General features: G+C 31.2%; 5 protein-coding genes across 11 annotated transcripts; 4 read left to right on the top strand and 1 right to left on the bottom strand.

The window, feature by feature from the left end:
* The first annotated feature begins 10,049 nt into the window (after nt 1–10,049).
* LOC113519267 (ankyrin repeat domain-containing protein SOWAHA) lies at nt 10,050–68,585 on the top strand. Its single transcript, XM_052896582.1, has 14 exons — nt 10,050–10,310; nt 11,171–11,796; nt 25,852–25,878; nt 28,305–28,433; nt 51,207–51,218; nt 51,553–51,555; nt 56,415–56,504; nt 58,645–58,650; nt 60,656–60,728; nt 62,020–62,112; nt 62,481–62,573; nt 64,844–65,034; nt 65,952–66,065; nt 66,744–68,585. The coding sequence occupies exons 1-14, from the start codon at nt 10,184–10,186 to the stop codon at nt 66,840–66,842; spliced, it is 1,683 nt and encodes a 560-aa protein (XP_052752542.1). The 5' UTR covers nt 10,050–10,183; the 3' UTR covers nt 66,843–68,585.
* A 10,005-nt stretch (nt 68,586–78,590) lies between these two features.
* Nucleotides 78,591–116,398, top strand: LOC113517269 (cyclic nucleotide-gated cation channel subunit A-like). Its single transcript, XM_026901906.3, has 10 exons — nt 78,591–78,751; nt 90,258–90,392; nt 93,045–93,243; nt 108,424–108,663; nt 108,790–108,949; nt 110,730–110,875; nt 110,996–111,118; nt 111,199–112,104; nt 112,423–112,604; nt 112,765–116,398. Exons 2-10 carry the CDS (start codon nt 90,295–90,297, stop codon nt 113,051–113,053), a joined length of 2,343 nt encoding a protein of 780 aa, XP_026757707.2. The 5' UTR covers nt 78,591–78,751; nt 90,258–90,294; the 3' UTR covers nt 113,054–116,398.
* A 3,388-nt stretch (nt 116,399–119,786) lies between these two features.
* Nucleotides 119,787–172,287, bottom strand: LOC113518601 (forkhead box protein L2-like). 6 transcript variants are annotated; one of them, XM_026903587.3, is made up of 11 exons: nt 171,772–172,287; nt 164,406–164,584; nt 145,343–145,454; nt 129,208–129,376; nt 128,801–129,135; nt 128,375–128,600; nt 126,027–126,183; nt 124,422–124,488; nt 123,904–124,023; nt 121,450–121,587; nt 119,787–120,960 (listed from the first exon to the last, which is right to left on the bottom strand). In XM_026903587.3, coding segments are annotated over exons 1-11 (1,575 nt in total). In that variant the 5' UTR covers nt 171,773–172,287; the 3' UTR covers nt 119,787–120,889. The 6 variants fall into 6 exon arrangements, with proteins under 6 accessions (XP_026759388.2, XP_026759382.2, XP_026759370.2 ...); XM_026903581.3 differs by having other exon boundaries at nt 119,790–120,960; nt 124,422–124,494; nt 128,801–129,129; nt 171,772–172,286; XM_026903569.3 differs by having other exon boundaries at nt 119,790–120,960; nt 124,422–124,494; nt 171,772–172,285.
* Nucleotides 172,288–180,743: 8,456 nt separating this feature from the next.
* LOC113517262 (major facilitator superfamily domain-containing protein 6-like) lies at nt 180,744–192,455 on the top strand. Of its 2 annotated transcripts, XM_052896662.1 has the most exons (13): nt 180,744–181,003; nt 181,694–181,773; nt 183,196–183,334; nt 184,331–184,547; nt 184,855–185,026; nt 185,243–185,457; nt 185,833–186,040; nt 186,526–186,623; nt 188,311–188,464; nt 189,239–189,423; nt 190,493–190,748; nt 191,020–191,231; nt 191,929–192,455. In XM_052896662.1, the coding sequence occupies exons 2-13, from the start codon at nt 181,698–181,700 to the stop codon at nt 192,121–192,123; spliced, it is 2,127 nt and encodes a 708-aa protein (XP_052752622.1). In that variant the 5' UTR covers nt 180,744–181,003; nt 181,694–181,697; the 3' UTR covers nt 192,124–192,455. The 2 variants fall into 2 exon arrangements, with proteins under 2 accessions (XP_052752622.1, XP_052752623.1); XM_052896663.1 differs by lacking the exon at nt 183,196–183,334.
* Nucleotides 192,456–195,953: 3,498 nt separating this feature from the next.
* Nucleotides 195,954–224,858, top strand: LOC113520235 (major facilitator superfamily domain-containing protein 6-like). Its single transcript, XM_052896598.1, has 14 exons — nt 195,954–196,171; nt 198,707–198,784; nt 198,948–199,086; nt 202,451–202,676; nt 203,102–203,273; nt 206,676–206,890; nt 207,839–208,046; nt 209,025–209,122; nt 211,375–211,534; nt 213,518–213,702; nt 214,719–214,974; nt 216,823–217,034; nt 217,310–217,502; nt 221,952–224,858. The coding sequence occupies exons 2-14, from the start codon at nt 198,727–198,729 to the stop codon at nt 222,032–222,034; spliced, it is 2,205 nt and encodes a 734-aa protein (XP_052752558.1). The 5' UTR covers nt 195,954–196,171; nt 198,707–198,726; the 3' UTR covers nt 222,035–224,858.
* The last annotated feature ends 2,917 nt before the right edge of the window (nt 224,859–227,775 follow it).

The raw sequence follows: 227,775 nt of genomic DNA, 5'->3' as shown, positions 1-227,775 counted from the left end.
TCCCGCCGTCCGTCTGTAGCCGCAACATGGCCGTACTTCTGTGCAAAACTCCACTTACCAGCTCTGAACAACAATTGTCGACACCAAAAAAGATAACTCTTCATATCAAAAAAATATATCTAATACCGATAACACGATGAGTAAGCACGAATGTTCATTGTAGGTACTTGTAAACACTGTACAAAGTTAGCATATAATTTAGACTAATATTATGAGGATATAAGTTCTGATCGACTGCTTTATCATCGCTGAACCGAAACTATGAAAGTTATTTGAAAGGTTTTCATTCTTCCAAAAAAAAAAAAACTTAATCATATTCATACTACTTATAAGAAAAAGTGTTGTTCCTAGAACAACCTTATTGCGATAATTTAGAAACCTATTATTTATTTATATATAATTATTTCTGACAGGAAATAAACAAAAATCTACATTTAACAAATTTGTATCAAGTAATAAATAATTTCAATTTAAAGTACTTTCAATAACATTGAGTATTTAATTAACTACATTGATTATATTAAATTTTACTACCAGGTAATGATTTATTCTTTCGTTGTCCATTCTATCTGTAATATTGCTACAGTAAAGTCACTTCTACAAAAAATGAATAAGAAAAAATTTTGACAATGCATCAAACAACAATCTGTTGTATGGTCCCGGCATAGAATAGGCTAACTCTTTCTTTCTCCTGGGTGTAGTAAGAGGCGACTAAGGGATTTTATGATCGAGGGACGGGCAGCAGCGTGCCTCTTAAAACATTATTAAAGCTTAACTGCGGTTGCCATACATGGCAACTACTGCTAAAATCCCTCTTAGGGGAGAATCCTATGTTCTGCAATAGACAGTTAACGGCTGATATGATGATGATGCTTATACAACAAAACCATGGAATCATTAGTGGTTCCTAAAAGTTAGTTATAAAAAATCCTGCAGGTCTCATTGTTATTATACCAACTGGAATTTGAACTCAAGGTTCTAGTACCTTGAACCTTCTGATACTGTTGAGATCAAGGAAGATATCTCTTACAAAAATACATTAAAACAAATTTTGTATTCTTATAAAAGCTGTAAATGTTTTTGATGATGACAAAAGTAGAATCCATTTTGACTCTCATTTTTTTAGGAAGACATTACACACATCAATTTCTTCATAGATTTACGTCAGTTTCTTATAATATTCTGATAACTTTATAATATACAAACTAGATATTTAATATAACGTTCTTACAATCCACCGGTTAAGCCACGTGAACCAACTTCGGTCATTATTAAAAGCATAGCACATAACATAGTTAAACACTTACTCCGAGCAAAGTTTCTGAAGACCGTACAAGCAGCCAATTAAAAGTTAAATGTCTAATTCTTGTTAGAAGCGGGAAGTCCGCAACTAGTAGGTAGTAGCTACCTACTAAATTGAAAGTTCTTCTGTTACGCGTATAGGTATGGTATGACCCGCTCGGGTTGCTGCGAAACGAAAATCCAACAGTTGGTATTGTTTAAATTTCTCTGGGCACACAACTCAAAAGATTGGCACTAAAATATCTCTCGGGATAGTATCAAGTAGTTTTGGTGAAGAGTAACTCCACTCATACGACTTAAGTCGATCTTAGAGTTAATTAGTTTAATTAAGACTACTCTGTAACAACTAAAACTAGATTTAGGTACCAAAATTAAGTAACCCAGTGCAACTGTGCTGCAATGTAAATTTACTTGTTTAACAATTTAGTTCAGTCATAGAATAAAAAAAATCGTCACAAGATTTAAATTTTTTATACTAGGTATTACTAAATTTTAAAAATATGCTGATAGACAGATGATAATAATGCACACAACCTTTAATATATACACCAACTTATCTAATTTTTCTTTTGCTACAACAATATAGGATAGGTCTCTAATTACAAACTTTCTTGGCCTTCTGACCAATACAATAATGCAAGCAAAGTTCCTCACTTTTCACCTCTAAAACATTTCTACCATAAAGGTACTACCTATAATAATTAAGAAATTCAAGTAGCAATCGTATTACCTTCTACTCTGAAATGGCTGGTTATTTCATTAACATCGAAGTGATTTTAGACTAAAATTACAAGACTTGTAATTTTATAATGAAAAACTTGTTAAAACTTTTTATATTTTTAACTTTTCAAATATAAAATTTGGATAAAACATAAAAGTTTCTGTTACGAACATTTTACAGAAATATAGAGAAAAAAAGTACTATAAAACTTTGAATCATTGAAAACTCATTTTCCCCTTCATTAGTAGCATTGAAGACAATGTGGGAAATAAGATTTTCATAAATGAATATTCTGCTTAAAAAGTATTATATATGAATAGTGGTCTAGTTCTGCTTTAATTTATAAGACTTACAAGCTAGGAAACCGATAAGGATTCTTTGAATTGTCATGTACAATTGTCCGGTAAAATTAATAAGAGGGAGAGAAAGGGAGAGTGACAGTATAACAGATCTCCGAATGTTTAACAAACTTTGCCATATAAATAAATCTTAATAATAGTGCAGTAAAATTAGAAATTTTTTTCTTGGGCTACGTAAAAATAAAATTTCTTGATAATCTGGTTTTTAATAAAGAAAATATATCTATATATATCAGTTTACTCAGAACAGCATCAGATTAACGGCGACATATATGTATTTTTCTTTATTTGTATTTTAAGTTTCACTTTCTTAATGTTTTAATTTTTTAAATCATTGGATTTTGGATTGACTATTGAATCAAAATATGAAACTCAATATATATTAACGCCGCTTGAAAGACGGGACAACAAATTCTTAATATTGTTGAGTTGAAATTGCTACAAAAAACCTTGCTCACAATACCATTGAGCATAAATGAGCTGTTTTCTTAAGAAATGACATAATCACCTTTGCAATACAATTTATATTCAAATACAGCCAACGATTTAGGTACAACGTACCTCACTTGCACAAAATCTTCTTAGCCCTGAAGGAACCCTTGATAAGTGTCTTATTTTTTTACATTTTATAATGGTATCGGTAAATAGATTAATTTAAATTATATACGTATGTATTTTAACGGAATCTCATCTAAAATAATTTATTTTAGCAGATAAGTAATTAAGTCAAGTAATCAGAAAATAATAAATGTATAATTTTGAACTTAATCAATTTTACTTCTCTCTAACAAATAAAAGATTGGTCCTTATATCATTTTCTAGCGAGATTACCGATAGCATCCATAAACTCGTTTGTAGTATACTGTATACTACTATGTATGTATGTCTACACAGTATGTAGTAGGCATAAAATTACTGGGAGATCACAGAATTATAATTTACCAGAATGACATTTCAAACGATCCTAAATCTCTAGGAAATCCATGAAATCTATAGGTACATGCTGCAGTATTTACTATTGCCAAAATCAGCTGAGTAAACATAAAGAAAATAGTCGAAATATTTAAATATTTACATTGCCTTGTATGTATAAATTTTAAATTTTATTCCTACCTACAATAATCAACCTATTTCGCACTTGAACTCTATATACAATTTGATAAAAATAATTTCAAATCTTAATATCGTTACAGTTTTGAATTCAAATATCTTTCTCATATTATAAAAGTTTACCCATATGTAACTTTTCTAGTGTACCACCTCTAATCTTACATCTTGGTAAATTTGTCTTTACCAAAAGGACATTTTTTTTCTAGTTGTAGGCAAAAGAGTCCGGGTAAAAGTGATTCAAATTTTTCCATTGTAGTACAACTTTTGTTAACTCTGTTCGTACCACATATTACTTATGCACCTGAATCTGTTGTGCACGAATTCGTTCTTTTTGATCCTCAGTGACCAGACAATCACGTAAAGTAATTCAGAAAGTAAAGAAGTCTAAAAACTCCTTGAAGATACCTTTCAAAACGCTTATGCTGTTTTATTTTTATATTTACTTTATTTTACATTGAATTTTATGTACCATTCTCTTATACCTTCTCTTCTTTATTATCTTTAACTGTAAAAGGCACCTGCTAAGAACTATCCGGTATTTTGTAAAACTTTTCTGAAAAAAAAAATACTGTTGTTAATATAAAACAAAAGGCAAATGTGAGAGGCGAAATTTTATCGATGTGGACATAATTTACGTTTTCTTTTTACCACGAAGGTGGCAAACAAATATGATATCCCTTCTAATGATATTTTGACGTTACAGTTACTATAGCCTAATATTTACGTTAATGTAAATGTTGGGCTACAGTAACTTAAGGTTAATTGAAACTTAATGTTATCAACGTAAATCTTCTACTTCTACCTTTTACCTCTTGTTTTATATTTATGTTGTTACATTTGACTTATTATTCAAATTTGAACTGCTGGCGTTCTATATACCTCAATATTGTTACACTACGATCAATTGACTTTGAGAGGCTGCAAGTACGTGTGATGCAGGATTTTCGTCTAAGTAGGGTGTATCGTGGCATATATATTAATTTTCCGCACAATATGCATTTTTTTACTCAAAGTCAAACGTTTCAGCAAGCTTGCTCTATGAGGCCATGACTCACTTAGTCTAATCCAATGATCTGACCTTGACTTTAATGTAATTATGGTAGAAAATTAAAGAAGCATAATTCAATGCTTCTTTGTTCGAAAATATTCTGTTCATGTTTAAGAGGTAGAGCTACCCAGATTTCCTAACCCTTATTTGGGCCTCACTCCATAAGAGCCTTGTGTCATAAACTGTCATTATTTTTCTTGTGCTCTAAAGTCTATACGGTCTTTGTAAAGAAATTATGTGCTATTTATGGTATATAAAATGTTGTAAGGCGAAATTTAATATGACATATTACAAATCCGCTCCAATGACTATGGAAAATAGTATAAATTTATAAAATATACAGAGGAGAATGAAGACTTAGATTACAGGAGTTTAATTAGCTGCCTAATATATATAACAATGTGATGTCGTTCAAACAACGCATGCAGTGGGTTTATTAAGTCAATTGGAGAAATATTATTCAGAAGTAAACTGGACTGCGATAAAATAGTTTTGTGCTATTTGAAAGGCATCATTTATGATTTATTATCTTAACTATAAACAATATGGATTGAAAGTTACTGGAAATAGAGATGTAGACTTGGCTAGTGACAGAATTAATTGGAGAGCCAGAATCCAGAATCACCAGAGAGAGACTTTGTACAAAAGTCAATTGCTTGGGTACCTCTGTCCCATTCGTGTTTCTACCGTGAAGCAGTTGTGTTTGCATGGCTGTGTTTCGGTTTGAAGGGTGGGATATGATGTGAATTTACAGGGTACAGAGGAATAACACCTGAGTCCTCAGGAATGGCAACGCATGGGGAGTATCATAAGCGAAACAGTATACTCTGTTATGTCCATGGTACTGCTCATATCTATAGGCGACGGTTATCACTTTCCATCAGGTGGGCCGTCAGCTTGTTTGCCATTCTAAGTTGAATAAAAAAAAAAGAAAGATCAATAACTCAGTAAATTTTCAAAATTGGTAATTCGATAACATCAGGTGAGAACAGAAAATAACATAATGTAGTGTTATCGAACACCAAAGCCGAATATATGACATATTCTGACGTAAATAAGAAAGCTATAAACACAACAGTTGAGATTCATGTATTTAACGTCAATCAGTGGGTACAGAAATTGTCTAAGAATGTAATGTTTCATATAAGAATGAAACATATACAGTAAGGCATTACTTTGTTAAAGAATCTGTTGAAAGTACTGCGCTAAGCATTAAGTAATTCTCGACAACTTAACAAAATTTCCCTATATCACAAAGCATCACAAATGTGTTTCAGCATAAGGATTAAATATGATTGATTGATATTGGTATGATAATATTGATTGACAACTATAATATATAGTGTTTCAGCTTTGCATGTTCACTAATGAGGACATTATTTAACATTTTCCATTATAAATAAGGCGGAATACCTATTATAAAAGATTTACAATGACCTCAATGGTATCTTTCTGTCTTTTTCTTTTTTATTATTATTTGTGACTTTTGATGTATTATTAGTATACAGATAAAAATTACATGAGGTTATTGTACAATGCTTAATTAATCCATAATAACAACACTTACAATTAATTACAAATAATCTCCCTAGGTAGGTACTATAATGAAGCACCGTATTTAAGATACTGACAGCATTACCTCTTTGGATCGCAAAATTTTACGCAAAGTAGCTACAAGCTCTTGGATCACCAATAACCTCGATGAGGTGCACTGTGATCGTTCAAAAAATGCTTTGCATCTGGTCTCCATGGGCCCATGGTATTTACAACAAATGGCAGGAAAAAATAAGACCCGCTGTCACTGTTACCGCACCCGAACAAGAGGGCAACCTAGATAAATGGTTCGATGCTAACGTGTGTATACACATCGCATCCCATACCAAATACTTCCCCATTTTCCAAAGAACCAAGGTCACGCCATCAAGTCATTCGGCACTCAAGAACACATTTGTTATTAGTTCTTCAAGCTACGGGATTAGCCTATTACCACTTCAGCTTACTTATGTTATGTCGGTCGACATAGCCCGAAGAATAAACTCTTTGGTTCTTTTGTAGATATCCTAATTTCGAATTCTATCATGCAAAAAACTCCGAGCATAACCTTCTCCATAGCTTGTTGAAAAACTTGAAGTTTTTGCATATAGGTAACAGTATAGGACTATGTTTCAGCTCCGTAAGTCATCACTGGCAACACATACTGGTTAAACACATTCGTTTTCAAACTATATAATAAAAGCACAATTCTTAAATTTTTTCCTGCAATATTTATTTCTAAGCTTTTATAAAATAAAACATCTGACTTACATATAGGCAGGTGTTATAAGTGTTTTTCATTGTTAACGACATACAATACTTATCTTCAGCCTAAACCAATATTAGGAGATCCTTACTGCCTCGGTAAATGTTTTCAATAATCCAGATCTCTGTATAAAATATTAATATGATCTAAATGCGACCAAAGATATTAGCTAGTCTCGTGTAACAGGATCTCATTTCACCCTACCTCTCCTTTTTTCTCTTGTCCATCCTTTCATGATATTATTAATAAGATATCTTTGGGAATAGCTTAGAAATATAACAACTTAGAAAGCCGAATCCTGTGGGACATTGGAATGAACTACTTTGAGCCTGAAACGTTGACATTGCATATTAGGGATGTCATAATGAAAACAAGCAATTCAATTAGAAATCCGAAATAATGTATTATATTAATAAATTTGTCTATATTAATAAACTATATTCATCAACAATGTTTCTATGTAAAGAATTTTTATAATTATTGCAGAATATAGCGCTGATAAATCGACGTGTGGTCCCAGCATAGAATAGGCTATCCCTTCCTTTCCTGTGGATGTTGTAAGAGGCACCTAAGGAAGGGCGAGAGATGTGTATCAGCGTCCCTTTAAAAATATGCCCAAAGCCTAACTGCGGTTGCCAATCCGCCTGCCAAGTGGCAAGTACTAGCAAAACTCCCCAAGGAAGAGACCTATGTTCAGTAGTGGACAGTTAAATGCTGATATAATGATAATGATGATAGAGATAGTAATAAGCACACGTAAAATTTAAAACACAAGTACACAGCCGAACATTCGCCGCTAATGTACAACAGGAACAATTACACTTTTTTTATAACATAAACTATAGATAGACAAAATTAAGTGTTTGCCATACATCTATTTAACAGTTGTTAAAATATAAACAATACCTACTAGCTTACCAATTGGCACAATAATAATAATCCTCGCCACCCATCCGGATACAATCCAAGTTAGTCCGGTCAGTCAGAGCAGCGATGGCGCAACGCCAACCCATTTCATTAGGTAGATGTCTACCGCGATATGAATTGGATCTGTCGATATACAACTAAGTAACATTATAATAACATAGCGACCTAGTGAATGTATGAAACATTATATGAAGGCATGTACTTCATCATCTTCATACTGCCGTTATCTGTCTACTATTGAACATAGGCCATCCCCATAGACTACCATAAGAAATGGGGCCGATTCTTATGGCAGTTTACCATTGGGAGAATTTTGCTAATAGTCGCCATGCTTGGCAAGCGGGTTAGCAGCCGTAATTTGACTTCTCATAATGTTTTAGAGGCACGCTGCTGCCCATCCCTTGACCATTAATTTCCTATAGTCGCCACTTACGATACCCACGATAAAATAAAAGGTGACCCATTTCTATGCCGGGACCACATGGCATGTACTTAAATGAATAGAAAAGCTGCTTTTTTTCAGCCATTACTAAATGTGCTAATGCTATGCCTATACGTTCTGGTTACATTTGAACCTACTCAAATTAAAATTGACAATGGAATTTACAACGCCCTAAGAGGGTTCATGCAGAGGATAATTATAAATTATGTAATTACGAACTATTCTACTTGTCTCTACCAACGTTTTCTCACTAATGTGTGAGATTATCTCTACGACGAAATGATATTCAAGGTATACTGATAGACAGGCGCAGACGGAATTACCATTCTATTTTACCTTATTAATGAAAGATAGACAATATTTACTACAGGAAAAAAGTAATTGTCAGTAACATGGTCAAACAATTCATTGCTAGCAATACACTGCAAAGAGGGAGGATGGCGGGGAGTAAAACACACTCGTTGGTAGTAAACTGGTGTACTTCAGATTCACTGGAATACTCTGGTCTTAACCAGTTACAAAATCTCTCATATATTAATTGCTACATGCTAATATGGAATATAATATTAGGAAGTTATTTCAAACATTTTACTATGTTCATGGAACATGTCATTAGTTACGTTATCATGTCAAACCTCCCCTAAAAAAGGAAGGTGTTAGGGTATCCATCTCCTCCCTCTGAAAGTATCAACCTATTTACACAATAAAATAAAAAAAAAACTTAATTATGATTAATTATAATAACTTAGTCCTAACTTTACATACTGTTACAATCTTATTTTTCATTACAAATGACCACATTTACACTCAATTCGTCATTTGACTTTATCCTCGCCTATCGTCTCTAACTGGAGCCCCGCCAGCGTATAAATAACCCATACCATTCCATTTTCACCCGTTAAATTATAATTAATTATTTATATTAAAAATTGCAAATAAGTTGACCTGTACAAAAATTATAATTGCTTGCAATGTATTGGACTTTAATCATTTATAAACTGCAGGTAACAATAAATAAATTAATTAATTAATTAAAAAACGTTTACTTCTTTTCATCAGGTGGGCCATAAGCTTCTTTGCTATTCTAAATTATTTAAAAAATATACTTACAAAGAAATAACAATAATTTTAATCCATAATTAGATGTGTTGACTGTGTTATTACTGTTTGTTAACTATGGAAGTTCTACGCACTGAACTGGACTGTAAAAATATTTATTAAATGCTTGCTCCACACGGGTGCAGTATAGAAATAAATTGGTGCCGGTATGGAATGATTAGATAATAATATTACTATTGTATCCATCTAAATACCTTTCGAAACTCCACATAATTTATATATATATTTTTTTTAATATTAAAATGGTTATACGAAACTATCTATATAATATAGTTTTTATTTGTTTGTTTGTAATATAGTTTTTTTTTTTTTTTTTGTAGTCCTGATACTGAACATTATTGGTTATATTTCAGCATTTTCGATAGCTCCTAATGAACTTAATTTATTTAAACTCGATTTTTGACTAAAAAGACTTTTATATTCAACAAAAACTTTTCTAATTTTAAATACCTAAAATTACAGAGAAAATATATAAATCATCCATTTTTCGATAGTTCAGAAAATTACTTACTTTTATTTTTAGAAAAGCAAGCTTTGATACGAAAATATCTTATTTTGTTTCTTTGCTAATAATTTGTAATGTAGGAGAAAACAAAATATCAAATGCAGAAGTCAGACTCAAAAATTGTGTTGTCGAATGTTATAATGTGTGTGAAACGAAACGTAACTATCCTATCCACAAGCCGAAATGTCAAACGTCACATCACTTACGTCATATCATAGATAAGTGCAATCTGTGGTGCAAAATATTGAAATGTTTTTATTGTGTACATCTTCCAATCAGTTGTATTATTTCATTTATTTGCATTAATTCTCATTCATTGTTACAAATTCTTGACAAATGAAATATTAGAGAATGTCGGCTCCAGCAGAATTAAGTTTTGATGAAATACTTAAGTTTATGTTAGCTCATAACGGTAGAGTTACTAACCATGATTTGGTCAAACATTTCAAAGTTTTTCTTATGAATCCTGACATGAGAGGTGAGTAATTTGATAAATTTTTATATCTATCAAATGTTATTAACTTCTTTCACAAATAGTTACTTATACTGAGTTAAAAAAAGTATATGTAATAATGTATTATAAATATTTTAGTGCTCTATGTTATCATATTTTTTTATTATGTTCATCATACTTATTTAGTTAATACCGATAGTTAGTACCAATATTAACAATTTTTTTATACAACTTAGAATGGCAATGAAGCTGACGGCCCACCTGATGGAAAGTGGTAACCGTCGCCTATAGACATGAGCAGTCCTATGGACATAACAGAATACACTGTATCGCCCATGATATCCCCATGCGTTGCCAGTCCTAAGGACTCAGATGTTATTCCTCTGTACCCTGTAAATTCATGCTATATCCCACTCTTCAAACCGAAACACAGCCATCCAAACACAACTGCTTTATGGTTGAAACACGAATGGGACAGAGGTACCCAAGCAAATGACTTTTGTACAAAGTCTCTTAATGTATCGAATGAGAAAATTTGTTGTAAAGATATTTGAATTGTTTCTCTATTGCATTTTAAACAGCAAAATGAACATCTATGAATTTTTGTATGCAGATAGTAATATTTTTATTTTAACACTTAATAGATAGGCCCTGTAGATTTACATTTTCCACTGCATATATACTTTATAGCATATCACACACTTAAAAAATACTGAACACTAATAAATACTGTTATGAAATATTATAAGAAATATAATTGATTTACTAGTTGTATTTACAATATGCTAAGTCATTCATGTTTATTTAATTCACCTAAAAAGTTCTCAGAAACTAGAAAAGACATAGAAAATTCGGCCCATACACAGTATTATTGATCATTTCAGATGAAGCCAGGAGTACATTTAAAAAGCATGTAAACTCACTAGCAATAATAAAGAATCAAAATAATGAAAAATGGTTAATATTGAAAAAGAAATATATGCCTGATAATGAGAATGAGGATGAGAGTAAAACTTCAGAGTCATCTGCTGCCAATGTACCTGAAAGTTTTTCCAAACCTGAGACAGATGTTCCACATCGTCCACCTCCTCCTGTCCAACTTAATCAAGATTTCAATGTTTTGTCTAACATAATTCAAGATACTGTAACCTTACGAAACAAAGGAGAAATATCAGATAATTCCATAAAGGCTAACTTAGTAAGTCCAGTAATAAATAATTTGGTCAGTCCATCAGAAGATGTTCCTCCAAAAGTGTATCCTAGAAGGAAATCATCAGATAAGACTGGTAGTGAAAAAAGATCAAGTACTGGTCAAGCAGGACAAAGATCATCGATACCAAACCAGGATGCGGCACCAGAAGAACCAACATTGACATCATGTCGCAGTGAAAGTATGCTGATTGATAATGAACAAAAAATTTCTGTCAAAGAAAGAAAGCAAATGTTTAACAGAATGGCCTCAGAAAGTGATGTACTGAAAGTGAACAAAGTAGCCAACTTCAATATGCAGGTGAGTTGTTTTTTTGCATTAACCACTATCTGATCTTTGGTCTTTCTGTAATTAGTGTAGTGAAGTTCGGAGCGGTCTATTCATCTGTATATTAATATTATTTTTGAGGGTTCCATACCTCTAAAGGAAAAAATGTAACCTTTATAGGATCTCACTTCATTGTCCGTTCATCTGTATGTCAAGACTCTTTTTCTTAAAAATGTGTGGAGGTATAAAGTTAAAATCAATATCATATACTCAGGTCTGCAGTCTCTTAAAGCAGGGAAAAAATCAAGCTTCTAAATCAATACAATCAAAAGATATCTCACAAAATAATTAAAACTTGATGATTTTGTATGGAACTGTTAATGCAGGAGTCTTACTCACACTTGATCCCCTTTTTTTTATTTTTGTAACTACATATGTATGTATATGTGGATTTATTTAAGTGCATATCAGTAAATTAAAATGTACATTTACATATATATATTTAGAAAAGATTAAATAATTTCATAACCTTTGGTCAAACTGTTTATAATATAAACTCTTTTCCATTCAAAGGTTGCCTGAAAGAGACACACTTTGGATTTTAGTGATAAAGTTGTTTGTAATAAATATTATTTTTTATTTACTAATGTATTCTTGGACGAAACAATAAAGATCTATCTATATAAGAATCTATCTATTGTCAATAATTTTGCTAGGTTTCTCTTAGTGATGGTACAAGGTGTACTACATAAAGTCAGCAAAATTATAGGCAATTTTATTTCCCAAGAAATATCAGTCATCTTTTTTAGCTTATTTATTCACATTTGATCAGTGTTTCACATAAACTATGTTGTATTAAAATGTATCATAAAAGATTTATAACATTGTTAGGAATAGTATTCAATTCAAATCTAAAATACTTTATTTTTAAATAGTCCTTCCAAGTCTACATTAATATGTGACAATGGTCTAACTGTAAGGCAATGTACGAGGACACTAAGAGCCATATATTCCTCTAATACTCAATACACTTGTTTTTATACAACTTAGAATGGCAAATAAGCTAACAACCCACCTGAAAGTGGTAACCGTCGCCTATAGACCATGGACATAACAGAGTATACTGTTTCCCCCATGATACCCCTCATGCGTTGCCATTCCTGAGGACTTAGGTGTTATTCCTCTGTACCCAGTAAATTCACGCCATATCCCACCCTTCAAACCGAAACACAGCCATGCAAACACAACTGCTTCACGGTAGAAACACGAATGGACAGAGGTACCCAAGCAATCGACTTTAATATAATGATGACAATAATGGGCCATTGCTTATTAAACAAACATTTATACATAATAGGAGCCACAGACATCTCCCTATGTCAAGGCTGTTTTGACGTCGAAGAAACAGTTGCTCCTGGAATGTGACGCTGTGGCCCTTTAATGTTTAGAAATCCTCGGAACAGTGACGTCGCTCCGTGAGGCCTGTGAAAGTCCCAGAAAGCTTCTGTGCTTCTGGGTGAAGCTGGGCTGGCTGTACTTGCCACGATTCATACGCATAATGGTCCAAATAAGAGGCTAAGCGCGGAAAAGATAGTCCAATTTACATTACAGTTTAAAAATCACAAGGCACCGGTGAAGGACGGAATTACAGCAGATCTTCTAAGAGCGGAGCGGGTGAACCGGTCCCTGTGATACTTCAGAAGTTATTTAATTTCGTTATTCATAACGAAATTAAATAGCTTCTAAAGTAGAGCAGATGCAATCCGTTTCTTCAAGAAGAGTGACAATACCCCATTGAAGAACTATAGACCGATATCCCTTCTGAATCGTGTCTACGTATTGTTTTCGAGCGTCCTGACCAATTATCTTATGCGCGAACTTGATGGCTTCCAGCCACCCAAACAAGCTGGCTTCTAAAAGGGCATTATTACCATATACCACATACATACGCTGCGGCAGATTATACAGAAGACCGAAGAATATAATCTGCCACTATGTCTGGCGTTTGTGGAATATGAAAAAGCGGAATGGATTCGGTGGATAATATTATGATATAGACGATGGATGGTACTACAGTCCCTCCAGCAGTGCCAGATTGACTATAGGCATATCTAAGCATCCATGTCACTCCTATACCAGTTATGATTGAGAACACTGCTCGAAATGGTCGACGAGTATATATACCTGGAACAATTTGTCCGACTAAGTAAGTCCAACTTCGACCGAAAGGTTAACTAAACGAATCGAACTCGGCTGGGTAGCGTTCGGAAAACTACACCACGTATTTTCATCGAAAATACCTCAGAGTTTGAAGACGAAGGTCTATAACCAAAGCGTTTCGCCATTGATGACCTATAGAACCGAAACACGGATCTACCCAGTTCTCCATATGCAAAAGTTTTAAATTACTCACTCAGCTATGGAGAGAGTTATTCTCATAGTTTCTTTGCGTGACAGAATTCAAAATGAAAATATCCGCAAAAGAACTAAGTGACTGACATAGCTCGAAGAATAAGCAATCTGAAGTAGCAACGGGCTGATCACACAGCTCGAGGAACCGACAACCGATAGGGAAGAAAGTTTTTTGAGTTACGAACCGTGTAAGCAAACGCAGTGTAAGACGTAAGGTATTGCCCATCGACAAAGTCCATCTACATATTAGTAATTTCTTTACAACATTTGTAACAAATTTTATAATCATTTGCAAAAAAGGCCACACGATGCGAGTCAATCTCAGTGATATATATATTTATATATTTTTTTATTGATTGTAAAAATTATATAAGTCAAGTAATGCTTGAAGTCGTTACACACTTTAACTGGAGGTGACGTGTTTATTATTTACCTTGATCTTAATTCTTGTATACACCCAGTATATACCCAGATACTCTCCGCAACTTAAATATTAATTTTTCATCTCACATGCACATACTAAAGGATCGCGAAAATTGCGTTACAAATTACTAAAATTACATAGCAGCTATTTTTCGCAATTCTGCTAAATAGTCAAGTGTCGTCTTCCCTTTGGTTGCGATCATAAAATTGTAAATGTTTATTGCGTAGAAATAAAACACCGGTTAATTATAATCTAAGTCACACATGATATTATTTAATTTTAAAATCGTCAGTTAATCTCATAACCTAATTAACAGCGTGTGTTGCTTTCGTTGGGTCACTGAGCATCAATAAAGGTTATTAACGATATATCGCAGTAATGGAAAGAGATTATTTGATTCTCTATTAAAGCAAAAATTCTATGGGTTTTAAAACGATATGTAAGAATATATAAAAATCAGGTTTAAAATATTAGCTTTTTTGAGTAAACATTTTTTTAGTTTAGATTTTAATATTTTCTTTTTATTTATAAAAAATTTAAATCGTTATAGATGACCTGTAGAAATTTTTGCGATTTACTTTACACTCGTGTTTACCTTCAATTGCTTTTAGTTTCTTTACCTTGCTTTTTGAAGTTACTGAGTTTTGAAGAAGATTCGTAAAAGTCGTCAAAAGTGCACAACTTAATTAGCTATCTTTATTTGCTCAGATCACTTTTTTCTTGATACAAGAACATATATTTTTTTGGTAATAATTAAATCGAAAGCATTATAATTGTGAATGTTTGTTAGAAATTATTTATAATTGAAGGTTAGGCAATGCTTACGTTACGTCCTACTATTCAACATTCAATTTACAATTATTTGCTCAGTTAACAAAATTTTCGATAATAGACTGGAAAAAAAACAAATATTGAAGAAATCAATTAATTTAACAAAACATAATTAATAACAAAAATACGTTAAAAGATGATATCAAACTCAACCGAGCGGAGACAAGAAAAATGAACTAGTTATATCATAAAAACACTCACTTTATTTAACATACGTTCTCTTCATTCGTCTATCATCAACATGAATAATTACATTTTAATTATATATTTAACTCGTTAGAGACCAACTAGTAAAGCGATGCATAGTATTTATTTAGATAATTAGTGCTGTGAGTAAATAATTATCAACATTTTTGGGTATACATGTGTGCGCGGGTGCACCTGTTAGTGAGTGAGCGGACATTGATAATACTCGTAGATGTTTTGACGTTGACTCCATATAAAAAAATGCGTGGATGCAAAATAATATATGTAAAATAATAATCAAAAGTCTTAAATAAAATAACAGCAAAGGTATATAATATTAAAAAAATAATAATAAAACTTGATATTAGAACAATAACAATATTATTTATACATAACCTGAACATTCCCTTTATAAGAATTTTTTATTAAGAAAACATTAAAATCAATAATACATAAATTATATTCAATGTATAATATATCCAATGATAATTTGTATCCTAAAGGTCTATCTTAAAATCTGTTGTAGGTTTTATCCTTAAACATCATCTAGTAGTCTATTTCATTAGTTTTTCTCCATCTGAAATCCACGCGTACAAAATAGTGGGCAAAAAAAAATAGCATTAAAATAAAACATCGGTCATTTGTTATAGCTGATGTAACGCTAAATTCTCATCAACCCTCAATAAATATTTCATTATCTAACCACTTATAAACAGCGTCATTATTATTCAACCTTTAAGCCGGTAGAGAGACCAACTGTAAATTACTAAAATACAACTATGAATATCGTTATCTGCTCTAATAAAACTCTTTTGAATATTAAATTGTTGCGGTGTGGGTAAGAGTTTCCTGCGAGTCAACACCTGGTGAAACTAATTGAATTGTAAAACCTTAACGGCAGTCTTTGACCCTCGTAATGACGGCCAATTCATTTATGATTGTAATATTTCGATAAAATATTGGTCTAACATAGATTTGAACACTGTGCATTGTATTTAGTAGTTTTGTTAATAGAATGGATACGTGGTAATACATTATAATGCCAATAGTAAGAGGCCTATGTTTAACAGTAGACAGTTAAAGGTTGATATGATGATGATGAATGTATTATAAAGTAAAATATGGTGAAATCATTATCGCTAATCATGTAACAATCAAATTTATTGTATGCTATTACTTAGTTACTGAGTAATTCGCAAACATACCGGTTTCAGATCCAAAATATCGTGTTAAGATCATATGACAAATTGAAATTGTTTTAATAATCCATGTCTCGCGTAACCAACATCACTACACCCAAAGGACACATTTGAAAAACAACTGGAGAGGGATGTAGGTACGCAGCGAGCGCAAAAATTTATATAATAATAATTTTAGCTCATCTGAACAGGCAACCCCTACACGAGGGAAGCTTACAACACGAACAACAAAAGCTCCTAATGACAAATATTAGGCAGAGTCGCGTTGCGTACGCCTCCGCACCTAATGGACTTTACAATTGCTTTATACTGCGCGTTCCACATTGTAACGTATTAAAAGGACGAGAGGTCGCATTAACTTCGTGTACTAACTGTAACAACACGTATTTGTTAATAGTGTCATGGGGCTGTGATTTTTACCAATGCAATTGTTTATTTTATATCTTAAACACGAAAATGTATTGCTTTAATTTTTTTTTTCTTAGTAATTGTCAGAATATATATGTCACTCGTAATAAATACATATCTCTGAATACATTTGAATATTTAACATTTGTTTTACTTTCAACGTTTAATTTTAGTGTAACAATTAAATTACGTGCATGTCACGTACGTATCTAATTGTTCCTAGTAAAGAGGAGAATACATTTAAATATTTGCCTTCTGGGCTAAATAGAAACAGAAAAATAAAAAAATCTGATTATATAGTTTTCTATGTATGATTTTATTATGAAATATATCGAAATTATGAAATGTTCTAATCTATTATGAGAAACCGTATACGAAAGTCAACGACTATAGAATTTACTAATTATGTTAAATTTTATTAATTATATTAACTAGAATTACGTATAATTTTATGTTATAACAAGATTAGCAGGTGCAGCTTATTGTTGTTCAACATTATTATGTTGGATATGAAATATGTTCCTTAGACATCATGCTCGGAGGCTGCATGCCTTTCCTACTTTTGTTTTATATAATTTTTCACCCAATGGCACCGTAGCCTGTAAACGAACAATCCGTTTCTTATTAATATACCACATTGCCATCCATCTAAATGAAATACCGACACATAAATCAACACTGAAATAGAACGGAGATGTATACGTACGCTTCCGCTCGTCAAACTCTCAAAAAATTAATCTACAAAGATTTTATGAAAATATAATCCTCTCTCAACACTGCGCTATAAAAAGGTATACTTTAAGTTCGGCGAGCTAAAGTTTTTTATCTGCTTCCTTTGGATAAAAGCCGATTATCATATCAAGTCGCACAATCTTATGCTCCTTAAATTACAACCCTAATTTCACCTGTTATTGTAATGAATTTCATTTCATTTTTTCTCCTATCTTGTAATAAAATACTATAATTAATGACATACTCAATATAGACAAATATCACTAATATATATATAAGATGTTTTAGAAATTATCTTACAATTTTATTTTCTTTGGAAGACCCTGAAGTACTAGTAAAGCAAAACCAATCTTTTTTTTTACACCACTGCGGTGGCAAACAAGCTTACGGTCCACCTGATGGTAAGTGACTATTGCCACCCATGATCACCACAACACCAAAGGCATTGCAGGTGTGCTGCCGGCCTTATTAAAAGGAATATACTAATTTCTTGAAGGTTATGATGTATCGGTTGTTAAATACCGCTGTATAGCTATTTGTTAGAAAAGAATGACGCACGACCAAATTCCCAATATAGATACAATATGAGCTAAAATTGACATCATTATTCATGGTGTATAGTGCATTGAACAGTAGCTCGTGACCTGCGGTCAATTGTCTACTGACGAGTGTCGTGGGACTCAAAAGCGCACGTGCGGTAGTAGGTTTCTAAAAAGGTCATTCGTGCTCCACAGCCACGTCGATTAATACACTCCTTCGTGATTATAATTTCATATGCTGTCACAATATAGTTAGTATTCGGTATGTAAGTACATGACATAATGTTTAATTAAGTGAAATATTGTTGCTTTCAATTATTGCAGTCTTTGCATGAGTTCAAAGTAAAATTTTCACAAGAGAAGTAGAATTTTTATCATAATAACAACAAGTAAATCTTTGATAAATTTTATTTATATATTTTGTAACTCATTTAAATATCCTGTCTTTAAACTTAGTAGGCTAATTTAAGATTGATCTAAAAGGTGTACACTACACCAGCCCCAGACATAAACTTTCCTACAAATTGACATGTTCTATCTATAAAATTGTTAATGGGGGACGTGAAGTTACTAACACGTCTTTGAAACCACTCTAAGCATGTGCTAAATGCAAAATTCAATTTGATTTTAGTAGCTTAGGAGTCAATAAACGTTTTTATTGCTTCGTCGTCCCATTTTGTATTTAAATTTAGGTCTACTCACTAGCGTCATTAAAAGTTCCACCTTAGAATGATCTCGCATAAATAGAATACCAATCACGACATCTTATCTCAATTTCACCAATTAACATCACATTTACCAGAATAATTACCATAATAATCCGTTACATTGCCTCTTTATAGGCGCCTATTGTTTAATTATCTTCTCATACCATAAATCCTTCAAAAAGGTAGCGAAAATAAGCTTCGTTTTAAGTATACGTCATGATTGTTTTGAATAAACGCATCGTAGTTATTATGCACGATGCGGTAGATAAGACAGCACGCTCCGTTGCGGTTTGGCAGGAAAATATGACCGATTTCATTGTTCTCTCTCGCTATTCGGGCCTGAGAATCACTTGCAGCCATCAACAACGCGGATGCCACACTTAACGAGCCTTGTCGAACTGATGGAAAATAGGAGCAGATGAATTAGCTGTCAGCTATAGAAAGATAAAACTGAGACGCCTATTATACAGCTTGGATAAAACAATCAACGGATTTGTCATAATATTTTGTAAAACACAATGTATGAAGCGATGTAGCGCTCCTTAAAGATTGATTTGATTGATTGTTGGTTATATAACTAAAATTGCTAAGGTTTTACAACTTATTCTACAAATTCATAATAATAATACCAGTGGAAGACTGTACAAAAGTCGTTTGTTTGGGTACCTTTGTCCCATTCGTGGTTCAACCGTAAAGCAGTTGTGTTTGCATGGCTGTGTTTTGGTTTGAAGGGTGGGACATGGCGTGAATTTACAGGGTACAGAGGAATAACACCGGAGTTCTCAGGAATGGCAACGCATGTCCATGGTACTGCTCATGTCTATAGGCGACGGTTACTACTTTCCATCAGGTGGGCTGTCACCTTGTATTGCCATGCTAAGTTGTATAAAAAAAATACTATAAATGTAAAAAGTTAGTTTGTTGATTTAACGGTTGAACCAATCTCGATATACACGTACTGTATAGTATGGAGAAAAATATATGCTACTTTTTATCCCGATCAGAATACATGTTCCGGTCACATGGATTAAGTCTCTGGTTAAAGTTAGTACGTAAATGTTTCTATATTTTTCCAAATATCACACTACTACCACTTTATTTGTGGGAAATAGTAGATACATTTTCTTGTAAATTGGTCACTGAATTAGCAAATAGAATTCTAAATAAAATCTCATAGTCATATTACATACTCGTACAGTACTCGTTGTATTAAGGTCATCCTCTTCAAGTTGACCATATAGGTCAGTTGATCATCCTGATAAATTCACCAGAAGTGATCACAATTATATCTAAGAAAGACTGCGTGGAGAGTATATTAGTCTTTTTATTTGCAAGGTATTATTAGTAAAATAATCCCCTCCCCTCCATGGCTAATTTAAGAATATTAATAGTTTGGTATATTGATAAAAATCCCGCTCTTATGCATAATGTATTTTCATACTATTATACTATATATTTATCTAAAAGTTTAGTGTAAAACAATTCAAATTACTATCATCACTATTTCCATTTTTTGTTACTTTTTACCATATTGTGGATATCAGATATATCAATAGCTTCATCGATTCATTGAGGACCACTGAAATTGAATTCTTTATAAACTAGTAAATTTTTAACCTATTTCAACTACGACAGTTATTTTCATTCGCTTTTGATATCTCTTCCTTATGCCGTTGTTCCGACTAAATTCTTTGATTTTATCTCGACTTAGTTTCATCATATCATGAATTCTCACCTAATACAATCTATTTTAACTACTGCAAGCAAAATATATAGCTGTTGATGCAACATGTGTATTAGAAAATATGAAATAGTGGATATATGTTTAAGGGATCTTTTTTAGAATTTACAAAGGATATTATAATTTTTGGATTAAATAACTTTCGAGCTTTTAAGAGGTATTCAAATATCACATATTGCAAGTGCCTAATATGATGTTGCAGATTCCTGAATATAGGCTAGTTAGTACTTGATATATACTCGTATATACATTGTCTGCTTGCGTCAATGCTGCAGTGGTGATTTATTAGTTGTTAAAGTTTGTGGCTGAGATTTGTACATATATCTTGATACTTTTCAAATTATTGACCAAATGAGCAATAAAGTCTATTGATAGAAGTGAATATGTGACGTGTATCGATCGTGGAGTGCCGTCATCACCATTATGCGCCCAGCGCGAACGGCTCAGCGCGGCCGCGGCGTCCCGTCGCGCGACCGCAGCCCGCACGCCTGGCGCGCGCTCGGCGACGCATCGCCGCGCCGCGCCAGCGTCGCATATGCTCTCACTTATATTTAAAACAATAACATTTTTTAGGCTCCACAGCCATAATTCCACTGTTCTGATAGCCATAAAATTACTGCTACTTCGGGAATTTCACCCCAATCGATTGTAGCAATAAACATAGTCTACTCGATTCTGTTCAGTAACTGGGATGCTGCTTTAATTGTGCAATTCGTTTTGGTCGGTAATTATCAAATTTTTATATCTTCCATTAGTATACCTTGAAATTTTAAACATCAAATTAATCACGCCCGCCATATCTAAATAAAAGTTTTTTGCATAAAATCTACACGAGTGTCAGTAGGTTTACACCTAACTTCTTAAGCAGTAATAACTCAGATTACTTCCAGTTGTGGCCATGATAACAGTGTCACAGGGTCCCAATATCAAATCCTAGTCTAAACATGGGTTTCAAATTAATATTCGGATCATATAAAAATTACTGTCGCTTCAAGCTTTTGAAGCTCTACACGATTCTTAGTCCACGTCAGCATTCGTGATAACTTAAAGTAGTCTGACGCCAGAAAACGCTATCCTCATATGCTTAGTAGCACGTTTTATATGATAAAATCCGCGAAGATGTCGTAGCATATAGAAGTCGTCGAAGCAATTCGAATTTTGATCTTGAATGGTGACAATTTTCAAGTTGTCAAAACAAAATGTCATTAAATAGTACTAGTAGTATAGTATACTGACAAAAATTGACAATTAAAAAGAATTGAATAGAAATTTAGGATAGAACTTGAATCGAACAACTTTACAACATCAATATTGCTAGTGAAAATAAATCCAAGAACATTACGATAAATAAATACATACAACGTTTTATTCATTCTTCATTATTCGCTTAAAAAATGTATACAGCAATACAAAATATATTCTAAAATATAATGTATTTTAGAAAATCATCTCTTATTTTTTATCAGAATTCACAAGGAATGTGCTGGATTCTATTATCTTTTTTAAGAAGGATATTCTTGTTTCGTGTTTTCTTTTGTAATTAGGCTGCGGAATTACATTGCTAAATCTGAATCAGTTTTGATAACTTAAAAATATTAATATACATCTAACAAGGGAATAATATAGGGAAGTTATAATTTTGAGACAATTGAAACTACCTTTTTTTCTGCCGAAAAACTGTTTGTTGCGATATATATAGGATAATAGCTGTTTCCCACGGCTATGCTCCCGTATATGAAGCATCTTGTATTAAAGTAAGACATTCATATCCGTTTAGTAACAAACATACAAAAATTTTTACAAACTTTCACATTTTGTCCAAAACGTATTTATTTACAACCGAAAAAGGGCGAGTTTATTATACGTTTCTTTTTTTATTTATATATATACCGAATTTTATGAAGAAAGTAATCGAATAAATATTTTGCCGTAATTTCGTGATTATTATTAGGTCCTTTTTTAATTTTACTCTTAATATAGAAAAGTATTTTTTACATTAACTTTCATTTCTTATTTAATACAATTTGAAGATGAATTTTGGGAAATACTGAAATTAGGTGTCTTTATTTTTATAAAAGAGATAGATATATATAATTAATTTCGAATAAACCTATTAAACAAACATATTTTCTCATACAAACATCCATCCCTATGTTTACATCCTTAGGAGTAGTATTTCTTAAAATCCTTTCTTATTACTTATGTAGTATCTACTATCTAAATTTGATTATCTAGCTTTAGTACGAGTAGTTTCAGATATGCGTTGATGAGTCAATCTATCAGGAATTTTATAATAGTACCTATAAATACACAAAGGATTCCGGATTCAGGTTTTTTTATTATTGTCATTCACGAGGTGTTTTATAATGATGAAAACAACGGTTTTTTTACGGAACAAACTACTTATACTACAGACAAATGAGTAATATTCTGTTAGTAATTCTATATTTTTAAATTCGGTTGTATTTTTTCATGTTTGTAACCTCATAACTCCGTTACTTATATACTGATTTGGAAAATTCTTTTTTTTTATTTAAAATGATTTACAGATTGGTAGAAATTGTATCAAAATTAGATCAGTATCTGTTTCGAAATCAAAATAACTGATTTTGTCACAATTGAAGTCTTTTTTATGACTACATTCTTAAATTGTTTTATGTCGACTTGTTCCGTTCACGTCTTTGCTTAAGCGAAATTAGTACTCGGAGCAATAAACGTTGCGGAATACCAAACGCCATTCTAAACGCTTAATTGTCTCGGCACATTAAAAAACGTACTACGTACAAACATAATCTTATTATTAAATCATACACATCACATTAAGGATGTTATCTTGTCAATATCGAAGTCCCTAACAGTGAAGTCAATAGTGTAGACATAAATATCTAACGACAGGTGGTAAAGTGGTCATGCTGGGCAGCGCACGCCGAGCTTTCCGGCGAATAAGCGTTCAACTCTTTCAATCCATCGTACAAAACTCAACTGTATTATAATTTCATTTAGGTTTTAATTAAGTTTTTATTTACTGTCCACATAATATATGGGTTGTGTTAAGTCAATAGCAGCGCAAGCCTGAAGACGGGAGAATTCGAATTTATTGACCATTAATTCAAAATATTATTTTCACAATATAAGTACTCATTTATTAATTTTGAAATATTAGGTTCCGATTAATTTATATGTGTCGTTAAGATATTTATTATGTATGTAAATATGGTCTTTGTTTATAATCCTAATCTTTTGTTTTCAGACTTTAAGTACACCTATATTGATGTTATAGTTACTCTTTTAACTATATTATCTAGATATTGTAAATAAAATGTAAAGGAATACATTTAACTAATCCCTTTAATGTAGACAATGCATTCTTTGTTATTAATCAATAATGATTAAACATGGCCATAATTCCATAATTTATACGTTTAGCTTCCGGACTGGACCAGGCGGTCGCTGCTTTTTTTATATTATTTTCTTAGTTTCAATCGATTCAGATTAAAAAATGCGTTTGTTCATTCGGTTTCGAATCTGTAGCCCTCATATTAGTACCTAATATCTTCCCCGAGTCCCTTCGGATAGAGCAGTCTAACCCTCCATAATTCTCGATCAACAATTTGATCAAAGTCTTTATCATGTAGTTAACAACTTATCTAATGTTGCGTCGCATGTTTACAACTTGGAAAATGACATTTAAAGAGTAGTTACTACAATACAGACTACGGCAAAATTTATAATTTATTTTTTCGCTTTATGTCTCTATTTGCATATTTCAAATCAAATTTAAAAATAAAGTAATGGATTTTGATTCAAAACTGATTTGTAATTAAAGAAAAAAACAGTACAATCTATTTTTGTGATTAGTTACCTAAATGCAAAATGTTCCGTATTGTATAAAATTAAATCCAGAAAATTACGGTAAGCATCACATCATGGCACAAATAAGGCCAATAAGACCACCTTTCCTACAACATTTTTACTGTTACAGACTTAAGTTTGAACGTTATTATCTATCTATATCTCCACGCTAGATATGAGGTAAATAGAGAAAAACTAATGCCAACGACCTCTGTCCTTACATAACTATCGCATGCTCATCCACGATTCTTATAAGTAGATACAATAATTTATAAATAATTACTATATTGAAACAAAGACTAGCTGATATATTGACGCAGAAAATATCCAACCGTTATCAATTTAATCTATCAACGAAGGCACGAGTCATTCAACGGACATACATTCTAACACCAGGTAAATTAATATGCGAGTGATAAAAAAAACTAACCAAGTGAGATTTGAACTCGTTGCTTGAAGTGTTTGTTAGTGTAGAATGGCACTTTAATGTGTATCTACTTTGAATTCCAGATCAGATTCTAGGTCTAATTCAGCACCCTAAGTTTATGCTCTCACTGTTTATCAGGCTAATATTTCGACAATTGAATCGGAATTTAAATGAAATCACATGGAATACACATCAAGTAGATGTTTCAATTATACCATTTGACGTTTATTTGATGTGGTTTTGACTTATACCGGTTCAATTACATCAAAAACCCACCTGCAATTTTTACCTATTCTAACTATTATAAGACTGCAGTCTGTTATGTTTTGCAGACATTTGGTCATTGTAGTCAACTAATTGTTTTCTATTATCTTTTGCTCCCGCGAGAACTTAAGAGATGTTTATTGGTTATTTTCATTTACGTTGTATGAGGAATTCTTGTGAAAAAATTGATATTTTCTTTAGATTATAAAAATTCAAAATTTTAAATCTTCGTCAGTTCATATGATTTATATTAATTAATAATTGTAAGAAAGCTCTTCCGCTCACTCATTTACTATTAAGCTGTTAATACTAGAGTAGGGTGATAATTTTAACTTAGATGATTAACAAAAGTGTATTTGTTCACAGGGTGTGGACGAAGAAGACAGAGTATCGGTAAGTATATATTTAATATTTCTTTACTTTCACATTTCAGAGGTCCTTTTTTTTGTCGCAGCAATTAGTTCATGTATGTTTTCCAATTGCCTGTACTTTAGACCATATTCTTGACTTCTTTATACGACATGACATCTAGCTTTCTCTTTTACCTGTGTGACATTTTGAAGTCTTTCCGTTCTGTCCGTTCATTATTTCTTTGAAAAGTTTGGATAATGCATAAAGAGTGGCATTTTCACTCTCTTATTCTGAATTCAGCAATTATAGTAGATATGAAAGCTCAAATTTTACATTTTATATTATTTTAATGTCTTTAACTATTCTATGTGCATATGAATGGCAATTACATACTGTGTAAATTATGTTCTTTAAGAACTTAATAATATTTTTGTTAGATTGTTGAGATTATGTTATAATCCTACTTAGAACTTAATTAACTTTTAAAGTCATCATTTTCATTAAATTAATTAGATTATAAAGTGTATAGATTGGTAATTTAAAACAGAAAAAATAGAGCGAGACAGACAAGGAGACTCACTTATACTTAAATATAAGCTCTAAGCTTATGTTAGCTTATTTAGCATCTTTATGAATAAAACAAATTGTAATTATTTATACGTTTTGAAATATAATTAGTCTAGTTAGAATTATGTGTGCTGTAACTAGATATAACATAACTTTAGAAAAAGATCAGTAACTGCTCATATTTAAAATAATTACGTTTCTTTTAAATTTTTTTTATAACTGCCTGTGTGTTGACTATTATAATCAAGATAATCTAGTTTCAACATAGAAAATAATATATACATACTTGGATTCGATATAAGTGATATTCATTATTCAGTTTTCGTAATTTTGAACTTGTATGTAGGATAAAAATATGTATGTAGCATAATTTTGTGCAATTTCTACTCATCTCAAGCCCGATATATCAATATTAGGAAATAATAATCAGAATAAATATTTCTCTTAATTTTAATGTGAATATTTTAAAATTAAGAGTAAACATAAAACATGTCTTTGCTTCAAAAAATACGCTAGACCTTTGATCTTGCCTATTATGATTCTATAGAAATAATAGTTCTTGAAACTGTTTGGAATGTGATAAATCTGGTAAAACCATTCTACAATGGTTTTACCAAACCTATCACTGTTGCAAAAAATTGCTCTGTACGTAAATCTAGCTCCGTCATCGAATTTCAGTAACAAACACCAAAATAATCATAATATAATATTATCTAGACATTGCACGATTAATCGACTTAGTTAAAACTAACTTTTACCCGCGACTTCGTCCGCGTAACCAAGATATGTTTACTGAGCGCAATAATAAGTAGCCAACCCATATGTATGTACCGAGTTTCATAATGTTTAGTTAAGCCATCAAGGCGCTAATAGGTAACAAACGAACAACCAAACTTACTTTCACAGTTAGAATAATAGTAAGAATTATAGATAAAAAATAAGTCTTTTAGTATGAAGTCTTTATAGAATTTTAAAATAAAAACTACATTACTTTAATGAACCGCTAATCAACATCTATATAGCCATCTAATTAATCAACGTCATTAAATAAAGAACATTAAGAGCATATTGTTAAGATGGCAAATTGTTAATATTGTTATAATTTTAAAGTGTAATTATTATTTATTGTTATTGATTTTGAGTAATGTTATTGAAGAAATTATTTTCATTAGAACATCGAAATTAAAAACTTAATGATATTTTAGAATAAAACAATTATGGATTTATTTGTCAATTAGCCTATTCTTATAAAGATGTAACCATTCTCAAAATGAGTTTCATATTACGTTCAATCCGACTATGCCTTGGAAGTTTGTAAAAAGTCTGGATATTTGTTACATAATAAAACTTAAATGACTATATAAATTTAAATGAAATTGGTATATAAGAGCAGCAATTGGTAGAATCTGGCATAATACGTTTCATATTATTATATGGAATTAGTATTAACGTATTTTATTATATAATTTTATCCTAATTTACAGCACTAATTTTTATGAATGCCCGACCTTTGCTTTACGGATACTTGTTCTTGTAGATGGCTTACTAAATTCGTATAAAAATAAAGAGATACCCCGCCTTCTGCCATCTATCCTTCAGAATATATCCAAATATCTATGAATTTATCCTCCACACTATTAAATACTGTAATTACATCAAGATATGGATTGAATTGTATACATTTTTCAAGAAGAATATGCACTAAAATAAGAGTAATAGATATAAAAGAAGTGCTAAATCAATAAGAATCAAAGCTTTTTTGCTAGCTAATTTTGCTGTATTTTTCTAAGTTTTACCAGCATTTTTTTAAACACATGTCAATAGAAATGGCTAAATGAAAAAAACATTATCATTATGCGCTGCTATCAATTTAAAATTGATTATTTTTTTATTTCTTTTAGCTGGATCAGAAAAGTGAAACTGATCCCCTAGATTCAAAACAGAAGCAATGGATCTTGTGTGCCGCCCGAGGGGAGTACCATGCGCTCGCAAAAATGTGCAAGGAGAATGCCAAACTTGCAAAAACTAAGGTATGTTATGTTAGTTTTAATAAGGATGAAAGTTTCAGATAAAAGTAAGAGCAAATGTGAAACGGAAGTAAAGAGATTCCATACTCCGTGGAGTACTTCAGGTTTTCTAAATACCAGCCTAGCCTTATATTTATTTTAAATTGTTTTAGAACTACATGTTGCTTGATATTTTGAGATCAAAGATCTAAATGCTTTCGGAGATGGTAAATAACATGTTTTAGAATTAATGATCCATAGTGTTTGACTTTCTTATCAAATATCAGCCAGAAGGCAATAAAAGTACACGAAATTTTGATTTGGCGGGAATATGCCAGAGTTCAATATGGCGAATTTCAAGTAATATGTAAGTATGTAACAAGTGCTAGAGAGACACACAGATTAAAAAATATACGTATTAAATATTTTACGAGGTTGTCAATTTGTTTTTTGTATTGTGTTATTTAGAAAATAGAAGATAATTGCATTTAGTACTTGAATTCCCAATAGGACTCTATGTATTTGAAAACTAGGTTTTTTACCATTAAATATTAATTTATTATAATTTTATTATATAAATTTCATTATAATTTAGCATTTGTAATTTCATTTCTGTAATGAAAATTGTCAAGACAAAAATGTATACCCCTCTGGTGAAAGCTTATATCCAGCAGTGGACAGTAAAGGCTGGTATGATGATGATAATGATACCCATAATGAGGAAGGTAACTGTTTTAAATTCGTACTAGCCTCTAAATATCCAAAACTTAATTAAAAACTCAACAATTTCGCTGAAATATACATTTTGATGCAAATGGTCAAAGAGCAGATACAAATTAATGTAACACTGCAAACGACTAAGTATTCATAATTTTCTCTTTGCTGGTAGCATATTTTAACATTACGTATTTATAAAAAGAAAATATAAATTAATATGTTGATGACTCAATAATAATAATAGTCTGTTTCTTTGTGCATCTACTAATAAAACATCATTTTATGCGTACGATACATTCACACTCGAAATGATGGAATGGCCCAGTAATAAAATGTCAGTTATTATATTCAGTCTACAACAAATGAATGTTGTGGTTCGAGTATTGTTGATAACAGAGCTAGAGCTATCTCTACTACTTGGAGACCACCGACAAAACAAATTCATTCAAATTCAGTGATAGTGAATTTGTATAAATTTGTAACTCTTAAGATTTAATTGCAATTATAGCTGAAATGGTATACTCTACTTATATTTAGGTAATTAACTGTTTTAGAGATTATTTTTAAAATTCAACTTTTATAGTGTTAAAATATCATACCAATTCATTGAAATATTAGTTTAATGATGTGAAAAATCTTTGCTGACCAAACTTACTAACCAAAGCGTGGCGGAAATAATGTACATGATAATCTAAAACAAGTGATAAACGATAACGGATGTAGTTGTCCCATATCCTTGAGTTTTTAGGCGTTAGTTAGCGCCATGAAAGACCACATGTCCAAAAGGTGTGCTTCTAATTGGGTCTTGGGGCACGACCGGCGCCGGGCGTGCGCCCCCCGCCGCATGCTATCTTGACATAATCTCCGGACGTAGTCCCTTGTTTTATTTTATGAGCCATCTCTCAGAACCCATTTTTTTCTATTACACTATTGTGTTTACGCTGTTTCAACTCGCACACTTAATATATAGACGTCATATAAATCGACCAACGCTAATTCTGAATACCGTTTTACTGATTTATTTGAAAACGGTTAGTAAATTACAATCCCCAAATATATCTAATTTTGAGAACAATTTTAATCCATTCGAATATTATAATTGGGAAAGTGAAATTATGTGTTACTTTTTGTCATCTTAACAAATACTTAAACTCGTCATAAAATTTGGCATAGATGTAGTTTGGAGAAAGACATATATAAACGACATTTAGTGACGCCAGTAAATTGAAAATATAGCTAGTGATATTTAAAAACTAGAATAATTTCTGAATTAGTGGAAACTGTAAAAGTAAAATATAAATATTTTTAGTTTTTATGAATAATGAGGCTAAAGTGTTAATAATCAAACTTAAATAGATTTATTATTACTCCTTTCGTGTTAAATTATTATATTTAACTTTTTTATGTTGTATGTAACCATATATAGTAACACCATTAAAAAAAAATATAGTATTTCAGCACCACCATTTTTAAGTTGTTTACTTTTTAAACTTGTTGTTTTGACTTCATGTTGATTACCGAGTACGTTGCTTTTATTGAATACGTAATAAAAAAGGTAATGATAGCCTTCTCTTTTATTGATTCGCTGTAAATCAAGGGTCGGAGCAATTCGATTTGGATTTTATTGGTATCCCCCTCGTAGTTTGTGAATAGTTGTTAAATTTACTTAATGAAATTACTTAACATTTGTCTCGTAAGATTTCCGTTTTTAGTTTTATATTTGTTATAAGTATCTTAAGTAATTAAAGTTTTGTTGAGTAAAATCTTATTATTTTTTATTTGTCAACCAAAAAAATTGGGCGCTTGAATTTGTTTCCAATTAGTCAACCAATGTGTATTGCTCATAACACGTGCTTTAAAATGTAGAACGTCGGTTAAATTCATTTTCTTCTATCCGCCTCTCGAGTTAATAAAGCAACAGTAAATATTGTCTGACAATATGTAACATGTGTTAGCTACTGAGCCTTGCTTGTGGACATTTGTCGTCTTTCCTCTAAAAAATACTTTGATGCTTATTTTCGTATTTGGCCGACCTGCTGATAGAATTATAGATTTGTGGCAACGTCTCTCTGTGTGGGTTCTTATAATACTTTTTATTGCGCGTCTTCCTTGTATCTCTTTGAAACAAGATATTTAATATGTCAACATTACTTCCTATCTAAAAGAGCTTTGGTTAAACATTATTTAATACCCTCAAAGTGATTAGTTTGATATGAATTAGTTTAGCTTCTAAACTTTTTGGCATTGTACGACATACCTGTTTTCACATAATTTATCTCGCATCATAAGATGTACATACTTGTATTAGGAGTCAAAGTAATAGTAGAAATATCGAAATTTCGTAACAATTATACATAGTACTAAAGTTACGTTTTATCATTATTAAGTAGTATTTTTGTAATTACATAGTATATTTTTCATTTTAGTTTCACTAAATTTAATAATCATAGAGTCCCTGAAATGAAAAAAATAAGGGCTGATCGAGGCTGAGAAATAACAAAACCTTCTCGTATTACAAACTAAGATAAGGAAACATCAGATAAAGTCTGTTATATTAGAGATTATATGACTCACGGATTTCATGGCACCAGCACACAAAATACCAGATAAACAATCGCTCCTTTTATTGTTAGCAAATTGTACAAAAAACACATTAACATTCTTTCGTGCAGCTCTTTTGATCTGTATAAGCCCTAACAACAATATTTATTTATTTCTTAACGATCTTGTAATTGTGTTGATAAATATTTGTTTAGTCAATAAACACACGAAGCTCAGTAATATTGTTCTTGATTTACGACTCTTCGTTTCGATTGGGGCGGAGCTGATGATCCGGGTAATTAAATCCAAATCATCGAACCTTAGTTGCCGTTCGACAGTTATATAGATACAGTCCAATAATCGTATTGTTAATTGCATTTGTATCGGTAACTTTAAATTTATACGTTTACTCTAAATCAATTAAATGAACTTGCAGGGCGATTTATTTTCTTATTGCTTCATCGAGAGTAGGTACTGGATTATTTATTACGAAATTTCAGCAAATCGATGACTCAAAACTAATACTATTATGGTTTCTTTTTTATTAGTGGCGCCTGTGTGTAGACGGGGATTCTATTTCAACATAAAAAATATTTCCAAACATTCGTCTAAGATTTCCGTTGCACGCGCTATTAACGCCCAGTCGACGGTAGGAGTGTCGTTGCGGAAAGCAATTTAAGTCCTGATTTATTCCTGTGCAAGGCATTGGCTTCGTTGACATCTCTCAGTCTAATTAAGACAGTGATCCTCCAAATGATTTACCGCCTTTTAAATTTACTGTATACAGCACCATGTGTGTAGTGACATTTAATTGACCAATAAAACTAAATCTAGATCTTTGTCATTTGCATACTCTTAGGGAGTTATCTGTTTAATATTTTACTATTTAGAATGGTTCTATACAATAAATATCAATAACGTAGTTTTTACTACTAATCTAAGCTCCATATACAGATATATGTTATTACAATATTTTGTTTAATGAGAAATTTAAGAAGAAATAATTACAGTAATAAGATAAGAATAATAACCATATTATCATTATTGATTTAGAAAAGGACTGGAAACTTGCCTGCATCTTCTTTCATCATGACGCCAGCTAAGGAGTCTATTGAATGAATAAAAAAAAACTTTCAGTGATAGATTAAAAACTTCTCCCATCTGATAATGAATATCAAGAAAGAAATGGTATTCATGGAATCAGGTCAAGGATTTTGATGAGAAATTTGAAAAACAAAATTTTATCTGATGAGTTCTTACTCTTTACTAACTACAGCATTGTCTAAACGGCGCTGTCAATTACCATATTTGACTTTTTATCAACTAATAATTTAGGCTCACAGTGCTCGCGCCAAAGCCGATTACGCGGCGGATTCATTTGGGTTCCTTGTTACTTTGTGAAGTGAAGCATGTCGACTAACTTTTGGTGCATTGTTGTTTTTGTCGAGTTTTAGTGGGTGTGCTAAGTTCTCGAATGTGTCGACCGGCGCCATCGGAGTGCAACCCGAGATTTGACGCCGCGCCTCATTTGACCCGTCCGTTGAGCGCGCACCCATTGTTTATGCATGTCGAACAGGTCGGCCCATTGTGCGTTTTTGTACATGTCACCCTCAGATAAACATCGCCCTTATCGTTTATTAGTGGAATAGCAAATAAATATTTGTCAATAACCCGGTAGTGAACATAAAAAAGTAACGGATTTATCGGAAGATAATTTATTAAAGTTGCAAAATTTTTAACTGTTGTTGTCAGCTTGCTAACAGACTTTTTTCTAGTTTTATATTTTATTTGTATTCTTTTTTTTACAATTTCTTTAACATCAGTTTTGTGACTAATTCGTACGTTACAATAGCAATAGTTTATTTGGAGGTAATTGCTTAGAAAAACCGCGGTAGTGGTGACTGCTTAGAGTCATAACGGATTTATTAGCGGAATTTAAACGTGGTATATCTAAGTCAATTTATAGAAGCAATCAGGTTCAAATGAACCTATATATTTAAGTAACAAATTTTACAAGCATAACAAGTTTAGTCGCATGGTGGAATTCAATTTCTCAACTGATGTCTCACGTGATGTAAGAGAATTGACCTTTAAAATATAGGCACGATGATATTGTATAGCTCGTACCGTTAAAACGTGGGGTTCCGTACGTGTGGTGCGTAGCATAAGGCACTGGCGGGTGTGCAAGTCACTCCCACAATAAGTGATTTCCAGCACGGTGACGCAGCGTTATTGTTATTGTTTGTTTAGTGGTTCTACCTTACTCGTGTATCGGACTAATCATATATGCCCATAGTTTTGTTTTTATACGGACGTTTCATTATAGAGTTCATGGGCGTGTGATGTTGGGCACAATCAAATTTGAAAGGAGACAGGTTAGCGTTCGTGATGCTTAGTAATTTGGTACTGGCGCCAAGAGACGAGGTGTTGGCATCATGGCAGTCCGATAGAAACTCCCATGCTTTATCTTAATGTTTACTATTGCCAACTTCATACTTTAGATTTTTTATTATGAAATATTCATTTTGAAAAGTCTATTACATATATGAGTATATATATATGTATATATATATATGTGTATATATATATATATATATATATATATATATATATATATATATATATATATATATATACGCATAGTGCATGTTTAGATGTACGTTTTCTTATATTGATGATACTCGTACTTCTCCTAGTATAGTATAAATGTTGGAATTTGAATTATCTGTTGTTTAATGGGTTTCGTTTAAGTAAAAAATCTATTTAGTAACTTAATAAACAACCGTTTATCCAATTATCTTATAATATTCAGCAATTTTCAGTAAATAATATCAGTAAATAAGCAGATGACCAACATGTTGATAAATAGTAAAGTCGACTAAAATCATATGCGCTTTACACAAATATAACATCACTATATACATATCACAAATATCTACTTGAAAAATTACTGCAATTTTAATTTGTGCTATATTAACCGACTTCCAAAAGGAAAAACTCATTTCGTTTACATATTATTTTTTGGGTTGTAACACGTTGTCAATTTTATACTGACTTTAATAATTATTTTCTGCGATCAATAAGGTCATACTCCCGTGTTTCTCCCATTCAAGTTTTTTGATGATTATAACTGTGCCGAAGCGAACCGAAATTATTTTCAATCTGGCTACAAAACATCTCGTTCTTTATCGCTATTTTAAAACATGTTTGATGTAGCTTTATTTATCAAATTTAAAACTAAACTAAAATTATAATACAAAATTTCTTTGTTTATAATCCATAATCATTTAAATCTATAATGTCAAAAATATAATAATATTTCTGTATGTAGGAGTGACCAGGGATCACTCTAGAACTGTTCACAAGTATGTGTATCCCGAAATTCGGTGGTTAACCACTATACTTTATAAGTCCTTTATCCTACCGTCTTTAGGTAAAATACTCTCTTTTATTCATAGTATTAAAGGTTTCTCAATTTTGAAGACAATGGTAAAACACTAGTAGTTAAAATGGGTATACGATTAAGGAAATAAATCATCATCATCGTCATGTCAGCATTGAATTGTCCACTGCTGAACAGAAACTTCCCCCCCAAGGAGGGTTTTGTCTGTAGTTGCCACGTTTAACAGGCGGATTGACAACCGCAGTTAGGTTTCAGAAATGTTTTAAGAGAGACTGTGCTGCCCATCCCTCGCCCTCTCTTAGTCGATTCTTACGACACACACGCGAATGGAAGGAGTGGCCTATTCTATGCCGGGACCACACGGCAAGAAAATAAATGTACTTCATTAAAATATACGTAGTTTAAATTTTTCCAACTAATATTAAAATAGGCACTCTGTACGAACATCTTGTACTAAAACATTAATAATAAAAGAAAATAACGTGAGATCGGTAGCAATTTAAATGACAGGTTTGTAGAGATATTGTTTAGTATGCAGGGCACTTCTGTATTTTTTTTAATAGCATGCACTGTACGTTTTTCAACATTGAAAGTCAATAGCAAAGTTTTTTTGCTCATTGAGAGAAGATAATTAAAATTTCTAACTATACATAGAGATAATGAAAATATCAAAATTATAAACCAATGTCAATTTATGATATTTAAACTGAGTGTGGTAAAATAGTATATGTTGCGAAGAATTGGGCACGTCAATTATCTAATAGAATTTTTTTCTAGAAATAAACAGGTAACGCGTAGAGAGTTTAGTAGAAATTAAAATCTTATATGTATATATAACTACGTTATTAGACAAACTGCAGTGACACTTACACTGGGGTCGATTCTGAGGTGCCATTTCTCTAAACCTATCTCTAAAATAAAATTAAATAACCACATTTTTAATAGATTTAAGTCAAAATGTTGTGATTTAAGTTGATGATAGCCCTATAAAACAGTCATTTTACGAAATTATCAAATTAAAATATTCTATTAAAAGTTTAGTTTAGAGAAATGGTACTTCCGAATCGGCCCCAAGATTTACAAAAATAATTCAAACATCTAAAGACGTGTTGAACAAAACTCTCTCTAATGTTTACTTGGAATTTTATGTGCATGTGAGGCACGTAATTTGTATGTAAATCTATAATTTAATACAATAAAACTTATTACTACTATTTCGTTTAGACGATATCTAATGTATGTTTAATTATAAAGTGATGTTATACGCCCTTTTGTGGTAAGTCTTCTGAACATATACATATTTAACACCCGTTTATCGCAGATTTAACTTTTTGTCGTAAGAATCATAATATTCTAAATACGAAAAAAATATTTTTATTAAACAAAATCAACCTTATATGCGTATTGTGTTCTCTTGAGGATACATGTAATTAATTGTTGTTGCTCGTCTGCCATTTTCTAGAGTTGACTAATGCGCTGTTATTTCAGTAATCAAGAATAAAATAAAGTGACAGTTTACACTTTTTTTTGTAACCTAGGGAGCAAATTAACATGCGACTCACCTGATGGAAAGTGATTACCTCTATGCTAATTTCGTTCATTATTTAGGCTATCACTGTCGCTATACTGAATTTTTATATAAACTCATCCTTGCTGTATAAATAAAGATCAATTGCCGAATATTTATAATTGCATCACTTCAAAATGGCTGAACCTATATAGTTAATTCTTTTTTTTTTTTTTGTTATTGTTATGTTCGGAACTGTGAGACAAGGTTTGTGTATAGGAATTTCTTTGAAAAATCATACGAAAAAGTGAATAAATGCAAAATCAATCAGCTAATATAAATAAAACAACAGTATTCTTTTTAGATGTTGCATGTTTGCCCATACGTTGAATAAGAAAAATTTTGACTAGTTATTTACGATGCGAAATATTTTTTAATGCTAATCCACTTTGTTTAACTAAACGTAGACCTTGCGCATATTATGTTCACTATATTGTATATACATTAAGCAATATTCAAAATTGTAAACATTGTGCATACAATGGCAGTGGTAGGAATTGTATATATGTAAACCATATTGTCTATAGTTTTTTGAATAACAAATAAATAGGAAATATAATTTATAAAAAACAAAAAAAAAACAAATTTAAGATAGGTTTTTAATCCCGCAAACATATAAGATACTTGAATAACTAATGTCATAGTCGACACAATAAATACCTTATATATTTGGAGGCAGTACGTACAGCTATATCACATTGGGTATACCAATAGACGAGAGTTGTATTCACTGAACGGGGCTTGGTTTGTTATTGCAAAACACGAAAGCATGCTAATTGAAATTCAGCATGAAAGGGATAATGAAGGTACAGGGTGGCCACCGCCTTCGATCCGTCACTCTCTGCAACTGTGAAGATCACATGACAAACTAGCACCAACTTATACTTGACTGCGGTATAGTTCACTACATTTCGGAAATCTTCGGGATCTGTTTAATATAGTTTGCATATGTTATAATGATGATATTATATAGATTGGAGTTATTTATGTGTATTTATTATTGTTATACGTGGTACAATACCGTAGCGTAAATATGTATACTAATATTGCTTACTACAACTGTATAAAGTATTTTTTTTGTATAGGGTATGATTTCAAAAATTCTTTATTAATTCGAAATATTGATATAGTTTCATTAAGTAACAAGTCGAAATTTGTTGATAATAAGGAAAATCCTTGTTCACCATCAGAGGGTGTACATCGGTACTATAAAACCTAATTTCGAAATTTCAGACCAGATTTCATGCATGCGATACAGTATGTTTTATGTGGCCCAGTTACCACATGAAATGTATCACATAGACAGAGAGTGAGGTGTTAATTATAAATCCTAGTAAAGTGTTCGAATGATCCAAATTATATCGTTTATTACAATAGAGAGTCGTTATATTAACATATAGTTTTAATTACTTTAAAATTTGAGTGATTATAATTTTCATCTAGAATGTTATATCTTTCCAAATTCTATTTTTTTTTTCCACGAAATTATATATTGAAATTATCATTATTTCCTACTTATATTATTAATAAACTATTAAGAATACTACTTTCGTTCTAATAACAATGACCTAGCACTTTTCGGGTCTCGTCTATATTCAGAATACTTCCTTCTTTATTTCCTATCCATGTTCCCCGACAACAGACAACAAAGAACCACCTACTCTTTTAAAGTTAATTAAAAGCAAAATAGATAAACCGTACAAAGAGGAACATTTATTCGCTAACCAAAAATCTCTTTAGGCGTCGAATTTTAATTTGCCAAAATTGGAGCTATTGTACGCGAGGGAGATGGGTGCGCAATTTACGGAGACCGACTAGGGATGCGGGGGAGCCTCGCACTTTACCATGGCACATTAATTAACCGAGCGGAATCTACATACGGCCCCGCAACTACATACAGCGCCCACTGGTGGCAAGAGCGTAGATTTACGACTAGTTCGACCACCATCTATCGGATAAACTAATTGCAGCGCAGCGCTATTGTTTCTAAACACTAGGCAGAAATAGAGCCTGCCAGCGAGTTAGCCCTACAATTGTCCACGGCATCAAACAATTATTCGATTGTCCCGATTGAATGCATCGAGATCTTTGTGCTTGTACTTGTTGTTTGTGTTTGTTATAAATCAGTTCGATCTCTCGTGTCTTCTGTAGGATGTCATTACCTGTATAAATATCTATTTAACATATAATATTTATAATAATCATCGGTGCATGAAATCAAAGGAAATTTGAAAAAAGATCCAGGCACCATTTACTTAGCTCTGGATTACGAACTAGACTAGTTCTCTCGCTATAATTTGAGTATTTGGGAATTTTTGGACACTTGAATCTCTGTCTAGAGATATTGAAATACTTTTCACTTGGTTTATACTATATACTCTAGATATCGATGGCAATCTTTTAAACTATGTCGCTACGAATCATGTTGGGCTGTTTCGTTATCAGTAATTTCAATGTCAAAACTCAATTGTGAGGTAATTATTAGGTCAAGATAATATGATAGCATTCAATTATTTAATATTTTTATAATACTATTTTGATACTCATAATTGGCAAACATATATCAGATTAGATTCGTAATAATGAATATTAGATATTTTGAGTATAGTGTAATCTAAGATAATTTTGTACCTTATTTGTCTCTTGTACGTCTGTCCCAAAATGAGATTATTGTTTTATATTTTACTGTAGTTATTGTACAAGTGCTTCCATCAAAATAAATAACACGTTTTAGAAAATGATATGAAACAAATATTGTTGTACCGATTGGTACAATAAGTCATTTATTGTTACAGAACTTTTTAAAAATATCTTTTATTACATAATACCGAGATATGCTGCAGTAGGGTTTGGGGCGTTGAGGGGGCTTCATGTCGTCGCAATGGACGCCGGCGGCGTACACGCCGCGCGGCGCTCGCTCTCGGCTATGCCTACCCTCTGCCAAACATCGCGGATTTAAACCATTGTTCAGGGTTTTGTTTCAATTTGGGCTGTTATTGAATGTGATACTATCCAATCATTACAATATTATGTCTTCAGTCAACTATTATTAAAACCATATTTAGATTATGTTTTTATTTTTTTTGCATAAAATAGACGTAAGCGGGGAAAACCATATTTAAACGACACGAATTTTTGTTTTTCATTCTTAGTTATAGTTATTGAAATTATTCTCTCATAATTAATTTACAATTGACTAATTCACCACATGAAATATCACTTTACACACAATCCGTGCCTTATGCAATTTATTTTATAAATTTATCGCTACCCACTACTAACTGGTGTTTCTTAGCGAAACATTTCTAATCGGCTAATCCATGGAAATGTTTCGGGCGTCAACTTGTCTCGATTCACTTTCATCTCGATCTATACGCGCCTAGATATCCCGCGACAAAAATAATTATAACCGAGACGCGGTAGGCAAAGCCCGCGGTGCTCCGCTAAGCCACTACAATTCGTTTGCGGCGGCAATGAGCGGCTTGTAAATCAAAGGGATTCTACATAATTAAGCTCATAATTAATGTAAAGACTCCTTTATTTATAGGCGCAGTCATTCTTAAAATTGCTCCCGTTTTGATAAGGCGGCCCTAAGAGGATGTGATTAACACATGTAACATGTTAATGGCTGTAGATAATGGTCTCAAGTTGGATTTCAACTTTAATGTGTAACGCGTACTGGAATGTTTTTATTTTAATAATGCTTTAATTTTGTCTAAAATTAACAGGGAAATAAACGTGTTATGATAGTGTTTAGGATGAATATGATTACGAAATATGTTTCCCAATGAATTATGGATCACAATCAACACGTCACGGCCGGAAATGTGGGTTTTATAAAGCGAAAAAAGTTGTATGAGTACTGATTTACAACTGTAGCATCTAATATTTTTCTCGTAAATGCATTAATGACACGCCGAGTCAATGCCGTCACATGTAAATTATGCGAGAGACGCACGGGGACCGAGTAGCTCACCCTATTAATTTGTTTATATTAGAGCCGTTCACTTGCGCAGTCAATCACGATTGTCGTCAACCGCCCGATATACGATTTGTTTTCAAAAGATCTTAACCGTGTTTTGGTTATTTCTGTACAATTGAAGCTTTTAAATTTAGTGTCACCGCAACTCCTCGGAGACGCTCTAAACATTTGTCTCGGAATATTTATCGTCGCAGCTTGTGGAGTATATCATCCGGTCGCTATTGTGGCAATCGATCAGAAGCAGCGCGGGCTCAGCTAAATTGATTATTTATTCAGGCTTAGTTAAATCTTTGAGAGCGGTCGCGTTATTTGTAGACTAAAGAGGCAGGAAGCGGTTAAGCATTCATTTAAAATGTGGACTGAGCATTTACTCGTTTGTCGTTGTGGCAAATTTTTGATATATTTTCTCTCGACAATTAATGAATTTGTTATTTTAATATACTGACAACTTTATCTACTTACAAAAAAAAAGACTACTCAGATCTACGCCTAGCTAATAATTAATGACTGAATAACGCCTATAAACGAAGTATATTTTGATCAATAACTGACACTTTCATTTTCCTCCCTTTATGAGTTAACTCCTACTATATCGTGCAAAAAGACTTCTGACAATTTTAGAGATATATAAAATATTCTGTTGAAATAATTGAGTGATGTTTTATATTAAACGTACCAAAAATATATTTATATACCTATTTAAATTACAATAGACTTGTCTTTTTGCACTATTTATTGTTATTATTCAAAATTAACAGTTTGACAGTTTTTTTGTACATTGATTCTGTGTGTGTTTTTTTTTTAATGGATGATAATGGAATGGCAACCCCGCCTGCGCTATCGGTATACACCGGCGGGGCACCAGTGAGGGATGACAGGTGAGAATGAAGCAGGTCAGTTAGCCCATCTTAACAAATTCAACAACGAATCAATCATGATGATTTCCAGGGGGAACCGCGTGGAGGTCGACCTGATAGGGTTTATTGCTAGCAATGAGGTTGCTAATCCTCATTACTAACAATCCCTTCTCCCCCCCTGATTCTGTGTGTGTGACTGATTAGAATTATTTAGCGTATATATAAAACTAGCACGCGACCCCTTCCATGTGACCGAGATATACTGATTAACCGGGATAAAAAAATGCTTGTCATTCTACAAGCCATCTACTACGTGTGTGGTAAATTTCATAATTGGCTGAACCGTTAACATATTACGAGGTAACATACTCACTTTCACATTTGTCTTATAGCATGATATTTCCTATTCAATAGCAATTGAATACCATATATTATTTACTAAATAAAAATTTAATAAGCGTTATAAATCATATTGTATGTAACTTAATTCCTTATTGCATTTTCTGACATTAGTTACTTTTGTTACTTACTATGTCAACATATCTGAAAAAAAATATACGTATTCGAAATAAAAATAAAATATTTATTCAATAAATGAACACCACTATCAAATTGTATGCTATTATAATATTTTTTATTTATTTATTTTTAGATAACTGGGATCCATTCTTGTTAGTAAGTGTACTTAAAAACTATGTTAATACTTAATTACTAATAATGATCTAGTCCTCTCGGAGAGCATTTTCATGAGAGGACTATCCAATTTATTAACAAACATGTTCAGGATACTGTTGCTACTCCCGCGTATTCGACGTAAAAACGAAGCTGTCTTTTTTCGCCAGACTACGTCAAAACTATCTGTGCGAGCGTCGGCAAATTTAAATAGTGAAAATTATCAAAAGAACATCTAGTTCTGGAACAATAGCCACTAAAGCGGAAGATATAAACTAATGAACTACGATATTAAGGGGATGATTTTGCACACAAAACATTATTCAATGTTCCAAAATTCAACCGACGTGTCCCTTTATAATTATGTAACATAGCTATCTACTTGTGTGTACATCCCTAAAACAGAGCTCGTGAGACGTTCCTCTACGATTACGGAACAACCGAATATGAATGATTAATATTGTGTAATCGACTCATCTACCAATTAACAACGAATTAAGCTGACACTCACAGAAATTGACATATTTAGTTCAAATATTACTGTATTCACAAGTTAATAATTTCACTAAAATTAAATGTGAAAGCTTTAGTTTGAGATTATATTAAAGTGACAAAGATAAAAGTAAGCATGAAAGATAAATGAATTCAAAAAATATTCGATTAACTCGGCATCAACAATTGCCCATCTCTAAGCATAACCACATGACCTCCCGGGCAAACCAGGATAAGTACACGCCGCACTCGGAAATATAAAACATGTTCATTATTTTAGGGCTAATTGGAACAGCCCGTGCAGCGAAGTAGGTGCGAGTACTTCGTTGCCGCCCATGGCTGTACCGAATCCCGGCGTAACGGCCTCATTACGTCGTGTGCGAATATATTCTATAGACACTGTTTCTGCATTAACCTCAAGCACTGTGTTATATGCTGTAAAAGCGTAAATGCCGGTATTGCTATTGTTATAAATACATCTCCAAACATTTCTCTTGTTTTACTAATTTGTAAGAGTTGAGATTTGTACGAATCGTTAAATGTGTGGTACTTGGTACAAGCATTTAGTTAATTTAATTGTGGATATTAATCACTCGGCTGTTATGGTTTAACAATAAATTAGTTTCAATATATAAGTAATTTGAATAACGAAATGCATATAGGGGGCTTCTTAATAAATTTAATTAAAAAGTCTTAAAAAGAAAATGCTGTGAATATCATACATACAAGAATTGCCTACTTTTTATAATTGATGAAAAATAACGAAATTTAATTTTTTCCTTTTATTTAAAATAAAAATCTCAAGTTTTTTCTGTTTATAAGCTCCTTCAAGGTCATCTGAATCCTAGGAATTTCCACTAAAAATCTCATCCTTACTTTCATTGTCATCGAAAATATTTTTTTTACCTCTTTTGAATGAGATTTAATATTTTCTAATATAATTACTTCGGATCGCCCGATTGGTTATTAAACCATGTTGGTTTTGAATAAAATTTTGGATTTATTTCAGTTCCTTTTCGATTTCCTCTCTTGTGATAGAAGTAAGTGAATGTTGTTATTGTTATTATAGCTTAATAAAATCACACCATCGCAAACCGTAGTATTTTACGTTCAATTTAGCAGAACTCACGTATGTTGCAATTAAGTGCGTCTCATTCATAAAAATAGTTCGTAACTTTTTATATTTTAATGATTTCGAATTAGGCGGAATCAAACAATCATGTTTAAAAAATTTTCTTAAATTTTTCATTATTCAATATTGCAGAATATTTTTTAAATAATATATCTGGAATTAGTAGCATTTCGCCAGCCGCAATTTTCTGTGTTCATGTTCACTTTCTCACTCATTTCATGTTTTGAAAGAGATATAACAATTTAAAACGTCAGCGATTTCGGGTCACCGATAATCCTTGTTACTTTTAAAAGTTTATGTCTCTTATCTGATCGTTGACTTCTGGGTTCAGTTTTATACAACACAGATCTGTTGCCTTCAGGTACGTATAATTCACAAGAATAGTTCGCATCGTTTTCTGCTTTAATAATTCCCAATAAAATAAAGTGAATGTGGAACCATAATTCCTTACTTTATTTTTAAATTTGATGCTGAATATATAATATAAATTTTGACGTTTGAGCCCAATTACATTATACTACATTTTTTAACGCCGTACATAAAAGACTGGAAAGTAAAAAATATAAATAAAAATGGTCCAAGTTTTGTTTTGTTACCACTGTCTGTCTATTAGCACTGCTAATAAAACATCCTTGATAGAAAGTTTCATTGATAAGTCTGATGCCTATAGATATCAAAGGTGGATCTTATTAGACTATAATGGATTTTCGAGTTGACTTGATTACATTCACGTAAACTTATTATTTTCTCCTATTTTACTTATCTACTGAAGTTATTTTCATTTTATGGCAAATATTTTTCTATGTTATTAAATTTAGCTTAGGTAATTAAATAATAAAAATAATCTATATATGTCTAGAAACTAAACATTATCACTTGTAAACCTTTATTATATTACTTTTCTTGTAGAATACTTTAAGCGAATAGATGGGCAAGTTTAGAGAGAGGATTTATTCGTCTTTGATGATCTCGTTGCCTGAGGCGTGTACGTTATTGTGAAACTTTTATATTTTGTTGCAGATTGAGCGTTGTTTTACTGAAAAACTTCTCTTTATAGAATAAAATACAAAAGAAGTTCACTAAGTACAACCCTTGCGTTAAGATTACTCTTTTCCATGCAAAACTTTTAATTAATCAAAATTAAAAGGGACGGTGGAGATGTCTTACCCGCTCTTTATTTAGAGAAATGCTTTTCATTAGCACGAGTATCTTTTATAGGAATTTAAAATACATTAACAGCAAGATTCTATTAAGGTTACGGTACTATTAGCTAACTTGCTATGTAAAATAGTGACTCCTCCTAAAGAATCATATTCTTTGCATTTAATAAATCTTTAGCAGTAGTATAAAAATATATTATAATATCTAAATATTGTAAAAACACAAAATATATCTACTTAAAACACATCTTTAGCCTGTTGATAAGATTGTTCGATAAGTTGGTAAAATTGACGTTATAATTGCATGCACAAGGTTATCATTTTACTATTTCTTCTACTGCAAATTCCTTAAAGTGACAATAACTGGCCCTTTGTTATTACATGAAACGATTTGAATTAATAAACCCTTCTGAGACATGTCAGCCAAGACGCGCTCATTATAATATGCCCGTACAATTCCATTTCTAATTCAGCCAGAATGGCATATAGTATGCTCAAAGAGCGCGGAACCAAAGGCGGGCGATAGTTAATCACTATCCGCATCTGTGATGAAGTGTGGCTCGATTGTAATTACTTCGTGTGTTGATTTAAGCTTCACCACGTAGCGAAGAGAAGGGACCGCGGCGGCCCAGCCCCGCGACTGAATATTGAATTTATTTCTCCAGAGATACTTTATACAATTACTGGCGGACTTGCCGCCACGGGAACCTATTAAAATATTGGAGATAAGATCAAATTTTTAGTATGGACGAGGTGGGCTGGGCGCCTTATAAACAAGAGTCGAAAGCCGGCTACTTCCATCTCTCCGCTTATAGCTTTTGTATTTACAATTGTTTCTAATTATGAATTGATCAAACATTCAATTCTATATTGTTTCTAATTATCTTTGGATGTTTGATTACATTTGTAATTTGTTATTTAATTGGCTTCTGATTATGATGTGGTTGTGTTACATTGTAATAGTCTGATTAAATAGTTACATTTCCAAATATAAAAATACAATAACATGCCCCAATTTGTGGATTCAAAGTTATATTTTGATTCATTATTGTGATTGTGTTAGCGAATAAAGTATATGTATGGTCTAATAATCTAAATTATAGATTAATGACCACATAAATGTTTTAAATATTTTATCTACAATTTAAGATTGGGCAAAATTACTAAAACTACTAAAAACGTTTATTTTTAATAGTTTTCCCTATTCCTATTACATATATTATTATGTGTAAACTATATTAGTATAATAATACAATTTTTATTCGTACAAATACAAACCATTACTGAGAAACAATATACCTTCTATGTAGTTAAGCTAAAATACCAAATGACTGGGAGTAGCCCAAGCGATGTGACTAACTGCCCTAGGGCCCCATCTGCGTAATATACGACAGCGGCTGGATAATTTTTAATTAGGATCTGCCTACCGACCTAACAAGGCCGCTATTTGTTTAAACAAACACAACTAAAAGCAACATGAGAACAGAACGATATCAACTATCAAGAATGTTCGATGTCTTTTTATTTGCGAATCATCCGTTAGAAAGATTTACGCACGCCCGCCGCAAACGGGTTAAGTGGCACAATCAATTCGAAGATAGAATTAACTAAGGACGAGGTAAGGCGAATCCTAAACAATTTTGATTACGGGTTCCTAATTAAGAATCACTGTTGAATTGTCCCTTTAAATTCTAAATGGCATTTAATCTAAAATTTTTGCAAGGAGTTTTTCAAGGGTATCTTCTTATTTTCATCGTCAAAATATTTACTTTCGAGTTTTTCGTGCTGCTCTCGCTTCAGAGTTGAGATGGTCGTGTGAGCTATAATAAGATTAATGATGTTGCTGTCGTCGCAAATTAAAGTTCTCTTCGAGATTTTAATAAGGCCTTTGTCAAGTAAAAGTTTCAAGTTTATGTAAATTGTTAAGTTTTAGACAGGTCTGAGATATGCTCTATTAAATAATACATTCTGTAGTAAAAAATGATGCAACAAAAATTTGCGGCTGCAAATATTTGTGTCGGGAGGATTGGAAACCACACGTATAATCTGTAAGTTTCAATTAGCAGTCCCCTACCTTCGCTACCGCTATTGAATTGGCCCAATGAACAGGTCGTTTTGCATAAATGCCCGCCAGCTGTTTACAATAATCGATGATATGTTTTTACGAGTTACATTTTCAATTTATTGATATTCATTCTTGGACGGACAATTTATTTGTATCGATAATACTTCAAAACTCCTGTTTGTTTTTAATGGGCCAACAACGATTTTAAATTTATCCGAGTAAAATTACATAAAATCAGCTAATTACCCATTTGTCAATAAACGATGTTTAATCGACAATAGTGACATGACATACATCATGAGGACACGAAAAATCCATAGAAACCTCGTCGCTGAAAGAATACAATGGAATAAAATAAACATGAATAAGTGTGACTGCTTATTGTTTCCTTCGTTGGGCTCTCTGAATTGTAACTTTTTTATTTGTTGGGTCTCCAAATCCTGTTTAACGTAACCTCTGGAGGCATTGACTCGGAGTGTAGTCGGATGCATTGTGTTGGCGCAACTAACCGACGACAGCGAGTTGTGAACAGTTTCTCACATCCCGGTAAGATAAGTGCATTTGCTTGTCGCGACAAGGCGCGGCGCAGTGATCGCTTCGCCGGACCGCCTCAATGGGCGCGAGTTCTTTATTTATATACGCCCTTCTGCAATTAACGATAGTAAAAAGAAATACATATAACTTTTGATTTATGTCATACGTTTATCTTTCGTGTTTACATTCAATTCAATGGCAAAAACGAAATCCGTTCTTACCTTTCTTACTACAATTTCATCTATACCTATATCGCATAATAGAACAGAATGTTTGTTGTTAGCTCTTTAAATGGGAACTTAACTTCGAAAGCAAATAAGAAGATACTGAGAAATAAACATGATAGAACCTAATGTTAAGAAACTTAACATTCTTTAAAATGTATTAAATAATTAAATCAATTGTCTTTGAAATAATTATAAGGTTGTTTACATTTCTAAAATGTTCCTTTCTATAAAATAATCCATTGATTGTGCAATAGTATCTTTTTGTATTTCTAGATATAGGTAAATATAGCATGTATATCCTTTTTTTATTTAAGGACTCGACACATTGAAATCATAAAATGAAATCTGGACCGTATGCTGTCTGTTTTTTGCCATTAAGTCGTATATAAATCTTCGTCCGTCGTCACCACTGGTTAATTTATGATCGTTCAAAAATCTCGATTGCGTGCCTTATCTCTGATGTAGTTTACCGAATCTCAATAAATTCAACCAGGCTAGCTTTTCATGTAACTTAAAATACTGATACATTTAATGGAATTATTTCAGTACTATTTTAATGAATTAATTTAATATTTATTACATACTATTTTTTTTTTTACTTTTTAATAAATGTAAATTTTAGGCAACTTCTTCTATGATTTAATATAAACAGATTTCTGACTATTTGATCTATAAACGCACAAGCTGTCGATGAGATTGGACTATTTAAGGTTATAAAGAATTGACGTGTGGTCTCGGCCTAGAATAGATAGCCCATTCCTTCTCTCGTAAGAGACGACTAAGGGAACTTAATGATCCAGGGATGGACTGCAATGTTCCTCTTAAAACATCATCAAAGACTAACTGCGGTTGCCAACCTGCTTGCCAAGCGTGGCAACTACTTGCAAACCCCCCAAATAAAAGCAGGCCTATGTTCAGCAGAGGACATTTAACCGCTAGTATGCTGATAATGATGAAATAATTCCTAAAGAAAAAGGCGATTAACACGTTTAATGAGACTAAAATTGTGATTAATAACTAGTATGTACTATTTATTTTATATGATAATAAAAAACAGGTACAGATATTTATCGATTTATTATTTACACATTATAGGAATAGGTATATGGTGCATTTACTAACAATACTGAACAATACTTTTATAAGTAACTATAAAATTTATACACAATCTCGAAATGCATCCATAAATATTGCAGATCAAATTAGAAGCGTTACATTAAAAAAAAATATTTGCAACGTGCATTGTTTCTTAACAAAGCGATCGGTATCCGATTGCGTATCTTTTAACGGGGACATCCCGAGGATATGTCGTTAATAGAGCGTTGTGTCTCTTCGTTTTGTTTTAACGTTCAGTGACTCCGTTATTTCGGAGCGAGTAATAAATTGCGCGATGACAGGTGTCAGCTGCTCCGACGCCTCTGCACTCTTGCGTCGATGTCTCATTCCTCACGTTCTACTCCTAAATTCTCTTATTTTATCAACGCTCCGTTCAATTTTCGTTTCGTTCTCTTGCCATTTTATTTGTTTGTGTTAGTATCACAGTGTTACTTGTGCTAATCCGTTTTGTTTCAATTGTATATCGAATATTGTTATACGGATTATTATTGATAATATTTTATTAGATTCCTAATCATTATCATTATGTAATACATTAAATTAACCGTTATTTAATATTTTATAATTTTTATTTTAAGTAATGAAGAATTAGGATCAATTCAAACATGAATGTATAAACTTTAATTTGTATTACATGCAAATTAACAACAAAATCATATATTACAAATCATAATTATTCCTGCAGAATACTTAATAGCTTAAATATATATATTACGAAGTCTAATTCCTTTTACACGGTCAAACATTTGCCCGCAGTAAATGATAGACGACAGTGATATAAATACAGAATAATAGTTGAAAAAGAGTAATGCATTCATATTTGTCTTGTGTTTGATTTATGCTCTAGTTTCGAACGTACAAAGTGATACAGAAAGGAGATGACAATATCCTGGCGAGTTTCGTATTCAGTCCTGGTGCTGGGTTTCAGCTCTTAATAACTGTCAACGAAGGTTTGCGTCACTGCTTTCGATAATAAATAATGTCTTATTTTAGAATTTCCCATTCACTATGTTTCACTTACACCGGTATGTGTGTATCAAACAACACACATTTCTCGAAAATGACACTCGACGACTGATTGGTATAGTGCCGCGTTACGATTGATTAATGATTGCCGCTGTTTTGTCTGGACTTGTCATTATGATGCTTTTAATGACTAATAATTGGACAGTGTTGCTGTTATTAATTAATATGGCACTGTTTTAATTCCATCCATGTTTTTACTCGTAATTTGGTCAAATTTTGTTTTAATATGGTACTGATAATGAGAATTCGTATTATTTTTTGATTTTATAATTTTTGCTTTAATAGATTTTTAACCTGTTTTAATAAATCAGAAATAATACGATGGCATAACCAAACAAATTCATTGAATGAAGGCGTATTAACAGTCGCGGAGGCAGCGCCGGCGTCGGCCGTACGACGATTACACTGCCTCATCTTTGTACACGCACGGGCATAGCACTGATGGGATATTAAAGTTTATTACCAACGGCAAAATTGGCCGAGCGACCGCTGAGGAAGCTACTCGCCAAGACCTATTAGCGGTATTACATATTTCATATGATCCACCGTTCATCGACGATTATGGGTATATTAAAACGCCGTCGGACCGTCTCCCGATCATGGGAATATGTACAGCCCTCACTTTTATCTACGTTTTTTTATGGTTTAGTAGGTAATTCGGTGATCACGATCGTTCAAGGCGTACATTATGGGTACCACTCCAAAAGTTTAATGGTTAATCTCATTTTTTAGCGATTCGCAGGGTCTCGTGAGAGCGCGAGGTAATTGTCAAAGCCATACTGGGCATTTAAAAAGGTTATATCGATAGGTTAGAACCATCACAATTCCTACAAGCGCTATAGCAATCTGCGTGGCTTTAAACACATTCTTCAAAACTGTTAATCGGAAGTTTTTTTTGTGCTTATTTATGTTATTTTTAAAATTTATATAAGATTATAAAAAAATTTAAAATTATATTTATTCGCCTATAATCGGCATCATCACTACCATCATATCAGCCATTGACTACTCACTGCTGAACATAGGCTTATGTCCCTGTGTATATACCAGCAGCATATAAAATTATTTAATAATAGAAGTTGTTTATACTCTTATGTAGTGTGTAATATTTTCTGCACGTAACCTGTACTTTACTGCTTACACCAAATTTACCAGTAATAGCGGCCTCGAAATTTAGAGCAAAATGTGCCTTTAAATATTTTTAAACATTTCGATTAGCAACTGTGTAAAATACATAGCAATCAACATCGTGTTGTGCGGTTTTATATACGAGTATGTATTTAATGCTGCTATTATTTTGTTTCAGGACTCGTTTACGGTAAGTTTTATAAAGATGGGCATTTCATCAATCTCAGATTAAAAAGTAACATCATTCAAATTTGTAAGTATACTTAGAATTAATAAACTTAAATTGAGGGCATAGATGAATTAAAGCAATAAAAAACACTAAGTCATCTGTGGTACCATTTCTAAAATGTTTCCATCATCCATATCAACATTTTTTTGTGTTACACATGTTTGTATTGGTTTGTTGGCTCAACACGTGTATCTGGTAAGATTTCCAATTTGTTAAGATGAAATATATCTGTGAGATCTTTACAGATGCATGGTTCATTAAAAAAAGTGTAAAACTTTTGCTACCGTAATTGTAGTATGTGTATATGAGAAATGTTTATGGACTCTTTATATATTGTTTAAAAGTATTTCTATGTTCTGTTTTTCTGTTAAAACTCCAGTTAAATTTAAACGACATTGGTTTAATTAATGTAACCATTACGTTTTCCGGTACTTCCATCGCGACGGGGGTCTCCTGCAGGGCGTAAGTATTACTTTATGTACCTATTATTCTTATACATTTGCACATTATCCTTGCATTTTTAAACTATGAACACCTATTGAATATAAACTTGTTTAATAACATTATAAAACAGCAGTTAATGCATTGACTTGGGTAACTACTATGATACCATATTTTGTATATAATTTTCTATTTATTTGAAAGAAAAGTCAACATTTAATGCTCAAAATAACTGAGATAAATGTGAATAAATATATAATAAGTAATAATATATAATAATAAATATGTAATAAATGGAGCCAAGGTACAGGGCTCCATTTATTACAATTATGAGAAAAATATTTATAGAAGTACCAAAACAACTACTCGGCTTTAGAATTTATACTTGCAGTATACAAAAGTAGTAGATTCGATAGAATCATAAAGCTGTATTTAAGAATTAAAACAAAATATGGCAAGAGTAAAGTATAAGAGTCCTGGGTAATAAATGGTAAATATTGTTTATTAAAATAGCCATAGTACAGTACCCTACATTTGATGTACAAAAATAGCTCAATCAAATAACACGATTGAGAGACAGAAACAATTTGCACACATTAACATGTTCATCAACGTCACTGTCAATCCATATGCATAATTACACATAGTATTTGACAAGACATAATTAGTGACGCTGAAGACGCATCGTTCTGCGGATCCTAATTGACATACATGCAAACGCAATCAATATGAGGTGGTAACGGATATTACCAGGACGCGAGACAAGCCATAAGCCTGCACTCCAATGAATATAGCATAGGGTCTAAACAATAGAAATACAACATTCAATCACACCGTTGCGTAAAACATGAACCAGTATGATTGAACATCCCACGGATACCACCGGCGATGGCTCTCCGTTAAAATATACGACTTAATGTTTCAATTTTACGTTATTTTTTGAGTAAAGGTACTGCCAGGCTTTGCAAAGATATCTCTAACAGTATACTCGTATATGCGCTATTTTAAGAAGCAAACGCCGCCTCTTTTTTTTAAAAAAGCATCTCTTTGATATACGTAAAACAAAAGTATTTTTGAAAGGTATGTACTAAGGTACTTTATATACATTTCAGATTCGCATATTTCTAACTGGTAAACGAATGTAAGTAATCTCAAGTACAAATATTTTAAAACATACATAAGGAATTTGAAATTAAATTACAAAATTTAATAACATTTTTATGACAAACATACAAAATTTGATCGTACATCAACACGAACTAGTGATACAACATTGTTCTAGCGATGTGATTATAAAATGTTGTATCTGACAGCCTACTCGAGTCACTAGTTCTAATACACGGTGTGAATGCTGTGGGAATTTGAAACACGACATTGCTTTTCAGACGGCTAAAATAAAATGGCCTATAACAATTTACACTTTAAAGTGGACGGAAGTTGAATAATTTTATAGTCCAGCAACACTTGTCTAATATTATTAAAATTGTTAGAACCAAAAAAAGCAAAGTACTTTTAAATGGTTAAAACACTTAAACTAAATTCGGTTGTGACATATATAGAAATACAGTCTAATGTAGAAATATATTTTGAAATATTTTAATATTGTTGTTAAAATTCATATTCAAATTTTGCTCAAGTGGGAATCACATTGTTTAAAAGAGAAAAGTTATATAATTATGTATATATATTAAATATGCTGCCAAATATATATTAGTTTTAGATGAACTTATGTGATCTATCGAAAGGAAATGGTAACATTTTTCGAATTCATAAGATTCTTGTTAAAAATAAATACTCTTTGAAAGACACAAAGATTTATATCTGGCAAATTATAGAGCTTTGCTGGGTGTTCAGACCACGTAATCCTGTCTCAAATTTATTAGCTTAGCCAACGATAAATTAGTAAATTCGGTCGCCGGTTGACCCGGAAGCGGCGCCTTAATGAGCTTTTTTTATTCTAAAGGACGTTTTCTACAGAATGAAGTCGTTCCCGTGTATGCCCATAAATGTTAATGCTGGTTACAATTGCAACGAGACGAAAAAATCGCTATAATTCTTGTTCTATATATTTTTAAGGAACTTAAATTGCGAAGAAATGCTAAAAACAAATATTTTACAAAAAGTTTATAAGGAATTTCTATTAGAACAACAACAATTTAACTCAGTCAGTATTCAGGAACCTATATCAGATATTCGAAAATATGTACTATAATCTAAAGAAACGAAACTGTTTATAAAACCACCTCAAAAATGTCTTTTTTTAAAGCGTATCGGGTTTTAAAAATAAGCATTAAAGTGATGGATGTAATATTTATTATTTTTTATTTCTGTATATATGATCACAATATTTTGATTGCGGTGCGTAAAATAATTTTATAACTTCTATCTATATTATAGCAAAAATAAAGTTATTGTTTTTTATCAGTTATATATCTTAGTAATACTGAATGTTATTCCACGACCAATTGCGCTGTATATTTATTGCAGGCATTAATTTAAAGTTTATTAAGGCTAATTTAGTTATTTTGGTTATATTATTTAAACATAGTCTTCACAGGGCAGTAATGAAGGAGCCCTACTTGTCAATCTTGTATCAAGCATAATCAACAATAAGTTACTATGACATATGCAGATTGACTGACAAAACATTAGGTGCACCTTTAAAATGAAATTATTTTAATGTTGCTCATTCTCAATAAATTTGGCTTCTACTATCTAATAAACTATTATTAAACACAGTATTTTACATTTGGCTAATAAAAAATCGTTTACTTGATATATGAACATCTCGTACAGGATTTTAATTAAATAATATTCCTGTTATCTAGAGCTATTATTAAAATAATTAAATATTAATGTTTGTATTAGTGTATATTAATTAAAAATATTTTCCCCGCATGTTATCCAATGGCTGCCGATGATATGGACCGATGTCGCCCGCAGTATGTGAGTATAATTTTATTATAATTTGTCCTCGTAATTACCATTTACAGGCCACAAAATTAAATAGTTTCAATATGAGTATTCAAATTGATTTTTGGATTTAAACTATGGGTATTATAAATTTTCTTGATCCTATTGGATATTAAGCTAAGAGTTAAAATTTAATTCTAGTCATTTAAGTATCCAAATAATGCTAATAAATAATATATACAATTTATATAAACAAATTGCTCAGAATTATTAGTAATATATCTAAAAGTGCACAATATTATTTCGTTTACGGATAGGAGATGGTAATACATACTATACGTAAAGTGTATATAGGGATAACCGACCAATCGATGTAAACCACACTGTATATACGAGGTACGTAGAAAATCGTACCAGTACCCAATGTGCGGGGCAAATTAACAGCGCATCCCCCGAGGCCAATATTTCTCCGGGCGACGTCGAACCCAGGACGCCTCTAACCGCCCGACTGAATCAGCGAGGAGCACGCCTACACCTTGTTCAAACGACGATTGCTACCTAACCCTCAATCAAATTGTAGCTACGTAAACTGCTGACTGGATAACCTGGCGCCTTACTGTATTTAGCTCTCTCGTTGTTTCAACAGACTATTGTAAACGCATCAGATGTGAAATATCTATATAGTCGAATCCAAAAAGAACGTAGTTATATTCGGAGAAGCTACAATGGTACTAAAAATTCATAGGCAAATAATTTTTTTTTAGAAAATTATAACATTCGTTAAATATGTAAAAAAAAATAATATAAAAATATTTAATGGAAATACTGCAATTTTTTGGAGCAATGCTTCAGTTTACCCATTGTACGTACATCATAAGTAATTCTAAAAACGATAGAGTGCGTAAACTGTCTATGAAAAACAGTATCTTTTCTAAAAAACGATATTTTTGTTTCCTTGATAGATAGCGGACTTATAAAACCAATTATTTTTTATATAACATAAAGAAAAAATAATGACTATTTATTTAAAATTTTTGGTTTTTATATTATAAAAGTATATCTATGTCTCTGATCCAAACAGTTGCAATGATTTCCTGAAAACTCTATTTTTTTACTTATAAAAATAGGATACATATTTAATTATTATTAACTGTATAATAAAAGACTTGATGATTGAAATGAAGTCCGTAATATAATACGGATAGTGGCTTAATCTAAAATTAGGGTACCATTAATAGCTCACGTACAAGACTAACTCGCCTCCGATGAACACACTAAGTATCAGCTGTTTAAACTTAATTTCTTATCTAAACACCGGTTCTCTAAAATTATGCTCAGCATAACGTCTTTAAAATTAAAATGACCATTGATGATAGCAAGCTAATTCATATAACTATGCTAATAACACCTACCTTCAACAAAATATAATCTTTAATCTGGATGCAAATCATCCTAATACGTTTCGATTATATGGAGCTATAATTTCGGTATTATATTGTCCATCAAAATGTTTTACATATATAAAAATAAAAGGATGGCAATCAAGCAATTTGTTTCTCGACCTACAAACTCTTTCGTGATGGTATTCTGTTTTGGTCTTAGGTCGTGAATAATTTTAGGATTAGATTTATACTATTTTCAAAAATTTTATTTTCTAATCTCATAATTATATCCAATACAAAGCAGTTAAGTAGAGATAAAATTTATAAATTTATAAACATAACAATCATTTAGTAACTGTGTAAATTTTATCAAGTAATATAAATTTGTATACTCTAATCAATGTTGCTACTCGGTTTTCAGACAGCGATGCACTGGGCTTGTAAACGGGGTGATGAGAATTTGGTCAAATTGCTGGCTGGTGTCGCCCGTCAACTTGTTAACGAACGCTCGGTTTGTATACATTATAATTTGCTAATAACATATTTCTTTAGACAATACAAACAATTACACATATCGATTATATCATGCTATATAATTAATTAATAATATTGATATAAAGCGACGAGACTTAAATTTACATACCTACTATTAAGGAATTTCACTAAGTTGGTTTCAAATGCAAAAAGGCGATAATCATAAAAGGAACTTTGCCGAAAATAATTTTGAGAACTATAGCCTATGATAATTTTATTTTTAACTGTAACTTAAAGGAGTTTATTAAGACTCCTATTTTTTTTTTACTATAGAAAGATCCCGCAAATTATCACTTATTCAAAATAATAATAATAGATATGTAAATTAAAGTCGCCGTCCCGGTATAGAATGGGTCATCCCTTTCTATCCCGTGGATATGGCAGCAGCATACTTTTTAAAACTTCACTAAAGCCTAACCGCGGTTGTTAACCCGCCTGCCAAACGTGGCAACTAATGCCAAAACCGCCCTTATGTGAGAAGCCTATATTCAGCAGAGAACCGTTAACGGCTGATATGGTGTTGATATTGATGAAATCCTAATCTATATAATATGTCGATATAATTTTTATATTTATCTTTTGTTCTCTTGTAGTAGTGTTCTTAATATATCTGTACAAAACTTGTTTAACAAATATGTATTTATTTATTACTAGGAAAAATATAATATTTATTCTCTTATTCCCATTGTAACGCTCTACGATACAACATATTCATAGCATATTTAAAAAATATATTTTATGCCTTTATTTTCTTTAGTTTATATTCTCATTTATTGTAATATTGTTGTATTTGTATTGGAAATAAAGAAAAAGTTGCTAAAAATATTTTCATTACCAAAAATATCGCAAATCTACTCGTGCGCGTACCGTTGTGTTCTGTTTCCGTGGAAATTCTTAGAAATTGTTTTGTTAGTGAATAACATCCGATAACAGAGAGAAAGAGTAACAGACACATCATTTCATATAAAGAGAAAAAAAAAATAAAAAGAAAATAAATAGAGTGGAGAAGATTCTAAGATGCCATTTCTGTAATTAAAAATTTCATTTTGATAACACAGCAAAATCTTTATTATAAGAACCAATATGAAGTACGTTTTTAATTAAATCAAAATTATAACTACCAAATTAAAATATTAGGTTAATACATACGTTTAAATAAATGGTATCTTAGAATCGACCTTAGTGATTTCTAAATTAATAGGGTTTACTTTTGCAAAAAAAAGCAGTACAATAATACGACTGTCCTTTGAAGAGATTTAGAGTTTGAAAAGAAATAATTATACGTTGAGTTCAAGCAAACTTAATAGATTTTTGCGTTGTTATTTTGCTGATATAATAATGTATAGTAGTATAGTCAAATCTTCAACACGATTGAGCATATATAGTACGTGTACGGATGTAAGTATATACGTATATGTGCATTGATGTCGCTGAAGTGCGATAACGAAGCATAACCGTACTTAAATGAAAGAAATACATTTTGCTACGCAAATAAAAAAATACAACTACACTGCCAAAAAATCAAATATTTAAAAAAAAATCCAGTTTCACTCGGGATGAGTTAGGGCTTTTTTGCAATGTGCCAAACATTTAAATCTGTACGTCTATGTATGTTAATGTTATGGTAAAGTAAATATTTTTTGCATATATGAACCCTGAAAAAATTGCACACCTATTCCAAAAGGTCCTAAAAAACGCAGTATTTCTACTGAATATATTAATATAGAACAGGGTTATCTTGAAGATTAATACAAATCTGTAGTCAATGAATATGAACTTTGGAACATGAGAACTTAATGCAATTTATAAACTACTTCCTGTAAATTGGATTTTTGCTGCCACATCCTCTCATTGGTCATTATCGTTAATGGACCTAATAAACACACGTTAAACGATAAATTGTAGTATCCACTGGAATTACTGCAATTGGTTTTAAATAGCTGCAATGGTTTCATGATGTGTTTATGTCGACAGCTGGGTAATCTTGGGCTTTACTGTTACCTAGAAGCTTTAATGTCCAATCAAATTTACTTACTCCAGTTTATTTTGCCTGTTTTACGGTATCATTAAACTGTCATTATGCTCTTTTTCATGTGGTGCTCGATCGACGGAGGCAGAATGGGGTAAGTCCAACACAAATTTATAGCTCTCTTACTACTTGTAGATTCGAGGGTGGTAACGCGTGACGTTCTCTTTTAACGATCTTTTACTAACTAAATTGTTGTTTTATGAGCGATCTCTTTAACACACTGTCTATGGCTCATTAGCTTTTGATCTATAGTTGCAAAAATATTTATTTTGCTTAATTTGCAACTACAAAATTTTATTTGTTTTTTTTTTGTTACTTTATTATTTAATATCTTGTCATTAGTTCGTCAAAACTATTGCTGAAAAGGAATTTATAATATTTTTTATATATTTTGCTTTTAACTTAATCTCTTTTGGAGTATGCATATAGCTCGTCATAATGTTAGCATGCATATTCATAATAATTTTCAACATTAAATATAAAACTATTTATTATTATACAGTATAAAAATGTGATAAAATGAACAATAATGCGAGCAGAATGAATTGTGGTTAAAAAGAATGCTGCTGTGGCGTGTAGGGTAAAGAAAGCGATATTGCGGCGGTTTGGACATGCCGAGACGATTGTAGCTCGGTAATAGTAACCAAACTGGCAATGTTTTGTTGGTAGACTAAATTTAAGAATATTAAAAATCGAATTTGAGGTAGGAGTAGAATTTGTTAATATCAAAAAAGAAAGTGATTTCTTTTCTGACAACTATGTCTTATAGACATGAAAAATACTATATGTTTTCGAGAATATACTACAACATCCATAACACCACTTACGTTGCTATTACTAAGAATTGTAGGATTAGTCGATAATTTATTTCCTTTTTAATAAAAAAAAAAATCATATTAATGAATAATAATCGTGATCTATTAAGAGAAAGTAAAATACTGCTCATAATCTGCATGATCTGTACTTGATATCTACATATTTTGCTGTTGCAACAGATTACCCAAAATGTTTATATTTAGATCTATACTTATCAGTAACTATATTATGATTAAATATGTGTAAAATAGATTTGTTTAAATATTGATATAATAATAATTAGTAATGTGTTAACTGAAGTAAACCTTGGTTATTTTCCGAAAATTCGACTTATTATTTTCCATTGAACGCTGCGCAGCTTTTTCAAAGTCACATCTTCAATGTACATTCCACAATATAGCGAAGCGCGCGCTTTTTCCCGCGCTAACCCTACATACACATACATTGTCATATGTACAGACGTTACTTATTTCTGTAGTTGTCACAATCACGGATCGTAACGTTTTTGTATGAATTGTCCAGGGTGTGGTATTGGTATGAGTGTTTTCTTTGTATTTGCAAAAAAGAATTTTTTGCAAATACAAAGCATTCTAAAAATATTAATAATATTATGATAGCGTTTTATATTATTGATAATATATTCATCAATATTTTAACAGTGATATAAAATGCAAAATGCGTTACTTGGCAGTAGCAAATGTACGCTCCTGCACATTTTACGTACTGCAATATTGAATCGACCATATTTCAGTCAAACATCTGCTGATGTTATGTATATTATATTCAGCAATATCCAACAAAGAGTAATATCTATCTCGGATAATATTGAATATAAATATTTGAATTCCGAGATGGCAATATGTGAAGCGGGGTTGTAACAGATGTTCAGAGTTTTGCATACCTGGATGAGAACATTAGCATTATGAGCATAGTTAGTTTTTTTTTTTATTTTTTTTTATTTGTAACAGTGGTAAATTGGTGTTAAGTGTAATAATATAAAAAGCGTACTTCATACCAAACCTTATCCTAGGCTATCACAGATTTTTATAGAGAGAGACTTGTGACCAGCAATGAATGGGTTATGGGTTATAAACTAACCTATAAAGATCAGAAACACCATCTGAACTATGAAAGTATGGTAAATGAAGCGAGCAATGTATGTCTCAGTATAGAAGCCTTAACACTTCGCTCTCACTGCCTAGCCTGTATGGGGCTTGACGTGAGGAGATTATATATTTTTATATTATTAAAATATTTATTTTTCAATGAACATCTTATTTCAGGGATATACGCCGTTACACATTGCAAAGCAGTTTCGTCATGAAAACGTGTATACTCTTCTAGTTGAAACATATGGTAAGCTTCTTTTTTGTACAACTTAGAATGATAAACAACCTGACGGCTCGTTTAATAATGTTAAAATGTTATCTCATCATCTAGCCAAAATAAACAATTATACTTTGCATACAATTTGCATACAATTCTTATATTCTTACTAACATGTGAATGTATCTTTTTTAGGTCTTGACTTTTACGTCTTTAACGGCTCAACCAATCGTCAAGAGTTACTGCACCGTTCATTGGGTTCTTTATAATTAATCTCATAATATCTCTAAAATTACCCAACCTACTGATTACCTGTAAGAGCAAACGCAGTATAGGATGACCCCCACTAGGTGGAGTGACGATCTCAAATGCATTGTAGGACAGTAGTAGGGAGTTATTGGATGCAGGTGACTCAGGACCATTTCTTATGGCAGTCTATGAGGGAGGCCTATGTTTTTTTTTTTGGTATGATAACCCCGCCTGCGCAAACGGGATACGCTGGCGGAGCACCAGTGAAGGGTGATAGATGAGAATGAAAACAGGCCCGTTAGCCCATCATGATGAATTCATCAGAAATTAACCATGATAGTTTTCAGGGAGAATCGCGAGGAGGTCGACCTGGTTGGGTATATTGCTAGCAATGGGATTCTCAGTCTCCATTACTAACAATCCCTTTCCCCCCGGAAGGCCTAAGTTCAGCAGTCGACGGATAATAGCTGAAATTATGATGATTACCTACTGATTGTATAATTTAATAACAATATTTTTTATGTATAGCTTAATATATATTCTAATATACAATTAAGAGAATTGTCAAAGTTTTGTACAAACTCCTTAAATTATTTTATGTACACATTAGTATCGTGTTGCCATCTTTAAACAGTTAAAGTAATCACTTGCTAGTTCTTATACAACTTGCTTCGTATTGTATACTGAATGCCCTCTGTACATGTATCGGGTAACTTTAAGTTGAGTGCGCCATCTTGTGGTTCATTCATTATTTAATAAGTTCGAATACTGTTTGGTCCCTGTGCCTCTAACGAACCTGTTTTTTTTAATAATGACAACACATTACAAATCTGAAATAACTCTGGTACTATTTATTAAAGAATATGAAATCAATTTTAGAATTAATATTATTTAAACGTAAACGACTAGTTGTGTATTATTATTTAAAAATCTTTTTAATACAAACAGAAATAGATGACACAAATTTACTCCTAGGAAAAATTTGACTAAGAAGTTTGTATCTTGATTTATAGATGGCGCGCTAAAAATTTGTAATGTCGAAATTAATAATATTAATTGCTTTCTGTTCCAGATGCCGATCCAAATATTCGAGATTGGTCAGGGAGGAAACCTAAACAGTATTCTGGTCATATGGACACGTCTTTATCCCCTGGCTCCTATCGAAGTAAGTGTTTTATTGTTACAATAATAAATAGTTGTTATACCCAATCTCCTTATTCATAAAAACGCCAAATCTTATTTTAGTATATTACTATTGAAGTGTTTTGCCTTTTTTATTACGCAAAATTACCAATGTATAAGAAACTGACATAAAATCCTAATAGTTAAAATAGTTTTTTAGGAAATTTTAATTTTTATATATGTTATATATTTTAATACCTCAGACTGTTAAAAAATTAATTAACTCTATTAAACGAATTGTCAAAGTTAATTTACAATTTGACAACTTAATTGCCTAACATAAATATATACAACCGAATTAAAAATTACCAAAGGAAGATAAATAAAATTCAACAAATATTACAAATCAAGTTGTTGCAGAGGCCGATACTATTAACATACGGCGTCCTGTTACCACCCCACCGGAGATACGAATCACTCCAAATACAATGAATACCATGTCAAGTAAGATGGGATGTCTCTCAGTCGTCTTAAATGTTACTCGTATATTCTTACTCAATGTGCACATTCGTTTTAAATGTTTGCTTGTACATTACATTAGTATATTTCCTCTATGAGCTACGTTTACTTATAGTGGTGTGGGTATATAGTATACTTGTTTAATAAATAATTAGTTATAAATAATAGTTATCTACATATATATTGCACTAGATTATGTACCTCAATGTATAGTATCGCTTGCCAAAAACGACTCAAAATTCTATCAGCCAAACGTCTCTTTGGCTGACTGACTGCATTTAATTAATATTTGTTTTTTGTAAAATAAAACATTTCAGAGTTGGAAGTAATTCGATTAATAAATTCCCAGATTAAATGACATTTTTTAAATTAAAACTTTATATTTTTTCATATATACTTAAATATACACATTATATACAAAGTAGTTTTTAGAACGATTTTGACAACGAATCCATAGTTCTCAAAGTAATCAAAATATACGTCATTACGAATCATTATGTTCTGTTTAACCAGTTTTTCAAATACAGAAATAAGAATTCTGTATAGCTTCTATGTATATAACTGTATATATCCTTGTCACATATTGTTCACGTGACTAAAAAACCTGTTTTTGGCGAGGCTTTTGTATGGAAACACTTAGAAGGGTTTATAATCTATATTGCACTATCTCAGTATTATAGTCATATAAGCAGCTCACTCTGTTATTTCAAATCACACGTCAAATATATGTAAGAGTGAATTAACACGTATTTTATGATATTATGATTTAACGAACTGACATCATGGCATATGTATAAATCTTTTACACGTGTTCTAATGCTTATATGTAGGAAACATATTTTCAGTAATTCTCCACAGATAATAAGTGTAAGGAAAAAATTAATTTACAGAGATTATGTTATTAAATTAAAAAATATCGATTAAAAAAATATGTATCCCTTCATAATGGCATCCTACAAGAGTTCTACTATAAAATACCATAGTATTTGTGAACAATTGAAACGATGGATTTAATCAATTTAAAAGATGCACAACATTTTAGGGGTTAAGAATAAATAGGAGCGTCCAAAATTAGGTTATTGTTGCGTATTTTTATATATATATATGGATTTCAATATTTGTTGCAAATGTAGTTCGTGCGCCAATTTTTTATACTAAATGAGCTCAGAAGAGCTCTCCGGGATTGCCACATGCGATTTTTTCTTTTTATTCGAATCTTTTTTCTCCAAATCATTGTGATTTCTTTCTCTTTTACCTAATCACAAACTTGTGTCAATTTTCAATACATTTTGCCATGTAACCACAAAATTATAGACAAAAATAAAAGGCACTCCCCTTCCCTGCGCTTCTATGTTTAACTTTTTTTACTTTCTAATATGTTGCGTTCATTGGTATATTTTATTGTATTTATATACCGCTATACGGATAATAAACACCAGAACTATAAAAAAATTGCCCAAATTTCTTTAAAGCACATTTATTTAATTTTTCTGCCAAGAATTTCTTTTCTCCTAAATTTCAGAAACGGAAATATTTTCACACTTAAGTTGCACAAAATGTACCCAATGTAGCTACGACAGAAACTTGGACTTAACTATTGATATAACCAATAACGCAAATAACTCAGATAGACGAGTAATATTGTAACTTCCTAGTAAATAGAAAAATATATGGTATGATTAGTTTTCATATACATTATTTGCGTCGTCTATCAAATCTCTAGTAAACAAAAATCCTTACTATTTTCGTTCATCGTTTTTGTGTTAAATTGCCTCGATTATCGACCTTTATAGTAATGAAATAAGTTATTTATTAATTTATCACATATTTTATCAATCTGATAGTATAATCAGGCCGCTAGGATGTTATCACTTTGTTTTTGCGTACACCGTGAGAGGCATTATTATCAATGAAGTTTGTTTACTATTATTGGCTTTATCTAAAAAATAAGTCACTTAAATGAGTACGTACGATTAAACCTCATTATTTACCTGCCTACGTTACATATAGGTGTTGACCTTACTTATAATGACAGGTTAAAATTTAAAAACAGCCTATTTGATCTGTATACAAATATTATAAAGAAGAAAAATTTGACTATTAAATTTATAAACTACTTGTCCGATTTTAATAATTTTTTCACTATATTATCAAGCAAAAAGCTACATTATCAGAGAGTAGCATAGGCTATAAATTGTTTTTAGGCAGAATCCAGGCTAAATCGTTACTTGTTACATATAATTGTGTATTTTTAGAAAAAGAGAGTTTTCTACGCATCGGTTCACTGAATGTGCGAGTTAAAAGAACGACGGAGGCGTTCAGCAACTTCCTGGGAGTGGGCGCCACTAGATCCTCTTATATCCCCAAATCGGCTAAAGATCGTGAGGAGAGACGATCCGATGACGGCGAACCATTGAAGACGTGGGGATCAGCAGATAATATACAGGTGAAAAAATTGTCTTTCTCTTCTTCTATTGAATTAAGTGTTATTTCACAAAAAAAAATTATTGCATCAAAGTACCAATATTTATTGCGGTAGATCAATAGTACAAATCGTAACGTGAATATCGGTCAAAACTTTCATTAAAATAATGATCTTAATCAAACTGACTTGACTTCTTACAATGACGAATTTGTATTGTTGACAATTTTGTAATGATTAATGATTAACATTCATTGAGCTTGGAGACAGGCTCGCTTTTTTTCTGTCATCTATACAATAAAAATTCAAAAATACTATATAATAAATGTCCTTCTCTAGAAATTTGTCCGATTCTAGAGTAGTTGTTCCGCTGCAGTGTCACAGTCCTTTCCGCAACTGCAGTGTCCATCCCTTCCTCTTATTTACCAATTTTCTTCACGCATTTCCAACGTTCCTTCCCTTTTTTTTTCTCAATCCTTTCCTCCGTTTTTCATCATTTCCAAAGAGGGTTGACGTCAAACAGGTAGCCGGTCGTAAAACTATAAGCCAAATCCTTTTTTAATATAAATAAAAACATATTATGTTGGCCCCAAATAATAATTGGAATAAGGGTATGAAGATGATGATGATGATAAAATAAAAATTGTCCTGAGAAGTTCAACAATTTAATGACATTACAATCATCGCACTCGTCGCCAGAGTGCGTGCTTCATTTACAAGCATTTACAATTCTTATTTATTTATTCTTTATTGTACACAAAAAATTACAAACATATAATTTATATTAAATAAAAATGTAGAACAGGCGAGCTTAACTCTGTAAGAGTTCTCTTCCAGCAAACTCTGAGTGGAAAGGAGTATTAATTACCATTCTTTATTATGAAATGAGTAAAAACTAAAGTCGAAACTACAATTTTTAAATAAATGACATTGTATTTCAGAACGATGATAAATTAATGCCTCCACCAATGAGCAGCAAGGTACGACGTCGCGCTGCCAGCGGCCGCCGCGGGTTAACATCGCATAGTCGAAGTACACCCTCTACGCCCGATCAGGTTTGTTGCATTTGCCATATTTGGCAACTGGTATACTGACAACCATAATGTTTAAACGAGATAGAGTCAGTTGTAAATTTATGTAGTGTTTTGCCAATATAATTCTCTATATGCAAATATATACACTGACACTTTTCTACTGATGGAATAGAAAATAAAAGTTCTGTTGTTGGTTCTCCGGAATGGCAATGCATGAAGGTATCATGGGCGACACATTATTCTCTATTATGTCCATGATATGTTATGTGCATGTCTACAGGCAACGGTTACCACTTTTCAATAGGGCGGGCCCTCGACTTCTATGCCATTCTAAGTTGCATAAAAATCTTACATTTTGTGTTTCAAATATATAAATTAGTTCTACTTTTAAAAAAGATTACGCACTGCTTAAATTCTAAAAAATCACCTACACGCCTATTTAAAACACTATCCATAATAATTCTATGAAAAAAGAAACAACGGCCAATTTTTCAACAACGGTTTAATCTTAACTAATTACTTGCTAATATTATTTATCAGCTTATATTAGTAAAATACTTGTTTTTAAATGTTATATGTATTTTAATGTGTTTTACATCCAACTTCAATAGAATATAGGACATATTTTGTTAAAGTTGGCTAACACTAAAGCTATTGTTTACGCGCAATATCATATTGAGAGCACAATATTTTTTCCAGCCACGTGCACAAATTGGTACAAGTGAAGAAGGTGACTCTGATTCCGATTCAGCGGCTGGATTCCATGCGGCCTGGCGCCAGCGCTCCTCGCAATGTTAGCTCATGAATCAAGAAAGAAAATAATAATATGGATCATTTTACATATGACGTTTAACAATACTAGATAGGAATCCATCTAAATTTCTAATATAGATATATAAAAAATATGTATCTACATTAGAAACCAAAACTCTACAAATAGCATGTAAAACATTATATATCACTAAATTTAACAAAATTTTTTAAATTATAAAAAATATAAATAAATCATATCATTCTTGTATAATTAGGATGCACTGATTGCAGGATTGATTAATTGCAAATAAACCGTCTTTTATATTCATTATTTAATATTCAGTATTCGAAATTCAATAAGTATAACTTAATTGAATTTTCAAATATAATTTGAATACATTTTCTACTTCACATGTTCAATTAATTATATATTAAACATAATTAAGAATTGTCGGGCGAAAAAAAAATTATTTTGTTGTATTGGTTTGGTCCAGTCAGTCAACTGTTGGTTGAGTCAATTAATATATCGTATGGAAGCATGAAAATATAGTATTGATAATAATATCAATAAAGAAACGTGATATGGACAGTGTGGTAAAAGTCATTATTTACAAGGTTTTTATACGATATGATTGAGATATAAGTGTGGCATTGTAAAATTAATATTCAAAATTTTATAATGATTTTATGCAAATATTTTTGCATTGCTATTCTTCTTTATATAAATAGCATTTTAAAATGTTGATAATGGCCTTATTGTAATAATAAGAAAGTATTATGAAACTTTTCATTGATCTTGGTCACATTAGCGTTTAAGTTAATTTCTTTTTTTTTTGTGATCCTTATAACTTTTTGTATTTGTAGGGTAAAATATTAGGTACTTCATACAAGATCAACGAGTATCGAACAATTTGTGTTATAAAAAAAAGATATTACACCCAAAGGAACCATAATTAATTTTAGAAAATATGTATGAGATGGAACTAATACGGACGGAAAACCGTAAAGATATAATGTAACATACAAGAACAACAGTCGACTTCTACATTTTCGAAATTACTTAATAATTGTACATGTATAAATACACATACATGTATGTCATAAATATAAGTCAGACATAAAATGAAGATAAATTAAATTAATCAATGATGATTGAATGATAAGTGCCTATTGGATTTAGATACTTGAATTTTATACGAACAAGTAGGTTCTGTTATAAATTAGACATCCATTAAAAATATTCTAAAGATATATAAAGTAAATAGAAATTTTGGTTACCATGCAGACAAGGCTGCGGAATTTTGATATGTTCTATTAATCCTAGATATCTCTCCTAGATAACTCCTTCAATTTATGCTAGATAGTCTTTCCAAGGACGCAATATCTTTGTAAAGAAGTTATCTATGTGTACATCAGTCTTACCATTCTGTAAATTGCTATCAATCTTGTCAACATATGCATTAGGTTGCTTTTACACTTTAAGCTTAAATAGAGGCGTAAATGTTTTACTCACGTAAGGATCTTTAATAAATTTTATTGTTTAAAATATCATAAGTACCTATACATTGTACACGATGCACCTTTTTGTTTCTTTTTTATTCCTTTTTTTTAATTTTTTTTTTTGTGATTTCGTTTTATCATTCGTGCTTAGAATGAAATTCTGTACATGAGTGCATTATATCGTAACTTAATAGATGGGATATTTATTGTCATGTAGATTCACAATGTTAAAATTGCAAGATACGGCTTCTAAATTGTATTTCTCTTTTTATGTTTATATATATATATATATATATATATATATATATATATATATATATATATATATATATATATATATATGTATATGTGTATATATAATTTTATTTATCCATACACTGTTACTGACTATAAGACTACTAAAATGTTATTTATTATATTTTTGTACCACATATATTGTGCTTTATATACAAATCATATATATATATATATATATATATATATATATATATATATATATATATATACCTATTATTTATATACACTCTTTCAGATTCTTAAGGTTGACTAAAAGAAATCCGTTTAAGGGATAAGTCCGCCTGTATACATTTTTGTTATAATCTAATATATATGTTAAAAGTGTATAAGATACAAAAGCATAAATAAACAAAAATAAATATATTTTAATTTTAAAAATAACCAGTGTTACGTATGTATGTATATTCTTAACAAAGTTTGTATGTTGAACTAGTTTCAGGACTGACCGAGACCTTTACTCGTGTTTGACCAAGTTACAAGCGATAATCGATATCAAACTTACGAAACTTATACTGAACTCTACTTATGTGAGTAAAACTTGCCGATTTAAATGCGCCGTAAATATAATTGCCTGACAAAAAGTGACTATGATATTGAAATAATTTTTGAAAATTTTACTATATTGTATTTACTAAATTTACACTGTATTATTAATTAACTTGTACTAGTTTAATTATTCTGTGATATAGTATATTTTTCTATTAAATTCATGTCTAAATTTCACTAGGCCAGATAAGCATTAAAAATGTAATATTTTTTTAATATTAATATCTTGATTTAGGTAAATAAATAAAAATAATTGGTTGCATATTTATGTTATCAAATTAAGATTTTTTTTTTCAAAAAAATACTTAAAACGTGACGTTTAAATGTAACCGACAAGGGAGTAAATCTTATTGATTTCAAAATCAATGCAAATCTGTCGAAGATGTTGTGTAACACAAAATATACTCTGAAATTGAAAATTTCTTATTGAAATCGGTTGAAAACATGAAAAAAAAAGCACAAAATTATTATTAAGATTAAATGCTACTATTTTATATTCTAGTAAATATTATGAATGTAGCATAAACAATAATCACGTAACTAAACTAGGTACTATATGTATTAATTATTACAAATTTAATTTGTTTACTGCATGCACATTGTTAAACCAAAACAATAAACTCAAGTGATATTGAATTCATTCCATAATTATTGTTTAAATCCATAATTTAATGTTTTAATAAAATAAAAAACGACAAATTGATTTATTATTTATAAAACCCCTAAATTAATATTATTTGTATAATTATTAATATCTACAATAAAGATAATTCTATTAATTAAAAATACTGTCTTTAAAATTATTATTACTAGGTATAAAAACCTCGCAAGTCCTCGCAAAGCTGCGCTCTTTGCTTAGTATCATCATTTCAGCCGTAAACTGTCCAGTGCTGAACATAAACCTTCTTCGTAAAGAGAGTTTTGCCAGTAGGCACGCTTGGCAGGCGGATTAGCAATCGCAGTTCTGCTTTTAGAGATATTTCAAGAGGGACACTGCTGCCTGTCTCTTTACCATTAAACTTCTCTTAGTCGCGTCTTACAACACCCACAGGAAAGAGGATGGCCTATTCTACGCCGAGACTATACGGCCACAGTCTGCTTTGTATATAAGTAAATTCATATCCTTTTTCTAGGTATTCTATCAATTAAAAGAAATTATTTAATGGTTGGATAAGCGGTCTTACTACAAAAAATAAACATTTTTTCATTTTATATTCTTTAAATAAATTAAATATGGTGTTAGAATAGATAAAAAAACGTAACAGTACATTCATCAAAATTATAAAAAGAGGAAGTATGCCTTGAGCAAATAAACCGCCGCGTCAGAGCTATGAACCTTGCTAGATTGCATGCTAGTCAGTCCAGTCTAGTACGTCAGTCATATCTTTTACGCCTTTTTTATATTTCTTTTTATATTTTATTCTTTAAATAAATGTCACAGGAAATTACATACGCTTTTGTTTGTAGTAAGTCGTCTACACACATGTATTGAACATTATTGCAAATTTAACTGTTTTGTGAGCGAAGTTTTTTTTTTTTAAATTTACCTATCTTCATCTCTACACATGCAACTGACGGATTGACGTTAACTCTGAAAACTGATAAAAACGAACCTACTAACAAGAAAGGTGTTTTTTTTTTTAACAAAAAAATCGTAGTATTCAATAACTTTGATGTTTCCCTTATAGAGCCCGTGAATGCCAGACTTTCCATATTTTATAAAAGCTGAATGTTTCTCGACGCATGCTCCCATACATTCAACACAGGTAGCAATGAGAGCTTATATTGAAGTTTATGTCATCGTGGCTTTGGCAGCTAATAGGTAGAAAAAGTATATAAAATATCAACTTAAATTTATCAAATAATAAAGCATAATGAAAATATATATATAAAATCATATTAGAAATCATATCATTCATTACAAGACAATATTGTGGTAACCCATTACCAGACACCCGCCGACTTCATAAAACATGAGTTTGATATAGGGGCAAGCGCGAGTAGCCAGTGAAATAGCAAAAACTTTTTGCTTATTCACAAAGCATTTTTGTTGACTCCGGACATTTATAAATGTCTTACAGCTTTAAAAATCTACTGACAGAACACCTATTAATAATTTTTCTAAAGATTAGATCTAAAGAAAGATTAACGAAAAAAATCAAGTAGGTTTCGTTTACGAATTGAAGAGGTTAGGGTACATCGATATTTGTTTGAACATATGCTCGGAGGCTCGACGAATTATGACGTGAATATTTCAAAAATGTTATCGTATTCATTTACTACTATTTCTCTCTATTATAGATTTAGATAGCAATTCCAAAAAAATATTTCTATAAAATATTGCAAATATAAATGCAAATATTCAATTGCAAACATCGATCGTTGATTTTATATTTGATCCAGACTTTACACCATCGATCAAAGATTACGAATATTCCCACCAATTCAAATCTGCACAGTTAGAGAACATCATAACTGTATCTGGTCAAATTCACCCGAGTGATGTTATTTTATGCATGTAGCAGTATAAAAATAAAGCGAATATTATTTACCAATTTATTTAGTTTATTTTTTAATCATTTATCAAACTGAACATTAAAATCGTTGATTTTTTACGTTATTATATTTTACGTACATTGAAATCGGATCGAGAACGAGCCTAGTCCGAATCTAGTCTAAAAACGAATAATTTTGCGCATAAAATTAGCTATTTCTATCTCAGCCATATTCGGAAGGAAAGGCTGTCCGATATTACCGGTCTTTATTTAACCCATACTAAGTTCAAACAACAATACTCGTATCTACGTAGCTATGTATGTACGTACAAATACATAAAATATTAAGAAAGATACAAACTTATTATTTACAAATATGCGTAACACAGAAAATTCACAATCATTCTACTTTAATTCAATATTCGAATTTTTAAAAAGAGAATTGTTAATCACGTATCAAAAACCTCTGTTACTGGCAACTTGAAAAACTAAGTTTTTTTTTTATTTATTTATATTTTGAATTAAGTATTCATTGCGATTGCGATTTTTCTTATAATAAATGTAATGTTCTTACAAGGTTTAATTTTATTTTGAATGGAACGTTACAGTCTCTACGCCCTTATTGAAATTTTTAATTAAGTATCTCATAAAAATGCCTGCATGTTTATCTATTTTAGAGAGAATGAGAATCATGGCTCTAAGTCAAATAGGGATGAGAGTTGCTAAGAATATTTAATAGCTGTATATCGTAAGTAAATTTCACATCATATTGGTTTTATATTTGTTAACGTAATAATGGCGGATATTACGTTTCCTCCTACGAACTGTGTGCCTACTTACTGAGACGGTCGATGTATTTATGGCTCTATAGATGGAAGTTTTAATATATAAAAATTTCACATCACGATATTCGCTCGATATTATAATACGGGGTTTTCATATATTAAAATAAACTACTTCAAAATATACTGATTTATTGATGCATAAAATATAACAAGACTGGCAAGATGTCTGTGAGGAAAAAATATTATGTATCTAAAAAAAACCTACATGAAATTATTAAGACTTCGCAAATGCGTTTCGGCCAACGTAAGTACATAGTAGACGTAATGTTAACAAATTAAGTATGACGTCAATACAACGTATTCGCAACTTGAAAATATAATAAGGCCATTCGAAACGAATTCGAAACAATTTATAAATGATATATACATGTATGTGTGTATGTCATTCATAGTCTTGTGATTTTATGCAACAATAAATTCAATCTATTGGAATGTTTGCCATGCGGTCTCGGCATAAAATAGGCTACCCTTTCCTACGAATATTCCGTGGGTGGCGTGAGACGACTTCGGGAGGTTAATAGTCGAGGGATGGGCAGCAACGTCCTTCTTAGAACATCACGAAAGCCTAACTGCAGTTGCCAATCCGCCTGCCAAGCGTGGCAACTACTGGCTCCCCTTTTAGAAGATACCTACGTTCAGTGGACTGTAAATGGCCGACATGATAATAATGATTGGATTTCCGAGCAGTTAATTGACAACAAGCAACCAATATAACAGCTCTATCCAGCAATTACGACACTCTTTATGGCGTAAAAAGTCACCAGAGCACTGCTCAGGAGGGAGCGCCACACAGAAGAACCTCCCTATTACTCCTTTCTCGCTGCTACTCGTAGTTTCTCTTGCTGAGGTTGTAACACATATACAGCGGAACAAAATTCCTTTGCTGTCTCTACTCAATACTGCACGAATCATTGAAAAATTTCTATAACACTTATTACTCTTTACTCAATTCTCTTTAATCCAGTTACACCTCATTATTTAAAAGAACGTTTTATGTTTCTTGGAGAGAGCAATTCTAATTCTTATTCTTTACGTAGTACTGACAACCTCCAACTCATAATTCCTACCCATTCTTCCTCTTTCTACTCCAAATCCTTTTCCGTGCAAGCAGTTCGTTTGTGGAACTCACTCCCTACCTCTATACGGTGCGCTCAATCGTTGCCCATTTTTAAAAACTTAGTTAAAGCCCACTACCTATCCTTATAATCACTTAGTCCTACGTATTTCCAGTTTTATGTGTGTTATATATATGTGTATTAATATGGTATATTTGTATGTATTTATGCGTATATATGTATATGTATGTATATATATTTATATGTGTATGTGTATGTATATATATGTATATGTTTGGTTGTATGTGTTTATTTATATATGTATATGTATATGACTATGCTGTCACAAATATTATTTTTTACAAATCTATCTTTTTTAACGCGCCACCTACCTACTTATGCTTTAATCCTTTCTACCCAAAGGTTGTCTGGAAGAGATTGCTTAGCAATAAGACCGCCTTTTGTACTACACTATACGTATTAAAAATTGTTTTAACAAATCATGTTATGTTGGTGCAATAAAGTGTTAAATAAATAAAAAAAATAAATAAATAAATATTATATACTTAATAAGCGTAACATTAACATTGTAATAACCTAACATAATTGTTATAATAAAAAACTAGTACCTTAAGTATAAAAAAAATACCCTATCCTAAGAATGAAGTATAGGGTTCGTGATTCACTGTTCATCCCAAAGGTTGACTGATAGAGAATGCTAGCATTAAATCCCATTTTTATGTACCCGATTTTGTTATGGTCAATAAAGTTATTTAGGTAAATAAAGGATCTTTTGTACGTTATATTTACCTTTCAAATAGAAAATTTGTACGCACACAAAGCTCCAAAAGCGGTAAACGAATTGTATAATAGTAAATTTACGTTATCATGCGTATGATATGTAATTTTTATTTATAATTTTTGTAATGTTGTTATGTAGTATCTATCCTATACAATGTATATATTTTGTGCTTTGAATAAATAAATATGTTATATGTAAAAGTAGCTACAAATACAATCGTTTACCACTTCACTAATTGGGAAGGTTATGCGGTAAATGCCTTAGACGAAACAGAAGCCACAAATTATTAAAACGTAATAAATTGAAATAGACACGTAACAATACAATTTGATCATGCAAGTGACGTACTATAATATATTTGAATTTTCTTCATAATAATATCTAGGTCTATAAATCACCACATATTTATAAAATAGCTACTTTTTTCATAACACAAAGGGCGAACGAGCATGCGGCTCACCTGATGATAAGTGACTACCGCCGCCCATGATCACCCTCAACACCATAGGCATTGCAGGTGTGCTGTCGACCTTTTAAAAAGGAACGTGCTCTTTATATTTTTATAATTTTTTTTAGATTTGGAGTATATCTATCATTTTAATTTTAATTTATAAGTGAATTTAAAAAATAAGTTACAACTATTTCAATCAAATGTAATGTTATTTTACTATAAGCGTCATCTGTTCATACAGAATTAATAAGGTATGTATAATATTTTAGCAATAGACTTACTGAAATGCTAATGATACACTATACAAATACTTTCCTCGAATAAACGTCTTTTTGTTTTTTCAAATATATAGTACATTGAGAAACAGACTTTTTGCAACCAGATGTATTTAAATCAAAAGGTAAAAACTTGTGTCAGCCAATTACTTATATTCCAACTCATCACAATTGTTTTAAGGCAAAATCATCAAGTACAGAGATATAAGATGACCTTGAACCAATTATTATTTTATTGATTGAATAAAAATTATGTTACATTCAAATTTATAGGTCGATAATAGGTAGGTTAGGGGGGAAAGGGATTGTTAGTGATGGAGACTGAGAATCCCATTGCTAGCAATATACCCAACTAGGTCGACCTCCTCGCGGTTCCTCCTGGAAACTATCATGGTTAATTCCTGAACTGGCCTATTTTCATTCTCATCTATCACCCTTCACTGGTGCTCTGCCAGCGTATCCCTTTAGCGCAGGCGGGGTTACCATACCATTTTCACCAATCAAAAAAAAATAGGTAGGTTAATCCCTGTTGACTTTTATACGTCATGATTATATCAAAGATATAAGTTAATAAAATTATGGTCCCCCTCATCAAATGCCACGAATGATCATGATTCGATTTGAAAATTTATATCATTAAATTTATAACAATTGTGGCCGTATTCCAATAGTACATAAAATTTGGAAGCACCATATTAAAATTTTAGTAAATGTAAATACTACAATTAGTAAATACACTTTTTTATTTGGAATAATTTCCATTAAACAATTGCAATTACAATTATCTTTTCAATTACAAATCATAAATCACACGGTTTAACATTAGATAAAGCTATTGTAGACATGAGTGAAAATAAACTTCTTTTACGATTTTAAGAGTAAAGATATTGAAATAATTACCAGTATATAGAAAAATTCCCTATAATTGATAGATTCAGTAGTATTAAAAAAATCATACTTTTTTTAATTTACATACATACATGTTTAAATGGAAAAAAGAAGAACGGATTTCTTTTTTTTTCTATAAAAAGTATTTTAATAATATAAAAAAATATTAATATTTATAAAGAACCAAATTAATAATTATATATACATTTGAAAATATTTAAATTTTTTAATTAAAAACACTGTCTTCAAAATTATTATTACCAGGTGTAAAAACCTTGCGAGCTCTCACAAGTTGCACTTTTTGCCAGTTATGATTAAAATTCAATATTTTACTCACATACTTATATATTTGGGTTTCCTTTTAAAAAAAGAACAGTAAACTTATAAAATAAAATTTAAGATAATTAAGACAGTCTTTTGAGAACTTCAACTTTGGCCATGCTTCTATAGTACACTATATTTACTTTATAACTTAGCTTTACAATTTACACCTAACATACATAATTATACTCGTATGTATATTGGCATGCTTTTTTTATAACACAGAAAGCAAAAGAGCATATGGCTCACCTGATGGTAAGTCACTACCGTGACCTATCATCAGGTGAGCTGCATGTATACACCCATAACACCAGAGGCATTACAGGTGTGCTGCCGGCCTTTTATAAAGAAATGTGCATAAAAAACATGAAGTTTTTCTATTCTGTCTTCCTACAGACTGCCCCAGGATTGAGAACGAGGGTCCTTTAAGTTGGTCAAACCGACTTCTCTACGAACATTTGAAACAATCTTAAAAACTCCAGCTGAAGATCGGAAAGCCACTTTTGTATTATATATTGTTTTTATACTTATTTTACTCCCTCTTATAATGTCTGTTTCCAATCATAAAAAACCACGAAGCTCTGTTCTACTGGAGGTTACGCTAGGGCTGCGGCTGTAGGCTTGCCTAGCTGATCACGAACCACTAAGCTGATCAATCCAGCTTTTTCTTCTCTATTTTGTCAGTGTCATTTGTAAGAAATTCCCTAAGAAGTCCAACTAAAAATTTTGGAGACTTATATTTTGTATTTTATTTGGATCCCCGTACTGCTTTGTAATTTTCATTATTAAATTATTGTATTTACGCCTTTTTATTTCTTGAAAACCAACTGACAACTCCTTAAAAATGTTGAATAGCAGAGTGAATGAATAATTCTCTAAAATTAACCTTACTGTGCCATAATAGATGATACCTTTTTCCGTCTTTTATTATTCTTAGTTTATATATATTCAATCCGTAATTTTTAGAAGTAAACAAGGAGCACAAAATAATATTTACTCTTTTATTCGTCAAGTAAATTATTCTATATCGATTTCTAGCAGCTCTATTACCTATATGTTAAATTTGAAATCTATTTTAAGTTATATTGTTTTGATTCTCTGTTAAAATAACAAAACGAAGGGCACATATACATTACGAGTATACCTATAATATTATTATTTAATTTCTAATACTATATTTTATTGTTTATCAAACCAAAACTGACAAAACTAATAAAATTAAAGATGTACAAGGTAAAGCAATGTTCAACTACTCTTATAGCTTAATACCAAATATACACATATTTTATTCTACATCACAATAATATCATTTAGACAAAAATTTTGAAATCACATACATACATAATTTTACTTGCTGTATTCCACGGGTCCGTCCGTGGTAATATAAAAAGGTTCTAATAAGTATGAAAAAGCCCAAGAAATGAGCTAAAAAATAGAAAATGAATAGTTCTAACCGGTAGTCCTAAAAGTAAACGCCTTCAAATAAACAAAGAAACTCTTCCATTTTATATATTACAATAGATAGACATCTTAAATTTGAAGCATAAGAAGAAGATTTCATTTCTATTACGTACCTATAACCTACTTTTAAACTTAGAGTGAAGAACTTGAAAAGTTTCACGTTGCATGATTTATAGCCCCAACGAGATGGGAATTAACGTGATCTTCCAGGTAGAATATTATATACCACACACCAAGTTACGCTAGCTATCATATAAGTCATTAAATGCATCTTTTACATGCAGTAATTAAAAATTACTTTCCAATTAACACTCAAGAATTTGCTAATAAGTTTTTGGTGTTAAGATGTTCTCCTAAACAGTTAAAAAAAACTTGCTACGGGGTATTTCATAGAACAATAAAATGAAGGAGTTTCAACTCTATTACCCACTATAAAGGTTTAATTGGTAGATCAAATATCTGAGTACAGATGTGTAATAACAACAAATACAACACCCATAATAGAGTTGGTTATGCCTACACTGTTATAATCACGATATTATTTTCCAAATACTTAAACTAACCATAAGCAATTCACTATCATTTTTTAAAATTGAATAGTGCAATCGGTAGAGACTATGCTTAAAATTGTGACACAAATCCATGAACGTTACAACAAAGAAAATTACATTAGAAGTATTTTATTTTTCATGGGCAAATTTTCCACGTAGCGTTTGAACTAGACTGTCTTTAATCTGGAATAAACAAGTAAATAGCTTTCAAACTAGATAAAATGCGTAGCGACGACGTGTGTGACATTGGTAGACCAAGCTCTACGCGGCAAAGCTCGTAGCTGTCGGGCATAAGCTTGCCGCCATTCGTACGCATCCGTCGTGTCGCCGGCGTTCGGAACTGCCGCATTGTGCCAACGCGTAACTTGTAACACGACCATGTGTTTACCAACTCCGTATCAAATCAACTGACGTGCCAAAATATTTCGTGATTTGTTGCACTTACCCGGATTCCACACTAAGACGAGGTGAGCATAACTTTAATATTAGTTTCACATTTCTTCATAACGTTTCAATAAAAGCATACGATAATAAAAAGATGGCAATAAAGATTCGAGGAAGCGACGGATAAGAAATGCCCGAAGTGCCCATCAAGTTGACAGTTATGTACAGAATTATGTACAGGTATATCTATACAAGAAATTGCCTCGAGAATAGTGGAAATCAATTCAACTTGCATACAATATTTTTATTAATAAATTTATTTATTTTTGTTATGTAGTACTAAAATAGTACAAATAACGTAAGGATAATAGTCTAAATATGCATTTTACTATGCAATTAGGCATTACAGTCTTTTTCCATTTCTCTTTTTCTACTAAGATAGTTTTTACATCTATACTCTTGATTTTTACACTAATATTTGATACAATAATAGATATTTTTATGAACATACCTTAATTGAATTTATATTTAATTTAAATTATAATACTAATAAAAATCGATTAAAAAAATATTATTTTAAAATTGTAAGAAACAGGAATGGATAATAATTAGCATTTTTGGCCATTTTTCATAATTCAGCCGCCAAATTGGGATTGCAATTTCAGCTAAAAATTATGAACAAGAAACTCAATAATATTGTTTTCAAACAAGAGTATTACAAATAATATATATATTATTTATATCATACCATATAGGATACCATCACAAATGCATATGTATTTTCGAACAGATCAGTTGCTATAAGCAGCCCTCGTTCTCGAGTATAACAAATGAATCAGCCATCTCTATTTTCAACCATATTATAAGACGCAATGGACCAGCCGCCTGAATGAATAAAAAAAAAACTACTGAATAATTTCAATAAAATTGACACACGGGTATATTCTAATAGCGCATAGAATATTTTATATACTGATTCACACGGGTTAAGCCATAGAATATAGCTAGTATCCACATAAATGATTATATAGTTACAAAAATTACATAGATATTCATATGCATAATCCATATTATAAGGCATGTGTAAATTAATTAAAGAAGCCCGCACTGGGACAAAGTATTATTAATGAATAGATATATTTCCTGAAATTGTAACAGATATTTATCAGACTTGACTATTGTTTAATGTATAATAGGCTTTAATACTAAACGTATTCCGCAACTTCGCTCTTAGTCATGTTTAATAACCTTCCTCAGCTCAATATGCAAAAAGGTTTTTCAATTCGACTAGGCGCGTTCAAACAAACTTCCGATATTATATTGATATTGATTATAGGCTTTTTAGCCTGTAATATAATAAAATCATTTACTATTAAAAGAAAATACTACAATACAATATGAGAATGTAATTATGCCTCTATTATTTTCGTTCGTTACTTGAAAGCTTATCTATTACTCTTGGTTAATTAGTTAATAGTCCTCGAGGCTCGTCGTTTCTGTCCTTTTCCCTCGCGAAAGAATTGAACCTGTCAATTAATGGAAATTACCTCAGCTGGGGATTTGAACTGAATTAAATTGATTTTCCGATTTACCTTGTCTTCTGTACTTATTGCATACCGTATGACAGTTATTATATATTATTTTAACGCAACCGATGTTACTATATTCAGAATCTAATTTGATAAAAAGCGGAACTTAATAATTCTTTTGTTTTTATCACCATTATCATCATCATATCAGCCATTACCTGTCCACTGCTAAACATAGGCCTCCCATATAGACTGCCAAAAGTAATGGTCCTGAGCCACCTGCATCCACTGACTTCCTGCAATGCATTTGAGGTCGTCACTCCGTCTAGCGGAGGGTCATCCTTCACTGCATTTGCTCATATAGAGGCGTCATTCAAGAATCCTTATTCCTATGTAACATGTATTCTATTATTTTGTATGCCTAAAGTAAATAGTCGTGTAAATAGGCATCTAATGGAAGGAATTCTTTGGAACATAATTTTAGCAGATTCGTACGTGCTTTTGTTGACATACTAGAGGCAATGTAGTAGGTAATATTTGTTTTTATTTTGTATTCTACGACTATGACGATTTCACTTAACCACATACAGGCAAATGTAATGTAGAACGACTCCCACTAGATGGAGTGACGACGTCAAATGCATTGCAAGGTTTTAGTGAATTAAGGTGGCTCGGGGCCATTCCTTATGCCAGTCTATAGAGCTAGCCTATGTTCAGAAGTAGACAGTTATCAGCTGATATGATTTCACTTATAATATAAATGTCTTAGAAACACGTGCATTAATAATATTTTTGTTTAATACAAAATTTTGACCTAATATATAATAAACACACATGGATATTTTCGCAAATAATTGAAAAGTCTCGTACATACCTAGAAGAAAATTGTCACCTATACTCCAATAGACATCTAAAGTGTTTACAATTTATTTTCAAGCGAGTGCAAGATAAATCTACTAGACTACAACACGAGATTTTTCAAAAGGATGAAATAAGATTTCTACAAGGTCGACACATCAGCCCTATAGACCATATCCGTCTATCGATAACACAAATAAGAAAGATTACTAATTATTACGAGTACACAGGAATATTTTAGCTAAACATCTTTTCCAACCATTTTTATATACACTTTAATTTACATCAATACACAATAATACATTTATCTACAAATAGACGCCAATAAAATTATTCCCGACATAAAAGCATGTATCTCTACTCAACGTTCTTGCGTTTAAAGGATATACTACGGATTTTTGTAAGGTCTACACATATAACTAAAAGCAATTTCTTCTGTAACACATAGTAACAGTAAGTGTTACACCCGAATCACATATAGTGGGATTAAATTACGCAAGGACAACTAATTGCTTTTTCCGGCAAGGGTTGCAAGAATTAATGTAATAATCCCAACGCAAATTCATCTCTAAACAGTTTACAGTGTTATTGTAAACAACGTTTACTCCAATGCTTTTTTTTATTTTTATAAATAAAAATAACATTTTCTTTTATAATTTCTTTGTTATGCGTTCGGCTTATTGCAGCTTAGTTGGCTATAGACTCCGTAACTTCGTGTTATATCAATAAATGAGCGAAATAAACCTGTATTAATTTAAGCTTAATTTTATTAAGCTCAAATTATTATGTATTATGCATTGTTCTTATTAGCTTTTGTTAATACGAGTACATGTTAATAAGAGATAATGTTCCTATTATCTGATAACTATTTCTGATCATAACCTTTAAGAAAAGCGCATTATCCTTTTCGTAAAGTCGGCAATTCCTCTGGTGTATTGCATAGTTAACGGTAAACACTAACCTTGATGGTAATAAAACTTATGTTCATTTGTCCTGTATATTACAAAAAAAAGTATTTCGGTAAATTTTAAATACATATATATGTATATATTTATACCAAGTCCATTTTTTTATATCTGAAAAAATCATTATATCTGTTAAGTCAGAAAAAACAATACACAATTACAAAATTTAATTTTAAATCGATTGAGCGGTTTCATAGATTAGCGTAAACGAACCGTGACACGGAATACGCATTTTAATATATAAAAAAAATTTATGTATTAAAATGCGTATTTTAAATTAGAATAATAGCGTTTTTTCTATAATTGACTTTTATTTAAATAAAAACGTAATTAGGGGTGTACCGGCTAGTTTGGTTGGATAAAGACGCCAAATTTTTTTAATTGAAATATATCTTACTTGTGTTAATAAATTCGTAAATGCCTCATGCTGATAAATAATTACATTACTTGATTCGAATTCGATTAGATAAATTACTGTCAATTGTTTTCTCTGTGTGATCTATTTGTTGTAATTTTTCTTTTTATTGGTACAATAAAAAGTTTCTATGTATACTTAAAGACCATAATCCTATATGAGGCAATCAGAGCCAGTTATTTTGCTCCCAACTCACCCACAATTTACCAAGTTTATCAGAATATCGAACATATCAAGATGGGAGGTAAGCTTAGTGGTGGTCTTGAGATAAATTAAATTAACAGTGTTTACCTCTTGTAGATGATTTCAATGTTATTCGAATATTATACAAATATTTTAGGTATTGACTAGATTTTAATTTATAACTTTTAAGACTCATAAATAAATTAAGGTAATCCAGTGGATCAAAATCATAAAATAAATAGTGAAATGACTATAATAAATAAAAATGCTGGAATATATAGTTGTTAAGTCTAAGTAACAGAGAAATATGTTTATAAACATATTAATGTTAATCTCTCTATAAATAGAATTAATAATATTTCTTCCGTTTATATGAACGGAAGAAATTTTTCATCTAGTACCGACTACAGACATATTTTACTGTTCTCACTACACTGTCTACGTCAGGAAAACTGTACATACTTATTAGGTCTACAAGCAATATCGTCGCGTAGTGTCAATATTACTTTAGTTAGTTATTCCAGCTAGCCTTCATTTGAATAGTCATAGAGATGCCTAAATCCAATATGAAACTTATGCTCTCAAAGTAAACACATAATATGGCTATAACTTTTCAGTTTTGTTTTTCGTTCTAAATTTGAACTTCTGCTGGAAATTAGATTATAGCTTAGATTATATAGATAGTCTCCATACAAATGCTTCGAGAAAAGCGGAATAACTTTTTCATACAATTTTACGTGTTAAATAGTTATGTTTCCATTATAACTTCTATATTTATTTTATTTATTAAATAATTAAATATAGATATGTCTAGATATATTATGTGCATAAGTATATAGAATACTGATAAAAAACGAATCAGCTAATTTGACAATAAGATGACAAAAAGCTAACCCGTTTTTAGACTCGATGCTCTATGTATATAATCTTATAGTTAAGCAAATTTATTACAACTATTACTGTTATAAACTTTCACCGAAAACATTATTAGATATAGCATTAATCTTAATTTATATTAAACAATCTTTTTACACTCAGCACCAGAAGTCTATTATCACATACATATTCCCAAATCCCTAAACACCAATGCGTCATATAAATCGTTCAACATGACTACTAGCGTAAAAATTGGATGAACATCGTAAAAGATCAAAGTTAACTGAATATAAGCTACGATTTGTGTGTGCAACAGTATCTATAGATTTAGTGTGTAATGGTTCAAATGTTTGTGTATTACGTGTTTTACAATCGTCATAATTTAATCGAATATTTATTTGTTTATTTATATTTTGTATAAGACAAAGATTTATCATTGATTCATTATTCCTAATTTCCTTCAAATAAAACTAACTTTCAAGTTATCACAAACAGCTTTCGGTCACTTTTCCTCAATTGAATATTGAGCAGTTTTCCAATTGATATTCTTGTTTTAAGCATTGTTTTAAATAATTTTTTTAGAAGCTATGCGTTCAGAAATTAACTCAAGGCTTTTTTACAAGAACCTTAAGATACGGGAATACTTTTCTCTTGTCTCTCATTCGACAACGCATTATCAGTTTTTACTGCACAACTTACGTAAGTGGGTGGCAGTATTGACATCAGCATCTGCCCTCTCATTCCCATCCACACCCACACGATCTTTATCTTAATCAATTATGATGCTATCCGTGTGCCCATGCATGAAAATGTGAATTTTGGTGATTATTTGATCAGATAGGCGAGGGTTAATTCGTGAAACTGGGCGTCAGAATGCTAACATCGGTAAATTGCGAGAACGGGCATCAGAATGCAAATATGTATGAGGATTGGAACCCATCGGCATGTTGTTTGGACAGCAAAAGGAAATTCTGTGGTTTAACGACTCCAATTATATCATTACGTTTTCGAATATAATGGTTTGTATTTTTTTGCAAAATTCACAGATATATATTGTAGATAGCAATGAGGTATCCATATCAGCATATACATCGTAATTAAAAAGCGAAGTGGGTTTTAAGGGCAATATTCAAGAACTTTTAAGAGGAATGAGATCAACCTCTTCCTGTACTTATACATCTTATATCCAATTTTATAAATTATGTAATTATGATAAGAGTTAATATTGTGCGAAATTCTTTGATGGTTTTGATCGAAAAACGAATGATTTCACTAAACTTTTTTTATATTACTAGTGAATTAGAATCATTACAAACATACGCGAATTTAATAAAAAAAATATATTTGGCTTTTTTCCTGTTATCAAATATTGTTGATATCAGCGAAAATCATAAACAGGTAATCGCTGCCGAAAATTTACTTACCAATAATTTTATGTTTTAATATAAATGCTTACTGTACAACCCACGTATTTACACGTGTTTGTCAATATGCTAGTAACGTATAACATGATGTAGGCAAATAACTTGACCTGGTTTCTCATTTACGCCTTCATATATTACACTCATTAAGATACTTATACAATGTATTAATTTTTTTAAATTCTTTCTCAAAGTAGAACCTTAAAAAATTCGTAATATTCACATTCAATCATATAACTAAATATAGCTAGATGTGTCAAAAATCGTTGTAAAAAACAATCTTGAATGGTGATGCGTGTTTTCGTATTGAGTGCTGAAAGTTAAAAATCTTTTACAATATATAATAAATAAGTAATATCGCTATCTAGATTTAAACTAAGTAGACCCCGTATTCGACAACTAATAGACTAACACACATACTAACACAAAGAAAGAGAAAGGGGGAAATAGACACATTAATATTAATAGTAAATGTAAATTAATAAAAAAACATTATATAATAAAAGTCGTCAGTTACAAGATTGATTGAAAATGAAAAGAGCACCAATTAAAACAAAGCTAAGCTATATATTATAAGTTTTAATTTACAACAAGACACTATCAAGATGTTATAGATTAAATTTTGTACGGCGAAACTTCCATCGTTGTATATTCAATTTAACAAGCAGATGTCATGCGAATCGCTACAGATAAACTTCCTAACACGAACGGCAACTTCAATCGTCATAAAATTAATATAAAACTACCACGAGAGTAAACTATATAGTGGAAAGGTTGGAAATTGGCGACATCATTACATAATGTAGTCACAAAGAGTCCTTTTAGAAGTAGCTTAAAAATAAAACGCATTTTATCAAAATAAAAGCATGCGTGGTATGTGACGAAATATAAACAAAGTGCAGAATATTGTATTATTTATTTAGAATGGCTTGTTAAGAGACAGATTGAGCGTTACTTTTACGTTACTAGTTCTTTAGCGTCACTTTTATGAAGAAAAAAAAAACATTTTATAAATTATAATGAATAATTTCAATATTAGACGTAACAGAGGATATCCGCAAAAGAACCAAAGTAACCGATATAACCCAAAGGATAAGCAAGTTGAAGTGACAATGGGCTGGTCACATAGCTCGAAGCACCGACAACCAATGGGAAAGAAAGGTTCTTTTTGAGTGGCAACCCTGTACGGGCAAACGTAGTGCAGGATGAAGCCGCACTAGATGGAGTGACGACCTCAAATGCATTGCAGGGAGTCAGTGGATGCAGGTAGCTCAATTCCGTTCCTTATATTAGTCTATGGGGAAGGCCTTTGTCCAGCAGTGGACGGATAATGGCTGAAATAATGATAATGATGATGGGATGTAACGTAAAGGTAAAGTAGGTATATATACACCATCATTTCCATTATCATCATTAAAAAAAAAAATTATTTTCAATAAATCTCTTTTTAAATAATACTACTCAAAATATAACAGAATTCACAGCAATTTAAACGCAACATTTACGAAGTTAGGTGTAGAACACTAATATCATTACTATTTACGTGTGCAAACTTCCAATTTAGTAATGCACACATTTCATATTGACGGCTGCCATAATCTACTGTTCGTTTCAAAACAACAATTAAATACGTTTTGGACTATTGAAATTAATATCATAGAATTAACAAAACAATTCTGCAGAAATTTTCAATTTTCAATTTTCAATTCAAACTCCACCGTCATGATCAATAAAGCATTCTCATGCTGTACATTTACATTTTTTTGTTTATCGGCAATTGGATTTGAAAACTCTTGAATTATTCTCAGCTAATTTTAATTGCTGACTTACAATTTACATAATAATTATGAATAAATTTATCTGCACGATGACAGTACCATCTGACGTTGAACAAATAGGGTACATTTCGTCTTAATTCAATCGGGTAAAACGTCGGGTTACAGCTAGAACTATAAATAGAACTATGAATTTATTAGGGGTCTCAGATTTTATTATTACACCTAATTGATATATTAATAAATCCATTGAAATCACGTACCATGCTAATAGGAATCGCATTAAGTCGTTGTCGTAGAAACCGCCTAAAAGGTGCTTAATATTCCCGTCAAACTCCGGATAACGGCCCTAGAATAGTTTAATACCACTCGTGTCAAAGAGATATTGCGCCTTACACAGCTTGTAACAAGGCGCAATATCCTTTTACACGTCTATACCTCCTATAATGTCCTGCCAATTTCGCTTGATATTTGCACAATAACACTGTAATTTTTCGTACAAATAGATGATTTCAGTTATTTTAGTTGGAAGATATAGTTATATATACATGTTTGTTTATTTACTTGATATTAAATGGATTATATAACAGAATATGCTTAAAGTTAGATTAACTGAATACTCGGGGGAAAGCGTTTACAAATTAACACGTTTATCGTATTATTATTAATGAAGGTTGAAGATTTCCTCATCGTCACTGGACCCAAACTATTGAGTGTTTAAAAACTATATTTAGTCAGTAGAAACATTAGTTTATTAACTAATTTACTTACCCCTGTAAATAAATAAAAGACGTAAAATAACAAATGTTTAGTCGTTTCGCAAAAGTTAGAAAATATTGCATATGAGTGTATAAGTAGCTTTGTCATTTTGATTGAAGCTTCATTTGTTTTAATTAAATAACATTAGACCTAAATATACTACAGATTTTACAATTTGGAAATACATAAAGAACCGACATAAGAAAAAGTTGTATGAATAAACTTAATTTTTATAGATAGATATTTAAAAATTCTAGTGGTAGAAGTGGAGAGTTTGATACTACTTTTTATGAAAAATAACAGCTATATATAGTATAACTATTGTTGCTGGCAAGTTGGCCAACCCGCTTTTTTATTTGTATTTTTATATTATATTTGGCATATGTTTTTTTTAGACTTTTTTCTCTATACGTTTTCTAAAATATACAGTTTACTTGACATTTAATTTAATCTTTCCCCCAGTCACACCTATATTGTTTTACAAAAATGTATACCTACTATGCTGTAAAATATACTTAGCATGTCTACTTCTTTACTATGATTTTAACCGTACACTATTCAACACAGAACTACATATATTCTTTATTGCACTTGTAAGTTACATATAAAATAATGTATTTATAAACCTACCCAACAGTTGAGACTTAACTCCCCTCGCGACGACCTCCAATGTGATTTAAATCCGTAACATTGATATTACTTCATCTAATGGGGTCGCCCTGCACTGCCTTTATTTGTGCTGGGTCACTACTCGAGAACCTTTCCCATCGTATATCGTTTCTATTCTATGTAGCCTCCATCATTCCTTTTATAATTAACCTAAGTTAGCAAAATTCAAATCGCAGTCAAATTAAATCTATCTATCAAATGATATAAACAGCTAGGTGTTAATATTATCGAGAGTCTAGTGGCTTGTTATCAGAACATGTTGGTTAAAATCAATCAATTAGATTATCTGACCGCATTCGAATACCAGCCACGAGAAGCTATCGTTCCAACAATAAATGTTTTGTTATATATTATATTTCATTATCGACAAAGCTAAGGAGGCAGTTGAGGCAATGTTTTATTCATACCATAGCTGAGGAAGATGTCAATTTATAACTGATTTTCCGCTCCTTATACTAATTTACCTAAATACATAAGATATTATGCAGCATATTAAAAAGGTAAGTGGCTGTATAATCGACAAAGCTAAAAATGCGCTTAAATATATTTTTTTAGCAGTGGCTTCGTCCGAATGACAGGTATAAAAAAGTAGCATATATCTCTCTTCATATATAGAATTTTTACTATATTTAAAATATTAGCAGGCAGATTAGCAATTATAGTTAGGTTTTGGAGATGTTTAAAGAGGGACGCTGCTGCCCTTTCCTCACCTTCCTTTAGTTGCCCCTGACAACACCCACGAGAAAGGAAGGCAATCTATTCTATTCTCCGATCCCACACGAGAAACATTAAATGTACTCACTAACAAATATCTGATTCATAAAAACTATTCGTCTGTCTTCAATATCGCCTCTATTTCCACTATCTATAAACCCTTGACGCAAATGAGTCACTTTATATACTCATTAGCAAATAACCAAATGAATAAATAAGTCCCGTCCCCTCTTTATAACAAAATGGACGACAGGTACACGTTATTCACTATGAGAACGTAACGGCTCGGACACAAACCAACATCATAGACCTAACTCTTTGTATCAACACACTATTTAGCGACCCTCGACAAAGCTCATAACATGGCACCTATAAGTTAACAGTGACACACCCATTAAATGCAACACAGTAAAATAAAGGCTTTACGTAATAATCGATACTCACACGCAATGAGTCGCTATTAGTAACAAATTAATTCCCTTGTTTCCTTCGTTTTTGGGTACTATTAATAGCGACCTCTAGCATTGCAAGAAGGCAGTAGATACAGGTGACTCCGAACCGTTCCTTATGGTAGTCTATAGAGGAGGCCTATGTTCAGCGGTGGACAGGTAACGGCTGATATGATGATGATGATGATGGTAGCGGTGATAAATATCAAGTTACAAAGTGTTATTCTTTAATGAAGTGTAAAGTAAAAATCTGTTTACGAGTATCTCTAATTATATTAAAAAAAAAATGTTTGTATAATAAATAATAAGGAAATAAAGAAACCATGTCAATAGACGGCATTATTAAAAAAAACTGTAACTCGCATACATTTTAGAAACATAGACCTTTAGCAGTTTCTCTCAAGGCGTGAATATCATTATGTAGAAATATGTAGGTATACGTATTTAATGCAATTTAAAATATCTACAGGACCAAATCGAAGTCATTAGTATCGTTTTATGGGAATGTTTTACCACAAAATGATAAACTACATATAAATTTATCGTTTTGCGTTTTTAGACTTTTTTTAATGAATATATTATTTCTTACTGTTTTGTTTTTTATGGGTGAAAATGGTATGGTATACGCTGGCGGAGCACCAGTGAAGGGTGATAGATGAGAATGAAAACAGGCCAGTTAACTCATCATGATGAATTCATCAGGAATTCACTATGATAGTTTCCAGGGAGAACCGCGACGAGGTCGACCTGGTTGGGTATAATGCTAGCAATGGGATTCTCAGTCTCCATTACTAACAATCCCCTTCCCCCTTATTTTTTTACTTTTAAAATACTTTAATGGATGCTAATATTGATTTTAGTACCTAGACTTGTAAACAAATACTCATGCCATCAGCCACGATATTTTTGACTTTGTACAACATATTTCACATTGTTAATTATAATCTTTTATTAGAAAGAACGTATCATTTTTCAGTTCAGCCTAATGTTGGGAGGTGCGTCACCCTGGTGCCATGTGGGCGTACATCATAGCGGCCGCAAGGGGAGACTCACGACACTCTATACAGAAGCGTAATTCCTCTGCCAACGCTTCAGACGATCATTTATACTCGTGAGTTCCAAATTTTATATTTAAAATATCAAATATCCTAACTACATGTGTAGCATATATCGTCAATTAAAAACATATTACGAAGTTGCACCTTTTTAATTCTTTTTTTTTTATTTTTAAATAATATTGTTCTTTTTTAACACTTCATTTTAGCTCTTTACATATATTGTTTTTACATATTTTTAGAATCTCTAATTATATCTTCAATGTCTCAGACATAGTAAAGCTTAATGATTATTTAAAATCTTTATAACACGGAACTAATTAATCAGTCCTCATATTCAAGGAACAAATCAGTTGTATATATAATCAGTACTCAATCTCTGTGTGATACAGCTATATTTTAACGACCCCATCAATTCTAGTCCCCACCCCATCGACAGTTTGGCGAGAATGATTAGCTCATTTCCTAATTATGTAATTGCATTGATAATGTTAAATTCAAATATTTAAATCTTCTCTATATTTATATTCAAATTTTTGTTAAGGCTTAAGTACTTCGTAATCGGTAAAGATATCTGCATGTATGGTGTTGTAAAACCTTTTTATGTTTTTTTTCTGTTAATGGCAAATCAGTTTAATATGTTTTATTGATGTTCTTTCTTTGTGTTATGAAATGACAATTGACCTAATATTTTTGTAATATTCTATTTATCTGCCTTCCTAGATCCTAGCACATTTATTTATTAAATTTATCACATAAGATTTGCCAAATACGATTATCAGGGTCATCGTTACCCTTTCATCCATTACCATTTCAGCCCTTCATTGTCCGTTGCTAATTATACAACCATGTTTCGTACCAACCTGCACTCTTTCGCCCATACTAACTGTTCTTCGTACATAAAGAAAATCTTTGAGCCACCAGCTTGATTACTTACATATTTCGAGGTTGTAGCTTCATCTTATGTTTAATGTGAGACATTTTCCTCTAAGAAATCAAGTCACCAGTTGAACGCTTACCCTTGCTCCATACAGGAAACCGACCTTAACCCAAATACATTCTGCATAGCGATAAATTTCGAATCCGAGCCAGTCTGCTCGTCACACAATTGGACGTGTGGAACAAAGGTTGACCCACCAAGATATCTGCTACCCACATATTACAGCTTGCCAACCTTAATAATATGTGATCTATACATATACATACTAGCCATTTTTGGGCTACATTGCGTTCTGAATAATAATGGTAATGATTAAAACGTTTTATAGTAAGAAAGTTGGCAAATATTTCTATTCTAATAGTAAAAATAAAATTATTTTCTAACTTCATTTTATGATGATTCGAACTAGGTAAAAATACATACTTATACTGTAGGCGAACTAAAAATTGAAAATTTGTTACAGGTAAAGTAATATGATAAATATGTACTGTAAGTTTTCTTCGATGTTCATTTCTAAGTTACCAAAATTTGTTGCTAACCGCGCGGTTTTAGTAGTTTTCAAAGTAATATTTATCTAAATCAGAATATAATGGTACCTACACGTAATTTTACCCTCGTGCAAATCCCATTTGCATTGAAATTCCATACTTTTTAATTTTGTTGAAAATTCTGCGAAAAAAGAATGAGAAGTTTTGACAGGTTTATAATGGATATAAAATCGTTATTAATGAAAGAGATCCTGTTATTTTTAAATATAAATACAATGATATATGATGATATATATCACACAAAAAAACCCCAATTCCGGGTCGACGAACTAGGCTAGTTTATTATTATAGCACAATCCAAAATAATAAGTGTAATCTAGTCAATATAAGAATATTGGTGAAGACTCGTTAGTGAATAGTTACATCAACAACTCTGTTTTCAATGTTGTATATGCTGCTGAGATGTTCATTGTTGTTTAGAAATAGAACGTTCGACGCTATCTACTTCAGTCTTTGTGACGTGTTGAAGAAAAATCAGCTTTATTCATTGTAATTAAAACTACATTTTGACTAACAATAGAGGCCTGCTGTACTTTAAAGATAACTATCCCTTTGAATTTCTAGGTATATATATGACGTCTTTGATGTTTCTATTGTTTAGAATGATGGTATTGAAATCATATCGGTAACCTGTAAATACAGACAGGATCACCTTTACCTAGTACTTGTACACAGGCCAGCCCTACCTAGAAAGAAAATTTATAATTTAGAATTAAATATGTAAAATTTCGCAATTTAGCGAAACCCGAACTTAATTCTAAAATAACTAAAAAATAATTGCCAAAATAGTATAATTTCGGTCGGAAAGTATAAACATAATTAATATTTTTTTTATTGATAATTATCATTCAATATTAAAATACAATATATCCGAAGTAGATTCAATGAAATATAACTTATAAAAAAAGTAACGTTACTGATAGTAACTTTGCACATTGTACAATAATACATAAAACCAAGTGTTACTGGCAACTTGGCTAGCTAACCTTTTAAATGTTGTGTTTTTAAATACTTTTCTTATATATCTTTTTGATATGTTTCCTTTGAAACTGCCTTTCTATATTATAATTTACTAAAACATTCCTATTTTAATTATTCTTCAAAGACACGAAAGAAAAATTTAATTGTTTAAAATAAATACACCTTACCCCACAATATAATCATTAACTTTGACTCTAAAATAGTCTTAGGTATTCTAATGCAACAAATATATTTTACAGATACCGTGATGGCAAAGTATTTACTTTGTCAAGTTCAACGGGATCGAACCCCGGCCCTTCTGGACTAAACTCCCGGGACATGAACAAAAGCCCACGGTACCAATACAAAAAGCCGATAGCGACCTCGACAATCAGCCCGTTGCACGCGCGTAGTGAATATAGAAATCAGCTTGAAGAAGGCATCGAACCTTTCGAGGAAGTAAGTACAATATATGTTCATTTCATTGGCACTTTATTTCGATAGTAATCGTAGGTATTTAGTGTTTTTTAAAGCTATCCTTATAATATATTAGTAATTTCATTAAATAATTATATTCACTGTGTATATTGTTATGAACTGCATTTCAATATTTACACCTAATCAATATATAAAGCGATATTCTATATTGAACATTTCAAGATATTCTAATTAAAAATTTCGACTATCTAATTCTGGCATAATAACCCTAACAGCGTTTACACGATGTCATCTGTATAAAGATAATTATTTTGTTTTGCTTAAAACATTACATTGCTGAACATTTATTCATACAATATTTCGAGATTTTCATAGCAAATATTCAAATAATTATGAAAGTATTAAGTACCTAAGCTCTTGTAGCTAATGAAAATAAAAACGAATTTGATAATGTTGACCTTGGCCATCAATATTTTTTATTATGTGAGTTTATTCTAATTTTTTATCATATTAATTATATCTATATCAGTTTATGGCAGTTTTTGTTATACTGCCACTTTTAATTAAATGACTATTAGTTTTATATGCTAGTATATTAGGATGAAATCTCGCGCTCGTCACAAGCGCAATATTTAAAAGATCATTCAAGTATCGATTGGTGGGGTCTGACAGCGTTTGATTGCTTCTATAATGTTATACTCATCAATCATTTGCCGTCCAAGAAAACTTACCACGAAATCGCTTCCATTCACAAATGGCGATTTTATTGCATTAACAAAAAAAACGTAGGTAACTTATAACCCAGAGTAATTAGTATCGATCACTTTCAGATTAACCATCTTCAAAATTCCATGCAATCTGCAACTTTACCCAAGAACTAGTCAAAATTTTTATCTATTCTGTTAAACTTTTACACGTAAATGGTGTCTACAAAGCTACTGTACACGTTGCCTGGAGTTTTCCGAGGAACAATATTGATGACACGGTGCTTCTGAAAAATGATGCGAAAACATTTTCAATTCTTTTAATAGTACTCCTATTAAACAAATTGAAAGCCATACCGAATAAACGCTGGAACTGAAACAAAAAACCTCCCGTATTACTCATACACTTAATTCAATCGTTACTTATAATTCTTACAATCTTAATGATAAAAATGATAAAAATCAATCTGATTTTTTAAATGATATTAAATTTTTCCTTTCAAATTCATATTATTTCATTTGGTCCTACCAACATTTGGCTATACCAATATCTTCTTGGCTCATAAGATATCAATTTTTCTCTAGTTCTAATATACGAGTAAAATAAAAATGTATGGCAAAATTCTGAGCAATTCAATTATATATCATAATTTATTCGATATTTACTCGTATTCGCAAATACCGATTGTACTTTGCTAACGTTTTGAACATACTATATTAAGAAAAACTATACTAAAAATTATGTCCGAAACTTAGAAATTACTTTATGGACGAAAAAAATATACTCACAGCCTTACCGAGTATAACCCAAAATCTATTTTCTGACGAAAATAATGGAATACACACCGTTATTTAGGAGTAAATACTAAGGTAGTTTACAGTTTCAATGCAGTACAAAGATCAATTGACTAACCACTTTGCTGTTCTTAAAACGCTAGCCACTTCCTACGCCATTTCACTCCGTTTCAAATTAAGATGTGAACAAAGCACAAGAATCTCAAGGAAAAACTTCCTGTGCTTTTGATTCTATTAACAAACTTCTGAAACTTTGTTAACTGCTTTTGGATATATTAAAACATTTCTAAGTTATTATTCACTATTGAATAAACATTATCAATTTGACCAATACATAAAGTGCATATATACAATTAGTACGTAAAATACATTTACTTGAGACAGAGTATTTATAAGGAATATTTTATAATAATTCCTCACAATTTTAGTCAGTATTTGTAAACAAATGTAAATAGTCAAAACAAAGCTAAGGCTTCACGTAAACATTAATAACAGGTACATCTATCGAAAAGGACTCATTAATTAATTTTGTTAAAACGTTTAGTTGGCAAACATCCATGTTGGTAATGGTGTTGGAGGCTTCAGAACATGATCAAGTTAATGTATTAACTTTTAAAGCGGCAATTAGACATATTACGTTCAGTGGCGGCGGCCGGGCAATCAGTATTTACGATGGAAGCTACGGGGACACGTCATAACCGTAACATCGGGAAGTTGCCTGTTGCGCGCTCCTCATGGCCCATTGTTTCGATGGTGCTACCTTGAACACGCACAGACTATCTATTAATTTCGGACTTGAAGTTCATTTCTGTTACGACGGTTGAACCTACGGACGCCGGAATCTAACAGTGTTATTTTTTAAGACAAAATAAAACACGTTTTATTATGCCATCCAACTTAATTGGCTCATCGTTTCTCATAACTATTAGTTGTGTACAGTAAATTCCTTTAATTGAAGTTCGTGTTAACTGGGTATCGTGACCCAACATTGAAACAATTACTTTGATACCGATCTCTCCTATTTGACGACAAGTTAATGACTCCATTTATTTCAAAGACGACGCTGTGATGAAAAAGAGTGAAAGTAATGAGGTAAAACTCAAGTCTAGTGACTGGCAGAAAGCTGAATATATCAGTAGGGAAAACATGAGTCCAGTTTTCACTATTCATAAGTTTGGCTTGAACACCATGGGCCCGGTAAGTAGCATACCTATGTTTTACACGCGACAAGAAATAAACTAATGATATTATAAAGCATCCTAATAATGTTTTTTATAAAACTGCATGCTTAAAGAATGGGAATGGGTTTTATTTTTTTTATTTGGAGTTCATTTAATAAGTAATTAAAATATGTATCTACTTTGTCACTATTTACTTTTACTGAGATTGCTAATTTTAGTTAAAACTTTTTTTTTATGCAATTTAGAATGGCAAAGAAGCTGACGGCCCTCATGATGGAAAGTGGTAACCATCGTGTATAGACATAAGCAGTACCCTGGACATAATATACTGTTTTGCCCATGATAGCCCCCATGTGATACCATTTCTGAAAATTAAAGTGTTATTCCTCCTGTAAATTCTATCAGACTATACACTTTCTAAATGAACTACTACAATTAAATATAAGTATTCTTTAATTAAACTTAATGACATATAGCGTGGCAAAATTGTGTTAGTAACATCAATGACTGAGCTTTTTCCGTAGCAATGGCTACCTACTGTTAATACGGAACTAATAACAAACTATTAATTAGAGCCAAATGTACAACCACTACGACAAATTCTTATGGCAGTATTGTTTCTGGGTCAATATAATATAATATTTAATGAATGACTATTAGAACAAGATGTAAACAATTATTAGAACACGCATTACCTCCTTCTCCCTAGGCACTTTTTATACTGACGTGAGTGATTCTTTGTAAGTTTCCTCTAACTACTTGTTATCTCGTTCTATCCCGGTATGATATAATGGTTCTATTTGGTATTATATAACAATAGTACCTGTAAGTCGCAAGATATAATATATGCGTATATCAAATTCCATTCAAAAGTATCCAACCATCCAGGCAAGATTTAATAGCATAGTACAAGTAAATATACAGAAATTTTAAATTCACAATCGGAACTTAACGTGACTCCATTACAGGTAAATAGTACCTACATAACCGTTGTTTTGTAAGTTTACAAATATGTATAAACAACACGATAGTTTAAAATTAACAATCTATGAACACTTTCACATATGTAATGAACAACTATTCGAACATATATTAACTATTTTTTCCAAGTACTTCTGTACTGGCATGTGTAGATATTTTGTTTCCTGTATTGTTATCTCTTTCATTTTCGGTACGATATGATCCGTATATATATATATATATATATCTGTGTACTAAATTGTATTCAAAAGCAACCAACTACATACAAACGTATTACAGTACCTAACACTTATGAAAATATTTGCAAACTTTCAAATATATTATAGTCATTTAAAGTTATCATCAAAGATAAAGATATATATATATATATATATATATATATATATATATATATATATTGTTATTTTTATAATGCTATTGTTTTGTTATATTTTATTTACAAGAGAATATGTAGTAAAATTCTTATATTAATATATTTTTAAAGAATTTTTCAATGTTCTAAATACAATGAAAAATATATAAAAATAAAAATTTAAATAAATTTGTCATTCTCCTATTCAATATGTTTTCACCTAACCATACAAGCCTTATTAATTTCGGTATATTTTTATATAATTTTTTTATATACATTCTGTTTGATATTTGTTTTGGCAATACTTTTCTGTACGCTTTTGCAACTTTCTTTATTTTCATGTCAAGTTTCATGCGGAATAAACAAAGGTAACTAAGTGCCAGGGGCCTCTTCTATATGAATATATATTCTAGATTGATTGATTGGATAAAAATACGTCCTCAATGTCACTATAATTATGTAGATGTGCAATTAATTTATTATTATCTTTTTGTGATTTTGTAAACACGATTAAATGAGCGAAGTCTTTAATCAACGGAGAAAATTTATCGCTCGTGGGCTTTTTAATTAATATCTGTCGTATAAAATAAATAATTATGTTAAGCTATAATTTAACAATGAAAGAATGTACTATATATAATTTCGTCAGATTGAAAATTATAATGTTAATTTTATTTTTTTATTAATATATTATTATTCCTAATTATTCTTATTAATCAACTGCTAACGAAAGGGAATAATTAATGTTTTACTAGTGTATGAATCTACTAATTTTCACCTGTGCATTTATCATCAGAGTAGTCATTTCATCATCAGAGATTAGGGGCGCCGACTCCATCGGTGCTTGGAAGCTCCAGCTCACGCGAGAGTTAAATAGATCACTCGTGTCGCTAGACATCATAATATAATTAAAATAATCCTTATCTCATTATATTTAGGTTGCGTTTGCTTGTCCAGCAAGCATTGTCCGTCTCTCAGCTGAAATAATGATAATGTACCTCAGCAAAAGAGCATGAGCATCCACGAGATTCGGTGCCCCTGTCCGTGATAGTGTGCATAATTATACCAAATTTCATGATAATAAATTAAGCGTTACTACACTAAGACGTATGAAACAAACAAATTCTCTTTCACATTAAATAAAATTAATATTCTTATTTTACTTTTATACCTTTCGATAAATAAAAATGTATATTAAAACAAAATAAAATAAATATGGCGCAAACATTTATATACAAAATTCACATACAAAACTAAAAAACGTAAACACTTAAAAACAAATATAAAAAACAACATGTATTTCATAATATTGACATTACAATAATAATGTGAGATCTTGAGTTAATATTCTTTTATAATCGTATAAGCTGAGTTCTTTAATCTAAACCCACAAATTCTATAAATCTATATAGTTTTTATTTAAAAAAGGCTCTTATTGACTTCTTGGATAAAGTACTAAGAGAACAATTCATCACATCATATCAACTGTGAACTGTCTGCTACTAAACATAGGCCTCCTCCTTAGGGGATTTTGCCAATAATTGCTACTTTAGGCAGGCGGGTTGACAACTGCAGTTAGGCTTTGGTGATACTATAAGAGGGACACAGCTGCCCTTCCCTCGACCGAACTCGAAGAGAACGATTGTTTCGCGTCAATTTTACTCAATAATCTTTATTACTGTTAGAGAACAGTACTTCTCAAATCGATTAAATAGAAACCGTTTTGTTGTTCATTTCTGCATAATTATGTTAAAGTAAGTGCTGTGAATACTTTTAATAGACATGTGCATTAATATTGTATTATATTTAATATGTCATAATGCAATATGCTGTTGGTATTCCAATAAATAAATAAATAAATATTTTTTTTTTTAATAATTTAAATTTTATTCTTTCTCACATCTCTTACTTCTTATAAATTCTCCTATGTCTTACAAAAATATACTGCTGCTAATCACTGATTGATCTATCTTTTCATCAACTGACACAAACATTCTTGTTACAAAAAGATAAAAAAATTGCCGTTTTAAAATATTAAATATCCGGATGTCGTAAATCTTATCAAAAACACAATAAGAGGGAAATTTATATAAAAATTATCGAATCTTGAAGCCTTATGTTGTGGTAACTAGGAGCAAAAAACAAGGGTTGCTACCCCTGTTTCTCGCGGTCATCACAGCGTTTCTATTCGAATGCCATTTTATTCATCTAAAGTTTATGTTTACAATTCGTAACCAAAAATTTATTATGCTATACTTAATTAAAGGGCGTTGCCTGGCGGCCGTCAGTCGCTAGGCAACCCAGGCACAAACCCGAATGCATTGTATTGTACTTCCTTTCACTCCAAAATATTTCAGTTTCAATAAAAAGCCTTATATATGCAAAAATAACGATGGGACCTTATTACACTCTTTTTTTCTCACAAAATTAATTACGATACTTCGCCATGTTTGAAAAAAAAGTTACTGGTTGTTGAGAAATTGCTGCAATAAAATTTATTTGAATGCGCTCTATTTTTAGTATAGCTTTTAAGTTTCTGAATTTATATCTGGGATTTTTCATGATTAACGGGTGGTAACTTTAAAAATTTAAAAATATTTATATAAAAAACAATTATTAAATATATGTAAGCGTATCGCTTAAGAACAGCTGCAGCTATTTAGCTTTTTTTGTGTTATTTGTAATTGTCCAGATAAAGTATACATAGAATAAAATCTTTCAAAATTATACTGAAAAGTGAAAAGTTTAGCTTAAAAATTTCTGTATAAACAAATGAGTGAGTGAGAGGGAAAATTCAGTTATCATTAATAAAGCCGTACCATACCATGGCGAGTAGCTAATTTAAGATATCGGGACTTTTATTGAATGCATCCACATGTCAGTTCCGTACTGAGCCCTATCGGTCGTACAAAGGTCTGTGCGTAGGTTTACACCTTCAGTGCTGTTAATAAACCACTTTGCATACAAGCAGCGTATCTTCAATAGCTAAGTACATTGTTATAACTCATCCAAACCTATATAACGTATATTCCTGATGTACTTTTTGCATTTAAATTGCTTGTTTTATTCAATATATACTTATGGATGCTTAGTCAGACGTAGCGTAAAGGCTGAAAATGTCACAATGATATATCTCCATAAAATCTCATGAGAATATGTTATTACAAATTTTCAGCTGGAGAATATCTTAATATCCCAATGTAATCCCGGACCACGATGTACGTTCACGCCAATCTCCGAAACCGCTCAACTGATTCTAATGAAATTTTGTAAATGTGTATTGTTTGTTCCAATTTGAGAGATGGGATATTTTTATCATATTTCTATCAATAAAATTTGACCCTAAAACATACGTATATTACATAAATATCTACATTAATTATTAATAGTTTTCGATTTTAATTTTATAATTCTTTAAACAGCCAATGGATATTACAAAAAAATAACAATAAGAAAAAAAATGCTTTGCAGATAATCAATAACAAGAAAAAAATAACAACTAATTAACTGCAATTATGTTAGACAGATAACAGTGGTGTAAATATTATTTCTGACAAGACTTTTTACCTCTTATTTTATAATGACACTTTTCTTTTTTACATATTAGTATGTATCCATACTATATCCTTTTCAATGTAAAAATTTAGACCTACGTAATGTACCTTCTGAGGTAAAAATAACCTAATCATATATAAACTAAGACTATAAAGTACACTTTTATCATCATCTGAGCAAAAAGTTTTTTTTTTGTTTAGTATATGTGATTGTAACTTTTAAGTCAATATATATATATATATATATATATATATATATATATATATATATATATAATTTATCAAAATTAACGTATCTGAATTTTATTTTTGCTGTAGTGCGTTTATAATCAAGTACTAATTCAGAATTAAACCATTGTTAAAGTATATTACTCCATCTCTATCTGTATTTTTTCTCTATATCCTTCAAAAAGAACTTTAAAAGACAATTATTGACATTGAATTGAAATTCAACGACTCTTATTCAATTTCTCGTTTGTCTATTACCTCATAATTCTTCATTTTATGTACTAAATACACATATGTAATTTTTTTAGTGGTTTTGTTTGTTAAAGGCCTTGTTTACTCCATTTCATATTCACCATGATACTAATAAATATACTTTTATGTTCATCCACTTGCAAACAATCAACTTCAATATGTAGTAGCCATTTACGTATATGACAATAGAGATTCTAATGATAGTGAATTGGAGATCGATTTCTTTTCAGAATGTTTTGACTACAAAGCATGGCGGTTTAGGCGTTAGTTCTTAGTTGTGTATATTAATTATTATATTTAATTTATGCCATATTTTTTTATAAACCAATGTAACAGTTTTCGTCGCATAATGGCAAGTCAATATTTATATTATAAATAATAAAATAAATAATAGCAATGATAATAAAAACATATGAAATTTAAAATAAAAATAACATTATAAATTAATTTCAGTGCATGTCAATAATAATGACTATATATTATAAAATTTAAACTGTCGCCCTTATTACAATTAGATATTTGGTCACGTTGTAAAACGTAACGTATGGCGTAACCATAATTAGTTGAATTTTTGCTACACAAACACAACACACACACACACGCACGCACGCACGCAGGCACGCACGCACGCACGCACGCGCGCACGCTCGCACGCACGTACGCACGCGCGCACGCGCGCACGCGCGCACGCGCTCTCGCTCGCACGCACGCACGCACGCACGCACGCACGCACTCACGCACTCACGCACGCACGCACGCAGTACTATGGTACAGTATGGACACTCCCTGCCGCCCGCTGCGACCATACCTCACCCCCTCTCAAACACGCGTCAACCTAAAATCTAATGGATATCTCTAGCCTACGCATCAGTTGCCGCTGATGTTAAAGCATTATACAATACAACAAAGCGCGCGCTTTTTCCCGCGCTAACCCTAACTAGATACGCACACATTCTCGCATGTATAAGCGTTACTTGTTTCTATAATTGTGACAATCACGTATCGTGGCGTTTTTGTATGAAATGTCCGGGGTGTGTTATAACAGCTGATTTATTATTATCTGCAAATATTGGCTTCGAATCATGCTAATTAATAAATTCGGTCATTATCCATTTATATGTTTAAATTAAAAGTAATATTATATAAATAGATGTGAACGAGTAGTAAGTTTAAAGGAATAAATAATAAATGCAATAAATTATATTTAGTATATTTAGTTTATATATATTATTATACAGAATCGAGTATTATAAAGAAAGGAAACTAACATATATTTTAACAGTCTTCTTGACTTACATCAGTCAGTTTAAAAACAGGTTATAAACAGATAATTTTAATAAAATAACAGCATTTCGATTTATAAAAAATAACATATTAAAATAGTATATTTCATACAATCTTCTATTTATATATAAAAGCTGATGCTGATTGACTAATTCATATCAACGCACAGCCGAAAACACTGAAACTAGAATCTTAAAATTGTTCAGATAGATTCTTTATATAGCGTAGATAAACAATAAGAAAGGAATTTTGATAATTCAACCCCTAAGAAGGTACAACGGCAGTTGAAAGTTTGTATGGTATGTAAAGTTTTATTGGTATTTCGTAAATTTAAAAGTTGGACAGGTGAAATATACGTACGGTTCTTGGTTCCAAATAAAAATAAACATATTTATTGGTTTATAAAGAATACAGCTCCTAAAGCGTCAAATATAGGTTGAAAATTAAGAGCGAACGAAACCACGGGCAAATTCTAGTTAAAACATAAAAGTGCAACGTATCGTATGAGAAACAATCATAGCCACCAACAAAGTAGTTTAAAGAAACAATTTCGAAATAATTTCAATGTCATAACTGACAATATTAACTGCTTTAAATTCATTGTTCATCCTTTAGACGACACTTACACAAAACGTACCCAACGTAAAACCATTATGACAAGACGTGGCGACCCTAACCTCTACTCGATACATATATGAAACATTTTCATTTAAGGAAAGTATATTCAGTTAATAAGGAAACTATTAGCTAATATATTATGAATACCAAAGTAGTACGAGTACTGTCTTGCAGATCTTACCTGTTCTTATCAGAAATCTACCTCTTATAGATCTTAATTTTGTATACCACGAAAGTATCAGGTAATTTACATATCTGACTTTAAGCTAGTTATCGTATGCAATACCATTATTTTAATAAGTTTTGTCTAACATTCACATAATATTTTTTGTCCTATATATTAATTTAAAAACTGTTCTCATAAATTCAGATTTGACCTGTTAAGACTTGTACTAACGTAAACACTACATTCACTAATATCATAGTTGTAATTATTTATGTTGACTTTATTTACATTTTCAATTCGGGGATATCCGACTACTTTCAAAATCAATAGGGGCCCTTATTCGTAAGCACGGTTCACTATTGTGTCGCGAGTAGCAATGTAAAATGTAAAAAAAAAATGTAAAGCCGACATAAATAATCACATACATACAGTATGACTCACGATAGTTATTGACAATTGTTTGTTATGAGATTTATACTTATATCTACATCCACTTTATCGTGAAGGTGGTATCAAGTCAATCGTACTAATAGTAGCGTGCATTCCCCATAGAATTACTGAGACTATTTCCAATACTCCCACTGGACAAACCATACTAATATCTTATTTCGATTTCTGATCCCATTACCATATTATTCTATATATACACTCAAAATCTAACTCCAATATGATAAAATGTATCGGTATAATTTAGTTCTTATAAGACGGAATAGATAGAAATGATATTTTATCAACCCGCTTGCCGAGCGTGGTGACTTATGGGCATAAACTTACCAATGAAAAGGACCAATAACGTGTGGCTCCCAGCGCAAGAAAGCGGAGAATCGCACATGTTGGAAGGCATTGGAGAAGAACAGTAGATAATACAAGCTAAAATGATGATGATTAATATTGTATCCGTATTATTTTCTACAACAGAGATTACAAAGAAGTGTAAGACGATTGTAAAAAGACTAAATGATAAAATAATATCTGAGAAAGGAATAATGGAGAGCATGATTTCGAATATTGTTTTGAAAAGTTTTGGAAAGATTTTAATTCTGATAATTAATGAGCACTAATGTACTAAAGACTTCCTGGCTGACGCTATTCAGATATTGTCTTATATTAATTTGATACATAGTATACATTATGTAATATATGCAATTTAATTTAATATTGTGACAGTTTTAAAGTTTTATAATATTATATTTCGATGAAATGGGAAATTTATTTTTAACGCCCATTAAACTACGAGCATAATCTGCCCGATATTATAATCCGAAAAGTATAACTTGCTACTATATCCGGCGTTTATAAATTATGAGAAAACCTGTGATTCGGTCGAGACGTGGGCGGTACTACAGTCCCTCAAGCGGTACCAGATTAACTATAGGTATATCGAAGAGTTGAAGTATATGTACAGTAAGGTACAATATGTATGTATCCCAATACAAAAAGGTGTAAGACAGGGTAACGTCATTTCACCAAAACTCTTCGCAGCTGCATTGGAAAATGTTTTCAAACTCCTAAACTAGAAAAGATATAAACATCAATGGCGAATATTCGAAGCCTAACGCAATGTAAAAGCCTTTACAAATAAATAGTACATATGTGCTTCTTTATTACCGACATTTTGACGTAGATTGCACCATGTCGGCAGCTCACGCAGTCTCTTCGGGTACCCTCACACTGTCACCACTAACACCTAGATGCACCTTACACACCGTACTCACGATATCCACATCGATTTAAACAAATTATCGTGTGAATTTAATGCACTAATCACTAGGTCCCGTGCTGATGAAAGCCTACATCTATCTCCCCTGCTGAATTTTTTTCGGATTCTTCTTAATTTCATTTCAATTGCTTCACATACTATTACATACATATATATACTATCCAAGGATTATAGTGACGCTAGGTAGATAGAACCTTTGTATCACGCAGTTCAATTCAATGATTAGTAAAGCAGATTCATAAGCTATCTATCTATCTAGCTGTAATAGCTCATATATAGGCTAAACGGACCATAGCCCAAAGGGTCAAAGAACACATAGCAGCAGTCGAAAGCAGGCAAACAAATTATATATATATATATATATATATATATATATATATATATATATATATATATATATATATATATATATATATATATATATATATATATATATATATATAATCAACACAAGGTCAAATTACATAAATAAAATGTTTGCTTATAAAAAATAATACCTAGAAATGAGTCAGTCATTTCCATTACAAAATGGCCGACTCAAAAATAATAATACAAAAATTTCATGTGTGTACCTACATGCATTATTTTTTATATAACAAGGTGTACGCAATAAAGACGAAAATATGCAATGTATATCAAACACACGTAATTGACAGCATAATAATTAATTTATGTTTTGACGCTTAATATTCATAGGACTGAGTAAAAAATTTTATTATGCAGATTTATTTTTTATTTTGATAAATAAAAAATGATGGAGTGTGAATAATAAATTGTTAAATCTAATTTTGTAGAGAAACTGAAATCCCAAAAATACTTGATAATAATAAATATAAATAATCTCGGATATACAAGTTCTACTAAAGAGTTCTTTTTTTTTTGTCAGTGACAAATTATGATAGAGAAAGAATATTAATATATTAAATAAACAATTTTATAAAATCATGAAAATTATAATTATTAGCTACCGTTCAAACTTTATTCATAATGAAAAATCTTACTATCTTATTTATATGTTAATGACACGTAAATAACAAACCATATCTAATGCATTCAATAGCATTAGGTCTCGAGTGTCAGATGAACAATCTATGAAATTTTCTTTTGACTTTGAAGAGACTGCAGCAAGAGCGACTGTCGGGGTATTCCCAAATGTAATTATCAAAAGACGCTTTTACCATTTTACTAATGCAATCTGGATGGAAGTAATACAATCATACTTAACGAAATTATAAACCATAAGATGGATATAAATTATACGGTAAAATTGATAACCATATCAGCTATCTATTCATTATGAATTGAATCGAAAATAAAAAAAAATACATATTATGATGTTCTTTAGGGAATTATTTAAGAATTACTAATAATGTGGAAATACTAATTTAATAGTAATAATATACGATAGACGAATACTGCCATAGCTCAAAGATCAAAATAAAATTAAGATTCGCTGAGTATTTATAACAGAGACAAAATCTATTTCACAATATTCTGGTAAGCAAAAAGCGAATTGTTGAGCGCCATATGTAACGCAGCAAAATTCGCAACAAATAATATTCATACGTAACGTAGTCTAAGACTAGAGTACATAACTTTACTAATAAAGCAAGAAATATGTAGCACAGTACACTACGCTAGTTTGAAAACGACGTTGCTACAGAGCGAGTAATCACTACACTAAAGTTGTCGCGTTTAACATTTATTTTACGAAATTCGAAATTGTTTTTCTATTCAAATTAATCGTTCTCCAATTGAATTTTTATTCATTATTTGATATTCATTTCTTTTCTAAACCTCTTTAAAACTTGAATTTGGTGAACTATTTATTAAATATTTAGAAAAAAAAAGAAGTAGCACATATAAAAAAAAAATTAATTGAAAAAGCTTAAAAAATTACTAGGAGGACATGAGGAGTTAGCCTAATCTAATCTGAAAGGTCGATCGCTGCGCCTGAAGGAAAATCTAGTGATGTAATAAGATACCGGGACGTGGACTGCTTCTACTCCTCTGGCATTACAACAATAGCCTCATACGAAATTATCATTTTAGGGAAGGAAGGATTGTTAGTAATGGTGAGGTTAGTCCTCATTGTCCTCAGTGTAGCAATATAACGTCAGGTCGACTTCGTCGCGGTCAACTGCTATTTCGTGCCTTCCATAACGTAAGGTGCTAACGGATGCTTAATTGAAAAGATAGTAATAGGGTTCTTGACTAAAATTCTAGGGTTCGTTAAAGTAATTCGTATAATAAACTATACAATTCATATCTTCTATTTTTCTCTTTATGGTGAAATGTAGCTGGCAACTTCTCACCATAAATGGCTGACTGGCCAGCCTTTTTTATATGTTTTAATCTTTTTTCTATATTTTTTTGACACTTTTCCGAGTCTGTTCAAATATATGGTTTAGTAACTTAGTTTTATTGTTCTCCAATCACATTGGTTCTTTAACTTTCCCTCTACCGTAACAATGTAAATCGAATACTTCTCGAATACATCGAAACGAAGTATCTATTCATCTCCGTTTCCAAACTCCTAAGAAGGCCGAAAACTATATGGATAAATGTAATTACATACATAAGAATCCAATCCCACCAATGTTTCCGATAACAACGTATTCAATTATAGAAAAAAAAAATAAAGACATTATCAGATGGTACTATCTTCTCAGAAAATACTAACAATAACTACAGTATAAAGCGTCAAAATAAAAATTAAAATAAGAAATAGATAAATGTTAAAGTAGTAAATGAGGCTTATAAGTAAACGATTTTTATATACTGTATTTTTTGTAATGATCTTCCCATCGTAACTGCCAATTAGCTGCTATTAACATACAAAGTAAGCATTTAAATGCGACAAGAGTTTCAGTTGGTGAATACACAATGCGAATGAGATATTAAAAATCAAGGTTATTAACTAACCCTAACGTAGACATCGATCTAAGAACCAACGTACTATTTCGGGTACTAATATAGTATGCGAATGAGAACTTTGGTTTCCAGTCGACTTCAAAAAGATAGAGATTTTCAATTCGATTCTATTTTTTCAATATTTTTTACCTCATAACTCCGTCAGTTGTAAACTGATTTGAAAAGTTCCTTTTGATTTCAGGTAGAAAGGATATACTTACAGATTAGTCCCATGGAAATTTTTTCAAACTCTATTTCATACTTTAGTTTTTAAATCAATACAACAATTGAAGTAGTTTGTTCATACGGAATATAATCTTTATTAGATCAATGAAATAGTATATCATCTGAATTCATGTACTTATATAAAATAGCAGCACATTTAAAAAAAGAGTTTTTACGATATGAAGTTTATCAATTTTTTTCATAATTTAAAATAATTTTGTTCAACAGGCAGTGAGTGAAGCCAACACAAATACCAATTGGGTGCAACGACAATTATCGCGATTAGCTCGCAATCTTCGGTATCGCATCAGCGGCGAAGGACGTGCCAAGCCACCAGATTGGTTCCTAGACAAGTTCGCGGCTCAAACTTTCACAGATCCTGAAGAACCGCTCTATCAGGCTAAAAGATCAAAGCTACTATGCGGGCTGAAACTGGCTTTCGATCCTACTCTCCCGGCTCACTATCACGTAGGTATCCGTTTTAGTACTTGAGTTAGCATTAAGTCCACTTAAAATTATTCCTATAGTAGTCTCTAGAGAAATTCCGATCTTAAGTCCATTTTTAATAGTGTAATTTATTTTTTATTTATGCAGTGGTTGGCGGTGGTTTCATTGGCCATCCTCTACAATGTGGTTTTCGTCATTGGCCGTGCCGTATTTTGGGAATTGGACAATTTGACTTCATTCTGGTTTGTTCTTGACTATCTATGCGACACCATCTACCTTATCGACACCATTGTACATGTACACGAAGGTTAGTAAGATATTTTTTCCTGATTACAATAAAATTAATTCAGTTGTATTTTTCTATTAGAATTTTATCGATTTATATTTCCAAAAAAAAATGTTTCATTCTAGACATTTATTTAGATTATAACAAATTACTCTCAATCTATTATTATATTCTATTATTTTTTATTATAATACATGTTTCAGCAATCGCTTTTTTATTAAATAGACTTTCTATCTATCTATCCTATTTAAGAGCTGCGCTCTTGTCGGTGAAGCTCTTGCTTTATATTAAATAGACTTTATGGAAATATAAATCGAAGCTAAAATTGGGTACTTGTTACGATTTCTCTAAATGACATATGTGTCGTGTACAGGCCTCTTAAATATTTGCTGTGCGACAATATAGGTATATAAATGTGAAACAGGAAGTGTCTATGAACCCGCATTGTGAGCGAATGTCTTAATTTCAAATGCAAATTTGTAATCTATATGGCAATCAGATAAAGTTATTTTAAACCTTGACAATTACCATTGATTTATCAAAAAAGATAAGCGCATGATGTTTCTAGGATTACATTTCTAAACTATATAGTAAGAAATTAATATTTGTAACATTCACAGACTAATAAAGTCATTTAATGTTATAAATATTAAACACCATCAATTTATTCTGACAAATTTATTTTACTTACTTTCCCTTTTGTAAACGAACAGAATGTTATTGCTATCTACACTTACTCGTAAATATAATAGTTGCCGCCAAATTACTTGTTGCACGATCTAACGACTATAATACTCGATCACGGCAGTAATTATTTCAGTCTTGCAGACGACATTTCTACACGATATTGGACACATTTCTATCATAAAGATATTTATGATAAAAACTTACAATGTATATAATCGAATAAAATTTCTTTAAATATAAATACAAAATATAAATACTTATGGTTCTGATGAGTACACAAACTATATTTTTCTTTGTTTTATGCATTATTCACTATTAATTATGTCCCATTCGCGTTTTTACCGTTAAGCAGTTGTGTTTGCTTGACTGTGTTTAGGTTTGTAAGATTAGATATGGCAGTGAATTTACAGGATACAGAAGAATAACATCCGAGTTCTCAGGAATGGCAACACATGGGGAGTACCATGTAAACTCTGTTATGTCCATGATACTACTCATGTCTTTAGGCGACGGTTACCATTTTCCATCAAGCTGATGGCCTACGTCTGCTTTCTTGCCATTTTAAGATGCATTAAAAAATATTTGTGTGTTATTTTATATGATTGAACTATTTATTGGTGTATAATAGGTTTAAACACCATCGAGCTTGTATCATATCATATCCTTAGAAACAGCTATTAGTCCTAGTAGTGTTAGTTACGGGCATTGGCTTCGAAGTGAGCACCACAAATCAACAATTTGACACCCACACACAAAGCCGCGCCTTGCGTCATCAAATTTAGCTAACGTGTAGACAAACATTCGACCCTGCCTAGTTGCTTTTTCCGTACAAATATTGCATTGCGGCTTTCTGGTATGATACCATCCTTCATGACTCGTGATCGATCAATTCCCCGTGTATCCAATCCGAAATACTGTGTTCATAGATCAATGTCAATTATCTTCCATAATTTCTATTTTTTACACAACCATCCATTTTGTTTTTGTATGATTCAAAATAGTTCTACTGACAATACAGTTTAATGCGTTAATTCAAATTAATAGTCATTTGTTATCATAAAAAAACGCTTTAAGTATACAATATTATAAACATTAGTAATTTCTGTTTTCACAGGTTATTTAGAACAAGGACTCATGGTTAAAGATTCTAAAATGTTAAGGCGACACTATCTGAAATCAGATTCATGGCGATATGATCTTATATCTCTATTACCCACTGATATCGCCTATTACTGGTGGAGACCTGGAACATGTGATTATGTTAGTATACTTAGCTCTTTCCAAAACTGTTAAATATTATAATAGAATAACAAGAATTATTCCAGCACGACATTATTTAACTTTGTTATTACTGAAACGTCAATATTGGTTGTGTTTCAGAAACGTTTGCCGTGCCCTGTTATTGTACGTCTCAATCGGCTATTTCGCTTGCCTAGAATGTGGGTGTGGTTCGACCGGACTGAAACCGCTACTAGTTATCCGAACGCTTTCAGGATATGCAAGGTTACCAAAATATTTAAATTTTATTAAATTTATAACCACCAAGATTATTAATTATTCATACATATTTTTACTCCTTTTAGGTCGTTATGGCGATACTTGTTCTTATTCACTGGAACGCATGCCTTTATTTTGCTATAAGCTACGCAATAGGATTCGGCACGGACAATTGGGTTTACAATTTAACTGGCGCCCGTAATGAGTCGCTCGCTCATCAATACATTTACAGCTTTTATTGGTCTACTTTAACTCTCACTACTATTGGAGAAACGCCACAACCAGAAATCGATGCCGAGTACTTATTTGTTGTAGCAGATTTTTTAGCTGGAGTTTTAATTTTTGCTACAATTGTAGGAAATATTGGTTCAATGATTTCTAATATGAACGTAGCAAGAGTAGAGTTTCAAAATAAAATGGATGGCGTCAAACAATATATGGCATTCAGAAAAGTTAGTGGTGAATTAGAAGCAAGAGTTATTCGATGGTTTGCCTATACATGGGCTCAAAGTGGAGCATTGGATGAAGAAAATGTGTTATCTTCCTTACCTGACAAATTAAAAGCAGAAATAGCGATCAGAGTCCATCTGGATACATTACGTAAAGTAAGAATATTTCAAGACTGTGAACCCGGTCTCTTAGAAGCACTCGTGTTGAAACTTCGGCTTCAAGTTTTTAGTCCAGGAGATTATATTTGTCGCAAAGGTGACGTAGGTAAAGAAATGTATATTGTTAAAAGAGGAAGACTTCAAGTAGTTGCTGATGACGGAAAAACAGTTCTCGCAACTTTGAGTGCAGGTTCTGTATTTGGAGAAGTAAGCGTTTTAGAAATTGCTGGAAATCGTACTGGCAACCGACGAACTGCTAATGTTCGTGCTTTGGGCTATTCAGATCTATTTTGTTTGGCAAAAAGAGATCTCTGGGAAGCTCTTGCTGACTATCCCGATGCAAGGACAACACTCACTGAACGAGGCTGTCAGTTATTACGAAAGGTATATTTATATTTAATTTCATCATCATCTTCACATCAGTCTTTATCTATCCACTGCTGAATATAAGCCTCTCCCTTGGGGGGTTATACCAGTAGTTGCCACGCTTGGCACGCGGATTGGCAACTGCATTTAGGCTTTAGAGATGTTTTAAGAGGGACGCTGCTGCCCATCCTTCGCCCTCCTGAATCGATTCGTACAAATGCGGGAAAGCAAAGGGTGGTTCTATGCCGAGATCACACGGCAATATTTTAATTACCTTGATTAAAATAAATGATTATTTTTAACGTATTTATACAGTATTTCACACTGTTTTAACAGGATGGTTTACTCGATGAAAATGTATTTGAAAGTGCACAAACTACACAGCAAAGCCTAGAAGAAACCGTGCAGAAGCTTGAAAATACTGTAGATATGTTAAATAATCGCTTGCAAGGATTGCTGACTGATGTTGGTGAAGAACAAGCAAAAATGAATCAAAGGATAAACAAAATAGAAGTCAGGTTAGCAGTTACACCTATAATGATAATATATTATAATGATCTCAATGTACTGCTATTTGCGATTTAATAATGTAATTTATAAAATTTGCTACAGCGAATTTTTATTTTTATTCATTGTATTTGTATTTTATAACTTTCCTAAATAATAATATTTTTTCAGAGTGTTGGATGCAGAAGATGATGCAACAGATTCCGATGACATTACGTCCCTAGAAGCATCTGAATTAAGAAGTGAAGTAGTGAGATGCGGTGATGTTTCTGGTTACAGTGAAATGCAAGGAAGTTCAAGTCATGATACTTCAATGTTTCTTCTTAACAACCCTGTTATTCCTCTTCGAGAACGTGGGCATTCGCTTAGTGTAGAAAGGTCTCCAGGCTTACTAAAATTATCTCCAGAACCGCGTAGTAAATCATTGCGTTTAAAAAGATTTCATAAAGACACGAAATGAAAACATGTACACAACGCAACAATACGGAGCTTTAGATCAATATAAATTTTCTGTTATGATTTTTCCTTATTTTTTGAAGATTTAAAAATATTATTTTTGATACTAAGAAAGAATTTTAAAAACGAAAATTTTGAGATATGCGTAAATGAATTATATAAATAAAAAAAGGATGATCACTTCATATCTAAACAAATATAGGCATGACTTAGTACAGTCGCCGTTATAAATGTATTAATGTAGTTGTTGTAATGTACTAGAAGCGGAACTTATAAGGCGGAACTTATAAAAACAATACTTTTTAAATTATTTATTAATACTGCCTTATTGCAGTATAACTTATGTCGTTCTCATTAATAGACATAAGTGCAAAGAAAAAATTTTGATTAGATAAAAGTATATAGTCAAATAATTGACAGTAAATAAAGATAAATAATAACAGATCTCCATCACAACTTGACTTTTCATTTCACAACATTTGTAGACTTTTTTATATATAAAGTACAAGATGGCAAACAAGAATACAGTCCGTGTGTGGGTAAATGGTAAAAGACTTGAAAAGCTATAGGTACAGTTGAATTCTGATGGTGGAAAGTTTTAAACTAATTGGATTAAGATTGCATAGTTATAAGGAGGTTGTGTAAAATTGAATGCCGATAACAATTTTATAGATTTAAGTTTCCGTACAATTCTCCTAGAGATGTGTCAAATGTATTTCTCATTCTTTGACAAAATAAATTTATTAGAAGAGATAAATAAACGAGCTTTCATGTTAAGGTTCTTATTATATTTCAATGACAATTGGAAAATTGATTAAGTTATTGATTAATCACTTAATAAGGAAATTAAACATTAATACCATAAAAAATAAATAAATGTCGTGTTGTAGCAACAAATAATGTTAACAATGTTAGAAACAAAAATATTGTCAATAGAATAAATATATAAAGAGCATTCTAACTGATTATACAAAAAGCAAACTGAATCGAAATTTGTATTACTTAAATGGGTAAGAAAAATAAATGTCAAAAATCAAAACGCGTTGTAAGATCTCTGTTTACTTATAATAAATGAATAATCAAGTTTCTAAGTAGGTATCATTGTTTGGGATTGTGACAAGCTCGATGATTGGATGTAAGAGAGTCAATGGCTTACGTTTATAAAAATATATTTATAATCATAGTTATATTTCAATATAATAATAATTGCAAGAAGTGAAAAACAGCATATTTATATGAACTTAACATTTCTTAAAAGCTATAAATTCAAGCTCATTTTAACATAATTAAAATTACATAATTATTTTATTAAATAAACCATTATGTATGAACACTAATATTACTAAGTACTTGTCAAGTTAAAAGTATAGTAACTTCAGCAGACTTCAAAAAGTGGTGCATTTCTTTAAAAAATAACGGCAGACCAATATCAAATTTATTAAAAATAAGTTTAAGACCGTTTATTTAATTATTACTGTTAGTTTGACCAATTGACTTTTTTGTATATTATTACTATTTTTATTTATTGTATTATAACAATATTCTATCGTAAAAGAAACTCCAAGTGTTGACGTTAATTTCTTACTTTTTTATGGCAATTCTTTCAAACTTCTCATTAAAAAGACAGATATTTTGATTTATTTTTTCACTCGGTGAACGTTTCAAATTTTTAAATGTAGCATATAGTTACAGACAAATATCTTCGAAGTATTTTTAAATTAGGTATACTGTATTACGGAATAATGGTAAAAAATAAGTACGATTGTAATACTGATGATGTTGACTATATTTAGCTATAAGTAGTGGTAATTTATGGAAAGCGTATAGTGTATAAAACAAGTGTCAATGGGATGTAGCTTTAAGACGTGAAAGTGCTGTAAATAAAAGTACATAGACGTATAAGTGAAGGATTGATTTTTATATGGAATTTATTAATTCTGAACTAGATAATAGAAAATTGGTGATTTGTGTACGTGTTTGATATTCATGTTCCTTATAAAGAAGGGACTGATTCGTAATCTGTAATCATACTTGTACTAGCGATAGTAAGTAGCATAAATTATTATACAAAATTCTAATTTTAAAACTTATCTGACAGTGGGTGGGTAGTAAAATGTTCTTGCTTAAGACATGTATTGGAATAGTCAATTACATATTTTAATAATACCCTTTCAATAATAACTGTATGAAAGTAACAACATTTTTTTAGTTTCATATGTTTATTTTAGTACCTATCTAATTTCAAATATTTCTCTGTTTAAGAGAAAATGCTAAAAATGCAATCAATTTTTTTATATCCAATAATACGTTAGATAGCAATCCGTGTGTAAATATTATTTTCCTTGATTCAAGTATTTTTTATTCCAATATAATATTTATAACAAACCCACTTGGCCAATATAAATAATAAAAAAAAATTGGGTTGAAATCTTATAAGTAACATTGTACCTGTAATATATAGATAATATAATGTTTATGTAATAGTAAATGTGAACTAATATTACACTTGGTTAGAGAAAGTGAGTTCTATTCAGACTTTATGTCATTTATTAAGATAACCCTTCATTTATTTCACCCACATATCGGAATCTTATCATTTTCTGAATTATTGGTAAGTTCCCGATATCTTGGATGAGTTGAGCTTATAGTGAAGGTGAGATCCCGGTATACAAATCAAATCGAAGTCATCAGTATCTTTTTATAGAGTTTTCAAAAGGATGTGAGCGTCCCGTACTTTGTAACCTTATATCTGGGACGCGCCGTATTTGAGAAAGGAAAGCTTAAATTTAACCTGATATCTGTGATGCACCATATTTGAGAAAGAAACGCTTAAACTCTTACTCGATATCTAGAACGCGCCGTATTTGAAAAAGGGAAGCTTAAAGTTTTATGTTTCAAGGAGATAGAATCCTCCCCCAGAAGGACGCCAATGATTGTTTCAAGCTGTACAATTTTCATTATTGAACTTGAAAAGAAAAATACTCACTGAACAAACAAAATGCTTATACACCTATCTAAAAACCGTATTACAATACAAAGAAATAATTAAAAAAGAATATTAGAAATACAAAGAAATAATTGTTCATTCACATGTGATGCCAATATCTATCAACCGATCTAAAGTACGCAGTTTATAAAAAATCATAGATAGAATATACTATTATTTTTATTTACTATTAAGAAGCTAAATTATTAGAATTATCTAATAAGATTATGGATATCTCGATAATAAAAGACAAAAGTGAAATAGTTTATAACAGCTATGAATTCGGTAAAAAAATGCTGTTAAATAAACAATTTCTAAATAAACTAGATATTTCCTTTTCCTCTGTAATTTACAATTACTAACCTGTGCATATATTAATATATTGTAATAGTGAATAATTAAAATTTTATTAGACATTTCATTAAAAATTGTTCCTGTTATAAAAAAATGTGGTGCAATTGCACTGACCACTTAGTAAGATTTAGTTTCATTCATCTAAAGATGTTAATGTTAAATAATAACACATTCTATATCTAAGTAACTTATTTAAACTACAGTTATATTTTTAACGAAATTTCATTTTATTTCAATAACTCATAAGTCGCACATACATTTTATATACTTCTAGGAATGGCCATCAAGCTCAAAGCCTAAAGGTGAAGGTACTGAAATCAATGCATGTTATCAGCGAAGTTATCGTTCGGTAATCCATTTCAAAAACCTTTGTAGATTAAAACATATACTGAATGTGGTTCAAAAGCTCGACACCAGAAGACAATACTCCCACAAAATTCATAGTAGTATTAAAAAAATTTAGGCCACACAAAATAAACTCATTGCAGTACTGCTCGTAACACCTTTCTTGAATTGCCTCTGTGTAAATTGAGGAAATTCGATCACTAATACAAGGATAAGACATTAACTAACTTTGTGTTGTAAATTGAATTTAATACTTGAGCTTCAACTTGACATCAGTTGGTATTCTAATATTTACATGTGTGATGTGAATTATACTAAAATAGTAAAACTTCAAAACTATTCAAGTGACTGTATATTATTATTAGCTTTTACCCGGGGCTTCGCTTGCGTTAATATTGACTTTGTTCATCACTTCTAGTTATTGGTATACAAATTTTGTATTAATAGGAGGTAATTGTGTTTATATTATTATATAAACACAATAATTCTGCAAGCAAATCGGATGACGTAATAATAAGTTTCATACAAAAATGACTCCTTTTTCGCAAGAAAAGTAGCCTATAACCGTCTTCAAAGTCACATATATAAAAAAGTACATATATTAAATTCCAATTCAAATAGCGTAACAAACAAACATACCTATAGACATGAGCAGTACCATGGACATAATAGAGTATACTGTTTCGCCCATGATAACCCCGTATGCGTTGCCATTCCTAAGGATTCAGGTGTTATTCCTCTGTACCCAGTAAATTCACGCCATATCCCACCCTTCACACCGAAACACAGCCATGCAAACACAACTGCTTCACGGTTGAAACACGAATGGGACAGAGGTACCCAAGCAATCGTGTTTTGTACAAAGTCTCCCTTTGTCTAAATGGAACAAAACTTGTTTACAGTAATAAATTTTAATATAATATCTAACATTTTTACACCAACTAAACTATGTTTAATTCCTTACCCCATTATACTTATAAGTATCAAACGTCTCATAAATCTATTTTCGCTATTGAACTGTTTTGTCTCTTTTTTATACTAAATCCTTAATTTGAGAGTGACAAAAGTAATAAATCAGTGTAATAGTTAAAATAGATTTGTAGGTTTTAGTTTTATAAATGAGGGTCTTAGTTTTATTAAACATTGTTTACATAAGTACTATTTTCAAATATTTTTATAGTAAGACGTAAGTAAATTTGCGGCCGCAAAACGCCTTTATTTTGAGTTCTTTTATGCAAAAACATTAGACAATGAAGTCCAACATTGAGTACCTATTTATAACTTACCCGCTTCGTTTTCTGTTAAAATTGAGCAATTCTGTCCTAAATTAGTATATCGGAGATTTTCCTCATATAAAACCAGCTATTTAATTTGGTTTCCTGTAGGGAAAAATGTATTCTGGATGACAAGATAAGCAAAGAGAATTTCTTCCTCATATTAGAAAATATTGTCTAATTCTGTTTCCTGCAGCAACAAAGGTAAATAAACTATTTAGATCAATTTTGTAAATTATTTTCTGTATATTTCTAAACGACAACGATTATACATGTATCTTCTATAACTTCTATCTTATAACTTAAAAAAATATCGCGGAGTAAAACAAGTCAGGTATAATATTAAACAACGGGCGGAAGCTTTAATTTCAGATTTTAACATATCAATATTACTAACATTTCCAGAAAAAATTGCGTATTGTTTGCTCTTTGGTTATGAACCCCGATTTAAATATTATTATAGATATCTCAAGAAACCGTACATGTGTAAATTTGCTGTAACTATACCTTAACCATTAACCTCGTTTTCAAACCCTATAAGATTTCTATGTCGACTTAGACGACTTTTTTTAAAAAACTGGTTACTTCTCGGAACAACTTTAGAAGGTAGTTCTCTAGAAGCTTCAAAACTATTAATACAAGTATATTTGAATTCATACTCGTAATTTACCTTTATTTATTTGCCTTTATTCCAAAAGAAGCTGCTGTAGATGACCCGGCCTTCTTATGCTATTTACCCTTGCCTATTTGAAAACTATCGAAGATTCTTAGAATACTATCTTTTATGTACGTATCGCTTCTTTATATTTTACTTTGTATTCAATTCTTTTACACCACTCTTAAAAATTATCCTCTGTTTTATTATAAATTTATAACTTACTACCACCCTTACTGCAAAAGAAGCTGGTGTGGATGCCACGTGCTCTTCATGCTACTTGCACTAGCCTGTTTGAAAACTGTCGATGATTCTCAGAAGACTCATTTATAAACGTATCGCTTTTTTATATTTTACTTTGTATTAAATGCTTTTACACTACTCATAAAATTATCCTCTGTTTTATTCTCTAACTGTCTAGTTGACAAACTGTAAATACGAATTGTGATTTACAATGCAACTTTCAAACCCTCAGTATTATAAATAATTCAATATGTCTATCTGTTGCCAATACCCGTTTCTATTGCCAAATAATAAACCTAAATAATAGATATATAACAACTCAAAGAACCGACAACGATGGAGAAGAAAGCAGGATATTGCAGGGAGTCAGTGGGTGCAGGTGGTGTAGGACCGTCCCTTATAGCAAAATTCTATGGGAGGCACTAGATAGATAACGGCTAATATGATGATGAAATCTAAATTTACCTAGATTTGTATTTTAGATTATTTTTTTTTTTGTTATTTCACTACCAACATCTAAATCCAGCTACGTGCATACTTCTTTTATTTATTTAACTGTCTTCTTCATATTATATCTCAAAATCATAAATACTCCTTACGTTTATGGTGAGAAACCATTGAATCAAATTATAGAGATAAAAGCAGCGAGAAATCTAAGAACAATAGAATTAAACCAGTTTATACTACTTAGCGATATAATAAAATCGCTATGAGAGTACGAAATGTACAAAATAACAAATATATGATTTCAAAAACAATAAAACAACTTATAATTATGTAATTACTAATTAAAACCTATTAGGAGAATTAAAGGCAGAAAAAAATTGTTGGTTGGTGATGCCATGTTTAGCCTTTAATTTAATTACTTGGTTGGATAGTCATTCTTATAGAGTTAAATAAAAATATATTATTGAGACAGAAACAACATTTAATAAATATCAAAATACGCCCTCTTACTTGAAATTTTCAGAAGTGTGTCTAATAATACGAACAAATATTATTTAATGAACTATCACAGTAAAAAACCATGAGAAATGGAAAAGCAATTAAAGTAAATGACAACAAATCATTAAGGGCGTCTTATCTAATCTCTGCAGGCATGTTAAAACAGTGGGCCTTTTATCATATAGAAAGATGAAAAAAATTTTATAAACAATATTGCACGTAATGAAATTGGCTACGTTTAAAACTCGCCCAATTTCACCACAAAACATTGTTCCACTTAGTGAAATGATTACATATAACTATCATTAAGTATCATTTAATAACAAGTCACTTGGGAAACTAACTATGCTAATATTAAAGAGTCACACAGGAATCTTACAAATAGTATTCTTGCAACAACTAGGGAGAAATATTCATTAGACATCAACACACCAATTATTATTATTTTTATCCAATACATACAAGATACGTAAGTATCATGAACCGTTTAAAGATTCCCTCAAAACATTGGTGCATAATTTTACACAGCAATATGCCAACAGTTTCACGCGCTAGCTAAACATCAGCTATTTCTGTCTCACTTTATCCAAATAATTATGACAAGGGATGGGTGCAGATATTGAGCCAACGTGTGAATTCGGGTCAGCCTCGACGGCTACAACCATCGGTGTCAGTACGAGTGATTATTGACATTAATGAAGACAAATTAACTGCTTGTCGTCATTGTATTTATCAATAACATTATTTCACGGTGGGACACTCACTCCGATATATTTATCTGTACTATCATCTGCAACAAATATCTACCAGATATCAACATTTTAATTCAAAGAGCTCTCAATATTTTTTCATAAAATCTATTCATCTACGATAAGGTACACGCGTACAATTAACTTTATAGTTTTATACATTAACCACTTTTACGTCGATTTTATATATTACAGTCATATTAATAATCCATTTATGAATCTTATTCCAATCTAGTGCATAAGATATAATGGATAACTCTAGTCTTATTTCCCTCCAACTTTGGTAAATTTACATAAAACATTTCGAATATGGCGCTGCATTAGATATGAGACTTGACGACGCCTCTTCTTTCACACCAACTGAAAAATAGAATAGATTTACTGCAATAGAAATATAGTTGACAGAAATAAATCAGCTGTGTATATATATATATATATAGAATTGTTATAAAGAGTATTATTATACATAGGTATAATAATTAACGTAGCATAGGAATTAAATTAAAAATATTTGTATATTATTTGACGATTTATATTATTATAAAAAGTTTTAAGGACACCAAACCAGGAAATTATGAACATGAATAATACTACCGTAAATACGAAATATGTTACTAATGGTAATCTTCTTAATGCATGTAATTCTCAAAACATATGTAATTATTTTTTCTTTTTAGAAATTTTACCTAATATAATGTATGTCTTAGGTAAAATTTCTAAAAATATATATGCCTGTTGTAAAAGAAAATATATACAGTATAAGTGTACAGTTCAAAATTAAATAAATAATATTTATAAAAATAAATATTCATAGATATAAAAATATAATACTTAAAGAAATAAACTAACAGATAAAATGGTATTCACCATCAGGCCAGAAAGAAAACCTTGCGGCGCTAGTTTCCGAGGAGGTAACAGTCTCATGTCGCCGCGTCGGGGAAAAACTGCTTGTGGGCACGTATCCAGAGTTGGGACTCGGGGAGCCACCTGACAATAAATAAACGGTCTATAATTATGTCAAAATAAACTAAGATGCGTGATATGAAAATAGCATCATTATCAGCGTGAATTAAAATAATCGTCCAAATCACAATGTGTTACAAATTAGTTTATTTTTCAAGAACACATATCATTAGAAAGAACCTAGCTTGATATTAGTTTTTTTAAGGATCAGCCCTAGATTTCTGTCTACATATACTGTACCTAATACACTCCCAGCTTTTCTCTACAGATACTACGTTATCATTGGTAAAAAATACTAGAAAATCATATGACTTTTTACAGAAGCTAGAATGGTCTTTTAACCAACTTATTTTTAGATTAACTCTTGTGTACAATATTGAGTACCTAATAGAACGAGCCTCTCTATAAATTGGTGTATAAGCATCTCTTGTAATATTTTGGTTTATTTGGTTAAATTACGATAGCTATGAAATAGCTATTACGAATTTTCAACAATGCGAATCGCATAACTTACATGCGCCATCTGACGAGATCTCAAATGTAATGTAACGCTTTCCACAAAGTCAATAGCACAGTACTATGTTAACAAATTTCGAAGCGTTTGTGAACGCCGATAGAGGGCATTTTAATGAAAGTAATGAAGGAAAAACTTTGCCATAGAGATCATATTAGATTATTCTAAAAGATGGCATGTTACATTACAAATAGGCATTTTAATGGAAGCAATGAAGGAAAATGTTTGCAACAGACATTATATTAGACTATTAAAACAGATGGCAGGATTTATTGTATATTATACATTAATTGTATGTGACATCAAAAGTTTTATATAATTTTATTTTTTTTTCGATAAATTTTATGATACTTATATGCATATATACAACATTAATAGTAGAAACCAAGTTTTCTACGCATCTCACGCTACACACTACATAGAAACCTTAGAAATTTACTAAAAAACAACCTGAATAAAAACTTTCAATTTGTTAAGCTTTATTTAGGACGCATTTCAAATAATTTTTTTGAAATGAATTATGCATATAGCGATCCATTTCGCTACTTGATTTATCAATCAAGTCAATCAAAATTTGAACAGGTTTCAATAAATGTAATATCTTTTATTATTTATAAAAAAAAAACTTTTATATTAGTATAGAAAAAGGTGACGTTTTGTTTAATCTCTTCACTCTTTCTGACAATTCTTTCCTTGAAATGTTTCAGAGCTTTCCATTGTCGAGATAGAGTAGTTCGGGTAGTCGCAATTATAACACTTAAAAGAGTCAAAGATCCTATAGTAAAACAAAACCATTACACTAGTCGCCTTTATAGATTGGTGCACTACATCGGGGCGCGCTATGTTGTCAACAGATCGTCTTTTACCATATATTAAAATAAATGTATTAATTTATATTAAGATTTTTTTTATTTTTCTTTTTCGATAAATTTTATGATACTTATATGCATATATACAACATTAATAGTAGAAACCAAGTTTTCTACGCATCTCACGCTACACACTACATAGAAACCTTAGAAATTTACTAAAAAACAACCTGAATAAAAACTTTCAATTTGTTAAGCTTTATTTAGGACGCATTTCAAATAATTTTTTTTAAAATGAATTATGCATATAGCGATCCATTTCGCTACTTGATTTATCAATCAAGTCAATCAAAATTTGAACAGGTTTCAATAAATGTAATATCTTTTATTATTTATAAAAAAAAAAACTTTTATATTAGTATAGAAAAAGGTGACGTTTTGTTTAATCTCTTCACTCTTTCTGACAATTCTTTCCTTGAAATGTTTCAGAGCTTTCCATTGTCGAGATAGAGTAGTTCGGGTAGTCGCAATTATAACACTTAAAAGAGTCAAAGATCCTATAGTAAAACAAAACCATTACACTAGTCGCCTTTATAGATTGGTGCACTACATCGGGGCGCGCTATGTTGTCAACAGATCGTCTTTTACCATATATTAAAATAAATGTATTAATTTATATTAAGATTTTTTTTATTTTTCTTTGCTCTACCTAATTAATCCTCACCACTCACCATTCATTCACTCATTTACTCTCACCTTTAGATGCTGAACGGACCTCTACATAGATATACATCTCTAACGTATTTGTTTTTTTTTTCTACTAAAAAGACTACATATTATTGTTAAAAAAATATTGATAAAAAATAGTACATTGAGGGGTAAGTGTAAAAATTGCCCTTTACCCACCGGTAGAGGAAACATTGGTAAAACAAGAGAAACAGACCCCGACAATTACTCATTTACTCAATTATATATTTTTTGTAACATTTTGAAATAGACAAAGAAGCTGATTGATACCTTCCGGCCAAAACGGAAACCGCGACACAGTGTCCGAAGACGAAACAATGTCGTGATGTCGACTCGGAGAGTATCCACCTGACGAAGGTGCATATCCCGGACCTGGACTTGGTGAGCCATCTGAAATATAAGAAATATACTAATTTCAATATAATGTAGATGTAGCGTTCCAAAAGATTTGGTGCCCACTGCGCATGTGTCCGAAATTGAAGCAAAGTATATTAATTCTAAAAACAGTTATCAGTTTAGGATTGACAAAAATACAAAATAAAAAAAAATACAAACAAATTAAGTTCCTTTTCTTGAAGCCCTTTAAAAAAGTAGATTAAATATAGGTATGAGAAATTATGAGATACTAAACTGTACAATTCGTTTATCTGTAGAAGTAAAATAAGTACAGGTATGAGAAGTTACGAGGCACTATATTGTACATTTTTTTTATCTGTAACCTATATTAGGCAAAGAAATAAATATGATAATCAAAAAACAACCAAATTATTAAAATGTTTATAACTTACCCAACGCCGAAACACCGATTGGATTGTAAGAATTCATTGGTATTGACTGCATTGGTTGCAACGGATTCTGTAACTAAAACAAAAATGATAGACTTTAGGGAACAAAAAGTTATTATGTTAGTTAATTTAATATAAAAGTAAATATTCAATATACAATTATAAACGAGGAACGGCTTTAATGATTTCGGTACTAAGTCAGCTGAACTGTTTATTCTATTTTATTTGTGTTCATTATATTAACTACGTAAACAACAGTTTTCCCACTTCAAAGGAAAAGAACCTTCTCGAAATCAAAGGATATTGAACGTCTCAATTGTACTATGCCATAACATTGAAAATTTCTAAGGTATAGACCCTCAACTATATAATATACTAACGTAAACATTTTCAGCGATAAAGTTTTTATTGAGCATTCATAGAGGTGTTTTGCGAATATGTAGCTTTATTGCCTTGTGATACGCTACTAAATTTTTAATCTCAATTTAATTACAGAAATAAGATTAATCTTTTAACACACAAACATTTATAACAGCAAGCATGGAAAAGTGGAATGAGACCCATTTACCTACCTAATAAGTTTTGACACAATACTTTTTGCCTACTGATTTTCTACTACTAAACTTTGAATATTTATTAAATACTTCGTTCTCTTTAAAGACCTTTGAATTCTCATCTCAGATGTGATATTCATGAAATTTACTGCTAAATTATTTACTACCTCGAATCAGTTATATGAAGAACTAAACTATACCTATTTAAAGACAAAAGTAAACAAAAAAATACACCAGTTCATAAGATATGAGTTATCGGTATTTTCGTAACGGTAAATTGCCTAAAAACGAGATTATTTTAAGAAACTACAGTATAGGGTTCTTCACAATTAAAAAGGCAAAAAGGTTCTTTCAGGATCGGTAACGCGCGCGTACAGGAGCATTACATCTATTTACGGGTATTGTAGGCGTTAATAAGCTACGGTAACTGCTTACCATCAGATGGGCCCTGAGCTTGTTTGCTACTTTGGTGATATAAAAAAAAACAATCATTAAAAGATAGAAACAAAAAGAAATAAAGGAACTCTAACCCAACAAAAACCATTCCTCTGTCAAATGATACTGTAAACAAAAACAACGATGATTTGCTTGCTATTCCATTTTTAATTCATAAGTCTAGCAGGAGATGTTTACACTATTTTTAATATTTTTTTATTAATTGTATAATACAGTTCAAAATTAACCTACTTATTCTGCTATTATACTTTTTTTGTAAATAGAAAATTAGCAAAAACAAGTAAAAATAAATACGTCAACAAAAGTAAATATACAAAAGAATTTAAATAAATAAATACTGTAAATAGTAGATAGTGCTGGTAACTTATTGATCAATCAAGAAACCAATATTATTCAAAGGAAACCTTTCAGTCGCCGCAAGTACTTTTAAGCAAGATAGAATAAATAAGAACTAGGTATTAATTGCACGCAGAAAAGCATTGAAAAAAATTAAGCATATTCAATTTAGTAATTATATACCATTACACAAAACATGTCAAAATGTATCATAATATTTTTGTTGTTAATATATCGCAGTCAATTGAATGTGCGAACATACCTGTCCTTGCAACTGATGAGTCGCAAATGGATTTACTGAAACAGGAGATGATTGATGGGGCATCGCACTGTGCGGGGAGCATCCCGGCGGACTCCGGCCCATACTTCCACACGCGCTTGCATACCCGAGCCCACTCGTCGACTGGGTAAGCCAAGTACTGAAATGTGAGACATTCAGTTTACAATTGATGATTATTTTTCAGAATAATTTATAACATTCGCAAAAGTAAACGTTATATGTAGTTACACTTTAGAAGTTTAGCCAATCTGAGTGTTTAAGAAACCCAAATGCATGCTTTAAAAATGCATACAGTTTTATCAAGAAAGTACTTTGTCATTACCTTTTTAACGATTTAAATATTTAATACTGCTATACATATAATCATTACTGTCAACAGACAATAAATAAATATATAATATCATTACAATTCCATAATAATGTTGAACCTTCTAGTACCTACTATAGTATACTATCAAAAAGTGTAGAGTCATCAAAATTATACATAATAACGGAACAAGTGAATCGTGGACAGACTTCGTTTATTTCTTCACTACACTCATTTTTCAGTCAATAAACATATGTGCGAAATGCCCAATCATTATGATAAAGAAGTATCTACTATAGAATTGTAACTGCCGTATCGATAACTCATAGCCAGTCCGCTAGTTCAAAAGGCTCGAACATTCTCTCAAATGACCGTGAATAGGCAGTGATGTAGTAAGCAAACTCCGCCCATCTCAGCCACTACCAACCAATGGTGTGTGTGTTATGAAACTCAATCCTAATTTTGCATTATAATACAAACCACAAATAAACTAAATATCATGAATTTCTATCAAGACTTGATGTTTTAATCTTACTGTTTGCTATACATAAGATTTATATTCCCTTGCAAGACAAACACAACAACATAACCAGAATTATAAAACTTATGCATGAAATTAAAAATAAAACAATAAACAAAATAAATTAATTGTAAACCTAATTAGCAATTTATCTAATTGTTGAAATGTTTGTTACCGTAACCTACAGTGGTAAGACTGACATTTCCAGTTGCTCAAATAAAGAAGATAACACTGAACAAGTTCAAGCCGTACAAAGGAAAATTATAAATATAATATAATACTGTTGCATACCACACAAATGTTAGTATAGAAATTAAAGTGATAATCAATGACCTAATTTCAGTAGCACTAGCTACATAACATAATTATTCGTGTACGTTATATCAAAATGAAAGCCCATACAAGCTGCATTCTTTAAATCTTTGGTATAAATGTAACTGGACCTTTAGAGACATCGTTGAATATCATATTTATTTTTGTAAATTAAAATTTACATTTATTTTTGTTTTAACTTTACTCAAAATACCACCAGTTAATGCAATTATTTGATCTTCAAAGTTTCTTAGTCCATTACTACAATCGCACATAATTTTAAGATTTCTCCAATAATTAGATAAGTACGTATCAATGTCGGCGAGTCCGAACAGTAATTGTTTGTATGTTCTCTCCTGATACGAAGTAGTTTTTATGTATGGCATTTTACTACTCGATATGATAAAGAGCAGTCAAATAATAAAATTCTTTATCAAAGCACATATTGTTTATATGCCCCTATCACATCGTATCAGCAATAACTATTGGCTTAAATCACAACAAGGTCACGGCAACCACCACCTGTGCACTGACCATTAAACAATATGTATGTAATTAATTACTATAATACCGAGACGGCGGAAATGGAAAATAAAAAACTTACCAACATATCAACGTACCATTAGCATTTGTTTTGTAAACATCGTCAACGAGAAACGTAAATATTTAGCATAATAATTTGTAATAGGCAGTGACGCTTTGACAATTTATTCATCGCTTGATTCACAATTTTATAAGTGTTAACAAATTAGCGACAGTCTATATTTACATAACAAAAAGACTATTTTTTTTTCATCACATATTTAGCCTTTTTAAGGCTTTTTCACGTAATTTGTAATCGATTGCGACGGCAAGACTAAAATCATCTTTTACTGTCAACTTTTCTACTAATTTTACTTTGACAGATTTTCAAAATTTACTGGAAGAACATAAAAATACTTAATTTACTATCATGTTGGCTATTTATTCACATAAGTTCTCCATGTGATGTCAATTAGCATACATATATACGTTGGCTTAATACACCTACATATTTTCTCATTAGTCTTATTTGTTTTATACACTTCTAATTTTTTAACTAGGAATTAGTTAAGAACAACATCAGTGAAAATACTATTTATAAAAAAAAGTGCGCTGTCTGCAAGGGACAAAGAACAAGATGAAAAGAAACAGATTTTACACAATACTTACGTGTCATATCTAGGATAAGATGACGGATACGGAGAACCGGAGCCAAAATAATTTCTCGCTCCTAATGGAAGTGGTTGCATATGAGGTGGCACGTGTTGGGCAACGTGCGCCACGTGGTATCCATCGCCGAATAGTGTTTTCGTATAGGGCGTAGTCCGGAATGGCCTTTTCATTCTGCGTCGTCTCCTGTAGTTCCCATTCTCGAACATATCTCCGCATTGTGGATCTATAACAACACTGCACTCACAGCGAGAATGGCTAAACAGTAAGGTTTCGCTAGCAATTCGCATTTCAATGGTAATGATTATGAATGAAGATGACGGATGAATAATCGCTTAGCCTTCATCGTTCGCATTGCATTATATTAGTAATACACTAGTCTACTAGCAGATTTTGATATACAAAAATATAATAAAACAAACATACCTAAAGTCCAATAATTTCCTTTCCTTTCACCCCCACCTTCACGTGGTACTTTAACAAAGCATTCGTTTAGACTGAGATTGTGTCTTATAGAATTTTGCCATCCCTTTTTATTTTTTTCAAAATATGGAAACTCCTTGGTGATATAAGCATATATTTCGCTGAGAGTGGCTCGTTTCGTTTGACTATTTTGTATCGCCATTGAAATAAGGGCCACATAAGAATAAGGAGGCTTGGTCAGGGCTTGCGCTGCTGTAGTGGATTGAGGCTTCAATTCCGAGCTCCCAGGACTGACAGGCGCCGCCGTTTTTGATTTGATTTTGGCTTCATTACTGTTACTAATAAAATTTAATGTCACAAATGTAAAATATATGTAATATCATAATGATACCTAAAGATTATTAACATACCTGTTGTTATTATTGCTAGAACTATTGTTGTCCTCTCTGGAGAGAGAAGGCAATGAAAGAGTTTGATATACCCTGGAAAGATCTTCTTCTCCTTTAACATTTTGGGAGTTGGGAGTATCATTTGCACTGGTTTCTTGAATACATATTCTATTATCATACGGCTGGGTACCTATAAAAAGAATTCTTAGGTTATAATAGTTATAGTAACAGCAAGAACTTTAACTCTACAACCTTGTTAAAATTAGAAGTATGCAAACATTGCAACAAATACTTGGATTTTAATCAATGTTTTCTTTTCATTGTATTCTTATAATATTCTACACCATAATTAATAAAACATATGCACATTCTTACTTCTTATATCTCTTTATTTTTATTTAGCAAATGTCAGGAATTAAGCATTATATATAATACCTAATAACTAATTCATAAATTTTGTAGTACAAAAAGGCAATTCAATATAACCTTAACAATAAACTAAAATTATTTATTGCCCCTGGCATCAAACTTAACAATATCATAAAAGGTGAAGACTCTTAAAAAAAACTCTATTGTCATAATAAATATTATTTCTAGTTCCAAATTGTTAGGAAGAGGTTTGCGGTCGATGTTTAGACTGACTAGTATGGTAGATGAAGTATATTTAAAATTTTTAAAAATAATGCCTCATCTTGGTGTCTTCTGATTCTATATAGTAAAATATCAAAATGTATATACTGTGTCTTTATGTACAGCTTAGTAAATTTTTATATATACATATATATGTTTAGTTTGTGGCGGGTTGTACGGTGGTGAGAATCAGCAGCAGTTATCAATCGAAACAATTCTTCAGAGCACTCCCCATGATAAGTTCAGTTTCAGTGGATCGAGTCGGACAGTAAGGCGCTGATCGTCAACAATTCGAACCGCCTGACTTTGAATGCTGTCTAACGAAAGGAGTTGGTACTGTGGCGTACCTGGCCATATGTGAGAACAGTATTCCATATGTAGCCTGACTTGAACCCTATACAATTTCAGGCGATGTTCCGGCTTGAAATACCGTCTCGCTCTATTGAGCACTCCTAATTTTTTGGAAGCTATCTTAGCTTTTTTCTCCACATGACCACAAAACTGGACATCGCTAGATATATTGACGCCAAGAACCCCTAGACTCAATTTATTATCAAGGGAAATACCCTGAAAGTTAAGAGATACGACAAACGGTGTCTTTTTTGCGGTGAACGCGCAGACTTGTATCTAAAATAACAACACAACCACTATTCTTCATTGATACCCACCATTGTATTATTAATATACGCAGTTAGATCATTATTCCTTCATTAATTGAAAAAAGACCCTCAAATGCCTTTTAATAACTAACTGTATATAACTCATTGGTCCAATTTCAATGCTTATAATGAATTCAAAATATTGCTATTATGTTATTATATTTAAAGCTAGAAATGTAGCCAATCTTACACGTACGTGCCTCCCGATATGGGTTTCTTGGAATTAGTCGTTTACCGCTGGCTAACCAAGCATTCAACACTTTCGTAGCTAACTATTCATTACAAATAAAACCTTACCAACCTGCTATTGTTGATCAAACATGATTCAAAAATAATACAAGTCAGAACACATTTAACGCCAATAAATCCGATACCTATTCATAGAAAACCTGGTAATACAAAATCGTATCATAATATATTGTTACAAAATAATCAACTCCGTGGAGTAAGAACCATATGAACATTAGCTACTTAAGTCATTCTAAATAAAAACCAATTCTACGAAAAAGGAGTTCAGCATTATTCACTTCATCCTATTTCAAAACACCTTAAACCAGGAGAAAATCTTAAAATAAAACACTAATCAAGCCGCCTTGCTAATATGATATAAATAGACTAATACTCTCTCGTAGCTATGTTTTCTATTATTATTTGTTTTTTTTTTTTTTTTTTTGTCTTGTTTATTCTTATTATTTCTACATTCTATAAAAAAATATACTAAAAATCGAGTATATTATTTGCCCTCAATCCCCTTTCTCTTCATGAATTAAGTTATTATTTTTTATGAATTTTCATAAGTTTCTATATAGCAGTTATTAAAAGAGAAATATTATGTCAATGTTGTTAATGTAATATGATATTCTCTATGTGTTGTCGATCATTTTATTTAATGTCATAATTTACTAAACCGGCGTATGTATCATCAATAATACCACTCCATCCATCCATTCAAAAAAGTACCATACCATAGTTTGGTAAACATTATTGCTTCTTTTTGGTACTATAAAAAAATCAAGACCTTTCGAACCGAGAAATTTACAAATGCCTATAATGCAAAATTTCTATGACATTCTCATTTCAAACCCAATTTCTGAGCATAAAAATATGTAAGCCTGTATCTAGTTATGCAATTTATCTAATATTTTCATCATCATCGTCTTTACCATCATTGCATCATTTATCATATCCCATGGCGCTACCGGTTAAAAAAACATCTATGCTTGTTGTAAACTAATCTTCTTTATATTTTACTTTTTAAATTATATTATTGCTTATTGTGTTATGTTTATATTTATTGTTTTGTCTACTTCAGTTGTCATATTTCTCATTGTCAACATACATTGTATATTAAAGGTTTTGAAAGGTCGGCATGTTTTTTCGACTCCTTATTAATTACAGTCCTATACTAATGCCAAAATACTAATCATCTGTATATAAAAATTCAATCAAATCTGAAAAACATCAACTTTACGAACTTTCATGTCAATAATGTTAGATCTATAAAACTATTATTCCTTGAAGCTAGAATAATTCACATATGATTGAAAATATATTTTTACAATCGATAATATTGCGTATACTACTCTTATATAATAATACTCTTTCCATGATTAAGTACAAAATGTTATTATGTCCCCTTATTTTACACGAGTGTGGAAGAATGCGTCAGACAGACGCCGCAGGCCGATGTGGTTGCATATCGTATTCGAACGGAGCTGTGAACACCGCAAGGTATTGTGTCGCTTATAGAACAATGCGTCGTATTTATAAAACATTAAAAGCCAGCGTATCGTTCGTGAAATTAATAACAAATAACAATTGTGAAACGTTAGTTCGGGAGCAGTGCGAATTACCCATGCCTGTGAATAACTCAGATCTGAATGTTCAGCGTAACGATAGGACTCAACGCGATGATCTTGATGGAACTCACATAAATATTTAGCGTATCGATGGGACGCGGTTTGATGATTTTGATGAGACTCGTCTTAATATTCACCGACCCGATGGGACTTGGCTTAATGAACATGATAGGACTTATTTAATTATCCAATAATCGACAAAATTTGGCTTGGATTCAATAGAAATATTCAGGAAAACATGAGATTCGGCTTGATGATCTTATCTGAATACTCAGCGATACGATTAGAACTCACCTTGTTCTTAATGGGATTCATCTTAATGACAAAGATCACTTTAATAGAATACCCGAATTAAAGATAAGTCTTGTGAATTATAATTCTTCGAATTTCACTTTTTTCGGAGGTTAGATCACATTAGGACAATAATATGTTAATTTTTCATTTTATTTTCGCTCTGATAGAGCAAATTTGTAAAAAAGGGACATAAAACTTATGACACTAGACTATAAATTGTTTATCGACGATATATGTAGAGCGGCTAGCAATCATAAATAGCGTATATATAACCGTCAAATAAAAAACGATCTAAATTCATTACACACCACAAACCTAAATGGACACAAATTGTTACCCTTTGACTTTAGATATTCCAAAACTATATTTCAAATATTTTTTTCCCACGAATAGACTATTTCAATAGTAAACAAATACATATTGACGAACGACGATATTTCACAAAAAGGATGAACACATATGGATTAATAACGTAAAATTTCCTTTCACAACAAGACATTATTGCTCCCATAAAAATGGCAACTTCACAAAATCAATAGTAATATAACCTATAGAACCAACACAAAAAAAATCCTATCAATTTAAAATAAAAAATTGTAAATAACGATTCCTAATTCAAAGTAATGACATAACAGAGTCCCAAAAAAATCAAGTCGAAACAAAAACCTGCTAACTTTAATCATGTCCAAATTACTAAACTATACTACTAATTGTATTTATAATTATCGAAGATGTCGTACAACATACACAAAATTGGTGAATTAAGTACCTTTTCCTTTTTTTAGACATCATCGTGGAATGAAATCTCATAACACCCATCGACGTTAGTTGCATTCCTTAAATACGTACCATTCAACACAAACACGTGTTCAGTCAGATAACGTACGTATACATATTTAATACTAGCTTATACTCGTGGCTTCGTCCGTGTTACGGTAGCCTATGTCTCCATCCCATATTTAAATTATTATAGTAATCGGTAATATAGTAAGATAAATGCTGTAAAGATGAGAGCTTTGAGAAGTATGTGTGGTATGACATTAAAAGAAGAGTAAGAAACAGTGTGATTAGAGAGAAGTGTGGACTGAAAGACGATGTAGTGACAAAAATCGAAAAAGGAATGTTGCGTTGGTTTGGTCATTTGGAGAGGATGGATGAAAGAAGAATTACGAAAGAGATTTATCGAGCAAGAATGAATGGAAATGTTGGTAGTGGCCGCCCTAGACGGACGTATGTCGACCAAATAGGCGACGTGCTGAAGAAGGGCCGAATTAAAAGTACCCGTAACCGGCGAGCGTGTATGAAAAGATTGATGAATGTGGAAGAAGTGAAAGAGGTTTGTTTGAATCGAAGCATTTGGCGTTCCATTGTTTCTGCCTACCCTAATGGGAGACAGGCATGACAGATATGTATGTATGTATGTATAGTAATCGGTTAAGCCGTTAAGGTATCAAGAGGTAACAACCTCACTTTTACATTTATAATGTTAAAAAGGATTAATGACTAGCATGAAATCCGTCATCGTTACCGTCCATCACCATTGCCTACAATGCACTTAATTCTACCAATATAGACATTATACAAGAACAAATCATATCGATCTGACTCTTTCTCACTAAGTCGAAATTTATAAAAATCGAATTTATGTTATAGATCCTTTTAAGAGCAGTAAGACATAGATTTTCGACACATTTATCCTTTAAAAAAATAAAAAGAGGAACTTCGAAATTTAAGGATTTGTAATCAATCTTCCAATTCGTATTATGTAAGCGTTCTTAAAACAATGCTGAAAGAGCGAGTATACGTGCATGTACTGATTTTCTTTTAGGTATATTATTACCTACCACGTTGCTACTTATTTTCTTTCTTCCATCCAATTGTGTTTTATTATGTGATTAAGTATAATTACTAAATTGCATTCGCAACTTCTTCCATAAAACTTTAAAAATCATATAGACTTTTCAATTTATTTTTTATAACAGCGAAAATATAACAAGCTTATTATAGAAATAAAACTTAGTGAAATGCATGTCACAAAATGAAAGTCTTTCTGTGATATATTATCTATAGTAGGTATTATTCCAATTTATAAAGGTTTTAAAATTGTTGTTACAAGATTGACCTATTTGTTTCTATTAGGTAATTGAACTTGCGAAGTATATCTGATATTGTTCGAGTTATTTATACTTAATAGCAATGTCAATTTGATTAACAATAAATACCAATACCTTTATCGACTATTATAAATGTGAAATACGAGTATTATAAATGTGAAAATAACTCTTCGTCCGTCCTCACCTTTGAAGGACTGAATATATTTTGATGATTTATTTTAAGCTGATTTAATTAATTAATGTAACTGTATGATTTTGTTTTTAATTCGTGTATTTGGTTTATCAATTCGATTATGTTTATCAAAACTTACGATTAATCTGTAATTATTAAAATGTAGTTAGAATGTAGAAGTACGTTTAAGTTATATGTAATTTTTGTTGTAAAATAAAAAAAATAACTTAACATTAATTATGGTGTAAAATATAATAAAAACCACGTATCATCGACGGATTGATCGGATTAATCATTAATTATACCTTATTGCTGATATTTAAACCGTGAAGCAGTTGTGTTTGCATGGCTGTAGAAGGTTCGGTTTGAAGGGTGGGATATGGCGTGAATTTACAGGGTACAGAGGAATAACATCTGAGTCCTCAGGAATGGCAACGCATGGGGGATATCATGGGCGAAACAGTATACTTTGTTATGTCCATGGTACTGCTCATAACTATAGGCGACGGTTACCATTTTCCATCAGATGGGCCGTCAGCTTGTTTGCCATTCTAAGTAGTATAAAAAAAACTGTACCAGTTAATCTTTTTATGTAGATAATTTAAATACTTCTTTTTGTTATTCTATCAAATAGTTCTCTGGTGTTTTCGTTTTCGTAACAGTGTATTTAATCAAATCAAATAATATATATTTAGTATCATTTGAAAAGACTCTCAGCCGTTATAAAATGGTCAACTTCTAAGGAAAAACCTAGGCAATTAAGTACTATTCCACAAACTCCTACGAGAAGTTGCAGTTAAATGCCAGAAATAATGCGTATAACATTTTTTTCTTTTCTATTTTAAACAAACTTATTTTTCTCTAGAAGCATTACTTTTTAGAAATCTGTAACAATTACTGTAACTGAGTAACTTCTTATTTTCATTCAGGAAAATAATAATATTTACAAATAATCTGTTAATTAACGTCTAATTAACTAAATGCGCATTTTTGTATTAAAGAGAAATATTTACTTATATATCATTGTGACAATAGAAAGCTAAGATTTTGGGTATTTCTAGACACTTATCCCTTCCGGCTATTATCCTACGAAATACAATCTGTACGATCAATTAGCAAACAAGATGTAACAGAGAAGGAATTACCTCGGGCCAATATTATCAAACACCTGGTTACAGGGATGTATGTATGTACACCCGACATATTTTTTAAATGAATAAATACTGAACGAGACTGGCATAGCAAATTTATTTTTATTTTTTTCTATTATTATCTTGATTGTATTTGTATATAATACGTACGAATATCTAAATCTTTAGCGCTTCAATAAATACCTACTTATGTATTATTACCTACCTACCTACCTACTTATGTATTACTCAGGTTAATTTTCGTCTCGAAAACGAGCGAAATTTAATAGTCTGTTTTTTTTCTACTGTTCATGTCAAATCGATCTTATTACAGCTATATAACAGCTTCTGGAAAATCTTCGGTTCAGGTTTTAGACATTTCATGTAAAGTGAACAAAGAGATATTAAAAAGTGGTAATGGTCGACTTACACTAACTAGTCGAACTCGATCCATGGGCGTTATTTAACTCGTCTACTGATAATGGCGTCGATACCCCACTCATACAAAAGGTAATTGTTCTCTCAAACAATAAAGTTTAATAACGTAAGGTTTCTAGGTAAGGTGCGAATATGCATTGTGGACCGAAGTAATACGCGTCCCGATGACGGCCACTAGTTGTAGTTAGGTAACAGCATATAATCTTATGTAATAACGCACCAATTATTCAATCGTGATTAAGATTAATAACTTTTTTTTTTAAATACGCATAAGCCTTCAATTGTGGTAGAGGCTTTGTTTAACAGTTTCGAGGGAATGATAATATAATTGACTTGTCAAATGGAGTTCATTCCTAACGCTCATTATTACTAGTAAGGAATCAGGATAACCAATTAGAAAAATATCGTCATTAATATAAATGCTTTTAGCTTGCTAGCTTTTTATGGTGTCAGTGACATTGCTTTAAATTTATATCACGGTCTTTTTACTGACCATGTAATTTTAGACATAGTACATTTAAGTAAAGAGCAACTGTTGAGTTTCTTGCGGACTTTTCTTAACAAATGACACTCTGCAGTAGATTAAAAAAATTACAATTTAAAACTGCTTGTAAACAATTATTTGAATAAAGATAATTTAAATTTGTTCTAGCTGACGTATTTAGTTGGCTACACATTTAACACCTTTTTTATAATTTCCTTTATTTTTTATTTTACTATTATTCTTTGAAAATCAATGATAATAATATGAAAATAAAATATCATCGTACTACTAAATGGTCGCGTATAACGCGGTTTCAGACATGTTTTCTCCCATGTACACTTAGGTTATGGAATAAGCTCCCTGCCTAGGTTTTCCCAAGAGACTACAGCATGGGGTTTTTCAAAAGGGGGTAAAGAGGTTTCTTCAGGGTCGGCAACGCGTGCGTAATACCTCTGGTATTGCAGACGTTCATAGGCTACGGTAACCGCTTACCACCAGGTGGGCCGTATGCTTGTTTGCTATCTCAGTGGTATAAAAAAATTAAAAAAAAAGACTGTACAAATATTGTCTCTATGGGTATCTCAGTCGTGAAGCAGCTGTGTTTAGAGGGTGGGATATATGAATATTGATATTACAAACATGAAAAACAAATACGTACATTACGTACAATAGATACAAAATTATGTTATATTCTACAATGTACCTATCTACATAATTATAAAAAGAAATATATAATTCTATGCAAATATCAAGGAATAATAAAGGATTGACTTATAATAAAAAATTATCTTAACTAAATATAGATTTGACGATATTTGATAAAATCGTAGCGACAATATCATTATTAACGATCCCTGCTAATTGAAAACTAATTAATAATTTCAGCTTTTCCAGATATTTGATTTCAACTTAATTTTTTTTTCTTTTATTTTCAAACTAAATTACGAAGAATCAGTAAAAGTATCCCTGTCCAAATTAGGGTATAATCTACTCATGTATCAAATTTCATTCAAACAGAAATACATCCATCTATCCATCCGTCGTTACAAATTTTCACGTTTATTATCTTAATAGGATATAATGATAAACATGAGCACGATGTAATAAATATCAACACGATGTATTTAATATCAAATACAGTGATAAAAGGTTAAAGAATTTTGTTTAGATTTGTTTCAACAAATTAAACAAGGCATTTCCATAAATAAATATTTTGAATGTACAAAATATAAAATTTCTCTGTCTATGCTTTTGTCTCAATAGACCGGTATTAAATAAGAGTTTAATTGTAAAATTTCAGTTATGTCCCGGAACCACACATAAAAAAAACTGGTGTTATATAAATACGTATATCTGTATTGTCGCTTATCTCAAATTCATAACCAGAAAAAAATATCTATTCACTCAATTAAGTATTACTGAATTATAAAATTCTTAATATACGTACTCGTCGTATCTTTACAAACATTCACATTTATAATAATAGACAAAATGATATTATTTCCCCAATTAGTATTAATTAGGCATAATAAAGCGAAAGATTATTCTTATTTTATTCGTTGGTAACTACCAGTCGGATTAGAAAAATTCTTGTTGCATTTGATAGTTCATTTCTTGAGGAAAGTTGTAGATTATTCAACAACAAGATAACGAGCGAAGTCATAGGATATAGTTAATTGCTATAATACGCCAGTAATTGCATCTACAGCTTTTATTCATTCATTTTGATAGCTAAAATTCTGACAGATTGAATAACCTATAACCAAAAATTTTTCTAGAATGTCGCTACGTATTAGTCGATTTTTTTATTGTAATCGCATTGTATGCGAAATTATAAACGGTTTGCAACAAGAGCACTTAGGTTAAGGGGACGTGACCGCTAACTGACGTCAGGGGTACGAACAAGCGAAGCGCCCGCTAGATACGAACGTTGTTATTAGATAAGCCAACATCAACACAAATCTCGACCAATACGAGCATTTCTTATAATCATCACGTGCTTACAAGCACGACAGTTATACAGGTAAATAGTAGTCATATAGAATTTGATCTTTCGTTTTGAGAAAATTTTTCAAAAAAGGTGCAACAAAACGAAAGATATTATTTAAAAAAAACAAACCTGTCACAAACCTATTTTAGATATTCATCTGTTTTGTCTCTTACTTTTACACTAAATTCTCAATTAGAAAGAAAGTAACAAAAGAGTGTAATATTTAAAATAAGTTTGTAGAATATTTTTGTATTCTGAATAAGGGGATAAAACTACAATAGGTTTTCTGAATTAATACATAAATAACTTTCATTCTAGAGCTGTCTAAACTGAAAACTACAACATTTTTATTTTGCCTTATCTTTATTTTATAGTGTTGAAATCCCAGAGTTATAAATGATAAAAGCATTGTAAATGAATTATCGGTGCATACAAGTCAAATCGATTTCTTTCAATGTCTAATCGATTTAGGTGTAAACTGTGCTAAAAGCGCTGCGTTAATGCCGAGTAAATACACGTTCTTATTTGTACTGAATTTGTTACGCGTCACTTTACGACCACAATCGTTGTTGGAACGTAGGGCTGCCATTTTGGTGTCATAAACCTACCCTATTGAAAAAGCTTAGGAAACTTAATGTTTAATGTAATTTTTACATTTGCATTTATATTAACACTAAGACTGCTTTCTTTATTTTTTTCATTATTTCCTAAAAAAATAATAGCAAAAATGTATTTCCTCTAAAATATAATAGTATTTTTTATTACAATATTGGCATTAATTTGTTTAATTAGACTTTTTTATTATTACTTTAATAATAAATAACGAACATACAATATTATTACATCTAAATTGTTGTATAGAACTAAATATAGTTAAAAAATTAAATATTATTTTGTGATAATTTCTTATAAATTTATTATTAATTCTAAGACTGCCTCAACTTATTTTTTTTAAAACGTACCTAGTAGATGTTGCTATCGGCTTTGTACACATGATGCTTCACTAACATTATAAAACACAAAACATTATAAAACAACCTATGTTAAAATTTCAGCCTTCTAGACTTATAATAGTTTTAACTGTGCATTGATAAGTCAGTCAAAAAGAAATTGTTGCCTAAATAGTTAAAATAGAAAACATACAGTATTTTGTTTCTAAAATATTCCATACAGACTTATAACAGAATGTTATGCTTTACATTGGCTTACATTCGTGTTATTAATGTTAATATTGCTTCCACTTTTTTCATTGTTATTTAAGTACCAAATGTTGAAAACATATAGTGTTACCTTCACTAAAGTGTTGTTTACATAAACAAATCCAAAATTAAACCATTCCACAATTCAAGTACATAATTATTACCGAATGCAATGATCTCACGAACCATTTCGTGGAAACCTGATTACAATGTAAACATTACCGTTCAAAATATCATGGAATTTTGATTTTATAAGCTCAAACCTGCGTCATTAGATATAGTTAAAATCTAGTCAACCTATTTCAAAATTGGACGAGAAGATAGGTATTTGCATAGCATCTTTAATATGATATAATTTTATAATGAATATTTAAGAAAATGCAGTGTTGAAAAAATATAAAATGTACGATGTACTCATAAAAAACTACATAATTTTGTAATATCTACATGTTATTTCAAAAAGAAAATTTGTTATAGTAAATTAGTAAACAAACACAGTAATAAAAAAAACTGTCCAATAAGAAGCAAAGGCGAGAAGATCAAAATGCTGAAACGAACCGTTGAAGGTTCACTTAGCGTTACAAGTAAAAATAATAATAAATCTATTTCTTATTATATCGTTAAGAAAATGGTCCGCCGGAAAAATAAATTAGTAAAACAAAAATCAAGGAGATTGGAGAGACTACAGTGTGAAATCACCCGTAGTCACCAGAAAAGGACAAATTAATGTTTGTTATTACAGGTGTGAATCTCCAAGAACATATCAAAGCTATTGTCGAAAAGACATTAATTTATTAAGGATTATGATCAATTCATTTTTTAAGAACCTATTAAACGTTCCGCTGTTAGACATAGACATTTATTCCTATAGAAAAAAACATCCTAGCCTATTTGTTAACTATAATGGTGACTAACGGCTTCGATGTAGGGTTTTTATTTTTATCCCTTAATTGGTATATTATTTCCCATTATAAGTTTGTAGATCGGTAAATCAAATAAAAAAAATTTTGGTTCCAACAAAGTAATGACCTTAAAATGTGCCTACTCGCATGGTTTAAAATTACCGAGATTACTATTTCATAATAACGATTGTTAATGTGAACAGTGTATGGAACACTACATAATATTATGTATAATATTTATGAAATTTGAGTTCGACCTACTTTTGTTCCTGCCTCTGACGAGAAATAATAATACTTTGCTAACGCACAATCCAAAACAATAATGTGTGTTTTTGTTTAAAGGGCAAGAAAAAAATATAAGCAATACCTACTGATCGGCCTTAAGACAAGTTACCACTAACGCTTGTTATGGGTTTGCGCACGATGCACAGTTTCTACTTTGTGTTTAGTTTCTTACTTACATTTTATTTTTTATTTTTTTTTTGCTTATAAAAATCTACCTCACATATCTTAGTTTCATTTACGACTTAGAACATATTTTCTCTCTAAATCAACCGTGTCAAAATAAATCACCAACTCTCATTCATAGATATTAATTTTATTATTATTGTTCGTATGTATATATAAATACAATGTATGTATGTGTATAAGATTCTTTTATACACTGATAACTAAGTACTGCTTGCATCGTCGGAGTATGAATTACGACAAATGGTGACTGTAATCAATGAAACGTATGGAAGAAAAAATATAAAAATAAATGCAAAAAAGACGAAGCTAATGGTTTTTGAGAGAAATGAAAGAAAACAAACAGCATGCCAGATAATGATAGGAGGTGAAAAAGTGGAACAAGTGCTTGAATCTCTATATTTGAGTTTCTATATTTGGTTTCATTGTTTACAAGGGATGGAAAGTGTGAGAGAGATATTAAAAGGAGAGCAAAAGCGGGAAACAGTGTTAACTGTGCACTGCTTATAATTAAATCAAGCAAAGCTCACCTTACCATAATTGAGGGAGTACTGACACCAACACTCATGTATGGAAATGAATCGTAGGTATGACAGAAGAAGAAAAGTAAGATAAATGTTGTAGAGGTGAGAGTTCTGAGAAGTATGTGTGGTGATGAACATTAAAAGATAGAGTGAACAACAGTGTGATTAGATAAAAATATTGACTGAAGGACGATGTAGAGACAAAAATCATAAAGAGAATGTTACGTTGGTTTGGCTATTTAGAGAGTATGAATGAAAGAAGAATTACAAAAGAGATTTATCGATCAAGAGTGAATGGAGGTGTCAGTAGGGGCCGACCGAATAGATTGATGAATATGAAAGAAACGAAAGAGGTTTGTTTGAATCGAAGCACTTAGCATTCCATTATTTCTGCCTACTCTAATGGGAGACAGGCGTGATAGATATATATGTATGTATGTTGTTCGCATATCTTAGATTAACAAAACGATATTTTCAATAATGTTTATACAATAATATAATTTGTAAAATTTCTAACTTTATGAAGCGCCCTAGAAATCTTTATATTCTATGATAGGTAGCTTATAATATTCTATCAAATAAGCCGCCAACCCAGCTTTTTAAACTTATTATTTTGCTAAAAAAAATTTTACCTTGTCTTTCATAATGTGGTATTGTATTGGCCATTATATTTTCTAATGATTTATTTTCTGTCCTCTTTTGTTTTCTTTCTGTCTTATATCCCATTCCTTGTTATTCCTTCCGTATTATTACTGTTTACGAGAGATAAAACTACTGTATCGAGTTTCTTATTAATAAACCTGGACTTGATTCTTTTAAGAAGCAACAAAAATATTAAGATATGTTTACTATCCCTTATTATCATTATTTATTATTCCATCAGTATATGAATAAAAACCAAGCATAAGACCGAAACAAAATAAATAACGTATTTATGGCGAACAAAGCTTATCAAGTTGCCTAAATAGAGGATTTCAATTCCCACTTAAAATAATTTACATATAAATCTATTTTCTAAATATTCTTCCCTTAAAATTACGAATACGTTAAGATATTAGCCAAACAATTGAAACGAGCGTACGAGTAGGTATCCACAAAAGCGTTGTAGGTACTTGTCTTTTACTGACCACCTGTTCTCTAATGGTGATTGATATGCTTTAAATTTCACAAGTATCTTGTCATTATAAATACATATACACGAAATGCTTATTTAATAGTGCCTATTATCTAACATTTATATAAAATAGTATTTTATAAATTAATTCAAATATATAGAAATAATAGTCACATATCGGTATTGTGATGCTTTGAAAAATAACGCAAATAAAATTTCATTCGAATTTCAAGGATCTACTCTTCAAAAATAGCACCAGTTTTTAGTGCAGGAGCCGAGTCGACCGGACGGAATTAATGACTTAGCAATTTACTCTTCGAATTAAATCCTACTGCGCTTACGTTATTTCAGTGCAGGGCGATTAAATCTATCAATGAATTTCCGGCACCAAACGCTTGACACTTTTAATATCGACAATCAACCAAGACCGTTCTGAATGAACAATACTGGTTTAGTCGTAAATTACATATTCCTAAGTTCGTGCCAACGCCGCGTTTGAAGTAGTAACATAAGCCCTTAGTGTGACGTATACGATTTTGGACTCTAACTTCTTTGGAATTAGGGTAATAATAAGTGCATTACGAGAAAACCACGATATTATACCTACTTTAATACAATAAGAACAGTACTTGTATATGCGAAGACGGAAACATAATACTTTAAAGTTCCTGTCAAATGATTTTGTTTACTGTTTAGATCTCATATCAAATCCTAATATATAACTGTACCTACTCTACATTACTAGAGGGAGACATTGTACAAAAGTTGTACACTTAGGTACCTCTGTCCTATTCGTGTTTCAACCATGAAGCAGTTGTGTTTGCGTGACTGTGTTTCGGTTTGAAGGGTGGGATATGAAGTGAATTTACAGGATACAGAGAAATAACACCTGGGTCTTCAAGACTGGCAACGCATGGGGGGGTATCGTGGGCGAAATACTATATTCTGTTGTCCATGATACTGTTCATGTCTATAGGCGACGGTTACCACTTTCCATCAGGTAGGCCGTCAGCATGTTGCCATTTTAAGTTGCGAAAAAAAACAGTTTTTATGCCACTTAATACAAACTCCACTTCGCTTAATTGTATACACAAAAAAATATACATATATAATACAAAAAAAAAACAGAAAAAAATAGAGGAATAAATTGCACACCTATTTCTTAGAAAAATTTACTTTCCCTTTAAACTTAATCTTGCTGGTTACTCTGTTTGAGTCTTAGATAAATATTTGTTTATATTACAGTTAATAGTTTTATAAAGTAATATTTTATGTATTTATTTATGTATATATTTATTTCTTTAATATATTATGTGTATGTTTATACTAGTCTAATTATATGTTTATATTATATGAATATATCAAGTATTATTTTATTTTTCCTCTATTCAGTAACGCGCCGTCTACGAATTTCTCGGTTTGCCCAATGATTGACTGGTAGAGAACATCGTCCGGTGTTAAGTCCGTTAAATGTACATTTTACTGTGCATTTACATTTTAAATAAATAAATAAATAAATAACGAAGTTAACTCACCCAATACACAAAAACGTATAACGTAGTAGTGATTATAAACTAAAAGTTTCACTAATTACACCCACAAAGTTAAACATTTGATATCATGCAAGTTATTCGATATTCTAACAGAAAGGTAGAGCTCGACATTACCTAGCTAGAGGCAAAAATATGATCGTGCCTAACACCCTATTTGTCTAGAGATACAATTAGGGTGAACAATCTTGCCCCTTTTGACCTTTCTTCACAAATACAGCCGACTATTCTTATAAATTTACGTACAAATATAAATATAATAAATACCTACAAGTCATTTTAATTTTGTCTTTGTATAAATGTATCTGTAATTGATCCAAATGCGAAATAGTATAAATCTTTCACTATGTTCTCGTACTCATAAGTAGGGTAAGTGCATTATAATTAAGTACATATTAGCTGTTCTGATCAAACGTTGTTTTCCTTCTACCGACTCCTATATAATACATTATTTTCTTATCAAAATAAAAGGAAAACAAATAAACATTTACAACTTAAAAAATCGGTTGAGCCCTTTCAAAGATTAGAACACAAGAACATCATGGGACGAGATACATATATTGAAAAGATAGAAGTGATCAAGATATTGTAAACTATTTTCTTTAAAAGCATTTAAAAAATATACAAACCTGTATGATGTAAACTGACGGAGCACAAGTTTGATGGTGTAGCCAAGGAGTACGCAGGCTCTTCTTTTGGCTTCAGTAACTCTTGTGTGGACACCGCGTGTATAGACAATTCCTGTACACCAATAATTTTACACGATCAATTATTCTGATAGTATACTAATGGTATATAAAACAAAAAATAATAATATATAAAACAAAAACAAAACAGATATAAAATATTTAATGAAATTAACACACATAAATATTCGATAAAAAAAACTATTCAAGTGTATAATTTATCATCATCCGTGTTTCAACAAATTCAGGGCTAATAAATTTAAATTACTATGACATTTCAATACAAACATTCTAGAATCGAATTCAATTGGATGCTATTGCATTCTAAAATTGAAAGTAAAATTAGAAAATACAATCCCAAAGTCCCTGAAGAAATTAGTGTCTAACGCCCAAACACGTGCGTACTATATTTTTCTAATGTTAATATTAAATCGAATCTCGAAGAGATGGCCAATAAATATTCTACAATATCTATTTTTACATACATAGGATGCTTTCACCGATCTTGAATGAACAGAGTCGACCCTCGTCGTAATGTTTGGTCGTTACGCTTTGGCGCATGTGACAAACTCGCAACTTAATGCCGACCTAATTTAACAGGTAGTTTGTTTGTCCTTACTTAATATTGTTTTGAAAGCGAGTATGTTTGTTATTTTATGGCACCTTAATGACTTAACCAAACACAAACAAATTTAGTATACACATAATATATTTGATGAAGAAGAATAAAAACTCCTTTACATCCCGTTCAGTAAACATATTCCAACCACGTGGACGAAATCGTGGGTAAAAACTAGTATACTACATTAATATAAAAATTAAACCAAACAAAGAACACGTACTATTGGTTAAAAAAAATTAAAATATAATAACAATAAACTCTTTATTGCGCACCCCAGAGATATATATACAAGGAGTATTTATTAAGAATGTGCATATACAAAAGGCGGCCTTATCGCTAAAAGCAATCTCTTATAGGTAACCTGGGACAATATATTATATACATACGGGGAAAATATATCTTTTATACGCTGTAACATTTACCAACAATTATACGTCATATTAAAGTAAAAAAGCAAATCTAAGCATTTATTAAATCCAAAAAATGAAAAATAAACCTTTTATAAGATATAATATTGGTCACTGGTAAACAATACTCCTTTCCACTCAGGGTTTGCTGGAAGAGAACTCTTACAGAGTTAAACTTGCCTATCTTTCTTTAATATAAAAAGTATAAATAAATAAATAATATGTATTATTATAGAACATCAAAACCGATCACTAGTACTTTATATAAAAGTAAAAAAAATGTTTGACTGGTTTAAAAAATCGTAACCTAACCTAAAATACTTTTGAACTATTTTCATATTGTCTGTGACGTTATACATCTATTTATAATTTCCATTTATCATTAGTCTATAGTTTGTTTGCGTGCATAAATCTAACAGTGTCCTCTATTTCAATACAAAAAAAGAAAAACAAAATACGCTAAAGCCTGTTTACTTAATTAACCTTATTTTTATTTATTCTTATTTCAAAGAAATATTTAGTTATTTATTTTTCCTGCGTTGTTTATTACTTTCAAATGTTATTTACGTTGGCTTGTAATTGTGTAATTTTATTCATTTACAATTATATTTTCATATACTTTTATTTTATTTATTTTAGATACACTATTAGGACTTAACGCGATAAAAAAATTTTGCAGGTAAATAATACCTATATACCTACTTCTTTATTGACGACGTTCATAATGTTTTTAAAAATATTTACAGTGTAAGTATTTAAAATATGTATAAACGACGCGAAAATTTAACTTTTATAATATCATTACATAATCATAATGGTTTACAGTTTTGTATATACTTTATTCTTTAGACGAAAACATTTTTCTCCTCATATTTTGGTAAGATACATACATTTAAAACAGAGATCCATACAGATTGCTAAAGAGATAATATGAAATACGTGCATATAATTGAGAACTTCCTCCCATTTGAATTTACTTATAAACATTTTTTTGTATTTTATTGTTCATAACAAATTAGTCTTGTGTATTTAATATATTTTTATCGGCACTAGTTCACACCAGGTTCGAATGACTTCACTGCCGCTCGGCGCTTGCCGCACGCGCCACAAAGTCAGCTTTTTGACAGTGTCAGCTATATCCGAGCTGATTTGTTCGCAACAGCTGCGCAAGCGCACCTATTAACCGCTGATACATGTTTGTCAGCCGGCTATTAGGGTGAAAGAGATAAAATTTCGGAATCATCTATATAAGAGCGAGATCGATTCATTTCTCCAATTCACGACCAATATTTATTTGCTGCATCGTGACATCCGAGAAAAATTCTTGTACCAAAAAATTAGAATTGGAGTATAAATGGGACATGGGTAGCAGGCAATTTTTCTTGATTCTATATAAAGAAATATTGGTCAAGGAATCTGTATTTATCTAATAGCGACGATCATAATTATTATCATAATTATTAAATATTTCAAATAATGCACGATAGGGATAATAAATTTTGAAAATCAACAATGACAACAAATTGGACGTTATACATTTTTCAAGGCAGATTTATAGATTTAAATTTGTATGTAGAAACGGTATAATAAAGACATTTATTACATGTCCACAATTTAAAAAAAAATATGTTCTTGGCTAGCAATCAAATAGAAATATTTGTCAACGCATCATTAGCCTATGAATTTAAATGCCATACAGGATGTGCAAGGTTAGCCTAGTTGTTAATTTTCTATAATACATATTCTCTTTCTAAACGAAATTCTATCAAAATGATTAGATTATTCATCGGGTCATAAAATTTTTTCTGTTTATTAACATTTTTATAAATATTTGGTTAACCTTAATGAGATAATAATATGGTTTACCAAAATTTAAAAACATTGTGAATAATATACATTTGTATTAAAACTAAACCATTCACTCTGTTTCTAAACACTAAATGTCTTTCTAGCACGATAGTAAATTTGTCCGTTCTAAAACGTACATAAATATTGGTAACAAAACAAATGTCAAACAAAAAAATATATATTTTCATTAACAATAAGATTCAGAGATTCTTTCCTACTGATGAATTAACCAATAAAATTTAAATAGAAATATTATTGTAGGAAAATGTATATAAATAAATACTTCCAGTATTTATAAAAAATGTCTGCTAACTTCGACATAGTGACAAGCGACAGCGGATCGCGGGGTGGGATTAAACCAAAATAGCACTGTAATTAATGGGCGTATCCAAGCCCACAATCTCAAAATGAGACGCATTTCGAGAATTTCAACACATACGTGATAAAACTCACGAATATAATATGCAAATATTATATAGTTACAACATATAAACGGTCGTAAACTGTATCAAAGCTTTTTTGTTATCTACATTTTCCCAATTAAACGTTAGTGGTGTCCCACTTTTTAAAAGTACTTTTTGTTATAATTCATGTCAATACTAAATAAGTAAATACATTAAAGATAACCATACCGTTATTCAATAAATATATATCAAATACACATACAAACATATCATATATGCATAAACAAATAATGTCTACACAATGATTATGTCAAATCTTACGTTAATAAAAAGATTGAAAAAAAACTTCTTCACAAAACTTGGTTTTCTAATGCTTCCACTTAAAAATAAAGTTGTATGCGAAAATATAATAAGCTTCAAATCTACTAAAAATATATAATATAACACGCAAGTGAAAACTGTTTTAATTTATATTTCCCCGAAAATGTTAACATAGAAAACACCGCTATGGTATCGAGATCAGTTATCTCTGTACTAATGTACTTTTTTAATCGATTGTTGAAACAAATTAATTACCTACAGTTTTCCACAAACTAGAATACATGACACTTTCATATTCAATGAATAAATAAAATACTGTTTGTGTTTAAAAGTTTACGACATCAGTCATTTTGTTTGTATGCTAACTTGTCAATGAGGTTCTTTTTTTATAAATTTTTATTCAAGTAAATTTAATTAGACCGATCTACTTCTATCATTCGAATGGAACAGCTAGTATTTCAATTATTTACAATCCAGACTTAACAATGTTTTGACAGACGATTATGCCTCAGAATCCATTTACCCACTCTCAGTGAGTGTAGCGTAGCGACGAATTGAACTGACGAGTGGCGTTTCTTTTTTTACCAAACGATTGTTGAAGTAAAAAATGTAAACATTTCCACTTCAATATCAACAACAACACTTCAAAAAAATTTATTGCCAATCAACATGATAAGCAGTACATTTACAAGACTACAATTACATTTTATGATAGCATCTAATAGATATTGTTGTAAAATATAATGATGGTAGTTTTTTTTTTTTTATTTAATACATAAACTAATTCAGTAACATTTACAATATTAATGTTAATAAACTCTATTTGTCACGTAAAATTAAATATGGTTGACAATATATGGGTTTATCAAATATTACGTTCAACGACTTTAATTATTCAATCAGGACTTACAATTACAAGCAATTTAAAATTATTTCACCAGAAAATTCGACATTAAAAGGGAAAATTATTATGGGATTTATACAGGAGTAAATTCTATCGTGGCGGTGTGGTCCCGGCATAGAATAGACCACTCCTTTCCGTTCCGTGGGTGTCGTAAGAATCGACTAAAGGAGGGCGAGGGACGGGCAGCAGCGTCCCTCTTAAAACGTCTCTAAAACCTGGCTGCGGTTGCCAATCCGTCTGCCAAGCATGACAACCACTGACAAACTCCCCAAGGGGAGGCTTATGTTCAGCAGTGGACAGTTAAAGACTGATATTATGATGATGAAACTCTATAGATTGAAAAGTTACTAAAATCATGACCTTCCTTTTTTACCAAATACCAAAGTATCATCACTGCCTGACTCATCAAACACCGGAACACAAAATACATACTTTACAATGCGTAAAAAAATATCACCATCTTTTATCAATTCCTTCATCCCAGTCTATCATCAATATTTTGAAATATTTCATACCTCAATGTTGCAAAACTACTTGCACGATACAATTATTAAAACCTTAAATATTTTGAATATAACAAATCTAACAATAACGAAAATTATAGGACATTTTAAAGAGACATTAATAGAAATAACATCTTGGTCAGTGAACACCCTTAGGGTTTAAACCTGAATAATAAAATACAAGATAAAACAATTTCAATCATAAATACGACATTGATTTTTTATTTTACCTTCTAAATTCGGACGAAATTACTAAAATTCTACAAGAACTAACGCCTACGATCGTTGTTTTTAAGAAACTATGATAAAAAAAATTACACAAAAATTGACTATACGCCCTAACACAATAGATTAAATTTCAAGACATTTCTACAGAGGGCAACGTTCTCGGTTAATAGCCATTTTATTGTAATGTCAGCTTTTTGTTTTCTTATTTTGAATAGAAAAAAAATTAATACTGGTAAAAAATATTTTTTTCAGCCAGTGTTTATTTCAATTACAGACATAGAATATAATATAGACCTAGAATAGGCAGGTATTATCCATAAGAAATAAGGTAAATGAAAATAAAAAAATAATAATTCGAAACGCAATATACCGCGAAATCAATAATCAAAAATTAAATTCAAGAGACTATCAACGTAGATTTATGATACTTATTAAATACATGGAGTACAAATGGAATCAAACATTAAAAATTGCAACAAAGTCAATTGGCTCGTGAAATAGGCCCATTGTGTATTGAACACGACCGAATTAGCTGTGTAGCTTAGCAGTGTATCCGATAAGCTACTTTTCAGGGCCATCGCCTTATGTAGCCCTTGTCATCTATTGCTTAAGACCGATTCTTGGCTGTAGTGCACAGTAAATGCAAAATGACGCTTGAGTAAAATATAAACATGTAAAAAAAGTACGAAAGGGCCACCCACGAGTGTAACTCGACATATCGTATTACACACGTAGTTACTGTTTTAAAACAGAAAAAAAACTATACCTAGTACGTGTTATATTTTTTTTTTATTGAAAAAGGTCCCCACTTTAAACGAAGGATTCTTTCCTTTTATTCTAGTCACCCCTTTGTTTAATTTTACACAAAAATAAACAAATAAAAAATGTTTCTGTTATTTTGATACTATTTTCTAAACTTTGTTGAGTCAAGAAACATCCCATTCAAAATTTCAATACATATTTTAACGATTGTGGCTGCAAATTTTGTTACAATAGCATAACCAGAGGGAGACTTTGTACAAAAGTCGATTGCTTGTAAAGCAGTTGTATTTGCATGACTGTGTTTCGGTTTGAAGGGTGGGATATGGCGTGAATTTACTGTCCTCAGGGATGGCAATGCATGGGGGGTATCATGGGTGAAACAGTATACTCTGTTATGTCCATGGTACTGCTCATGTCTATAGGCGACGGTTACCACTTTCCATCAGGTGAGCCATCAGCTTGTTTGCCATTCTAAGTTGAATAAAAAAAAATGGGAAAATGCTACCTCCTTACTTTGAAATTGATACAATTTTAGTGCCATAGATTAATTAAAAATAAATTCAATAGCCCACGTTTGGTCTCAATATAATCACAAAATTTTGTGTAATTCCTTGTTCTTAGATAATTCATACAGCATAAGTACTGTACTAAATTTATGATCACTGTGGACATAGTAAGAAAAAATACAATCCTTAATATCGTAATACATCGTAATGAATAGACTATGTATAGTACCCATTTTAAAACTTAGATTGTCAAGTATAACTAATAAGTTCGTTATACTAACTCTATGTTTCATACTATTACAATTCCTTTACCTATAAATTAATTGGCATTGTAAACAACGAATAAAACTATATTTTATTCAAAACCATAACATTTTTTATAGACTTTCTTATTTATATTAATAAAATTAAGTTCTGAACGATGCAACAATAAAATGTCATCCAAGGGTTTAACGATTCACACAAAAGTTTGAAATTTGAAAACTCAATTTCATCGCGAAACACACTTTACATTCATGTCACAATATTTGCCCTCAATAAAATTATTATTATTAATAAATAAATCATGTCAATGTTACATGCATGACGAAAATGATGTTGGTACGAACCGTATTATGCATAGCTTAATCGACAAAACGTTGATATTTGTCAATGTCGCAGAAAATTTAAATCACCGTCATTATGGTTAATTCAGGTTTACTTGGATTGAGAAGAAAGACTTGAAACTGTATATAGATAAACGTACAGTAGACTTTGACGACTTGCTAGTAGATGTGATGGCCTGCAAAGTGTAACTTCGAATGTGATTTAAATATATGTAATGAAATTATACTTATATACATGATGTCTGTATATAAGATTTATTTAAAACAAAAATATGTGTGTCTTAATAAAAAGCAATAAAAACCAAAATAATATTTTTTATATGCCTCTATGTTTGTTCCAGCCTCACGCAAAAATAACTGCACTAAAATAAAATGCACTTTTCACTTTCCTGTCGCTAAGCAGCTATGACTAATAATACGTTGTGTTTTGGTTTGAAGGGTGGAATATGGCAATGAAGTCACAAAGTATGAGAACAATATCTTAGTCTTTAGAACATTTTTATGGATAATAATGAAATGGTTAGATAATGTATAAACTGTATTCTCCGTTGTCAGACGACAGTCATCACTTTCCATCAGGTGAGCAGTCATCTTGTTCACTCAGGGTCGTCTTAATTATGTCAGGGCCTCTAGGCAATGCGCGTCTCGCTCTAATATTATACCTAATTAAAAACTACTGTAATATTATTCTTCTAAAACATCTTTAAAGCCTAACTGCGGTTGCCAATCTGCCTGCCAAGCGTAGCAACTACTGACAAAACCCCCCCAGGGAGAGGCTTAAGTTTAAATTTATAAACTTCTGTTATGTACTCTAAGTAAATAAAATAAACAAACAAATAAGAGTAGACCTAGCAATGTGGGGGGGGGGCTCCTAGGCAGTCGTTTGCACTGAGTCATGGTTAATCTAGCCTATAAAGGTTTAATAAAAAACAGTAACTCTATTGTCATAAGAAATAAATAAATAATATCGCTGACTCGCCAGATGCTTATGTACCCAGACGTAACGTAATGTCACGGTTGACCCCAAAACGTTATTATGCGTTTTGAGACAACCTTGAAATTTAATGACTACATAATGCAATATTTTATTATTAACTATTATATTAAACATATAATATTAATTTAACAATAACTCTGTAAGTGCAACATAAATTTTCGAAAATTTGTCAAAAAGCTACTCAATTTTTAAAAGTCGACAATACAACGCACGCCGGGTCTACTGACTTCTAATTATACACATGAAAAATAAAAAGTTGCAATAGTTAGATATTATCAAAGAAAAATTGGGGTTATATGTATGTATATAATATTTCTTACATAAGAGTATCCGCGATTAAATTAAACAAAGGGTAAATTATCACCTTAAATGCAAAAAATACTTTTTACAAAAAATAGCAACAGTCAACTTATGCCTCTGGCCTATGAGGGTGGGGGAGGGAAGGGATTATTTGTAATGCGGACTATAATTTACAATAATGTACAATATACCTTGTCAGGTCGACCTCCACGTAGTCCCCCCTCAAAACCATCGTGTTTAAATTTTGATTGCATTCATCACGATGGACTAAATGACCTGCCTTTTCATTATTACCTATCATCCCTCACTGGTTCCCCGCCAACGTATACTGTTAACGCAGGCGGAGTTACCATTCCATTATCATCCATTAAAAAATAACCCATTAGGGAATATAGTCGTGAACTTATTTTTTTAATCTGGAATTCTAACATCATTTATTTATTATTTAAAGGATGCGTTCTTACCGGTGGAGCTCTTCTCTCATCTACTCACAACGATTTCAACAGGGGCAGTAACAGGGGCAAGTAGCCCTGTCGCTTATTATATCCCCCCTGTCAGGTCGACCTCCACGCGAATCCCTCTAAACAGTATGATGATTAATTCTTGATGATTTCATTACGGCATCTGACCTACTTTCGTTCTCACCTATCATCTCACTGATACCTCGCTAGCATATACTACGAGTAATATCGCAGGCGGGGTACCTCTCCATTATCATCCATTAATAAGGCTATTGGCCTATCCATAAAATGGGTCACGCCTTCCTTTCCCGTGGGTGGCGTAAGAGGTGACTAAAGGAACTTAGTGATCGAGGAATGGGCAGCAGCGTTCCTTTTAAAACAACCAAAAGTCTATCTGCGACTCGCAGCCCACCTGCCAAGCGTGAGAACTATTAGCAAACCCCCTTTTATGGAGGAGGCCTATGCAGCAGTGGACAAATAATAGCTAATATAGTGATGATGATGATGATGGATAAGGCAAGTCTCTTTACATCTTGATACGATGCAATACAATATGTTTGATTTATAATTTCTACTTTGTTAATACAATATTAGATATCTATACAAAATAAATATATTTTAATAAAGCCATACTCAAATTGGATGATCAATGTCATATCAGAATGTATACAAATCAGAAAATATTATAATATTATTATAATATTTTCTGATTATATTTAAATTACGGTTTGTGTAATAAAAAATATACAGTTTATATATTCTGAAAAGAATGCCTAATTAAAAATATATAATGCAATTTCGTGAAGCATTTGTAATGAGACTCTATCTAGTTTTTATTATTTGGAAAACGTATATTAATTGTTTTAATTTTATACTCATATTTTTTTTTCCAAAATGACGAGTGATTCTTTAAATTTTCGTTGTCCGATTAAATATCTAGAATTTACTTAAAATGTATGATGTTATATAGATAAGTATAAAGATTGTATGGTAATGGTAAATAGATGTATGGTAAATAGATAAATCCTGTAAAAAGATGTAAATTTGTATACAGATGCCCGGTAAAATGTTAAACGTTGATAGTTCAATATACAGTAAAAGATCAAGTGAAATGACATAGGTATAAAAAATATAAACAGGTCGAAATGATAACCTCCACTTTCTTTTTTGTTTTCTGTCAGTTAAAAAGTGAATAAAATATTATCACCTACAATGAAAACATTTCTATTTACGAGTCTGCAATAAGTATAATACTGCTTTTATTAAGCAAATAATCATTTCTTAAATCAATTGAAAATGCGGGAAAATACTTGAAAATTATCTGCACCTCTTTGTTGTAAAATATTCAAATTGTAATATTAAATCAGATAAAAGCTTTAAAAAAACGTCGTTTACTTGGGTACTTCTATCCCATTTGTTACGGCCGTGAAACAGTTGTATTTGCATGGCTGTATTTTGGTTTGAAGGGTGGCTATGAAATTACAGGGTGCAAAGGCAAAACATCATAATCCTCAAGAATGGCATACATGAAGAGTATTATGGGCGACACAGTATACTCTGTTATGTCCATGGTATTCATGTCTATAGGTGACGGTTACCGCTCCCTATCAGATAGGTCATCAACTTGTTTGCCATTCTAAGTTACATAAAAAAATTATCTAATATTTAAATGCTAAGTAAGCATTTCCAATCTAGTCTAGACATGCGGTAGTGTGTTAAAGTCAAGAAGTGACGACGTAGCAGCCACGTGTTATTTTACACGATTATCTTTTACAGACGTGTTGTCACCGTTTTATAAAACAAAGCAAATGCAAAAAATATTCTTATAATAGATACTTAATATCTTAAAATATGTTCACATTGCACAAAACCACATGTTTCTTCTCAAGTTTCTTTGAATGCTTAAACAGTATTTTGGCACGGAGTAAGATGTGTTATTGTGGCTATAGGTCACGGATATGTAATTTAATAGGAGAGGAAAGGTATAAATTTCATAAAATATACAAGAAAAAATAAACATTTGTATCATATGTCACGAGTTAGATTCGTTGTATTCGTTCATTCATATCAGCCGTCAGCTGTCCACTGCTGAACATAGGTCTCTCTTTATTAGAGAGTAGTTGCCATGCTTAGAAGGCAGTTTGGCAACCGCAGTTACGCTCTGGCAATGTTTAAAGTGGGACGCTGCTGCCCATCCCTCGACCATTAAGTTTCCTTAGTCGCCGCTTTTAGAACGGAGAGATATTCGTCATATGTGCCTATGAATTTGTCATCATCTAATGCAGTTAAACTTAACCTGCGGCCCGCAGACCGCTTGCGGCCCACCAACATTAACTACGCAAATCGCTTTCATCCTCATTAGTCATCTATCATCACTGGTGCCCCGCCAATGTATACCAATAGCGCAGACGGGGTTACCATACCATTAACAACTATTAAAAAAAAACTAATTACCAAGTGTGCTTATCTGAAAAATAACGATTATGACAACATAAAATTTGATAGATTATAACAGATAAAAAAAATACAAGATGTCTAACCACGAAAAATCTCAACTAAATGGCACACAAAACAAGTTTTTTTTTTTTTATATATAACTTAGAATGGCAAACAAACTGACGGCCCACCTGATGGAAAGTGGTAACCGTCGCCTATAGACATGAGCAGTACCATGGACATAGCAGAGTATACTGTTTCGCCCGTGATACCCCCATGCGTTGCCATTCCTGAGGACTCAGATGTTATTCCTCTGTACCCAGTAAATTTACGCCATATGCCACCCTTCAAACCGAAACACAGCCATGCAAATACAACTGCTTCATATCACTTTCCTATTAGGTATGTTTTAACAATACCATACAATATCATAAATTATTAAGTTCTTCAACTTATTTTATTATGTTAGAAAAATAAACAATTTCAACATCATATTCTTCAAATTTAAATGTACAAGATGAGTGAATAAGTACTCAATAGACCGTCTGGATGTATCAAAACAGAAACACTTGATACCTATATCCATTTTGATCGATATAGAGTTATATTATTGTATTAAATAGTTTTTTTTTTTCTACTACGAATATAATCAGAACACGTAAATTTAAAACAATAATCAGAGTAAACGGGACGATTGAGTCATGTCAAAAGACGCTCAACCACAGAAATTTCCTTCGTTTTTAACATACCTTCTTTTTTGGTTTTGATTGTTTTTTTTTTAGTTTTTATTAATATAAAATATTAAAAAAATGGATACATACGATATCAACAGATTTTTCAATATTAAATATTTACTATACTACCTATTATCATTTATTCTCATTTTGTCGTCTTTTCCCTTCGTCTTTTTCAACCGACTAGAAGAAGAAAGAGGTTCTCAATTCGCATGTATTTTTTATGTTTGTTACGCCATAACTTCCTTCCTTCCTAACGTCCTTCAGTTGTAAACCGATTTAGAAAATTATTTTTTCATCTAAAACTATATATTTCAAAATTAGTGCCGTATAAATTTTATCAAAATCGGTTTAATAGTTTAGTTTTTAGATCGGCATAATTGATTTTGCCATAATTGATGTCGGTTTTTTTCTATAGAACATAATCTTAATTATATTCTCCTGTAAAATTCACTAAATAGTGCTTAAGGCGTATTATTCCATCGAAGATCATTTTTCAATCATTTACATTTTGTATCTCTCTTATAAGAATGGACTCGGTGAAAATAAAACAAGGAAGAAAAATTCAAAGGTGCATCTTTACTCAATCATATAATAAGTTTATTTTTTGTATTTTATAAATCTTACTAATATAATTAAGTTGATATTGGAAATGTACATGAAAAATATGTAAGAAAAAATATTATGTGCAGGAATAAGAAAAAAAAAACAATATTTTTTTACAAATATTGTCTGCCTATCTCTTTTTATATAGATTTCAGCATCACGCAATAACTACTACATGAAATTGAATGCTATTTTCGCAACTGTATTTCAGAAGGTCTACCTCAAAAACTGGTATTTATTTTATCTTGATATGCTATCAAAAAATGGTCTGTTCCATTACTTTTCCGCGCGTACAAAATAGCGGACAAAAAGCTAGTTTTCTATAAAAGCTTTGATGTCACTTTATTCTGCTTAGTGAATCTACATTAACATCCGAATAATAAACAATAAAATAGTACGGATAATTTACGATCTCTCCTTACTTCATACCATTTTAATTGTTCAAAAAGCAAACTCAATGAGACTGGCTACATTATAAGAAAAAAATCTACAAACATAAATTCACGACATATACCTATCTGTGTTAAATTCCATCAAAATATACGCCAACGACAAATAAAATTAAAACTATAAAACAGATGATTTAAAGGCCCGCCGATCAACGACCCGAGTTATAATTCACGTAAGAAATATAAATTTCAAAGAGAACTCTTTCATGAAACGGGTGTGCGATAGCCGATTGAGTCCAGTAGCCAAGAACAGGCTTACTTTAAAAAGGCAATACATTTCACATTTGTCACAGGGCTGGTCGTATTACATCGGAGTCATTTGTGTAAACGCGTGCCAGCGCAGCTGTGTGAACATCATCGAATACACGTGAAACACATATAAACGTTCGAGTTCTTATCGCACATGAAATAATGTTCAAAATACTGAGACAACGTGGTCAGCTTCAACTGCCTGCTCTTTACACTAAAGTTTGCACCGTACTGCGTCGTGACTTCTTTAAAGCTTAACTACTGTACTAAACTATTGTAGAGATCTACTTAATAACTTGTCACTTTCTTTCCAATATTCACCTGATGTTTAAGATTCTTAGTTGTTGAATTAGGATTCTTAGGTTTTGTCTTAAACTAATTATGACCCACAACTTCATTTACACAAACAATCTATACTGATTGAAAGTAGCTCATCTATATTTTACTTATCAAGAAACCAGGACAGGCCAGAAGGTAACAAATATACAGATTCTCTTTTTTTATTTTATAATATAATATTAATAAAGATACTTGCCAAATTGTTGAAAAATCACTAAGCACATGTAGAGGCTGAAATAATTTAAAAATGTGCTCTAGACTATCAGTTACTACATCTATCTTCATTATGTATAAGAAGAATTATAATTAAATCATAATAAAAGAATCAATGAACCATTTTTCAAGATGCTGTTTCATATAAGTACCTAATATGATTTTGGCGGTAAACACCTAGTAAGTTCATTAACCGCACGCATGCGTAGCAGAGTCTCAAATGTACGGTAGCGGTGGAAAAGTTTTTATTATGTAAATGTGTTCATGATTATTTTTAAAAATTACTTATCTAAAAAAATTAGGTATGATTTTAGAATACGAGTATATACTTGCCTATTCTATTGATATAAATATTATTCTGTTATCACAAACAAAAAGCCCACTTTAAAGAATCATAATAACCATTTTTTGTATTTTATTTATTAACATTAAAAATGGCCTATCACCTAAATTGAACAAACAACATTTAAAAATCTTCATTAAAATCGTTCGATTGATTTTGGAGATTAGAGTGATTAGAGAACATCGTGACACTGGATTTACATTAAGATTAGTGCCAAAAAGTAAACCTTTTTTATTATAATACTTTATAAAAATATCTACTTTTTGCCACAAAAGTGCTCAACAAGTAAACAGCCCGTCTGATGGTACAGGCTTATGGACCTCTGCAATATCAGGGGTGTCATGTGACCCTCGAGAAACCTCATTATGCCCTTTTTGAGGAACCCCATATTAAAATCTCGAGGGAAAACTTCAGTTTAAAAATTCCATGACCTAAGCGTTCGCGAGAAAAAAAAAACTAATCTGAAACCCCACTGTTTTTAATAAACTTAATTAAAATGAATTTTAATTATTTAAGTATGGCTCTTTCAAAATCAAGCCATAGGACCGATAAAAAAGGATGTCTACCTATTACTTCAGCCAGGTCTCTTCAAAGACAGAGAGAACCGAAGCGCCAGCGGATATACTCTCTAATTACACATCAGTTTATATTTTACAGTATTGATTAAGTAGTAATTTCAACAAAATTATGATATATTATGTGGTGTTCCATTGTTTCTGCCTACCCTAATGGGAGACAGGCATGAAAAATATGTATGTATATATAATATAACTTATTATACCTATAAATCGATAACCAATCACTTTAATGAATAAATAGATTTGTGAATATTTCATCATGTGATTTTTAACAATACTAACTGGTAAATAACTTAATATCTTACTGACAATCAGTGGTTCAGTTAGCGATGAACTTATGTCAGGGACACTGATAAAATCCGACTCTAGGCTCCATAATTTTAATTTTCTTAAATTATACCACTATACGCACAGATTAACAAATATATATATATATATATATATATATATATATATATATATATATATATATATATATATATATATATATATATATGTATATTACAATAATATGACCACGAAGATATCACACTTGATTTTTTTTAAAAGGTCTCTATATTTTTTATATCTACAAAATATAAGAAAAAACTACATTATTTGAAATTGATGAAATATGATAAATAGTTAGTCATTTGTTTTAAATAATATCCATTGATTACTTTCTAAATCGACAAGTAAAACATTACATAACTGTCGTATTATTATAAGCTTGTTAAAAATAATTACAATATTGAATGAAAATGTAAACTTACAAAAACGTAACAACTTAATGGATATGCTTTTACGTAGTTTAATTTTTAAAAGGTTTTTTTTGTTTCTTTTTTTTATTATTCTAATCATACCCTGAGTGAATTTTCCAAATATAAAACCCTCGACGTGTGTTTTCGAATCGCACCTGACTTGTTTTTACTTAAAAGCTTCAAAATATTTTTTTTATTTAAATCGATCAATAATCTAATCGAAATCTGCATTCAGACAATAATGCGATATTTAGACTTGTACAATAAAGAAAATCTGTCACATTGATCGACTTTTAATTACTATTTCAATTATTTATTTTTCGCAAAAATATTTTTCAACTATATGAGTCCAACAAACTATCTCTCAGTGCGTATAGATATAGGTATCTACAGACGCAGAACACTGATATAGTTAATTATATTTTAATATTCGATTTAATCACTAGATGTACTTGCAAGAATAAAAGTCAAACAAACAAGGTCGGTGATGTAACTGAGTGTGACGAACATCTCGATAACACTAGAATGGCGCGATAGCCAACTTCACAACCCAACGTCATGTCACGATCCACATTTATTATGGAAGTAATTATTAATAAATTAATTAGTTAAGAAAATATAATTTATTTACAAATAAACTTGTATGTTTATTCGTAATAGAGCATAATGAGTTAAACTTTTAGTAATCGTTATGTTTACCAACTCCTTTTTAATTATCTATATTTGATAAGAATGAATGCCAATAGTAATCTTCAAAAATGCAATCTGTATGATAAGAGACGCAAATATTTGGATTTAAAAGCATAGCGAGTTTTTACTAATGGTAAGATATATACATGCATATAGATTGAAGTCTCAGTTCGCGAGGCTTACAATGCTGAAGAGATTCTAAGGATGGCATATATATTCAGTGATACTAATAATTAACCCTAACCTAAAATATTATGTTCCCACCAACGAAACAATTCAGTCCAATTTCGACTATCATTTCCTATTGAGAAAATGCAGTTATCCGTTATTCACTGTCTTACCTCTTGCTGAAAAGTTCCATTATCTACCTAATATAGCTTAAATAGCTTTTATCATTAGATAATTTAATAATCATATAAATCAAACGTATCAAAAATTATTCCTAATTTAGAAGTGCACGAAAAATTGCAAATTATATTACAGAAGGATAATATTATACGAGTATGTATATATACGGACGTTATAAATGAATGCGAAGTAAACACATTAAACTAAAAGATTAGTTTACCCAAATTAGTTATATTATAAAAAAAGTTATTCTACAGTTATTCCTAGAGACTGCAATATGAGGTTTTTCAAAAAGGGTAGGTATATTAAGTTCGGCAACGCGCACGTAACACTCCTAGTTTTGTTGCAGGTGTTCATAGATTACAGTGACCGGTTACCATCAGACAAGCTGTATGCTTATTTACCACCTTCCTGGTATAAAAAAGCTATCAAATTTATGACAATTTATGTCGCTCGTAAATTAAAAAAAAAGTTCATGTGAACAAAACGCGAATTAAAATGGCACGGAGAACGAAACCTAACGCCTGACTGGTGGTGCACACCTTTAAATTATTTTTATTTTCCCTTCTTTCATCGCACTTGAAAGTTGGTTTTTTGTTGCACACGTTTTTACTGTTTTCAACCGTATTTATTTACCCCGTATTTATGTAGCTTTAAAATTTATAAAACATAATCGTATATGTTTGCTTCATAATAACTATTGGAACAAAGATGAGGTATTTTTCTCACTATTAAACCTTTCTTGCAAAGAACTTTAAACAAATTATTCTACTCCATCTAGATTTTTCTCAAATTCTGAAGTGTAGTAAGACGTAAAATAAAAATTTTATTACAAAGCTTTTAACATTGAGCGAATTGCTTTAAAATAATCTACTACTTACAATGTTTTCTATCTCGACATTGTAAACAATAATAATAAGATGTAATGTAAAAACAATTTAACTTTATAATTTAAAAATGTAAATAAGTAATTATATATATTTACTTATTTACTCAATTGCTGGGAAATTGCTTCATAAATATAAAAAATTTTGACCAATTGAGCAATAAAGGGCCAAGACATAATAAACAAATAAAAATTCACTTTTACTTGTAATATTATCTAATGAGGTTTCAACAGATTTGCATTAGGGCATCGGTCATGTGTATCATGTGCATTGATCATGTGTATGTGCATCGAAACGTGTTTAGATACAGACCTACGCAACGTTATGCGATGCAAGGCTATCAACGAAAACAGATTAGAATATGAACCTACGTAATGAACCAGCGTCATAAAACTGTCTGACCATAACAATTGTCACATTTAGTATCGATTTATTATTAACTAGCTATAACCCGTTACTACGTAGGCATGGATTCTAGAAGTACATAGAAAAATATAGCATTTCTAGATGACGTATCAAAATAAAATATATACCTACGGGATTTTAGGTTAAACCTTCAGAAATACATTTGTGAAGACAACATTTAATTTGAAATTTTTTCGTGGTACCGGAACACGCAAACAGTCAAACCAAACTTCTAAAAATATTGTTATAGAGTCTATTGGTCTCGTTAAGAGTCTTAATTTAAGACTCCTACAAGGATATATAAGGATATATTATATTTTCTTAAATATCTCCATTGTACACATCGTTTGTAATTGTCGTGTAGTCCCAGTATAGAATGGGTCAACCCTTCCTTCCCCGTGGGTCTCGTAAGAGGCAACTACGAGAACTTAATGGTTGATAGATAGGTAGCATCCCTTTCAAAACATCATCAAAGGCTAACTGCGGTTGTCAACCCGTTTGCCATGCGCAAGCCAAGCGCAGTAACTACTAACAAAACTCCTGTTATGAGGGAGACCTATATCCAACAATGGACAGTTAACGACTGAAAAAAATATCGACAAAACTTTAAACTTTCCCCCAAACGTTGAATTAGAATCAATATATTAATATTTTGGAAATATAAACTTACTAATTTAAATTGCGTCAATGGATTTTTTTAAATTTTTGTAGCAAATCACAATAGAACGTTAATTAGAAGCAATATTACAAATCCACAATCATATAGTAACCGTATAAGGCCACCTCTAAGTTACTAACACGCCTTCTGTATGTATACAAAAAACAAATTTGATCAAAGACAACGTTGTTAATTAGATAATTGACGAAAGACTTTTTTTTTAAGTGATCGGGTGTATATAGTATAAGCATTGGTGCTATTGGTTTACACGAAACTTTCTCTGATATTTATTTAAATTATTATTAATTCTTGTAAGGAAATATTAATACAGTATTAATTGGCGATCAATGTACGATCATATTACAACGACCTAATAAAATGCTTGTATCAAACACTACTTTAGGTATGAAGTATGGCCATTTAAGTCAAAGTGGTTGTTAAACAAAGAAAATGATTGACTCACCGTCACCGTCGGATGGACGTGTGGATGTGAATAGAGCTGCATTCTCCGTGTGTCCACTGTGTACGTATTAATTGGGATATCGTTCATGTCGAATGTCTCCGGTTGCAGGCCTAAAGTCAGCCTCGTGACACCTTCTCCACAATCGCCATTGAGACTGACCCCATTAGGGCTACCGGCCACTGCAAATAAATAAGAGCATTTTAAGATGCAAAAAACATCTTAATATCTTCTATGATGACTTGCCGTGTGATCCCGGCATAGGCCACCCCTTCCTACCCCGTGGGTGTTATAAGAGACGAATGGAACTTAATGTGTGAGGGATCCTTCGTAAAACATCACCAAAACCTAACTGCGGTTGCCAACCCTGCCTGCAAACGTAGCAACTGTTGATAAAACCCCCTAAGGCTACCTCGTTCCTATGTTCAACAGTAGATAGTACGGCTGATATCATCAATATCTATCACGTTCGTCGTAAAATTGGGTATCTAGTGTCTTTAAATTAAAAGCTTATGCGTTTACCCGCGACTCTCTCTATATGATCAGGATACGTTAACTAACTTCAATAAAAAGTAATCTACATTCTTCTTCGGCCAATGCAGATGGATGTACCAAATTTCAAAATGGTTGAAGCCATTAATATATTAAGAAGAAACAAACATACTTATACATTTATAATTAAAATTTTGTGGCTCAAAAAAATTATTGTATTGAATACACCTTTTATTGTTAGTCCTATAAATATTGTTAATGTGAAAGTTTGTAAATAAGGTTAGATATTTGTTACCCAATCACACTTAAAAATCTAGATTTTTATGAATGAAATTTAGTACACAGATTCACTATATCTTGGATTAACACGTGGTATAATCTTAATTCGCATTATACATGCATAGAAATAAAAATATAATATCAAGCATTAAAGTGCCTCATTATGCCATAATTATAACAATATAAGTACGTAATACGTTGTTAATAGGTCCATAAAGTTACTTACGATAAAAAAAAAATATTTATTGTATCGACATAACATGTAATTGAATCATCGTGCATCTACTTCACCAGGTAAATTTAATGAAATATAAAGAAAAGTTAAAATGTAATTAAAACTATTTTCTTATTTGTAATTTAGTAACACATTTTTTTTCTTTTTGTGTCAAATTTCACAATTTATGGTCAAAATACATAAAAAAACTTACTGCCACTCCCCCCCTTATCTCCAAAAGTTTACGAGTCATTAAAATCTGCAATAATTAAGACCGATAGATAATATCATTTTTTCTATCGTATTTAAAAAAAATAACCAGATCATCACGTATCGCCACCGCGCCGCGCGTTGTAACTAAAGGTACCTACTCGTAAAGATAATTTACAAAATGTCTATCTATCTTCACGCCAAGTCCCTTACGGGGTGGGTACAAGATGTCAATGTTATACAAATGTAATCGCAGATTAAAGCTTGTCTCAAATAGAATTAAAAAAAAATACTAAAAACTATTGTTATTGAGTTAGATTGAAAGAGTAATTAAGTATTTATTGCAAATAGTCAAAGAAAAATTGAATTTTTAACTCTACATGAATTGTCACAGTTTTAATGGTCAAAAAGGTTAACATTTGTTTTGTTTGTGTTGTGGGTATCCTAAGAAGAAACGTTCCTCTTAAAACATCTACAAACCTTATTTGCGGTTGTCAATCCGCCTCCCAAGTATGGCAACTACTGGCAAAGCCTCTACGGCTTATGTTAGCAGTGGACAATTAAAGGCTGGTATGAAAATGATGATGATGAAATAGATTGACAATTTTATATCTCAACACCATAAATTTTAATCACAACTTCATGCTTTCGGATTTTCGAATGTATATTTCTTTATTTATTTATTACTTATCATCTGAAAAATGTTCGGTACAAAAGACGAACTTAATACTATATAGCATTCTCTCCTGGTCAGTCTTTCTGTTATTTGGACACGTAAGAATAAATAAACCATTTCCAGAAGGCTCAAGATAAAACATAGACTAATTTTCAAGTTATATCTTTAGTAATGTATCAGTGAAAACTGCAACCAATTTAATACAATAGTTTTTTTATCTCACCGCAACAAACATACATTTTTGTATGTTTATTTGTAAGACTTAACAAGTTTACATACCATACCATTTTCTTCCAACTTCAAAAAGAAGGAGGTTTTCAATTCGGTGGTATTTTTATGTTTCAATGTATTTTATATGTTATGAAAATTCTTCTTTATCTTTCCTTTTAAACACAAGGGGCAAACAAGCATGCGGTTCACCTGATTGTAAGTTACTACTACCGTTATCTTCGAGTAAAAGATTCTATGGAACCAGTCTGTTACTTACAGATTGACTTCATAAAATGATTTACAATTCTATAAAATTTTATCAAATCTATCTAATAATTTAGTTTTTTAAATAAAATAACTGATTTTGCCACTTATAAAATCGGTTCTTTTGTGAACACAGACGGAACACCAATGTGGGATAATTGGTGGGGATGAAAACATGTCACTTGGCCCATAGTGATGAATTGGTCTAACTACGATCGCGTCAAAAGAAATGTCAAGCTGACTGGCAAATTATTAGAAAGGGATCCCCTTTTCTGCTGCTGCTTATTCTCATTACCAATAAACCCTTGCCTCCGGGGGGAAGAGATTGTTAGTTGATTAATTTAATTAATTTGAAGATTAATGCGAACTACCAGTCCCATTGCTAACAATTTACCCTATCAAGTCGTCCACCACCAGCCCCCCCCCCCCTGAAAACCATCATACCTAATTCCAAGTGTATTTATTCATCACGATAATCTAACTGACTTGCCTTTTCATGCTCACCTGTCATCCCCCACTGGAGCCCGACAGCGTATACCGTTAGTATAAACGGGGTTACCATTTCATTATCATCAATAAAAAGAACCCTTGCCTCCAGTCAGGTCAGTTGGCCTTGGACTGATCAACTATAGTTTCGAAAAATTCAACTTAACAAGGTACATCCTTAGCAAAAGGCCGCTACAGCCCATTACTAACAATCGTCTCCCTCTGGGTAAGGATTTAGTTAAAGGATTTTGTTATTGAAGTTACATTACATATTACATTGTTTCCGTAACTTGTCTATACAGAATTGTGCTTGTTTGGAAATACCATAAGGATATACCTGAATATATGTTGTGTTGTTGTAGCTAATACATACATTATGTGCATACGTGGCAAACACAAACTTTAACCTACGACATTGCCAGTGTGAATGTTTTGGGGTGCGTCCTTTAATTACGTATGACGATTTTTCGCGACATTAGCCAAGACCCTCCCCTCTCTCCGCAACGTGAGATTGGGTGAAATTCGACCCGACTCTCCCCCCTCCCTCCTAATGCCCCGCGTAATTAATAAACGCCCCCATTATTAGAGAAAGAATTTATACAAGTTACAGATAAGGTATCTATCGCTTTCTTATTTCGGCGATGAAGCTTGCATGGTTGTGTTTTGGTTGGAACAATGGAATATGGTAGTGAGATTACAGAGTCGTCATCATCATCATTTAATGAGCATTCGAATTATTAAGACCCTATATATATATATATATATATATATATATATATATATATATATATATATATATATATATATATATTTGATGATAACTTTAAATGACTATAATATATTTGAAAGTTTGCAAATATTTTCATAAGTATTAGGTACTGTAATAGGTTTGTATGTATTGTTTATAATAGTTGGTTGCTTTTGAATACAATTTAGTACACAGATATATATATATATATATATATATATATATATATATATATATATATATATATATATATATATATATATATATATATATATATATACATATATATTTGTAATTTCAACTTGCACTAATGATTAAACAGTATCCATAACTAATATTTGGGAAATACGAAAAGGAAACCCCAAGTAACAGCATAAAAATAAATAATATCGTCAATATTCCCATTATTATGTCCCCATTATTAGCAACTAGCAAACCGCTTTGGCTTCGCACGGGTTCTTTACAGAAAATAAAAAATTTGCCCATGGTACCTCTCGTACGTTGCTACTCCAGATATAGATAGATAGACAGATAGATAGATACTCTTTATTGCTTCCTCCAAAAGATTACAATAGTAAACTTATTCTAGATATAAACAATTACAAGAAATAATCACAATGAGAAACTACAACCAGAGGACTAAGGTTTTATGTTTTTTTTTATAATTTTATTATAAATTATAAAGAATCAATTAATCCATCAATCCCCTTTACAATCTTATACCGTGTGTGCTCTGGAATAAAAAGGGCTACCCCTTCCTTTCCCGTGGGTGTCGTAAGAGGTTACTAAGGGAGAATGAGGGATGGGCAGCACCATCTCTCTTAAAACATCTCTAAAAGTCTAACTGCGGTTGCGACCTTGCCAAGCGTGGCAACTACTGTCAAAACTCCCCTTATGAGGAAGCCTAATGTTCAGTAATAGACAGTTAACGGTTGAAATAATAAAAAATGCCATTTCAAACTGAAACATATCCATGCCAAATACCAGCCACGTTTGAGCAAAAAGCTGAATGGGACAGAAATACCCATGTAGACAAGTTTTGTAAGACATCGCTCTTACTTTTTACATAATATTTTTTTTTATATCTGCCATCGGTAACTAAGAATTTATAAACAACACTAGCAATAATTAATACTATGTTCCATAAAAAAAAAGACATTAACTGTGACTGAACCGCTTTAGATAAAATTTCTATAAGACCAATCTGTAAGTACGTCCCTGCAAATAATAAAAGTGTTTTCCAAATCGGTTTACAACTGATGGAGTTTTGTTATCAAACAAAAGTTATGTTACCAAAAAATAAAACCGAATTGAGAACCTCCTTTTTTAAAGTCGGTTAAAAATTACCAACGGATGCAGGATGTACCTGTAAAATATACATCTACACACATATATAACTAGCTAAGAACCACGACTTTATCTGTATAGCCAGGACACGTTCACCGACCGAGGTAAATGTAGTCTGTATCCTTCTGAATCTCATATAGAATAAATACCAATTTTTTTTTTCATTTATTTGGGAAAACTAATAGTGACAAAATAAAGAATAATACATAATATTAATCAAAGAAAACATTGAGTAAATTTGCCACCAACACCGTTTACCACAGTTTCAATTCAAATATAATACAAATAGCTGAAGCAAACAAGAACAGTTAAAAATTACATGAATCTTTTAGAGATTAGCGTTTTAAAAGTACTTGGGCGTTCATTAATAATATCAACATCATTAAATAAAGCGTTATATGAATTCACAAGTCTATACAAAGGTAACCGTTTTCCAGAATTTGTACGACAGCGCTTAGTGGCAAAATGACTATTTGGATAACGGCAATGCACTCTAGTGGGTATTCTGTAACACAACTTATTGATAATTGGACTACAGTCATATCTATTATGACACAAATCATATAAAAGCATAGTTTCTAAATGGATACGTCTATGATTTAGTTTAATTAATTTATGTATGTCAAGTAATTGTTCATAAGATTAATGGCTATTGGTATACTTATAATGAATTGAACGCAAGAATAATTTTTTAACTTTTTCGATTGCATCAATATACTTATTATAAAAGGGGTTCCAAATGGAAACAGCATATTCCAGTTGAGAACCAATTAGACTTTTGTATAAAAGAATGAGTGACGAAATTTGTTTGAACACACGACATGTACGCATTACAAATCCATACATTTGGAAAGCTTTACTTATTATATTATCTATATGCAAATCAAGATGCAATTTATTAATTCCTAAGTCCTTAATTAAGTCAACAGTTTCGAGGTTTTCATCCATTAAGGTATATGTGTAATGACTTACTTGCCTTTTTTTAGTGAAAGTTATAGTTTTACATTTATTAATACTCAGTGACAATTTATTATCTACGCGATAATAAATAAAGCGGTCCAAATCAGCTTGAAACCTATAATGGTCATCCAAACTACTTATTATGTGAAACATTATTAAATCATCTGCATATTGCAAAATTTAAAACATTGTGCAATGTCATTGATAAAAATAAGAAATAGTAATGGGCCTAAAATGGATCCTTGCGAAACTCCAGAAGTAACCGGAACAAATTCTGACTCATAACCATTAATAGTTACCTTTTGTGTACGATTTGATATATAGGACTTAAACCAGCGCCACAAATCACCACGAATACCATTATAACAAGTTTATCAAGCAATATTTTATGATCCACTCTATCAAATGCCCTATGATTTGAATTTCATAGTAATTACTTAATATTTAATAAGGCGAACTGCTTTTCTAAGGCTACTTTCTTATCCTGGTCAATTATTATATCCCAGTCATGCGGACGTTCATGAAAAAACACTAGTATTATCTAAAATAATTTTTAGTCCTTACCCTTAAACAATCATATGATTAATATAAAAAATCCAGAAACATATTAATATTATAATGAGTGTAAGTGAGTTTGTTTGTTTGTTATTTTTACTGGCTTAACGGCTTAACCGACAGGTAAGAACACAACAGTTAACATAACCCTGTCACGCAAACGAAATCGTGGGTAAAAGCTAGTTATTTCCCTAAACCTGTACTTTTTATTATATGTTATTATTTTAGATATTTTAGACATCTTTAGAAACTGGCTTTTACCAGTATGTTCGTTTGTTTGACCGGAATTATTATATCAATTAACCGGAATAAATAGTAGCGTATGTCCGTTTCATAGCCGCACGTGTATTTTGAATTTCATGAAAAATATAGTAAACTCTTTTTCTTATTTATAATACACATAAGTATATACTATGTGACAAAATGACACCACTAAAAGTCCGTAAATATAAGACGGAAAAATAAAACATAACATTAACACATACCCATATTTAATGTAACATTCAGGTTGTATCTAGTTTTTTGTTGATTGATAATACATACTAATTTATACATTTACCGACTTACATGCACAGAGGAAATCCCCAAGCTCGATGTGGCTTCTTACTTTATTTATATTTATCTATTATAGTACTTTAAAATTTTAAATTATATTTAATTTGTAACCCACCTACGTATATTTTTAACCATCTACCTACCTGTGGTAATAAATAAGTTCTACATTTTTCGTTGACGTGGTGTTTATTTAAAAAATATTAAAAATATTTGAAAATCGAATGTATTATTCCTATTTAACAGACAAATTAGTTTGATTACTCAAAAATGGCCGTTTTATGCTACAATAATGTCGCTTTACTAGCTCATAAAATTTTACGACCCCTTTAACGCCGATTTATGAACTTACTACTAACTTCTATTACTCACCCACTTTTTTAATTTCGATGATTTTTATTTCAGAAGATTTCTTTCGAGATTGTCGAACGTCAAATAAAGATCATCCGTTAGAGAACAACACAAAAAGTTCACGATAAAACTGTTTTGATGAACTGTTTTTATATTATTATTATAGTTCGATTATTTTCACTTATGTTTCAAGAAATTAATGTCAAATGTAAATATTAGAAATGACACGGCGCTGTTTGGGCGGGCGGCCACGAATACGCGTACAACAGTTGCGCTAAGAGGACGCGGCGCGAGCGACGTTCGTCGAACGACTGATTCCGATCTTTGGAATCGAGCCGGCAGACCGACGGCACGGATGAAGTTCCACGCTAACACCGCGTAGGCGTCTCCTCTTTACCACCATTCGGTTCTCAATAAGGCAATCATGCTTCCCAAAATATTACTGTCAACACCATCACAGGTAAATTGTAATTATCTTAAACAGTAACAAGACATAGTGCTACGCGGCTCAAGGTAACGTTTGCAGTAATTTGTAGTTGTAATGCGTTCGTGTCATAATTGTTGAAAAGTTAAACGTTTTTCGTAATAGAGGAAAACGTAATCTACGTAATACAGAGGTGGGAGTGGGGTAAGGCGCCGCCTCATTGGTGGAGCGGGACCGCCCAACACCAATAGCATGAGAAGGTGTGGCTCGATCATTTGCTACGAATTTTGGCGAGTCTCGATTTCCAACCACCCCAACTTTATTTCTTCTATCAAACTAGTACACATTCGAAATAGATTTACGTTGTTCAATGTAGCTACTTGCTTACAATCTTGCTTAATCTTAAAAGGCATTTTAACAACATTATGCACTTGCTTGCATTTTCTGGAATAATAAAAAAAGAACAATTATGAAATACGCATGTAATAATACTTACTCAACTACTGCTAAATATACATTTTAATATTATTATGGTGGGAAAAACTAAACAAAGTAATCATGTCCAATGATGGTAAAACATAGGAGTCTACATATTATACAACATCAAATTTATAACTGTACCTATGTTTATGCAAATAAATGACTGATATATTGATCGATGTACTTGTACAGGAATATTTACTATAATAAATAGTTTTTTATGTAAAAGCATACTATTCCTAGTCACTAAGTTTTTTTTCTTTTCATTATATTGGATTTAAGTACAAATTAACGACAAAATTCAGCTTCATAATTCTCCTCCAGACAATTTCAGAATTTTTTACACATACATACATACACCTACTTTATTAAATAAATTACTATAGTCCGTTTCAATAGAATTTAATAAAAATGTACACAAATCAATAATTGACCCGGCCATAAGACAGTTTGCTGATATCCAAAAGCATTTTTCAAGGTACTTTCTTTCACGCACAACCCCGCTTTGAAATTAACTTCCAGCAGCAGTATTTCCAAACCGATGACATTATAACCTTCAAGAAAAGAGCATATCTCTTTTTGAAAGGCCAGCAGCTTACCTGCAGTACCTCTGATGGTGCCGGTGCTCATGGGCGACGGTTGTAAGTGACAACCGTCCCCCATGGTAACACCCACAGTATCCCATTGCTATTCCTAATAAGGATTAAGTTTATATTATTCATTGCGCATTACAATATTTACACTGGTTATGCTCAACTATTTTAATTTAGTTATGAATTTAGTTATAAAATTTTAATACAATATGTGTGTGTCAACATTATACCCAATACAGAAATACCTAGCTACTTACCTTTTAATAGAATAAATAAAAGTATAAAAGGCAAAACTGAAATAAATGCAACTTTTCCACTTCAATAAAACTTAATGAAAATGTAAACAAAAGAACTATAGTTTTTATCTAAAATTTACTATGGTAATCTTATGGAGGACACAATAAAGAGCAACTATATATCTATCTAACTATTAATCCTTACCATAAGACAATCTACATCAATAGTAGTTAGTGCAAATAAAAAATCTATCTATTAATTTTACCTGGGTTCTTAAATGATACGATTTCAAATAATAAACAAACTAAAACAGGTAGGCCACCTGATAAAATTTTATATTTACTTTAAAAATCGTCATAATTCGCATAGTACAAAGGTGGTAAACAAATATACTTTTTATATAATGGTAAACGGTTATCACAGCATACGGACGTCTAAATTCTTCAAATTAATATTTCATTAATATTATAAATGCGAAAGTTTATAGGATGGATGGATAGATGAGAAAACTACACTTCAGATTTGAATGAAATTTACACAGGTAGATTATATCGTAACTTAATATACAAGATACCTTACATACATATACATTCGGGCGAAGCCCCAGGGCATAACCAGTTTTCAATAATTTAAAATAATCCATCTGAATCATTTAAAATTATTGCCATTTCGCGCCTCCAAGGACACGTAAAGCCGTCATACGATAAGCCATGTCTTTGTGCATAATTAAAGTGACCTGAAAACTCATGCCAGTGGTAATACTCCATGCTATATTTACTCAGGATTGCCAGATGCCAATTTTGATTTTTACTCAAACGTTAAATATTTTTCTCGACACTAAAAAAAACTACTTTATCCTGTTTCTATTGTATTTTCTTCTTTCCTTATCTTCTATTATGTATTTTAATTGTCGTATTTTAGTTTTATTGGCCTTTATAAGTGTTACAACTATTACCTAAACTTTCCGAAAAAATTACCCAAATATCTCTAAGCTGATTTCACTTTTTTCCAAGAATTTCACTTCTCTAAAATTTCACGAACAGCACAATTTTCACCTATAATTTCGGAAATAAAAGACTAAACTGGTAACGCCGTATTCTTTACAGGAGAAACCTCAGCAAGGAGCTCATTCTATAAAAGGAATGCTTGTGAAAGGAAATTCCATAGTAAGCGTATCGTAAGCGTATGCAAACCATTTATACACTAGAATGTAAAGATTTCCTGTCGATAGCTTACGATTCGAGCCATTTTTAGCAATATCCGAAAATAACTTGTTTCTGCAGTAATCAATAAAGAATATTTAATGACCTGTTTTTTAATTCGATTAAACTTACTTTCTACATTGTTGCGCTACAATCGCGTACGCTCTGGCTTTAGCATAAGTGTACCTGCCGAGGTTTTTCATAGAGCCTACATACAGTATGGGTTTCTTTAAAAAGGGTTTGTTAAGGATTCTTCAGGGACGACAACGCGCACGTTACACCCCTAGTGTTGTAGATGTCTATAGGCTACAATGAGCCTTAACCATCAGACAAACTGTATGCTTATTTGACAGCTTCGTGGTATAAACATCATCAAACATCTAATAATGACGTAATAAAATATTAATATAACGGTATATCATAATGGTTCTTTCGTATCATTTTGAAACTCAAATTGTTTATTATTTTATTATAGCACATCAACAACAGGCAATTGTATTTTTCAAAATTTTTTGAAAAGAAACAATTGCCTCTACCGCTAACAATTTGCACGGTAGTCCCTTCACACCTGTAATAATATTTAAAGAAGTAAATGTACTGATCAATCCTGCAGGACCTTAGGTTTTATTCATCGTTCCATGCTATAGGTAACATATCCTCGGCACTTGCAAACTTCCAATGTATTGCACCTGTTACAAAACATACAAAAAAACAAATATATGACATATAATGTGCTTAACAGTTTTAACACCCCTTTTCTTACAATTTAATATAAATACTGTTCTCATATAATCGACTACACAAATCATAAATGGATAAATAGCAATCAAATGTTTCTTAGGTAGATTATCCATAATATACAGAGTTTTACCTACCAGACGTCTACATGAAATATATTCTATAACACGATTTACACCTTTAATATGACTTTTTTTTTATTATGATACCTTTTACATGGCGACATCGCGACATGATAAATTTATTCAGCAATATTTTTAATTAATACAAAAATATCCCTACATTTTCTTTTGACCCTTTTTATTGTAAATTAGCAATTTTTTTTTGTTGCCACCTGTTCTCAGTTTCTATCAGACATTCAAAGACCAATTGGAAGAAATCCTTTTTTACGGGATAAGTCCGCCATTGTACTCATTCTTTTCTTTCTAAGATTTTACAATAAAATATATAAGCAATTTTCTGGTCATAATCATAATTTTCTTCTAACTAATTTGTAATAAAACTAATTTGTTTTATTATAAATTTTAGTTATTTCCATACATTGCGGTCTGTGTTAGTAAGGTAAGATTTTAGTAAATTTAAAATATTACCCTTAATTCAGAATGCATATAATGTTTGTAATACAATCTTATGGTTTACAACGTAGAGCAGTCTATGTAATCAAAAGTTTGAGTCACACTATTGTAAATGGTATATGGTGCGTATCGATGCACTTTTATCCATTTTTATCAATAAAATATATAGAAAATCACAAACGTCCTCATTGCGTCTAAATTCTAGTTGTTGTTGGGTTAATAGATTTTATTTTCTAAGCTACTCATATATTTGTAAAATTATATATTTTTCAAATCATTTTAAAAATATTGTAGGCAAAACAATTGGTCTTAAATATTCGATAGAGAATTTATCCAGTTTTTCAAGCATTGGTTCACTTACATATTGGTTTCATAAAAATTTTATCGAAATCAGTTCAGTAGTTTTTTTTTATACACCTTTTTTTACAACTTAGAATGGCAAACAAGCTGACGGCCCACCTGATGGAAAGTGGTAACCGTCGCCTATAGACATGAGCAGTACCATGGACATAACAGTACTGTTTCACCCATGATACCCCCCATACGTTGCCATTCCTGAGGACTCAAATGTTATTCATCTGTACCCTGTAAATTCACGCCATATCCCACCCTTCAAACCGAAACACAGCCATGCAAACACAACTGCTTCACGGTTGAAACACGAATGGGACAGAGATACCCAAGCAATCGACTTTTGTACAAAGTCTCCCTCTGGTAGTTTAATTTATAGACCAAAGTAATTAGTTTCGTCACAAAGATGTCGGTTTTTTGTGCGACACAATATTTATTTATTAATTTTTTAATGGTGTTTTTTTCTTTTATTTAAATAATATTTTGATGCGAATATATTTAGTTCTTCCTATTTTCAATATATCGATAAGTTGCTTATCACTTTATATGTTATTAAAATATTATGTTCATAGATAGAGTTGTTAACGTGAGGCAAACAACATCCATTTTTTTTTATTTGTTGCATAATTTTTAAATAATTCTCCACAAGCTAGTTAATATTTTTTAAATTTTTCACTCTATATCTAATCCTTTGATCCTTCGTTCAAAGCTGAAATATTTTTATGAAGTGATTTTAACTCAATAAACAGCCACGCCAAATTTCAGACTATTTTTTTTTTTCCTATTTTTCTCTTATTTTGCCACTAGTTTAATGGACTATAAATTCAATGAGAGATTAAATGAAATAGGAAAATATGCTAGCCATTGCCGAATTTCATTCTTACCTATTATTCTCACTAATACTCCGCCAGCGTAGTGCAATATTACAATTCTACTTTTTAACCGCCTTCAAAAAAAGAGGTTCTTAAATCGGTTGTATTTATTTGTTTGTCACCTGATAACTCCGTCCTAAACCGATTTGGATTTTTTTTTATCTCTAAGAATATATTTATTTATTTTATTTATTTAACTCTTTATTGCGCTATAAACAAAAATACACAATGACAATTGAACAATTCAAGTGGAATACAGTAACATAAATACAGGTTGATATATACACATAAAGGTACAAAAGGCGGTCTTATCGCTAGGGCAATCTCTTACAGACAACCTTTTGTTAAAGGAAAACATATAAAAATGTGTACAAATTTGTCCCATAGAAATTGTATTAAAATGAGTTCAGACGTTTAGTTTTTAAATAAAATTAATTAGTTTTGCCAAAATTGAAGTTAGTTTGTTTTATAGAATACAATCTTATATCCAAATAAACTGAGAATAAGAATGTTTCATGCTCAATGTAAGCTTATTATACAAGAGGTTAACGCCACTAATATATTAATTAGGACTAAAAGCCTTTTTTTTATTTACAATATGACTAATGTATGAAAATTTAATAGTAGTACCATAAAACACTATAAAACAACTTGTAGCGTCATGTAATTATGAACTAAATTATATTACTGGTGTCATATGTGTCATACAATGTATATTGTAACTATAATCTAAGGTTGAAGGTTAAAACCTATGTCCAGTAGAGAAAAGTGATGATTATAACCATAATTATTTTTATCACAAATGATAAATCACTAGTAATATTCTCTTTATACTATATACCTATAACAATAACAAATAGATATTTTATTTCCGGCCCAACCATTTTATAGTGTCTCAGAAATTCAAGAAAAATACATTTGCAGAAAAAATATAATTACTAAGCAATTTATTAGCTTAAAAATCTTGTCGGTAATTTTTATTTTCCTATTTTTTTATTTTAAGGTTTTAAATACCTGCACTAAGTGTTATTACGTGGAACTGATTTAAGAAATATTTCATACGATTGTGACAAATACATAATAATAATATACTATACAATATTATCCATTAACCGTCCACTTGCCGAACAGGGGCCTCCTCCTATTGAGGGATTTTTTCAATAGTTGCCACACTTGGCAGACGGGTTGGCAACCGCAGTTAGTCTTTGATAACATTTAAAGAGGTATGCTGTTGACCATCCTTCGACTATTAAGTTTTTTAGTCGCCTCTTACAACACATCCACGGGAAATGAAGTGGTGGTCTATTATATGCCGGGGCTACACGGCCAGTATTATGTAACTAGTCTAGCCATAAGTTCTGTTACAAATGAAAATGCATTTTTTTACATGAAGTAATTTACTTAAATTTATAACTACAAAATGTAATATTACTAAAATTTATAACTACATATTTATTAAAGTCTCAGCAAACAATAAAAATATATTCTATTTGAAATGACCACCTTTGGCTTTTATAAAGGCCTGTAATCTGTCTGGCTACAAATCTATAGATTTACGCACTGTTTCCAAGGGAAATTTCGCCATTCCTTGCTTGATTTTTTTCTTTTTAATGGGACTTCGATGAATTCTAGCTTTAACAGCATTAACAGCATTTGTAACTCTAAAAGCACGCAGCTGCCCGGATTATTTCTGGTTTTCGACAGAGGAAGTGTATCTGTATACGACTGATACCAAGCTTTTGAAGTGACTGGAATATGACCGATGGCTCCATACCATATAGGTGATCATCACTGCAATCCTATTTTCTTTAACACGCATTCCATATTCTAATTTGGTAATGAACACGAAAAATATATAAAATGGCGCGAAATCAAAAGAAGTTTTTAAAATTATATATATACATACATATATATATATATATATATATATATATATATATATATATATATATATATATATATATATATATATATATATATATATATATATATATAGAATAGGCCTTCTTTTCCATTGGAAGTCATAAGAGGTGACTAAGAGAATTAAATAGCTGAGGAATAGGGGTCACTCTTAAAACTTCTTAAAACATCACTAAAGCCCAACTACGGTTGCCTTTCCACCTGCTAAGTGTAGCGACTACTGGTAAAACCTTCCAATGGGGGAGGTCTATGTTCAGTACAGCTAATGACTAATATGGTATGGTATTTATGCACTTTCTTAGGGGATGATATTGAAACATTTTGTATTTTGCATTTCATTATTTGCAACTAGTTCATCAATATTAACTATATCTAAAAATGTTACTATAATGTTAATATTCCACCCCATTTTTCTCATTTGAGATTAATTTTCAAAAACGACGAAATTTTCATGCTTTTAACTTTAAAAATGACAGGTTTCCATATAACCATTCCTATCTTATTTTATCCCTTTAGAAGAGGATTTTTCTAAAATCCTTCTTTAATGAATGTTTACAACATAAAATACATCAACTGCCAAAATTTCAAGCTTTTAACCCCTGTGGTTTGGGTTGGGCGTTGATAAATCAATCAGAACAAACGATAACAAATACATATATATAAATGAGATCTATTGGCCATATTATTAGCAACACATTCTATCAGGTCAATCTCTGTATGGTCCTCATTGGAAACCAATGTAGTTAGTTCCTGATGTGATTAAGTCACAATGGGTCACTGGACTTGACTTCTTGTCTATCATCATTCACTGATATACTTCCAGCATATAATTATTTATTATTTCTTTTTCATTCATTAAAATCCCTGCATATACGTATCTTTTGATATGTATTTAAATTATCGTCATAATTATTTATATATCGGGCTATCGGGTGAATTGTGCCCACCCCAGAGTCGTCTGATGCCCATCCCAGCATGTGTAAAAATACATAAAATTCACCTATGTTAAGGCCCAGACCTCCTTCTAGGTAATAATTTTAAATATGTCAATATTTAAGACATCAACATATAAATAACATTGAAAAATGGTTAAGACATTTACTGATAATATTTCAACTGTGATGCAACTGGGAACACATTAAAATTGACCCAAAGGTTAAGCAGGTGTGGATTCGAGTCTTGTCGTATCAAATTATAGAAAGGTGCCGTAATTATTATTTATTAAAAAACAATGCGTATTTTACTGCATACGTTATCAAAAATCAAAAGTATTTATTTTAAGAGGACGCTTCTAACCTTCAACCTAAGAACAAAGCCTTCAACCTTCCCTTCATATCATTTTTCCTATATAAAATAGCTAAACTTAAAAACTAAATTATACATTTAGTATAATATATTTAACTAAACTTTTTGAAAGTAGTCGATGCTCTAATTAATTACTTATTTTTAATATAATAGATAGTACCTTTCTATGTACCATGGTCATAGAAAAAGCAGGTACTACACTTCTTCTATATCCGTGGCAAGGTTTTTGACAGTGACATTAACAATTTGTTATCGATCAATCAATGTCAATGACTGCTTTGACAATTGACATTGACAAAATGCATCACAAAATAATTTTACTAATAAATATAAATAAAAACATTAAAACCCCAATACTGAAAAGAACATATAGGTCTATTAAACATACAATCAGAGTAATGAGTATCTGTACGAACCTGTTCCCCAGTCATCACAGCATGCACCCCACCAGTAGAAGAAATCACGCAAAGCATAACTTAATCAGAATCAGTTCCGATCGAAATCGTGATCCGTCTTGTTTACTTTATCGGTATAGTGCAAATAAACAAAAAAAAAAATTTGTAAGTAACATTTTAATAAATATTTCAGGAACTGAACTGTACTATAGTCTAATTATTATGAGATTAATTTTAGAAATAGCCTTAGAAAATTTCTTTCACTATATAGATAACTACACTTTTTTCCTTATACTTGTCCATTATGAACAGGAAAAATTGAAATAAAATTCTTATGTTGTATGTACGTGTACAAAATTTTAAAATTCTTATATAATTATACTGTTGCTTTTTAGAAAGTACTTTTTTTATTAAGTAATTTATTTCATACATTAGATAAAAAATATTTGGACTTATATACTTCATGTATGAACTGCTTACAAGTTCGCTTCTGTTTGGTATGTATACTAGCCTATTGCCTTCTACTTTGTATGTATAGGTTTCAAAAGTAAGAAGACTGATTGAATCAACCACATAGATAGTTTATCAAGATAAAACATACACTAATTTTTAAATTACACTTTTAAAAATATAATTGTGAAAACTGTATGCATTTGTATAATAGTTTTGTATAATGTGAGAACAGTACAGAGAGACAAAATTTCTAAAAATTATTTATTAAAGTTTCTATTGTTCTCATCAGAACCCTCATATCATTTTTGTCTTAATTATCTCCCATGTACAGACATTGCAACTTTATTACATTATGTAAGATAATGTCCATGTTGATAATTTAAAAGTTTTTCTTTGTTGCAGTCAAATGCTGTCTTTAATAAAAATGAAACTAAACCATAAGTTATTGCCAATTAAGTTTCATTTCTTTTTATTTAATGCAGGTGAGTTTATATATTGATTATCATTGATGACTTTGTAAGTTATCATTATTTAAATAGGGTATAAACAGATTTAATAACTAGCATGGATTATATTGTACTATATTTATATCCGCTTTACTCACATTGACATCAGGATTGCTTAACTTGTTTGATTTGATAAAAAGTAATAAATATTATTAAAAAATTATTTCAATTTTGTATGTATTGAAATTTACATACAATTTTAATCTTCCTAAAATGTATTCCTATAAGGTATTTTTGTTTAATATTTTGCTTAATCATGCAATATACTGTACTGATGTGAATGTAATAACATAGTCCTTAGGAATGGCTATGTATAAATAACATGGGCTATTTATGTTTAAAGAATCTTATTACGTTGTTGTGGGTTTTTCCTATTTTTTTTTTTTTTTTAAATATTTAATGCCTTCCAGTCCCTAATTTAGTATTCTATCTTAAAACCAATTTCCTTAATTTATTTCTAGTAAAGTTATAGAATTAATAATGAAAATATGCAAGGTCATAGTTATTAGATACTTAAATGGAAAAATCAATATTAAAATAAAAAAAAAACATTTAATTAATTAAAGTTTACATTTTAATTCATTAAAACATAACATTTTATAACTGTATACTTATTTGACTTGACATCATTTTATTACTCATGAAGTCCCTTTTTTATAATTTTTCAGTATACAAACTATTAACAGTTCATAATCTATTAAAAATATTACTTAAAAATACAATATAAACAAGTTTAAAAAAAAAATTACACATTAAAAACATTGCAGTTTATAAAACTTTAAATTTCAAACCATTAAAATTAGACTTCCTTGTTTTAGAAATCTATAATACTTAGTTAATTGGTTTTTATTACATTAACAATATGATAATTTATTACATGCAGCATGTCTTCATTTAAACATGATTTAAATGCAGCACACTCATAATATAATCTTTAGAAATAAATAATTTGCATGCAATTAATACTAAATTGTTTGATATGTACAAAATTATCACATTTATAAGAATTTTATTTATAATTATACCTGGATATGACAGAAAAGAAGTGAATGTAATATAATGATACCTGCAACAATCCAAAGATAATAATGATATATTCATTTCAACTAAAGTAACAAAAGCAAATTTTCAGTGTAAATTTTTATTAGTTTTAGTGTTTTTTACTTTATAATTGCATGCCTGTCCATTGAATTTGGTGCTAATTGAACAAAAAGTAAGGAGGAAAATATTAAAATATTATTTTACATATTATGTGATAGTAGGTTTGTGTAAAGGATTCATTTTTCTTGCATTCAGATCTTCCTTCCTTTAGTTCTGTTTTATAAAATATTGTCACTGAATGCAATTTTATATACAGCCCTTTCTGTAATGTATAACCTAATTATGTATATGTTATAGGAACAGCACCCTTAGTGCCTTATCTGTCAACTTATGCCCGTCAATTAGGATTTTCATCAGCAACTGTAGGTCTCATATACACAATACTGCCTATATTTGGACTCATAGCAAAACCAATTTTGGGTGTTATCGCCGACAGGTATGTTAAGAAAGCTATTAATCCAATTTAAAAGTACAATTCTTTCACTGATTTTTTTTATACAAGTTAGAATGGCAAACAAGCTGACGGCCCACCTGATGGAAAGTGGTAACTGTCGCCTATAGACATAAGCAGTACCGTGGACATAACAGAGTATACTGTTTCGCCCGTGATACCCTCCATACGTTGCCATTCCTGAGGACTCAGATGTTATTTCTCTGTACCCTGTAAATTAACGCCATATCAAATCTTTACGCCCTTCAAACCGAAACAGCCATGCAATCACAACTGCTTCACGGTAGAAACACGAATGGGACAGATGTACCCAAGCAATCGACTTTTGTACAAAGTCTCCCTCTGGTGATACTATTCTTTATTGTCCCTGATATATTCCAATTATGTTACATACATGTAAAATTAATGTTAAAAAAAGAGAACCACACTATTTCTGTAGTGTTTAATTATTTATTTTAACAATACACTGCTGGTTTGTATTCAGATTAAAAGATCAAGAAAGGTTTTACGTGAATGTATTATTATTTCATACATTAGATAAAACATTTTAGGACTTATATACTTACATGTAAGAACTGGTTACAAGTTCACTTGTATTTTATACCGATACTAGCTCCCTTATATATATATATATATATATATATATATCAAACCTCTTATAAACCTATTTTAGCTAAGACATTATTACACTTTTAACATTAATTATTAAAGGAGCTGGTTTAAAAATTATATAGATGTAATATTAATATATTTGAGACTAATTCAATTATTCAAATATATTAAAAAGTAATTCTTTTGTAAAAATTCTATTGTATTTGAGTCATTTTTTTTAAATTTTATTTAAAAACTGTTTGAACATTCTTAAATATATACCTACAAAGTGTTGGCAACATTGGTAGGAAATTATTAGTAATACCTAATTATAAGAAATTAACAATGGTACCTATTTGTATGACAAATGCATATATGTTTAACTTTCAGATTTAAGTTACAAAAATCTATTTTTATACTATTTGAAGTGATGACAATAGTGAGTTTCTCAGCTATATACTTTATACCAGAGAACAGAGTTGGAACTATGGTTCAGTTGGATTGTGCTAATGGCATGACAGTTCTAAGAAGTTGTCAGGCAGGTGGATCTATAGATAAATGTAAAGTAAGTACACTTGGAAAAGATAAGAAAGAAGCTAAATGTGAGGTGAGTGCTGTCCCATAATTTTTTAACTTACACATTATGTTTAAACTGATCACTTGTACAGTAATTAGTAATATGCTAGAAGAGGAACTTAGTCCTATTTTCTGTAAATATAATTATTATTAAAGTAGAAATGTTATTTGAGTTTGTTTAAATAAGTTTTCTTAGTCACTTTGTATATTAATGACTCTGCAAAATTGCAGTTCTCTTGATATTCAAGAGAACTACAATTTTTTTCTATTTTCGTATTATCTCTAATATTGTATGAAATCACAAAATATACATTATATTACAATATTTTTTTCTTCAGATGAACTGTGATATATCGTCGCCCAAGATGTGGCAGACTGTTTGTGAGCATTGGGACATACCACAGTACTGTGACAGCAGCACAGACAGTTTGCAGTATTTATCAAACTTCGGTAACATTATGTTACATGATAAATGTGCTTATATTACAACAAAGGATATCATTTTAGATGGTAAGTAAACCTGTTCTCATTAGCATATCTGAACATAATAATTAACTTATTTGTAAGTTGAAAAATTAAACTTTAGGCAATGAACAGAGAGAGTGATTACTGTATAAATTTAAGAATAAAATATTAATAATTTATCTGATAGCTGATACTTATTACCTTCTTAAAATCTACTTATTGTATAAATATTAATAGAATGTACTGACTGCTGTTTTACAGGTCATGAGTACATTCCTCAATGTCGCGTTGGTAGCGGCTTCGTGAACATTAGTCAACCATGTGCACTCAACTGCACGAATGAAATACTGTCTTCAATAATCGGTTTTAAAAACCCTTACATGATATGTTTGAATAACACACTCAATTATCGTTTCTGTACAAATAATACATCCGAACTGACTGTATTGGATAATTATATGGAGAGTGAATGCATGGTAAATAATATTTAACTAGCCTTATAATAATTTTTAGTAAGCACAGTAATATAAAACATGATCTACTACCTGATCTGACATCATCCTCATCATCCTTCATTTATTACATTTTCATTTATTAAAACACACTAACTTAAAGTAACAATGTACAATGCAGTTTCTTTAAAATGTATTCGCTTTTTTTGTAATTATATATTTTTTTATGTTTATCAGCTGTGATAATGCATATAGCCAATATTCTTGTGATGTTTTATGTATAAAAAAAGAAATACCTATTTTTTTAGATTTACTGCTATACATTTTTTTTTTAATGCGAGCGATACAGAATAGTCATGTGGAGTTTTACTTAAATCACACTACTTTCAATGTCTACAGGTTTCGTGTAATTTTAAAAAACCATGGCAGCTTTTGGAGTTATGCAAGAGTTGGCAATCAGAGATCACCACTTTTTGTCAACCAAATACGAGGATCGGCAAAGAATTCCCAACGAATTTATCATTCACTGGCACTGTACTACCGTCTACTGCGATCTCCATGGACGAATGTCTTTACTTGCAGCTAGACCATATTACTTTACCAGATGGTTAGTAACTTTAATATGTACTATTTTCTCTTGCCAAATTTTAGAATCTACCATGGAAAATATGTTCACAAAATATAGGTACTACTTGGTTTGGGAACTGAAATAAAATTTTAAACGTTTTATATCTATTTTAACCGCCTTTATTTCACTAACACTAACAACTTTTTATTTTGAAATCTATTTTTAATTCAGAGAGAAAAATACTAGTAATTAAAACAGGTTTGTAAAAGTTTTAGTTCTTATGAATAAAAGAGTCTTTATAATTAAATTTCGTTATTTTCGTATACTTTTTATTCTTTATTCTTTATTGTACACAAAAGGTTATTGAAATGTAAAAACAAACATAATAGTGCACAAGGGCGAGCTTATCTCCAATAGAGATTTCTTCCAGCAAATTTTATTATTTTACTTTTTATTATTTTATTTGTATTTATGCAATGATATTTCGACATATTTCATGATCTACTATATTTTTTACTTTGCAGGTTCTATACATTATCCAAAATGTTCATCGAGTGCCGTTTACCAACTGGAAACCGAACTGTACCATACCTCGTGCCAAATTAGTTGTAATAATAGTCAGGTATGTATGAATTCTTAAATGTAATATATATCTAAGTATTAAGGGCCGTTAACAATTCATTATTAATAATAAACTCTCAGTGATGAAAAACTGCATTCATCATAATAAAAGATGAAATTACTATTTATTTATACTTTATTGTACACAATGGTAATACATAAAAATATGACTGACTGACCGACTCACTAACTGTCTGATTAACTGACGGACCGACTCGCTAACTAACTGACTCGTTGACTAACTCGCTCACCGACTCACTAATTGTCAGACCGACTCGCTGACTGACTAGCTGGCTGGCTAATTGACTGATTCACTCGCCAACACACTGATTGAATAATTGATTAACTGACTAGCTCACTCGCTAACTTACTGACCAGCACTTACTGACGGACCGACTCGCTGAATGGCTGACTCATTGACTGTCCGACTAACTGGCTGACTGACTTGCTTACTGTCTGACTCGCTCAAAACGCAAACTGACCAACTCGCTGACTGGCCGATTCAATGACTAACTCGCTCACTGACTCACTAATTGGCTGACTCATTTATTGAATGGTTGACTTTCTGTCTAACTCACTGGCTGTTTGACTTACTGACTCACTGACTGTCTAACTCACTTACACACTGACCGATTGGTTGGTTGATTGATTGATTGATTTAACAACAACATTTTTTACTATAAATTGCTTGAAAAATAAAAAAAGAAATTTAGTTCAAGTAAGTATTTTTCAAAATGACTGATTAATAGGTATATTACGTTGCAACAAAGCTAGCTGTTTACTATTATTACGTAATTAAGTGAACCCTTGCTTTGAAGATTAACATATATATCATTTTAAATTTTTAGTATACCAGGGCAGACCTCTCAAAACATCCACGTGTTAAAGTCTCATAAGAAATCAAGTATCAATTCGTGATACCATCTTGTTCAATCCAAAATTTATTTTTTTAAATCTGGATGATGTAAGTAAACATGCGTATCTGTATGAGATAAAAGCATTTAGTACATTTATAACTTACCGTAATACGATATGGTATTGTATGATTCTATTGTCACGATATAATCGTAAAACAGGGTATATGCATTTGTACTCGTATAGAGATGTTCCATATGTATTTACCGCGATGACATTATGGATATGAACGGAATTCATGTGTTGCGAAAATATAAAATTGTCTTTATGCAATTTCGTATATTTTGCTCTCCTATTATATCGTAAGGATTAAATCGTACTTTATTTTTCCGTGTTACGGTAAAATATAACAGATGCTCATTACAAAATGTTTTGTTTTGTCTTATTTGGTGTTTATACTAGAATTTTCTCAGCTATTAGAAACGAGAAATATAAATGTTTATGTTATTAGCTACACTTATGACCTGCATCATTCGTGTTCTGTCATTGCTTTAAGGGTATATTACACTATCAAATATATCACGTTTTTTAAGCTTGATAATTACTATTGATACAATTTTATAATGCCTCCAAAATTTTGCAATATTTTGTATTGTTTAAGACTTACCTGATAATTATTATTATCAATTTTTCATCTGCTTTGTATCTATATATTTGACAGTGTAAACATACCTAGTTATAAGTTCTGTGAACTAATATATGTCTTAAATGTTATATATATATCATAAAAAGAACGTATACGTTATAGATTGAAATATCTTTTATTTTTACAGTTAAATGAAGTTTTTGAAGCTGCATCAGATAGTAAAAATAATATGACACAATATACAAGGGAGTTTTGGTTATTCTTTTTATTTATGATAATCAGCTGGGTCAGTCAATCTATCGTGATAACATTTGCTGATGCTATATGCTTTGATCTTCTTGGTAAGACTAATTTGAAATATTTTTATTAAATTACTTTATAAAAACATTTTATACAGTATTTTACCAATATGACCGCATTAGTATGATCTGTACCAATAAATGTCTAAATGCAGTTTTGCTAAAATCTTATATATCTCCCATTAAAATTAGCGGCAATTTTTTAATATGCAACTTAGAATAGCAAATAAGCTGACGGCCCACCTGATGGAAAGTGGTAACCGTCGCATATAGTGCGGAAAGGGATTTTTAGTAATGGGGTCTAATGAACCCATTGTTAGCAATACACCCTATTAGGTCGAGTTCCACGCGGTTCCCCCTGGAAACCATCGTGGTTAATTCTAGTGGAATTCGTCACGATGGACTAACTGACCTACTTTCATCCTCACCTACCATCACTCACTGGTGTCCCGCCTGCGTATACCGATAGCGCAGGCGGAGTTACCTTTCCATTATCACCCATTAAAAAAAAAACCATAGCACCCTGTAAATTCACTACTATATCCCACCCTTCAAACCGAAACACAGCCATGCAAACACAACTGTTTCACGGTAGAAACAAGAATGGGACAGAGGTGTCCAAGCAAACGACTTTTGTACAAAGGCTCCCTCTGATAAATTAAAAATTAAAATTGGATGAACAGTTAAAATCCGATCTTGTCAACCGATTTATATATGCTATAATGTATAAATTTCCTGTCATGTATATATTTTAATCATTATTTGTAAAAAAAAATATTGTTTAATATGTAAACGACTTATTTAACTTCCTTACAGGTGATAAAATATCTGATTATGGCAAACAGAGATTATGGGGATCTCTCGGTTATGGAATGTTCTCACTGATCACCGGAGCTCTCATAGATCTATTCAGTGATGGAGCGTACAAAAATTATATCGTGGCATTTATACTTATGTTCGTCTATATGTGTGGAGACGTTACAGTTTCTATATTTGTAAAAGTAAGTAATTGTATAAAAAAGATTTTTTGAACATATTCTGCGTGTATTTTATTAATATATTCAACCCCAGCTGAACAAATCCATCAAAAGACATTCCTGCAATTTAACTATTGGTCTAACTAATTGGCCTATTTAGAAATTCTCAAACCATCTTCATTGCCAAATAGGCCACTATAGGCACAATTTGACCAAATGAAAACTAAACAATGACGCAATATATAATTTCGGGGTCACACCTCAAACAGTGCTTAATTTTCAATTTGTACACAACAATGGGCACTGCTCTTAAAATGATTATGATCTTATAATACCTGACCCCCGTAACACGGAGGAACGGGATTGTTAGTAATGCAGACTACCAGTTCCATTGCTAACAATATAACCTAGTAGGTCGACCTCCACATGGTCCCCCCTGGAAACCATCGTGCTTAATTCCAGGTGTATTCATCAAGTTCAACTAACTGATCTGTTTTTTTCTTCTCACCTATCATCCCTCACTGATGCCTCACTAGCGTATACTGTTACCACAACAAAAAAAGACCCCCGTAATATTGACAGTAAAAAGAAGAAGCCCTTTGCAGTCACTTGTACAATTCTAGCTATTTTTTATAATCTTTATGCTTCCTATATCATTGCTTCAGTTATACCGAGACAAATACGTGCTTGAAAACTTAATATTAACACCATTTCACTCGCACATTACAAATGCTTTTATGATGTGATTTTTTTTAATGAGTGATAATCGAATGGTAACCCCGCCTGCACTGTCAACATACGCTTGCGGGGCACCAGTGAGGGATGATGACTGAAGCAGGTCAAGGTTGGCCCATAGTAACGAATTCATAAAAATTATCCAAGGTGGTTTCCAAGGGAAACCACGTGGAGGTGGAACTGATATTGCTAACAATAGGGCTATTAGATCCCGGTTACTAATAATCCCTTTCCTTCCATAAATCTTGAATTACAATAATCAGTAGCTTGCATGCTATATATCTGCTTCGACTAATAATAAATCATACAAATAAGCTGCATGTCAAAAATCTAAATATATTTAAATTTTAACTTTCAGACAAATACCATAAAAATGTCTATGAATATCTTGGCAGAAGTTGGAACGCTAGTATCTTCTTTACCAACAATTATATTTTTGTTGTGGGCTATATCAGTGGGCATTTACACTGGTTTCGTATGGCAATTCCTTTTCTGGCATCTCGAAGACATAGCAGCTTTGAGTTGCGACGGATCTGATTATATAAAAACACTAGAGGGTCTTGTTAGTGCTATTCAATCATTTGGTGGGGAAATACCTTTTCTATTTGTGTCTGGTAAGTGATACTTTTTATATTACGCTGTAAACCTTTTTACTTTGTCTGTCTCAGAAATTTCTGAGCCGAACTTGATGATAAAAAGCAATTCCGCCAAAATGATACAATTCTGATATTCTGTATATGTCATATCTAGTACAGTTTGTGAACGAAACTTGGTTTTCCTTACGTTGATAAAAAAATTTAAGCATCCCATACAAACACTAGATACTTGTCCATTTGTAAAATTAGTATAGGTTCTCAAAAATGTTTGCAATTTTCAACCTTCTAGGATATGTTTTAAGAAAAGTGGGACACATTAATATGATGAGTTTAGTGCTGTTCGCCTTCGGAGTACGATTCTTACTATATTCGATCCTTACGAACGCATGGTGGGTTCTGCCCATAGAGATGCTGCAAGGGATCACATATGGCATGTTCTACCCTACTTTGACCTCTTATGCAAAAATGGTCTCGCCAGATGGAACAGAAACTACAGTTCAGGTACATGAATGCATCAAACATTTTCATATAATATCAGTGAATCTTATCCTACAGTTATGGGTTTGGATCTTTTCTAAAAGTAAAAAACTGATGTTTTTTTTCTATACTACTATAGTGGCAAACAAACATACAGCCCGTCTGGATCGTAAAGGGGGTTACCGTACCCTATGGATGCAAATTTTAGTCCTGTTGGAAACTTTTTTTATTTCGTTTTAGTTTATTTGAGTTAATATTTGCTTCACACCCACGCCGAAGACGAGAGTTTGAAAACTGTTATTATCCCAATATCTCAAAGATAAACCTAATAAAGCTGAAGTTCTATTTTAAATGGATGATAATGGAATGGTAACCCCGCCCGCGCTGACGGTACACGCCGGCAGGGCATCAATGAGGGATGATAGATTAGAATAAAAAGGCAAGTCAGTTAGCTCATCGTGATGAATACACCTGGAATATAGTACGATGGTTTTCAGGGGAGACCACTGGAAGATCGACCTAATAGAGTATATTGCTAGCAATGAGACTGATACTCCGCATTACTGACAATCTCTTACCCCCCTGTAAAGCTGAAATTTGGTCATTAAAATATCGCAACCCTCTGTATAACAATATTTTTTTTTTTTTACTGTACCATATAAAATATATATAATGTTACAAACACAGAACAGTTGCAATAAAAGATTATCTTATATTACAGGGCTTAGTAGGTGCGATGTATGAAGGAGTGGGGACATCTATCGGAAGTATGATCGGCGGTCAACTTTACAAATCGTATGGTGGTTCGACCACATTCCGCTGGTTCGGGATCAGTTCCCTAATCTTCTGTGCTTTACACGTATTTAGTCAATATGCACTCAAAAACAAAATACAACGTATTAACACAAGGAAATGATTGTAGTTACCTGATCGTCATTAAACAATATATTCTGACAGTCAGAACATATACTAACTGACCCTATAGATGTTGTCCTGTCAATTGCGCGAACAATCAAACGCCCGAAGTTAAAATAGTTGTTGACTACTAATGGATATTTATAAAATATTAAAAAAAAAAATTAAAATAATTAATCGCTTAGTCGTTCCCAATGTATGGTGTGACCAAGGGAACTACGAATTCATTTATATATATTATATGACATAATCAGGATTTTTGTTTTTAGCAAAATTATTTTTTTACTAGTGTAAATAATAAATTTTTTAGTAAAGTTCATAAAAAGTAATTTTAATTTCTAATCCATTTTTTTAGTTCCATTCACAACACTTCATGGTGTACAGCATAAGAGTGTTTATTAGATTATGTCTAAACCAGTTCTTATCCAAGAAAGGGGGAGATACCAGAGGGAGATTTTGTACAAAAGTCGATTGATTGGGTATCTTTGTCCCGTTCGTGTTTCAACCGTAAAGCAGTTGTGTTTGCATGGCTGTCTTTGGGTTTGAAGGATGGGATGTGACGTGAATTTACTGGGTACAGAGGAATAACACCTGAGTCCTCAGGAATGACAACGCATGGGGGGTATCATGGGCGAAACAGTATACTCTGTTATGTCCATGGTACTGCTCATGTCTATAGGCGACGTTTACCACTTTCCATCAGGTGGGCTGTCAGCTTGTTTGCCATTCTAAGTTGTATAAAAAAAAAGATAATTTTTAGTAATGAAGTCTAATTAGTGCAGCCCCACTGTTAGCCACATACATTATTAGGAGATCTACTCTGGAAAATATCATAGTTAATTCCTAACGAATACGTCTTGATGGGTTACCGACTTCATCGTCACCTATCTTTTATTACTGGGGGTCTACCAAGAAATAAAATCCTAATTTTTCGGACTTAATTTTGTATTTTCGATTATACCGAAATCGGTCCAGTAAAAATGAAGCTTAACATTTTTAAATTATATATATTTTGTAATTTTAACATCATATTTGGTTTTCATTCGGCCCTGAAATTTTGAAAAACATTACATGGTAGGTACCAGAGTATCTAGCAAGCGTAGACGATATCACAGGCAGAGTTACCACTTTTGGTGAAGTTAACAAATAGGATACCACTAGTGAGTAAAACTTATCTATCATCATCATCATGATTTTATATATTATCCGTCCACTGCTGGACATAGGCCCTGGGGGAGCCCCATAGATTGCCATAACGAACGGTTCTGTATCGCCTGCATCCACTGACTACCTGTGATGCATTTGAGGTCGTCACTCCATCTAGTGGGGTTCGTCCCACACTACATTTGCCCGTACGGGTCGCCACTCAAGAACCTTTCTTCCTCATCGATTGTTGGTTCTTAAAGCTATGTGACCAACCCACTACCACTTCAGCTTGCTTACCTTTCAGGATATGTCGATTACTATGGTTCTTTGCAGATATCCTTGGGCGTACCTATGGTAATATATATTACTAATCATGGAAAATAATAACTGCCTTGCTCCAGTATATCATTTTTATATGTAGTTTTAAGTATATTATTTAATGGTCACTACTTAGTACCGCTTTATGCGCTGTTTGTGTATAATAAAATAGTAACTGACTGATATCTGTACATGGAAAATATTTAAAAAATATTTATGTAAGACGTTTTACCCAGATTTAAACAATAAAATCCAAAACAATATTTATTAGAAATATTATCTGTCTGCACCAAAATGAATGCGGCTTTGACTGTTATGTTATGAACTTTAGTTTCATTATTATATATCTATGCGTTTAATAGCTAAATAAAAAAAAAGAACTTAGTTATATAATCAAAATAAAAATAACCACTATTGGACATAATATAAACATAGTATGAGGTACTTCATAATCTGAAGGACATAATTGTGAATGGTACCTGTTGGTAGATTTCTATCTATAAGTCCTATTACAGGTATGTAGTAGTAGTAGTTTAATTTATCCCACTCAGGGAAAGGCAAAGGTACTGAGCCATACAGCCTAACTATTTATTACAGGTATGTTGCTAAATATATAAGTTTCATTGGAACTTCATGTGCTAAATAGTATATACATAACTGTCATTTTAAATATCATCAATCTTAGCACGCGACATATGAGATGTCACACTGACGTTTTAATTGTGGCTCAGCCCTGTGGCAGTGGCAATAAAGACATTTTGTATGATACCATTTCCGATAATATTTAAATATTCACTGGTATCGATAAACTGTGTTCCATCTTAGCGTCAGAATGACAGTGCAATTTCAAAAACAAAACTTCATTTAAAATGTTTATTACTATTTATTGATATGATTTGAAATTAAACTATCAGTGATGATATATTTCGAATGTAAATAGTACTTAAAATTATGTATAAATAATGAATTAATTATATTTGTTGTGCGCGTTTAAAAAAAAAACACTTTACTTATATTATAACTTATTTACATAATGTTATTACCTAACTATAATAATATTATGCAAATAAAAATATTTCTTTTACATATATACGTATATACGTGTATGTACGTACAAATTCTTTTAACAAATACTTCTTTTCTTTTCAACTGCCGTTTAACTGCACATAACTTTTCCAATTATTGTTTAATGCGCAAAAAAGAATTTACATTACTCACTAGTTAAAAAAAAATAGATGTAAAATTGAAGTACAGCAAAATAAAGTTATTAAACGTAAATACTTGTTCTGTTGTTCTGATGTTTTGTAAGATTTGAATTTTACGGAATAGATAAGTCTTTTATGATAACAGTCAACAACGATATTGAGAATGGAGACATATAAATAGTAGTACAACATTATCAATATTTTAAATCAATATTTATTAAAGAATAAATAACCAATCAAGTGCGAGTTGAACTTTCACTTTTACTCTGAGGGTTCCGTATATAATTATATATGGCATAAAACCACCTTTATTGTAATTTTCATATAAGATATAGATATCTAGTTATTATTATTATTGACAATGCAATTAGAATTTCTTATTTTAGAATACATTTGTGGTTAAAAGCTGGACGTCATACGTTCTTAAGAACAGTGTTAGTTAGAACTATCGTTTTATTGCAATATAATGCGAACTAATGATATGTAAAAAAGGATTCCTTCAAGAATTAATTTGAAAAAAAATTCTATATATTATGATTATCATGTAATTATGAATTATAAGCAATAATTCTGCAAACTTTGAAGCAAATCAGACGGCGTAATAAACCTATAATTTTTTTATAAAAAAATAATTCATCACTGCCTTTAGGGTGTCATCTATTGTTAAACTAAAAGTCATCATAACGATTTTTGGTGCAAAAGCGTAACAAACAAACAATCTTTCTTGGAATTTACAATATTAGTTCAGATAATTCATAATTAAATTGCGTATTACTTTTTTCAAATTACTTTTTAACGAGGGTGAGTTTCTAACCAGAATTGTTGAACAGAATCTATATTATCGCGAGCGAAGCTAGTTCAATTAATAAATTACTGGATGGTGAACGTTACCGGTTTGGACGTTCACTGCCAGCTAAGACAGCTGATGTTACTGTCGATAGCAAATAGCCGCAGTAGTCGAAGATGACTTAGCTGGCGTGTAAACGTAAGTGCCACTTGGCGATTAATGATCGTGGCGCAGTAATGTGCTGGGTGCTGGAGCAGTTCTATAACCAATAGCTGGCTACGTCGACGACTGATAATTTAACAGCGCCTATTCAGATGGTTATTGGTATAACTACCATCTCTACTACTGATTAGTGGATTGTGACAGCTGCATGACAGCGACTCGAATTATTTTGTTTGCGATTATAATGTATGAGAATTTGATCTTCTGAACATGTGTAAACATCGCGCTAGAGAAATTAGCATTTTTTTAATTATTTCAAAGTTTTTGTTCTTAATATAATTTTTACTACACAGTGGTAATAGTAGTATTTGTTTTTAGCTTTCTGAATAGTGAATACTTTCATTTAATAAATATTTAAATATTGTTGATCGGTAAGTAACCTAAAATTGCCGCTTATAAAGAAATATTTTTAATATTATAATTTCAATTAGGTAAGTCAAGTACTTAATTTTTTGCATGTTTTTTTCTGGCCATTATTGTGACGATCTATTAAAGACTATCTAGTTAGTAGTTACCGGATAAATACGGCAAATTTTATAAATAAATTTAAAAAAAAAAACAAATAAATTAACTTTTCACAATATAAATGAGTTGGAAAGATTTTACAAATATTTCTATAGATTTTATAGGTTTCCGTTTCATCTGTAAATTAAATTATTAATTTAATATTTAAATTAAATTATTAATGTAATTTTTAAATTAAATTATTAATGTAATTTTTAAATTAAATTATTAATGTAATATTTAAATTAAATTATTAATGTAATATTTAAATTAAATTATTAATGTAATATTTAAATTAAATTATTAATGTAATATTTAAATTAAATTATTAATGTAATATTTAAATTAAATTATTAATGTAATATTTAAATTAAATTATTAATTTAATATTTAATTTAATTAATAATTTAATTTCAAATACATGAAGAAGTACAATATCATTGTTATTTCTTTTTTTTTTTTTTTGGTTGATTAATGGAAGAAAATCTTGTGATAAAACTACAAATATCTCGCTGGCCACCGTTGGAATAGTAGGGTAATATAATATACCACTTATGAGGAGACACTGTCCATATGTATAATACCAAAATTATAACTGTTTATTACTAATATGATTTAAAAGTTCTTAATACAAATAATTTAATAATAAACAAATTACAGTGATCATCTTACTTGTGACCATAGTTAGTGTAAAATAACTGATATCAAGAGAAATTATATAGTTGCATAAAAAAAAATTGTATTAAGATTTGCAAACTATATTGATAATGAACTGAACACTAAAGTTTAAAAGAAATTATAACTGTTTACTATTAAGAGAATAATTTTGATTTAGAAATAATATTTATGTTAAAAAATAAATAGGGTTAATGTGCTGGTTCGCTGACCGCTGCTGGTACTCTGACATTTTCACTTAAAACTATAATAATGGTATTTCCAAATAGAGACAAAGGTTCTTGTTATTTTTAATAGCAAGATGAGAGGAGGAAAGGGATTGTTAGTAATGGAGACTGAGAATCCCATTGCTAGCAATATACCCAACCAGGTCGACCTCTTCATGGTTCTCCCTGGAAACTATCATGGTTAATTCCTGATGAATTCATCACGATGGGCTAACTGGCCTGTTTTTATTCTCATCTATCACCCTTCACTGATGCTCCGCCAGCGTATTCCGTTAGCACAGGCGGGGTTACAATACCATTTTCACCCATCAAAAAAAAATAGCAAGATGAATATGTTCCACAATCCTGTATATAATTTAATGGCCAATATCAGTGTTCATTATGATTTAAACGCCAAACAACTCTTGTTTGTAATGAATAAATATTCATAAAAACTAGTGAGAAGGCATATTCATCATGAATAAAAGATGATTTAATAAGTTTTAATAAAATGTTGTACATAAAGCATTAAGATATGATTTAATTTCATTACCAACCAATATTTAAGTCATTCATTCAATAGTTTGGGCATTCAATGGTTACACAACAAATAGATAAAAACAAGTTTTCTGTTACATTTTGAAGCTGATTGTGACTTATATATGTGAGATATATATTTAATGTACAGTCTCTCATCATCATTATCATCATATCAGCCATTATCTATCCACTGCTGAACATAGGCCACTCCATATTGGGGGGTTTGGAAAGTGGTTGCTACACTTGGCAGGCAGATTGGCAACCACAGTTAGGGTTTGATGATGTTTAAAGAGAGATGCTGCTGCCCATCTCCCAACTATTAAGTTCCCTTAGTCGCCTCTTATGACACCCACAGGAAAGAATGGGGTGGCCTATTCTATGTCGAGACTATGGTGAACAGTCTCTCATCTTTCTAGATATGGCCAGAAATACTCTTTAATCAGTAGACAGGATACAGCAATGTCAGAATATGACTAGTATTTTCTTGCCTAAAATCATATATCAAAGCTTGTTTTTGGCAATAAAATGGTAGTTGAAAACTGATGAGTGGTTGACTAGTAATAAAATGTATAGAAAAGAAATCTTTAAAGAACAGTGCATTCAGTGGCCCAAGTCAATGATATGAGTAACATAGGTTATATTTGTCTATTTTGAGTATTTTAAATGTTTTGAATGTTTATTTATTTTTCTGTTTATAAATTCTATATCTAAGAACTATAAAACAGCAATATTTCAAGAAAAAAGAAATATTAAAAATAATATCATATTATAAAAATATAAAACCCATGACAAGTAAATTATTAAGATTTTATACTTTTATAGTACACTATGATTTTTAAGTAAAACAATAAATTCTTTCTACTAAATATGAATGTTTAAAAATCGTAAGCACATTAATTGGTCGTAAACCAGCACATTAATCCTACTCAGTTGCAATCCATTTCAATCTAATTCATTGTTTTTTTTTTTCTTTTGTTACAGATAAATGCTTATCCTTTAAAATGAAAATTAATTTTAATTTACTGCCAATTAAATTACATTACTTCCTATTTCAAGCAGGTGAGATAAAGTGAACTTATTTTAAAGTTGATTCAGATAAGGAGAACAGTTTCACATTCGTAATTACAATGTAGTAATCTGTTCTCCTGAACCACTGTATTGTTAGTCTCATGTCTAATAATGTTTGTGTTATATTAAAAAATGTGTTTTATCTTTGTTGTAGGTACGGCACCCTTAGTGCCTTATCTATCGACTTATGCACGTCAATTAGGATTTTCATCAGCGACTGTAGGTCTCATATACACGATACTGCCTATATTTGGGCTCATAGCAAAACCACTTTTTGGTGTTATCGCTGACAGGTATGTTAAAAAAACTTTAAACCATTTAAAAATATTTTTTTACGTAGACACATATAGAAACCATAGATTATACACTAAACATTCTATCTATCTATCTATCCTACTTAAGAGCTGCGCTCTTGTCGGTAGAGCTCTTGTCACTCACTACTAAACATTATGTGTATTTAAATATGTAAGTCTGGTGATTTATCACTTATCATCATTGGTGAGATTTTGCCAGTAGTTGCCAGGCGGGTTGTCAACGCACTTAGAATTTTGGTGATTGTTACTTATCACTTTTACCAAGGTTATTTTTAAAAGCACCTAATCGGTTTATCTCGCAAAATCAAAGATATAAATACATGTACATTGAGCGCCTGCTCCTTTTAGAAGATGCTTTAAAACAAACTCTGTTATTTGTATTATTTTTTTCTTTAAATCTGAAGTCTGTTTATTTCTAACCCTTTTTTTAAGTAACAAAATAAAATAAATTTTAATCAATTTAAGACCTTGATTTTTATTTACTAACTAGGTACAGTGTTATGTAGTTATTATATGATAATAATAAAAATAGGTAATCTCATTATAATATGCAATATGTGATAAATCGATTTATAAATTGATTCTTATCTTAATCTGTATAATTCTTCAATATATGTCTATTCTTTACTATAATTAATCGAGTGTTTTAACTCAAATACAGAGATATGGTGTAATTGGATCATATCATATTACACAGCGCCCTGTTTATCATTGTAATAATTGTGTATGATTAGAGAACCATATAAAAATGTACGTACTACTTAATCTCGTGATGTAATCTTATAAGATAATATTAATATTAGTGTGCGTACATAAAGTCTGGCCATGACAACACAATCAGTTTCATGACAGCACAATCATCTCTCCAGGTATTGATATACTCTGCGTGTTGTGACACGGCCCGTGTGACAGGTCCATATAAATACGAAAAAATAGTGTCTGTTTTATATACGATAAATATAGTATATATACTGGTGACTTCGTCCGCGTGACCTGGATATGTTTATGTAACCGGATAAAAAGAAACATATATTCTTCTAAATCCCATATATATATATATATATATATATATATATATATATATATATATATATATATATATATATATATATATATATATATATATATATATATTTATTTAATAATATATGAAATATGTTTATTACGTTCGCTTGAACTATAAAAATACTATGCGCATGCCTATTGCTGGCTCACATACGGTATTATTCTGTGGGGAAATATTATAAGTATAGTGGACTTATTTACTTTTGAAAAGAAATAATCAATATAAATCAAACAACCTCATATAAACCATATTTTAGAAAATATAGAATTCTTACCATTACATATAAACTAGAAAACAAATTTGTAAGAAAAAATATACACCTTTTTTAACCTATAAAAATAAATAAACGATAGATATAAAAATAAAATTAAGTATCCATACAAAACAACACTACAGTTAGTTAAATCTGGTGCCCAATTAATGACAATCCAAATATATAATAAAATACCTAATGAGATAAAACACTTAAGAGTCATAAAAAATTTGCAATTGAGTTAATAAGTACCTAATAAATAAAACATATTATACATTAAATAATTTTCTTTAACAAGAAGCTAATATGTATTTTTACATTTTATTCATAATATAATATAATAAATAAAAATAAATATTACCTTGTGATTTTAACTGTCATCAAAAGGGGATGGTTCTCTCTGTAAATTGCGGTGTCCTTACAGAGTGTCACGTGCTTACTTATTGTAATAACTAATCTGTACCACGTGGCATGTGAATAAATATAAATAAATAATTAAAATAAACTTATTACAAAGTAAAGTCTATTAAAATATCACTTATATTCTATTACAAAGCGCAAAATATAGATAACTATATATACTATAATTATCCTATTCGATCTCGGTTCAGTACGAGTAAATTATTTTCCCACATTGATTTTTTTTTAAATATACAACAAAATAGTATACTGTTTAAAATTATTTTTTTTGTATTCGTTAAATGTTTGCAGTGATGAGATCTATTTGTAATCTTATCTCTTTATTTATACAATCTAAAACCTACACACCTATTTACTATTAATGTTTTATCAGTTGTTCTTTCAAACTGAGAAATTAGCACAAAAGAAAAAGAAAACAGTTCAATAGCTAAAACAGGTTTATGAGACGTTTGACGTTTTTATGAATATAATATTTTGTCCGTGAATATTTATTTTTGTTTGCCTTATCTTACTAAGCACAGACGGAAACAATCCCTAATAAAAATATTAGTATTTCTGAACCGATACGACAACATAACCTTCAAGAAAAGAGTATATTCCTTTTTTAAAAGGCCGGCAGCACTCCTGCAATGCCGCTGGTGTTGTGGGTGATCATGGGCGGCGGTAGTCACTTACCATCAGGTGAGCCGCATGCTCGTTTGTTCCCTGTGTTGTAAAAAAACCCTATGGTATTTTATGCTACGAATTACAGGTGTACATTGTGTACATCTTAATAAATCATCATATCGTATCAGCCGTTAACCATCCACTACGAAACATAAGCCTTCTCCAAAACGGGGCTTTGCTAGTAGTTGCCAAGTTTAGCTGGCACTCGGCCACGCAAAAGGGAGGAGTGGTCCTCTCTATGCCGGGACCACATGGTATCATACATTTCAGTACATAGCGTATACAAAAGGAAATTTATTTAGGTAAAGCTCAATTTAAAAATTATTCCTCGATTAAATTACTCAATTACTCGACCATAGATCATATACTCGTAATCAAACAAATTGTTGCAAAAATAAATATGGAAAACCCTTATTTCTCAAATACATATGCATCAGTTAAGAGAGGATTAGCAAGAATTCAACTAAAAACTATTAAACCGGAGTTCACCATTATACGTGGATTCAGACAAGGCGATCCACTATCACCACAACTTTTTTCCTACCTATACTATAAGAAGACTATAAATGAAATAAAAATGGTAAAAAAGAAGAATGATAAACAAAGAAAATCGAGCGCTCCAAGCGTGATAGATAGCCTTCTTAGATAATTATATCTATCTCTTACTTCACGTCCTTTTTCCTGTAATATTTCTTTAATCCAGATAATCTTTTTTGTTCTTCCTTTTAGATTTATTCTTATTTTTCTTTTGATTTCTTGAAAAGGGGGAGGTTCTTAATAGGTACTATTATATATATTTTTAAATGCGGTTACGTGATATCTTTCGTCAATTTAGTTTTGATTTTGTTTCTTTTTTTTTTTTCACTTTCATAAGATAGAAGTAGCTGTGTGTATGTCGTGGATAAGACTTTTAAATTATTTTTGGTTTTTTCTTTTAGATTTAAGATACAAAAATCTATTTTCATTATATTTCAAATAATAACAATAGTGAGTTTCGGATCTATATACTTTATACCACAAAATCAAGTTGGAACTATTATACAGCTAGACTGTGTTAATGGCAAAACTGTACTCAAGAGTTGTAAGGAAAACGTTACAGTAGACGAATGCAAACTTAGTACATTACAAAGTACAGCCAACCAAAATGAAGTGGCATTGTGTGAGGTGAGTGTATCAATGCTTTTAATTACTCCGGTCTGTCTTTTTTTGATGTATGGTTATAGAATGGTAACTCCATCTGGGCTATCGGTATACGCTGGCGAGCCACCAGTAAAAGAAAGTGGGTGAGCATGAAAGCAGAAAATTTAGCCCATTGTAATGAATTCCACAAAAATTTGTTGCTTGGAAATCAACCCCCCATTATTAACAGGACCTTTTCTCTTATGCAGATTTGTTGTTTTTTTAAATAGCTTAGACAATATTATCATATTACTAAATTCTCCCTGCGACTTTATCTGCGTGACCGGGATAATTATGTTGATTGACCGGATTGAAAGTCAGTTTTGTATTTACATTCGATATAATATAATACTTTGAGTAGTCAGTGTTGTATTTAAATTCGATATCCATACTAATCTTTTTTTTTTCAGATGAACTGTGACATATCTTCCCCAAAAATGTGGCAAACAGTTTGTGAGCACTGGCGCATACCACAATACTGTTACAACAGCGTAGACAGTTTGAAGTATTTGTCACACATTGGGAACATTACGGTGCGAGATAGCTGTGCCTTCATTGAAACCAACGATATAATTTTGGACGGTAGGTCAAACTTATCAATCAATCAATATATAAGTAAAACTATTATAGGGGGACTTTATAAACGCAATAGAACCCAAAACAGTGATTTTTAGAATTACGTTTGTGCGCGTTAATCTCAGAAATAGCTTAACCGATTTGAATGCGGTTTTTACTAGTACGTTGCGGTTTACTCCACTTAACATATAGTGTTTTTCTTATTTCAATCGGTTCATAAATAAAAAAGTTATATCAATGTCAATCAAAGAATCACATATAAAATACTATAAAAAGCCGATCACTTGAATTTACTGAATCTGTATGAAGGTATTTTTCTTTAATGAATGGTAATGGAATGGTAACCCCGCCTGCGCTAACGGTATACGCCGGCGGGGCACCAGTGAGGGATGATAGATGGATAATGAAAAAGCAGGTCAGTTAGCTCATCTTGAATTTAGCACGATGGTTTCCAGGGGGGACCGCGTGGAGGTCGACCTGACAGGGTATATTGCTAGCTAATGAGAATAGTAGCCCGCATTACTAACAATCTCTTCCCCTTTGTATGAAGGTATTAGGTACGTGAATATTATTTAAGTATATAATACAATATAAGACCGGATTCATAAAGAGTTTCATTGGAAATGATATACGGCTACTCTACAATATATATATATATATATATATATATATATATATATATATATATATATGTTGTAAAATCTCAAAAGTACTTAGAATACTATCATGATGGTATGTTTTTATTACACATTTTTTCTAATAGAGTGTATGTTATAACAGTGATAGAGTGCTAAATGATACGAATAATATGTGTGGCTTAGGAAGGAAATGATATAACTATAATACAGAAACACTTTATGTCAAGGATCGGATATAATAGAGTCCATATGAAATGAAAACCTAATCTGTCTGTGTAATTTATTCTGCAAATAAGCAAAATATTCTATATATATTGTATCCGTTGACCACAATTCATAGAATTAATGTAATACCACATTGTTCTGTTGTTGTGCAATTATTTAATTTGAAACCTTTCGTTGTTCCGTTTGCTATGTCTACCATACATTGTTGCCTTACTTTGATGCCAACAATATAACACTATATATGTGCTCCTATATAATAATGTTCGTAATTGATACTCTGATCATCATCTTCCTGCCCTTATCCCAATTTATTTGAGGATGGCGTAGTATGATTTTATTACATTACACAAGTTTTTGGCTATTAGTTTTACGGCTGCTCGTCTGCCTGACATTATTCCTCTTTGAAAATGCATTTGTTGCTAGTATCCGCCATCTACGATATAGAGAAAAGAATTGAGGAAAAAGCAGAGGAAGTTGGTAAAAAAGAAGTTAAGGCTTTATGGAGAAATGGGAAATATAAAGCATTGCAGTTGCGGAGGGGTTGGTCCAAAACTGTAGTGACTCGGGAATCCGAGGTCGCATACCTGTGTGCTCTTACTATAAAACCGGAAGATCACTAAAGGAGACAACCCTTGGCACATAATAAACATAACTGAATATTTCTTGTAAATACTTTGAATAATAAATAATATAACCTAATATAAGAATAATAAACTATTGTTGCGTAGAGTAATGCTTAAATTATATTTACACATTGCCGATAGTCTAGCAACTACTCTGTACAATCTCTGAGTATTTTATACATCGCATAGGTAAAATATGTAGAGGCCGTAACTTCATAATGATTTTACTTCTCTTAAAGTCCTTTGTAGAACAGGGTACGATATTTTTATTTATTTTTTTATTTTAACCTTAATCAAAAGTCAGCTCGAACCATAACTTTGTTTTGTAAGCTTGCCCTCATTTGCTCCTGATCGTTTATTGTTATCGTTCTAATAATAAACTGCATGAGAAGGCAATCTTACAATGTGTTCGGGTAGAAACTCAGATGGGTAACCCGATACCAGGAATTAACAACAACATTGTTAACAAATACCTAACTGAAGCTGTGAGCTACTATTAGCGATTTGTTGCATTACGAAAATAAAATTCGAAAAAGTGAAGTAAATACGAGTATAAGGAAGACTTATGTTCAGCAGGTTAATGTCTCGGAAATGGAATAGTAATCCCGCCTGCACTATTGTTATACTCGAAGATGTTATTGCAACCGTAACAAAGTGTATTTATTAGTTTGTTGTATCAGCCGTAAACTATTAACTGCTGAACATTGCCTCCCCCTGAGGGGTTATGCCAGTAGTTGCCATGCTTGGCAGGCGGATTTAGCAACCACAGTTTGGCTTTTAATGATGATTTAAGAGAGATGCTGCTGCTCATCCTTCCACTACAAGCTCGCTTAGTCGCCTTTTACGACACCCATGGGAAAGGAAGGGTTGGCCTATTCTATGCCAGGACCTACATGGCATTTATTAGTTTACCCAGGTTAGTTATACACGACAGTTTTTAGGATAAACTTACCGGTCGACCTGATAGATGTCCATAATTGTTAAAACTTTAACTTGAATTGATTGTTTAAAATATGAAATTTTTAAAATTTCTTATATTGTAATCTTAAATAATTTCTTAATGTAAGAAAAGTCTTATGCAGGGTTTCCGTGACGCAGTTATAAGCACGTTGCTTTGTCTAAATGAGGTCCTTTAAGAAACGAACTTTTCTGAAATAGTTCTAGACTCAGTCTTCCGGGTTGCGCCCCCCAGATGTAAGTTGCCTGGTTCCTCATAACACAAGGTGTCCTGGTTTGTGAATTAGGCGGTTGGTGTGGTTATATGGCACTTATTATTTTTATATGGATTAAGTTCAACTATCTCATTAGTATTTTTACTGTCATGCAGCTGTTTCGGTTTGAAGGATGGGTGTGGCATTAAAATCTCTGGTTACGGAGGCATGGGCATCTTAGTCTTCAGAAAATGCCGTGCTATAGTCCCTGTTCGTTCTATTTTTTCTCAATCGACTTCAAAAAGAAGGTTCTCAATTAGTTTTTAACTTTTTTATGTTTGTTACCTCATAACTCCGTCGATTGCAATAACATTTGAAAAATATTTTTTTATATCTGAAAGGATGTACTTACAGATTGATCTCATGTAAATTTTATCAAAATCGTTTCATTAGTATAGTTTCTAAATAAAAATAACTGATTTTGCCACGATTAAAGTAGTATTGTATTAATTCTTTATTGTGCATAATTTATATTGGGCACATTAAAAAGATTTAATTTAGGATTTTAATTTTTTTTCTTTTTATGGAACACAATCTTCATTATTTATGATACTGATCATATTTACAGGTGACGGTTACGGTTTTTCGTCCGAATTGCCATATATTGTATATAAATATTCGGAAACGTGCTACGGGAATGGAAAATATTAAATTCGTGTGTGTGAACTTGCAGATAGCGATTATTACATGTTATAACTAATTTGTTCGCAGGTCATAAGTATACTCCCCACTGTCGCAGTGGAAGCGGTTTCGTGAACATCAACCAACCATGTAGCCTCAACTGTACGGACCAAACTCTAACCAACATTATGACATTTTTTAAAACAGACATGATATGTTTGGATAACGAGCTCTTTTATCGTTTTTGTATCGGTGAAAATGCGCATATGTCAGTATCGGAAGATGTGGTGGAGAATGAATGCACAGTAAATACAAATTTTTTTATTTTTTTTTTTCATACATTACTCTACTTTTTAATTGAAAATTCAAAAGTACAAAACATTTTTAGTCTACTAATATTCAATTCAATAGCTATTTTGGTAAAATAGCTATTGAATTAGTATAATAATTTGGTAAAAATTTTAAATTTCGCTGTCAGAGCTTATATACAAGAAATAAATATTAAGATATATTTATATCTTGTATTATAAATTTAAGTGCTGAAAATTTATGGAGGATCTTTTATGCCCGTTAATGAACATGTATAGTACCTAAATATGTAGTAATGTATGGTAGGTATTTTTTTTATTCTGTTTGCTGTTTAACATAATACAAAAATATTTGTGAGTACTATATAAAGTACTATTCAGGTGCATGCTTTCTTTGTATTGTAGACTTCATTAAAATTGAAGAATTTGATTTATAAAACAGTATGGCAAAGAAGCTGACGTCTCTCTTGATGAAAAGAGATAATTGTCGCATATAGCTATAAATAGCATCCTGGACATACTGTAATACTTTGTGTCAATCATGCTGATACTCACACGTAACCATTCTTGAAAAGTGGTTACAAATAGTATTCTATCTTTGTCTTCTGTTATATATGTTTACGTGCAATATTATTGTGTATGTTTTTATGCATACTTCAGCTGCCAAGCGAATTAAACCTTACCTGCAAATATTTTGAGCTCAAAACTAAATATTACCTATCAAAATGAACAATATTTTCTTGTTTTTATTTTTTATTCATTCGTGTGATTGCATAATAATGATGTTGCTGACCTTCACACTTACTTCCTGATTAAGTAATAATTAATTAACACATTGTTTAGGGTATTTGCTATAAGTGTCGACATTTATTTAACGATCGAATATATATTTGTAATGTATTTTTTTGTTTTGGTTGTATACATAAGTATTGTTCAAATAACCAGGCAGCGTGCGAGCTTGTGGAGCCATGGCAAATCAAGGAAATATGTGACAGTCTGCAAGCGAATGTTGCTAGTGCCTGCCAGCCTAAATTGAGGTTTGGGGAGGGTTTCCCAACCAATTTATCATTCACGGGCACCGTATTCCCATATACTGTGATCTCCAAGGACGACTGCCTTTATGTGCAACTTAATCATATTACATTACCCGATGGTTAGTGTCTATGAACATGAATTAATCTATAATAGTTATCTGTTATTATTCTTCAAATTTTAAATTATTCAGTCAATGGTGTATTTTATAATAAAGATAACTCTGTTTATAATAATCAGAATGTGGAAATGCGATTACTATTACAGTAGAATCTCGATTATCCGAATGAAATAAAACCACGACGAGCAAACACAAAACAAACGAGCATTTCTTTCCGGAAAATTTGGATAATCGATTTAAAAGTCAAAACAAACAATAATTAATTTTTTTTTTATGAGCTATGCATTACATAATACATCTTTACCCCATTAATACATAATACCATTTCTAATCTATCGCCGTGTGATCCCGGTATAGAATAGGCCACCCCTTCCTTGCCCCTGGGTGTCGTAAGAGGCGACTAGGGGAGGTGAGGGATAGGCAGCCGTGTCCTTCTCCAAACATCTCCAAAGCCTAACAGCGGTTGCCAAGCGTGCCTGCCAAGCGTGGCAACTACTGGCAAAACCCGCCTGGAGGAGGCTTATGTTCAGCAGTAGACTGTTAAAAGCTGGTATGATGATGAGTGGCTGGAATAACATGAAACAGAGTGACTCTGGAAAGACGAGAGTGAAAACGGTTGGTGAAGGGTTCAGATCTTTAGAAAATAATCAAGAAGCAATTAGTAGAATAAGTTATTTTGTTTTATTAAGTTTTATAAATTTAATGTTTGTTTTTAAAGGCAGTGTTAAGTTGACCTCTATAAAGGCTATATTATTTTTATTATTAAGTTTATTTAGTGTGGAAAGCAGAACCCTTTTGAAAATGACTTTTTAAATACAAATGTCTTGGATTTTTCATAAACCCTTGTTATCTAAGCTTTACATGTATTTGCTTGTCTTATACACATTTAAATATCTTTAGCATCTTTTATGAATGTACTAGCTTTAAAATCGATGAGACCATGTGCAAATTGTAATACAATTTATTGTGTCATTCCAGGTTCAATTCACCATCCAACATGTGCATCGCCGGCTGTGTACCAATTGGAGACCGAACTGTTCCATGCGTCTTGCCAAATTAATTGTAACAATAGTTTGGTATGTATTGTTTTATGAGAAGTGTGGACTGAAAGACGATGTAGTGACAAAAATCGAAAAAGAAATGTTGCGTTGATTTGGCCATTTGGAAAGGATGGATAAAAGAAGAATTACGAAAGAGATTTATCGAGCAAGAATGAATAGAGACGTCGGTAGGGGCCGCCCTAGACGGACGTATGTCGACCAAATAGGCGACGTGCTGAAGAAGGGCCAAATTAAAAGTACCAGTAACCGGGAAGTGTGTATGGAAAGATTGATGAATCTGGAAGAAGAGCGAAAGAGGTTTGTTTGAATCGAAGCATTTGGCGTTTCATTGTTTCTGCCTACCCTAATGGGAGACAGGCGTGACAGATATGTATGTATGTATGTTTTATGATTCTATAATTTACGTATCAATTACAAGTATTAAGGACGCAGATAAACGGGCAAATCTAATGATGATCGTTAAGCAATCAACAGATAAGTTTGTTATTCTCTTGAATAAACTGTCTATTTTTTTATGATACTTAGAATAATAAACTGACAGTCCACCTGACGTAATTGGTAACTGTCACCTAAAGGGAAGAACAGAACTATAAACACTACAGCATGCATTGTAATGCATCCGTCAATTGAACCCCTCATGCGATGAGGTACATGGTGTTAGTTGATCATGTTATTTTAGACATAATACATTTAAACGAATAGGAGGATTATCAGTTAAAATTTAAAAGAGTAACTGTTAAGTTTCTTGCTAGGTTTTTTTAAAGCGTATAACAGTATTTCGAACCCAAAGTTTGCTTGTAAAAATAATCTAATTAAATGAAGATGATTTTGAAATGAATTCGATGCCATTCTTGAGGACTATGATGTTATGCTTCCGTACGCTATGATATACTGCTATATCCCACCCTCTAAACACAGCTTATATAGCTGCTTCACGGCAGAGATACCCATAGAAACAATATTTTTACAGTCTTCTTCAGTAATAGACAATTTGACCCTTGACAAGCTAAGGTCAATTTATGAATAGAAAGTTCTGTGGGACTACCATAAAATCTAAATTCAAAGTTTCATACCTGTAATTGTGCGTACGTTGAACATTCATATCGAAATAAGATCTATAGCTAGCACATGCTGCTTTATTATATGGTAATATGTGAAGGATACCATGGTCATTACAGTATAATCCTGATGATATCCACGATGCAGTATATGTATAGATGCAGTTTTCATTTTCTATCAAGTCACGCCTTCAGCTCGTTTGTAATTCTAAGTATCATAAAAAATAAACAATAAAGATTTCGTTATAAGTTCCACTATAAAGTGTCCGAACGAATGATAATATGCCATTTTGATTAAATTTCTGTGGTTATTTTAATATAACAATATACTATTCAGCTTACTTGCCATTCTGTGTAAAAATATTCAACAATATACATCCTGCGATAGATAACATGTTCGTCGAAAAAATGTAGAGACAAAGCCAAAATAGCCTTACTTAGAAATGTAATCCATAATCAGCAATGTAATAGGAAAAAATATTACGTAGGTACTAACTGCCTTTTATTCACGATTACATTCTTCGTAACCAGGATACATTGTTTGACCGGGATAAAAATTTGTCAATTTACTTTTTCATGCCAAATATATACGCAGTGTAGGAGGACCCTCCACTAGATGGAGTGACGACCTCAAGACGACCAGGAGGGACCACGGGGAGGCCGACCAGATAGGGTATATTATTAATAACGGAACTGGTAGTCCGCATTACCAACAACCCTCAAATGCATTGCAGGGAGTCAGTGGAGGCAAATGGCTCAGGACCGTTCTTTATGGCAGTCTATGAGAGAGACCTATGTTCAGCAGTAGCTGGGATGATGATGACGATATAAATATATACGTGTATAATACATTTCAAAGGGGGGAAAGGGATTGTTAGTAATGGAGTTTGACAGCCCCATTGCTAGCAATATGCCCTAGCAATATCAGGTCGACCTCCACGTGGTTCCCCCGAGAAACCATCGTGAACAATTCTTGTTGAATTCGTCACGATGGGTTAACTGACCTACTTCATCTCCTCACCTATCATCCTTCACTGGTGCCCCGCCGGTGTATACCGATAGCGCGGTTATATATGGGTGGGGTTACCATTCCATTATCATCCATTAAAAAAAATACATTTCAAAAGGATCGATTGCAACTTCTGACAACAAGCAAATAAACAATTCTTTAAATAATATCAATAAAAATTGTAATGTTATTTCTTACAGTTAAATGAAATGTTGGAGTCGGTGTCAGAGAGTGTAAATCAGAACATGCAAACGCAATATACAACAGAGTTTTGGTTGTTCTTTTTATTCATGATCATCAACTGGGTGGGACAAGCGGTTGTAGTGACATTTGCTGATGCTATTTGTTTCCATCTTCTTGGTAAGGATTATTTGCATTCTTTATATACATTATCATTATAAGACTACACTATCCCTTCTATCCTTCTATTGCGAAGGGCTTTCTTTTGTTTATAATATTTAAACTTTAAAGTTTAGAAGCAGCAAATAATAGCTGGCTCCTGTTGCCAGGATTAAATCACATAAAATCCCTGATTAAGGGGTTTTCAGAAAATTACTCTAAAAAATTAAATCTTTTGAGTGAAAATATTGTATTTGGCTCTCACGGGACACTGCAAACTAAACAAGCATATGGCCGAACTAAGCTTATGCCCAAAAAGTGTTTGCAGATTTTGTCCCAGTGAGGAAAAAAGCCGCAGCACTTAATGTGTTGCTATAGCCCACTCATGCATAAATGATATATCTCGTTTGGAAAACACTCTATATCCTGAGAAGATAAAAAAACGTCGCTAGAAAAGTATCTTAAAATTCCCGACCTTGGATAGGAATTAGCAGCAAACTTTAAAAAAGGGCCAGCACAAAAGATGAAAAGGTCGCAGTGTCACAGATTTTTCTCCCTGAAAAAGCCTGTTTTTCAATAATAATAATATAATATTCAGGTTTTTAATCTATACTAATATTATAAAGAAGAAAGATATGATTGCTTGTAATAAATAAGCTCAAACACTACTCAACCGATTTTAAAAAATATTTTACCTTGAGAAAGTAACCTATCAGAGAACCTATAAGGTATCAGCGAGTAACCTAAATTCTAAAATTCGTGCATAATACATAAATACATAAATGTAAGCAATTATTTATATTTTATTTTACGACGACCTTTATAAGTTGACTTTTTAACAACGCCGACTCCTATGGTTTCAGTCTTAGATAACGCACAATAAAAATATTTGTATGCATTATTAGCAGTAAAATTGAATATTTTCCCATACAAATATGGATCGAAAAACAACATTCATACTAATGCAGAATCCAGCTCTCAAGTTTTTTTTTTCCGCCACAAATGTCTGTTAAACACAAGGTGATGAGATATTGAAATACGAGGTTTGTCCGGAAAGTACGTATAAAAGTTTTTTAAAAATTTTATTTTACAATTATTCAGGTAAATCAATTTTATCCCCTTCAAAGTACTCCCCCTGTGACATAATGCACTTGTGCCAACGCCGTTTCCACTGTGAGAAGGCTCCTTGAAAGTCCTCTGGTTGTAGGTTTCTCAGCTGCCCCGTCGTAGCTTTTTTTATCTCATTTATGTCCCCCAAATGCCGCCCCCGAAGTACCAATTTGGTTTTTGGGAACAAGAAGAAGTCACACGGGGCCAAATCCGGCGAATAGGGGGGGTGTTCGGTCACCGTAATGGAATTTTTACTCAAAAACTCACGGACAACAAGAGAGGTGTGGGCAGGGGCATTGTCGTGGTGAAGAATCCAACGCCCCTCTCGCGCCAATTCTGGACGAACTCGTGCCACACGAGCTTTGAGGCGTCTGAGCACATCGACGTAGAATTTCGTAGAACACAAGTTCGAATTCTTTCCACGTTTTCGTCGGAATGTGAAGTGGAAGGACGTCCTGAACGTGGGTCATCTTGAACGCTTTCTCGGCCCTCTCTGAATCTTTTTAGCCACTTGTGGACGGTTGGTTCCTTCACAGCATCATCCCCATAAACTGTTCTGAGATCGGCAAAAATTTCACGGCCATTCTTGCCGAGTTTCGAGAGAAACTTGATTACGACGCGCTGCTCTTCAACGGAAGCGGGCTCCATGCCGACGGGGTTTCGTTAAGAGGTAACTTCACAGATGGCGTGACAAGCCAGTTCGCACCGCACGGCGGTCAGACCAGAACTGAAGCATTGTTAGGGACATAAGGAAGGGGTCCTGCGCTTACCTGGCCTCCCCACTCCTCTTTCTCGCATTCCAGAACACTTTTATACGAACTTTCCGGACAGACCTCGTATACTCTTCGTATACAAGTGATTTTTCTAATATATTTTGTTATTATTTTTTTAAAGGCGACAAAATAGCTCATTATGGCAAGCAAAGATTGTGGGGTTCCGTCGGCTGGGGTATATTCTCCCTGACTACCGGTGCTCTGATAGATTTGTTCAGCGAAGGCGCAACAAAAAATTATGCTATCGCATTTATACTCATGTTTGTCTTCATGTCTGGAGATGTGGTTGTGTCTTGTTTTGTAAAGGTAAGAACTGTTTATCTGTGTAATAATAATAATAAGCACACAATCACATTACTCACCTGGTCTTAAAGCTAGAATACCATGTGTTATGAGGAATCAGGCAATGAACATCTAGGGGCACAGCCCGATTCGGATGGATCGAAACTAGACAGAAGATCATCATAGTGAGCAGGGAATGAATGAATGAAAATTTATTTCGATAAACCATAACACTTAAATATACTTAGATTATAAGTAATAACAACATAAAAATAAATAAATAAATAAAATATAGAAAAAAAGTTTACATTTATATATAAAGAGTAGTAGAAATCAGTCAGTGTTATAGTAAAATGGTAAGCGTCCCGCTTTGAGCATTGATATGGACTATATTTATAATTTTTTTTTACTGTATGGTGACATTATTTGATTCAAACGGCGCAACAGTAATGTAGACTCATCTTTAGTGAAAGCACTAGCATAACTCGCTAGAATTGGCATTTGAAGAGCAAGAAAAAAAATTGTCATCAAAATTTAATGACATTATAATTATAAGATAAATAAACAATATATTAATAATAATTATATTTAATTCTAAGGGAAGATGTAAGTTTCAACAATTAAATGCACCTTTGCACTCATCATTAGGTACCGATATTATACAAAACAACATAAACCATAATCAAATAATATTACTATTAAAAAATACAGATAGTAAAGACTATCTAAAGTAAAGGAAACTCACAGATAGAAAATATTCCTTCAAGAACATTCCTAATCCATCAACACGTATAACCATAGATTAAGGGTAGCATGCAGGCACAATATTTTGACATATAAGTTAATGTATGACACTGACAATTCAATGTAATGTTTGACTTTGACATTTAAATATCTGAGAGTTGTGACTGCTGTGAGTAGGAGCGTTGACAATTTGTTTTGAAATATGTTTCACTACCTTCATAACACTGCAAATTACTTTAACGATTTTGAAGGTTGCATTGCATGCATAGTACTTATATAAATATATACATTTTCAGACGGATACAAGAAAAATGTCTATAAATATATTGGCGGATGTGGGAACATTGTTGTCCTCTTTACCAACGTTCATATTTATTTTATGGGTCATAGCAGTGGGCTTTTGCACTGGATTGATATGGCAGTTCCTTTTCTGGTATCTGGAGGACATAGCAGCATTGACCTGTGATGGATCCGAACGTATTAAAACTTTACAAGGCCTTGTTAATGCTATTCAAACTTTTGGCGGGGAAATACCTTTCTTATTCGTATCTGGTAAGTAATTTTTTATAATGTAAGCTTCGTTGACATAGATCGTTTTAGAATAAAAAGAGCATATAGGCTCTTTTATTAACCCCTGACGGGTATAATGGGTCGCAACGACCCGGCCAGTAGTTGAGCGGGTCTCAGGTACACTATGAAGGAACTATGCACAGCTGTTTCTCCTACCACAATATTTTAGTTTAGACCTTCAAAAGACGAATGGAATTAGTTTCATCTTTATATTCATCTTAGTTTTCAAACTATACTCATCGGAAAATTTTACTCCGGGGTCGCTGAGACCCTCAATACCTAGTGCGGTATATTTTGTTATTTTGTAAATGTGAATTTGTTTTTTTTTTCTTGTGTGTTATAATTAACATTATTGGTAAGTAAAACTTGAATTAATTTCCTCCTTTGCCAAATGTAATTGTTTATTATATTAAAAAACCAATTCTTGCTAAATTAGTCAGTTAGAAATGAAATTTTCGAGTTTTGTGTCTTTTGAACATGAAATAAGTGATAGTTACGAATAAAATTTATAATAATAATTTATTGGACGAGCCTGACGATCTGACGATCCTCATCTCCAAAGACGTTACGAATGTCCTCAACTACACTTGCCGATATAAAAAGTATTCAAAGACTGTTAGGTATAGTTGCGGACGAAGTACCGTATGAAAAAGTTATTGATTTAAAAAAAAAAGATGCTCATATTTTCATTATTCATTAGGAATAAAAACAAAAATAGCATGCAGTAAATGCAAAAAACCCATGGGTAACCGACATCGAAGTATACGATGCATCGTATGTTGTTCATAAGTTTGTAGACAAATAACCTTCAATGGCGAGTTACTTTTTATAATACAATGATTTTTTTTATATTAGAAAATAAAAGTTTTCGAGAAAAATAAATTTCTTATATATTTTTTAAACATTCTTAAACCCTTTTTTGTTTATCCATCATTTATCATAATTTCCTACTTTCATTTTTAAAAATAATTAAAGTTTTTGAAGATCACAATAAAATGACCGATACGTTCTTAAATTACACACTTTCAGCTTTACAATGATATATAAATTTTTATTTCTAACATTAATATTTATTAATACTCTATATTTATAGAGTTATTGAATTTTTAATAAAATCTCGTGAAATACGCGTTTGCGAAGCTTTAAAGCCGAATTATACCTATTTAGATTATCTAAAATTAATTAATTTTACAGCTCATATTTGTCAAAGTATAAACTTTAATTAAAAAAAAAAGAAGTCAAAATCGGTCAGCTAGAAGCTAAAATATTTAAGGAAAAAGATGTTTGAGTCGCAGCGACCCTCAATACCCGTGTAAACCCCAAACATGTTTATTAAATTTTATTCAAATCAGTCCGCCAGTTTAAGCGTGATTGTGTAACAAACATACTGTTATATATATTATTTTTTTACTTGGTGCTATAAAGTGTTTTACACTTTAAATAAATAATAAATATTCAACAACTTGTTTACAAATTTTCAGACTTGTAATATTAGTAAATTATTCTTTGTACTAAATAACGATAGGATTAAACTATAACTTTGTTTTTTATTAACAGTAATAATTATAATAAATATAGATATATAAACTGTTGTGAAATTTGTAACCGATCTTTATTAAAACATACAAAATAAATAAAGAAAGAAATATTTTTATTCAAGTTATTGAATAGTAATTTTTTGTGACTCTATCGCCCATTCAGAATACAATTTTAGCCAAGAAAAACGGGCGGGCAAGAAACTCGGCTGTTGTTTTTTTTTTTCAAATATTTGAATTGTATAAATTATGAATTTGCTTGGATACAAACTAAATGTTAAAAATGTTTGTTTAGGATACATTTTAAGAAAAGTGGGACACGTTAAAATGATGAGTTTAGTGCTGTTCGCCTTCGGAATCCGCTTCTTATTGTACTCGATCCTGACGAACCCATGGTGGGCGCTTCCCATAGAGATATTGCAAGGGATCACATATGGCATGATCTATCCAATTATGACCTGTTATGCGAATGCAGTGGCACCGGCTGGCGCGGAAACTACTGTTCAGGTATATTCCATTTAGTAAATTCCACAATCTGACTCTAGACGTATTAAAGTTTATGCTTCAATAAGGCAAATATAGGTTATATAGATAGAGTGTCTCCATACAAACGCTTCGAGAAAAGCGAGTGAAACAAACAAACAAAGGGAAACAAATCGAAACATTCAATAAATTGTAAAATTTTTTAATTGTGCTACTACTTGATATAAGTCGTTTGTCTTATAGTTGGATTAATTATTCATTTGTTTTTCTTTAAATTCTGTTAATATGTTATATTACAGGGATTAGTAGGGGCTGTATTCGAAGGTGTGGGAACATCACTAGGCAGTTTAGTCGGCGGTCAACTTTACAAGTATCACGGTGGATCGACTACGTTCCGCTGGTTCGGAATCGGTGCCTTGGTCTTCTGTTTCCTACACATATTTGTTCAATACCTACTCAAAGATAAAATACAACATAACTTCATAACATCAGGTAATAAAACTTCTAAAAAATAGCATCGAATTTATATTAAATGTAATAATATATTAACATAATGACGGTTAACACCAATAACTCCTAACTGACAAATTTGTACAGCTATGACAAAAAATTCTTTGGTTGTAATATTAATTTTCAATATACTGATGTGAAAATTATATTTCTATGTAACATAGAAAGGAGATACGTAAGTTAAAAGAAAAATTTAAACTACTTTATACAATTTTATAAATTTTACTTAGGAGATATTATTAGTTAGCCGTCGATAATTAAAAAAATATTAAAACTGCTGAATTAAGACCAATAAAAAGGATCTTTGAACATAACAGTACTGAAATTGCAAAGCCATCCTCATCGATTCTCAATATATATATTATATATATATATATATATATATATATATATATATATATATATATATATATATATATATACATATCTTAAACTAGATTTTATCCGCGCCTTCTGTCGCGTGTGGTATTCTTACTTTTTTACTAACTTTACTTTGATACTAACTTACAATCCCCGCTTTACCGCCTTAGGTGTTGATTTTTCAAAATTCATTTCTTATTGTTCACCAACGCTATATAAAGAACCTCTCTACAAAATTTCAAGATTTTAAATTTAGTGGTTTTGGCTATGCGTTGTTATATGGGTCGGTCTGTCACTCAGCATCCATAGTTTTTTTTTTTAATGGGCGAAAATGGCATGGTAACCCTGCCTGCGCTATCGGTATACGCTGGCGGGGTACCAGTGAGAGGTGATAGGTGAGGATGAAAAGACATGTCAGTTAGCCCATCGTAACTAATTCAACGATAAATTAGTCACGATAGTTTCCAGGGGGAACCACGTGGAGGTCGCCCTGACAGGGTATATTGATAGCAATGGGGACTAACCTCTCCATTACTAACAATCCCTTCCCCCTCAGCATCCATAGTTCGACAACTATGGATGCTGAGATATGATGTGAGTGACGCTGTAACCTCCAAGCTAGTATGGAAGGTGACCCTTCCATCTAGCTTAGAGGTTACAGTTTGGGACTGAAACACTCAGGATGTGATATATCGCCTAGTTAGTAATGGTGTCAACTGTATGTTGCATTACACTTTCAAAATAATGACTTCAATTTGTAAATCTATCGTTTTTGTTGGTCTGAGTTGTTGATCTTACTAATATCTATATTAATAATGGTTTTTATTTATGAAAATTTTAATATAGAATCTTTATATAGAATTTTCTCCTTCTCTATTTGAATTTTTATAGAGAATATAATAATTTTATCTCACTAACGATAAACCCCTTTACAAATATCAAATATATTGTTTCTGTCGCTTAATAATGTATATCTTTCTTTTTTATGACATTAATATTTAATATAAAATAATTATTAATTAATGAATAGTGTGTTTTTTGTAAGGGTTTTGACAGCTGCATGTTCTGACAGTATCATATGTATATACTAATTAATATTATTATTATAATAATTAAGAATTCTTTATCTAATACGTAATATCAAAGGCAATAAAAAAGGATATTTTATATTCGCACGTGACTTTAAATCACTCCTCGTCACGATCAGTTTTAATAGAACGGAGATAATGTTAAAACCTCGAATTGTGCAATATATAAAATGTGTGAATATAGTATGGGATATAAAATATATAAAATATTTTTCATCGATATTAACAACATATAAATAGTTAGCTTTTTTAAAATTTTGTAACATAATGAAATTAAATTAAATATTTTCATTAGAACATAATGTTAATTATTTAGATTATTTCTAAATAATTAAGATCCTGTTATTACAGGTGTTCATAGGCTACGGTAACCTTAAGAGGTAAGCCATCAGGTGGTCCGTATGCTTGTTTGCAACCACAGTGGTGTAAAAAAAAGATGAAAATGATATGGTAACCTTGCCTTCGCTATCGGTGTACGTTAGTGGGGATGATAGGTGAGGATCAATTTACATAGTCTATCGTAACCAATTTACAGGAATTTAATCATGTTGTTTTCCGCGTGTAAGACAACCGAATGGTATATTTTTAGTAATGGAGACTACAGTCCCCCTTAACATCCTCCTTATATATTTGTAGCTCTATAACTGTTGTAGATAGAACAGGTAAATCTTTTCATCTATCTAATTAAAACATGATCTTTTTCATGTATCTAATAAAAACATATATTGTTTATATATGTTAGTAATTAACGAATGGGAACTCTAATTTTCTAATAGGCAGGGATATTGGTTTACAATTGTTTACGTAAATTATGCTTATACAGGTATTAGTATAGAAAAAAAAATCGAATTATACTTTAATATTTTAAGATAATTGCCGTAGTGAACTTTTCTAGTGAACTGTAAATCATTCCTATTTTTAGACATAAATTTATTTAGATATAAGTTGTAATTTATTTATATCTTGATATTTACTGATAGATTTATATATAGTTTATTATTGCCTCAATGGTAACGCGATATTTTTTATACGATTCGAAGTCTATAACAATAGTATCTTTTTAAGAGATTGTTCTACTAAAATGTTCACGTTCCCACTAAAAATTTTTTCAAAAAAACAAATGTGGCAAAAAAGATACAAAATATCGAGCTTCTCGTACTAAATTGTTAGTTGGACGCACTATGTTCGCACGGTTAGGTAATTTTTTTTTTTTATATATCGATCCATATTTCTTTCGGGAAAATGTTCAATTTAACCAGTAGAACACTTTCTTAAAAGAACGTCGGTGTCTTTAACAGCATGGTTGTATCAAAACTATTTTGTGTATAAATTTGTGGTATCAACGATGATTTTATTTATCTATTTATTTCATTTACGTAAACAGTATTTTGTTATAATAGTCTATGTTATAATAGCAAGTATCTTATCTATAGTTTTTTTATTCAGTATTAATAAAACGCCACCATAGTGTGGAAATCCATATCTGGTTTAAATTTATGACAAAATAAAATATTGACGATTTGTTTATGATGTTTAATTTTCCTTATGATGGTATATCTTATGTATTATATACCTCTGTTTTATTAATATATTACAATAATTGTGTGAGCACCTATTTTCTTTGATGGAGAAACGTTACTTTGCAACAATATTTTAATATTTGAAAATAATTTTATACAAGGGGACTCAAAATAAAGTTCACATTTAAAAAATCGATAAAAAATTAAATAAGAAGTTTATTAAAAAAATTTTTATTACTCTAAAATTTTCTATGACGGCTCGGCATGTAATGTCCGTGATGGCTGCCATTTCGTGACGGATATTTCCTTTTAATTGTGCCAAGGAAGTCGGTTTATTGGCATAAACTTTAGACTTGACGTACAAGAAAAAGTCCATAGGGGTTAAATCGTTACCTCGTGGAGACCAATGTATGTCATCTCTCCTGGATATCAATTTTCCAGGAAAAATTGACGAAGTCAAGCCTCTGCCCAGCATCCTGAGGTTTTAATTCTTGCACTAATTGAATTTTATAGGAGTGCAGCTTTAAATCTTTGTGTAAAATGCGGAACAACGACGATCTGTACACGTTTAAAGCATCAGCACGCTTCCGAATCGAAAAGTCTGGGTTGTCACGAACAGATTGAAAAACATTGTCTATGTTTTCGACCTTTCTCGAAGACCTTGACGTCCGGATTTTAATTTTTCCAGCATTGAACCGGTCTCTTCAAACTTTTTGACCCATTTATCAATAAGTTTAGGGTTTGGCGCGTCATTTAAATGTCGAATATTACAAAATTTTCTACGCGCTACAGTCGCTGAATTAAATTACAGTTTTTGTAAAACTAGCGTACGTATACACGGTTCTGGACCGCGACTAAATCCCCAGAAGCTAGGCTACCGAATGACATACTCCCCGCGCCCCTCAGAATAGTTGCGTTCACGCAATAATCAAAACAAATGTCACCTTTCTTTTGATACACCCAGTATTATTAATTCAATTTATTCTTAACTAAATCTTTATCTAGATTTATTTGATTTGTGTATAAAATTTATTATAACAACTTATTGTTAATAAACAATGTAGAAATAATAAATGCTCTTAAAAGTGAATCTTGCAATTACAAATGCCTTATAAAAATTTGAATATCATTCGAAAATTAAATGAGTTGCAAAATGAACATGTACAAAAACTAGTATATATATTTTTGAATGATACAGTTTTTATTGTTGTAGAAATAATAAATAAGGATCTTCATATCAGAACAGTAAGTTAATAAAAGAAGGTTTCGATGTTGCTTTTAATTGATTACTTGGCCTTGATGACTAGCCAAGACGTAAAAATCTAAATTATGTTCAATAAAGTAAGCTTAGTGAGAAAATAATTTAAAGATTTTAGAGAATTTAAAGATTTATAATAACCTTTTTTTATCACTACTAATTTTATATGAAAAATTAATAGTTTAATTTTCCTTTTTAATTTCAGGTTACACATCCACGATGCATTTTCAAAAGCCAAACGATACGGTCTCTATGTTGGAACAAAACCGGGAAGAAGATAGAGAGTAATTTTAAAATATTACTTCTATTGAACACTCCAGAAATGGAGCTAGTTATGCTGTCCTTGTAATATGAGATATTCGCATAACCTGAACTTTTTCTGTGTAATAACTACCTCTTATTTGAATCATGAATTATGTATACGTTCTTAGTGTTAATGTTAAACAGTAGTTAATGTTTTAATGCTTTCATATTTCATGCTTTCATTTTTAGTATTTAGTTTCATGATTAATCATTAATTAATAGGTAATATAAATGCAGAAGTTAGTGGTCTGTCTGTCTAATTAATTGTTGTTTCATAATTTCTCAGTTTCACAGAGAAAGGCAACTGTTGAATTGATTTTGACAAAAATTGCTTGAAAAATAAACATTGTGAACATGACATAGATAGATCTAACTACGAAGGATATTAGTGACTATAATGCTTTATTTTTGTGTAATAGTTTTTTTTTTCTTTTTTATAAGAAAAAAAAACACTTTTTTTATTTTATTTATTCCACAATTCAGTTATACAAGTGATTTTTTATATAATTATATTTTTAATGAATTTTTCAAAAATCAAATAAAAACAGTTTTGGAATTTTTTTCAGTGAAGTCACTTGGAAGTGGCTATATATATATATATATAGTATAGGTAAATAAAATATATAAATATATTATTTCTACGATTGTAAGAAAGGAGTACAATTAGAGTAGGCATATATCAAGCGGTGAAGTCTCAAATATTCGGCCCTCCTGGCTTTTCGATATATGAATAAATTAATAGTTAATTATAAATTAAAAAATGTGTTCCTGTACCTTAGAAAATAATTGGTTTTATTATTAAGTTGAAAATAAAATTACTAAATTTAATTTATAAGAGTCAAATTTTAGGTTATCATGTATAAATTTTTTTGTTTTTTGTTTTAAAAAGTACAATAGTTTATTTTTGTGTGGGATCATGCTAATGGTAACCCATGTTAATGTTATTTTATATAACTAGTCTAAATAAATAAGAATTGGTTCCTATTGAACGAAAATGACGCGTAACAAAATACAAAGCAAAAATACAGTCAAAATGTGAATCTCCATCCACTGACTGCTAGTTCTCTAGTTTCATTCTGACAATTTTTCAATTGGTAATTTTAGTTCTTAAGAAAGTAATTTGGACAAACAGACATACAGACAACTAAAAGATGTTATAAAGCTTTACTCTATTTACAGTTTTGTGAGAACCGTGGTCCTAAAGGTCGTTATGCAGGTAATAGGTCTACGGTAAGTTTTGATTTATTATGTTTTTACGCTATGACAATAGGGCCTATTTTGGGGCGCCTTTCTGTAAACCTATTCTAAAATTGAAATTTTAATTTGATACAATAGCAAAGTCTTTATTGCTGGGACCAATGTGAACTAAATTTCTTATAGATTTAAATCAACATTATTATAAATTTAGCCTATGATGATCCATACAAAAGTAATTTCGCAAAATTATCAAAGTAATAGGTTAAAAGGTAGGTTTAGAAAAATTGTGCCTCAGAATAGGTCGCTTTATTTTAATATGATAGACATATATTTAGTTTTAAGAAAATTGTACGTTAGTATAAGATTAACAATGGCTGGATACTAAGATGATTGTGATAAAAAAAAAAAAACTCAAATCCTATTGGAATTGTCAGTTCCTATTTCTTACCTATCTTATTTATAGATTGGCATTTAAATATATTTTCTTAAGGTTTTTTTTATTAAGTATTAGAATTTATTCGAAATATTAATTATATAAGTATTGCATATAAAATTTTAAATATATTAAAATTATAAAGATAGTTATACCTACTCAGTGATCTATAATAATTGTGGAATTTAAAAATATACTGCAAATGCTTTATTCTTAATTGCTATAAGAAACAAAATACGACAATATAGTTATTGAAAAAATATTATTGATATTGAAATTATAATTCAAAGTTTATAATAACGTTATAATATTAGATTAAAATAATAAAATATTTACCACTCGCAAGGAATACTACAATGCTTAATATATAATATTAAACTATTAATACAATGTCTAAAATAATCCTCAAAATAATTGTTTCTAATATTTTTTAAACTTTCTACTTTTTATATAAACTGTATACTAAAAGAACAAAAGTAGCATAAGGCCAATGTAACTTACACTTTAAAGCACTGTAGTATAGTGCCTTACGAGCGCTCATTTTTTCAGAAATATATTTTTAAATAATTATTCAATTAAAATAGTAATATAAATTTATAGTAGTAATATTTTTGATTAATTATATAATATTAATAATTATGAAATATAATCTATTAAAACAAAAATATTTTTGACAATTGACATCTAATGCAACATATCGCTATGAATGCTCTTAATAATGCCCTATGCAAGTTTTTTTTAACTAGTCTTGATAAATGTTATTAATATTGATGTAATTCATGTGAAGTTAGCTGTTATACCCTTTCTAAATTCAAATTGCTGCTCTTATAAGAAAATAGCGTGGTGTTCTTTCTATACACACCTATTTATGCCATTCCTTATTTCATGTAAAAAATGGATAAAACGGCTGATCCGCCTATTGTGGTTATAATTATGTATACTTAAAGTTTATAAAAACCCTACTTATTCAAAATAAGATTGTTCAATTAAGTGAATATTATGTCCTTAGCAACATAAAATGTACTTACTCCTATTACTATAAAAGAAAGATTTTAAAAGAATTAATTATAATCACTTCATGATTTACGTATCAGTATTAAGTACATATATATAGAAATGTGGTAACCTGTAAATGAAATTTATTAGAGCTACTTATGTTAATTTGTTACTTTAAAATTTTTTTATTCTAAAGACAATGTTTAACACTAAAATAAAATTTGTTTGTTCTGTAAAATCACTAACTCAATTCATAAATAAATAGAATACAGTGTACAAGAAATTGATTTTTACTCGTACAAGAATACATCGAAAATTCAGCTTTTAAAACTCCGTCTACTAAGTTTAAGTCAACAAAAAGACAATAGTACAATTTATGAGTACTTACGTGGATGTAAGTACCTAATATCTAAAAGTTTTAAGTTTATATCCATTAATCATCGCTTTGGAAGGAGGTAAGTTAGTAATGGAGACACTAGTCTCCAGCCCTAGCAAAATACTCCGTCAGGATGACATTCTCGTAGTTCCCCCGGGAAACCATCATCGTTAATTACTACTGAATTCGTCACGAAGGGCCAACCTGACTTCTTTCTTATCATTTCATCCTCCACTGGTGCCTCGCGATTGTATACCACTAACAGAGAAGGATGAAAACTAGTACCTACATTAGTAATAAACATATGGTCCCGGCATAGAATAAGCCACCCCTTCCCTTCCCATGGGTGTCGTAAGAGGCGACTTAGAGAAGGGCAGCAGTGTTCTGTGTAAAACGTCACCAAAGTTTAATTGCGGTTACCAACCTGCCTGCTAGGGGGGGAAAGGGATTGTTAGCAATGGAATTTGACAGCCCCATTGCTAGCAATATGCCCTATTAGGTTGAGCTCCACGTGATTCCCCGTGGAAACCATCGTGAACAATTCTTGTTGAATTCGTCACGATGGGCTAACTGACCTGTTTCATCCTTATTTATCATCCATCACTGGTACCTCGCTAGTGTATACCGATAGCACAGGCGGGATAACCATTCCATGATCATCCATTAAAAAAACCTGCCTGCTAGGAGGGAAAGGGATTGTTCACAATATAGTTAGACAGCCCCATTGCTAGTAATAGGCCCTATTAGGTCGACATCCAGGTGGTTCCCCCTGGAAACCCTCGTAAACATTTCTTATTGAATTCATCACGATGGGTTAACTGACCTGCTTCATCCTCACCTATCATCCTTCACTGGTGCCCCGCCAGTAGTGCAGGTGTGGTTACTATTCCATTATCACCCACTAAAACCTGCCTGCCAGGAGGAAAGGGATTGTTAGTAATGAAGATTGAGAATCCTATTGCTAGCAATATACCCAACCAGGTCGACCTCCTTGCGGTTTTCCCTGGAAATTATCATGGTTATTTCCTGTTGAATTCATCATGATGGGCTAACTGACCTGTTTTCATTCTCATCTATCATCCTTCACTGATGCTCCGCCAGCGTATCCCGTTAGCGCAGGCGGGGTTACCATACCATTTTCACCCATAAAAAAAAACCTGCCTGCCAAGCGTGGCAACTACTAGCAAAGACTCTCTTATGAGGAAGGCCTATGTTTAATAGTGGCCGGTTAGCGGCCGTTATAATGACTCTCTTTTATTATAAAACTACAAGAAAATAATGACAGGAATTATTTACGATTTCTGTAGTGTCCGGCCCGTCCGTGACACGTACCATAGATAAAGTACCTATCTGTGAGTAATCCGATAAATATAAATAAAATAAAATTAGGTTTCGATGAAAGTAGGTAAAAGAAAATAGTAGGTGATAAGTTCAGAAAATTTCTAATAAGTCAATTCTATTCCATAAGAAAGAACATCAAGAAAATATTCAAATTATTTATCATTGGCAGAAAAATTAAAGAGTTTTCACAATACTGTCTATTACAAACATCATTTTAAATATACATCAATTTCTAATAAGTAACAAGTGACTATCTCTCTTAAGTAAGTCTTGTTGTTAAGTAGATAGATAAATATGTGTTAAAGCAACTTTCAAAAATATATAATTAATAGATTTTACCAACTCTACAAAATGCATTACATTAATACACACACTACCCTTTACGGAGTTGCTATTAGATATTTCGATTTTTTGCTACTTAGAATGGCATACAAGCTGATGAGTCTAGTGATACAAAACGTAATAGACCACAGGGAAATATTGGTTTAATTCAACTAAAAATAACGATACATTGATATTATTATAGACAATAGTAGTTAGGGAATGTCACAATTTTAAGTCAATAATAGAAAAACAAACCAACATTTGTAAAGAGTTTCGTATACTACATAAACCCATCCTTTTTTTTAAAACCTAAGTTATTATAATTCATAATCCCCTAAATAAACTGGTAGTTTTCTTTGACGAATAAGCTGCTGAGACGAATTGATCACCATTGAAGGGCCAGAGCCATCAGTATTCAAATCATTGGTTTTAGTCGTTGTGTTGTAACTCTAATATCTGTATTAGTTCGAGATCGATCGGAGTTCTCAATTTCGTCAATGTTAGCTATATCTCCAACTAATCTGTTAATTGAGGCCAGATGTCTATTAGATACAGTATCCTCTCGTCCATCAGCAAAATTAGGGTTGGATTCTAGCAATTCGACTTCTTCTACTAAAGGATCATATTTACTTTTTCTTACGTTTTTCTTCAATAGTATTGGACCAGCAATGCTATTCACTAAAAATCTACCGCAACACTGCGCCGCTGATGAGCTCTAGGCTGATCAGCCTTGCAAACGACCGTGGCTGCAGCGCTGCGGTAATTGGTATTCACTAACGCGTCAAACCTCATAGACGAACTGTAGGTTGCGATTTATATATATTTGGCTGAACATTTTGCAAAATAAACAAATTTATTAATTAAACATTTAGTCTTTTCAATTTAACTTTAATTTGTTTAAGCTAGTTTCCATGGCCGTAAAAAAGACTAAGTGTCACGTCACGTCAAACTATTCCAGTCGCGTGTTTTGTATGTGTTTTGTTTGTTTTCTACTCTATGATAATTCTATTTTAAAATTAATTAATAAAGTTAAACAATTCTTAACTTTGGATGTATCTG

The sequence above is a fragment of the Galleria mellonella genome, unplaced genomic scaffold (assembly GCF_026898425.1).
Source record: "Galleria mellonella isolate WM207_F2 unplaced genomic scaffold, CSIRO_AGI_GalMel_v1 utg33, whole genome shotgun sequence".
NCBI lineage: Eukaryota > Metazoa > Arthropoda > Insecta > Lepidoptera > Pyralidae > Galleria > Galleria mellonella.
The sequence above is the reverse complement of the archived record's forward strand: the minus strand, read 5'-3'. Positions and strand labels throughout refer to the sequence as shown.

Coding starts and splice junctions, on each gene's coding strand:
- LOC113519267 (XM_052896582.1), top strand. CDS start 10,184: ATGTCGGCTCCAGCAGAATTAAGTTTTGATGAAATACTTAAGTTTATG. Junction 65,035..65,951: donor GATCAGCAGATAATATACAG/GTGAAAAAATTG, acceptor ATTGTATTTCAG/AACGATGATAAATTAATGCC. Junction 66,066..66,743: donor CACCCTCTACGCCCGATCAG/GTTTGTTGCATT, acceptor TATTTTTTCCAG/CCACGTGCACAAATTGGTAC.
- LOC113517269 (XM_026901906.3), top strand. CDS start 90,295: ATGTGGGCGTACATCATAGCGGCCGCAAGGGGAGACTCACGACACTCT. Junction 93,244..108,423: donor GCATCGAACCTTTCGAGGAA/GTAAGTACAATA, acceptor TTTGTTCAACAG/GCAGTGAGTGAAGCCAACAC. Junction 108,664..108,789: donor CTCTCCCGGCTCACTATCAC/GTAGGTATCCGT, acceptor TTATTTATGCAG/TGGTTGGCGGTGGTTTCATT.
- LOC113518601 (XM_026903569.3), bottom strand. Junction 129,136..129,207: donor TCTAGCAATAATAACAACAG/GTATGTTAATAA, acceptor AAATTTTATTAG/TAACAGTAATGAAGCCAAAA. Junction 124,495..126,026: donor CTCATCAGTTGCAAGGACAG/GTATGTTCGCAC, acceptor TTTTTGTTTTAG/TTACAGAATCCGTTGCAACC.
- LOC113517262 (XM_052896662.1), top strand. CDS start 181,698: ATGCTGTCTTTAATAAAAATGAAACTAAACCATAAGTTATTGCCAATT. Junction 181,774..183,195: donor TTTCTTTTTATTTAATGCAG/GTGAGTTTATAT, acceptor TATATGTTATAG/GAACAGCACCCTTAGTGCCT. Junction 185,027..185,242: donor AAAGGATATCATTTTAGATG/GTAAGTAAACCT, acceptor GCTGTTTTACAG/GTCATGAGTACATTCCTCAA.
- LOC113520235 (XM_052896598.1), top strand. CDS start 198,727: ATGAAAATTAATTTTAATTTACTGCCAATTAAATTACATTACTTCCTA. Junction 202,677..203,101: donor ATGAAGTGGCATTGTGTGAG/GTGAGTGTATCA, acceptor TTTTTTTTTCAG/ATGAACTGTGACATATCTTC. Junction 206,891..207,838: donor TGGTGGAGAATGAATGCACA/GTAAATACAAAT, acceptor TCAAATAACCAG/GCAGCGTGCGAGCTTGTGGA.